The 212704-nt window shown below is 40.8% G+C and overlaps 5 protein-coding genes, 1 non-coding gene and 1 pseudogene across 17 annotated transcripts in view; 4 read left to right on the top strand and 3 right to left on the bottom strand.

Annotated features, from left to right (window-relative positions):
• Positions 1-7871: 7871 nt before the first annotated feature.
• LOC117262209 (transcriptional repressor CTCF-like) lies at positions 7872-30579 on the top strand. Its single transcript, XM_033634991.2, is given in 18 exon segments — positions 7872-7910; positions 7912-8032; positions 8035-8123; positions 14846-15026; positions 15176-15321; positions 15496-15615; positions 15820-15999; positions 17299-17511; positions 17660-17822; positions 22252-22422; positions 22576-22709; positions 23016-23136; positions 24304-24453; positions 25727-25887; positions 26311-26493; positions 26602-26734; positions 27311-27550; positions 28844-30579. Coding segments are annotated over 18 exon segments (2793 nt in total). The 3' UTR covers positions 29092-30579.
• A 4178-nt stretch (positions 30580-34757) lies between these two features.
• Positions 34758-49014, bottom strand: LOC117262808 (cilia- and flagella-associated protein 157-like). Its single transcript, XM_033635956.2, has 7 exons — positions 48832-49014; positions 46127-46398; positions 45639-45792; positions 45260-45506; positions 37974-38074; positions 36753-36903; positions 34758-35763 (listed from the first exon to the last, which is right to left on the bottom strand). Exons 1-7 carry the CDS (start codon positions 48912-48914, stop codon positions 35680-35682), a joined length of 1092 nt encoding a protein of 363 aa, XP_033491847.1. The 5' UTR covers positions 48915-49014; the 3' UTR covers positions 34758-35679.
• trnac-gca (transfer RNA cysteine (anticodon GCA)) lies at positions 36949-37020 on the top strand. The gene has a single exon. It is a non-coding gene; the product is annotated as a tRNA-Cys (tRNA).
• A 1756-nt stretch (positions 49015-50770) lies between the features above and the next one.
• carmil2 (capping protein regulator and myosin 1 linker 2) lies at positions 50771-147360 on the top strand. 5 transcript variants are annotated; one of them, XM_078168267.1, is made up of 41 exons: positions 50771-51133; positions 54727-54830; positions 57854-57904; positions 60092-60151; positions 60460-60581; positions 62318-62415; positions 62595-62665; positions 62833-62906; positions 62982-63057; positions 63947-64035; positions 65276-65370; positions 67287-67373; positions 68859-68968; positions 72835-72912; positions 74521-74597; positions 75747-75851; positions 78759-78828; positions 78949-79030; positions 79884-79980; positions 81803-81857; positions 82498-82670; positions 84429-84497; positions 85511-85604; positions 85955-86041; positions 88339-88467; positions 89031-89147; positions 89708-89883; positions 90664-90751; positions 91377-91466; positions 91582-91648; positions 94987-95513; positions 109614-109717; positions 114399-115299; positions 127978-128082; positions 128772-128808; positions 129256-129324; positions 131677-131936; positions 135353-135488; positions 136845-136934; positions 140335-140457; positions 140560-147360. In XM_078168267.1, exons 1-41 carry the CDS (start codon positions 51106-51108, stop codon positions 141147-141149), a joined length of 5661 nt encoding a protein of 1886 aa, XP_078024393.1. In that variant the 5' UTR covers positions 50771-51105; the 3' UTR covers positions 141150-147360. The 5 variants fall into 5 exon arrangements, with proteins under 5 accessions (XP_078024393.1, XP_078024395.1, XP_078024394.1 ...); XM_078168269.1 differs by having other exon boundaries at positions 50772-51133; positions 68907-68968; positions 131674-131936; XM_078168268.1 differs by having other exon boundaries at positions 50772-51133; positions 140335-140448.
• A 5143-nt stretch (positions 147361-152503) lies between these two features.
• ric8a (RIC8 guanine nucleotide exchange factor A) lies at positions 152504-189066 on the bottom strand. Of its 2 annotated transcripts, XM_033635220.2 has the most exons (15): positions 188785-189066; positions 180883-180930; positions 177709-177726; positions 172024-172237; positions 169652-169806; positions 169465-169545; positions 168730-168829; positions 168250-168437; positions 166223-166317; positions 165979-166129; positions 164828-164923; positions 164555-164699; positions 163950-164094; positions 159048-159167; positions 152504-156211 (listed from the first exon to the last, which is right to left on the bottom strand). In XM_033635220.2, the coding sequence occupies exons 1-15, from the start codon at positions 188878-188880 to the stop codon at positions 156070-156072; spliced, it is 1794 nt and encodes a 597-aa protein (XP_033491111.1). In that variant the 5' UTR covers positions 188881-189066; the 3' UTR covers positions 152504-156069. The 2 variants fall into 2 exon arrangements, with proteins under 2 accessions (XP_033491111.1, XP_033491112.1); XM_033635221.2 differs by lacking the exon at positions 177709-177726.
• A 2550-nt stretch (positions 189067-191616) lies between these two features.
• On the bottom strand, positions 191617-193194 carry LOC144463587 (uncharacterized; annotated as a pseudogene).
• A 6518-nt stretch (positions 193195-199712) lies between these two features.
• Positions 199713-212704, top strand: part of ppp6r3 (protein phosphatase 6, regulatory subunit 3) — a 39710-nt gene continuing 26718 nt past the window's right edge. For 6 of the 7 annotated variants that reach the window (XM_033635844.2, XM_078168265.1, XM_033635843.2 and 3 more), the window contains exons 1-7: positions 199713-199896; positions 205573-205752; positions 205896-206129; positions 207062-207248; positions 209087-209224; positions 210013-210078; positions 210515-210627. In XM_033635844.2, coding sequence (XP_033491735.1) covers positions 205903-206129; positions 207062-207248; positions 209087-209224; positions 210013-210078; positions 210515-210627 — 731 coding nt within the window. In that variant the 5' untranslated portion in view covers positions 199713-199896; positions 205573-205752; positions 205896-205902. The remainder of the gene's footprint in view (positions 199897-205572; positions 205753-205895; positions 206130-207061; positions 207249-209086; positions 209225-210012; positions 210079-210514; positions 210628-212704) is intronic. The other variant, XM_033635839.2, reaches the window with a different exon arrangement.

Raw genomic sequence — 212704 nt, 5'->3', positions numbered from 1 at the left:
CATTCAATGCGTTTTCTTTATTTTCATGACTATTTACATTGTAGATTCTCTCTGAAGGCATCAAAACTATGAATGAACACATGTGGAGTTATGTACTTAACAAAAAAAGGTGAAATAACTGAAAACATGTTTTATATTCTAGTTTCTTCAAAATAGCCACCCTTTGCTCTGATTACTGCTTTGCACACTCTTGGCATTCTCTGGATGAGCTTCAAGAGGTAGTCACCTGAAATGGTTTCCACTTCACAGGTGTGCCTTATCAGGGTTAATTAGTGGAATTTCTTGCTTTATCAATGGGGTTGGGACCATCAGTTGTGTTGTGCAGAAGTCAGGTTAATACACAGCCGACAGCCCTATTGGACAACTGTTAAAATTCATATTATGGCAAGAACCAATCAGCTAACTAAAGAAAAACCAGTGGCCATCATTACTTTAAGAAATGAAGGTCAGTCAGTCCGGAAAATTGCAAAAACTTTAAATGTGTCCCCAAGTGGAGTCGCAAAAACCATCAAGCGCTACAACGAAACTGGCACACATGAGGACCGACCCAGGAAAGGAAGACCAAGAGTCACCTCTGCTTCTGAGGATAAGTTCATCCGAGTCACCAGCCTCAGAAATCGCAAGTTAACAGCAGCTCAGATCAGAGACAGATGAATGCCACACAGAGTTCTAGCAGCAGACCCATCTCTAGAACTACTGTTAAGAGGAGACTGCGCCAATCAGGCCTTCATGGTCAAATAGCTGCTAGGAAACCACTGCTAAGGAGAGGCAACAAGCAGAAGAGATTTGTTTGGGCCAAGAAACACAAGGAATGGACATTAGACCAGTGGAAATCTGTGCTTTGGTCTGATGAGTCCAAATTTGAGATCTTTGGTTCCAACCGCCGTGTCTTTGTGAGACGCAGAAAAGGTGAACGGATGGATTCCACATGCCTGGTTCCCACTGTGAAGCATGGAGGAGGAGGTGTGATGGTGTGGGGGTGTTTTGCTGGTGACACTGTTGGGGATTTATTCAAAATTGAAGGCACACTGAACCAGCATGGCTACCACAGCATCCTGCAGCGACATGCCATCCCATCCGGTTTGCGTTTAGTTGGACCATCATTTATTTTTCAACAGGACAATGACCCCAAACACACCTCCAGGCTGTGTAAGGGCTATTTGACCAAGAAGGAGAGTGATGGAGTGCTGCGGCAGATGACCTGGCCTCCACAGTCACCGGACCTGAACCCAATCCAGATGGTTTGGGGTGAGCTGGACCGCAGAGTGAAGGCAAAGGGGCCAACAAGTGCTAAACACCTCTGGGAACTCCTTCAAGACTGTTGGAGTGGAAACCATTTCAGGTGACTACCTCTTGAAGCTCATGGAGAGAATGCCAAGAGTGTGCAAAGCAGTAATCAGAGCAAAGGGTGGCTATTTTGAAGAAACTAGAATATAAAACATGTTTTCAGTTATTTCACCTTTTTTTGTTAAGTACATAACTCCACATGTGTTCATTCATAGTTTTGATGCCTTCAGTGAGAATCTACAATGTAAATAGTCATGAAAATAAAGAAAACGCATTGAATGAGAAGGTGTGTCCAAACTTTTGGCCTGTACTGTATGTATTTTAATTTAATAGATGCAGGGTGGCACGGTGGTGTGGTGGTTAGCACTGTTGCCTCACAGCAAGAGGGTTGCCGGTTTGATCCCGGGTGTGGGAGCCCCTCTGTGCAGAGTTTGCATGTTCTTCCCGTGTCAGCGTGGGTTCTCTCCGGAACCCCAGCTTCCTCCCACAGTCCAAAGACATGCTGATTGGGGATTAGGTTAATTGATAACTCTAAATTGTCCGTAGGTGTGAATGTGAGCATGAATGGTTGTCTGTCTCTATGTGTCAGCCCTGCGACCTGTCCAGGGTGTACCCCGCCTCTCGCCCGATGTCGGCTGGGATAGGCTCCCAGCCTCAAGAGGATGAAGCGGTTAGTTACAAAATTGATAAGTTGCCTGTAAAGTTAGCAAATTTTCATAAACAAGCTCTGCTGCCCCAGAAACTGATATACAAACAGAATTACCTGATGACCACATGTGGAACAACAAGAAATTCAATATAAAAATAAATCTCTTCATTCAAACTTGTTAATACTGGGGGAGATACTGATGCATAATGAATTTCTCTCCAAATTCTGCTTACCAGTTTCACCCAAAGAATTTGCAGTAGTTTTTGGTGCTTTGCCAAGGGAGGTGCTGCAGCTTCTGAGAGGTTCAGTAATCAAGGATTCAATCATCGACACATCTAACAGGTATATTCATCAGGCAAGTTGATGATACCAAGAATAAATGTTTGAATAAACACATGAGGTCTCATGTAAGTCTGCGTCCAGTAAGATTCCTCTGGGCTTTGTTTTATGATGAAATTGTCTGGCAAAAGGTTTGGCTAGATGGGAACGAATTCTGTCTTAATAATAAAGAGGTTTCCTTTAAAATCTTGCATTGAATGTATCCAGCCAAACTGACATTGGAGAGATGTGGACTTGAATTTGAATATTGTTGTACTTCCTCTGAATTAGAAGAAGAAACAATCTGCCATCTGTTGTATCATTGTGTGTATACCGGAATACTTTTGGTGGATCTTCAACTTAATATTAGAGGTAAAACAGGGCAAGCATTACAGTTGTAGGATTAAGTAATTTTCATGTTCATTTTCCGTAACCGCTTATCCTGTTGGGGGTCGTGGGGGGGCTGGAGCCTATCCTAGCTGACATTAGGCGGAGCAGGAACCCTGTTGCTGTGAGGCAACAATGCCAGCCACCGCACCACCTAAAGTACCAAAGTGGAAAAAGATTATTTATTTATTTATTTATTTTTGTATAATTGATTTTATTGGTGGGGAAATTTCACAGTCACAAGAGAAGGTCGGCAGACTCAAAACCAGATTTTTAACTTTTCTGTCAAGAACTGCAACAATATGGCACCACAATGGACCTTTTTCACAGCAGACGTAAAGGCTGTGGTCGAAAAGTCTCTCCTATCATCTTTTTCTAACCACTTTTTCTTGACCTCGATGGAAAATGTCACGAGTTCAAGGGAAGATGTGAAGAAGAATTCATAAAGACTTTGGAAAAGACAACTGCGGTGCTGAGAGAATCCGACTGCACTTACACTGGGCTACGTAATTATGCCACAGTGGATGTCATTGACGTGGGTCTGCTGTGGTGAAACTATAATGTTCTGAAGATGGTCTACAAAAAGCGTATAGATAATGCACCCCGTACGTTCTCATTGTGTTGTTTCATGCAGGATATATGAACGTTGACAACATGGTGAAACAAGTTACAGTCTTTTGTATAGTGCCCAATTCTCTCTTTTTGTTATGATCCTTCCACTGTAGCTCTACAGGGAAACACTGTACAGGGGAATAAAAGGTGGGAAGCAGTAGCCTAACTTTGATTATTTAAATCTCCAGATATGCCAATTGATTATCTAGGCTATCTATTTCTTTTCAATTCAATTCAATTCAATTTTATTTATAGAAGAAGGAGCTGAAGAGGAAAATTAGAGTGAACAAAAGGGCCTACAGGAGGAAGCTAGAATATAAGCTACAACAGAACAACACAAAGGAGGTTTGGTCCGGCATGAAGACCGTTACAGGCTATAATGTGGCCAGCCAGACAGTTGAGGGGGATCAAGCAAGAACTGATGAGTTCAACATATTTTTTAACAGGTTTGACTCAGATACCCTTGCCCAGATAGCTCCAATCACATCTCCCCTCCTACCTCCTATGGACCTTCCTGCCTACCCCCCATGGCCACTTTATCCCCCAGCCCCTCCCATCCCCCCCTGGCCCTCTCCACTGGACTAACAACAACCACCACTGCAGCTCACACTACCTTCACCTTGGATGAGGTCCGGATGGAGCTGAAGAGGCTCCGACCAGGCAAGGCGGCCGGTCCTGATGGCATTACACCAGGAATCATCAAGTTGTGTGCTGATGAGCTATGTGGAGTCCTCTTGTACATTTACAACTTAAGTATGTCCCTTGAAAGACCACCAGTGTTATGGAAGATGTCATGTTTGATCCCTGTGCCTAAGAAAGGCTGTCCCAGGGAATTAAATGACTATACACCTGTGGCGTTAACTTCCTACCCCATGAAGGTCCTGGAGAGGCTCGTACTGGCTCACCTGCGACCCCTGTTGAAGGACCACCAAGACCCCCTGCAGTTTGGCTTCCAGGCAAATATGGGAGTGGAAGATGCCATCATCTACCTGCTCCATCGGGCCCACTCCCATCTAGAGACAGCAGGCAGCGCTCTGAGACTCATGTTCTGTGATTTTTTTGAGCGCTTTTAACACCATCCAGCCCCTGCGACTGCGAGAGAAGATGCTGGCCATGCAGGTAGATGGCCCCCTGGTGGCCTGGACTACTGACTACTTGACCAGCAGACTGCAGTATGTGCGGCAGCAAGACTGTGTGTCTCGTACAGTGGTCAGTAGCACAGGGGCCCCCCAAGGGACTGCCCTAGCTCCCTTCCTGTTTAACTGCTACACATCTGACTTCACTTACAGCTCAGAGTTATGCCACCTCCAGAAGTATGCAGATGACTCTGTGATTGTTGGATGTGTGTTAGAGAGGGACAGGAGGGGGAGTACAGAGGTCTAGTCAATGACTTCACAGAGTGGTGCAGGCAGAACCATCTGCACTTCAACATAAAGAAAACCAAAGAGACGGTAATTGACTTTAAGAAGAAAAAAACACCAATCTCCCCAGTCTCTATTGGAGGGGAGGATGTGGAGATTGTACCATCTTATAAATACCCGGGAGTCCACATTAATAACAAGCTGGACTGGAGTGAGAACACGCTGGCAGTATACAAAAAGGGCCAAAGCCGCCTCCACTTCCTGAGAAGGCTCAGGTCATTTGATGTCTCTGCTCCAATGCTGAATGCCTTCTACCATTCAGTGGTGGGGAGCGCGCTGTTCTTTGCACTATCATGCTGGGGCAGTGGCATGAAGGCTGCAGAGGAAAACAAGATCAATAAGCTGCTGAAGAAGGCCGGGCCTGTCCTTGGGACCAGATTAGATCCAGTGAGTGTGGTGACTGAAAGGAGGATATTACAGATGCTTTTGACCATCATGGACAACCCCTCCCACCCACTACACGACACCCTGACCAGGCAGAGAAGCTCTTTGACCAACCGGTTTATCCTGCCTCGGTGTTCCACAGAGACATAGACGCTCCTTTTTGCCCACTGCCTTAAGACTGTACAACTCATCCATGTGCTGACCCCCCCCCCCCTTTTATATTTCCTATGGACAGTCTACACTTTGGTTTTTACTCCTCGCACCTTGTGTCACTGTGTTTTTATTAGTATTTTTATAATATGACCTGTGTTTTTATTGTCTATTATTTTGTATTGTTTCTATTGGCTGCTGTGGCGCTGAAATTTCTCCTCAAGGGGATTCATAAAGTACCTACCTACCTACCTACCTATATAGGCTAGCGTCAAATCACAGCAAAAGTCAACTCAGGGCACTTTTCACATAGAGCAGATCTAGATAATACTCTTGAATTTACAGAGACCTAACAATTCCCCCATGAGCAGCACTTGGCGATGGTGGTAAGGAAAAACTCGGTTGGGTTGAGAGAGAGAGAGATCTATATAAGCATAGCCGATGCCAATATTTTGAGATGCAGTAGGGGCAGATAATATAGGCCTATAGATAGAAGACGAAAACGGGAAAAGTACGTGGATTTCCGTTTTTTCGCATTAACACGAAAATCAGAAAATTAAAATAATGCATTGTAGGCTATATTTGTTTATCCTGTTATACAACAAGTTAAACAAAGCTCTGGACAGAGGGTAGCCTACACCAATGGTAGTGAAACGTTCATAGTTCGCGTCTAAGTTTAACATAGCCTAATGTTGAAAGTTGACAACATATAGCATATGAACAAGTTATGGCATGAGATGTATAATGCTTCATAAACAACGGTAACTTAGATGGTGATCTCCTTCCTTTCTCGGTCATGTTGATCTTTTTTTTCCTAATCATTTGAGTTTGTGAATGGTGCGTTGCTTGACCCCTTTATATTGCCGCTGCAAGGACTTGTGGGACAGAATTATCTCCTTTCCTTTCGTAAAGGATGGTCAAGTGTATCCTATGCTAAAGGAGATCAGAAAGGAAGCAATGAAGCACCTTTCCTTAAAATTTAGAGAATTCGACCAGCTCTTATCATGGCTGCCACTTAGATACTTCCGGGTCATTTCACTCAGTTAGGAACCTTCCTAAGCAAAAAAGACTACTCGACTGCAGCCACTTGTCATTGTAGGTGCAGGTGAAACTGATAACATGAATGATGGCTCAGTTCCATTAAGCGTCTCCATAATGTGTTCCAGCATGCACAACTCCAGCACCTCCCCTAAGTGGAATGCAGCCATTAATAATGTTATAGAATGCACCTGTGCTTTTCCTGCTATGGCATGCTCTGGAAAGGTCTATAGGAGGCCTTAGAAATTAATAGGCAATAAAAATGAACCATGTCTTTGATAAATCCCATATGAACTAATGAGACAGTATGTTGGATTCATATGGGAGACTGGGGACAGTTGCAGCATGGGATGGTTGCAACAGCTCTTATTCTTCCAATCAGAAACATGCTACAATGATGTTACTCATACTGCACATGCTCAGTTGGACCCTCCCCTGCAACAGGAAGACAGAAGACACATTCAACATTTGCTGCTGCATTTATTGTAAAAAAAAATGTTTTGGAGATATGAAAGTACTTCTTTTTTCCCCAGGAGCTGTATTTTTGTCATATTGTTCTAACCTTTTGTATGAATTAATCCAAACTTACTTAGTTTGAATGATTATCTTGTTGACTTCTAATTGACATGGTTTGCATGTGTCCAGGTCAGTGTGTCTACCCATCTAGGTCAGCTAACAGCCATACCAAAACAGGCCACACGAAAGTATTTTCCAACATACTCAAGACATTGTGATTACATAAAAGGATAGCTCACCCAAATATATAAAATTTTCAACTGTTGTCTGCTACATTGGCACATCGATGCCATTACAAAAAATAAAAACAAGATTACATCAAAATGTATAGCCTACATTTATGCATGTCATTTTGAGTTACATGATCACTGGAGTTAACATGTTCATTTGTATTGTGTGTATTATACACTGAATAAACCGTTTTATTCTGTTTGTTTTCGGTATGCCAAAAGTGAGAAAGAGGGTTTCTAACAGAGGGGTTCCCTAAAAAAACTCAATAACTTTATTTGATAAATATCATTAAATAAATCAATAACACTATAATATTATTGCATAAATAAATTGTATTATAATATTATTGGACAACAATGCATGTTTTCTGTAAACTATGCTTCTTGGGACAAAAAAAACAAAACGTTAATGTTAATTAATGAAATGTAATATATTTTAACATGTTGCAACTATCCCCGTGTCTGCTGTCCCCAGGTTTGGGGTCAGTTGTAACATCTGACTTCTCCCATTCAAATAAATTTAGTGAAGGATATGTCATATGTGATCATGTTTAAATGGTACGGATGCATAGCAGACAGAAGTAAGTTTAATATAAATCAATTTGGCTGGTGTAGTCCAAATATTCTCTCAGTAACAAAGAAATGCAAAGTGTTGTAAGTTTCCCCAGTCTTCCCCTCCTTCATGTCTTGATTTTTCCCTTTTCTTTAATCTTTTCTTTGTATATATGTATCCCTAGCATGGTTAGTTGTGTGTGTGTGTATATACTGTTTATGTTAATGTATTTATGTTTGTTTAATTAATTTTTCAAATAGTAAATCTCATATATCCGAGGGTCCGGAAAGAAGCCCTATTCCTAACATTGTGATAAATGGGCTTCAATGTATTCCAACGGGGCGCCCCTCCTGGCCAATCAGGGTGTCTGCAGCAGCTTCGACACCACCCCCCAGCGGCCGCACAGGCGCACTGAGCTCCCAACTGCCATTTTGTGGCAGAGGCTACTCTGCTAAAGCGGGAGAGGGATTAAAACAAACTGCGAAGAAGCCTGCATTTCTTCTCAGCCTATTAAACTTTGTAGCACAGACTCCCTGCTTTCGGACGAGTTAAAGGGGAAGAGAAACACTCAAAAAGAGGTAAAGTATCACTACTTTTCTGATAAGGGGGGAGTTTGCAGGATCTTTAATCGGCCTCTAGGTGTCACGATGGGGCTCTGGGTCCGGGCAGCTCGTCGGAGAGTGTTTGTCTCCCTCTATCGTTATTGAAAAACCCGTCAAAATACGTTTAAATATCCGAAGTTGCGATAAATGTACACACAGCCCACTGTATTTTACATGTATCTGTGAAAATACCGTCGAGGATAAGTTACGAATACTTGGATGATTTGGTTCGAGAGTTTAGGCCGAGGCGTCCATTTTCTCGCTTCTTTGTTTCCAGTCTTTACTGCCTTGACGACATGGAAACTGGCGGGTTTAAGTTATCGCCCTTAGCTAATGCTAGTTTCTTTGCATTCATATATGCCGAGTGTAAAATCAACACGCATTCCTACGTGAACGATGCCGTTAAGTTGTGAGTGCGCACAAACACCGAGTCGCTTTTTTACCCAGCTGACAGTACTTTTAAGTATGTTATGTAACATTAAACCAGAGATTTATTTGAAGAAATCTATGTAGCAACTCGCGTTAGCCAAACAGCTAACGTTTGGTCAATTCAGTCTAGGCCTATCCCCACCCAGTGCCTTTAGTAACATTATGTCTGATAGTATCGAAAGCGCCGGAGTCCCCCAAAATTTCCACAGCTAACCTTAGCTATAGTAGTTCGTTTAACTGAATAGGTTGTCGCATCTACTTAAGGATTTCCTGGTAGCGAAATATACACACAGAGACTGTAACGTTAAGGCCAGCGCAGAAAACAGAATGACGAGGCATTCACAGCAAAACGGCGATCACAGCGGCCACTGATTCACTAAGACCAAATACTCGATTTGTGTTTTCCGTAAATCAGCCATCTTCCATGATCGAGCACTGCATTTCTCTTCTTTTATTCCCTGTCATCGCGCTGTGGTCGGATTTGGCAGTTGTTGTTGCACCCGTCGCCCGCTTGTCTCTATTCTAAGCCCACCTAGAGCATCATAGCCACAGATATATATTATAGCAGAGAGCTCCCTCTACGACTCGGCTTGGAGAGCTACAAAAATACCGCTATATAAGCGCTGTGCAAGGAGGCGACAGCTGCCCGGCTGTACGCTCAGTATCATTGCTGTGTTGTGGTATATTTGATGTAACGTTACTGTGAGTCAAAGCCTCTATGAAGGCCTATACCAGAGCCTCCACCATTTAGCAACATAAAGATAAGATGTCATGACATGGCATACCTAACAAACAGATGTTAGGTATTGTCACAAACATGACTATGTAGCTGCTACACTCCTCATCACTAATACATACAGGTTACATTTCCCAAGTTGTCAGTATTTATCACGTTGAGATCGGAATACAGCTGCAGTGTTTTTAAATGAGTGAATACAGTTGGTCAATTGACATCATCTCAAGTACACACACTCAGAGTCCATCTTATTAGCTACTTTGATTGTTAATGTTAAAAGCTACTTCATTTAAAATATGCGTCATGTCTACAACCAGCATATGACGCAGGCAAGGTTAAAGACTTATATCATTTTTTGACCAAATATGCAAATCGTTTAACTCAATGACCTGCAGGGTCTTTAGATTTAGACAGTCTGGTTCTTGCACTAGGGCGAATAAGTGGTAATTCAGCATGGACCAAACCCACCAATGAAAATTTCTTTGAATTCAGAAAAGGGCCAGCAAGATTTTAAGCTTGTGAAATGCTTGGAAATCATTTTAAGGTCTGTTGTTAACTATTACCAAAAAAAACAACTCAGCTTGTCTTATACAAAAAAAATCTCTTGAGAATGTATAGCGATAGAGTCAAAATAACCAGATGTGCTTAGGCCCAGTACTGATATTGGTATTTGGACAGTTAGGATTTTATTCAACACTGTGAAGAAAATGAAAGTGTTTTTTTTTTTTTATTTATTTATTTTTTTTTTATTTAGATTATTATTCGTGTGATAAAATAAAAAAAAATCTGATGGGCCACAGTGAAGACCTGAACACCAACGAAACATATTGCCAGCTAAGTCCACAAGGACTTTATTAATCCCCTCCCCTCAGGGATTAATAACGTATATCTTCTTCTATATGCACAGAGCCTTCACTCTGCTAAACAGCCTCAACTTGCATTAGAAAAGTGTGCACTTGAAACAACCAAAGAGCTAACAGAACAATGGCCAAGTAAAGAAAAAAAAGAAAACATAGAATTACTCAAAAAAAAAAAAAAAAGAAGCATTTAAGTTAGTGTGATTGTTAAAAAATGATACAGAGAATTGTATAAAAAGCTCCTACAAATATCAGGGAACTCATCTCCTATGTAATATTAATATAATCTGCTGAAACAGATCATGATAGCTCATTTTACACAAACTTCCTGCAGTTATGCATTTGGGTTAATTGTTCAGTTTGTCGGTTATTCTGCACTGTTATTGTTATGCACTGAATATAATGTGGAATATTGATAAAATAGGTCACTTAGTCAGGGCTCATCAGTTTACTCAATGACAGAAAGGAGGTCCCTTGAGAGAAAATGTAGGGTACCACCTAAGTATGTAGCCTAATGGAGAAACAATTTCTAAATGACCCCAAATCTAGTTACTGATCATCCAAAATATATTGGCCCAATTTCAGTGGGAATCCTCCCAACATATAATAGTGTTTATTTAGTGTCCCACATTGTGTATAAAACTAAAGTTGCATCTGCACAAACACATTTGAGTTAATAAGGTATGCATTTTGGTGTTATGTCCAGCTGTTAAAGCAGAAAGCATTTCGTTAAGTTATAGTGCAGGGTGTCTGTTTACAAATGTTTTCTACCCGTTCACATTAAATCAACTTGCTGTTTTTAACCACATGTTTAAGAAGGGTGGTAACCCCTCACAGAAATTTGCAGGAAAGCCCAATCAGTCTTCTTTCAGCATTGGCAGTATAAAAACAAAATCGGGGAGTGCGGCAAAATGCTGCCTACCTACTTTTGTTTATACAGAATGTGCCTTTTTCGGAGTAATGGGGGCATGAACAAGTAACAAAACATGTAGCTCAGCATGTGATGTAAACAGTGATGTGGGAGGGAAGCCACGGCTGGTCAGTCCTTCTGCAATTCTCTCGTAAGTTGGCCCATTCCTCACTGTTCCTGTCATTTGATGTTTAATGGCCTCTTCGTTTGCGAGGGCAAGGAGGGCGCGCATTTCCTTGTCTCCCCAGTTGCTCATCATTACAGTGTCTGTCAGGTTTGCGTTTCCCTCTTGCTACTAGCTGCTCGCTAATTCCTGCTTTAGCTGTTTCCTGTTTATCCACCGCCAGTGGGTCGCACGTGCGTCGTCGTCAACAGCTCCTCCCACAAGTCTTCAACAGCCCCTCCCGTTGTGGATGGGCGCCTCGTTCTTTTTAAACTAAAAGGGTTCCGCCAACATGACTACCGTACAAGGCGGAAAATTGGGCGCCTCGAATCAACTCGCCAATCCAGCTCTGTGTGTCTAAACGCTATAGCTTGCCGGCAAAACAGCCCAACATTCGCGGAAAATCTCGCAGTGTAAAAGGGGCTTATGTCTTGAACATTCCTGCTGCTTCTAGATGCAAATGAGGTCTTGCTTGGTATAAAGCTTCTTTACCTAATAAGGAAGGCACTGTGTGAATGAAAGTTGTTTTGGAAGACTGCAAAGAATCTCTTCAACTGTTTATTCAAAGTTGGATTGACACCCACAGCAAATTGAAAATTAAGCAGTCCCTTTTATGTGTGACAGTTTGAGTAACCTCGTTCACCACTTCACTTAATCACTTGGTCTTGATAGTATACTCCAGAAAATAGGGGCATTCTCAGCTGCTGAGCTGGAAAAATAAAAAGAGAAGATGAGCTGTTATGGAAGCACTGAGTAGTAGAGTGAATGTATCTGCCCATCTCATTGTGATGATGTATTCTCCCTCCCCTCTTGCAGGTTTACAGTCAGGTAGCAGCCTAAAGCCTCACGTGAATGCAAGTGTCTTGAACAGAACATTTAACATCAGAGATGCGTAGGCTGATAAAGTCATGGTGTTTGTATGTGAAGGAAACATCTCTGTGTCTAGGTGCAGCTGTGTAACATTTTCCTCTTCCCTCTCTCAGGTTGGCAGGGACAGTCAGATAGCAGACATTGGATTCAGCAAAGCTCAGGGCTTTCAGCGGCAAAGCAAAAAGGGAGATCACCTGTCTCAAAACCCTGCAGGCTGCGGCCAAGTCTACAGAAATCATGACAGTTTCAGTTTATCGTTCCTATTTCAGGTAACATTAATAATGTAAAGTGCCAACAATTTCACAAGAATGGCTTTTTTGAAATATGTCAAATTGGCCACTGATATTTTCTAAGACACACCTTTTTCACCAAACTGTGGGTCAAAAGTCAGCAGTGAACAGTTGGTTACAGTGTGCAGCGGGCCATGTAGGTAACCAAAGATATCGATCAAGAACACTGAGATTCAAAATAGTTAAACTTTGCCAGCTCACTGTGGGTGAATTTAACTTGACACAAGCGTAAACTATGCTCAGCACTAGGATTTAATGGTTTGTTGTAACTTAAAACAGCAAGGCTACTTGCTGGTAACACCACCAGGGCTTGAAATACCACATGCATATACATAGTAGTGCACTTAAAATTTTAGCTGTCCATGTGATCATCCGCTCTGCATCCATCAGTGTTCATAACTTGGTACAGCTGCCAACTCATGCATTGACTGTAAGCCTCATGCAGTTGAAACTTTTCACATGCTCTCATGAAACAGTTTATGCTCAACACACATCTATTTTTTTTAAGCAACAAAAAAAATTTAAGTGATAATGTTTCGGAGCGAAGAGAGGACACTTTCTATGCATGTATAGACATGAGGAGCAGCACAGCATTGTAAAGTAGCACTGTAAACACTGCACCACAGTTAAGTTAGTTTGAAGTTGGATATTCAACAGTGCAGACCCAGCTGTAGTGTCTTTACTCAGTTTCACCTTATGTTGGCAACAGGAGGACAGCCCTCTGTTTAACTGACTGAGAAATCATCATTGTATTAGGCCTACTATTTAAATAACTCAGACTGATGTTTCTCAATACCATCATGTTGACTTGCCAATATTAGTGAATATTTCTATTAAAAAAAGTAACAAAAATATACTAAATTGGTCTCATGTAGCACACATATTTTCATAATTTTTAGTTATTTTATTCAACATAAATAATAATAATTTATAGAACATATTGGCATTTTTTTTTTTTTTTCAGTAACTGTATGTGGCTCAGTGACTTAAGCCCTTATTAGATAGGAATTGTGCGAATTTGCAGGAAATCCCAATCAGTCATTGGCAGTATAAAAACAAAATCGGGGAGTGCGGGGAATGCAGCGCATTATGTTTATACATAATGCGCCTTTTTCGGAGCAATGGAGAGCGTGAGCAAGTAACAAAACGTGTAGCTTAGCATGTGATGTAACCAGTGACACAGGAGGGAAGCCGCAGCTGGTCAGTCCTTTGGCAATTCTCGTAAGTTGGCCCGCTCCTTACCGTCCCCGTCATCTGACAGTTAATGGCCTCTTCATTTGCGAGGGCAAGAATGGTGCACAATTCCTTGTCAGTTGCTCATCATTACAGTGTCTGTCAGGTTTGCGTTTCCCTCTTGCTACTAACTGCTCGCTAATTCTGCTATCAGCTGTTTCCTGTTTATCCAACACCAGTGGGTCACACGTGCGGCATCATCAACAGCTCCTCCCACAAGTCTTTAACAGCCCCTCCTGTTGCGGAAGGCCGCCTCGGTCTGTTTAAACTAAAAGAGTTCTGCCAATATGACTACCCTACAAGGCGGAAAATTGGGCACCTCCGATTAACTTGCCAATCCGGCTCTGTATTATTAAATCGAAGAAAAGTCCTAATATGATTTTTTTTAAAAAAACTTTTCCATATTAGGTTCAAGAGAAGCTGCCCAAAATGTCCCCCTGGTTGTATAAAATTTTAAGTAGTTTGACTGTACATTATTGTAATTTTGGTTGGATTCGGCCATGGCAAAATTCTGCATAAAATAGGGAAAAGAAACACCAAATGGTGCAGTAAACCCCTTTTTTTTAAGTTACAAGCACCACTGCATACACACAAATAGTATTATAAGCCTTGTCTTTTTTGGGGGGGAAAGCTGGAATTTCTGTCATAAACAAAATTTGATTTTAAATGGAACTACAGATATTAAGTCACAGAATGGTGTTTGTCCAGATTGTAATATAGTTATAAAGTACACTAGCTAATGATTGTGAATTTTCGGTAATCTGTTTTTCATAATATACTATTACTAGTTTTGCCTCAGTGTTTATATAAAAGAGTATCAGAGCTAAAACAAGTAGTTGATTAACGACATCTTAATAGTTAATTGTCTAAGCATAACACTAAAAACAGGTTTCAGCAACTCAAATGTGAATATATGTAGTTTTTGAAAATCTTATATGTAAATTCAGTGTTTTGTGGGTTTGGACTTTTGGTCAGATGAAACAGTTTAATACAACAATCTTCAATATATGAACATAAAGATGCACATTGTGAGGATTTTATTTGGGGAAAAGGAAGATTTTGGTCTGAATTTGTGGTGAATGCAAAAGTGTCAATTTCCAGTGTTTAATCCTGCTCAGCATCAATGTGGACCAACAATGGGGAGAATTTGGAATCAGAGATGAGGTAATATACTGCTGATAGTGTTTGTTTCCACAATGCCATATTTCAGTTCCTACCCAGCATGGACGGAGGGCCAACAGAGGGTGTAGGGGTGGTGGAGGTCCCCACCAAAGACTTCCCCTCCATCCAGGCCGTTCACAGCCAGGATGCCATGGTGGCTGACCTCCTCCAGCAAGCTGCGGAGGCCGGGGGCGTGGTAGAGGGACAAGCTGGAGTCGTCCTGGAACAAGGTTCTTACTAACTGGACATGAAGTAGTCCTGCATTCATTATGTATCCAGAGCACAAAGTAGTAGATTTATATTTCAAGTAGAAGCAATAATGTACGTTTTCGTAGAGAATGTAGGTCAGTATTTTATTCCCAGCAATGTTGTGTTTCAGGTCACGGTGAAGGAATGGTAGCAGCCACCCAGGCCCAGCAGCAGCTGATGGAAGCTGGGGTGGGGGTTGGTGTGGAAGGTGGAGCAGGGGTTGAAATGATGGTTATGGACTCACTGGATCCCACTTTGTTGCAGATGAAGACTGAGGTAAGCTCTCTGTTAGACAGGCTTGGCCTCACAGGAAAGTTCAATTATTGCTGATGTCACTCTAGTTTTAGAAATGAAATCAGCTAAAAGTGAGGACGCCTAACGTGCTTGCTGGAGCTGTTGGTTTACTCAAAGTTTCATGTAACAGCCCTTTAAAATAACACTGATTTGCAGGTGATAGATGCTGCTGTGGGGGGAACATCAGCAACTGTGGGTGTTGTTGGAGGGGTAGCGGGTGCTGCTCACCAAGCAACTGTAACAACAGTGGACCAGACTCAAATCATCACACTGCAGGTAGGTGCTCTACATGATAGCATCTTCCAGTTATTTCACAGTTTGTTCCTGTGGGAGAAAAGCTGGATTCAAAAGATGTATGTAAGCCTTTAAGAAGATATAGCCCCAATAGTTGTATCCACCCTTAGATATTGAATTTGTTTTCGTAGATAACCTGTTGTTTCCCCGGACATGTGTGCTGACCTCAGGTCTCTCTGTTGTCAGGTGGTAAACATGGAGGAGCAGGCAGCTCTGGGTCTTGGGGAGCTCCAGCTGGTCCAGGTGCCTGTTTCTGCCACTACTGTGGAGGCCCTGCAGCAAGGAACCTTTGTAGACACCACTGCTATGCCAAAGGACGGAGACCCAGTCATCTGCCACACCCTGCCGCTGCCTGAGGGCTTTCAGGTACACAAACAGACTTATGGGTCAGGCTTTAACTCAAATGTTTAACACTAATGTGTGACTGAATTTCAAAATTAGCAACCTCATCAAGTTTTAGGCCTCTGGCAGAAATGCCACATAAAAACGTTTGAGTCCATTTTACATAAACCTCACCATTTTAATTTTTCTAAAAACTTCTGTGTAAAACTTCCAACATGGCTTAAAGAATAACTTCTGCATTTTTCAGCCTGGACCCTATTTCCCTGTGTCAGTTAATTAAAGAGATCGATTTTTGAAACTTTTCTAGTATTGAGGGAGCCAGCAGCTTCCTCATGATATTTCAAAGAGAGACTTCTACTTAACAAGGCAATAACAAATCGACCGGATCAAGTGAAAAGTAAAGACACTTCAGACACTTATAATAACAATCTGAGCTGCTCTGTGGCAAAAATAACCACTTTTAACGGACACGCAGTGATGACGTTCAGTGGCCCCATGTGCTTCCATTACAGCTCGTTCCATGGCTGCCAGCTGCTCCCAGCTCCCTCAATACTAAACCAATTTCAGAAATTGTTGTTGCAGTCTCTTGTCTCTCTTATCAATTTGCAAGGGGAAACAGGGTCCAGGTCAAAAAATGCTGACGTTATCCTTTCAGTCTGACTTGAATGTTATTACATCGGTGTAAAGGCCACACAAGGTAAAATAGATAAACTACTTTTTTCTGCCTTCAAAAGGCTAATTTAAAGTTGTGTTGTGGTGTGTCTGGGGCACTCTGAAGTTACACCTCTGAAATGTTAATTAGTAGTGGGTTTTCTATGGGGTTTCACTGTGTTTGCAGTTCAGTTTGACTAAACTAACACACCTAAAACACACATAAAACATGGCTTAACAGTAACCTTATTAAACAAAAGTACAAAATAGGGCTCCATTATAGCTCACAAAGTTCACAGACAAAACTTTGTCTTTGGCTAGATATGTTTTTCCCACAAATACAGCATAGCATCAGCCTGTAACATTCCCCATTGCATTTTCCATTAGAAAATCTGTGTGTTCTGCAGTAGTGCATCCAATTTCTTTTTTACATTCATACACTCTAATTTTTCCTCACAGTGAAATGCACTGTATGTCAGAATAGAGAGCAGGGTTGCAGCACTAGCAGGCTGAGGTGGACAAACACAGAGTACAGTAAAGATTGGCATTATTTTAGAAATAATGAACATCATCAGGAACATCATTCTCTCATACACTTCAGCAACTACAGAATAAAACCAGTTTAAGTTTAAGTGATTAATTGACCAAACAGTGAATGCATTTGATGTGTAGGTTGTCAAGGTTGGTGCTAATGGGGAGGTAGAGACAGTGGAGCAGGAGGAGGGAGGAGAAGCCCACCCTGAAGAGGAGGAAGATGAGGAGGTTGGAAATCAGCTACTTGAAGAAGGGGAGGATGAACCCATTCCACCCCCGACCGACGACCCAAACTGGGCTAAAGACCCAGACTATCAGCCCCCATCTGGAGCTATCAAGAAGACCAAGAAGGTCAGCTAGTTGTGTGTTATCAATATCTGTTGTAGTGGAAGTAAAAGTCTTCTCTGTAATTGAACTGGACTTAGACAACATGTTGACAGGTGTGTCTTTAACTGTCGTCAGCTGATGATGAGGTCTAATGAGTTGCTGTTTTGTCCAGGGTAAAAAGAGTCGTCTGCGTTATGCTGAAGGAGACAAGGACATGGATGTCAGTGTCTATGACTTTGAAGAGGAACAGCAGGAAGGCCTTCTGTCTGAGGTCAATGCTGAGAAAGTGGTGGGCAACATGAAACCACCCAAACCCACTAAGATCAAAAAGAAAGGTGAGAACCCGCTGTTTGCTGGACTAGTGGTGTAATGGCAATGACACACACACAAACAAAAAAAAGGGGGGGGGGGGGGAATCATCACTCCCTAAGATATCTGCGGGGAGGAATGAGGCCAGAGTCAAGACACCAAACTCTATCTATGTTCTGTTGTTCAAATAAACATTTAAAAGGTGTCTAATGGTGAGTCTAATAAATAAACAATACAAACTCACAAAAGTCAGGAAAGGTATATTTTTACACCTATTTACCTTTTGAAACGGAGAAACGTTGAACGCAGCCAGAATTCAAGTTTCTCTTTTACTGAAAAAAGACAAGCTTAGTTACCTTGTGAATGCTTCGAAAAACACACTTCATTTCAAATCAACATAAACAAAATAAAACTCACCAAAACTGGTCAGTCTACAATAAACCCTTAATTTACTGAGTTAGATGGGAAAAATATGTTTTTCCCTGCAGTCTTTCTGCTGTTGTTAGCCACCTGTCCTGTACTGTTAATCCCACCACTCACAGTCATTTCTCAGCTCAGCTGCCTGCTCCACCAGTAGAGACTGGCCTCTGGTGGTTCGTGTTATGCACTACACACAGTACAGTCTTAATGCAACCTCTTACTGTGAGGTTAAGAGAAGGATAAGCGTCTGTATTTTTGACGATATTGAAAATCATGCCGTCAGGATTTCTCAATATACTGTAATAGAATGATAAGGCCCAAGCCTCTCATATGACATCCAAGACAGGTTTCACACTACAGTTTGTCAAAAATAGAACGTTTATTGAGGATCCACTCACATGACAACCTGTGAGTCCTGGAGACTCACAACATATAACGATGCATTGTAATACTACTATGTTCTTACCATAGTCTCATTATTTCTGTCGTCAGTGCTAATATAATAACAAAGACAACAACATTTGTTTAACCTAATCTGAAAATGAAATGCTTTTTAGACCATTTTTTAAACAAGATAGAACATTTTCTTGATTATTTTGATTATGTTTATTTTGTATTCTTACATTGCTCAATATATGATGGTTATGTGCACCAGCTTAGAGTCTAAGGGTGATTTCACACCTAACCCTTTAGGTTCGGTTAAAACAGACTCAGGTCCATTTGCACAGTTAGTACGGTTCATTTTAGCTAGTGTGAAGGATGTCAGTTGTTCCCAAGTGTGGACCAAACAACTGCGTCTTGGTCCCTGTCCAAATGTGAAAGAAAACAAACCAATCACAGGATTTTATGATAGCAGATATGTGATTTTAGCAACAGCTAAACCAATAATTAATCCATCTGCTGATCGTGAAATCTATCTGCGACTTAGAATTAATCCTGGTAGAGGCCACATATATCCCATAACCCATTTATTCAGTGAGGGTATATTCCCTCATTAAAAAGCTGTTAAAACTGCCATTATTGTATTTGACTCCGTGTACTTTGTCTATTCATTAAGTTCATTAAAAAGTGTGTGACAGTGATCCCACAGTATTAAGCCCTGAATCAATACTGTACAAGGCTTTTGCAAGCCTTCTTTTTATCTGTCTCTGTGTTAGTTGTTTTTCATAACATGCCATTGATTTGCAGTCTAAAGCTGTTTCCACCAAACATTTTTCAGTATGGTACCTTTGGAACCGAAAGTACCCTTCAGACATGGTACCTAGACCCTAGCATTTCCACCTTAAACCGTGCCCTGAAATGTGAGCAGGGTTGTTGTCACTCAGTTCTCCGTCCTGCACTTGCTGTATTTCCTCATTATCGGTGACACAAAGGAAGGTCTGCACCTTGTTTATCGTCCACAGAACTAGGCTGCACAACGACATTTTCAGAACAAAATAAAACAGGCTGCAGTGAGAGTATCTCGCCATTGGGATTTTCAAATATAGCGGGTTTGTGCATGTAGTCCTTCTCAGGCAAGCTTGGGGTGATGCCGTAGCCTGACGATACGCGACCCTTTTTTTCCATTCAAGTGAGGATTAGAATATATGCAGTTCCTATAACCCGGGTGAAAATTGATACGTATAAACGCTTGAAGATCCACTCATTACTAAAAGTGTATGTCATATAAAAGATTCAAGTAATGGTCAAAGTTGTCATGTGGATATTTAAGGTGTGCTGATGGATTCACATCGTCAGCTCATCGTCAAGTTAATGTTCCACCTTAAAAAATCCCGGCAGTTGGCCCAGTGAATGAATTTACTTTTTCCTCCGACTCCAGCTGCTTCAAGAGGCAGCAAAACATCCTTATATTATATAGTTATAGTCTACTAATTAAACTCTCCACGATATGAACAGTGGTTCTGCCTCAAACCAGCCACAACTCAGCCCTGAGCAGACTGACCATCAGCTCATGACACATCAACAGACTGCAGTGTTCATAGCTCCACCTTTTAGTACCAGATCTGTGTGCTAGGTACCCCAACAGAAGGGGTACCAAAAATGGTAATGGTACGGCACGGTTCCATTGGTTCCATCCACAACTTTTTACAGTGGAAACGGAAAAACGTGTACCAAACTGAACCGTACCGTACTGCTTGGTGGAAAGGGGGCTTAATAATAGCCTACTTGTGATGCTTACAATCAGTTACATCTAGGGGTGTAACGGTACACAAAAATCACGGTTCGGTACGTACCTTGGTACACAAGTCACGGTTTGGTTTTTTTCGGTACAGTATGAAAAAACATAAAACATACCACCACAGCAGTTAACTCTTTTTACACAATTTTTGAATGAAACAAATATATATAAAATCCTGCTTTTTCACATTGTTTGAATGGAAATAGAAATATAAAAGTGCAAAATAAAATCCTGCTGTTTTTTAAACACATTTTTTGAATGAAAAATATAAATATAAATTTCTGCTTAAACAATTTTACTCAAATAAAATAAAAAGTATAGTGCAGCTGGTCAGCTTTAAAGCCTGCTCAGATTCAGTTTTACTAGGAACTTACTTAGCTTTCCCACTTTGTTAAAGTGCAGTAAACAAAACATGCTTATATCTAAAGTGCAGTTTAAACAATTTTACTCAACTCCAATGGCGTTGGTTATTTCTTTAGCGCGATCAGAATGGTCAGGGAAACGCTCTTTCTCTTTAAACGACGACGATATCGTAGTTTGCACCAGATTGCTCTTTCTAGTCGTGCCGGTTAACGTTCAAACTCGGGTGGTGTCGCTTTAGATGTGTTAGCATGTTAGACATGTTTCCAAGTACATACCCGACTGTTGTTCTGCAGTGTCGGCACACTGCTTTTGACTTGTCCACTAGTTTATTTCCATCTTCATATTTTACCCTGAAACCAAAGTGTTCCCAAATGGAGGACTTAAGGTTTGCGGGTGGGTCTTCAGGTTCGTCAGGCTCACTTGCCATGTTGTCAAAATGCGAGAATGCGCTGCACAAATAAAAAAAAAAGTGAAAGCGGAGATTTACAGTCGGACTCGGTCCGTCACTCAATTATGTCCGTCGGGGAACTAGATATTTTAAATGGTTCGGCTCGCAAAAACGGAATTAAAATAAAACAAAATAAGATAAAATAATATCCTGCGCCCAATAATTCGGTACAGGGTCGTGCCGAACCGAAAGTCGCATCCTGAACGGTTCGACACAAATACATGTACCGTTACGGCCCTAGTTACAGCTCTGTGAGCTCTTTATGAAACCAAAGAACAGAAATATAAAGACATTCTAAGCATTGAAGTGCTGCTACATAAACTTCTGTCAGTCACCAGAATATGATTTCTCCATGTTGATCCTGATGATGCACTGATGATGCAGGATGACAAATGAGAAAACTGTCCCATCACTAAGTTACTTGTCATTTAGTAGAACTTCATGTTTACTCCTCTTTGTTCATTTGCAAAAACTCTAAAACTAAAATGCAACAATGTATCATTTTTTTCCCTCTGGTGTGAACCAAATGAATCCAACTACAGGCGTGAAAGCACCCTATGCAGAAGAGAAAAGATTGCCAGGATTAGCTTCTGTTCAGAGTCCACTGCATTTATTGGCTGCAGGCTCCTGTACACAAAAATGCAACATGTCTTACTGTGTCATCAGTTTTTTGTTTTTTTTTTTTTTTTTTGTTGTTGTTGTTTTTCAGAATGAGATGAGTGGTCACGTATGCTAAAAGTGATGAAAAAAAATGGTATCTGACTATTCACTGTTATTGCTCATCGACTTTAAGTGAAATTGTATTGTGATGAAAACATCATCTTTTTATTGTTTCTACAAAATTTTGTTTTTCAAAAATCACATAAATTGTAACTGAAGCTTAATATAATAAGTTAATAAAGTTTTTGTTCAGTTCTCAGGTATGTTTCAGATGCGATTTTAAGTATCTCTTATGTCTTTGTTTTGCGCGGAGACAGTAGCTACGGGAAAAAGATAAAAACACTGTAATTGAATGTGAGGTGTGTGTGTCGTTGTCATGTGTTAGGAGTGAAGAAGACGTTTCAGTGTGAGCTGTGTAGCTACACGTGCCCTCGACGCTCCAACCTGGACAGACACATGAAGAGCCACACAGACGAGAGACCTCACAAATGTCACCTGTGTGGAAGAGCCTTCAGGACAGTCACCCTGCTAAGAAACCATCTCAATACACACACTGGTATACACAACTACACCTCGTCTTATTAACATTAGACTCTAATGGGACCACAACAGTAGGACTAGTTTCAAAGGAGACAGATGACTGATTCGGTTTTCCATTACCATGCAAGAATAGCTAAAACGTGTCCTTTTGTTTGTTTTTTTAATGCAGGAACTCGTCCACACAAGTGCACAGACTGTGATATGGCTTTTGTGACCAGTGGAGAGTTGGTTCGTCATCGTCGCTACAAACACACACACGAAAAACCCTTCAAATGCTCTATGTGTGACTACGCCAGTGTGGAGGTAACACAAGCTCCTGTCTGCTTTGTTTTTGTTACAAAGTTTAATCTTTTACATTTGCTATACTCACTTTCACCCACATCCACTCAGTCAGGAATAAAGAACAGTGAAGACTACATCCACAGTTGTCTAGTCAGCAGCTCTGAGGGAGGAAATTAAAGAGTTCATCTACACTGCTTCAAACAGTAGATATAAAACAGTTCTAAGTCTAAAATAGTTACCATCAGCCATGTCTTTATGATGGCAGGTGCATTTTTTGCTGTAGTGTTGTGATATGTGACCATGTGTTTGTGTGTGGATGTTTTGTAGGTGAGCAAACTAAAGCGTCACATTCGTTCCCACACTGGTGAGCGTCCATTCCAGTGCAGTCTTTGCAGCTACGCCAGCAGAGACACATACAAACTGAAGAGACACATGAGGACACACTCAGGTAAACTTAACCGCTTAACTGCTTTTCTACCTTCAAAAGCACTGGAGAAGAACAACTGGCATGTGTTAGTTTTCAGAAATATAGCACCAGTGTTTTATTAATGCCTCTGCGCTGGTGATAGCTGTGGTCAGAGGCATTATGTTTTCGGGTTGTCCGTACGTACGTAACATTCATTCATCCTGTCTTCATGAGCACGATATCTCAAGAACGCCTTAAGGGAATTTCTTCAAATTGGGCACAAATGTTCACTTAGTTGAACAATGACCTAAGATTTTGGTGGTGGAGGGTTAAGGGTCAAGGTCGCTGTGACCTTGCATCCATCTCATTCTTGTGAGCGCCACATCTCAAGAACAGCTTTAGGGAATTTCTTCAAATTTGGCACAAACATTCAGTTGGACTCAACGATGAACTGGTAAGAATTTGGTTGTCACAGGTCAAGATCCTTGTGACCTTGTCTTTCTCATTTTTGTGAATACAATATTTCAAAAATACCTTGAGGGAATTTCTTTGAATTTGACACAAATGTCCACTAGGACTGAGAATAAACTGGTTAGAAATTTGTGGTCAAAAGTTGAGGACAGCGTGACCTCACAATAAAGGTTTTTTGGCCATAATTCAAGTATTCATGTGCTTATTATGACAAAACTTCACAAAAATGTCTAATAGGATAAAATAATGAAGAGATGACATTTTATATCCAAAAAGTCAAAGGTCAACTTCACCCATCTTGGGTGTCTACCTTGAAACTGCTGATCATCTGTTCTGTGGCTGTGAAGCATCCATGTTTTTACAGGCATACAATCGTGGGGTGACAATTCCAGTTTTGGTTTGTTTTGTTTTTATTCTGGGGATAAAGGCATATAAAGTGATGTTTTTATGTTAACATGGTTATTTTTTTAGCTCCCTTGAAAAACAAAAAAAAGGATTCCAATCAACAGGTTAGGAGGTCATTTGACCTTTTGCTCACCTCCTCCCCCATTTATTGTCAACTACAACCAACTAGAGAAGTATCATATTTATCTATAAATACTGATGAATGCAGGATTGTTAAAATCTATACTTTTGGGCTAAATCTTACATTGTGTTTCATACCTCCTACCCGATTGTTACTTCATAAGATTATGAGAGCAATGATCAACCTTTGTACATTCTCCATCCTCTTCTCAGGAGAGAAACCTTATGAGTGCTACATCTGCCATGCCCGATTCACCCAGAGTGGAACCATGAAGATGCACATTCTGCAGAAACACACAGAGAATGTGGCCAAATTCCACTGTCCACACTGTGACACTGTCATCGCACGCAAGAGTGACTTGGGTAACACTGACACACACACACACACACACACACACACAGTGAAACTTAAAGGCATAGTGCACCCAAAAAAAAACCAACTTAGCCATTATCTAATCATCCATATGCCGAGGGAGGCTCAGGTGAAGTTTTAGAATCCTCACAACACTGGCAGAGATCCCAGGGGAGAGGGGGTAGCAACACAACTCCACCTAATGGAGGCTCCGCAAGTGTTGTGAGGACTCTAAAACTTAACCTGAGCCTTCCTCGGCATGAGGGTGAGTAGATAATGGCTGAATTTTCATTTTTGGGTGCACTATCCCTTTAACTTAGTTCACACTGCATGACTTTCAAAGTCATTAGATGGCTGCACTGTCTACATTACACAACTATCTGTCCTGTTATTGGGAGTCTTGAAGTCATGGTGGTTTTTATACTGGCTGGTGAGGGTTTCACACACACAGCCCACAGTCACAGGGTGTTAACTAGAAAAAATATAAGTCAAAAAGTGACCAAGCACTGTTCCAAGTAAGTTATTGTGTGCAATAGTCTACCCTCCACCTTTTCTTTCCCTTTCCCTTTCCTTGTCACTATCACTCTCTCTCTTAAACACACACACACACACACACACACTTACCTTGTAGAGCACTGCAACACTGCTCGTCTCTGCCGTCAGCCTGTGTCTTGCGCTCGTATTGGCTGTAGCTCGCCAACAAGTTCCCAACAGGTCCAGATACAACCTTGATTTCAAAAAAGTTGGGACACTGAAAAACATAAATGAAAACCGAATGCAATTATTTGTAAATCTATTTCGACATACATCAATCAGCCAAAACATTAAAACCACTGCCAGGTGAAGTGAATAACATTAATCATCTTGTTACAGTGCAGTGTTCCATTGGGAAACCTTGAGTCCTGGCATTCATGTAAATGCTACCTGATGCGCTCCACCCACCTAAACACTGTTGCAGACCAAGTAAACCCCCTTTGACAGTGGCACTTGTCGATGGCTGATAGGTGTATATTCACTTGAATACAGTACAAAGACAAGCTATTTAATGTTTAAACTGATATACTTTATCATTGTTTTTTTTGTTTTTTGTAAACATACACGCTTGCCTGTATTTGCCTCTAACCTGGGACTTTTGTCAACCAAAACGTGTCATTGAGCAGAAAATCAGGGCTTAAGTCCTGTGCAGTGTGAACTAGGCATCACCAGACAGACAAGATAGTTTACACTGCCAGAGTTTTTCATTCCCCTGATGTGTTTTCCTCTGTTATGTGTGTGCATCTCCAGGTGTCCATCTCCGTAAGCAGCACTCATTCATTGAGACTGGAAAGAAGTGTCGTTACTGCGACGCCGTTTTCCATGAGCGCTACGCCCTGATCCAGCATCAGAAGTCCCATAAGAACGAGAAGAGGTTCAAATGCGACATGTGTGACTACTGCTGCCGCCAGGTGTGTGCACACTAATGTCTTTGAGTATTGATGCGTAGGGTTAACATTCTCGTAGCAAGTAATGTCACTTGAATATTAAATATGTCACCCAAATAAAATAATAAAAAAATATTCATTTTTGAATTACAGCAATGATGGTGGCTCTGTGAGTTGTTCACCATCTTAGTTAAGTTTGTCTGCTGGTAGATGTTTAGTAATTTTAGTGTACAAGTGAGAAGTCTGGAGATAATCAGAATCTTTAAGATTCATCCTCAAGGCACCATGAAGGCCATCCATCCAGTAGTTGTCGACATAGTGATGGACAGACCCACAGATAGATCAATATAGGGCAATGCCGGTACCATAGCTAAAACATGATTTGAACTGATCTATAGTACTGTCGGTTTAACTGTGGTATATAACTGTGCATCCTGCTGGGTCCAGGAGCGCCACATGGTCATGCATCGTCGAACCCACACTGGAGAAAAACCCTACGCCTGCAGCCAGTGTGAGAAGACCTTCAGGCAGAAGCAGCTGCTGGACATGCACTTCAAACGCTACCATGACCCCAACTTCGTCCCCACAGCCTTCGTCTGCCCCAAGTGTAGCAAGACCTTCACTCGCAGGGTAACAACACTCTTTCTACCTGTCACATACCTCTTAGGTGGTTCAACATGGGCTAAAAAATAGTACGTTTTAAAAGTCAACAGGCTACCTAACAGTGCGTTCTTGCAGAACACCATGGCCCGACACGCAGAGAACTGCAGCGGTGAGGTGGAGGAAGCAGAGAATGGAGCTCCAACCCCAAAAAAAGGGAGAAGAGGGAGAAAGAGGAAGATGAGGAGCAGGAGAGATGAGGATGACAGCGGTGAGAATTTTACATTGCATACAAGTGTGGGCATGACGCTGTGTTTGATCTGTTCTGATTACACGGTGGCCGTGGGTCCTTAAAAATCTTAAAATGTCTTACACAGGGCATCGGTAGCTTAGTGGACAGTGCTGGCGCCCCATGTACAAACGCGATGCCTCGCTGCAGCAGTCGCGGGCTCAACTACGGCTTGCGGCCCTTTGCTGCATATCATCACCCCCCACTAAGACCTTGCAAGCTATGGAATAACAGGAAAATGCAAATGTAATTACAAATAGCTTAAAAAATAACAACAATTACTCAAGGTGATTAAAGCCAGAGCCTGGAAATGTTTATTAAGCAAACTGCGCTGTAGTTGTTTCAGTTGTGGTATGGGAAATGGGAATCAGGGAGGTGGAATTGTACATACAATGCTGTAAGCTCAGAAAGTATGGTCTGTGTTATTTGGTCTTAAATTTAACTTTAAGCGGTATTAAAAACATCTTTAAAAATCTTAAATTAAACTTCTTTATAACTGTAGACACCCTGGACTAGTTAATCTGATTTCCGTCTTTGCTGTATCTCTGTGTCATGCAGAGGAGGATCACGCTGAACCAGATGAGGATGAAGAGGGTGAGGGTGAAGAAGAAGCAGCACTGCTGCAGGAAGAGGAGGAGCCGGAAAACATGGAGCTGGACCAGGCCCCTGCTGCCATCCCAGTACCAGCCCCTGATGAGCCACCGGTCAAGAGGAAACGAGGCCGACCCCCAAAGAATGCCCCCAAGCCTCCAACACCCAGCAAAGCAGTCAGAGTGGCGACCAAGGCGACTGCTTCTGGTGAGAACACTGACAGGATTTATTAGACCTGTTGATGTTGAGCACTTTAATGGAAAACAGGATGCATTTTGTCTTGGGGTGGTCATATGCAATAAGTGTTGTGAAACATGCACTACAGCTAAAAAAATAAACATAATGCTAAAGCAGTGCAGTTCCTATCAGTCATAATTAAACTGCTGACTAGGACTATCAAAGCATTGCAGCTGAGAATGACTGTTATGCATTTAGATTTCAGACTGGATGTTATTTTACTGAAATGTGCATGTCATGCTGAACATGCACAAACAAAAGTTGTACATAGTGACCTATCAGGCTGCAGCTTTCAGAGAGGTTGATGTATATAGTTGTTACTGAGTGTGCCAAAGAACTGTGAAACTCAACATCTCAGCTGGCTTCTTGGATCTCTCCATCTACCTTATAATTTGCAGCATTTTCATGAAATGTCATGTCAGTTTCTCTTTGCAACTCTGTAAACAAATCCCAGTTAAACTTTACCATTGTACAGTGCTGTGCTCAGTGCGAACATGCCTTTATTTTATGCAGAGGCCACACTGCCTGTGTGAGCAATTTGTGACGGCTACCTCACTGAACCGCTGTGACTCGCATGTGTGCAGTGCTCACACAGAGGGGCCTGCTGCTGTAACTACTGTATTTCCAAAATTAAAAGCCACAATTTGAATTTACAGCTCACAGATACTTACCTGGTGTTTCTGGTGTTTGTGTGGCATCTAGTGTCAGGAAAAAATGTTGCCCATTTCTGATCTGTCATTAGTGCCATTAGTGTTTATTGTACTATGTGAATGCTGCTGTCACACTACCTGTCCCACTGAGCCCCCATTCAAATGAATTGTTGAATATTCGTATTCAAGACATTTCTTATTTTGAGATGTTCCCCCACTGAGCAGTCACTGAGCAGCGCTGTTCACACTGGCAGTGTGGCTGCTCTAACCTGTTAACACTGGCACTGAAATAAAAAACAAGAGTTTCTGTGATGCACGTGTTGCTCACACTGGCAGTGTGGCTCGAGCGTTAGTCACCATATCTAAAAACAAAAATAACAGAATACATCACAGCTGAATTGTAAACAAACAAGTGCATGTGCGCTCAATATGCAAAAATATAGCATTATCATGAATAATCAGTTAACACATAAAGACCAGAGATGATCAGTTATTGTCTTGGCTCCTTCAGAAAAATTCTATTCTTTCCGTCATTCGAAAGAATGGCCACTTTTTTGTTCTCACAACCCCTGAATGCAGCATCTGAATGTGTCTTTGTTGTTGTGTTTTGTAGCTGCTGCCATCATTCAGGTGGAGGATGAGAGCACTGGAGCAGTGGAGAACATCATAGTGAAGAAGGAGGATGGTGACGCCTCTGCAGCGACACCTCTGGAGCAGGGAGTGGCCCTGACAGTGGAGGGGGTAGGGCTAGATGGGGAAGGGGTGGAGACTGTTGAGCTGGCTGTGAATGAAGAAACAGCGGCCGCCGCCGCCAACGGAGATCTGACGCCAGAGATGATCCTCAGCATGATGGACCGGTGAACACAACACAGCCGCACACATGCAGCTGGACTATGAGTCAGATTGGCAAATACACATTAACATTTCCACATCCACGGCCTTCACCCTCATGTTCCATCAGTGTGAGCTTGTCATGGCGGCCATTTTGCCTCCATTCAAGTGGCTGCAAAACAACCATGCACAAAGAAGGGAAGTTGCATGTAAATACATACACACAGTAACTCCACATCCATGTACATCAACTGCATACTGAAGTTTGTGGGTCACACACACACACACAACATACCATACCCCACTACACATACCTGTGTCATCTCCCACATCATATACAGATATCGTCCAAGCTAACGACAGACTGCTCTCTGCTCTTAAATGCTTTTTTCAGTTTGAATGTCTTCTGAATGAATCATTGTGTATTTTGCTACTTGTTTCTACCCAAAGCCACATCCTGTGGCAGTCTCTACCCACACACTCTGCAGTTATTGTTCAGCTCCTCTCTGTGTTGCTCTGCCCAAAGGAGACATCATTTGATCTACTTTCACTCTGATTTTCTGCTGTCCCGCTTGCTGTTCTTGCAACTATGCTGATTTTGCAAATTCCAAGCCTTTATATGTGTATATATAGATATAAATGTAGTTTTTCCTAATGAAACGTAGTATATGGTACTTGAGTTTGTCACTGAGATACCACTTGCTTTCAGTCATACGATCTGTATTTTATTTCCCCCCAAACTATGATTTTCCTCCTCGGCCTGTGTAAACACATGGCCCATGTTGTGGTGTTTGTACATTGAGGCTTTTACAGAAGAAAGTTGTCAGAGGGATTCTTCTTTATTCATGAGCAAATGGGCACAGGTAGATCACATTCAGAGGAACTGAAGTCAGGAATTTAGCTTTCTAGTTCATCTGTTTGACATCCATGCTGCCTGCAGTCAACCTTGTCCTAATGGAATCTTGCCCTCAGCTCATGCTAATGAGATACTTGAGATAGCTGCTAATTTAGTTTCCAGTCACCAACATAGTTATTTTTCAACTGTTTTCTATTTTCTTCTACCTCTCACTGATGGAAGATATTTGTCATTCATAGTCAACGTTCCTCCTTCTCCTGTTCTACATTTTGAAGGAGATCGTTTGCCACCACATGAACTGAATGATCCCTGTCAGTTGGAGAAAATCCTGGAAAAGTTGGTAAAACATTGTACTAAAGTTGTGATTTTGAACATTCCAAATCCTTCAATTAACATGGAATTATGTCTATGCATTTGAATCATCTCACTTGAAGTAAAAGGCAGTAACAAACTCAAACATTGTTTTGCAAGCTAATATCAGACACTCTTATTTTTCCTTGAAATGGATTCACATCCCAGCTAATGTATTGCTTGGAACAGTTATCTAAGACCAGATTGTGAATCAGTGTGTAACTCAAACAGCCCTCTCCCCCCACAATAATCAGCCAACTGTGGCAGGTGGTTTGCATGTAAATACACATATTAAAACCTTTGCTTTTCGATTTCTTGTGAACCTTTATAATGTTTTTAAATAGACGATTTAAAGATGTGTTGGTTAAAAGGGATATTGAGGTTTTCATTGACATGGTAAACATGTTGGTGCCATAGCTGGTACTCCATGTCCCCAGCCTGTAAAGGTGGTTTGCAAAATGACCTCTTCATCATGCTTTCGTTCCATAGATGAGCCCCTCTTAACCAACCAAACACAACTAATCTGAACCACTATCAGTTTTCTGTGTATAATTTGTTGCTCATAGCGATACAAAAGTGTTTTCAGTTTTACAGATAACTGTTTGACAGTTTTCTTTTCTGGCCAATTTGTAGTTGCCACTGCATTTCTCTGCAGCTGGTTCAGTCGTATGACGGAAGCCTTGTCTCATTCTGTTCTCCTTTAACGTTTGGCCCGCAGGTGAGTTTAGCATCACCTGTAAAGGAACAAGAGGTTTTTAAGTATCTGCTGAAAGACAAAACTGTTGGGCACTCATCTAAAAACATACTGAATGAAGTTTAGCTAGTAAAACAGCCTTGTTCTTTTTTTGACAGATAATATACTGTTTTTGGAAGCCGTGTGTTTTATTTGCTGTACTATGTGACTTAATTAGGTAATGAAGAGGGCTCTTCCACACTGTCCTCAGCCCTGGATTAAAGCTATTCACTCAAGTCCTGCAGTTGCATTAACCCTGGGCTACACCTTGCAGCTGACACTGAGGTTTGTCCTCTCCAGCTCAGTCACTCCAGATAAGAGTTAGCCCTCATTTGTATTTAAAAAACAGGGTTAAGATCGCTTTGTGAATCAAGGTGAAAACCAAAAGTAATCTTCATGGTCCAAATTTCAACAAATCATATGATTTGATTCTTTTGAAGATGTGATAGGGCTTAAAGCTCTGAAGTGATCTGATTTCCTAGTGGGCTTGACCACAGGTTGTGATGGTTGTTATGTGGCCTTCCTTTTATGACAATACCTGTTATTGTCAGGTTGAACCATTTCCTCTGTAAAAACATTGGTTAGATGCCCAACATTGTAAAACAAGGCTGTAAAGAACCATGAACACAGAAATGGTCACAGAAAAAATAGCAGTGCCAAGATACTGATGGAAGGTTTCTGAGGAAATCAGTGTTTGGATATCAAATTGACACTTTTATAAGAATCTTTCAGAAACATTTATTGTACTGCTTTTGTCTGAGATCTCATTCTGTAAAACAAAAAAGGACAAAATATTCTGTTGTCAACCTATCATGGTGTTCTGCAGGCGGACGGATGGAAGACAGATGTTTGACTGTTCTCATAGCAACAGCATTGTTTTTGTTTGTTTGCACATTGCTTGTTTGTTTTGGCAGAAGAATTGAGAGAACGGTTTTAAGATGGTTTTAAACATATCCGTTTTAAGACCGAGAAAACAGAAGAAAACTTTGACGTCATTTTTGGAAATGAGACATTGTACAGCTGATGAAAAATAAAATCATCCTAATGGGCCCATGACTGCTGCATGCTTCTTTTCTTTCAGTTATACAGCAGTGGGGCAGTGTTACAGTGTGCATGTGATGACAGAAGTCTATAGGAGCACAAACCTGTCCAGGACTTCGGCATGTGTGTGTATTTAAAGGGATAGTTTAGTTTTTTGAATTGCGGTGGTACGGTTAGTTATCCATAGACAGTATGTTAAATACAGTAAATGTCAGTGTGCATGCTCTAAGTTTGGAGAGGCAAGCTGGAGTCCAACATGGAAGCTAAGCAAGGTAGTGCTGTGGAAGGGTCAGCAACAAAATGTTTTTTAGCCACCTAAAATAAGTCCCACCTAAAAAAACAATACCACTTTAAGTGTGTGCTACATTGGGAGGACTTCCACTGCTCTACCTTTCTGTCAGACAGCCCGTTCTGAGCGGTGAACAGCTTCAGTTCCTCATTTATACTCTCCTCAAAACCACCAGACTCCATTGAGGAAAAACAGTAATTTTAGCTCACTGGTCTACTGGTTAGTTTGTGTTCTTGTGTGAATCCAAACTAACCCTTTTAGATGTCAAAGTCAAACATTAACACAAATAAGGTAAGTGTTGGAGGCAGCAGTACAAAAGCAGCTCCTGTGTTCAGACAGCTAAAATTACTGTTTAGTCAATGGAGTGATGTGGCTTTTAGGAGATCATAGATGGGTAACTGAAGCCATTCACGGCTTCCCGGTCGGAGCTGTTTGTCTGACTGAAAGGTTAAGTGGTGAAAATTTTCTCAATATAGCATATGCTTAAACTTAAAACTAACAAAATATCTATTTGAGGCAGTGGTAGACCAGCAGCTCTTGTGTTCAGCAATGTTACTGTTTTTCTCAATGGAGTCTGGTTTTCAAGAGTGAGAGAGAACGGCTGCATTTTCCCATTGGAAATCATTGCCTGACTACTGATTGCCTCTACTCATCCAGATAATCGGCACTTCTCCATCTTCTCATCTTCACCACCTCCACCATCACCAGCATCTAGACCCTATTCAACTATGGATTCATCACCCTCCTTATTCATCATACCATCTCTATGGGGGTCTAACCACATTTTTCGTTCTTAAGTGCACATGTTGACAAATATCCTTTTTCCTACTAAAAAAAACAAGTCTCTCCTGATTGAACTGGTTTAAATCAGCAGGTTCATTTGATTTGGAGCAGAGGAGACCTCGGTGAATAATTCAACTCACGGTAAAACCTCCTGAACGTCTGAATTTTAAGTTACCATAAAACCTCAACTAATATCCCAGGCTATTATTTGCTTTAATCACTTAAATCAACAGACCTGTATTGAGGACAGGTGTCTATATGGGACAGGCCTTTAATTTGGATTAACTTGGATTAATTTTTCAAAAAACTCTTTTGATTCTTTCTGATCTGAGGACCCTTACGGACTAAAGGAATATGAAGAACTAACAGGGTAATTGAGGAATGGACACATAATTTGAGGTAGCCATCAACCTGGTTTTATACATCCGCAGAACTCCTATAAAACAGATGAACTGCTTGACAATCAGACCAGGGGTCTTACTGAGACAGACCTTTATTTGTCAAATGTAGCCACACCAGGCCAGTAAAAGGGACTAAGCTTTTATCTGAAGTTTTACAGTATTACAGAAAAAGGTGAGCACACATTAGCAGGTGCTGGACTAACGGCCCATCAGCAACAAGCTGAACAGCGGTAGAGAAACACTGATTTTAAAAGTAAAACTTCACTATTAAGTGTTTTCACGGCTTTTAATCACCTTGTCATCTGTAGATAATTCAGCTCCTTGTAAAAATCTCATGAATAATCACTGAAGGAATCCTAAACGGGAGTTCACGCTTGGGACACGTGAGGTGAGGTCCATATTCTTTTTCTGAATTATTTATATTTGTTTGAATCACTGTGAATTAAATATGTTGGACTGCTGGACAGAATCAACAAGACATTTGAAGATGTCAGTTTGGGTTCTTGTGATGACTTTTGATGGTTTCTGTCATTGTAATTTTAATCAGATCATTGAAAACAGTCAATGGAATAATCATCATAATTATGAAAGTTACTTTGCAATCTGTAAATGTTCAGAACAGTAATTAACTACAAATTTACATAAACAGATCAGTAGTCAGAACATTAGCAGGTTTAAAGTCACTTAAAACTTTATTTTAAAATGGGGTGCTGGGATGAAAAACATCCATCTTTCTTACTGCTGACTGGATTTGGTTCAGCATTCTGCAGAGGTGGAGGCCTCTGAATCAGCCTGCTGAGGAGCTGGAGCAAACGGATCTATAGAGCTGGGTGTCCTCTGGCAGCAGAGTTTCCAGAGGGACAGACAGCAACAGCATTCATAAAAAGAACAGATTATGCATAAAAACAACTACTTTTGTAAAACAGGGAAAACAATTATGGCATATTTTTATTTATTCATGATTAATTGGTTAATTGTGTTCTTGTCCACCTGGCAGCAGCAGAAAGATGCTGTATTGTCACAGTAAGCTGATAAAGCACACCTATACTTATATTACTATATAAGTACAGGTGTGCTTTATCAGCTATACTTATATATATACAATATACAATATATATTACTATATTGTGATCTTTTGCACATTCCTGCACAGCCCTTTCATTTTAATACAGATTGTGCATATTTTAAATAGTATATTTTTTCATATTTTTTATCTTAAATGTTTATATTACACATCTGTGTTTCTTGACTGTTGCAGTACTTGCTTTTTTTTATTTTGTCTTCCTACACGAATCTTTTTGCACAGAAACACCAAGACAAACTGTTTCAGTGAACAGTTGTCTGTCTACACATCCAGTAGTACAGAGCATTTATTTAACATTTATTTGGAGTCCTGTTTTTGGCCACCTGACTGATAGAATTTCAATATTTACCCTTTATTTTGCTCCTTTTTATGGCTCTTAAGATGTTAAATGCTCCACTTTCTTTACCAGTTAGTCACTTTGTCTGCCATTTGCTGCAGGGCTGGTTGTGTATAGTTGGGTTTTTAAAAGCTTTTTGGCTGAAAACAGCTGCCTGCTGCAGCCAGACATTACATTTTGCTGTTTGAATATTTTGACAAGACCAGTTCACAGCTAATCTGGTGATGGTGGCACTCGAGCCTCAGCAGGACTCTGATCCAGCTCAATGTGCTGCTGTCAGGAAACTGTTGCAGTTTGTTCTGGGTGTGTCTTGACAGGATATCAGCTTCCAGGAGTGTTCACACTAGGGTTGCAGCGGTATGCTCATTTTAAGGTATACTGTGCTATAAAAATTGACGGTTACCATACTGTGTACATTTGCTAATCTATGATATTGAAAAAAAAATGTGACTAGATGGAGGATCTGAACTGTTTTTTAGCTATTTTCAAAAGGGAGACTTTTTTCACAAACTTCCATTTTAAAAAATGGTTTCAAAAAGGGTTGCGGCAGTCAATCTCAAATTTATTTTTTACACAAACGTTCATTAAAAAAGTAATTTCAAGTTTAATTATAGTAATAAAATATTTATTCATCCAAAAATAACCCCTCTGGTTATCACTCTGTAATACCGTGATACCATGAAGTTAGTGGTCAGCGATTTCCATCCTTCACTGCTCTTCTCAGGAAAGTCTTTGACATTGGATCATGTTCCCTGAATGACGGTGCTCTCCAGGATCTCCAGCAGCCTCATTAACTTCTGCTCAGTCTCAGACGACTTCTCTGAGTCCTGCAGAGGACAGATGACATCAGAGCTTTGATTATTAGGGATTGTCTAAACCTAGAAGCACAAATAGGGCTAAAAGTGAATAATGTTTATTTCAATGCATTATTTGCTTGCACATTTAAGGGTTTAAATCTTACGGTTTCTGTGTTTAGTAAGATTACAAATGATGGAAGGTCAGTCAATTTACATATACATCAACTCACAAACAATTTAATAAAACAATAAATGGCACAGATGGAGGCCTCCCCACAAAAATATAGTTACAATACAGTGTTTTATATTTTTGACCTGTTATCATCTGTGTTTTTTTTTATGTTACAGATTGTTGTGCTGCTTTTATGTTTGATGTTTTTCATTATGAAGGACAATAAAGTCATAAAAATAATAAAGTCAATAAACAATAAAGTCACGTGACAACCTTTTGAACAGATTTCTCAGTTAGAATAAATACTGTATGTAACTGTGACATCTCAGCAGTGAAGCTGTTCTTTTCAGTCATCCATGACTGCAGATGTCTCTGGCTTATAGGCAGAAAAATCTGTCTGTCTGTTCTGTGTTCGACTCCAGCCTGTGGCCCTTTGCTGCATGTCACTCCCTCTCTCCCCCTTTCACACTTAACTGTCCTATTGATTAAAGGCAAAATGCCCCCCAAAAATATCTTTTTTTAAAAAACAAAAACATGATACTTTACATCCTTCTGACTTAAGCTTTGTGTCAGAATATGTTGTAGGTAAGTAACTATGGATGCATATTTTTGCATATTAAGAGTATGCTGACCTACCGTGCTAGTTAGGATATATGCTGAAAAATGAGGCGGCTGTTCAGTTATTGCTATAGCACAGATGTATCCTTTGGTGGAGAGGAACTGAGCACATTAACTCAAGTATTGCACTTAAAGGTCCAGAGTCTAGACTTTAAGGGGATATAGTGGCAGAAATTAAATACAATAGGTATATTTTCTTTGGTGTAGTAGTAGGACTGTGTGCTTTTACCATCAGGATGTGTCTGAGAATGATGTCTGCTTCCTGCATGACACCTTCCAGCCGCCTAATCCTGCTGCTCTCCCTCTGGAGCTCAGCCGTCAGCTGACCTGCCTCAGCTGTTTTTTGAGAGCTCTGCTTGGTCACTGAGGCCAGGCTCCATCTGAAAACACGAGACACAGAATCACACTGTTATTGCAAGGACAGTGGGGGTATAGCTCAGTAGTAGAGCATTTGACTGCAGATCAAGAGGGCTCTGTTTCAAATCCAGATGCCCTCTGACTCAGCTTTAGTATTCTGTTATCTGCTTCCTTCTAGGAATGGAGATTAGGGGTGGGTAATATCATGATATTTTGACAGTACTTTTTGCGATAATGATATTCTTGATGATATGACAAATTAGTAATATATATATATATATAGAGAGAGAGAGAGAGAGAGAGAGAGTGAGATTCAGATTCTGTATACAATGTTAATAGTTCAACTAAATAAAATCTACCACAAATTACACATTCAAAAAGCTCCCAAATACATTAAAACGTACCCTGGGATCTATATATACATATATAAATCAATAGGCCTTTTCCTTCTTTATGCTCTGCCATTTCTCCTCTAATTAACACCCTGTAACCTGAGACAGGTTGTTATGCTACAATTACTATTGCATTTTCACATTATATATGTATTTTTTTGTTGAGCCACAAGGGTCTTGTAAGTTTACATTACCAAAGTTTTAATTTGATAAATCACTTGACGTATGGTGAGAAAGGAGAGGGAGAGACACTGTGCTCCTGCCGGCGGAGCCACTGAACAAGTTCCCTCTGCAGGGAGGGTAACTCCCTGAAAGAGTCTTAGAGGTCCGGGGCTGTTCATAAAACATTCAGGATGCCCAGGCCTAACGATGCCACAGTTTGTGCCACACTATTGGACCTTCTCCTCTTTTTGCAACCACGGTCAGTAATAGTTTTGCTTTTAGCCATGCTTGTTGTTCCCATGGGTAACAGTATGATGTCAATATGTCAACAAGCCAAAATACTGTCAATATTATCGTGAATGAGATGATATGGCACACCCCTTATGGAGATAGTGAAGTTGATTAATAATTAGCATGGAAAAATGGTGTTTGAAATTGAATCATGAGGAATATTATTGTTCTTAAAAATGCACCTTACATGACAGTAAATGTGAATCTGAACCTTCAGTATGCCCAGTAGAGAGAAAGTAAACTTATACTTGATAGCCTCCTTTTCAGCCCGCATCCTCTCATAGGCAGTGGTGAGGTTCTTTAGCTCCTCCCTGAGCTGCTGGAACATTTTCTCCTGCTGTTTCATCTCCTGAAGAAGAGAAGATGTTGAATGATTCTGGCAAGGTAGGACAAGGTTAAGGAAGTTCTATTGCTAACTTTAGGTATAAGCATGCCTTTCATGTGTCTCCAGCTGACCACTTGTGGTCAGATTTCATTACAGCCCCATGCACAGTTATCATGTCCACACATTTGCTGGCTGCTCTGTAGCATTCTTGCTAGATAGTTGTGTCATAACAGCTGGAGATCTCGTGGCAGCAGAATTCAACACCTCTCTTTTCAAAGGGCAAAACTTGCGATGGTCATGCAACACTTCATCCAACCCAACATAAAATGGGTGAGTTATAGAGCTTTTACCGCACTGTCACCCAAACAATCATCACGTCCAACACCGATGACACAGTCCTTGTCTGGGATGCATCAGGACACATCAGAGTTTACACTACAAAAGATATGTGGTCAAATGCGTCCTGGACCACCTCCATAAGTGGTTTGAGTGATCAGATACCAATGCGTATTAGTGGTCATTAAGACTTGTATCTAATGCTGTTCACTTGTGACATGATAATATCAAGTCTAAAATGTCGGGGTGGAGGAAAAAAATCAATACAGCATAGTATCATGATATTTCTCATGGCGATATTGTATCAATACACAGACACCAAGTATCAATCTTTTATTATATCCATTATTAATTTTTACAAATGTCAGTGACAAATAAGGGTTGGCAAGATGAGCAATTCAAAAATATCTTCAAAAATAGTTTTAAAAGCATGCATCAGATTTGTTAAAATGTGCATTCTGTATTTTTGTTGCACCATTTTTTTTATCAAAAGTAAGACTGAATGCTCCTGAAAATGTCAAATGGTGTAACCACGAAAGAATGATAAATATTAAATATTTTGTCCACATACAGAAGAGATTTAAGTGTACTTATAAAAAAAAATATTTAAAGCATTAAATTGAAATAAGATATTTTTGGAGTACTATATTTAAATGTTCATGCATTTTGGCAATATTGAGCAGGACATATCCTAAAAGCAACCCTTTTTTCTAAATAATGCGTGACAAATTATGTAAAATTTGTTAAAAAACACAGTGCTGCACTGTAAAAGTGGACTACATTCATTCCACATTTTACTCCACATTTATTTTCCTGTATATAATCATATTTTTATGAAAAAATACCAGTTACACCAAATGACACTGGGTTGTGTCAATTGGTGTAACTAGTATTTTTCATAAAAATATGATACACTGCCAGACCATGCTCCTTCTACAGTCAAATGCACACTGAAAATCAAACATGACAGTCAATAAGGTTAAGTGAACTTGTTTTTTTTAATGTTATTTCAGTTCAGAAAAGAGAACATCTGACAACAGTGAGCTAATTTCTTCTACTGTAAATTCTTTGCTGAAAAACATTTTACAATCATGTTTCATTTTAAAATTTAACTCATGTTTTGTATCTTAAGTTCTGATAAGAAAAAAAGTCACCTGACAACAACTCATGTAAACTTACCAAACCTGACCAAAGCCTAAAAACATCAATTTATGAATAATTTTTAAGAGATTGTAACCTTGTCATGCAACAGTTGTGATCATCAGGGGTCCTTCTCTGTAATACCATTTTCTGTCACATGGCCTTCTTTACAATATTAAAGGACAACTTTGGTATTTTTCAACCTGGGCCCTATTTCCCCATGTGTATGTGTGCGTATGATTCATGGGTACAACTCGTTCTAAAATTGGTTCAGTATTGAGGGAGGCGGATGCAACCGGAGCCGCAAAACGAGCTAAAACGGTAACAGGGGCAAATGCGTCCCGTATAAGTTTGCGCATTAAAAGTGCTTTTTATCGCCACTGACCGGTTCAGATCGCCAGTGCTATGAGTGGAGTCAGCTGTCAGTCAGTGTTGGAGCAGAGAGGGGGAGGGCTGCCCCGCTGGGTACTGTAAGTGAGTATGTGTGTATTAAGTGTGTGTTTTTTCGCCACTGACCGGTTCAGATCACCAGTGCTATCTCTGTAAATAGCATACTAGCCTTTCCCTTACCTCTGGGCTGTGTGATGTCAGGAGCTTTGCTCCACTGTGTCTGTAGCTCTCTCTACTCGTGGGACAGCTGTTTTCTTGAGAATGAGGTGTTTCAGGATTGGATGTCTTCTCTTCTTCGGCTGGCAGTAGTCATCTTGGGAGAGGTGAGCACTGCAGACCTGGTGGTCTGCAAGGCGCAGTGTCTGGAGAGGAGTGTTAGCATCCATTTGTAGCACAACTAGCCACAACTTCAGCATCTCGCCATCTGACAAAGGCAGCCTGTGAAAGCTGTACGGGGTGTTGCGTGACATCTTGTTCTTGCGTTTGGGAAAAAGGCCCGTTTATTTGAGCACTCCAAAAACTCTGGTAACTCTCCAGGGGGTAACACGTAAAAGACTCCGTCCTCTGACTCTTCTAGCGTAACACACACACTTCATACACACATACTCACTTACAGTACCCAGCGGGGCCGCCCTCCCCTCTCTGCTCCAACACCGACTGACAGCTGACTCCACTCATTCACACTCACCACTGCCCCAGGGCTGCTACAATATGCTATCTACAGAGATAGCACTGGCGATCTGAACCGGCCAGTGGCGAAAAAAAGCACTTTTATACGGGATGCATTTGCCCCCGTTACCATTTTAGCTCGTTTCGCGCCTCAATACTGAACCAATTTTAGAATGAGTGGTACCCATGAATCATACGCACACATACACATGGGGAAATAGAGCCCAGGTTGAAAAAATACTGAAGTTATCCTTTAACAAAATGACCTCTTAAATGGTGGTTACACAACTTGACACTTCATGCAGTTTACTTGACTTTCATGATTCCCCAAATTAAATTTCGTATTTAGAACAATTGTATTCCATTATCTTTATTTAAAATAAAAAGTAATAAGATCATGCCAAACTAGTTGATATGATGTTTTATTGATTTTTATTGTTTTTAAAGCAGCTGTGCGGAACTTTTCGTTTTCGTTGATTATAGCGCCCCTTTGGTCGAAGCCATATGACACCCACAGCCTGGTGTCGTAAAATTCTGACTGCAGCCGGCAATTACCGTATGCATTTGTTTTGGAGAGCGAGAGGATTAACTAACGTCAGGTCAGTCCAAGTAATTAGTGGAAACAGCAAAATTGCTCAGTAAATTCTCCTGTTGTGTTTCTGTTCTGATCTAATCTGTTGTGTATTTTGAGCTACTAAGGCTACCGTAGTAGTGTGAGCCTCAAGTTATTCTGGGTAATGTAGTAACCGTTGTTGTGCTAGTGGAAACAATGAGAAGCAGCCGTGTACGTTCGGTGTAAGGAGGAATAAACAGTTAACAAGTAATCTGCTGAGTCCACATTATTATGTGAAAAGAATACTCCAACGATTTGGGAGTTATGCCCTTTCTCTATCATTTTCATATTGAGACAACGTGATGGATATCTTTTTTGTGTCTGTACATCCAGTGGCTGGGTCTCAGCGGTTAGCATGGCCCTTGTAGGGGGTCAGTACATCTTGCACGGAGGGATACACCGGTGAGCAACAGCTGCAGCTGGCTCTGGGACAGGTACACTAGGTCACTTGGTAAAAGCAAACAAAGAGACGACACGGACGATATTACTCACCCGACTGAAAGCTGTCCATCAGCTCCTGCAGGCCTGGAATGTTTTTTCCAGTTCATCTTAGGAACATGAAAAAAAGTTTCAATCACACCAGGATTAGTGATTGCTGCAAAGTTTTCATTCCTTGTGATGCACTCTCTGCGGCGCTTTTCCTCCCGATGATATATCTCCCCAACGATGGTAGCACCGAATCCCATTCTGTGCAGCAAAATGGGAGCGGAGGATTCAGCCTCTCTTCTCGCCTGCTCAGCATCCAACACATGGAGTTCCTCATCTGTGTACTCTGGCTCAAACAGGTATGGCTCTGGATCTGTGTCCGCTACAAGAAACTCTTCAAAATCGCGTTCAAAGTCGTCCATTGCAGCTACTAAAATCCGGAGATATGGCTAGGCTAAATAAACAGCTGAGTTTTGTTTACAAGCTACGTCTGTGCCTGCTCACCGGTGTATCCCTCCGCGGATCACAGCACAGGACGTACTGACCCCCTATAAGCGCCATGCTAACCGCTGAGACCCAGCCACTGGACATACAGACACAAAAAAGATATCGATCATGTTGTCTCAATATGAAAATGATAGAGAAAGGGCATAACTCCCAAATCGTCTGAGTATTCTTTTACGTGAAGATACACAGTGAAGACATAACATAATCCTAACACAGCAAAGCTGTTACCTGCAGCCTTCGCTTGCAAAGCTAACGCTACTAACGTTAGGTCAGTCCAAGTAATTAGTGGAAACATGCTAACGTTACACACAAATTAGTAGTAAAGTAAGACCTGTTCATAAATGTTCTGGTGTAGCTCTGAATTTCTTATAAACTGAGGACAACTGCCTGCTGTATATTTGTATTCATGGTCACAGTCACAGATAATTTTTGATGATGCTCCTTCGTTATCCGCCATGACATCAAAAGTACAACCAAGTCCTCATAGATACATCTCTGGTAAAACTGTTAGGTGTTATGTGTTCAGCAATGCTCGTTGCGTACTGCTTACTCGAAGAACACTGTAAACGCGGCTCCTTCTTCTTCAGTGGTTTAATTGCTGCGGGCTGCTGTGGGCGAGCAGAATCACTTCCGCCTCGGGTGCCGTATTCTGGTTTGCTGACTTCCACTGTGTGTCCGACCCGAGTGAGGCTACGCTAAATAGCCATATAGAGAAAGGTTTTATTAATGGTAAAAAGGTAAAAAGTTCCGCACAGCTGCTTTAAGCAAGTTTAATTATTTGGTGCAAAGTTTTTATGGTTACACCACATTTTTGCCTTAATCCTCTAATATATTCTCTCAAAACTGATTAAAAGCAGAAATTTTATACTGGATCCACACAAAAATAAAGTTTGTAAGTTAATCATACATTTATTTTCAAATTTTAACCCTTTTAAATTTGACTAAACCATATGGACACAAAAAAAGTAGCATCACGTCATTGACCCTAACATTGAATTTTTTTCCCTGGTGACATCAGCAGAGGTCTCAGTCAGCGGCATTTGGGTGTTCATCAGAACAAAGATGAAGGCACCGGAGAAAGAAATCAGAAATGGACTTATTTTGGATTTTTTAACACAAAGGAAAGAAGAACTTGGATATGACACACATGATTTGCAAGCAGTGTCATATGAGAATGAAATACTTGAGCATGAGGGCTCACCTCACACTCCACCATCCAGTGATAGCATTAGCCGCTGACAGCTAAGCTAACGCTAAACCTGCTCCGCTGAAAAATCAGCCAACACTCATACGCATGTTTGACAAAACAACCATCTGACTCTGAGAGAGCTAAGACAATAACACAGTCCATCACCTACTTCATGTGCAAAGATCTGCGTCCATTCAGCGTTGTTGAAAACAAAGGCTTTTGTTATAACAAACAATGGAACCCAGGTACCTGACTCCGTCCTGACATTTTTTCACGGGCACAGCCGTACCCAAGCTCTACAGAGAAGTGAAGTATACATTTGAGGAACCTTTGACTACAACAGGTGTGTGGCATTAACTTGTGATGCCTGGACTTCAAGGTCAGTGGATTCCCATGTGACTATGACATCACATTATCTCACAGAGGACTGGCGACTGATGTCTCATGTTCTCTAAACTAGAGCAGTACACATAAGTCACACCGAAGCAAACACTGCAGACCTCCTGCAAAGTGCAGCACAAGAATGAGGGATTGTGGTTGTAACAGACAACATGTCTGACTTGGTGTTGCTATTCAGTCTGCGGGATACCTGCATGTCAAGTATTTCACTCATGTGCTTAATCTGGCCTTGCAGAGGGCGTTAAATCTGCCAACAGTTCCGTTTGTCAGGTGTATGTAGCATTTCTAACAGGTTATATGATGTTGTTGTCTGTCTGTCTGCTTTACATCCCATTTTGCTGCAATAAAAATGATTAAAGTCAGGTGAACAGACTAAAAACTTCCACGGTGGTGGCCAGTGCACTCTTCTACGCTGCAGTGTGCTGGGGAGGCAGCTTGATGGACAAAAACTTTGAGCAATTGGACAAGCTGGTTAAAAAAGCTGTGTCAGTGCTCGGCAGGAGACTGGACCCACTAAGAACTGTGGTGGAGAGGGGCACATTGAACAAACTGAAAGCTATAATGGACAATAGCAGACACCTTCTCCATAGCCTCCTGGAGTGACAGAGGAGCAGCTGCAGCAGTCGGCTCATCTCACTGCGTTGCAGAACAGAGGGTTTCAGCAGATCCTTCGTCCCCATAGCAATAAGACTGTTTAACACCTCCTGAATCCAGACACACACACTTACCCACATCACATTAGTCACAACTGGACTGGATTGGATTTCTATGCTTTTGCACCTTGTTGTTTTATATTGTCCTTGTCTTCTGTTTATCTCTTTGCACTTACATGTTTGTACTTCTTTTCTTTGGTTTTAAATGTAAAGCGTCTTTGAGAGCTGTAAAAGCGCTGTATAAATAAAATGTATTATTATTATTATTATTATTATTATTGTGGAATGAGCAATTTTATTTTAATCTAATTTCTATTTGTGCACTTCTTTTAACTTATTTTATCTCATGTCTATTTTAATACCACTGTATTATTGTTGACGGGGGGAAGTGTGGTTGTTGTTGTTTTATGAGCTGCTGAACAGTTGAATTTCCCTTCAGGGATGAATAAAGTTCTTAAAGTTCTAAAACTGATGTTGACAAAGTTTTCCTTATATATCCCAATAATATCGTATCATGATGACCTAAGTATTGTGATAATATAGTATCATGGGTCCTCTGACAATTCCCACCCCTACTAAACAGGCTCTCCATGTCAGTGTCCCCACCGGTCTGAAATATCCTTGTTGTGGACAGACAGAGCTGGCAATTTATTACCTACCGGCACCACAATGGTCTACTACTTTGAAGCTGACTTTTGCCAAATAGCGGCCACAACCGAAAGGCTGCACATGCTATTGTCGCACTCCAACCCTATTAGGATATACCCCACTACGCAGGGGTAGAGCATTCGACTTAAGATCAAAAGGTGTCTGGATCAAGTCCGGGTGCCACCTAAGTCAGAACTGTATCACTTCACTGCAGATACAGTCAGTGGTTGTCCTCCTACCTTCTTGCAGGTGAGGCTCTCTTGGGTAATCTTGTCGGACTCGTCATTTAGAAGGTCCCTCTCAGACATAAGATCCCTCTGTTTGTCTTGCAGGACATCGTTCTCCTTCGTCAGGGTCAAGATTTCATCCAGCAAGAATGGGAGCTGTTGCAGTCGCTCACTGTGAACAGCTCTCTCCTTGTGAAGAACCTCTGAGGCATTCCTCTCAATGCATGCGTCCACTCTGATTTGTTCCTTTTCAATCACACTGTTGTTGGAGGACAGTGTAAACATTTACTGATGAACATTTTGAAGCAAGAATCAAACAAAAGATCAGCATGAAAAATTTCCCTGCAGATGTAATGCTTAACTGTCAGTTTAACTCTGTCCTAGACTTTACTTTGTCATGTGCGACTCTGCTTCTTTCATCACTCTGTCGATGGCAGCTTCATGCTCTTCCCTCTGACTGACCAGCTTTTTCTTCAGAGGCTCTATGTTGGACACCATCTTCGTCAGCAGCTTCTTCTTCTTCTGAAGCTCTGCAAATTTTGCAGCTGAGGGGAAGAAAGGAGTGTAAACTAGGTGGAGTCCCTAAAAACTGTTGTATGCCTGATGCATGTTCTCGTTGGCTCGTGTTGGGTTGGCTGATCACTTTTCAATAAGCTAGCAAAACTGCAACCTAAAAAGTTGTTTATTAATGGAATCATTGCCTTAATCCCAAGATCAACCATACAGGAGACCAAACTGTGTTTGGTGTCAAAATACCTATTTGAAAAATAATAAAGTGATTATTCAATAATGAAAATAATAGGAAGCTGCAGCAACCCCAAGAGGGTGGAAGATGAAACAACTGAAGCTGCTGTGTGACAAACATTTTTACTGTCTCACCCTGCATCCTAATCCCTGAGTTCTGCTCATCAATCTGGTCCTGCAGCTCCTTCATCTGCCGGCTGTGCTGCAGCTTCACGGAGTCTCTGTCCTGTTCAGCAGCCTGCTGCTGACTCTTTATCTGCTCTGTCAGCTCATCCACCGTCCCCTCTTTTGCAGCCACTGAGCGTTTCAGGTACTCAGTGGTGTCTGCCTTGTCCTTCTGCAGCATACTGTACTGAGAGGCAAGGTCCTTGTTCTTTTTCTCAAACTCGTCAGATTCAAGCTGACATCTGCAGGATTAAGATGCGTTATTATATTTAAGACTACACTGAGATTGTTGTTGTTTGGATTAAAATGATAACTTACATAACTGAGAGCATCAGAGTTCTTATCATGTTGAAATTGTTACTCAGGCTTGTCCTAACAGTACATCAATAGTGAGTTGAAATATAGTGATAACTCTAGGAACCAGCAGCCAGAGAGGGCCCGTAAAAAAATCCACAAAATGCTTTATTTTGTAACACAACATCAGCGAAATTTAAATGAGGAACCAATAAATATAAAGACTTTAGGGCTGATAAACCATGCACCATACATTTTTTTGTAAACCGAGGTCAGTTAAATGAATATCAACATTGTAGCACTGCTCTTAAATACATGAAAAAACAACAAACGTAAAAGTACGAGACCATGTTTTGCTAAGGTAAATGCTGAAATAGTGAATGTTCAAGAATTTCAGTCATTTTTAAGCAAATATTTGCAAGTTCTTGCTTCTAAATTGAGAGTATTTGCTGCTTTTCTTTGTCATGACTGATGGTAAATTGAATATCTTTGGATAAAACACACAATATCAATATGAATATAAATATTTCCCCTCAGATTCTAGGGAATTATGATTGGCATTTTTCAACATTTGACAGACATAACAATTTATCAAAGACATCTGCAAATGACCAACTCTTAACATGCAGTTTTGGGGGTAACACATTACAAAAGTAACGTGTTACAGTAATATATTAAGTTTTAGCTGAAACAAAGTAATATATGTGTTACCAACAGGATTACGGATTATATCATTACATTTACAGTGTCACATAATGTGTTATCATCTGAAGTAAACAGTTTATTGCTTTCATTTTCCATTCATCTACACTGATCCAAACCGCTCCACTTCTGCCAGTGTGCCAACTGAAAAAATATCCCCTGAAAGTTGTTTTCTGTTGTCATGTCATTATACACTACAGAAGTGTGCCGGTGATCAGCACATCTGGGTCATGCCATACTATTATTATGTTCAGTGTGTTTCCATTAACACACCTACAACTATTACAGCGCATTATGCTCTGCTTCTGCGTCCTAAGGCTGCCTGAGAGCAGGGTAATAAGGAGTTGGCCTCCGATTCGTTTTTAACTCGTCCTGGTGATCAGCACATCTGGGTGATGTTAGTATATGTTGGATGTGTTTTCATTCATATCCCCTACAGCTGCAGAGCAACACTGGCAAACTGTCCCATTGTTATGTAGGCTATATCTCTCTCTCCAGTGCTGCTGTAGCTGACCAGCACACCAGGAACTGGCAGGTGGGTCTTTCACCACTGGTGTTTCAATTTGCACTTGTCATAGTTATTTAATTGCATCCCATTCTGTTTGTTGTGCTAAGCTCAACATTTGTTTATTGTGTTTCATATCATAAGCCCACAAATATTTATCTATATATACTATACTATACTATATACTTTGATTCTCTGCCTGACCCACCTCTTGTCAAAGGCTATTCATTTATTTTAAAAGGGGTAGCATATTTAATGGTTCTATAACCATTAAGAACCATTGGGGATTTTAATACAAAGTGGTAACCACTGTGTGTGAATGCATGCATGAATGGGTCAGACCTGCGCAGCACTGGATTTGAAATCAACTGTAAAAAACTGAAGCTTCTGTGCTTTGATTACCTGCTGTGAAACAACATGACTCTCATCCATTTAAAATCAACATTAGTTCTTCTGAGCTCATTTTGATCAAACTAATGCGAAAGTAGTGTAATAAGTGACTTACTAGTCTACACAGAATAATACTGTTAAGTAACTTATTACTTTCAACTAGTGATATGTAATTTATTGCATTTTCAGAGTAATTTGCCCATCACTGTTTACACTTCACTTTTTATTAATTCTGGGTACTAATATAGCTTGCTATATTATATTTATTATATAGTATTTTTAATGTATCGATTATAAGAACGTATTTTATTATATTTACTTTCACACTTTAATTCAGATGTATTATTAACAGTTAGTTATGATCTAAGACTTCAATAATAATAACTCTCAATAATAACTTACCCGAGGTCATAGCTTTGTTCCAGTCAGCTAAGCACGTTTAACTAAATATGTTCTCATGAAATATTGTAACAACATGGCGGTAGTGAAACTGATGTCTAAATTCGTCAATCTCAGTAAGTTAACATATTATGTGTCACAAACTGGTGCTAATGCTAACGTAGCTAGCAACGTTGATGGACTAAGGTTACAGCTTTGTTTAATTAATTATAGGTTATATATTCTAAGTTTAAAAGATAAAACTATTACATATATCTACATTAACACATCACTTTTGTTTAAATAAACTACTGGGGACTTAATTCCCCCCAGAAGAGAAGCAGGTCTGTAGTTAACATTAACGTTAGCTAACCTTAGCTAAAGGTTACCGTTAAATCAGTCTTACCTCTCCAGCTGCTCCTCCAGATATTTGATTTGTGTCAAATACATCGACTTTTCTTTGTCCCCAGATATGATTATGTCTGCCATAGTTGTGCCGTCTTTTTCCTGCAAATTCCTCTTGCTTTATATTGTTTCTCACCGCTTTTTAATCCTCCTTTCAGAGTAATTTCCAAAGAAACTACAAAGAAAGCAATAGAATATGGGAAACTACGTTTCCAGTTACTGCTGCCTTCAGGGACTACTGGGAAAGTTCAAGTCTTTTCAAAGAATAAACTTAGTCTATTGTCATGTTTTTAAACATTTAAATTTTAATATAATATAATATATCAGAAACAGTTCAGTTGTTGCTCCGGCATGCTGAGACTGCTTGTTATTTTCTATGCTTGTACATAAATAAATAAATAAACCAACCACGATTCTCCTTTTGTGTGTACTTTTTTAAATGTATTTTTCTTTCTTTCCTTATGGCACTTTGTAATTTCTGGTTTCACGTAACACAGGCTCTATAAATGAAGTTTATCACAATTATTTATTCCATATTGTATTATTTATTAATTTATCTTTTTAATTGTATTCATTTATTTATTGAACACATGTAGGCTTTATACCTCTGTGCCATTGTCTTGCTCATAAGGCACCACTCTTACACCAGCCCAGTGGCATGATGTTCTGATGGTTTATACCTAATACCTACTGTCATATGATATTTAAGTTGTTCTGATTAGCTCTAGGTACTGTATCATACTGTAAACTGGGGCCTGTATATAGCCCTTGTGCAAATTTTCTTTTTCCTTTTTTGCCTCCTGTCATTGCTAAACATAAGGCTCGTTTGAGATGAACTGTGCCTTTCTGTGAAAGTGGACGAGATGTATGAAATTATATTTGTGCGTAAAGTTGCTGCAGGGTTGCAGAATAATCTTGTCGTCCCTGGGGATTCTCAACAGTGTCTCATCTAACTAGGTGTAGAAGGTCTCTTTTACTTCCTCTTCATTTGGCAGTACATCCAACCGGCCTCACAACTGCAGACTACATGTACCCACGCCAGCTCAGGACCTCCACATCTAGCGTCTTCACCTGTAAGTTTGTCTGTGACCAGCCACCTGGACAGCTGATGGATTGGATTGCAAACCCAATCCCTCTCTGGTGGACATTCCTGCGTTCAGCATGCCAGTGGCACACTCCCTCAAAACTAGAGACATCTGTGGCACTGTGTTGTGTGATCAAACTGCACATCTTAGAGTGGCCTTTTATTGTGACCATCCCAAGGCTTTTAACTTATTTGTGACCAAAATTTGAGAGAAATGTATCTATTGAGTGCACAAATGTTTTCATACTTCCATGCATCTCAAAGGATGGAGGACTCTGGTACTTAAACCTGTAATGGGCGATTTATGTTGATACTTTTACTTGATCAAAACACCTCACTTGCACGACAAGATGTTTTTACTGTAATGCGTGTTTTAGGGCCCCCTGGTGGTTGTAAGTCATTTAAACAGCCTTGCACTGGCTGTGCATGGACCACAGCACTTATCGCTCTGCAAATTAAACCCCACCTGTTGGTCTTATTTGATTTGTGATTGCTCTTTTGTATTTGCGCTTTCCTGCGTGTTTTCCTTTGTAAATGAAATCTCATAAACAGTCTGAGGCTTGACTTTGTGAAACTTTTCTTGACTGTGCTGTGTCTCTCTGTGTGGGAGGTTAGAGGTTTCTGACAGCTCAGTTGTGTCTACGTTCACTTCAATAGTGACTCAAGATATGGAACAGGATGTGTGTGTGTGTGTGTGTGTGTGTGTGTGTGTGTTCATGAGCCAAAAATGTGTGCACAATAAGCAAGAAAAGGTGATGTGTGCATGCACGCATGCATAGGTGGAAGAGAAAGTGGGTTATATGCAACTGTGCATCTATGAGAAAGAAAACTGTGAGTGTGTGTGTGTTCACTCTGCATTTTCTGATTTCTGCTGCCACGAACCAACACCTTCCTCTTTTAGTCTCTACTCTTCAGCCAGCAGCGGATGATTACAGATTTATATCAATTGTTTTATTGAGAGAGGATTGATCTTTTTTTAAGTCTTGACAAATGGATTGTTAACTACATCATGTCTCTCCATTATTTGTTGCTTTCCTAGTGATGATATGGTGTAAAACACTTAGCCTGACCGCTTTTCAGTCAGGATAGTTCACTTGTTGGAAGTGGGACACTGGAGGAGCAGTAGATGATTAGAGCTCGAGTTTTTGTAAATTTTTTTACTGACACCATTGTGTTATTGAAGTCTCTGGTATGGACTACATCTCTCAGAACATACGAGGTAAGATGAGCCAACTTCACAGCAACATCAGTGCTCTCATCTTAACTGAACAGATCAGTAAAGCACCTGACCTTCAGTGCTGATAACCAATGGATTTTAATGGACCACACCAGTGTTTTTGCTTGTTTATCTTCGTATGCAACACATCACACACACTCAGTTCTCTGTCTATTTGGGTTTGCCATGATGCAGATTTATCCCTGTAAAATTATTCCTAAGCAACAGTTATAATGTTCAGTTTTTGTTCTGACTGACTGTTTCCGGTAGGTGTTAATCCAACTTTATGCTCATTTATGTATTCTGTTATATTTAATATTCCAGCATCAGTGAGGACAGGGGGCTTCAACATCTTTTCAGGCAAAAGGGCTTAGCTAAAGAGAGATAGAGCAGGGACTCCCTACTATGTATATTGTATAAAATTGAGTTGCATAATAACAGGGCCTACAATAATGTGTACGGTAACCTAAAGTGCCATGTATAAACATACCCTTTTTGGGGGGAAATTACATTACTAAGCTATTAAAATAATAATTTGTGGTTTCATATATTTATGCATCATGTTGTTTCATTGGTGGATGGTGCGTTGCAGCAGCTTGCTCGAAAAGTTACAAAAACATCCAATGTGGTTCACAGGAATGTTGGTACACTTGGAATAGTAATACAGCTGCCTGGCCAGTATGTTTCAATAGTACATAACTGTTAGCTAACTTAAGCAGTTTGCCTCACTGTTAAGGATAAGCACCACACAGTGATTTAGCATTAGCTAGCTAACAAGATTGCACAAGGATTCATGGGTAACAGTTAGCCTATCATTATGTTGTGAACATATAGGCCAGTTTATCTTTGTAAATGTCATGATGGGAAAAAAACAAACTCAAATCAAATGTCATCTAACAATAATTTGGGGCCCCCCTTAAGTAATTTTAGGGCTATGCTTAATATAAGCGTAGTGTTTGATTTGTAGTTTATGGTTATAGTTTATAAATACAATAGGTGTTTTTTGTGTTTTTTGAAACACAACAGTTAGACTGTGATGGGGTAACTGTTCACCGGTTGCAGAATAAATGTGTAAATAATTCATACTATATCATATGTGTAGTGTCAGAGAAAGACCACACACTAAAGTTTGCAGCTACAAAGGTCAAATGTGAGTGAGTCAGTTGCACTGAAGTCATTTTACACCTGAAGGCTCGCCTCTCTGCCCACACCTAACAGCTGTGTTTCCATTGTAACTGTCAGTGAGACCAACTGACAAAAAGAAGGAAACATGAATCAATCTGTGGTTTGTTAACAATGTTATGAACAGAGCAAAGGGAGGGGAACCAGCTCAGAGACGGCAAAATTCTTTTTTTGTCTCAATGAGTTTATAGACAGCAGGAGCAAAGTGTTTGACCTTCGGTGTCAGCTGCACATAGTATGAACCAGACATAGGTATGAATTGTAATTTATTCCTATTTGTGCTAGGCAAACACAGAAACCTACACTATGAAAAAATTAACTGTTTTAAAGTAATTTAGTCCTTCATTATACTATCTTTGAATGAGCACAAATTTAATAATAAACATTCTTGAAACAACCTTTAACATATCCTTCTTTCACATTAAAAACATCTTTAAAAAAAATATGCAAAAAGTCTTTTTACTATGTATGATACATTGTAATTCCATCTCTAAAATCTATTTTATAATGCTGTGAAAACATCAACACATCTCTCCTTCAACAAGCTGGGTTGGAATTTCCTCACCAAAAGCAACATTTTACAAGATTAGAACACATCATGAACATGAATTTACCTTCGCCCAATACATTTTTTTACTGAGTAGAGCTTGAACGCTTCACAATGTTAATTGATGCAACCTCCGTGGAAACTATAACCAGCTCTTCTCCTTCTGATTTCATGTTCTTTCTCTCCACATCCACTCCTCTCAGTAGTGTAGTAGTAGTTGAGTGGGTACCAGAGAGTTTTTGTCGTTTTGACATGTTAACGATACACCGTGTTTCAGGGTTCACGTGACGTCGCTCATCTCCTACAGAGCAGGTAAAGTGTAAGGAGGTGGGAGGGGAGCTGGGAGGGGGGCCGGTGGGCGGCAGGAACCCAGAAACAAAGGCCTCTCTATTATTTAGTAGGCTTTACTATGTAGTTATGTTGTTGTGACCTTGTACAATATTTCAGAATCATAGTAGTAATAGTAAAAAAAATAGTAAAAGGTAAACTTTTTTGATTATTTTCTCCAGTATTTTGGGCGCCCCCTATGGATGACGATGCCCCTAGCATTTGCCTACACTGCCTTTGCTACGGGCCAGCACTGTGTTGAAGGGACAGGAGAGGCTACAGCTGTGATATCTCCATGAATCCAGCTCTCTCTGGGCACCGCAGTCACTTCATTTTTTTGCTATAGAGCGCAATTTTGGATTTTATTTCTATATTTGCGCCAAATAGCCTACAGAATTAAATCCTGAGTGTTTTATCTTTCCAAGTTATAGATTAATATGACAAAAAGTTATTATTTTTAATAACTATTACTATATCCTGACAGTAGTCCATGAGGCAGATAATCTGTGGGGGAGAAAAAAACATGGTCGCCTCCTCATAGTGTCCCTAATGGCATTTGCAAGAATCATGAAAACAACCAATTGGTGCCAAGAAGTCTCTAACATGGCTTTCAGTCATGTCAGTAACTGCTCTTAAACTGCTCTTAAACTGTGTTTAAACTGTCAAACTAGACAGCACTCTTCAAATATGAATCAAGACTTTGTTACTGCATTGCCTATTTCTCAAATGTCCTCAGGAACATATTTTTACAGCGTGTTTGGGGGTTCATGTGATGTCGGATAACTCACTTATCTCCCACAGAGAGCAGGTAAAGTGTAAGGAGCTGGGGAGGGGGGCGGCAGGAACACGGAAAAAGGCCTCTCTATTACTTTGTAGGCTATGTTATATAGTTAGGTTGTTGAGGCCTATGTAATATTTCAAAATAATAATAGTAAAAGTATAAATAAAAAATAGTACAAGATTAAAAAAAAAAAGTTCTCTCCCCATTTGTGGCGCCACCAGCCGATGCCTTTAGCATTTGCCTATACTGCCTATTCCACGAGCCGGCACTGCTCTGTATTATGTCATATTCCTTAACATTGCTGTCAAATATGTGGAGGCAGTTTGGTTTCCATCATGCAATAGTCCTTAAAAACTGACATTTCTCACCCTAACAGTGAATGTCAGCCATCATGTCTGACCTATGAAAGAAGACTCACAACTCTTCATTCATCAATAGCACTAATCCTCCAATAGTGCCCCAGTTATCCAGCAGCTCTCCAGTGTACCGAGTGTCATGTTCCCTCTCTGACCCCGCTGCCAGTAACTTCAGTGTCATGGAAATATAATCATGCTAACCTTAAAATTAATTCTTTCATTTCATTGCTGAATGATGTGTTGTGTCTAAGTTGATGCAGCAAGTCACGCTTCATTGTCAAGTCCTGTTGAGTATGTGCAGAGGACAGAAAAGGATGAAGGTTCAGCAGCAGTCACAATGAAAGATAGTTGAGTTGAGTAAGTCTCTCCCCGTAACAGTGGTCCTGTTTGTGTCTGTGAGCAGATCAGATCTCAGAGCTGCTGAAGCCTCACAGAGTCTGTCTGGTGACGCCTGTCGTTCTGAACCACTCCAGTCAGCCATGTGGGAGGTCGGCCAACAGGTTTGTGGTGAGTGATGGACAATTCTCCTTCTATAACAATAAACTCTTTCTATCTAAGGTTCAGTTTATACGACAACGATTTCAACTGAAAACGGTAAACTTTACACGACAGCGGTGTTTTGGGTGCCTGAAAATGCAACGTTTTGAAAACGGGTTCCAGACTGCCATTTTTTGGAAATGGCAGCGTTTCCGTTGTCATGTAAACTTGCAATATGCAGTTCCTCTGAAAACGGAGACTTTTCGCACATGCGCATTATGGTTCCAGTCACTAGGCATCAACAGCTGTCACAACAACAATGCCGAGCTCTGTTTGTGCTGCTCACCCTGTTGATTTGAAGTGAAGTGCAGATCTGTTACTGTAGCAACTCCACCTCGTCGTCCATCCAGACAAAGTTATCTGTGCATGCTTTCGCCATTGTGTCTTCTTTGTTTTGGTTTGTAATCACTGCGTTGTAGAGGAAGGCGCTTTAGGGCAGGCGCATGGCGTCATGCCATGGTGTTGCTTTGCAGATTTACACTGCCACCCATTGGCCTGGCATGCATACTACAGCATTTCCAGTTGATTTTGCGGCTCCGTGTGAATGGGTATCATTTCAATAACATTGTCATATAAACGCAGAAGTTTTTTAAAATGCAAAGGACAGACTTTTCCGTTTTTAGAGAAACCGTTGTCGTCTAAACAGGGTCTAGTTTTAGGTTTCTTATGCTTCCAGTATATAGAAACCAGAGTTTAATTGCAAAATAGATATATCTCAGCATCAAATGACGATTTAGGGGGATATATGGGATATGGGGATTGATGGGATATTAGCATAAATGAAATATAATAACTATTTCTTCTCTAGTGTAGAATCATCAGAAAATAAGAATCATTGTGTTTTTCTTACCTTAGAATGAGCTGTTTATATCTACCGTAAAACTTCAATTAATAGCCCAGGCTATTATTTGCCTAAATCATTGAACTCAATGGGCCTATATTTTGGACAGGCATCTATATGGGACAGGCCTTTAATTCCTTTCACACAGTTCACACTGTTGCTCAGCAAAGATTGGGAAATACAATCGAGTTATTTATTTAAACCAGTATGAATATTACTTGTATAAAAGATTAGTCATTACAAAGGGGTTACATCTTAATATATTTTTGGTAAAAAGCTTTTATGTAGAATATAACATTATTTTGAGGTTTTATGGTGGTAGAAGAAGCATGCTAAAATGTGTCCTGACCTGGCAGTGATTGTAGGGAATGTTTCTGCCATCTCGGCATCGAGTGCAGCCAGTGAAAGACATTTCCTCTGCTGCATTTGTAATTCAAGAACGGAGAAGCCAGCGTAATGTGAGTGACTGTGGACTGTGTGTGTTTAATCACGGGTGCGGGTCGGCTTGTGGGACTTTTATTGATGGGTGCAGGCGGGTGAGGCTTTGGGCTCTAGTTTTCCGGCGCAGCGCAGGTGGCACAGGGTGGCGAACCCCGCGCAGAGCTAGTTTCGAGCAGCGCAACCTGAGGCGCGCTCAGTTTGGTAGTTTGGCAGACCGAGGTGCGCTGAGATGGGTGTGGCGGCGCAGCAGGGGGAGGTGTCGACAAATCCAGCTTGGCGCAGTGACAGTTTCGTGCCAAAAGGCTTCGCCGAAGGTGAGCTAAAAGCTCGCCAGCTGAAACCAGGTCTACTGTCAGCGCAGGGGGAGCGCAGCCGGTGTAAGCCGAAGTTTGGCTGACTGGCGGACAGTGCGCACACGTCACCAAAACCTCACAGGCAGGTTTCCAGAATATCAGGCACATTAACAATGCAATAAATAGCCACAAAACCACTATTCAATGCAACTATCTGCAATCAGCACATAAATGTATCTCTATATCGACTGTCCCGTCACATCTGATGTCAGATCAAAGGGGATTGGCACCGTTTGGCACGTTTGGCACGCGTAATGGAAACCCAACCTGATCTGATTAACACAGCTGCAAACTAACGAGTTCACATCCCTCTCAGCCAACCACAAACAGCCACAGCATCAGATAGGGAGTATATATTCAGCATCTGTCATCTTAGAAAAGTCACAAGAAAAGAAACAGAGTGAGACTGCGAGAGAGAAAGAGAGAGCGCACGCACGCACGAGAGAAACGCAACATTGATTTACAATTGATAGTCTCAGTGACGTACATACAATCAGGCTACCTTTGCATCATCAGCCCGTGAAGGTCTGCTCGCAGTTCCGTATATTCGGACACTGCGAGCTTGGACCTCCTGGACCAAAACATCAGTTTCCTCCTGGGAGGAGTTTGGCCGTCTGACGCTGCTGCTCTCTTCTGCCATGGCGAATTGAGTAAACTCTCATTACGCCTTCACACGGCGCATTTAAGGGCGAGGAGAGGGGCTCATTTGATTGGTGTGATGTGTGTAAAACCCACTCCACGCCTTCTCTCCTCCCTCTTTCCGACTTGCGCCGGTAGGAGGGACGGAGGTGGGAAAGAGGAGTAGCTGCGCCAGGCGCACGGTGTGCCAAACTTACAAAATCCGCCTGGCCACACCCAGTTGGCGAAGCGCAGGTGCGCTGCGCCCCCGCCGTGCCCGGTCTGCGAAACTAGAGCCCTTTGACTTAGACATAATGATGGGTAATGGGTCAGGTCTGGTATTGAGCTTCATTGGTACAGGTTGGTGCGGGTTTTTAAAACTGGACCTGTGCAGGAGTCAACCCACACTCTGCCACCCACTGGCCAGCTGTTGCAAGTGCAACATAAATTGGTAACATCAGGTAACAAGTAAAGAGTAGATTAATACAACAGTTTAAATTTCCAAGCATTGATTTTATGTTGGTATATAGGTGGGAGGAGTAGAGGAGTCAGAAAGGTTCAACATTTTTACAGTGCATTGATCAGTATTAGAATGTGTTACCAAAAATGTTTGCACCAAAAGAATTTAATTTGTACATTTGGACTGTTGTTCAGATGTGCAAATGCTGCTCCTGTGGGGGGAGCTCGGAGCCTGGCAGTCCTATATCTAACCTCTTGTCTGTTTTATACCTCTGTCTTAGGTGCTGAGTCTATGGAGAGGTTACCTGGTTATAAACAAGCAACCTGTCAGGGTAAATCACAACTGTTCTAAAACACATCTAACCAAAACAACTACACCAATTTGCACATTTTATGAAAAGTTTGAAATGTCTGGGTTTGATTTTTCTCACTGGTTTTGATCTGTTAAACTGTTAAATTTCCCATGTGACCTCCCATGTGTCACAAAATGAGAGATTGCAAGACTGGGGTTGCCGAGGTGTTGCAAAAAGGTAGCAAAGTTACGCTACATGTATTTCTTTTCACTTTCAGGACTTCTCTCTAATTTGTACATTTATGTGAAATTGTTTGACATCTCTGAGCCTTAAAAACTTTTAGAAATCCGACTAGCCAGTAGGTCTAAATCTAAATCCAGTGAAATATTAAACACATTATTACATCCATAGATATCCATGAACTGCTGTTGCATCGTTTCAAACGTTCATATCATTCTACATATTATCCATAATTTCCCCTGTTCTGCATATAAACAAACAGACTGGCATATCTCAAAATGGAAGCAAACTACTGGCCTTTACATTGACACCTCATTTCAGCCAATACAGCTTTCAGTGCTGTTTGTAAGCCTCCATAGCCAACCAGGGCTTGAGCTGAAGGAATGTACGTCACTGAGACTATCTGTAGTTTCAAGCTAGTTAAAGTGCCAGCAATTTGCCAAATGTTCCCGAAGGCTTATGGGTCTTGTAGTCAATGACACTCCAAAGCTCCACAGCACATTTGAACTGCTTACAGTCACCACAGACTCTTATAAATGTACATTAGTGATAAACACATGTCTCCTCTGTTTTCTTAAAAGAAAAAAAAAAAGTCTTTCATATCAGTATACAGCAGGTTTTCTAGAAGTGTTTACTATACATTAAGCTCCTAAATAGACACTTCTGCATGTGTTGATTAGTTTTTCACTCATAATCACACATTTAGTACATAGTACATTGGAATTGACCAATGTACCATACTACTATTGCTGCAGCAAAAGAAATAGGCCCTGTCCATGGGGTACCCGCTTCAGCAGGTGAGCTAAGTGGGTGTCCCAGAATAAATAAAATCCTTGAAAGTTTTGGAAAAATCATGGAATTTATTGTGTCGGATGAAACTGTTACAGTAATATTATGCGTGGATAACCTTCCATGTAATGCAAGATAATGCTGGATTTATTTTCTGTAGCTGTTGATGTAACGTAGCTCTAATATGCATCAGTGCATTACATTTTGTTTACCATCACATGCAGTTTGCAAATTTGCAGATCCTAGGATAGCAAGAGAATGACCCTTCCTATGCTCTCTATGATTGTCCAGTACTCATTGCATTTGTTGTTTGGAAGGCAAGAGAATGGGACTGGTTAGGGTTCGGGTATGAATGTCAAGGTAAGACAATCAGAGGCAGAGTGAAGCAGGCCATTTCTTCGCTACCCTAAGATTCCCAAATTCATGCACGCTTCTTCTTTTCTTCCCATGTTCTGTCTCTCCCTCAATGTATGCCAGCTAGCTGGAATTATGTTAGAATAGGACTTGAATCTGATATTTCTGAATAATGCTGAGCAAGTGGGGCAAGAAAAATAATGTTGTGACAGTGTGATTTAACATGCAGGGTCATGACTTCCAAAAGATTCCATGCCTTTTACCCACTACTGTTTTTAAATTGTACTGCATTTTTAAAGTGCCAGTGCGTAGAGCAGAGTAGTTTGAGAGTATGCAGCATTCTCTTTTTCGTGTTAACCCGTGGGCCAGTCGGCTGTCACTCCCCTACTGTTCGTGGACTGCCTATAATATTATAATTAACATTTGGAGTCAAGTATACTATAAAGTTAAACGTTGTGAATGGTCATTGGAATTTTATTATAGGCCCCTAAAAAGTCAAGGAAAAGTTTTGAAATTTTGTTCAAAGAAATGTGTGGGACCCCTGTGTACACATGCTCACTGTTTCTGAACAGAGAAGCTGCTGCTGACTATTCAAATGATTTTTTTCCATGCTTAGAGCAGTCCAAATTTAATACCATCCACTTTCATTGTATGGGGATGGAGGCAGAAATCTTGAAATCCAAGCACATCGAACCAAAATGGAGTGATAGATCTTGGCAAGCTTTTAACCACCATAGTCACTAAAACTGTCTTTTTTAAAAAATAAAAGGCCTAAAAGAAATTTGATTTACCCCCCTTCCTCTCATTTGTTCTTTGTGTGTGTGTGTGTGTGTGTGTGTACAGGTGGAGAGCACTTTCAGCTACTTGGAGATCTGCTCCATCAACATTCACAGTCTCACACAGGTACTTTTTTTTTTTTTTTATCAAAACCATATTTCTTTATAATATTTAATACAGTTTTTCTTTTACTTGATTGTATGTCTTAATCAAATTATATTCCATTTGTTCACCCTGTCTCTTTATTCAGTAAAGCACAGGAAGCCATTCAAAACAGAAAAGAGTTATTTGGAAAACAATATGCAGTAATTATTGTGACATATTGTTAGAGTAGATATTTCAGTGTCTCTAGATGTAAAGCTAAACAATAAGCTTTGGTTTGTGTTTTAACTGAGAGTAAGCATCATACATGTTTGATATCGTGTGTTTTACAGATTGTGTTGGAGACAGACAGACACACTCTGTCTTTCAGTGTATTGCATGTTGAGGATCTTGAGGCCATGATCAGTCACATGACCGCCTCACTGAAGAGGGTCTTTCCTGATTCATCTCCAGGGTGAGGCTCACTCCACCACCTGCTACATGTCTCAATGCACACAATGAGCAGATAGGCTACTAGCTCATATTCTATGTGCACAATTTCAAATTCAGTCTTTATATACTGTATTCCTCTTTTGGGTCATTGTTCTACCACAAGCCTCCAGAACTGCTCCAGTGCTCTTTGTCATGGATTCTCCAACTGTGAGGGACTGGGATGAACAGCATTCCTCCAGAACATATTCCCTCATTTGATGATGGTGGAGTGGAGAGCTGTCTAACACGTCACTCCAACATGTAACATAGGTGTTCAGCTGGGTTGAGATCTGGAAACTGTGAAGGCCATAGCATGATTCACATCATTTTTTTCAAACCATTTAGGGAGACCTGTATGGAAGCTTCTGCATTCAGTCTACACTCACTCATTTCTTCTGTGAGCTGTCACCTCTCTGAGTATCAAAATATGAAGATTGCCATGGAATTCATCAGGCATATTCATGCTCACATCAACATAAAACCATTTGATTTTGATGACCTCATGAACTTTCCTTTAGCACCACCCCCAAGGCAAATGTCACAGTGTATGTCATGGCTTTATGGTCAGTGTCTAAATGTTTCCAAAAGATAAATCCAAATGGCATGTGATCCTCTGACTTTTTTAATGCCTTTGTGCTGGTGACAGCCGTGGCCAGGAATATTATGTTTCCGGGTTGTCCATCCATCCCATTCTCATGAGCGCAATATCTCATGAAAGCCTTGAAGGGAATAAACTCGAATTTGTCGCAAATGTTGACTTGGACTCATTGATATAGGATAAAATGTTGAAGTGATGGCATTTCATAACCAAAAAGTCAAAGGTCAACTTCACTGTGACATTATAATGTTCTGCAAAAAAACACTTTTCTGGCTTTTCTTCGTAGCTTTTGGAGACTTCGGGTGCACAGCTAACATGTTGGCAGTATAGAAAGCGAGCTCCCCGACCATGAGTTATCTATCTGCACTTTATTTGTTATAACAATTGTAAATGAGACAAAAAAGTATCTGATGGAAAGCAAGTCCTTAAGAAAAAAAAAAAAAAAAAAAAGAATTTGTAGCTTCTTTGCAGCAACATCTGTATTTGAAGCATTATCTCCTGTCATGGTTACATATCAGCCTGGACAGACATGGATGTCAGCTGCAACTTGACTGGTTAGAGGAGGCATACAAATGCAAGATAGTAATTCTAATTTTTATGTTTGTGGTTTTAATAAAATACTAAAATACATCAGCTATTGGATGGATTATAATGAAATTTGGTCAGAAATTCAGGATGAATTGTAATTACTTTGACCCCCTGCTTTTTCATCTAGGGGAAACATCACATCAAAGGTTCAGTTTGTCAAATATTTTGTTTCAGGATGATGATAATTTATTTATTTATTAATTTATAACATGTATACATATATGAAGGAATGAAATTAGGTACTCAGGTCCTGGTGCAGGTAAATAGCAAATAATAAAACCAAGAAGACAAAGCACACAATAAAATACACAAAAAGTATATATATACATATATGGCATCACGTACCATTGGGCACTGTTTGGCCACTATGGAAAATGGCTTCAATCAGCATGTCAGCACTGTCACTGTATGAATGTGTAACATGCTGATGTTAGCATTTAACTAAAAGCACCACTGTGTTAGAATGGCTCTTTGTCTTGTTATATACTGTATGTCAGTCTTTAACAGTGTATTTCTTTTCCTCCAATCTTCAGAAAGCTGTTAAAGATGATTCCTCCAGATCTCCAGCAGAGACTCCTCACACTTACTGGTGTGATAGAAGAGCAGCTGGATAGTCAACCTGGCTCCTGTGGTATGAACCCTTCATTTTACACTATATGATCCCTTGTCATACTCTAATAAAGCTGATAGTGACACTGTCAGCTTCTTAACAGATTATCTGATCAGCCACCATCACCTGTTATTAACACATGGTGATTTGAAGATTAGATAGTAGAAGTATTCGATTGTGTTTGAATGTTTGTTCTGCAGGAGGATTCTCTGATACCTATGCTGCTCTGTGTGATTTCAATGAAATGCCATTCAGAGAGGAGATTCAGTGGGTAAGCCACTACTGTACTGCAACATCAAATACTTTTACAGGCGACATGTACCAAACTTTCCAAAGACTTATTTCGCCATGAACTACTTAAGTGACACTTTACACTTATCAGTAAGTGAATGTTAGCAATGGTATATCTCAATCAGGCATGGCTGACTGTTTCCACAGGATGTTGACAATATCTACTACATTAACAACTGGAGAGAGTTCAATCTGCTGGACTTCAGCCACCTAGACAGCAGGTAAGATACAGTACAGTGTGCAAACGTAACTTACCTCTGTTACATACTGTTTAAATTCTTCTCCTTTGCTCTTAGGGACTTGGCATTAGCAGTAGCAGCTCTGTCTTTCAACCAGTGGTTCACCAAGATCTACTGCAAAGAACTCAAACTGGTAAACTCTGTTGTTTGTGTTCTTTTGTTGTTAATGGTTTGAATCCAAGCCCATAAAGAAGATGGTGTTGAATATTAACAAAGTCCACAATCCCACTTCATAGAAAAATTGCCTGCACACTGACTAAAAAAGATGTTTCATATGCAAATAGAATCAATTTATACTGTGTGCAAAAGGTGATGCAATGTAAATGTGGAGAGTATGTGGTACATACACATGATTAACTCTTGGTAGATGTGTGGTTATACAACTGCCTACTACACATCTAACAAACCTTTTCAAGGGCTGAATCGAGGCTATTTCCTCCGCTCCGTTCAGGCCATTCAGTAATACATTCCAAAACCTAATACACTAATAAATGGGGGACGAATCTATAATCCTGGTTTAGCTGAAGCTGAAGTTATACTTTAGCAGTCTGAGTCAGACAAATCAGGTATCTTCTATAGTTGCAGTGTTAAGTTTTTCCCAGATAGCATTTCTTGCAGAGCTAAGGAATAGTAACACAAGAAGGTAGAGTATTGAGATATATAAAAAGATGTATTTAAGATAGACTTGGAAATATCTGACCATCCTTCAAAGTGAGACCAGTTTATGTGTCAGATTGCAGGGCAGCAACATCAGGGCAAATACGTACCATTATCTTTGCTGTGCTGAACTTTGAAGTACCAACCATTTACAGAAAGATGAAGAATTCACTGCTTCCAAAGCATCATCCCACCAGAAGGCTGATAAAGTCTCCACTACTTTAGTCCCTGAATTCATGCATATTGTGAATCTATGGAAGATGTATTGCCACATTTCTCTGCACTGAAGAGTTTTCACACACACTGTGTGGAACCAGACTGAAAGTTTGTTTCGGACTGCCTGTCTCTGTGTCTTTGTTCCTTAGTCCATAGACATCCAGCAGCAGCTGACTTTCTTGCTGTCCAGATCTCCCAGTCTGAAGGAGCTCTCACTAGAGGCCAGTGGACTCAAACTGTGAGTTTGTGTGTGAGTGTGTACAGTGACATACTGCAAGGTAGGCAAGCAAGTAAACACTTCCCCAACAGGTATGAGATGCTCAACTTTCCATTTCTGTAGAGATGCTGCTCAATTAGTTTCAGTAGGACTAGGTAGCCGTTTGAATTAGGGATGCACGATAATCAGTATTGGCTGGTATTGGCTTAAGATGAAATATTGGAATCAGCCAAGTTGCCGATTTCTGCCGATATGTCAAACCGATGTAAAGATTTTTTAGGAAAAGAGAGAGACAACTGGTTGCTCATGGAGAACCAGAAACAACAGGATGCACTCAAAGGCAATCTAGGCATTCCAAAAATATATAAAACAAGGAAGGATGTATTAAAAACCCTTTATTGTAGTGGCTAAATCATTAAAAGAGCCAACATATTTTGACCACTGAAGATCATCATGAGGGCTCTAAAAACAGGTTTTTACATCTGTTTTACAAATTTCTTAAAACACCACAAACTAAAACAACACCTTTAGAAAAAGGCTTTGGATTATTATTTTCCTAAGGGCTTTTCCAATTTTAAAGGAAATGTTCTTTATAAATGAATATAAATCAGACAATGAAATTATAGTACTTCACAATGCAAACACAAATAGGCCATATGGTATGGCATGCATCCCTAGTTTGAATGTGTGCGTCAATTTAAAGTGGATTTGTGTCGGATAAAAGTTAAAGTTGTAAAGATGATTCTTAAATTCTTATAAATAGAAGGAGGCTTTACACAGTCTGACCTAGGCTGCAGGCCCAGGGCCCTGATATGGCCAGATATTTTTTAAAGGGACCTAAGGATGCTGTGGTGGAGAGCCCTCTGTACCCTTATGCAGATCCATGCCATCAGCCTGCCATCAGCGTCCTCGGTGTAAGACTTGTCTGCTTGTGAAAAAGGTTGAAATCTGACAATACTAAGGGCCCAACTTTCTTGGCAGTGCAACAGCCAGTTCAAGCTGATATTTTCCAGACCTTTTGATGCTCTTTGCCAGTCTTTGTAGTGTTTTGGAGGTTTGGACCCCAAGTACTATGTCCATCTCAAACATGAGTTTTTTCCTTCAGGAAGGTTTGCCATAAATTCTCTGATGTTGTGATGTTTCTGGGCTGTTGTTTCTGTCAGATGGACTAGGAGACACTGGACCACATGGTTTGTTGTAACTAAGGGAAATAAAGTCTAGTTTACAGGGAGCGATTGAGAACCTTGTTATTCTGCTGCAGGGACTTTGCACTCAAAATGGCAGCTGCCCTGCGGGAGCATGAATCCTCCACCCTGCAATCCATCAACCTCTCAGGCAATCCAATCGAAGACAAAGGTGGGCTCTTTATCTATCATATGTGAGTGGTATAAGCACAGTATGCACTTAGTTGCTCTTGTTCCACCTTGAGCCAGGTGGTTATTTTTACTGTTTGGTTTTGGTTCAGCACAACACTGTTTTTCTTCAATGATACTAAAACAATTGACATATTATTAGTTGTAAAACAGACAATTTTTCACAGTAGACATTTTGACTTGTCAAATCAGGAGACACACAGGTGGAAATAACAACATTAACGATGGCTCCATTTCATGCAGTGTCTTAGTGACCCATGTCAATCAGTATGTTTACATGACATTGGAGGAAATTGATTTATTGTGTTAGTCTGACTAAAACTGGACTTTTAGGTGTTAACATGTTTGTCAGACTGACGTTGAACGTCAGTCCAACAGTCAGTTGGACCTATATACAGTCAGTTGGACCTAAACTGTCTTAGGCACTCTGCACATGCTCCACAGTTTCAACCCTGGGCTTTACCCGGAAGTTGAAAGCATTAAATGTGTAACAGAAGAAGCTGGTAACAACATGGTGAAATCTACATCCAGACCCATGCATTTTTGGACAAACGAGGAGACATGCTGTGTCAGCTGAAAGAGTTAAATATTCTAAAATACGTGGATGCGAGGAAAAAACAGCATTGCAACCTGTTTAAAAAAAGTGGCCGAACAGCTGGACAACGCTCACTTGTTTAGTCTGTGATGTAATAGGTCAACTGGAAAAAGGTCCATTACTAACAGGGTGAAAGGAGAAGTATCACCACCTATTGTAGTAAAGTTGGATATATTTCGGTCAATAAATCGTTCCCTCTCCCATGCTTGTATACTGGGACAAGGACATTAGTCCAATTAAATGGTCTGGTTGAGCTGCAACCATAGCACGATTCAACTGTGCATGTAAATGTAATGCACAGTGCCAGAGACCTGGAACTGACCCACCTAAATGGAACGTGGCCATCATTAGTGGTGGCCAAAGAACACAACTCTATTTCTTGAGGCAAAGTACAGATACTCCTGGTCAAATATTACTCCGATACAAGTGAAAGAGCTGAGTCAAATTATTACTTGTGTTAAAGTACTGTACTTGCTTTTAAATATACTTCAGTATTCAAAGTACCTTTTTTTAATCTTAATGCACTGCATGCACACACACACACACACACACACACACACACACACCAGGTCCTACGTGAATCCACAGCGAACACACTCAGTAAATATATTTCTAACAGTGAACGACATCTTTGCGGGCAAATTCATAAACAGTCGTTTGACCGAACATAGCACAATAACTGCAACTACTACAAGCACAGACAGCTTAATATTCATCTGGAATAAAGCAAAAGGTTACATACTCCAAAATTTCTCAGGTTAGATGGCGAAGTCTTGTAGACCTTGATGAAATTTATGCGTGGCAAACAGAAAACATTTAAAATGATAGAAATCATATGTCATTTGAAAAACTTCAAACATAGACTTATTGTATGGTCATTGGTGATCTGGTGAGGAATCTTAATCTCCATCTGCTGCTGTAGCCATAGTAACACCGCATAACCAAATACTGAATACTTTAACTGTACTTAAGGCAATACTTAAGTAAATGTACAATGTTATTGTTCACCACTGGCCATCATTAATGTCATGAATTCCACCTGTGAAAACGGTCTATAGGCACATGTGATACAAGAAGAACTGGTGACTGTATTCATATCAGTTCTGTATTTTTAAACATTAACAATGTAATATTTCTTTGTGCATAAAGGGTGTACTTTAGAACGACCAACAGGTTTGTTACCATCAGTATACACACTGGGCTGGACTATATCATATACTATATTGTGTGTGTGTGTGTGTGTGTGTGTGTGTGTGTGTGTGTGTGTGTGTGCGCACGCGTGCGTGTTGTGTTTTCATTCCTAGGTGTCATAGCTCTCAGTCAAGAGTTGGGGAATTTAGGTGAAGGACTCAAGCACCTTTCTCTGTCCCGGGTATCCATGACTGCAAGAGGTATGCATGCACGCATGTATGCACACTGTATGTATATATATATATACATATATAGATATATACACACACACATACATACATATATATATGTATACATACCCACTTTGATCTGTCTTAGGGTTGCGTCGGTATGAGATTTTCACAGCATGATAACCATCCCAGAAAATATCGCAGTGTCACGGTATCATGGTATTATAGAAGTATTACTATTATTATTATTATCAGTCAGAATTACCTTTAAAGGAATGGAAATGCAAGAGTTATTTTTGGTTGTACAGATGTTTTATTACTGTAATTTTTAGTACTGTAATTGAAATTTGAAACCATTTTGTAATGGAAGCTTGAGTAAAAAGGTGAGATTCTTCATCCAGTTGCATTTTTTTCAGTGTCATACATAAGCAATTGTGCACTGTCAATTTTCGTATCATGGTATACCTTGAAATCAGTGGTGGCTGCTGGTCTTTTCAAACAGGGGAAGCTCACTTTAAGTTTACATCATAAAATTTGTCATATTGTAGCGAGGCAGTAACTTATAAAAGGAACATTTAATTGAGGCCATTTTTCAACCACAGTCATGCTATAGAACCAAAACAAAATACACCTCAAAGATTTTCACATGGGTTTAAACACCTGAACTGTACTGTACAAACGGTGAAAATGAGCTTTATAGCTTATGGAAATAAGGAACTCTTGACGGCACTCTGTCAGAAGACTCACAAATATCCGGATGGGACTGAGCTTGAAATGCGAAGCGCTGTCCGTCACAAAGGGGTTCCGCCTTTTAGACGATTCCTCCAATCATTATGCATACATCGTGCGTCCTTTCCCGCCTTCCGCTCCATTAGGTCCCAGGGAAGCTGAGCCTCCCTGGAAGTGTCGCAATGACTGTCTCACTTTGCTGCATGAAAAAAACCTGCTCAGCGCTGTCTCATAGGAATGCTTGGAGGCTCCGCGTCCACTGTGCTGACACGAGAATGTATGACAGAGAGGTCACATTTGAAAACTGGTGATAAACAGCTGAAGTTTGAACATCATAGTCATGATGTGAAACGCATCCTAGCACACGTTTAATGCAATGTAAATTCTTATTTTAATGTAAATTCAATAGTGCATATTTGACCATTTCTTCTATGAAATATTAGGGGAGGTTCAGCCTCCCTTGTTGTCTCAGAGCAATCGCCCCTGCTTGAAACCAGTATACCACTACAACCCTAGTCCGTCTGTCACTGTAGTTTTATTAACTAGGAGGATGTACAGCGTGGAGAGAGAGGTGGAGGTGGAGGTTACATTAAACGAAGTTGGATGTCACCTGGATGGTGTACTATGACATAATTCCAACTGTGATATTTGGAAATCTGTATCCTGCAACTATCAGTGTCATTTCAAACTAGATGAAATTCTCTCACAACGTTGCCTTTGCATCCTGTGATCCTCCTCCACCATCATGATGGCTGTTTCTTCATGGTGTGATCTGCCTGTCTCCAGGTCTGGGCTGTCTGAGTCAGGTGTTATCCTCCTCTCATCTGTTCTCAGCATCTCTGACCCACCTCGACCTGTCAGATAACCCCGGCAGTCTGGTAACTGAGGAGGCCACGGTACGCTCTGCACTCTGTGTGTTCATGTCATGTGGATACATACACAATACACATACTGTGCATACACATCCAGAGGTGGAGCTGTAACTGGGAATTTCTGGAGATATCTAGTAATTTATGTATGTTATACTACAGTTGCAATCCAAATGATTCAACCCCCATTTCAAATAAAATTTGTTTTCAAAATGTACAAACTTTTAGCTTTTTGCAGTACACAAATCAAACAAGAACAATATAAATAGCTCAACACAACTGATATTTACAAGTGATTTCTCCCAATTCATCACATATCGCTTTTACTACTGCAGTCTCAAAATTATTCAACCCCTATATGATAAGTGTCTTTAGTACATAGTAGAGCACCCTTTTACTGTTTTAAGCTGCTGCAAACATGACGCACACTTCTGAGGAAGGGGGAAGTTTCCAGCGAAACATGTCAAGGTATGTAATATCCTAACATGTCTGAGATAAAAGAACACTAAAGTCATTATCATAAACTAAAGACATAATGAACACCATTCAACTATTAGGCATAGTGAGATTCCAGCCGCTGGCAGCATTCCTTAGGATTGTTAGCCCATTCTTCATAGTCAATGAGCTCTAGTTCACTAATATTCTTGGGTTTGCATGCTGCAACCCCCTTCTTCAAATCGTGCCAGAGATTCTCTATTGGGTTCAAGTCAGGTGACTGTGATGGCCACTCCAGAATTTTCCAGGACTTCTTCTGAAACCAAGCCTTGATGGACTTGTAGGTATGCTTTGGATCATTATCCTGTTGGAAGGTCCAATGACACTCAAGTTTCAGTTTCCTCACAGACGGCATGACGGTTTCTCCTAGGATTTCCTGATCCTTGACTGAATCCATCTTGCCCTCTACACGCTGCAGGTTTCCAGTGCCAGAGGAAGCAAAGCAGCCCCAGAGCACCCCTGAACCACCACCATGCTTTACTGTAGGCAGGGTGTTCCTTTTAGAGTATGCTTCATTCTTTCTCCTCCAAACATACCGCTGACCCTCAGGCCCGAAAAGTTCCAGTTCTGTGTCATTGCTCCACAGAACAGAATCCCATTTGAGCATATTGGAGCTGACTTTTCTTTTGCTTGTGGGTGGTGTACGTTTTGGAATTCGGGTATAGAGAACTTCAGCATTTAGTATGCACCTTACTGTGAAAACTGAAACCTCAGTGCCTGCTGCCACTAAGTCTTGCTGCAGGTCTTTTGCAGTCACTCAATGTTTTTTTTTACCACTTTTTTACCACAGGGATCAGATGGCAGCCATTGATAGCTTCCTCTTTCTGGCACGTCAAGGTAGTGTAGCCAGTGTTCCTTTAACTTTGAACTTGTGGGCTATGCTTCCAACTGTATCTTTAGGAACATTCAGTGCCTTTGCTGTCTTTTTGTACCCTTCTTTTTTTATGCAAGGCAAGGATCTCTTTTCTCTTTTTGAACAGTTCTCTTGATTTAGCCATATTTCTCAACATGCAATCAAACGTCACAATCAACAAACCCCTAGTCAGTCCAGGTATTTGATGTGTTCTATCTCAAGCACACCTGATGCAACTAATGAAGCCCTTGATCAGTTGCATCAGGTGTGCTTGAGACAACATCTGATTTGCAAATGTGTGCACTTATGAGGGCTTCTTTTAAGGGGGTTGAATAATTTTGAGACAGCAGTAGTCATTAAAAGTTGCATTTTGTGTTGAATTTTGCAAATAAACCTAATTTGCAGTGGTGGTTGAATAAGTTTGATTGCAACTGTATAATCATATACTAAAGCTTTATACAGTTTTACTTTCAAGTTTCAGAGTTTTTATTTGTCACATTCTCAACATAGCTCCACATTGTGCAGTTAAATGTTCATAGTTCAAAAAAGTGAACAAATAGTGTAAAGAAAGCAAGATGTAAGCACAGTTTACCCAGAGAGACAGGACTGCAGCTGGCAACAGCAGCACCATCTTAATAAGCATAATAAATAATGATAAATATACAGTACAGGCCAAAAGTTTGGACACACCTTCTCATTCAATGCGTTTTCTTTATTTTCATGACTATTTACATTGTAGATTCTCACTGAAGGCATCAAAACTATGAATGAACACATGTGGAGTTATGTACTTAACAAAAAAAGGTGAAATAACTGAAAACATGTTTTATATTCTAGTTTCTTCAAAATAGCCACCCTTTGCTCTGATTACTGCTTTGCACACTCTTGGCATTCTCTCGATGAGCTTCAAGAGGTAGTCACCTGAAATGGTTTCCACTTCACAGGTGTGCCTTATCAGGGTTAATTAGTGGAATTTCTTGCTTTATCAATGGGGTTGGGACCATCAGTTGTGTTGTGCAGAAGTCAGGTTAATACACAGCCGACAGCCCTATTGGACAGCTGTTAAAATTCATATTATGGCAAGAACCAATCAGCTAACTAAAGAAAAACGAGTGGCCATCATTACTTTAAGAAATGAAGGTCAGTCAGTCCAGAAAATTGCAAAAACTTTAAATGTGTCCCCAAGTGGAGTCGCAAAAACCATCAAGCGCTACAACGAAACTGGCACACATGAGGACCGACCCAGGAAAGGAAGACCAAGAGTCACCTCTGCTTCTGAGGATAAGTTCATCCGAGTCACCAGCCTCAGAAATCGCAAGTTAACAGCAGCTCAGATCAGAGACCAGATGAATGCCACACAGAGTTCTAGCAGCAGACCCGTCTCTAGAACAACTGTTAAGAGGAGACTGCGCGAATCAGGCCTTCATGGTCAAATAGCTGCTAGGAAACCACTGCTAAGGAGAGGCAACAAGCAGAAGAGATTTGTTTGGGCCAAGAAACACAAGAAATGGACATTAGACCAGTGGAAATCTGTGCTTTGGTCTGATGAGTCCAAATTTGAGATCTTTGGTTCCAGCCACCGTGTCTTTGTGAGACGCAGAAAAGGTGAACGGATGGATTCCACATGCCTGGTTCCCACTGTGAAGCATGGAGGAGGAGGTGTGATGGTGTGGGGGTGTTTTGCTGGTGATACTGTTGGGGATTTATTCAAAATTGACGGCACACTGAACCAGCATGGCTACCACAGCATCCTGCAGCGACATGCCATCCCATCCGGTTTGCGTTTAGTTGGACCATCATTTATTTTTCAACAGGACAATGACCCCAAACACACCTCCAGGCTGTGTAAGGGCTATTTGACCAAGAAGGAGAGTGATGGAGTGCTGCGGCAGATGACCTGGCCTCCACAGTCACCGGACCTGAACCCAATCCAGATGGTTTGGGGTGAGCTGGACCGCAGAGTGAAGGCAAAGGGGCCAACAAGTGCTAAACACCTCTGGGAACTCCTTCAAGACTGTTGGAAAACCATTTCAGGTGACTACCTCTTGAAGCTCATGGAGAGAATGCCAAGAGTGTGCAAAGCAGTAATCAGAGCAAAGGGTGGCTATTTTGAAGAAACTAGAATATAAAACATGTTTTCAGTTATTTCACCTTTTTGTGTTAAGTACATAACTCCACATGTGTTCATTCATAGTTTTGATGCCTTCAGTGAGAATCTACAATGTAAATAGTCATGAAAATAAAGAAAACGCATTGAATGAGAAGGTGTGTCCAAACTTTTGGCCTGTACTGTAAATGAAAATTATAAGAAATATGTGCAAAATTAAAAGGGGCACACTTTATTGATGACCTCATGAGCTGAAAGTCCTGGTAGATGTGTGGGGATGGATGTTCTACATGTCCCAGGTAACACTGACTTGTGAGAATAACAATAAATTGACTTTTCAGCAACACTTTGACTGTGCACTCTGCAGCAGAGCATGCCTAAACATCTGAAACACATACCACACAGTATAGATATTCATTATGTGTGTGTGTCTTGCAGTTTCTCTTCAAGTTCTTGTCCAGCACTAACTCTCTGTCTCATCTGGACCTCAGTGATACCAACTGCCCTCTGGACACGGTCAGTGACTGACACTTTATACAAATGTTATAACTGCTTTTCTCCTCACCTCTCACTTGAAGGAATAATATTCAAATATTTTGGAAAGTCAGCTTGCTTTCAGAGGAGAAGATCAATATGAGTTTATCTTTTTGTGTCCAGTAAAGAGATATATCTAAGATGTGGTTAATCTAACTTAGCATAAATACTGGTTGTAGGGGGAAGTGTTAGCCTACAGTAGCTCCTTCATCATGTAACTCCAGAGTTTATTTCTTTCGGTAAGCACTGGAGCTAGGTTTGATGCTTTAACAAATAATCATTATTTCATCTCGTCTCATTCTATTTGTTTCTAATCAGAGGTGTAGTAATGAGGGGGGAAGTGGCACTACCTACTCAGAAAGCCTGGAAATTATAAGAAATCCTGACATTTGTTCAGCAACTCTTAAAATTGCAATTGTTAATAATTTATTGCTGTTCGCAAAATAAATTATTTAACAGACAATTTCTTGTATCTAAAACAGACAGAAGTGGGGAAAAATAACAGCTGTTGACAAATTTCTTGCGAACCCAACTTGTTAGCAGTATTTCAGAATGGTTTAATACTGGCATGATCAGCTGCAGCTGTTACAACATATTCTGTGACCACTGTAAAATGATGTGACTGAGTGATGAGAATAACCTGAACTGATTCAGTTATTTGTAAATAGGAGACAATGGATGAGGGGAAGGATTTAAGGGGAGAGGGGCCCACTAAGGCTTCATATATGGGGTCCAGATTTTTGTGCTGGCCACTGTTGTTAATTGAACTAATGTGAATTATTATGGGTCACATGACTTGGATTCGACTCAACGACTCAACCACTCAGCGACTCGACGACTTGACAACTCAATGAGAAAAAAACACTTGCAACTCGACTTGGACTTCAACACCAGTGAGTTGTGACTTTATTTGGACTTGAGCGTGCTGACTATAAAATACATGATTTCCCCAAACCCAAAGATTAAAAGGTATATTTAAAAAGTGTGTCACCAATCAATACATTTACCCTAATTTCCTGAATCAGCTAACATTAACGCTATTTACTCCCAGAAAGTTAACGCTCTGATTCCTCAGATCCACTTTGTTTGAACCAATCTGACACCATCCAGTCAAGTTGCAGCAGAGAACAATGAAGAACTGACGTTACCTTATTGAGCACCAGTTGGAGAAAGTGATACGAAAGATGCAGTGGTCAACAAAAACCAAATTACAGGATGCAAATCTTGTGGGTCAAAAATTACAGTTGAGGCTTAAATTGACATAGTTAGTGAGCTAATGCTTAGCGAACATTGGTTTAACAGCTAAGTAACTATTTAAGAAACTTTTATAAAGCATTCATGATTTTTGTACATTTAATATATTGTTACTCCATTGTTAAAACAGCAGTACATTTAGTGAGGAACACATTATGACTTGTTTAGGACTCGAAACTCAAAGTTTAGGATTAGGGATTTGACTTGGGACCTACCTAAGACTTGACACCTACTTGTGACTTCCAAAACAATGACTTGGTCCCACCTGTTGTTATGTGTTCTTCTGTGTTTGTTATTCTGCACTGAACACTTTCTCATTGTAACTTTCTCTCGCAGTTATTTGTGTCCCTGTCTGCTGGATGTTGTTACAAACTGCTGCACCTGAACCTGGCCAGGAATCCTTTCAGCCACAGGTCAGTTCCACTGTTCCACTTCACTAATGTCAGAGGCTGTTTCTGAGATGTCAGACATCTTTGCAGTATTCAGACACAAGGAAGTCAGTATTATTGCACGCAACATTGATTTACAATTGTGGTGACCTCCTCCCAGGCTACCTTTGCATCATCAGCCCGTGGAGGTCTGCTCGCAGTTCCGTATATTCGGACACTGCGAGCTTGGACCTCCTGGACCAAAACATAAGTTTCCTCCTGGGAGAAGTTTGGCCGTCTGACGCTGCTGCTCTCTTCTGCCATGGTGAATTGAGTAAACTCTCATTACGCCTTCGCGCGGCGCATTTAAGGGCGAGGAGAGGGGCTCATTTGATTGGTGGGATGTGTGTAAAACCCACTCCACGCCTTCTCTCCTCCCTCTTTCCGACTTGAGCAGGTAGGAGGGACGGAGGTGGGAAAGAGGAGTAGCTGCGCCAGGCGCACGGTGTGCCAAACTTACAAAATCCGCCTGGCCACACTCAGTTGGCGAAGCGCAGGTGCGCTACGCCTCTGCCGCGCCCAGTCTGCGAAACTAGAGCCCCTAGTCTCAACCAATAGCAACTAAGTATGTGTAGAGGAGATCATGATTGTTTCCGTGTCTAACCAGCTGATATTGTATAATATTGAAAAAGCAAACACGTGAGCACACTCAAATAGAAAAAAATGAATGAGGTGCACAATGCTGATGAAGGTTTACGGCTGAAACGCGGACATTTATGAGCGCTGGCCTCCTTTGATATTTATTGTATAATATTGGCCATGAAAAGTACAAACTGCCCCTGAGAGATGCTGCCTGGCTGGCTGGTGAGTCAGGAGACAGACACCGAATGTCAGCAAATAGAAAATGTATGACTAACATCATATTTCCCTGTATTTATGAGCATTCTAGCAAACATTAGCTAGCAAGCTAGCCTTCCGCATCCCCATCAGGCACTGCCCACATTCAGCACCAATATCACCTCGGCAAGCGATGATCACTTGCCTGTGTGACCATGCCCTGACGTGAACCAAAATGTTAATGAATCAGTTGGTGGAATCCACTCTATGATTTGGTTGATAAAATTGAGTGAAAAGGAAACACAGCCTATGACAGTGTGTGTGTGTGTGTGTGTGTGTGTGTGTGTGTGTGTGTAGAAAGGTGCGGGAGGTGACCAGGAGCATTCGAGAGTTCTTCAGTCAGAGCTGTGAGCTAAAATATGTGGGCCTGTCTGCAACCAAACTACCTCCACAAGCTCTCAGGTGAGTTGATTCCCAAAGAATGCAATAATATAATATTCTTTTTTTTTTATCATGGATGTCAAACTTCTTTACCATGGGAATTGCAGTTTGACAAAATAATCTTCACTCAAGGTCCACTTACAAGCCGGGATGTGTAAGAAGTAGGACTGTCGTCACATGGGCGCATGCTCGTGCAGCGACCAGCAGCAGATGTGAATGACGCTCGCTTGTTTCGAGCTTTTGTCGTGTTATGTTAGACTGCTTTTTGTTGATTTCTCGTCAGCTTTTAACACGATCCTCACAAACAGATCACAACAAGTAAAAGTGAATGGAACATTGTCCAGCCTTCTAACATCCTCCACCGGTTCACCTCAAGGCTGTGTTTTGTCTGCCCTTTTATACAGTTTGTACACAAATGATAGTTTTAGCCACCATATCGACAGTTTCATCATAAAGTACGCAGATGATTCTGTTATCGTCAGCCTGCTTCGGGATGATGAAGTTGGTCACGGCCAGGTTCTTGTTGATTTTATATCTTGGTGTTAAGAATCCTTCCTCCAAATCAATGTCTCTAACACAAAGGAGGTTTGTATTGATTTTAGACGACCATCTCCAGTTCCTCAATGTAGTGTCGTTCACAATCAGCCAGTTGAGCTGGTGACCAATTACAAGTATCTTGGCACTATAATTGATAACACACTCAAATTTGATGTGAACTGTGATATGCTTTGCAAAAAAGGTCAGCAACGCCTCTTTTGTCTGAGGAAGCTCGCCAAATTCCAGGTAGATAAGAGCCTGATGAAAATGTTTTGCAGTGCTTTTATCGAATCTGTCGGGTTTCTTTTTTCTTTTTCTATATTTCCAGGAATATAAGCTTCTTCCTTCTGGCCTCCGCCTAAATGTTCCCCCAGCTACTAAAAACAGATACAAATTTTCCTTTGTGCCTCTCTCCATCCGGGCTCTAAATGCTGTGGATCGGAGGAGGTAACTGCACTGTGGTTTAAAACTTCCATTGCTACTATTTTGTACCTGTTTGTTTATTTATTTATTTATTTATTTAACACCTGATTTGGGGGACACAGTCCTGGCTAGAAACGCAGCGATGTCTCGCTTTTCAACTGCAAACCAGCGGCTTTTTGTAGCACCATCCTAATATACCATCCTCGTACCAGAATAACCAACAACGCCCCCATCCCAAAACATGGCCAAAAGGGCTCTCAGTTACAAGTTTATAGTCTAAATTCAGACTTCCAGCGTTCCAGCGTGTCCGAACTGCATGCTGGGTAACATGCAAACTAGCTGGCTGGCGTCACGCCCAGAGTAAATTAAAGCAAAAAACAAAGAAATTAGGACTCGGCTCGTTCGCGAACGTCACATCACTAGTTGGTAAACAATGGAGGAGAAACTAGTGGTAGAGGTTGCTGGATACCCAGAGCTGTACGGTCCAACGATAGATAGCAGGTTGTCAGTCTGCCCTCGGCTCATCCAAAAATGTGCCTGGAAACGGCCATCTTCGAGTTGAAGCTCCTGGACCAACTGGTGGTTCTCCCCATGATCCACCCTCTATTTTATTGTCTCATGTACCCACGCAGATCTCTGTTTCCATGTGCCCAACTATTTGCTGACAGCCTCTCATTCTCAACCAGAGCTACAGCATGTACCCTCTGCCTGTGCATTTTAGGAACTAGCTACTAATTACTGTGAAAAAAATAAATAAACAGTAGATTGATTCCACAGGAAGGATAGTGTAAGGACGTGAAAGAGGCGCAGCAAGCGTTTTTTACTGGTGGCATTTAATTACAAAAATAAAAATAGAAGGCAGTGCGGTGCAAAACGCTTTCTGTGTGACCAGCGCCTAACGCATCACCCCCAACACTGATTTAGGGATTACAGTAAAATGACATACATACATACACATATATATATATATATATATATATATATATATATATATATAAATGATTTCAGTTGGACTTGGAGATTGTTTGATCAGAGTGGGGTATTTTGTTTGTTTAATGGTGTAATGGTATTATAAGCTATGTGCAGCTAAACTACACCCTCAATCTCTCTTCTATACCTAAAAACCAGTTCTATAACCTACTGCCATTGGTACAGTAAATTGGAACACTTTAACACTGCCAGTGAGAGTAGCCAGCATTGTGTTTGATCTATAAAGAGCTTTAGACCTTTATTTTCTTACAGTAATGGAAAGTATAGCATTATGGCTAGGTTAAAGGTTAATGTATGTACAGTTACAAACCAAGGGTCCCCAGTAACGCTACTCTATTATTTCAGTTACTACCATGGACAGGAACTTGTTGGGCATCTCTGATGTAATTCATATCCCTTTTAACCCCTTGAGTCCTAGGCTATTTTGGCCATCTGTGAATCATTTTTGATTTTGCCTTTATATAACACATAAAAAATGTTTACCATACCAATGTTTGGTACCTTTTCTTTTCAGCACAACATCACCTGCATTACCTTACAGTTATCTTTTCACTATGACATACTGTGTAAATATATTGGAACCAAAAACACACAACAAACATAAAATCTGATTTGGAAAATAATGTTGTTGGTTTTTTTACTATTAACAACACATGTTTTGAAGCTGTTTAAGTTACAGTAATGGCTGGCTTTGTTGCCACCTTACAATTTGCCGGAGCCAGAAAAAGTTGTGTACAGTGATGGAAGGCAGTGTGGAGCTGAACTGAGGAAAGAAAAACAGGCAGCAACTGTCAGTGACTGTGATTGTCTGATAGTTATCAATCGTGCAAACATATGGTTGACAGTTTGACAAAGTACTATTAACTCCAAAGGTTCATGGTTTTGTTCAAGGAGTAAAGGAAAAGAATATCCAAAGAATATCTGCTATAACATGTATACACTTGTTAATTTCACAGTTTGTTTTTTTTTTGTAACAAGGTTATTACTACAGGGTCTGGCAACCAACACTCGTCTCTTTGGGCTGGAGTTGGACATCAGTAGCTGTGAGGTGCACTGCACACTTACACACAAATGCAAAAGAAAACCCACCTTCATTGTTTGTAATGATGAGGTGCAGCAAACAAATAACTGTATAGCTTTGTGTGTGTGTGTGTGTGTGTGTGTGTAGTTACGTTCAGCAGGAGCTCAGGTGATACAGGAGCACATCTCTGAAGCTACATCTATCAGAAGTCTGGATATCTCTGACAATGGTATGCAAAGCCTCAAAGAGGAAAATCAAGACATACGCACAATTATCTCATCTCAGGACACTGCGCAGAAATGCTAACAGGAACCAAACCAAGGCTATAAGTCTTACTGCTGCAGCACCATGTTTTCACTTAGGTGATGTCACAGTCGTCTGTTAAACTGTGCTGGTTGTGGCAACCCTGATGGAGATGTTTCAAGGGTGAATTTTTTGCTGATATTTTGCTCATTATTTTTACCTGTGCATGTCAGACAGATGAATTACCACTCAATTATTACAATTAAATTTTTTTAAACAGTTAAGTTACATATAGCATAGAAACACAGAACTATTACAGATTACAGCAGGACCATACCATTTACATCAGAAATAAGATAAAAGAACATAGAATATGCTTACGCGGCTGCATAGTCACTAAATTATGTCAGATAATATATAGGCCTATATAAGAATATGTTTTTTCACTTTCTTGCTGAGAGTTAAATGAGAAGATTGATACCTCTCTCATATTTGTTTGCTAAAGATATAGCTACAGTACAGCCAGATGGTTAGCTTAGCTTAGCATGAAGACTGGGAACAAGGGGAAACGGCTAGCCTGGCTCCATCCAAAGGTAACAGAATCCAATGATTGTGATGAGACAAAACCATTTTAGAATGTTGTTGAGAAAAGTTGCAGCAGTGTGAACTGGTCCGTCTAAGCTTGACTCATACTGGCTGATGGTGTCACCTGCAATTCAGCCGGTCAAATCATCAGCAACTGGTTTTAGAACGTAAAGCACGTCATCTGTTTCAACAACCAGTCGGCTTGTAGTGAAGTTTAATGTTTCTCCCTCTCTCCTCTGTCTGTCTGCCTGTAGGTTTTGAGAATGACATGGTGACTTTGGTTCTGTCTGTTGGTCGATGTCACTCTCTACGACACCTCGCACTGGGAAGAAACTTTGCCATGAAGTCCAGGTACTTTGACTCTACCATCATTTCTTCTCCTTAGATGGATTATATATAAACTAGTCCATACCCGGAGATGTGTTATGTATAGAGGAATAAGAAATCAAAAACAGTATATTAGAGGAGATGCAAAATCAGAGCACTGTAAATGCACTATGTAATAAATATTAATGTAAGACAAACAATGTACACTGTTTTTAGAAACATGCTTTTTGCCAAAATACATGGAGCATAGTTTTGGTTGACGGCACGGAGGCGGTCATACAGGTACACACATACAGGTTTCGATCCACAAGTGTTGGAGATAAAGGCTTCCCAGCCAAACTGTGGTCCCAGCGTGCATGTGCAGCTCGCGCTGGTAATGGTGTTCACAGTATGAATGGGTAGTGGACAAAACTGCAAATATAAACAGTAGAAATGTGGGAAAAATGCAAAAACGGCATCATGGCTGTCTGCACGACCAAGATGAAAGCCTATGTGCAAGTTCAAAGAAGTAGGTCGAAGCAGTGAGGAGGAAAACGGATGATGACGGATGGAGGGAGGGACAGAGGTTTCTCCATTTAATAGTAGGATACAAACCTTTGTACACAGACAGCTGGAGATGACTGAAGTCATTGTGGCCATAAAGAAAACAATGCTAAGTTTAAAATTTAAAAAATCACTTGTTCAGCTGCATGTGTGACAGCTGCTGGGTGTATACACTAGGCCCAAATGATACAAAGCTTCTGTGAATACCTATTTAAAAATGTAAATAATATCTATTTTTTTACAGTGCCAGTTTATCAATCAAAATATTATCTTACTAAAGTCTCTCTAAGCAGTCAGAAAAGGGACTAGCATAAAAGGGTAAAAGCGGGTAAAAGCGTAAAAGCATAAAAATGTTGATGAATTCATCTAAGTCCCAGTTTGTTTCAAAGTGGTGCTTGTTAGACTGTCTGAGAGTTTGCACCATTATCCCCATTTGTATGATTTATTGAATCATGACGACAAAGACGTACAAAAAATGCAGAACAGGTTTAATAATTACATATAATTACACATTTCATGTGGTTGGATAACACACTGTAAAAAGTTAAAAACTAAAAGTTCTGTTAAAGCATGAGCAGTGACGACCCTGGGTTATACCTCTCAGGGTACAAATACATTGCTCTAACCGTCATTGATGGAGGTTGTTTGAGCAACATACAGCCTGAGTGGAAGACACTGCTCAGGGCTAGAATAATTACTGAGAGCTTATCTGCATATTTTTGGGGAATCAAATAATTTAATCAGATTTTAATTTACTGGTGACAACAAGGTCTGATTTTACTATTGTAAGGTCACTACATTTGGATATCAATCAAAGCTGAGGCAAGCAAAGGACACTGTTCCTACAAACGTTACGGTGATTACAGCTCAATCAAACCAAATGTTCTTTTGAGTGGCTCAAATGCAGATATAAAATTCATCACCCATACATCTTAGAAATGCACTTTTGGTTGACATTTTAAAGAATGTTTTGCAAACTGCAAAAATAATGATCAGGTAAACTGGCCAAACAACCTAAACAGTGTTTTACTGTAAGGCTACATCTCACACCGTATATTTAATCCCCTCCTTATCATATCACTCACAGCTCTGTCTAGAAAACTGTGTGTATGCTGGTCTGAAGTCTGTGTGAGTTTGTAACTGATGCACATAACCAAACTAACTGACATGTGCAGTTTAAACTTGTACATGTTGTTTCTTCCTTTCCCCTGTCATTCTCGTCATCATTCCATGCTTTCCTCCTTACCTTGTCTGTCATATTTCTTGTTTTCCTGGTTTGATATGTTCCCTTTCTCTCTACCAGAGCTCTCACTGATGTTCTTCATCGTATAGCTCAGCTCATTCAGGATGAAGAGTGTGTGAGTGACACTTCCTTTAAATTAATTCACTCCCAGTCATTAATATTACCCCCCCCCCCCCCCCCCCCCCCCTCCAATGCTTAATTATTAGGTTTGAGCCAGGTACTGAGATGAAACGAGTATCCCCTATAGATTTTTATGAGTAAAAGTATCATCCGAGTGTCAATATCCGCACTCTTGGTGAAGGAAAATCCTTATTTGGGGAGCAGTGTTTAATCTATTACGCTTGTGATCAAAAAGGATCCAAAGCTCAGTGATAATAAAAGTAGCAACTTCTGATCAAATCATTTCAGTATCACATTTAAAATAACAACCTGGCTCAGTCCCATCCATTTCCAGTTTGAGCCACACTCACTTCAGATTCAACCCCTGCCCATTCTGAGTACAGATACAAATGCAGACAGTCTAGTTGGTTGGACTGACACAGAGAGATACAGATATAGATAATGGTCTACTCGCTCATACCTATTAATTATGTGCAACTTGATGATAATCAAACCATACTTCAGTTCACGTTCTCAATGTAAATGTTTCTGCCTAATGTTCCGCAAAAAAAAAAAAAAGTTGCAGTTTCTTATATAGCTGTGTGTGTGTGTGTGTGTGTGTGTGTGTGTGTGTGTGTGTGTGTGCGCGCGCACAGCCCTTGCAGTCTCTATCAGTGTGCGACTCCAAGCTGAAGACAGGGATGCACATCCTGCTGAGCGCGCTGGGCGGCCACGCTGCTCTGGCTGAAGTGGACATCAGTGGAAACAACATCGGAGACACTGGAGCCAAAATGCTGGCTAAAGCCCTGATGAGTAATACCACACTGAGGTACACACACACACACACACACACACACACGCGCACACACACACACACACTAGCCAGTAACCAATTTTTCATCTTAATTTACTATAATTTGTGAATTCAATAAGTTGTATGGCGGCCGTTGACAGTGTGAAGACAACAGCATTACATACTACCATAAAACTTCAATTAATAGCCCAGGCTATTGTTTGCTTAACCCACATCGGGCCATCAGCTGGCCTATATTTAGGACAGGCCTTAAACTCCTTTCACACAAAACTGTTGCTCAATAAAGATGAGAAATACGATCAAATTGTTTATTTAAACCATTATGAATATTAATTGTATAAAAATTAGGCTTCAAATAATATATAAATTATCAATTATTCGTTTAATCTAGCTCTGACGAATAGGGCATCAGAGAAAGAGAGTTACAGCCCTCGATTTACAGCACCCCAGGATTACGGCACCCAGCATACAGACACAACACTTAAACATGTTAAAACAATACTCACAACTTGGATACATTTTTATGAAAAACCCTTTTGATTCTTTAGATCTGAGAACCTTTACAGACTAAAGGAATGTGAATAATTTACACAGTAATCGAGGAATGGACACCTTTTTGTTTCTTTAATTTTTGTCTATCTTGCATGCCATAAATCTTTATGAATTATTCTTTGGTGCTCATGGTTTCAGTTAAATGAACTGAACACGATTGTTAACGTTAGCTCAAATGGATAGCAAAACAACCAGGTTTTATACAGCCAAAGGATTTGTATAAAAATGAACTGCTTGGCAACCAGACCAGGCGTCTAATTGAGACAGGCTTTTATTTGTCAAAATGTGTAGTCACACTGGGTTAGTAAAAGAGACTGGGTATTTAATTGGGCTTAATTTGGCTTTTAATTGAAGTTCTATGGTATTTATTCACATAGCGCTTCTTCCTATTTGGTCCTAGAAAATCATCATGTCAATACCCAGACCGGAACACTGGCTTTTTAACACTACACTCCACACAAGTGGAATAATCTGCAGAGGCTTGTAAAATAAGACAAGCTAATCCCTTTCAACCAATGGAAATCCCTCTTGACTGACTAAGTGCAGTTTGAATGCATGTGTTTTTTGTGAAATGATGTTGTCCATTATGTTGATGTTCTTTTCCTGTTTCTTGTATAATTTGTTGATAGATGCTTTGTGTGCTCCTATTGTTTTATATACTGCAATCAGGGAATCTTTGTAAAAGAGATTTACCTTAATGGCCTTCCCTGTGTAAATAATAATAATAATGATACGACTACTACGACTACTACTACTAATAATAATAATGATAATAATCATAATATCTTCATTCTTTAATAATAAGTTAATCATTAATAATTGTTTCTGAAACACACTGTTGTGCAAATTGCTCCACTTTGTGTCGTAACAGCATTACATAGGAACATTTTTGTGCCACAACCTAACCATTATTTCTCATCCAAATGTTTCCTTTCATCTGTGAGCCTCCTATCAGCCACTAGATGTCATCATTTCATTCTTTTAAAATTAACACTGAGGTCTTGACTGGCTCAGAGTGTTTAAGTATTAGATGTGTTCACTTTGATAATAGATGTTACCTGGTTCACATGCTGGTAGGATACTACACCTCCACCCAGACTGTGGTGTTGACTGTTTGCCATCCTCAACCAGACTTAGACAGACTTGTCCCAGCTATAGCTTTACTTCTTGAACTGACTTCTCTCTCTCTCTCTTTCTCTCTCTCTGTCCCTCTCTTTCAAGGAATTTAGCATGGGACAGAAACAATGTAACTGCCAGAGGTTTCCAGGATGTGGCTGATGCCTTGGAGAGGTCATACATTTACACACGCACACACACACACACACACACACACACACACACACACACACACACACACATTTATTAACCAAGGTACACTATGAGCCAGAGTTGATTCATTCTAAAAAATAGTTTAGCACTAGTTGCAGCATCACAAACTGGCTAAATTTATAAATTTGGTAAATCTGGTAAATTTATATTCACCTGAAAATAAGAATCAATGTGTTGTGGACCTTTAAGTACATAATTTTACATTAAGTGCTTAACGTTGCATGAGGATACACTGAGTACTTGACAAATCCAAATGTTGACCTGTAATGAAAATAGTGTAGATGTAATGTAAATCACCAGTTATTTCAGTTTATCACAACACATAAATATGGGGGGGACATAAATATGTGTGTGGTTTTGAGACATTTGACTCAGAACCACAAACCTCAAACTGATGATGGCGCTTTAGGGAAAGTCAGTGTATCACCACAGGATTTATCCACTGGGCACCATGAATACAAACTTTCAAGGCAACCTATCCACTTGTCAGAGGCATAGCACCAACTTCTGGGCCCTATGGATAAGCAGTCCCAGTGGGCCCCCCGCCCTTCCTCTCTTGAGCCATGTATCTCTCATGCACCTTTTAATTTTTTTTTCACAAAGTCTGTTTGCTTTCTTTCCCCTTTCTTTCTATTCTGTTTTGGAACCCTGATATAGCTTTCTTTGGGAAAGACATGAGAGTGTTCACTGGTTTGCTTCAGAGAGCCTCCACTATTTTTTATACAAAGTTCAGTCTTTCAACCAATTTATTTCGTCAATTTTATTTCAGTTATGGCACTTATTACTTAGAAATAAAAAAAGTAAAAACCAAACCAAACTTTTCATTTCAGGCTTTTTGAGGGCCCCCCTCCCATTCGGGCCCTGGGTAATCAGTCCCACTTGAAATGTACTGCACTGCACAGTATGCATGGTGGATTAACCCTATTTGAATACAGTGGATGAAAATTTTGATGGAAGGATTCTATGTTGTGCAGGAATTTCACTCTGCAGCAGGTGTCTCTCCCTCTCGCTGATATCACACAGAGTTACCGCAGCAACCCTGACAGAACAAAAGAGGCTCTGCACAAGGTCAGTGTGTGTGTGTGTGTGTGTGTGTGTGTGTGTGTATAAATATAAGTCTATGTTTAGTAGTTACAGTTATCAGTGTGTGGGAAAATATGACTAAAACCCACACCAATTAAATTGTTGAAGGTGTTGATAACACTTTGTCATGATCTAATCTGGAGGATAATTAAAAAAGTGAATGATGTACTGTAAACACCATTTAGCATGCCTCCTCTCTGTGTCAAGTGGTGGTGAGGGGTGTGGGTAAAAATGTTATGTTAGTAACATACATGTGTAACAAAACAATTATTCAGTTTACACCTTGTGTGTGTGTGTGTGTGTGTGTGTGTGTGTGTGTGTGTTTGTGTGTGCAGATTCAGCAGTGTTTAGACAGAAACAACCAGAGACAGTCTGAAAGAGCGGAACTTCAGCAAGTTTTTAAAGTACAACAATCTGAGAAGGTAAGAAGCATGATAGAAATAGAACATTTGGTATTGGAGGTCAGTGGACAACAGCAGTAAAATATACTGCTGATTAAAGAAGTACTTCACTGCTGGAAAGATGGTCTTTTCATAAAACTGTCTAAATAATAATAATAATAGTACATTTTATTTGATAGGTGCCTTTCAAAACACCCAAGGTCACCTTACAGAGCAAATGCCAACAAGTAATAAACAGAACAAGAGACATGAATTGGACAGACACATGTAAGAGCTGGGATAAAAACAGTTATACTGTAGAGATAAAAGGGAAACACAGAGTGTTAGAGTGTACAAGCCAGTTTGAACAGGTGGGTTTTGAAGTGGGATTTGAATGATGTTAGGCTGTCAGACTGTTGAACGTGTGAGGGTAGGGAGTTCCAGAGCCTGGGGCAGTGCAGCTGAAAGCCCTGGCACTCATGGTGCTGAGGCGTGAGGTAGGAATGGATAGGAGACCAACAGAGGAAGAGCGCAGGGACTGGGACAGGGTGTACTCCTGGAGAAGGTCAGAGATGAGTTGGGGCTAGGTTGTGGAGGGCCTTGAAGGTGAGCAGAAGGTTTTTGTGGTCAATCTGGTACTGAACTGGGAGCCGGTGTAGTTGGATGACAATGGGGGTGATGTGGTCAGATGTTTTCATTCAGGTAATGATCCGGGCAGTTGAATTCTGAATGATCTGAAGCCTGTTGAGGAGTTTGGTGGGAAGGCCAGAGAGAACTGCATGACAGTAGTCAATAGGGGATGTAACAAATGCGTGGACCAAGCCCTCGGTGCTGGATTGGGACAGTGATGACGGAGTCTGGAAATGTTGTGAAGGTAGAAGAAAGTAGTCCAGGTAATGTTTTGTATGTGAGGTTCAAATAATAAAGTGCTGTCCAGAATGATACTGAGGCTCTTGACTTGGCTGTAGAAGGACACAGGGAAGTTATCAATGATGAGGTGAGGGACGTGGGTGCTTTAGATTTTGGCCAGGGTGTTTTTGGAACCGATAAGCAGGGCCTCAGTTTAGCTCGCTGTTGAGCTTAAAAAAGTTCTTGCTCATCCAACTCCTGATGTCCTCAAGGCAAGTGGTAAAGGAGTTGGTAGGAAAGGCAGCGGAAGGTTTAATGGAGATGTAGACCTGTGTGTCATCTGCATAACAGTGGAAATGGACATCATGGTGACAAAGGATGGTGCCCAGGGGAGGTAGATGATGAATAGAAGTGGACTCAGTACAACTACAAACTGTTGTAGATAAGTTGTGAAAGAGAAAACTGCGTCTCCAGTGATCCCAATGCCAGCTATGCCCTCCAGGAGTAGTGGGTGGGAGATGGTTTTGAACACAACACCGCGGTCAAGGAGGATAAGGATTGTGAGCAGTCCAGAGTCAGCTGCATGGAGGAGGTCGTTGTTTTTTTTATTTAACCAGGGTTGTTTCAGTACCGTGTTTTGGAAAGCAGATTGGAAGGGCTTATGGAGGTTGTTTGGGTAGAAAGATGCAAATACTTTTTAAAATTAGTACTACATGACCAGAGAGAAGAAAGAGTTGTGGCATTCACTTTTGCTCAGGAAGTAGAAAACCTACAATTACCAGAATGCACTGGACCAATAAACACTCCCACTGGTAGATGATGTAATGTGAGCTGCCCGTCCTTAAACAATATAGTGGCCGGCTGGTAACAGTTGCCCTTTTTTTACAGTTAAACACTAAGCTAAAATATGTCTCTGAAAACATTTAGGCAAAAACAAAAGGACAACGCAGTAACAGAAACTTGGTTTATGTCTGATCAGCATTGCCTAGTTTTACCGTTTGATCATAGTTTGGTCTGAGTTTAAGAGAGGGGTTGGGGGGTCCCTCTCTATTTTGGTCTGTTTCTATTCTTTTTCTGTCCTAATAAGGAAAGTACAATCTGTCGTTTGTGCAACAGTCGTAGATAATAGCAGGTAGATCTGGGCACCGGCAAGATGGAGTGAAGTGTACCACAATTCATTTACACATACTACCGACTGTGTTATGACACAAAGCTGGTTGAAAATCGGTCAAGTATCCCTTTAATATAGTATAATAAATGTAGCACAATAGAAAGATAAGTCCGAATCAGGCTTCACCGGGATACAGTGTAGTATTAATTCATTTTACAATAAATAAGTAAAATAAATAAATCAGTCAAACTAAGTCCTATCATATCAGAGGTGGAGCTCTGTGACTGAAGCACATCTGATGGTTAAAAAAAAAACTATATTGTTCACATATACCAGTTTCTGTCTAGGTCAGCCCTGTCTTGGTTGTCCTCCATTATAGCAGGTCAAGGGTATGTGTCGGCAGTTGGAGGACCGCCTTCAGCGTTTAAACCACTGCAACATTCAGGAGGTCCAGGCCGACATCCTGGCAGCACACGAGGCACTGCACAACGCCAGGGAGTCCTTCAAGGTACAAGCTACTCAGATGGGTTTGCATAATCGTCATGAATTATACAAGTTTGGGCCAAAATAATCACAACCAGGCCTTGCCAGATTTCAGTGGGACCAAAGTACATGTCAACAATATGTTAAATAATAATACAGTTGTAAATGAGATATATACACTTAGTGGCCACTTTATTAGGCACACCTGTAAAATTTAAGTTTGATACAGCAGCTCAGCTTTTACAAAGATATTAATGTTCAGGTTTGATAGACAATGTCAGAGAGGCATTTGTGTAACTATATGTTTATTGTTGAGGTTGTAGTTTGCAGTGGTGTTGAACTGGATGGCATTGTATAAAGAGGTGTCTCTAATGTTTTGCCCATTTACAACCATGAGAAGGGAGAATATTAAAAACACATTTCAAAATAATGCAGTCGAGTACAACACTACTAACTATAATCTCAGTAATTAGCATAAAGTTGAATTAACACATTCAAAGTTTTAATAAAAACTGTAAAAATAAAATAGCCATGGAGCGTAGATGATGTTTTATGCCACTTATGTTTTTGTTGGCTCTCCCTGTGCAGCTGCTTCCCTCTCTGTATGAGGCAGGCAAGAAGTGTGCCTCAGATGGAGACTTGGTGAATGGCATCCTCACTGACACTGCAACTGTGCTGACGAATGAGTTCAACAGAAGCATACAGGTACACAGTTAAATAACTGTACACCTAATCACAAGGGCCAAATCACAGGGCAGCATACTGATAATCACCACAAACAGTATTTATTAAACATTTCCCAGCTAGTGAGTTTAAATTGCAAAAAAATGAAGAGAGCGTGTGCAGCAGGCTTAACTGGAATATTATTCATCAAAGTGTGCACAGAACACACACTTGATTTATGTGGAAGATAGATTAAGTGTGCACACAATAAAGCTTATATTGATTAAACAAGTGTACACACCCACATACAGGTATCTAAGTGTTTATTAATTGATGAAATTTGCCTAGTTTAGGCAATACTCTGTGGTTTCCAAAATAAGGACTCATGAAGCAGAATGCTAATAAATCATCAAAAATGCACTTCAATTATGTGCATGTATGTTATTCATATAAGATGTTCCATTAATCTTTGACAGACAAGCCTTTCAAGTACTTTTGGTACAGCAGGCAGAATGGATATGGGTCTATAATGGGTTAAAATGACTTGGTCATCAGCAGTGCTTGGTCTTAAGCATGCTCAAGCCCCAGTCTGTGTGTTCCAGGAGTTGGCTGAAGGCCTGATGAGGTGTGCAGAGGCAGCGTGTCCACGGGTGGTCCAGCGGTCAAGTGTGTGCGAGTGTCTGTCAGAGTGTGTGTCCAAAAGAAGCAGACAGACACACACATTCTTGAGAAACAGTCTGGTGGAGAACACAGGGCAGATCATCAGCAACAGACTGCGGTAATAACACAAATATAGAACAGTATCATTTCAGACTGTTTGATGAACTCCACAGATACTATATGATCTGACTGACTGTTGTGATTGATGAAAAGATGATGAAGAGGAAAGTATGTAGAAAGTGTGTAGATGAAATAATGGTCAGCACATTATATCAGTAGATTCCCTTAATAGTATAATAATTATTTACTGCAAATCTCTGCAAGAAGACCTTAATGGATCAATTAAGTGCCTGATTATTTACTGTCATGAAGGTTTTTCATGCACTGTAAACCAAAAACATTTAGAACTGAAAAGCTACAGATGGAATTTGTTTGCCTTCCCCTGTTCTGACCCAAAAGAAACCGTGCTGGAAATGTTTTGCCAACATTTGGACATTTAAACAAAACCCAGGTATAAAAAAGTTAGCCCTGTGCTATTTGTTGACAAACAATCTGCACTGCATCTTTGAAGGCATGTCCACATAGGTTCAGTTAATTCTTGGATGTGTCATTGACTAATTTGCTATCCAACAAGAAACAACTAACCTAAGCTAAGCTAAGCTAAGCTAAACACATTGTGGATGAGGCAGACAGACCGATGTGTGTCTAATATATTTTACTGCTCTAAATTATGCAGTAGATGCAGTAAATGTGTTCAAGTCCAGATAATATATGCTATATTAAAATCCAATCTTATATATTTGTATTACTGTAAATAGCCCATTGATTCATTACAAATATAGCCTTCAGTCTGCTGCAATCAAATGTGTGTATTTGTTCTTTGTTTCCACCCATCCAGTGAACTGAGACAAACACTGAGTGTCTCTCTGGCTGAAAGCATCTTAGAGCAGGTACAACAGGATCTGACCATGGCGCAGGACAAAATGGTAAATGTGACTCTATTGTATTTTGTATAAGTGTGTGGGGGTGTGTGAAGTGTTATGATGGTTACTCCGTACATGTAATATTCATTACAATAAGGACCAATTTTTGAGAAATGTCCTTGTTTACAGTTTTATGCACATTCAGATGGAAAGGTAGTTACACCTCTGTGTATCCAGTGCACAGATGAGTCCATGTTGTCTTTAAGCTAACTAAACACAAACACAGGAACTGCTGGCTGCATAAAAAGTGAAACAATACAAGCTTATTATAAATCCAAAGCTTTCTCTTAACGTTACACTGTAATGACCTTATTCCTGAGGGCGCTATTGTAGAAATGATTATGGGTACAATTTCTGGTGAGACAGTGGAAGTAGCAGTAAGCTAGTTAGTCCCATTGGCTGCTTACGGTTAGTCTCAGTGGCTAATCTTGATGGCTAACTGCCAACAGTGGTTCTTTTTGAAAGTAATTTGCCTTGAATTTGGCAAATACTGTTTTGTTCTTAACAGATATTTAACTGATGTTAAATTAGCATGTTCTAAAATGTCCATTAGGAGCAATGGTACCTGTTGTGCTGTTCACGTTGTGTTACGTTGCTATTGTAATGTTTTCCTTTACTTACTGTGTAGGATTGCCTTATAAAAGAAAACGTATGCACTGCTCTGAAAATCAATGTCCCAGAGATTCGACTGAGTGAGAGTGACTTCCCAACTGATGACGTAAGAGACACACACACCCACCTACCTGTCCATTCATCTGTTATTTACTCATTCATTGATGTGTTGGATTCCCATATTTTGTTCTTCCTCTTGCTTTATCTCTCTCCATCACCAGTACAGTCCAGCATTTTGGAGAAACAGTTTCCACTCCAAGAGCCTGAGGCCTGCCCCTTCTATTAAGAGTAAGTATGAAAAAATGTGTTGTGATATGGTGATGGTCTTAGAAAACAGTTGCCTATTAACACATCCAACAGACTGTGTGTTTGTGTCCAGCAGAATCTAATAGTCTATCTCTTTTAGCTCTGTTTTTGATCTCAACCAAGTCCTGAGACAAATATATGACTCTTTAGCTGCTAAATGCTTCACTATGCTCACCAGCTAGTCCCTGACTGTGTCTGTCTGCTGTTTGATGCTTAGCAGGTAGTGTGCAGTGAGTTAAACAGAGCTCTTGCATGCTGCTGCTGGAGACCAGGTTGGTGACAGTGGTGAGACTAAACCAAACAGTAAAGTTGTGGGCTGTAACCACCAGTTACTTCACTTTCTGTTGTTACTCTAACTGTAATGTTATTATTAATAATAATTAATAATTGCAAGCTAGAAGCTGAGTTTAGTTTGGAGGTGTCTATGAATACTGAATGCATCCCTTTGTTATAATTCAGAAGCAGAAATGAGGAAATTTGACAGCACAAACTATTAATTTGACAATATTTATTGGTAATTTAGGAGGAAGAATTTGTAATTCAAGAGTACAAATTAAATAATTTGGCAGTGTTAATGTGAGAGTACATCAGGTAATTTGACAGTAATAATTAATAACTGGTAACAACAGTTTGTTCTGCCCCCATCATCATTCTTCTTCTTCTGATTCTTCTGATAATAATAATTATTATTGTTATTATTATCATTATTAATATTTTATTAAAGAGCAGAAGGTTAACATCATAAATTATGAGTTTAATTGTACAAATTAAGTAATTGAGAGGGCTGATTAATAATTTGATAACATGAATGAGGACTGTGCACAACTTTTTTTTTCCCATGACCTCCATGCCAAAATGTTGGAACTAATGTGCAACACAATGACAATTTTGCAACTAATTTACAAATTGACTAATTAACTAATGACTAATTAACTCATTTGTGAGTCACTCTGTGTTACCTTGACTTTGTGAGGAAAACTTCGATGGAAAACAGTGGGCATTGATCTATTGATTGACTGGGGACAATCTTTAACAGCAAAACTATATCAAAACATTGATTTACAAACTGTCACACAACTTGTGCATTATCATTGCGCATTATACATTAGAATAAAACACTGGCAAAAACAATACAATGGATTGTGGGTGTTTTGATATAGTTTTGCTGTTGTTAAAGGTGGTCCCCAGTGGTGTAATGGAATGTATACGCAGACAAAATTACTGCATGGTATTAAATCACAAGATCAAATCATGAGTGAACAAATAGGCCTAACATTTTGTCTTCATTTATTCATGCAATCTTGATGGCTATTTTAATCATATCTTGGTTAAATTGTGTGTTGAACTGAAATAGTGTAAAAAGTAAATGGTTGTCAACTCTCAGTTTTCCAGTCACACCCAATATATGTAATTCCAATTCTGTTTAGGGACAACTGTATGTAGAAATATTTAAATAATATGATACCTGTGTCTTCACTGCAGCTTTAAAACTGAGCCAAATACAGCAGGTTTTATTTGCTAAAATTGAGTCTGCCTCACTTCTCACTCTAAGCACTGCCTGTCATACCTGCTGCTTCTTTACTTTTTTTGTCAGACATTTGACCATCACCTCTTTGCTCCTTTCATTTTCCTGTTTTCTCTGTACGTTGACTTTTCCTTTGGTGGTCCCTGGTTGTTGCTGAGAAATTCTGACTTCACTAGTCAGGCTGCAGTCCACCTCACATGTTTACATTAAATGCACTTGTGATGTCAGATGGACATATACATATACATACATACATATAAATATTATTGTCAGTGATTTAAGTCAGTAAGTAAATTGTTGTACTCGAGCAAATTTATAGATCAACCATAGACCTGTTCATGCCCCTCCCCCGTTGGCCTTGGATCGAGGTCACTTGTATCCTTTAACCCCCCTGTCGGCAGGCCTATGGTGAAGTGTTCCTATTACAGTAGAGGGGTTAAAATGTTAAAGGTGTCCAGAGGGTGGCGCTAAAAGAAAAGTCCTAAAGTCCTAAAAAGTCCTTAAATCGAAACCACAGAGGACCATGAGCTTATCTACTTAGAATGAAATAGCACCCTCAGTTTTAAATAAAACTAGCACACATATTCAATAATAATTACATAACTCTATTGGCGGTATGTAATAGCTTGAAAGATTTTATTAGTTTGTTTTTTGTTTTTTTTCATAGACACATACTTGAGAAATAATAATCAGGATTCAATTCATCACTGATGATATTATATTGTCAACAACATATTGAAATCTGTTCAGCTTACCACAGAGATCCATTATGACATCGGAACTCAGGTAGAAAACTAAACCTCCTATCATGCATTTTATCTCTTGTCCTGTTGTGTTCTTCATGTGTGCTGTGCCATGCAGAACCATTCTGTGTCAGACAGACACACACACAGCACTGTTTGGCTAATTGGAGCATGGCCTGTTTACTTTCACACCAGTGACTTTCACCATGGGAGAGATGAGATGGGGAGAAGATGGAGGAGGGGATGATGAGGGAAGAGGAAGAAATGTGGGGGGATCCGGGGCACTCCGGCTCACAACCCCCCACTCCCTACTCCTTTTGTTTGATTGGAGGATAGCTTTTAGAGAATAACAAAACGAAAGAAAACATAAAAGAATAAGTCACTCGCCATACTTTGTGTTTCTATATAGTATTGTTTCATAAGAAGAATTAGGTCAATATTTCTTAAGTACATGTATAAAGAATCTAAATTTAAACATTCTATTCTAAAAATGTATTCATCAATTTGCATTTCAAAGGCCTCTTAGTGTTAAGACCAGCTAGGGACCCTGTAACTGAAAGATTAATAACAATGTAGGTTTAACCCTACCATATTTTACCTTGTTTTGTGTGACAGGCTGATAACTGTGTTCCTGTGTGCAGTATGTGTGACTGCAGCATCCATCTGCTGCTCTGCTTCCTCTCTGTTTCTTCTCTGCATGTCTATGCTTACCTGATTATTTCTTTCTTTCTCTCTGCCCCCTTTCATACCCCCCTCCTTCCTTGCTTAGTCTCTCCTCATCTCTCTTACCCCTCTATCCAATTCTCTAAACGCCCCCCCCCCCCCTCTTTTTTCCCAATTACTTGTCTCTCCATTCCCCTGTGTCTTTCCTGTATAGCTCTGACTGCCCTAGATATCCATACATACAGTACATTTCAGCAGAAAGCATGCTTACTGCGTGGGCTGGATTCCCCATATTTCCCTGCCTCCCTCTCTTCCTCCCTCCATCCTTCTCTCTGTCATTATCTCTCCTTGTGCTTCTCCTCATATCAGTCACACTGCTTCACTCTCAGGTCTCCTGGATGCAGACTGGGAGCAGCAGGCCAGGGATGGAGGAGCAGAGAGAGAGGGGGGAGGAGGCACTGGAGAGAAAGGAGGAAGAGGAAGGTGTGGCCTCCCTCAGTTGCCGACAGCAACCCCCTTGTCAGTCAGGTTTTCAAGCCCCTCCCCTTCCCCGTCCCCCTCCCCCCCAGGACTGAGGGGGAGGAGGCGGAGGGAGGGGGAGGTGGCAGCAGTGGATGCTGCAGCAGCAATACCAGGAGCGAGAGGAGCATCGTTCATTCCTCCTCCCAGTCTCCCCCTCCTTTCCTCCATCTCCGCTCGAGCTCCAGAGGAGGAGGCTGCCGGCCGCGGAGGCTCACCCAGACGACAGGCTCCCTTCCCCGGCTGCGGCCCCAGCCTAGGCCCCCTCCCCGGCTCTGGATCCCCCGCTTCTCCCATGGAGCCTCTACCCACCCAGGGACAGACTCTAAGGCATTACACCGCCTCCCGACCACGGCCGCGACGCACACATACACAGCCCCCCTCCTCCAGGCCTCAGGTAAGAACACACATACATACCCATAAACACAAACCAATGACTTTACACACACACAAACACACAACATGAGTGAGCTTGTAGAAATTACACAGCATTTGCATTTATACAGACACACAGTAATACATAGAAAATATGCTTTACACAGGCATATATGCTCAGATAGAGAGCAGGATGAAAGGAGAGATGGATGAAGGATAGAGGGAAGGGTAGATGAAGTAGGAAGCTAATTGTGCGACTACAGAGGGATCCCAGAGGAGAAACGATGGAAATGGAGGAAATTGAAACAACACGATAGAAAAAAGCGAGTACAGAATGTAAAGTATAGAGAGGAGGAGAGGGGAGGAATGGAGGGATGCAGGGTGTACTGCTCATATGATTGGAATCCTTGGGTTAATGCAGCAAAACACACATTACATCTGTCTATCTATCTATCTATCTATCTATCTATCTATCTATCTATCTATCTATCTATCCTCTCCCTCTTTCCTTTGCTGTCTTGCTTTCATTTTTATGATGCTGTAGTAATAATGGTAGCCATCTTTATCTATGCATTCTCTTGCTCCATGTAGTCGTGCTCAGCTGTGTGTGTGTGTGTGTGTGTGTGTGTGTGTGTGTGTGTGTGTGTGCGTGCGTGCGTGCGTGTGTGCGTGCGTGCGTGCATACGTGCGTGTGTGAGAATAGGCACATGCATTTTGGGAGTGGTGTTCCCTGGGTTGTTCCCAGTGCCGATTTCTCTCTCTCTCTCTCTCTCTCTCTCTGTGTCTCTCTCTCTGTCTCTCTCTCTCTCTCTCTCTCTCTCCTGGGAATGCTTTCACTAACTCAATTATTCATGTTTTCACATTAATGGGGGTCTCTTACTCTGTGCTGTCACTGTGTAAATGGAAAAGGAGTATTTCTCTTCGTCTGTGGTGACCTTGTGTGTATGTAAATTGTATATGTGATCTCTCTTTTAGTAACTTAGGTGTCAATGTAAGGTGCTGTTGTTTTTCACAAACACAATCACATGCTGCTTTTGCTTCTATAAGAGCCATTATACAGCAGATGATGTAGCCTGCAGTCTGGTTTAGATCGGTCATCCCTGTCAGTGAATGATGAGCAAGTGTGGGCCCTCAGTGATTCAATTTTATTCACGTATCACGACAGAAATACAAGTCATTACTGACGTTGGCTGCCAGCATGATACACCTGGTTATTGTAAAAATGACTTGAAGTGGCTGCAACATGATGGAAGCTTTTTTCGACAGTAGATTAAAAGACAAGAGAAGAGTAGCCTAAATGATTTATTCAGCTAGCATGTCTGGCTACAGGAGCAACTGAGCTGATGTTACAGAGTGAGGACACTAAGTATCTGGTGGTCCAAATACAGGCAGCATCAACAAAGATACTGTTGGAACCTGGTTGGTACACAAGAAAACACAAGATTAGCACTGTAACCATGGCGCAATCTTATGTGGTAATACAGTGTACAAATAGATGAGAGAGTGGCAGCAGAATATTGTGGCACAGATGTCCTCCTGAACATCACCATAAAAAACCACAGGTGGATAACAGCTATGAAAAGGAAGAACTGGACACCGGGGTTCCGACTATCATATTTGCGGTACACATTCAATTTCAGGTAAGTAACATCAGCTAACAAATGAACCAGTCTTCTCTAAAGTGAAAATTGTCTTTATCAGTCAGTGTTGTTACATTTCTTTTTGCACTATTGTCACACCAAAGACTTATCAGTTGCGTGCCTCATGTCTCTGCATTCTTTGCATTTTGCATTTTATCTTTATTTTTTTTCTGTTATTTAAATTTGTAGTTCTCTCCGGACTTCTCAAATCTCAAATTTTCAAAAAATTAAAAAAAACTTTTTAAAGAAGATTATCACTTTTATGAAGGTTATGAATCATTTGTTAGCTGACGTTACTTAATCTGATACAAAATGTGTACCACGATCGTCCGATCCTGATGTGCAGTTCTTCCTTTTCACAGCTGTCATTTACCTGTGTTTCTTGGTGTAACGTTACCAGCCATGTTCAGATAGTAACATCGCTGGCACCCTGCCTATGTAATGCCCACAAGCAACTACGTGAAGTTTCCTTAGAGTGTGGATTGATCACTGTTTTACTACTACACCAGTTGCCCCAATAGAGGAATGAGTCCTAAAACCTCCAAATGACTTTGCATTTCAAAGCGTAGGGTTCCCTCATTTCAAGTCAATGGGTTTTTTGAATGGGTTTTTGGTTATGAGCCTGGAATAAGGTCTGTGGTTAACACAAGCTTGAGGGATTTTCACATTTTGTTCTGCAAAATAAAACAAATGCAAATTATGTGTCAAAAACAGCAGTTGCTAACAAGTGGCTAAATGAGACTTTACAGCCTTGTCATGGTGGTAACATTACGTCATGTGACCGTAGTGTAGTTCCTTTATAGCCTAACATTAGCTTTTTAATTCTGTTGATTGCATTCAGACTTCAGTAATCCTTTTTGAAGAATATCTTGCTGAGTAAACATGTGGGTATCATTAACGTTTGTTTGCCACAGATAATTTTCTGCAATAATCCAAAATCCACTGGAAAAGTCCCATAGGCTTTTTGACGAGGGAACCAGGGCAAAGCTAACTTCTGTGTCCGCCTACAAAAAGCATCATCCCTGGGTACATTTGGCATTGACTTTAATGGAAAGTAACATCTGCTAATTACCTGCCAACTTCATTTTTTGCTTCATGAGAGGAGAGCCTCGCATTAGCCTGTTAGCATGCTGGCGTGATTCAAGAGGATGATGTTGTAAAATTAAAAGTATTGCCATAATGATTTTACCTCCATCAAATATTATATCATAATGAGGCTATGCCTTTTACAGAACATCTGCTCATCTATTTGAAGCCTAGTCTACACATACATGGGTATTTTTAAAAGCAGCGCTTTAAAACTAAATTTACGTCCAGAAGAGCGTTTTGGCACCATTTCAGGAAAAATTCCCGTCCTAATATGCCTGAAGCATATCACATTAAAAAATGACTTTACATGCGCATCCCGTTATAAACGAGGACACTAATGATGAAGCAGAGAAATGTGATTGCTGCTCACAGATAATGCATTTGTCATTGAAACATTTATAACAGCATACGTGTTTGTCTCACTTTTTCCATCATTGCAGTTCAATGTCAGTTTGTGTCTTACATATAAGTTTTCCAGCATCAGTTCTGTCAATGTGCAGACTCCAAATCTGTTGTTGTCACATAGTAGGCACCTGTAGCAGCAGCATATCCACGTTTTATTGCTGTGTGTGTGTGTGTGTGTGTGTGTGTGTGTGTGTGTGTGCACGCGCGTGTGTGTGTGCCGTAATTAATTGCAGGTGCATGCGATTACCAATTTAATGTATTGCGCACTGGGATTGGTTTATGTAGCCTATATGAGCTCACGGGTAGCTGCACATATGTGCAACATTGTGACAGAATGGCTGAGAAAGAAAGGCGCAAGAGAGGAGCAACCTTCACGTTCAGGAAGAACTGGAGGTGATGCTGGACGAGGTGGGGCGCAACAGGAGTGTCTTGTTCGGATGCTTTAGCAATGCCAATTCTAACAAGGCAAAGGCTGCTGCATGGGTCAACATTGCCCAAAAAATGGCTCCCTCCAGCTATGGTCCACCCAGACAATGGACAGTGGTCCGGAAGAAGTAGCAAGACTCTGCCAGTTTGGCCAAAAGAGAAGGGGCGGCAGTTTGCCGAGAGGATGCCAAAACCGGTAGTGGACCCAGGACTGCTCCCACCCTCACCCCGGAGGAGGAAAAGGTCCTGTCAATCATTGGCCACACAGCCTCCCAAGGCATCACGGGGGGCATTGATGTCTGTGGTGGAGAGGGACCATTCACCCCCCAGTCCCCAGCTGTGGGGCGATTCACTCCGCAGTTCTCTGGCAAGGGACCAACTCCACCGGCGCGCCCCGACCCCGCCTTGCCACCCCGAAGTTCCTTGTGCTCTGGCTCTCCCCCTGTTCCACATGATCCCTACTTGAGAGGCGTCCGCACAGCCACACGTACAAGAGGTGGGATGTCGAGGACTGCGTCACCTTTGGTTCAGTTGATTGAGCGCAACGATATGCTGTAATGCAGCCATAATCTCGTCTACAATGAAGCAAGCAGAAGTGACGCGCTTGATCGCCTCTATAGCTGGTGCCGCCCACTTGATTACTTTCCAGCCGGCCTTATTAGACTTTGATCAATTGTCAAGTATCTGTCAGATATTCAGTATATAGTGGTAGGGTACAGCCAGTAGCCTCATCAGAAAAAACACATCCTCAGTTAGTTAGCTCCATTAGATAAATGAATGAATAAATGAATAAATAAATAAATAAACCTACATATTCATAATATTCAATATTCATTATTATTTTTCATGAAGTTAATTTTAAACTAATGATGTAATTTGCACAAGGAGTCTAGATGTGAATTATACTGCAACTGTCCATTTAAAAAGCATAATTTTGGCCTAATAAAGCTAAAACTGTGACAGGATGAACAGAGTGCATCACTAAGGGACAGCTTACGAGTGGTTCAGACCGCCCTTCTTAAGATATACCTTTCAGAAGATATATTTAACTAGGGAGACTCTTGGAAACAGCCCGTAAGGTCAAGGGAGACCTTGAGATACAACTTTGGATGCACATAGCGCTACGGAGGGCCCAGATCATTTTACTGTTAAAAATACTGAAATACAGTTAAAAATAGTAAAAATAATGTCACTGGACTATTGATCATGAGCTGCAGAAAATCAGATGAAATCAGATGTATTTAAAACAAGGCAGTAGTGGTTTGCAGACCAGGTAGACTTACAACAAGCTATCAAATCATACCTGCATTCGATCTTTTTTTGCACAACGGATCTGAACCCCGGTCCATCCCACTCCTTGCCAGATTAGCAAACTTTCTGTTGCTGCCGATTCTGGAGCCAGTGTTCCCCCAGCAAGCTGTCAATTCAATGTCTTCCTGGTTAGCACAAGCTAACACAGCAGCAGAAACTCACACCGACCCAAAATGGCTCATCACTGTCATTACTCGTTATAACCTTTAGGTAACATTAGCTGTGTGATGCTAACAGTTAGCCCTGTCACTGTGTATGTGCACCCTTGCCGACTCTCACAGCTATCTCTGCTGTGGAGCTCACACTCCCGCCGCAGACAACCCATACAGTCTGTTGTGTGGTTAAATCGAGTGCAGTGTAGCCTGTTGGACGGAGTTGGCAGTCTAGCATGCTGAGATGCCACTCAAAGCTTAACAGTATGGCTATACTACACATAACTCCATTCACGTATTTGTTGGCACTGGTATCATTTTAAGGGTATCAAACCGAGTTTCCGCCTCTGTGAATCACCCGACTTAATCAGGGATCTTCCTCATGACTCCTGCTCATGTGCTTTTAGTTAGTTAGGTGTGGCACTGGTATTGGTATAGGTATCGTAATGCACTTTTAGCGCAACGATACCTAGTCCTAGTAACTACCATTTCTCAAAAACTACAACAAAACACAAAGTCAGTTGGATGTTTCAGTGATAAATGACACATAGGCACTTATACTATATCAAATAAGAAAAAAAAAGGGCGTCTGTTTCATTCACACACCAACATACACCCAAAGAAGACTGATGTTTCGTTAGTGGTGTTGAAACACTGCATGTGTAGAAAACTAATTATATTGGGAAAAATATAAAAAGGCGACTCAGCATAATGAACTGACTCTGTTAGCAAGAGGGTATTTTTTTAGCAGAAGTCTTTTCCTCAGGCTTGTACCATAGCAGAACCTTTTGTGCTGCTAAAAGCAACCCTTTTACAGGGGTTCTCTACAGCATCATGCTCAAATGGTTTTACATAAAAGATTTATGTTTCCATGAAGAACCCTGTTGCACACTGACACAATTTCAAGACCACAGTGAGGGTCTTGAAAGTGTCTTTGTATTTCTACAAAACAGGGACTTTATCGAGTTATTACTGTTTTGTTGAATGTAAAAGCCAATCCTGAAAAATAACACAAGTTTATCTCATATTGATAGCATAAATATGCTTACAATCTAGATCTCATGCAGTACTGACTGGGCCAGGAGTCTGTAGCATTGTAGAAAAGGATGTAAAGAGACAGCATTGGCGGCAGGATCCCGTTCATTCCTGTAAAAGTTGCTCAGTGGTTCATGAAGCCAAAAAATCTCTATTTCCACGGTATGAAATTACTTGGATAATCAGCACTGCTTCCACATCAATGAGTCTATAGAGCAAGCGCACTTGAGAGCACCTCAGAGTTGTCAACTTCCACCAGCCAAGCAGCTGATTTCTGGTTTATTGCTCTGCTAACTTGAAAGTATGTAATTTTGTGGCTTTCTAGACATTTAAAATGTTATCACAGTGAGTGAATTAAATCTTGGGATTCTGAGAATGAAAAAAGGTATCCACTGATTTATAGGCATCTCTTTCCCAATGTAAGTCTATGGGAAAAAGTCTTTTTAGGCCAGTGGCATTATGTGACGGACGCTGGAAATTGCAGTACCACTGTTTGGCCATTACGAAAATTGGCTTCAAAGCCCAGCGCACCTCCTGGGGGCCTGCTTGTAGCCAAAAGGACAGGGGTTGATTCCTGGTCCTTCCTGTTTGGAAATTTCCCCCATACCCATGGTCCACTGGGATTCCTTTCATTGTCAGGTGAACTAAAGACAAACTGTATGAATCAGAAGACTGTCTCTGTTATCACTGTGACGGACTGGAGGTCAGTCATTAGTGTCTCCCTGCATTGTATCCATTAACACTTGGAGGGACTCTGTCAACCTGAAGAAAACAAATTGTTTAGGGATTTTTTTTTTTTTTTAAAAAAAGTGACATTACTTCAGGCAAGACTTGGAAGTCATTTGCTCATCCATATGCACACCAGTAATAACAGAGTCAGGTCATTTTTAGATTAAAGTGATTATTTTATTAGTATTTTAAAAGAATGAGCAGGCAGGCTAGCAATATTCAGAATGAGGACGTAGGCAGGCAGCAGGTAACAGATGGCTAGAACATAGGCAACATGGAAGGTTCTGGCAAATGCATGAGGAAACCCTCCCACTGTACTGTATATTAAGGAACTATAAGCACATGAGGAAGGTCCTTGATTACAAAGTAAGTCAGGTGATTAGCAGAGGTGGCAATCTCAGTGAGGCTATCTAGTGGACAGGTGTGGTACAACCAGGTGAGAAAAATTACATATACCACACAAAGGAGGACAGAGAACCTCTGACGCAAGGGTGGCAGAAATGGCACTGATGTTGTCTTCATGTCTTCATATGTTTATCAACTCATTAGTCCTGCATCTGGACCTCCAGTAAGATCCAAGTAAATCATGAAAAATAAGGTCAATAGTGACAACTGATTTTCATAACAAGGTGGTCAGTTGTATCAACCTCCTCTTCCACTGTTTCATGCATCACTTATTTCTCCAGCCCATCAGCTGCCTGGTGAAGCTTTATTTCCACCTGCTCTAGTGTGCCCATTCAGGCCTGTGGTGTGTACAGTGTGCTGCTGCCCTGGCTTGTCTGTCTGTGCACCCATGGGAGGAATTGTGTTTGCTCCCCTGCTGTTCAGTCAGCATGCCTGCTGGGTAAGCAGAGAGCAGCTTAATGCAGAGCCATAGACATAACTGCATCAACATTTGTTGATACAGTAAAAACTGTAAAAACCCGAGACAGGATGTCAAATGTCGATGGACACAGTTTAAATTAAACAGACCAGGTTATGACCAGCTATGTGCAGTAGCTGTAGATGACATGTTATTATCAGCCTGTTGTAAGAAGGGCTATCCATATCCACAACATGGGTGTGTGGGTGTGCAGAATGGTCTGTGGAGAAAGCTCTGTTGCCCCTTGGTAACAAGTGTATGTATTTATGTGTGTGTATGTGTGTGTTGGGGTGTGTGTGTGTGTGTGTGTGTGTGTGTGTGAGTGAAAGAGAGAGAAAGAATGAGAGAGAGAGAGAGAGAGAGAGAGAGAGAGAGAGAGAGAGAGTCTGTATGCCAACAATTGTGTGGCAGAGAGTCATGTTGGCATGTAGCACATAGAGACAGGTGGCCGTAAAGGAGGTGGCAGAGAGTGAAAGAGAGGCGCATTATTTTCCCTGGATGGTAGAGAGAGATGGAAAGAGCTTAAAGAAGACAAATACTGCATTCAAGAACAGGAAAATGTCCTATTGTTATGACTTTGGAGATCTCATGTATTATCCCAAGCATTCATTCTGGCACCTGATTTTGATTAAGCTTTAGTATTTTAATGAAAAATAAAAGAAGTTTTTGTCAAATATAAGCCCTTTGATTATTGTTAGTTTTAGTCAACAAAACTAGTTTTCATCTTCGAAATTTTAGCCTTGCTGCACATTTTTTTAGTTTGAAGAATTTTAAGGCTACAGTCAATCAATCAATTTCAATCAATTTTATTTATAAAGCCCAATATCACAAATCACAATTTGCCTCACAGGGCTTTACAGTATACGACATCCCTCTGTCCTTATGACCCTCACAGCGGATAAGGAAAAACAGCTGTTGCCGTCTTTGATTTGTACAGTTTTAATTTATATTTGGGGCTTTTTATGCTTTTATTAGAGACTCTGATAGTAGAGGAACAAGTAAAAGGGTAAAGAAATGCGAATGACATACAGTAATGCTCTGCAGGTGGACTTGAACCAGAGACATTGTGGGTTTTTACTAGCACCTTAAAGGGATAGGTCAGATTTTTTTTTTAAGTGGGGTTGTATGCAGTACTTATCCATTGTCATTACATACAGTAGATGTCAGTCGGCATGTCCCCAGTTTGGAGAAGCAGGGTGGAGTCCAACACACAAGCTAAGCAATGTACTGCCATTGACAGGGTCAGCAAGAAAACATATTTTAACCACTAAAAACAGTTACCACAGTTACAGCTGTAAGCAGAAATGGCTTACCTACGTGTTCTCAAATGCAAAGCAGCGTGATCATTGAAAAGCTGGATTCACTTACCTGCTCACTAAAATTCCATTTTGGGGGAGAACACTTTGGTTGTCACATTCATTAGAACTCACTCCCTATAGGGCACTGTTAAAATAATGATGCAGAAATTTTCAGCATTGCGGTCAGAGGTTACCTACAGGGTCATTTCAGGACACTTTAAAGACATTTGACAATGAGAGGACTTCATGGCAAAATGTAAATATCCAGCTTTTCAGTGTTTCTCTTCAAGGCTTTAACACAATGGCCTCTAGTTTCCCGGCGCGGCGCAGGGTGGCAAGCAGCGCAACCCGAGTTTTGGTAGTTTGGCAGACCGAGGTGCGCTGAGATGGGTGTGGCGGCGCAGCAGGGGGAGGTGTCGACAGATCCAGCTTGGCGCAGTGACAGTTTCGTGCTTCGCCGAAGGTGCGCTAAAAGCGCGCCAGCTGAAACCAGGTCTACTGTCAACACAGGCAGAGCACAGCCGGTGTAAGTGGAAGTTTGGCTGACCAGCAGACAGTGCGCACACGTCACCAAAACCTCACAGGCAGGTTTCCAGAATATCAGGCACATTAACGATGCAATAAATACCCACAAAAACCACTATTCAATGCAACTATCTGCAATCAGCACATAAATGTATCTCTATATCGACTGTCCCGTCACATCTGATGTCAGATCAAAGGGGATTGGCACCGTTTGGCACGTTTGGCACGCGTAATGGAAACCCAAACTGATTTGATTAACACAGCCTGCAAACTAATGAGTTCACATCCCTCTCAGCCAACCACAAACAGCCACAGCATCAGATAGGGAGTATATATTCAGCATCTGTCATCTTAGAAAAGTTAAAAGAAAAGAAACAGAGTGAGACTGCGAGAGAGAAAGAGAGCGCGCGCGCACGAGAGAAACGCAACATTGATTTACAATTGTGGTGACCTCCTCCCAGGCTACCTTTGCATCATCAGCCCGTGGAGGTCTGCTCGCAGTTCCGTATATTCGGACACTGCGAGCTTGGACCTCCCGGACCAATCAGTTTCCTCCTGGGAGGAGTTTGGCCGTCTGACGCTCCTGCTCTCTTCTGCCATGGCGAATTGAGTAAACTCTCATTACACATTCGCGCGGCGCATTTAAGGGCGAGGAGAGGGGCTCATTTGATTGGTGGGATGTGAATCGGCTGTGTAAAACCCACTCCACGCCTTCTCTCCTCCCTCTTTCCGACTTGCGCAGGTAGGAGGGACGGAGGTGGGAAAGAGGAGTAGCTGCGCCAGGCGCACGGTGTGCCAAACTTGCAAAATCCGCCTGGCCACACCCAGTTGGCGAAGCGCAGGTTTGCTGCGCCTCCGCCTTGCCCGGTCTGCGAAACTAGAGCCCATTGGGTTTATAATAAAACAATTTTTACCTTTAAAAAGAATGAAGGGAGAGCTCTAGTTTAGATTTTTTTCTTAGCTAGTCTAAAACATGTCATTGTTAGCTTAGTTGTTAGCAAAAAATCCCAGCTGGGGATGTCAAATTCTTTATAGGGTTGGTTTTCACATGGCTGGATTAATAACTGACAGGCTGTAAGGGAGAACGGGGTTGGTTGTCACTTTTTACCTTCATTTGAATCTCTCTCTCATATTTCCGTTTAGTTTATTGTGCAACAAATGCACATGGTTAGTTTTAGGCAACAAAAGCACATGGTTAAGTTTAGGAAACAACATCATGGTTTGGCTTTACATTTATATGTGAAGCAAACACGGGCCTCCTGGATGGAAGCCTGGTGTTGTTGGACCCATACACCACCCCTCCCACCCTCCCACCCGCCCAATAGGAAAACTCTCCAGCTCCTTAAATTACATTGTTGTCTGGTGGCACTTTAAACTGATGCCATTTGGTGGTATAACATAGTGCTGCAAAAGGATGCCTGTTTTTCATCGGAGTCTTATGCAGAAATGTGTGACCAAGCAGTGGTACAACTTTGGAATGAGAACAGGCTGTGTGAACAGAATTAGCTTAAGCATGGAAGGGTCAATCCATTCCTACCTGACACTTTAGGCTTCCTTTGAAAGACAGTCTATTTAAGATACAATTTTCGAGGGATTCAAATGCAGTGTTGGGCAGTAACGTTGCTACTTGTAACTACAAGTAGCTACAAGTAGCAACATTACTAACTAACATTTCTCAATAGCGTGGTGGTAATGTCAATACTTTGTGAGTCAAATAGCTTTCCAGTAGTGTTAGCTCTCCAGTAGAGTTTATGAATTGACTGAGTAGTACGGTAGCATCCATCTAAGTTATGAGCTATTTTTCCCAGGAAAAGCTCTTAATTGCAGCTGACTTTTTTTCTGCAAAGGAGAATAAAAGTAAGTGAGGATGAGTAATGTGACTGACACCAGAGCCACACAGAGGCATGTAGACGAAGGAAGCACTTCCATATGACATCACATACTAATCCTTCATTTTATTCTGCTCACTGCTTCGCTATTGGCTTTTCTTAGCAAGACCTGCCTACTCTGCCTCTGATTGGCTACACTGCACTTCTTGATGTGTCTGTCACATGACTTGTCCAGCGATTGTATATATTTGGTGGATTTGCAGTGGACACTAGAGAAATAGACACAGCAAGGGCCAAGAAAAGAGTGGGAGGGACAGAGAACAGTATGAAGAAGGAAGAGAGGAGAGAGAGAGTGACATACTGATGTCACGTGTTATTTGCAGGACATGTTCATATGCTAATGTCCCAAAAAAGGAAAAGTTTTCATTCAGGTCTGTTATTTTTATTGTTTATTGAATGTCTTTTATGTATTTATTTATTTATGTATTGACTGAAAAATATATTTTGGAAATCTCTTTTTGAATGACTGACAGAGCCAGAAAGCCTACTGAAAGAGGCCAAGACAAAGAAATGCATTACGTAGAAAGAGGTGAGATAGAGAGCGCAATATGCCAACTGATGATGGCATGTTATTGGAGGACAGGTTCAGATGTCACAAAGTCTTTGGATGATTTGACATAGTCAAGTCAAGTCAAGTCAAAAAATAAAAGTAGCTTTGCTAGTAGCATGCTACTTTTGCCATTTTCTTGTAGCTTAGCATGCTACATTTCTGTGGAGATAGCTTCAATGAAACTTTATTTTGATGTCTAGTAGCTGGTAGCGTAGCTCACTACATTTTCCAAGTAGCTTGCCCAACACTGTTCAAATGAAAATAAAAAGTGTAACATCCACGACTATTCTCCCTACTGGTCCACAGAGCTTGCTGGTTTGTTTCAGATCAGCAACTTACAGTCCAAAACCCAAAAATATCCAGTATGCTATCACATTAGACAAATATTCCCTTGGAAAGTGACTCAAATCATTAATAGATTATCAACTAGTTACAGATTCCTTTTTTTTGTCAGTCCATCAACTAAAACAAATATGTGAGCTATTTTGCTATTTTCTAAATATCTGTATTTATTGTGGTAGTGATAATATTGGTTATGATTTACATTAAACTGCCAATGATGGTAACTTTGCAGCCATCTGTGCAAAGAAATTTGTGGACAGAAAATTCCCATATGCCATCTCCTATGCATAATTACAACTCAGAGGCTGACTTGAACCGTTTTGTGCACTCAGGTGCTCATATTTACAACTGATGCAATATTAAGTGAAGATGGTTGGCATGTTGCTATTTGTGACTGTCTTGTTTCCCTGGAAATATATGTGGCAGTCCTTCTATTTGACTCGTCTTCCTACTGTAGCGTCACTAAATGTATCTGTCCTGCCTCTGTGCTTCCCCTACACTTGGAGTTTTAGTCTCAGATATGTGCCTCATGTTTTGGTGCCAGTGTACTTAATCTCACCCCAGTTAGAACATTTAAATAAAAACTCAAAAGTATTTTTCAGTGCTGTGAACTGGAACAGTGCCTTCATGATTAAAGTTCAAGTGATCCGTTCCTGTGTGTTGCTACATGTAGAAACAGACAAAACAGTGGAAAACAACATTTTCTACATGTAAAGGGTTAGCAGGAGGCTTTATATCCACACAACTGCAACTCCAGTAGGCTAATATAAGTGAGTTTCTGCAGACTGGGTTTGACCCAGTTAGAATATTGCTTACACATGACAACTGTCCTGAACTGGAGCTACTTATTGCTTAGTCCACAGCAGCCTGAGCAGGTCCATTTCAAAGCTCAACAGAAGGCTTTTAAGTTACAGCTGCATTGATGATGACAAATATAAATTAGCTCAAATGTATGTGATGGATTATATAGTGTGTTTCCTTTTTGTCAAATTACTACATTGTATTACAGTAAATACCCTGTAGTTAAGGAGTGGTAAGTGGATCCAGCATCAGTCTGTGTGCAGATGCAGAAGGCATTGCTGGAGATACAATCTTGGGACCCATCTGCTGTTGTCTGCTGACAGGTTAGCTTTACATTAGCTTTAAATTTATCTGCATACAAATGCAGATATCTGTTTATAGAGATTGGCCAAAATGACCCATGCATGGAAGAGGAAGCCATGGCTTGGATATCCACTGGCTACACTGGATCAGCTTGGAATATTGCCCTTTGCCCCCAGAGGCTTTATCATCATCAGACAATAGCCGATGGCCTCTGAGACTGGGTAGTGTCTTTCCCTCTGTTTCTTTCAGACTCTGTCATGCACACATAAACCAATGCAAACAGGATTTCCTAAATGTCGCTCTATTAGATAGGAATGAGCAGACAGAGAAAATGGACAATAACTTACTAAAGCACACATAATCTCTTTGTAATTACTACCTTTTTTATTTATTTTAACTTTATTTAGGTTTTTACTCTTTTATTGTCCTTTTTTTCTCACCCTGTATAGGTGTCTGAGTCTGTGTAGGAGTTAAACGTGCTGTTTCCTTTTTCTGTTTGTTGAGAAAATCAATAAATATTCAAGTAAAATAAAAAGACAAATACATGTTAACTAAATTAACTTTTTTAATATATCTCTCACAAGTACTTGCAAAAACTTTTGTCACTCATATTTTGGTTTCTTATGCAAGAATTAGATTTTTTGTGTATTTTTTTTTTCCTCTCCAGAAAGCAGGCAAACACACACACACACACACACACACACACACACACACACGCAATGTAAGGTGTACATACTGTGTCTTATATTGTGTTTTTTGCCACAGGAGCCAGTTTCAAAGGTAGAAAATGAGGCCAGTGAGGGGATGGGCAGAGTGGATGAAGGAGTAGAGGAATTCTTCACCAAGAAAATTATCCCTGACTATGCACTGTGAGTTGAACACACACACACACACACACACACACACTTTTTCTTGGACTTACTGTAATCAATGTGTAATTTTATGAATGAATGAAAGCCATGATTGACTGGCAGTACCAGTCAGTCTCACAGACTCCCTTCTTCTACTCACCTGCTTCAAATAGTGATTGACAGTGGCAGCCAATCAGTGAGCAGAACTGATCCCATTGCTGATTTTCAAATTGAAAAGTCATGGCAGCTTGGACATAAATGTTCTTTTGGTACACAGAAGCAATCTGATAAACCAGTGGTTCCCAAAGTGGGTGCCGTGGCACCTTAGGGTGTCTTGAGAATGGGCCAAGAGTGCCATAGATTTGTCACATCAGTCCAAAGTTCAACTTTTTTTTTTTTAAATAGCATTTCACCACATTAAAAAAAAATCTGCAACATTTATTTGCACTACATTTTACATTAAAATTGAAACAAAAAAGAAAAGCATAAACAATAAAATCACCATATTAAAAACTCTGTTTATGCAATTATGCCACAGCTAATGACAACAAACAGCTCACGCTTGGTGGATGTTATAGTAACAAAACACACTTTCCAGCTCAAAATTTTTTTCTGGAGCTCAGCATTTAGAAAAATCATGACTTTTCACAATAACTGGTGAGTAAGCAGAGAGCCTCTACTGCTGTAACTGTATATTTTGCATCAAAAAGGCAAAGACTAAAGCTCTCCTGAAAAGGTCTAATAACTACTGAAACAAGAGTGTATTGTTTTTGTAATAATTGTGCTTGTGATTCCACTCCTGTAGCTGTATGTGTAGAATGCATGGTAAATGTTTCTGTAGTGTCCGTTCAGTATAACACCACATATACACACATCCTTATCTATAGTATGTCCTGCCCCTGCCTGAGTTTGCTGTTTCAGTTCACTGAGCACAGAATAATTAAGATAGTTTTTGCTGTTTATTTATCTATTTATTTATTTATCAGGTCAGATATCAAGAATGAATTGCCATTTTGTAATCACTCAATTAGCCAGCCTGCCACTGTTTGGGAGTGTGTAAATTTTCCCTAATCACTGTGCCTCCATCCCCTGGATGTCATTTTTAGTTGACAGCAGTGGCTACAATTAGATAGCTTCCTGTGTGATGAAGGGCCCCTTAAAAGAATTTTCTGGGGCTTCCAACAGTATCTTACAGTCTTCATCAGTGAATGTAACTGGTTCAAGCATCACCACAAAACCTATCACATCAGTGTGACTGTGATATTGACACATCAAATACAGTGCCATATAACAACTTCAACTCAAGTTAGACTCCATGGCCCAATCCCAGTGTCCCCTTTGAGCATGATGTTGAAATGGTATAAATAGGAAGGTTCAGTTGTGGGTTTGGCACTTGTTATTATGTGTCCGCACTGGCAATAGCCGTGGCCAAAGGCATTATGTTTTCGGGTTGTCTGTACATACGTGCGGGAATTTCTTCAAATTTGGCAAAAATGTCACTTGCACTCAAGGATGAACTGATTAAATTTGGTGGTCAAAGGTCAAGGTCACTGTGACCTTGTCTGTCTCACTCTTGTTAATGCGATATCTCAAAAGCACCTATATAGAATTTCTTTGAAATTGACACAAACGTCCACTTGAATTGAAGAATAAACTGATAAGAATTTTGTGGTCAAAGGTCAAAGTTGGTATGACCTCACAAAGTATTTTTTGGCCATAACTCAAGAATTCATATGCTAATTATGACAAAACATCACACAAATGTCTAATAGGATAAAATAATGAAGTGATAACATTTTATATTCAAAAGGTCAAAAATCAGCTTCACTGTGACATCATTATGTTCTGCAAAAACATTTTTTCGGCCATTACTCAATTCATAATTCAGGAAGAGAGGGGGAGAGACTTGGTCAGATACTGAATTGGTGACACTAATCTTGGGTGTCCATCTTGAAACTGTGCTGATTGTATAGATTTTCTGTGCTGCTGGAGGGAAGATGTGTGTGAAGCATCCAAGTTTTCACAGACATGGATGTAAACTGTAAGAGAAACTTGTCTGGTGTGTGGAAGCATACATTTGTGGGGCCGTAATTCTAGTTTTGTTTTTTACCTTCATCACTCACGACTAAGGCACTACAGGGGTCAGTCCCTGATTTGAATGTCTTCCAGGCTCTTGTTTTACAGAGTGGACAAGAGGTAAAAGTCAGATAATCAGTTTGTCAAAACAGCCTCATTCAGCACAAATTAAAAGACATGGCTGATGAATGTGTCAAATAGCCTTTGCTTGCATGCCTCAGATTTTGGGTTTTTTAATGACCATCTTGAATCCGGTAACCACATGTTTTAAAGATCCACTGTGTAGGATTTAGGGGATACATTGGCAGAAATGGTATAGAATATAATAAGTATGTTTTCTTTAGTGTATAATCACCTGAAAATAAGAGTCATTGTGTTTTTGTTACTTTTGTTATTTTAGAATGAGCTGTATCTACATAGGGAGCTGGTCATCATCTACGGAGATTGTCATGTTGCACCACCACTGTTTCTACAGTAGCTCAGAACGGACAAATTAAACACTGGCTCTAGATATGGACTTTTGCATTTATTTATTTATTTATTTTACATTTTTTACGTCTGTTGCGTTTTTTGCATTTTTGCATTAGCCACTATAGTTCGTAGATCCTCAAAGAAAGCATAGGTTAAAACACAGGTTTGAGGAGTGAAACAGCCTTATTCGGAGTCTTAGCTGCTCTAAATCACCAGGTCTGTGTGTGGAAAAGACTTCTGTGGATAATTTGGCTCACGGTAAAAACCTCCTGAACGTCTGGATCAGAAATAAGATGGACACAGATTAAGATAGCAGAGAAAATAGTTGAGCACACATTAACAGGGGCTGGGCTAGCAGAGTTAGGATTAGAGTTAGGGACCTCTGCGGATATAATGCAGGTAAAAACCTCCTGAACAATAAACACTGATGGAATTCTAACTTCATTTGGTCACAATCTGCAATCCTTACCACTATCTGCCACTAAATTTTACACTCTGTTGTTTTAACGTCACAATTAATTGTGGATAATTCCCACAGGCAGCTTCTGCAGAAATGCAGACTTACAGAAAGTGTGCATAAAGGTCTCAAATTGTCAGCCCTCATGCACCTGATGATTTAACAGTGGGGCAGCACTAAGCCCTCTTTGTGGGATTGCACCTCAAAGTCCATGGGTCTATGAGTGAGGAGATTGGGATTGGGCTCATGTCTGTGTAGCTGGCAGTGTCAGACATCAGAGCAGTATGAACAGAACCATGTTCGCTGACTGCCCTGCTGTTGGCATCCATTTAAACATTCTCATTTTCACCCATTGTTGACAACAGCCACAGAGCAAAAGCAGCACATCAGCAGCTGCTGTCCACTACAGCTGTTCATCCAAAGAACCGCCATCCAAGTTTTAACAGAATTCACAGCCCCATACACAATCCTATAGTTCCACCTGTACTATGTGAAGAAAAAAAGATTTGGAGCCTAAAAACCTATCCACCCCCAACCAGTGTAGGCAGCAGCAGTGGTTAAAATGGAAGCATAATCTCTTCTTCATGGATGGATTTATAGAACTGTACATGGTGCCAAAATTGTGGATCCTTTGACCTGACAGTGATGCTAGACCAAGTTTCAGGAAGTAACCAAAATAATTAATGGGCAATGAATATCAAGACAAATGTCATGGTAATTTGGCCAGCAGTCATGTAGATACCTTGCTCTGGACAAAGGATGTCAGTTTTGATTTATTTTGTTTTCAAAATGCTGACACCCATTAGCCAGTAACTAATTTCAAAGCACTATCAATTTAGAGGTGGAGAAATTTTAATGTTTTCTGTGTAAATGTTTTGCCTTTTATTATATTTTTTGTTGGCAGACAGCCAGCCAGAGACACATGTCCACTGCACAATTTCCTGTCTCGAGTGGTAGGCTATTTTGGCTGCACTGCATGCCATGTGGGTTGGGTGGGAGCTAATGTTAGCTAGCTAGTGGCGTTACTCATTTGACAAAGAGCACGTTGCTGTAGAAACATCGTGCCCACCCTCTGGTCTCCCCCCAAGTCACCCCAATGAGTAAGCACCTTCATTTTGAGCCTTAAAACCCTTTTAGCATTGTAAACTATGTTAGCACCACTAGTCGTGTTAAAACTGCTAATGGTGCTAACAGAGCTAACACTGATAACACAGTCAACGATGGTTTCATGGTTCAAAATTGAGCCACTTACTTACTGCGGTGAGCAGGGGGAGACTGGAGGGTGCGCACAATGTTTCCACAGCAACACCGTAGGGTCGGGACGGCGTTACTGGCAGTGATTGCTGAATGAGTGGCATCACTAGCAAGCTCCTACCAGTCCTGGGTGGTGCGCAGCAAAATTAATCAATAGATCGACATGCGTAACTGATTAACAGTAAAGTTTTGACATCTGCACTCTGGACCAAACTGTATAGCAGATTGACAGACTGACCATCATCACCATGCCAGGCCTCTTCTGTTGTGGAGCAAAACGTAATACTCACTGTGAGATGTTTTTGCTCTGTGTGCTGTTTGCATGACCCTTCTCATTTTGTACCTTAACTGAGCATGTGTCTTGAGTCCTGTAGCAGTAGTAGTTGTAGTACTGAGTGTCTCTTCTTGTCTGTTGCTCTTTCTGCTGTCTCCCTGCTGCAGAAAAGGCCGGTGGGAGGAGTCAATCCCTGCCCAAGCCACTCCCTCAGAGTCAAGCTCCACCCCCTCAGCCTCAACCCCCTTTTCCTCTTCGTCTGAAAATATCACCTCCTCTACCACCACCGCTGTCACCTCCCCCTCTGTCCCATCTACTGACACATCCTTTACATCCACTGATGTTCCACCCCTCTCTACATCCTCCACTTCCCCCACCCCCTCTTCTGTCACCACCACCACACTTCCCACCAAAAACATCAAGAAAAAGTTTGGCGACTTCTTTGCCTTCAAGAGAGCTCGAGCCAGCCGAGCTGCCAAGGCAGGAGGGGGTGAGGGAGGAGGAGGAGGAGAGGGGGTGAAGGTCAAAAGGACCTCCATTGCAGACCTCATTCGACCCCTACGCGAGGCCAAAGAAAGGGAGAGAGAGAGGGAGAGGGACAAGGAGAGAGAGAAGGGGAGAGGGGCAAGGTCAGTGGAGGATGCTAACGTTTCTAATGATGCCACCACCACAGAAGGAATCGTTGCCACCAGCCACCATCTTGCAGGCGATGCGAGGGGAATGATGGAGCCTGCCAAGACATTAACGATGATGACACCTTCCAGTGAGACCACTCCCTCTTACCCCACCATCGCCACCAGCCCTGACCTCACCACTGCCACACTTTCCAATCTGGAGGAGGAGGCAGTTCCTGTCTTGCCAGGTCGCACCCCAAGTCCTGTGGTCACCTCCCCTCTAACTGAGCAGGAGAGGAGTGCTGCGCAGATGCAGGAGATGAAGTTGGGAGGGACTCCATATGGAGAGAGGAGACTGAAGGTGACCAAGAGGTCACTGCGAGAGGGCAAGAGCCAGAGTCTCATACTGCTGACGGGATTAGAGCCTGAAGACAAGGAGGACACCCACAGCAAGGTCAGTCTGCCAATACACTGAACACACATACTGAAGAAGAGAGGGGCAACTCCAGCAAACACCAAACTGCTAATACTGTCAAATCTTAAAGGAGCTATATGTAAGAAATATAAAGCAAATAGTCATAAAATCCTCCTAATATGTCACAGAGACTAAGGAATAATGTTCATTTAACATACTGATCTCACCGACAACAATAGTACAGCCAGAATATTCGCATTTAAAAAACATTTTTACGGTCCGCAAATCATGTTTATGTTTTGAATTTGTGTTTTGGCCTGTTGCTCCACCCACTGCCGTCTACCAGTCACGCAGTCAGTAGAGTCTCAGCATCAGTTACAGTTACGACTGAGCTACAGCAGCACGGCAAGCAGCATTAGCAGTGTCCCGGTACATAGCATTAGCAGCCGGCTCCTCATGAGCTGAGCGTTAGCAGCAGAGAAGCCGGACTTGCTCGAACGGTCCGCTGGAAAACCGAAGATCAAGGACGCGGTGACACAGCCCTGCCATGGCAGCCGCCCGTGGGCAAACAAATCAGTCTCCAGCGTGCCGCTGTCCAGCAACCTCGAATCTGGAGGGGAGGGGGGGCGGACACGACTCGCGGCAGTATTTTGAATTTGAGTGCAGTAATCGTTTTTGTCACATTCTTACATACAGCGCTTTTAAATACTGCTGAGAACCAGGGACCGGTCGCACAAAACACCTTGGGTTTTCTTGTTAAGTATGACACTTAAGGCTTAGCTTCTCCTTAGCTTAGACTTACACATTTGCAGAGAATCCCTTCAAAGGTTTTCTTAGTTAAGGAAAAATATTAACTAATTTACTGCATTGATAGAGATTATACAGCTGTAAAAGTTTTCATGGAGATTGTTTGTTTGCTTGAACTCACACTTGTTATGCCTGTTATCATCTTACAAAGTTGGCTTATAGTTCGTGAAAAAATGGCAGAAGAAAAGAAAACAACAAAACCATATTGGTCAGAGGAGGAAAAGATTATAAATCTGGAGGAATACAATCCTAATCCCATTGTCCCCATCACTGTGCCTCCTAGGAGATACCACACATTTATTATTATAATCATTCTTATTACTATGTAGTTTCTCTCTCTCCTCTCTTACACTTACCCCACAACCACACACACACACACACACACACACACACAATCCACCAAATTGCACAACCCAACTTCCAACTCCCCACCCAATCCCGTGCCCTCTGGTGTGTGGGGGTGGCTCAGCGGGGATGGCCTTGGGCCCGGCCATTCACAGTGGTTTCCTGGTGGTGAGGCTGGCACTGTGTAGCCAATGGATGCTGGTCTCCCCGGTGCCAGTTGGCAATGACAACAATAAAAACAAGGAATGCTGAATTGGATGAGCAAACCACCTCCTGAGGGTCTGGGGGTTGCCCACCAAGGTCTTAGCCTCAATCATTCAGAAGAGTGGAGAGAAAAAAAAGTATAATAATGGAAAAAAAAATTAATAAATAACTAAAAGGCCCACACATTGCGCTGGGAAATCTCTGGCTCCCCTTTGTCACGCTATTGCCATAACATGCTTCAGGCCTCCGCTTTGATGGCTGGGTCTGGCGTCTGCCCTGCTGCCCCCCCCCCCACCACCACCACCACACGCACACGCATGCACACACACACACACACACACACACACACACACACACACACAAATGATATCTCTTATCTCCTCTCATCGTCTTCTCCCCTCCCTTATTTGTTTATTTTGTACTTTTTCTTTCTTTACTGTCTTTCTGTAAGTTGTAAGCTGCCAAGTTGTATAATCTTGTTTATCTGTTTATTGTGTACTTGTCTCTTTTTTTTTTGTGAACGTCTTTCTGCACAATAAAGAAAAAAGGAATACAATCATAGAAAACACATACTACAAAGTAAATCCCTAAATATCGGAAAACAGAAAACAATTGTAGGAAGAAATTGAAAGGAAAATCAGCTCAGTCAAATCTGTAGTGTAAAACCAAAAGCATATCCATTGGGTCCTCCTGGTCACAGAACACTCTTCTCAGGGTGTGTCACGTTTTTCATTTATCACCATAAACTCGGTCATGTTGCAGTTTAGAGTCAGAGGTACCTTAAGTGTTTTTTAACTTGCTTTAGTTGCTAAGGTCTTTTGTGCAACAGAGAAAACCATAAATAGTGAACAATTTAAGGAAATCTTGAGAAGACTTATGGGTGTTTTGTGCAAGTGATTTTGTTTTGAGGAATCCTTAACCAGAACTTAAATGAAAATCATAACCGACGTATTTTATAATACAAGCAGTAGAGGTGAAGGGATGCCGCTTGTCTGTAGTAAGGCAGTGACAGAGAGTGAGGTTACTGAAGGTAAAACGTTTCATAAAGCACTAATTGACAAGTTTGTGGACAGCTGTTGTTAGTATGCTAGCCCTGCTAGCTCCTGCAGTTAGTGTTTACAACCCAACCATTGCCTCCTGTGCCCTCTGCCCTGGGCCACACAGCAAGAGTACTTTTCAGCAGGTGGATTTGCAGTCTGACTGTAGGCTTCAGGTCTGTTTGGGTGTTCACAGGCTGTTTGATTGATGTCCTGCAGACACTCATGCTGGTTTTGTTGCACTAGCTGTGGTGGGACAAATGACATCTTTATCATTCTAATGAGTTTAAATAATCCTGGACCTCACTTACATTTCAGCAAAGTTTTTCATAGTTTGTCAAAAAGACCACAGGTCTAATCAGCTAAAATAACTAAAACACCTGTGGAGGTGTACATTATCTATCTCAGTTATAATGCAGACCAGCCAACAGTTTTACTGTAGATTCTTTTCCTGTTTCTGTTGACAGACAATTGAACAAGCATAAAATAGTGACTGCACCTCATATCATGTTTTTCTTTACCAGGGAGATATTCCTAGTTGTGCTCTAGTGCTGATTAAATTGTTACATTACAATCATCACATATTTACAAAATCAACATAAATACAATAAATGCTCTTGTCAGTGTCAATTGATGGGTGGAGTGTGCTGTCTCTGCCACAACTACTTTTTACTGAGAACATATATCCAGGTTAATGACAGCTGCTCTGTTATATGTTCAGCTGTATTGCCACTTAAAATGCGTGACCACAGAGAGAGTTTGAGGCAACAAAATTATGTAATTTAAGCTCTGCTGCCTCTCAGATCCTGTTTCTCACAGGGCAGGTTTATATCAATGTTTTACAAAGGCTTATATTTCCCTGCACACACTAAAACACCAAGCTGGCATATTAGGAGTTATCCATGTTAGAATACATTTCAGAAAACTATTATTTGCATGAGAAAAACACAGGCCCACTCTGGACAGAGGTTCAAAGCAGAGTAAAAAAAAAACACCCTTTGACCATCTCAGGGTGGTATCTGTGTCATCCTCAAGCTCGGGTCCTCTACCAGAGGCCTGGGAGTTTGAGAGTTCTGCACAGTATCTTAGCTGTTCTTAGGACTGCACACTTCTGGACTGAGGCTTCAGATGTTGTTCCTGGAACCTGCCGGAGCCACTCTCCCAGTTTGGTGGTCACTGCTCCAAGTGCTCCTACTACCATGGGTACCACGTCAACTTTGACCTTCCATATCTGTTCCAGCTGTTCTTTCAACCCTTGATACTACTCCACCTTTTTTGTGTTCCTTCTCTCTGATGTTGCTGTCGGCTGGTATCACCACATCTATCACTACTGCCCTCCTCTGGTGTTTGTCAACCACCACTATGTCCATTTGTTTAGCCAGCAGCTGTTTGTCAGTCTGGAAGCTGAAGTCCCACAGGATCTTAGCCCTGTTGTTCTCAACCACCTTTGGAGGTGTGTCTCATCGGGATTTGGGTACTTTGAGTCCAAACTGGGTACAGATGTTCTTGTACACTATCACAGCCACTTGTTTGTACCTCTCCATGTATGCTAATCCTGCCTGCATCTTACACCCTGCCACTATGTGCTGGACTGTCTGAGGGGCATCTTTGCACAGTCTGCGCCTTAGGCCTGATCTGCTGTGGTTGACCCTGGCCTCTATGGCCTTTGTGATTAGGGCCCGTTCTTAAGTTGCAATGATTGGTGCCTGAAGGTGGTATGCACCGTGTAGGTGCTTGTCCCTCCATGTTGTTTGCTCCTCCACTCCTTTGCCCTCCTCTGGTTTCTGTTGTTTGAGGCATTCACTTAGCAGCTTATGCTTTGGAGCCATCTTCTTGATGTACTCCTGGATTTTGGATGTTTCATCCTGGATAGTCGCTCTGGTCCTCGGCCTCCCTCTTTCCACATAGTGTATAGCCTCAGGATGCTGGACTAGGGGTGGAACCCTCCATGCATGGTGAGGAGCTTTCTTGTGTTGATATCTGTGGCTTCTGTCTCCTCCTTTGGCCAGTTTATGATCCCAGCTGGGTATCTGATGACTGGCAGTGTGTCCATGTTGATGGCTTGGACCTTGTTCTGACCATTCAGCTGACTTCTCAGGACTTGCCTTACTCTCTGGCAGTATTTGGTTGTGGTCAACTTCCTCGCAGTCTCCTAATGATTTCCATTAGCCTGTGGGATCCCAAGGTACTTGTAGCTGTCCTGGATATCTCCTATGTTGCCCTCTGGTAGGTCACCTACCTCAGTTCTGATCATCTTGCCTCTCTTTGATACCATCTGGCCACACTTGTCTAATCCCAATGACATCCCTATGTCCTTGCTGTAGATCCTGGTGGTGTGGATCAGCGAGTAGATTTCTCGCTCATTCGTGGCGTACAACTTGATGTCATCCATGTAGAGCAGGTGGCTGATTGTTACTCCACTTCAGAATCTCTCAAGAAAGTCTTCTTGATGATCTGACTGAGGGGATTCAGGGCTGTGCAGAATAGCAGTGGTGACAGTGCATCCCCTTGGTATATGCCACATTTGATGTTGACTTGGGCAGTCGGCTTTGAGGTTCGCCTCTAGGGTTGTCTTCCACATTCCCATAGTTCCAGACATACTAGTATCCATGTACAGTCAGGTCCATAATTATTTGGACAATGATACACTTGTCATCATTTTGGCTCTGTACACCACCACAATGGGTTTTAAATTAAACAATGAATACCTGCTTAAAGTGCAGACTCTCAGCTTTCATTTAAGGCTTTTTTCAAAAATGTAGTATGAACCGTGTAGGAATTACAACCATTTCTTCACACAGTCCCCCAACTTTAAGGGCTCATAAGTATTTGGACAAACTAACATAATCATCAATTTAACAGTCAGTTTTAATACTTGGTTGCAAATCCTTTACAGTCAATGACTGCCTTAAGTGTTGGACACATAGACATCACCAGATGCTGGGTTTCTTCCCTGGTGATTCTCTGCCAGCCCTTTACTGCAGCCGTCTGCACTTCCTGCTTGTGTTTTGGGTGTTTTGCCCTCAGTTTTGGCTTCAGCAAGAGAAACGCATGCTCAATTGGATTCAGGTCAGATAATATGACTTGGCCATTGCAGAACATTCCACTTCTTTGCCTTAAAAATGTCTTTGGTTGCTTTTGCAGTATGCTTCAGGTCATTGTCCATCTGCACTGTGAAGCATCGTCCAATGAGTTTTGAAGCATTTAGTTGAATCTGAGCAGATAATGTAGCCCCAAACACTTCAGCTTTCATTCTGCTGCTCTTGTAAGCAAGACAAGACTTCACTAGAATAAATACCGAGGGTTTATCACAAGATGCAAACCACTGGTTAGCCTTAAAAATGGAAGGCCAGATTAGAGTTTGTCAAAAACCATCTAAAAAGCCTGTACAGTTGTGGAACAGCATACTATGGACAGATAAAACAGAGATCAACTACCAGAATGATGGGAAGACAAGAGAAGGAAGAAGGGAAGGAACTGCTCATGATCCAAAGCACACCACCTCATCAGTGAAGCATGGTGGAGGTACTGTTATGTCATGGCCATGTATGGCTGCCAGTGGAACTGGTTCTCTTGTATTTATTGATGATGTGACTGCTGACAAGAGCAGCAGGATGAAAGCTCAAGTGTTTGGGGCACCATTATCTGCTCAGATTCAACCAAATGCTTCAAAACTCATTGGACGATGCTTCACAGTTCAGATGGACATTGACCTGAAGCATATTGCAAAAGCCACCAAAGACATTTTTAAGGCAAAGAAGTGGAATGTTCTGCAATGGCCAAGTCATATCATCTGACCTGAATCCAATTGAGCATGCGTTTCTCTTGCTGAAGCTAAAACTGAGGGCAAAACACCCAAAACACAAGCAGGAAGTGCAGACGGCTGCAGTAAAGGGCTGGCAGAGCATCACCAGGGAAGCAACCCAGCATCTGATGATGCCTATGTGTCCAACACTTCAGGCAGTCATTGACTGTAAAGGATTTGCAACCAAGTATTAAAACTGACTGTTTAATTGATGATTATGTTAGTTTGTCCAAATACTTATGAGCCCTTAAAGTTGGGGGACTGTGTGAAGAAATGGTTGTAATTCCTACACGGTTCATACTACATTTTTGAAAAAAGCCTTAAATGAAAGCTGAGAGTCTGCACTTTAAGCAGGTATTCATTGTTTAATTTAAAACCCATTGTGGTGGTGTACAGAGCCAAAATGATGACAAGTGTATCATTGTCCAAATAATTATGGACCTGACTGTATGTGGCATTGAGTCGTAGGCTTTCTTGTAGTCAATCCAGGCGGTGCACAGGTTGGTCCTCCTGCTCTTGCAGTCTCGGGCGATTGCTCTGTCAACCAGTAGCTGGTGCTTGGCTCCTCTGGTGTTACTGCCAATTCGTTTCTGTGCCTCGCTCATGTATTGGCCCATATGCCTAGTTATCTTAGCTGCTATGATGCCTGACAGGAGCTTCCATGTTATGGAGAGACAGGTTATCGGTCTGTAGTTGGATGGGATGGTTCCCCTCTGGGGGTCTTTCATGATCAGGACTGTCCTGCCTGTGTCAACAATTCCCCTTAGCAGCCGGGTCATCTGTGCTGCTAGGCATTCATGGAGTGCAGTTAGCTTCTTCAGCCAGTAGGTACAGATTATATCAGGGTCCGGTGCTGTCCAGCTCTTCAGCTTTGACACTCTCTCCTGGATTTCTGCCATTGAGATGGTTACTGGTTCTTGTTCAGGGAGGTTACTGTGGTCAGGTCTTAGGTTCACTAGCCATCGGGCATTGATGTTGTGTGATGCTTCTCTTTCCCATATACCCTTCCAGTATGTGTCCATCTCAGCTCTTGGTGGGTCTGACCTGCTGTTATTTCCCTGCCACTGAGAGAGCGCCTGGCAAGTTCAGTGGAGAACATCCTGTTTATTCTCCTGGCTTCTACTTCTTTGGTGTATCTCAGTTCAGTTCAGTTCAGTTCTTTATTGTCCCTCAAGGGTAAATTTAGTTTGCAGTGCAATTCAACATACAAGGGACAATCAAGACAATGTCAACAACAATCACAACCACAACAACCATGAATAAAATAGATCAGATCAAGCTGTCCATAGAAAAAAAAAATCTATAAGGGAATAAGACCATATGGAGTGCTTATAGACAGTGCAGGCAAATTGAGTCCATCAAGACTCAGTGCAAATTAAGAACATTTATTGCACTTGGAATAAAAGAAAATTTAAACCTATTGCTTCTAACCTTGGGGAGCCTGTAACGCCGGCCAGAAGGAAGAAGAAAAAATTCTCCTGAAAGTGGGTGGTCAGTGCTGGCCAAGATCGACTGTGCCTTCCTATAGACTTGTCGGTTGTAGATATCTGACAGAGAAAGCTGCTGTGTGCCAATTATCTTGCTGGCTACCTTGACAATGTCAGAAAGGCGTTTTTTGTTCTGCACAGTGAGGTTTCCATACCAGCCAATAATACAGAACGTTAAAAAAGACTCAATAAAAGATTTGTAAAATAAAACCATCAGTGTCTTGTCCACATTAAAAGTGTTCAGTCTGCGCAGAAAATAAAGTCTCTGCAGACCCTTTTTGCAGATTGCAGACGTGTTGAAGTCATGATTCAAGTTTTTATCAATGACTGTGCCCAGGTATTTATAGTGCTCTACTGTCTCTACTTGTGAGCCCTTAATGATGGTTGGGAGGGTAGAGGGAGAGTTTTTCCTAAAATCAATGGCCATGTCTTTAGTTTTTAGGACATTTAGCTTCAGAAAGTGGTTGTCGCACCACTCTACAAAGTCTTCCACGACTGGACCATGATCGACACCTTCTTCCTGAAGCAGGCTGATGAGGATTGTATCGTCCGCGAATTTCAGAAGATGCCTGTCCTTGTATTTGCTCTTGCAATCATTTGTATAAAGAATATACAATAAAGGAGACAGGACACACCCCTGTGGTGAGCCTGTGGATGACAGCCGCTTCTGGGAAAAGGCATCATTAGCCCTTACAACCTGCGGCCTACAAGTTAAAAAATGTAGCACCCATTTCACCAGTCCAGCATCAAGATTAAAATCTGACAATAATTTATTGATTAAAATATGTGGCTGGATTGTATTAAAAGCTGAAGAGAAATCTAGAAATAAAAGCCTAGCATGTGCTCTTGTACCCTCAAGATGCTTGTACAGGTAATTGAACAGAGTGATGGTTGCATCATCTACCCCTCTGCTGGCCCGATAAGCAAATTGCATCGGGTCAAGCTGGCTCTGAACCTTTTCAATAAGAATTTGTTTGACCAGCTGCTCAAAAGTCTTCATCACTATTGAAGTCAAGGCTACAGGCCTTAGATCATTAAGCACCTTCGGAGACTTGATTTTAGCCACGGGGACTACTAGACTCCTTCCATGGCATTGGGACCTTATGCTGGGAGAGTGACAAATTAAAAAGATCAGAATAAATGTCACATAATTGGTCTGCACAGACTTTTAGCAGTTTGCCAGTGATCATATCAGGTCCAGGGCTCTTTCTGACATTACATTTGGAGAACATGTGTTTAACAGAAATGGTGCTGATCGTAAGCCGGGGGTTGACAGTAATGTCATTTAAGGAATCAAATATATCACAGTGATCTTTAGTAAAATCATGTTCATTATTAAAACATAAGTAAAAATCATTCAGAGCATTTGCAAGTTCTGAATTTGAGTCAAAACCATCTATTGTGACTGACCCAGAATTCTTCTTCTTATCTTGGCCTGTCATGGCCTTCATACCATCCCATACAGCCCTCAGGTCGTTACTGTGAAACTTCCCCTCTATTTTACTTTTATATTGTAGTTTTGCCCTCTTAATTCCATATCTAACTTCTTTTTTAGCTTCAGTCTTATCCTTGCTGTCACCATGGAGAAAAGCATTATGTTTCCTATGCAGTGCATCCTTTACTGCTTTGTTCAACCAGGGTTTATTATTCGGAAACACCTTGACCTGTTTAGTAGGGATGATTAAGTTTTTCAAATGGAGAGTGTAGGATGATATCACCTCAGTCATTTCATCAAGAGTTGAAGAAGAGTGTTTGAAAACATCCCATTCTGTGCACTCGAAGGCTCCCCTTAGTTCCTCAATAGCATCCTCAGTCCACATCTCCACCTCTTTAGTGGCAGTTTTCCCTCTCTTAAGAAGTGGCTTGTAGGTTGGGATAAGGAGGATAATGTTATGGTCAGAAGAGCCAAGAGGGGGCAGAGCTATGGACTTGTAGGCGCCCTTTACTGTACCATAGCATAAGTCAATAGTTTTGTCAAGTCTGGTAGGGCAAGAGACATACTGATAAAAAGTGTTCATTGATTTCAGAGTACAGTGATTAAAATCACCAAGGACAAAGCAAGGAGCATCCGGAGAGAGGGACTGGAACTTTTGTGTAACCTTTTGTATGGCTGTTACAGCATTTTTTGCGTTAGCTTTGGGATGTACAGTACAGGCCAAAAGTTTGGACACACCTTCTCATTCAATGCATTTTCTTTATTTTCATGACTATTTACATTGTAGATTCTCACTGAAGGCATCAAAACTATGAATGAACACATGTGGAGTTATGTACTTAACAAAAAAGGTGAAATAACTGAAAACATGTTTTATATTCTAGTTTCTACAAAATAGCCACCCTTTGCTCTGATTATTGCTTTGCACACTTTTGGCATTCTCTCGATGAGCTTCAGGAGGTAGTCACCTGAAATGGTTTCCACTTCACAGGTGTGCCTTATCAGGGTTAATTAGTGGAATTTCTTGCTTTATCAATGGGGTTGGGACCATCAGTTGTGTTGTGCAGAAGTCAGGTTAATACACAGCCGACAGCCCTATTGGACAGCTGTTAAAATTCATATTATGGCAAGAACCAATCAGCTAACTAAAGAAAAACCAGTGGCCATCATTACTTTAAGAAATGAAGGTCAGTCAGTCTGGAAAATTGCAAAAACTTTAAATGTGTCCCCAAGTGGAGTCGCAAAAACCATCAAGCGCTACAACGAAACTGGCACACATGAGGACCGACCCAGGAAAGGAAGACCAAGAGTCACCTCTGCTTCTGAGTATAAGTTCATCCGAGTCACCAGCCTCAGAAATCGCAAGTTAACAGCAGCTCAGATCAGAGACCAGATGAATGCCACACAGAGTTCTAGCAGCAGACCCATCTCTAGAACAACTGTTAAGAGGAGACTGCGCCAATCAGGCCTTCATGGTCAAATAGCTGCTAGGAAACCACTGCTAAGGAGAGGCAACAAGCAGAAGAGATTTGTTTGGGCCAAGAAACACAAGGAATGGACATTAGACCAGTGGAAATCTGTGCTTTGGTCTGATGAGTCCAAATTTGAGATCTTTGGTTCCAACCGCCGTGTCTTTGTGAGACGCAGAAAAGGTGAACGGATGGATTCCACATGCCTGGTTCCCACTGTGAAGCATGGAGGAGGAGGTGTGATGGTGTGGGGGTGTTTTGCTGGTGACACTGTTGGGGATTTATTCAAAATTGAAGGCACACTGAACCAGCATGGCTACCACAGCATCCTGCAGCGACATGCCATCCCATCCGGTTTGCGTTTAGTTGGACCATCATTTATTTTTCAACAGGACAATGACCCCAAACACACCTCCAGGCTGTGTAAGGGCTATTTGACCAAGAAGGAGAGTGATGGAGTGCTGCGGCAGATGACCTGGCCTCCACAGTCACCGGACCTGAACCCAGTCCAGATGGTTTGGGGTGAGCTGGACCGCAGAGTGAAGGCAAAGGGGCCAACAAGTGCTAAACACCTCTGGGAACTCCTTCAAGACTGTTGGAAAACCATTTCAGGTGACTACCTCTTGAAGCTCATGGAGAGAATGCCAAGAGTGTGCAAAGCAGTAATCAGAGCAAAGGGTGGCTATTTTGAAGAAACTAGAATATAAAACATGTTTTCAGTTATTTCACCTTTTTTTGTTAAGTACATAACTCCACATGTGTTCATTCATAGTTTTGATGCCTTCAGTGAGAATCTACAATGTAAATAGTCATGAAAATAAAGAAAATGCATTGAATGAGAAGGTGTGTCCAAACTTTTGGCCTGTACTGTATGTATGCAACAGTGAGAAATATTTGGGGAAATTCACGGGGGAGGTAATGGGGCCGCAGGGACACAGACAACAGCTCTATGTCTTCAGTACACACACTTCAGTACACACAGTCTCTCTGACAGTGATGTTCTTGCACCACCGCTGATTGACGTAGAGGCAGACCCCGCCCCCTTGGGATTTCCCTGTGACAACAGCATCCCTGTCAAGCCTCACCGGCACTCCAAAACTGGTGAGAGTTAGGTCGGTGTTCAGATCCTCAGGAGTAAGCCATGTTTCTGTAAAAGCCATGACACATGCGTCCCTAAATTTCTCCAGATGAGTGACGCTGGCTTGGATCTCGTCCATCTTATTCCTTATGGACTGAGCGTTGCAGAGTAACATCGAGGGGAGGGGTATGCGGCGAAGTGTCAGCCGCTTCAGTCTCTGCCTGACACCGCCGCGTCTTCCGCGTTTCCGCACTTTGTATCTTTTTTCTCCCCATGTAGTCCTATTAAAGTTCTCAGGTTAGATCTCCGCAAGTGAATGATCTCCCGTGGCCAAGTCCGAACGGGTATGTGACTGCTGTTGATCCCTCAGATTCAGTAAAAATCCCCGAGAGTACTGAATCCTGCCTGTGTGCGGGTGGCATGGTTCAACCAGACTCTGAGTCACAACAAACAAAGTCCATGCGACGATCAAGAGTGACAGCTTCATTTAAAATTAAGTTAAGTGATCAATCAATGAACAAGCGTAGATCCTACCCAGCTTATTGGTTATTCACAAACGGCACTCAGTAACACTCAAACTTTCAACATCCAGACAGACTGCAACTGCATGTCGCTACTCGCGCAGCGCCAAGCCAGACCAGGTCCCATCTCTTCAGATGGGGAGCTTGTTGTATTTCCTTGGTACCCCTTTATTCACCATGTTACCTCTGTGTAGCTCCGCTAGTTGGCTAACATCTCTCTGTGTTGCCATGCTCTTGGTCTGTAGCCGTCTGTTCCATGGAGGGTTCTGGTTCTTATGTACCATGTCCTTCTTGTATCCAAGCATCTCCAGGATTACTGTTGCTGTACTGTGATGGACCTTGTAGGGATGGTATTTAGGGCAGCATTCACATCTTCTAGCAGATCATCTGAAGGTACTTGGCAACAAGGGTGTGTGTGTATGTGTGTGTGTGTGTGTGTGTGTTTGTGTTTGTGTTTGTGTGTGCATGCATGCATGCGTATGTGAAAACTCACACTTACTGATTGTTATGTCCATGTATGGTCTTCCAGAAACATGCGTCTGAGAGCTCCTCTAGTTTTGAACAGAGGCTTCAGGTGGTGCTGCACAGAATGGGCGTGGCCAAAACTCCACCTGCCGACACCAAGACGAGCCAGGTAGGATGGGTGTGAGTGTCAGTGTGTGTGTATGCAGGTTTAACAGATTTAGACCATGTTGGCCTGTTAGATGCCGTGAAGTCTGTGAAGGTTCCTTGATGTGGGTCTAAATGTAGCACTTTAATCTGATGTGATGAACAATAAGAAAATGTGAAATTAAAACAGACTCTACCTGTAGCGTCTAAAATGCTACAGCTAGCATCTCATCATCTAAAATGGATGAAATGAAATTCATACATTTATTTTCATTTAGAATCTCTTAGTCAAAAAATATGTGCAAAGCCTACTTGTGAGGCACTAATTTATTATAGCAGAGAATGTATGGCGACACAGTGTGCAGTGGTTAGCATTGGCGCCTCACAGCAATAGGGTTCCTTGCTCGAACCTGGGTGGGGGAGTCCTTCTGTGTGGAGTTGCATGTTCTCCCCATGTCAGCATGGGTTTCCTCCGGGTACTCTGGGCTCCTTCCACAGTTCAAAGACTTGCAGGTTAACTGGTGACTCTAGAGTGGCTGTAGGTGTGAATGTGACCTGTCTAGGGTGTAGCCCAGTGTTAGCTGGAATAGACTCCACATATATTTGTGGTGTGTTCTTGTAACAAGAAGGATAAGATCAGCCATTACAAAGTGCAACAGCAAGTTATTCATCAAAAGTTTTGGTAGTTTAATATTGTCTATGTGTCTGTTGTAGAACAAAGATGAGGAGCTGAGAAAGGCCAACTCTGAAGGTAAGTTGTGTGTTTTTAGACATCAATGATTTATGTTTTAAGCAGATCATTTTATATAGTATCTCTCATCAAATCTGAACTTTCAATACTTTCAGACTACACTTTGATTTTTTCCCCCCAAAATAACTTATTTTAGAGTCTTCATCAATTAACATCACAAAATCAAATGAAAAAGTATGGGAAAAAATGTAAGTGATTTCACATTTGCCAGCTTTATGAAACAAAACTAGCCAGTAAGTGTCAGGTTTTAATGTTGAATGACAGCACTTTGTTACAGCCGCATCTTCAGTAAAGCTTCAGCGGATCTGATAACAGCACTAGACCACTTACAGCCATGAGACTTCATTAGACTGGCTTCAGATGAGCCCAGTGTTCATGTTGTATTTATTACATGCAGACCTTGGATTAAAATTGACCCTTGGCTGTGCTACTGTCTCTGTCCCTCAGGTGCTATCCTGGACAAACCTGTACCACCTCCCACATACATGAAGCCCAGAACCATGTCCACTTCATCAGGTATCAATATTATCTACCACATATCTGGATAAAAATGATCACAATACTACCATGTGCAGGCCCAAACCAATAATGAGTTAAGCATACTAACTTGTAAGTGTTTGTATCACAGATGTATTTTGGGGGTCAAACAAAACTATATTATCACCCAGGAGACTGCAGTTCCTGTCCCGTTTGACACCAAGAGTCAGAGCTGTTTAAACATTACGTTACAGGTTTAATACAGTTGTTGTGCACTGTTGTTAGTTACTCAACAAACACATTTTAACCCAAACTATGACTTTTTTTCTAAACCCAATCAAGTATTGTTGCCTAATCCTAACTCTTGTCAGGACTTAAATACCAGAACGAATGAGACGGGACCCACAATGCAGATCAGTGAAAAAGTGCTTTATTTACAAAAAGTGCATGCTCTAAAATATCCAGTGAAGTGGCAAAAAAAAACAAAGACAACGACTGGTATTCTGGGCAGATGAAGGAGTCCAGGTGAGGGAAGACATAATGAAGAGGCTGGGCGAGGCAAGGCTGGGGGCAGGCAGGTGGCAGGGCTAGGAGGCAAGAAATATATACAAAGTTAGTTTGAGGCGACAGTATCCAACACACAATCCAAAAACGAGCATAAATCCGAAACCAGTCAAAGATCCAAAAAACCACAAGAGCAAAGATTAATGAGGCCAAGAGCATTACCACTAAAGTTGAAACAACAAACTGGCGAAGAGTGGAACGTGAAGCCGGGTTTTATACTGCATGAAGTGGAGATGAGAAGTAATCAGGCTGATGCTTTGGAGGTGTGCAGGGGAGTGAGAGCAGGAGACCGGTGGCCGCACCCAGCCCTGGGGATGACAGACAGGGAGAACAAGACAACACAAACACATAGCTCAAGGGGAGGGAAAACACAGGGAAAAAACAAAGGCTCGGCCGAATCCTGACAACTGTGACTGTTTCACAGCATTAGCCACATGTTACAATGTGTTTCAGCTGTGTGTCACATTGGCATTTTTTACACAGAGATCGTATGTTAGAGATCGTTATGCCGCCTTTGCAAAAACAAACAACAGCAGCATCATGTTGCTCCAGTGTGTGATTTTAGACAGCATCCTCGCATCACGGAAGCAAAAGAGACATTGCACACAAAGCCCAGTTCAGACCAATGATTCACAATGAGACAAAACCATTTTAGAACAGTGCACACTGTTTATTTTTCCAAGCTATTTAAGGAAATTACAGAACCCCTTTTTATACCAAAACTGTATATGTGCAGGGTGTTCTTAAAGCCTTCAGTCGGGACCGGTGGGCTTAACGGAGCTGAGAACTGCGGACAGGAGGTCAAAAGGTTTTTGGAGACAAACTAACACGTTGTTGATTTGGTCTTTTCATGGGATTTGTTGACAATATAAAAAATATGGAATAACATCAGAGTTTTCCTTTAAGGCTTAAGAGGTTTATGGGGAAAAACCACCACAAGGTTTTATTGGCAATAATTCATCTTTATCGGCATGTTTCCATGAACGCTGTATGACACTCGAAGAATGAATTAAAAAAGACAACAAAATTTTGACATGTTGCACATACAGTATTGGAATGTACAATATATTAACCTGTTTAATGTTGGTTTTAGTCACTGTAATTTACAACACATTTTTGTCTTAGAGTGACACAGGAAAGAGCCAATAACATCATCAGCAGGCCCCTGACCTGGGCTGTGTGGCGACGTAAATGGACTGCGCTTGTATAACGCCTTTCTTGTCTTCCAACCACTCAAAGCACTTTTACACTACATGTCACCACATGTCACCACTACATGTCTACCACTGATCAGGGGTCGGCTGTGACTCAGAGGTAGAGCGGGTGGTCCACTAATTGGAAGATCAACGGTTTGATTCCCAGCTCCTCCAGTCTGTATCCTTGAGCGAGATACTGAACCCCAAATTGCTCCCACTGGCTGTTCCATCAGCATGTGAGTGTGTTTAAAACTGAGTAGCAGGTGGCACCTTGTATGGTAGCCTTGGCCACCAGTGTGTGAATGTGTGTGTGAATGGATGAATGTGACTTGTAGTGTAAAAAGCGCTTTGAGTGGTCAGATGACTAGAAAGGCACTATACAGGTGCTGTGCAGGTCGATTTATCAAGTGTAGGTCCATCATCTGATTAGAGAATGACCTGCTCTACCCACCACAGATGCCCACAGTCATCTCTGGGCCTCTGATGAGAGAACTCAGGAGGGTCTCTGCTGCCGTGCTACATCTGTCCAACTATATCTATCCAACCTGGAGTCACAGACTGGACCAACCTGCATCATTTACAGAGTGTCCACTAGTGATTTACAGTCTCTCGCACCCTCTCTCCCCAGCAGATCCCAGGCATCCTATGAGAGCGCTGGATCCCATCCGACCAGAGCCTCCCCTTCACCCAAAACCTGCCCTCCCCGAGCGCCCCATTGGCCCCCTGCCACCCAAACCTGCTATTGCAGCCAAGCCTCCCATCCCCACCCCGGCTTCTCCTGCAGGAGGAGGAGTTCGTCTCTCCTCTGCTCCTCCCTCCAGCAGCTCTGCAGAAAGAGTCCAGCTCCGAGCACACACTCATGATGGCAGGCCAGGGGAGACCACAGGACAGGTGATACAGCGCTCAGTCCCAACATTTAGACGTAAAACTTCATGCCCAGTGGCAAAGCTATATATTTCTTTTTTAATATTCATCTCAAATGTTTGTTATAAACAAATAACACTGCAGAGAAAAATGCTTCAAAGCTCATGAATATGTGACAGTGTCAGTGAAAACAGTTGAAACATTATACAGCTAGTCATATAGTTAAACCTCTTCTACTCTGCTGGGACGCCTGCGTCCTCAGCCAACATTACTCTCTTTCAGCGGCTATAACAGGCTGAGTTTTAAAGCTGGCGAGAAAATAGCTTGTTGGGAATGCAGTTAAATAATTCATTTTTGGTGAGGGAAAAACCTGCATGGCCATTTTCACAGGGGTCTGTTGACATCTCACTTCAACATATCTGAATAAAAATGGGGCCTATGGGTACCCACAAGTTTCCCCTTTACAGACATGCCCATTTTATGCTAATCCCGTGCAGTGTTTTGCATGCAGTATAAAAGTGTTATTTTTACCTGGTTCCTGAAAAGTGTTGGAATTGTATTAATCAGGTATGACTGGAAAGCTAAACAATTTGTGAATTAAATGAGCCCAATTGTATTATGTGTGATGATGTTAGTCCCCATAGAAGCCATTTTACTGTAGTGACACCATTTTTTTTAAACGGACATCACTGTATAAATGACCTATGGTGACCTCTAGGATAATTACACCCTCATGAACCTTTACAGCCACAAACTAGAGACCTTGAGCTTTCAGGGGATGGATGGCTTTCATAGGTATGTGGACAATAAGGGGGTCTCTCAGCAGTTTCCACAATAGTGGTGTTAGCCATCCATTAATACAAAACAGCAATTCAGGCCAGACAGACACCGACACAAACACTTAAAGGAATCATGGTATTCATGGGTTTCTTTTAATGACAGTAGTCAATATAACAACTCAACAATTACTTGAACTGCACATTGAACTGTACATTGGCAGGGGAAACACTGCATTGACTGTTGACCTGCTGTCAACCCCTAAAGATTCCCTGCCTGTATAAGACAAAATGGGTCTATGGTAGAGAGGGATAGAGTGGAAGAGGTGAAAACATATAATTAAAAAGGTAAATATGAATATAGAAACATAATTTGTTTGTATTGTGGATAAAAATTGGGAACTGCACTAGTACAGGTCACAGGTAGGCAGTCATGTTTAAGCCAGAGTTACTGGTGGCACAGAGAAGTGTTGTATAATCCACAGGGTAACTAGCATATTAATGTAACTAAAAGGGATCTTTTTATGACATCATCAGCAACAGTCTATAGACATTTTAGGCAACACCTACCTCACCGCGTGTGTTTGTGCACAAAGCAACATGAAGAGACTGGAAATGTAAGATTAAAATACTGGACCACTGCTCCCTCAGTAAAAACACAGATTAATGACTGACATTAGTTCTGAAAAAAAAACCTCACCAGCACCTCATGATTTTTGATATGATACTTAGAGAAAGATTGTGCAGCTCACAGTAGTGTGATACACAGAGTGGAGCCCTCTGTTGCACCACATGAGAAAATCAGTTTGAACAGTAAATAACAGTCAATAAAATGTTGTAAGTATCAGTTATCTTTTCATGCCTCTGCACCTGCAATATCTGTGACCAAAGGCATTATGTTTAAGGGTTGTCTTGCTCTGAGACAACAAGGGAGGCTGAACCTCCCCTAATATTTCATAGAAGAAATGGTCAAATATGCACTATTGAATTTACATTAAAATAAGAATTTACATTGCATTAAACGTGTGCTAGGATGCGTTTAACATCATGACTATGATGTTCAAACGTCAGCCGTTTACCACCAGTTTTCAAACGTGACCTCTCTGTCATACATTCTCGTGTCAGCACAGTGGACGCGGAGCCTCCAAGCATTCCTGAGACAGCGCTGAGCAGGTTTTTTTCATGCAGCAAAGTGAGACGGTTATTGGATAAATGCGACACTTCCAGGGAGGCTCAGCTTCCCTGGGACCTAATGGAGCAGTAGGCGGGAGATGACGCTCAGTGTATGCATGATGATTGGAGGATTGGTCTAAAAGGCGGAACCCCTTTGTGATTGACAGCGCTTTGGACATACACCCTGTCATCGTTGCATTTCGAGCTCAGTCCTATGCGAATATTTGCGAGTGCAGTCTTCTGACAGAGTGTCGTCCAGAGTTCCTTATTTCCATAAGCCATAAAGCTCATTTTCACCATTTGTACAGTACAGTTCAGGTGTTTAAACCCATCTGAAAATCTTTGAGGTGTGTTTTATAGGTGTGGTTCTATAGCATGACTGTGGTTGAAAAATGGCTTCAATTAAATGTTCCTTTTATAAGTTACTGCCTCGCTACAATATGACAAATTTTATGATGTAAACTTAAAGTGAGCTTCCCCTGTTTGAAAGACCAGCAGCCGCCACTGGTACATACATATGTCCCATTCTCATGAACACGATATCTCAAGAATGCCTTGACGGAACTTTTTCAAATTCAACAGAAATGTCCACTTGGTGGTTGAAGATCAAAAGTCAAGGTCACTGAGACCTCACAAAACATGTGTTTGGCCAAACTGCAAGAACTCATACACTGATTATGACAAAATTTCTCATATGTCTAATAGAATAAAATGATAAAACGATGACATTTTATATCCAGAGATCAAAGGTCAGCTTCACTGTGACATCATAATGTTCTGCAAAAACATTTTTCTGGCCATTACTCAATGTCATATCTCAGGAACAGAAGGGGAGACATTTGGTCAGGAACTGAATTGGTGACGCTAATCTTGAAACTGTGCTGATTGTATAGATCTTCAATGCTGTCGGGGGGGAGATGTGTGTGAAGCATCCCTGTTTTCACAGATATGAATGTAAAATGTAACTGCAACTTATTAGCAGTATTTCTAGTTTTCTAATGTAATTGAAGAGCTGCTAACCCAGTTTTTTAACTATTTAAAGAGTTGGACTATCACTGGAGAGTTTTACTGTTTCTTGATGCTGTAACTGCTGTTTCACAGTCATTTCCAGTTGTGGGAGAAACAATGAAAACTTTCTGTCAAAAGTGAAATAAAAGTAGAAATAAATACACTCTGTTTTCAGTTTATTAGGTACAGCTAGATGTTGAATTTAATGTTTTGTCCACCCCATTGATATCAGTGAGGGTAGAGTAAATGTTAGAAACACCTCACACACACAATACAAGTCAACAGCAGCACAAACTACAACCTCCAAAGTGATCATAAAGTTGAATAATTCATGAAGCGAGGATTTTTTGCGCGCGTCGTTGGATTTGACTCTGCTCATTTCCATATTGGCACAATTGCTCTCTGCATCCATATGCTCAGTCCTGACATAACAGTCATGTTGTTCATGTCACAGCCCACTGAGCACTCTCTGATCTTCATCCCTAGATTGAAAGCCAGGAGCGGCCTTGGAGTGCAGCCTCAGCCCCGTCCTCCAGGAAAGAACTGCTTCCTCCAGGCCCATCTCCATGGAGGGGTCCCAGCACACAGGATCGCTCTGAGAAAGCACAATCAGTGACCGACGGTACGTCTGGATAATCTCATTCAAACCAGTTCATTCATCCATCTTAGACTTGGGCTGATTTATTACTTAAGGGCTATGAGCTTCCATGAGAAATCAGATGTGGTTCAGGTAGAGGAGGCTCATGGCAATCTGTACCTTCACCATGCTAACAGCCACGCAGTTAACATCTCTGGGTCATTATCACCCTGATGTAACATGACAGACATCAAAGTCACATGTGAAACATGTGAGAGTCACATTAGTAAAGGTGTGAAATGCTGTAAAAGCACCTAGGAAGTGATGAAAATGTACAGGCAGATAAATCTATATTTTACTCAGTAACATTGCATTCATTCAGGTTTGGTTGCACTAACATGTAACATTTAAATGTACATTTACATAAGATTAATCACAATAATAAAAATTGGACTGCAGCATAATCATAACCTCACAAAGTCACCATAGATATACCCATACTAGTGTCATGACAGTTACCGATACACATACAAAAATCATCCTTAGACATATGTAGACATAGCAGACGTACTCGATCACATGCACATACATATACTAGAAGGAGGAGGGCAGACCAGACCACCTGTGACTGGGACAGAGAGGCCACAGTGCGTGGGATAAGGTGCTAGTACATTAGCCGTTCACAAACATAATGGTTTGTGGAACAAATTAAAACTTAGCTCTATTTTTAGTGAACAGAGGGGGCAATATTGTCGCCCTGACAGCAATAGATTCAGTGAGGAGGCAACGGGTGGCCTCTGGTCACCCACAATGTTGTTTGCCTTTCTCATCATTCTGTCTCTATAGATGCATTCCATACTTGGTCAAATAATCCCTAGTTTACTAATGGTTGTAGCAGTTCTTCTGACTTCTGTGCCTCTGTAGCATCACCAAACCAGCAGATGATGCAGAAGGATAAAACACTTTAAATAAAAGCACAATAAAACATTCTGAGCATTTGATTGTGGACATTAAAAGATAACAATTTCTTTAGAAAGTACATCCTTTGTTGTGCCTTAGTGCTTATGAGGTCAGTCTACAGATCCCATATAAGCTTGTGGTCAAGCATGATGCCGAGGTACTTGTAATCTATAACAGCTAGAAATGTTACAATATGATATAAAAAATGTATGAGCCATCATTTCAGGGTTCAGGGTGTCTCTCTCTCTCTCATTCTCTCTTTTTAGTTTGTACGGTGAAATTGACAGATTAGATTTATCATATTACACCTTCTGTATTGTAAAATTCAGTTCGGCAAGTTTAACATTAAGTATCAACTTAAGTAAGTCTGTGTGTGTGTGTGTGTGTGTGTGTGTGTGTGCGTGTGTGTGTGTGTGTGTGCATTCATTTGCATACTTTCAGAGAGTCTTCCTAAGCCACGGCAACACCTGAAGCCCCTCCCACAACGCAGAGCTGTGTCCGTCCATGAGGACGCTCCAGGCCTGACACAAGGTAAGACTTCTTTAACAAAGTGTTAAATGAAGACATTAAAAAATACTGGTAACACTGAATACGAAAAGCACTAAGAGTAAGGTAAGGAATATAAAAACTGTGTAAGACCACAGTCTGTGAAAGGTTGATGATAGATAAATAAATATAATAAATGTGTAGCAGTGATAAACAACTACTATACATTTGACAGCTGAAGCTCAGTAAGCCTGACAGAAACAGACTACATTTATGAGCTTAGTTTTCTGCTACAAGATTCAAGTTTGAAGAATGCCCACTAAGAACTGCTCCACATTGACTACAGCAGAAACCTAGACGGTTAATTTACTGTTTTTGGTAATGAATGCAAAGAGGATCATGAAGAAGCAATGCAGCTGGGCAACTGGGGAAAGGCTCAAGGTACACTGGAATGTCTGGAGATGAGATCCTGTTCATGTGGTCAGGTCCTTAGGGTTTAATTGGACCAGGTTCTCTGGAGACTTCTATGTCAACTTTAATATACTTATCATAAATTACTCATAAGGGCCTACAACATGACATTGTCTAGGCTGATAATGGGCCAATGGTCAACAGTAGTTTTTACATGGTGACATCAGGAGCAGTAATAAGCAACTTTGTTGTGTCATAGGTTTTCTAGAGAAATGAATAGTAATCTGAAAAAAGAACTAAACAAGCCATTGTGCCGCATTCTTCCTTCCTTTCGCCACCTGCATGTTACCATTTACAAATCTCCTTCGCTACGGAAAACAACAACAGCAACCTCCAAGCTAACAACTTAAAGCTGAAAATGTCACGTTTTGAGGAAGACTTGGATCATGCTGTTGTTTTGGTGAATTGTTATTAAGATCTACATTGAATAAAACAACTTGTGAACGCACCTCAGAAAAGCTCAGACTCTGTCTCAGAGGACTGTCATATCCAATGCTGATTCAATTTCAGAGTTTCAGAGTTGATTTGCAAACATCTTTTTACCCTGGCAGCGACATACGCCAGCAACGGCGACTTTACAAATATACTGATCTGTTCCAGGGCGGCACGGTAGTGTAGTGGTGGCCCAGTTGTAGATCAAAACAGAGACAATATTGAGTAGTCTGTGAAGGTATCTCTCCAAATTCATATTGCTCTGGTAGGTCCAATGTAGTCGACACAAAGACATAATTTCAATGCATTTAATTTTTCATTAACATGTCATAAATATGGAACTATATAGAGTGTGTGCTTCCAACACAAAGCTTTCAGGACATTTTTAATTTCAGACCTGTACATTCTACATCATTCATGTAAAATAAGAACTTTTGCTTACTGCTGTAAGGTGCATGCGCAAGTACTTGGTCGGTAGAGCTTCAACTGTGATGATATGGATGTCATGCAGACCACTAGGGCTCACGGAGCAAGGAGAAGGAGCTGACAAAATAAACACAAGTCTTCAAAAGTGAAAGTATTTTCACCGACTGTTTGAAGACGTTGATTGAATGGATACATTTGGTACATATTTCACCTGGATTTGCAATATTAGCTTTCAACTGAGAAATTTGGATGTGATTTCTTAGTTAGGCTCCAAAATGACTATAGAGTATTACTTGCACACTGTTTTGCATAACAACAACATGTGAACGTTCAATCAACGTCTTCAAATACTTGGTGAAAAAAACTTTCACTTTTGAACCTTTTCTGAATCTCTTTTCACCAGTGACCATAAACATTTTTTAAAGCAGCTGTGTGGAACTTTACATTTTCGTTGATTATAGTGCCCCCCTTGGTCGAAGCGGTATGACACCCAGAGCCTGGTGTCGTAAAATCTCGACTGCAACCGGCAATTGACGAACATGCATTTGTTTTGGAGAGCGAGAGAAAAATTATAAATGTTCTGGTGTAGCTCTGAATTTCTTATAAACTGAGGACAACTGCCTGCTGTATTTGTGTTCATGGTCACAGTCACAGATAATTTTGTGGCGTTTGTTGTAACGTTACTAGACAAAAGCGGTTCACATCAGCTAACATTACATTTAGCTTGCTTATAGTCTGAGTGGGCGGAAGTTCACTGCATAGATCAGCCTCTCATTGGGCGGAACAAGCCACCCGCTGAAGTCCCGCCCTACTGCCTCTGGTTGTGTAGCAGTTTTCAACCGTTTTCAACACGTCCTTTACTAACTTTTGCGGTGTTTGATCTTGCGGGGATGTAGCCATTTTTCTGCCATGGTTCGCGTCCTGTAGGTGATATTTTTGTGGGTGTGTTACACCAAAACCCGGCAATATTTTTGCAAGCGCACCGTTGCTGTGGCACCGTCCAGAACGATTGTGATTGGTTGAAAGAAATACAAGCAGCCGGGGCGTTTTTTTCTCCAATCTTAAAGTGAGAGTCGGCCCAGCCAGACCTTTCTTTTCTTGAGAAGGGTCTGGTGAGCGAGACTAGCTTGCTTATAACTTCCATGTCATCATATATTGAAGTAAAACAATGTCTAACAAGTTGCAGTATATTCTCTAAATAAAAACAAAAATTACATACCTGTCGATTGGGAAAAGGGCCAACTCAGGATCAGTTTTAAAACCTTTCAAATCTCTCAGCTCTCTCCACTTGGTGAATGCCCAACCGAGGTTTACACGCGTTTGGGCTTGAGCCCTATCACTGTCTCGTTTAGCCTTCTTCTGTTCTTCTGTTCTTTTTCTTTTAGATGGTGCTCCTTCTTTATCCGCCATGACATCGAAAGTACAACCAAGTCCTTATAGATACATCTGGTAAAACTGTTATGTGTTCAGCAATGCCTGTTGCGTACCGCTTACTTGAAGAACACTCTCTGTAAACACAGCTCTTCTTCTTCTCTCAATTTATTGGCGGATCGCACACAACTTCCAGGTGCATACCACCACCTACTGTCCAAGAATCAATCAATCAATTCAATCAATTTTATTTATAAAGCCCAATATCACAAATCACAATTTGCCTCACGGGGCTTTACAGCATACAATATCCCTCTGTCCTCAGGACCCTTGCTGCGGATAAGGAAAAACTCCCCCCAAAAAAAACCTTTAACAGGGAAAAATGAATGTGCAACATCATGTCATTTAGCCTGTTTCTTAAATCCTACTCGTAAACACGGCTCCGTCTTCTTCTGTGGTTTAATGGCTGCGGGCCGCTGTGGGCGTGCAGACTTACTTCCACCTCCAGGTGCTGTATTCTGGTTTGCTGACTTCCGCTGTGTCCAACCCGACCGAAACTACGCTAAATAGCTCCATTTATGGAGGGGGGCACTGACGGCCATGTTGGGAACCAGCAACTAAAAAACACATATTTTACATGGACTGTTTTGGCTGAATCCACTAACTGTGTCTTCTAATGTATGGTTGGCATTTAGAGGTTGTTTTCACACATGCTCTTAAGCCACTCTGTCTCCTTCTCTCTCAGAGCTGAAGGCAGTGTTACAGAGGTCACCCATCCGTTTCCGGGGCAACAGAGGGGACCTGCCCACCTGCACTGAAGATCCATCTAGTGGGGGGGAAGTACAAAGAGCTCAGAAGGGTGAGAGAGGTGTTTATCACTGTCTTAACTTCAATCTCTGATTATCATATCCTTTGATTCTGTCTTTCTGCGATCTAAACACATCTGTCTGTATGTTCCTCATCCACCCAGCCACTGACACAGGGAAACAGACAACTGAGCAAAAGAAGGAGGCCACTCAGAAGGAGGAGCTGAAGGCCGAGGGGGGAAGGACCGGCTGTGAAGGGACATTAGCTGAAACCAAGCATCCCCCTCCAGCAGAGGAGGAAACCCCAGGCTCAGGATGTCCCTCCTCTAAAGCTCAGGCTCAACTAGAAACATCAGTACCCCGACTTGTCAGTCCAACTGCAGCCCTTGACAAAGCCCCTTCCATCCTGGAGAGGCCTCCGGTACTAACCCAAACCCTGGAGAGGCCCCCTGTAACCCCCACATCTGAGAAGAAGAGCCCCAACACAGCCTCAGCTTTGCCCCAAACTCTAGAAAAACTGCTGGTGTCCCCACCACCCCAAGAAAAGACCCCCAGCACAATCCCAGCTACATCTGAATCACCAGAAAACCCCCAGTTGAGCTCTCTGTCCCACAAGAAGAAGAGCCCCGGCACAGTGCCAGCCACAGTGGATGTGAGAAACAGCACACAGGAAAGAGGAGAGGCGGTCTCTAAACAGCACACAACGAAGGCAGAGCCAGCAGACCAAAGAACTGAGCCCCCTCTGTCTGAATAACACACACACTGACTTACCTGAGGAGAAAAGATGCACCTGGGATGGAGGGGAGTTAGGGGTCTGTGACATCATTGAGATCAGGAGCTGGGAGGGTAATGAGGTCTGAAAAGAGCATGAATGTTGTACCCTCCTGTAGAAAACAGCTGCTGTGTCCCAAGTCAGGGGTGTGGAAAGTCTGAGAACTAAATGCAGAGTATGCAGCTGGTGCTAGCTGACCGCTAACATCTGTGCAGTTGCTATACTGGCTGTCAGAGGTGAATAAATACAGACTGCACAAACGGTTTTGTTGTGGTCTGAAAATAAATGTTCTTTTAAATGTTGTTTTTTTTATCTCTATGAGTTGAGTACTGAATTGCAGCATCTGTTTCAGTTTGTGTGAGGCACGCATTATTGGTATGAATCTGACCGCTGGGTTGCTATTGCGGTTGGTGCTTATTAAACAGCAAATGTACAGATGTCAGCTGTGGCTAGCTAGCAACATACCGTGTGTCTGCAGAGTGTGTCTTAGTGTGCTGACTGTCATCTAACTGATGTCAGAAATATCCAGGAATTTTATTATAACTATATTCTCGTCTCTGTGCAGCGATGAACTAGCACCGTAAAGCTGCAGGTGAAGCAGTAACTTTTCACTCAAGTTGAAACATGTTGAACTCATTTAAAGGTCCAGTGTGTAGGATAAAGGGGATATATTGGCAGAAATGGAATATAAAATAATAGTTATGTTTACTTTACTGTGTATTCACCTGAAAATAAGAATAATTGTGTTTTCATTCATTTAGAATGAGCCATTTTTATAGGGAATGCATCCTTGTTTATAGAGATCGCCATGTTGCACCGCCATGTTTCTACAGTTATCGTATCCTCATAGTATGGTTAGTATGATATCCTGCGACTCAGCGCCCCACGAATGACGTTACATTCTTAATGTACAGTTATGTAATTACATAAAGTTAAGAGGCAATCAGTGTTACTGTGGTTAGGGTTAAGAGAAGAAACATGGTGAGGACATAACATAAAATGAGTTTACACAGTTCCGAACACCAGTCTCCTGGGGAAAGTCCAGTGTTTTGTGACACATCTGCTGCCCCAACCTGCCTCCTCATAGACTGCCTGGGACCGCTTCCTTGTTTACTAGCATCAGCACATTGGTCACGTGATAGCAGCCTTCCAAAATATGTGGGTTATGCACAAATTACTGGCTCATGTAATAGCCCATAACAGAAAAACTTAACACCGGCTCTTGATAGGGCCATTCATGCTTTACGTTTTTGCATTTTGGTGTTGGCCACCGTGGTTAGAAGCCCATCTGCGCCCAGCAGCATCAGAGAAACACTGATTTGTATAGTCAGCACGTTTACGTGACATTAGAGAAAATCGATTTATTCTGTTATTCTGACTAAAACCGGACTTTTGAAATACTTTATTCAGTGTTTTTACCAGTAAAAAAAAAAAAAAAAGGAATCCTAACCAGGATAACTTTCAGCTGGTTGAAATCTACAGTCCTCACTGCCAAATGCTCCTAAATCCCCCTAAATCTTACACACTGCTCCTTTAACTTACTGTCTCAGTTCACACCACTCAGGGTGAATCTGCATCCACTTGCATCTTTGCAGTGACTAATATGCAACTGTTTCATTCCCAACATTGGGGGTGAAACAGTTGCACTGAGTCTGAACACACCTTTAAAACTCAGTATAGTTTATGCCTTTAAGAAGGCCTGAAATGGGACACAGCTAGCCACAGCTAAATGAGTGAATTGACAGGAGCATCAGCTAGGTGGTTGTGAAATCTTTATTGTTCGCTCTCCACAAAAGGATGGCTCATTTAAAAAATGTGAGTGTAGTTCATTAACACATTAGGTTTCAACACATCATGTCAAAGACACACATTTATATCACCTGCTTATACATGTCATCATTATGATTTGATAAGGGGTTACAAGGCCCACAATGTACTTTATGATTCTGTGATTCACTTTGCCTTCTTGATTTTTTCCAGAATATGACCGAGTTTCAGGAAAAAGACCTCTTCAGTTACATTGACACGTTTCATTGTGACTTAGCTGATTTAGCTCATTTGCTCCCATTGATTTTTTAATTGGGGATTTTTTTTGATGTTTAAATCATAATGACTCAAAATTTTGTTTGCATGATGTTTTAAATTCCACTTTTAAATCCCTCTTAATCATCTGCTTATTCCCCCCCAATTGTCCTGATATTTGTATTGAATTGCCATTTTGTGACTCTGACTGACTTTTGTTAGCTTTGTGGGAGGGAGGTTTTTTGCCCCAAACCAGTCACTGTGACATCCATCCATTCAATGCTGTGTTAACATTAGCAAATATCAGTTAGGTTGTATTGATCTGTTTTGCAACATAACAGTCATGTTCATATAACTTCTTACTACTACTGAGGTCCTGCAGTTTAGGTCACAGTCCCTAACAGCTGCCATACAAGAGGCAGAAATAAGCTTTTTGTCCTGTTAGCATAAACCGACTGCTGAGGAAGCTAGTTTTACATTAGATTAGTTTTTCACTATGCCAGACACTCATTGTGTAAACTGTACAAATAGAAGAAGCACAGTACCAAATTCATATTTCAGTTACCTTGTTTCCTTTTTAATTAACATCAGTGAGATTTATAGATATCAGGAAATAAAAGTACCATGCTCAGGGAGATAAAGTTACTTCATAAGAAGGGACCATAATGGGTTTTGTGAGCTCCAAAGAGTTCACAAGGCTTGATACCTTTATGCAGTGAGTTTGAAGTTAGAGTTTATTGTGCTCATACTATTTTTGGATGCATTTGCTCAATTTAGCTGTTTTCATTTTACATGATAACAAGAGAAATAGTATAGTTATCATAAAAAAATCTCTTTTTTAAAGTAAAGTTTCTAGTTATACCTTGACAATATCTTGTAAAAAAAAATTGTGAAAAACACCTTGTTATAACAGGAAACTTTTTATGTTATTACCTGATAATGATCAGTGTTTTTTCTGGTATGGCTGCAATACGCTTCCATACTTACTGATCAATATACAGGTATTACAACATAATATTTTCATAGGCAACGTACACTATGCTATCTATAGCCAAATGAAGCATGATGCAGGATGTATGTATGTTTGTCATTTACTGACTAAGAAGCACATTGTGTGGGATGAAGTCATCAAGAGAAGGCACATCAGCAGCTGCACATATTTTTTCATAATGTAGTTTTTTTTCTCTTTTTCATTACTTCATCAGTGTACAGGAGGTTCATCTCTAAGTCACTAGATTCAGCTGTGGGTATGTTTTGCTATTTTTAGGCATATAAACAGGTGTCCTTTGCATTGCTATATAAATGACACCCCAGATCCATTGCTTCCGTCACTGCAGGACCTCAGTAGTGCATAGTCCTTGTCCAACAATACACTTTGAATACCATCTCCTCATGTACCAGAGGGGCCAACTGTAAAATTCAAGGTTTGTGAAAACCAACAGGTAGAACAGCATGAATACCTTTCCTTTGAGGAAATGCCTCCTGTTTAATGTTCTTATTTAAGAGTTGTTTTTTCAGGGTCCATTTACTAAAGTCTTGAAAGCTGCATCACTTTCATCCAGTCTGGTCACCGTATTTGTTTAGATTTTGCCGATCATGGCACAGTTAAGGCGCATTTATACTTAACGTACAAAATAGATTTGTCCCTTGCAAATGTAAATGTCACTGCTCTCTTACTTCCGTGTGTCCTGTATGATGGCATAGATACAGCCAAGAGATGGCACTAAAGGGCAGAGTCAAAAGTTTTACGCAACAAATATGGTGACGTTGGAGGAGGTCGTTGGAGGAGGTTGTAATAATGTACCCATAAACAGAGGCAGTGTTGTAGAGGGTGGAGAACTGTGAGGCCATTAAAGGGATAGTGCACCCAAAAAAGAAAATTCACCCATTATCTACTCACCCATATGCCGAGGGAGGCTCAGGTGAAGTTTTAGAGTCCTCACATCCCTTGTGGAGATCCCTGGGGAGAGGGTGTAGCAACATAACTCCACCTAATGGAGGCTTATGGCGCCCAAAAACACATAAAAGACACCAAAAACACATAATTGAAACCACAAAAATCTCCATACTACTCGTCCGTAGTGATCCAAGTGTCCTGAAGCCCCGACATAAAAAGCTGTTTGGAAAAACGTCATTTGAAGTCTGTTTTTAGCCGCACTCACGTGAGCATGTGCACGTGCACAGAGAGGCAGTTAGAGCTACAATGAGGCTAAAAACAGACTTCAAATTATGTTTTTCCAAACAACTTTTTATGTCGGGGCTTCAGGACACTTGGATCACTATGGACGAGCAGTATGGAGATATTTTGTGGTTTCAATTATGTGTTTTTGGACGTTTGAATCTGGGGCACCATTAGGTGGAGTTATGTTGCTACCCCCTCTCCCCTGAGATCTCCGCAAGGGATCTGAGGACTCTAAAACTTCACCTGAGCCTCCCTCGGCATATGGGTGAGTAGATAATGGCTGAATTTTCATTTTTGGGTGCACTATCCCTTTAAATACACCGCAACATGTGAACGGAGAATTCTTTTTATTTTTAGAAAATGTCCTCATCGGGGCACCCAGTAGGTCAGTGGTCAGAGCGGTCATCCCATGTACAAAGGCATTGTTCTTGCTGTAGCATCCGTGGATTCGATTCCAGCCTGCAGCCCTTTTCAGCATGTCATCCCCGCTCTGTTCCTCTATCATGCTTAAGTCTGTCCTGTCAAATGAAGGCAAAGCCAAAAAATTGTCTTCACCATCTCCTACAGTTGTATTTCACTTGCTACACTGCCTCCACAATCACAGCTGGTACTGCTTTGTTTCACTCGTATCCATAGGGCTAATTTATGCTCAACGGTAAATATGGACACGTATGGAGCCTATAGTCCACACTCTGCATTCATTTTGCCTGTATTTGTGCAAATTTTCTGAGAGCTTACTGATACAGACAAAAAGGAGCAGTACCACTGGAGATTGTGAGGCAGTGTAGCAAAGTTCAAGCCAGATGTGATTGTAGGAGTCAGTCAAGAAATTGATTTAAATAATGGTGGAATGGAACCAATCAGTAATATAGTGAAAAGAATTTTCTGTTCACATGTCGGGATGTAGATCATGGCTGCACAGACCACCACCTACAAGGCATAATATTATGACCTCCTCCACCGTCACCTCGTTTGTCGTTGTCAGAAACTTTGACTCTGCTCCCTCTAGTGGCATCTATTGGCTGTATTTATGCCATCATAAAGGACACATAGCAGTGGCATTTACAACGTTTGAAAACAGACGCATCTTTTCACAAAGGCCTTGACTGGCTCATTTTTTATCCAGTAGGGGAAACATCCAATCAGGAAAAGCCTTTGAATTGGTCACTTAAATTTTAAATTTGGGTGGCAACTTGGAGGTTTGGAACCAGACTAAGATTAAGCTACATAAAGCTTAAGGTTTTGCTGTAATTAGATATTTATAGATTTTTCGAACAATACCTCCCATATTTTCTTACAAATTCTGCAATAACTTTAGAGAGGTGAGGTGGCTCCCAGTATCTTGGGAAAAAAATACAATTAAAGAAATTAGCCCAATTTCTCACAATTTGTTTACAAAGAAAATGATGTCAAATCCATTTCCTTTACACAATGTCTTGGTCCCATCATGTTATCCAGGTGAAAAAAATATCTCTTGCCTTGTTAAGATGTTTTCATATTAAACCTTTAAGAATCTCCAGATTAACACATGGGACACTAAAGCTCTGCATGTTTCTGCATATTTCCGTGGAATCACTTCAGTGTGTGACATTGAGATCAGTTCAGGTTCAGTCATTTCATTACACAACCACGCGTGTAATAACCATATCCATCATGTCACAGGAGAACGAGATAAGATCCTCATAAAAGACCAATATATGATCAGATATTGTAAGATAGCAACAGAGTGTAATCAGTCTATCAAACTCTCAGGGTGGCTGTGGAGAATGGTGTGTGTTTTGTAAGACCTCAGTTCAGCTCCCTGTGGTGTCAGCGACCTGAGCCTCCATCTCATCCCAAGGGAGAATTTATTTTCTACCGTCATGTTTATCTTTGCCTTGCACGCACAGAATATGTACAAAATTACATAAAGCAAACAAAAAAGTTATGAACAGAGTGTAAATCCATAACTATACTTGTTAATTATTAAAATTATGAGTTGTGTCATAATTTTGTACTCTCTTTTTTTATTTTGGGTGTGTTATTTAATATCTTGTGTCTCTTTGGGGAAGCTTTGTCAAGTCTGAGAAAATAATTGTGATGATGTCATAATGATGTCAGCAGGGTTACATTCACTTTAAAAACAAAAAACCTGCATTACAAAACTGGGGAAATTTTATTGTCAAGAGTCTTGGAGGTTTCTTCATGTGGATATATATTCAACACTGGAAGAAAAAAAAAATCTAAAGCAGTGGCTCCCAACTGAGTTCAGGTTTTTCATTAGTCATTGTCAGTTCAAGGTCCACACAGTTTTATATATTCAGCGTCATTCTTGGGTTTGGTCATGTTGTCCAGTTAGTTTGCTGTCTCTGTCAAATAGTTGTCCATTAGTCACTCACTCTACAGCAGGAAACTGATACTTCAAAATAAAAGCTCTGTGACCGAAATTGACTGTACTTCAGAAGTGTTATTTTTTTTTTTTTTTTACAAACTTAACACATCCGTGAACCACTGTAGTCTGTTAAGAAAGGACCAGTTGGGAACCACTGATCTTAAGGCCATCCATTCATCCATCCATCCATCCATCCATCCATCCATCCATCCATTATCATCCACGTATGTAGGTGTGGATTAAGGGGGCAGCAGGCTAAGCAAGGCATTCCAAACACCCCTTTCCCCAGTAACATTTTCCAGCTCCTCCTGGGGGATCATCAGGCATTCCCAAGCCAGAGGAGATCCAGTGTCTTCTGGGTCTACCCCAAGATCTTCCACCAGTTGAACATGCTCAGATACCTCTAAAGGGAGGTGCCCAGGAGACATCCTGTTCAGATACCCAGACCACCTCAGCTGTCCCCTTTCAACACGAAGAAGCAGTGGCTCTACTCTGAACTCCATCCAGATTTCTGAGCACGTCACCATATCTCTAAGGCTAAGCCCAGCAACCCTGCAGAGGAAACTCATTTTGGCTGCTAGTATCATTCTTCCTATCACTACCCAAAGTTTGTGACCACAGGTGAGGGTTGGAGCATAGATTGACTGGTAAATCAAGAGCTTTGCCTTCCAACAAAGGACTGGCACAATATCTGCAGCACTGTTGATGCTGCACCGATCTGCCGGTCTATCTCACGCTCCATTTTACCCTCATCATTATACTTACTTCTTTTACTTGGGGCAGTATCTCACTCCCAAACCAATCCACTGTTTTTTCAGCAGAGAACCATGTGCTCAGACTTGGAGGTTCTGACTCTCATCCCGACCACTTCACACCTTGCTGCAGTGCACGCTGGAGGTGATGGAATAATGAAGCCATAAAATCCCTCAAGAGACTGGTGTTGACCCATCTGAAGGACATCACAAGCACCTCACGTGAACCCTGCAGTTTGCCCACTAGGAAAACAGGTCAGTGGATGATGCAGTCAACGGCACTACATCCTGCAATACCTTGACTCTCTGGGGACATATACAAGGATCCAGTTTGTGGCCTTCATCTTGGAGTTCAACACTAGCATCCCAGACATCCTTTACACTGAATCCAGCTCACTACCCCAGCCTCCACCGGTTGGTGGATCATAAACCTGTAAGCAGCAAGTTAGGCTGAGGAAAATCACTTCCAGCATCTGGACCATCTGCACTGGTGCGCCCCAGTGTTGTGTGCTCTCCCCACTGCTCTTCTCCCTCCACACCAATGACTGCACCTCAGGAGACCAGTCTGTCACAAACTCCTGAAGTTTGCAGACAACACAGCAGTGATCTGCTTCATCCCCCACTGAACAACACTGTGTCTGCTGTGGCATCCTTCACATTTCTGAGGTCAACCATCCCTCAGGACATAAATTGGAGAACCAACATTGACACTATCAGGAAAAAAAGTCCAGCAGAAGATATACCTTTAACCAGCCACAACTCAACAACAGCACAAGCTGCTGAAAAATCCAGTCTGTTCTCTGCACATCCATCACGGTTTAGTTTGGATCAACCACCAAACAGGACAGGAACAGGTTGTAGCAGACAGTCAGAACTGCAGAAGAAAATCATGGTCGTCGATCATCGACCTTTGGCCTAAGAAGTTCTGGTACCAAATGAAGCGACCCCAGCAAGCTAGTTCAGGCAGTCAACTCGAGCTGCACTGATTCACACACACGTCATACCTCACTCTCAATGTCATCTACAAAACATACCCTCCCAATCTGGCAGTTTAAGCTGCAAACATTTCCCAGCTCTCCTTCTACCTTGTCAGTGTAGCTGCTGCCCTGCATCAGTATTGCTGCCTGCTCTATCAGCTCAACCTCCACCCTAGCACCTGCAGGATTCGGCTAAAGGGGGAACATATTTGATCATTGCTCCTCATGTAAACATATTTGCAGGGAGAGATGAGGCCAAAATCTGGACACTAAACTCAGACTATGTTCTGCCATTGAAATAAACATTTCAAAGGTTAGCTGTCTGACTGAAGTACACTTGTAAACCATTCCATGCTCAAACATGGTGTTTGTTATGACCAATTCATGACTAGGACAGTAGTCCAATAACAAAGCATCGCCCAGGTTATGATGCCAGTTGTCAGCTTGCCAGGCCCCAACCTTTGCCTTCCACCAAGTTTACACTGCACTTGACCCCAATACCCATCCCTGCAAGGTGTGGGTCCAATTGGTGGCAGCTTCATGAAGACTTTTCAGGCAATGCCTGGCCAAGCCCCAGGGGTCAAGGCCTGACACCACAGGTGAGCTTCCCTACCAGGTCTGGCTCCAGGAGTGGGCCTTTATTTCTCTTTTCCAGGCAAGGTGCAACATCTCCTCTCTGGTTGACTCATGTAGACTGTTCAGACTTGACAATATAAACATTCTGCATGGGTCTCTTTGTATTTCTTGCTGGTATGTTTGTCAATGCAGTAGTTCACAGGAAGTAAACGGTTACAAAAGCTGTTGCTCTAGAAACAGAATAGCAATGAAATGGTCTATTGGGTTTTTGAATCACTCTTAGTCTGGGCCCTTCCCCCAGACCACTTTGCTCAGACCCTACCAGAATCTACTGCCCCTGACAACACAACTCTCAGGACCACAGGGACATACAAACCTCTCCATCACATTAAGGTGGTGATTCTTGGAGGATAATCTAAAGCACAGATTTACCTAATTTTGCATTGACTTTAGCTGAGCACAGCCATGCCCCCAAGAGGATAAGCCACTTTGATTCTAATGACCCCGTTACCTTTCTCCTACACACTACATATTTAGCCCCACTACCGGTGTAATCCTCACTTGATGTTTCTTACAGTAACAGATGAGTCAGAGGCTTCTGGCACAGTGGGTACTGTAGGTAACATGGCTCATGTAGAAAATAGCTGTAAATTCTCACATTTGTCTTCATGTTCTTTCTGATTGTTTTCACTCACAATATTAGTTTTAGTCACAGCATGTTCCACACAACACGATTCCCATTGTTTTAATCTTAACTATGCTCCATTTCTGTCATACCTCCCACTGGGATTATTATAGTTCCAGTTTTTGAGCTTGTCGTGTCAAAGAGCAGCCAGGCAGCTCCCAGTTGGTGGCTTAGAGCTGGGCTCATGTTAAATACTGTACAGTAGGATGATACTGAAAGACAAGACCGCTGCAGGCCTAGGACACAGCGTACAGATGGAAATACACTCTGTGTTGATATATGAGATTGTCCTTGGACTTCATCTTCAACTAGACTTAAAGCCTGTCAACAGAATCCAACACATCTACTTCAACTGGGCATAACAAGGGAGAGTAAAGCAACACTTTGTCCAACTCAACATAACATGGGTATGTTTTAGAGCTTTTAGCCCACTGTCACCAAAACAACCATTACATCCTGCACTAATGACGTAGTCCTTGTCGGGGACGCATCAGAACACATTCCACAAAAGATATGTGGTCAAATGTGTCCCAGACCACCTTGGCAAGTGGTTTGAGTGATCGTATCACGATGTGTTTTGGTGGCCATTTAGATTTATATTTAGCGCTGTCCACTTATGATCAGATCACCAAAAACGCATGTTAGTACCAGGTCTAAACGGGGCCCTAGTCACACATTATTATCTGGCCTGGATATGAACTGCAGTTAAAGGAGAAGAGGACTGATTGAAGTTGTGACTTCACAGTAGAGAAGGAACGTCTCACCATTAAAACTTCTAACCAAGCTGAAGTATTGTCCATTGTGCAGGGCATTCACATTTTCAACAGACTATGCACTGCATTAAATGTCACAAGCCAAGTAAACAAGCCACATAGGGGGTTATCAGCTTATCAGTAAAGCAGGTTCAGTCATCTTGCTGACAGCAGATGCAGATTCAAGCTGGAACTTAGCTTTCAAGAGGCTGGTAAGAGGATAACTGGGATACCATAGGATGGGCTCAAGGCTGAATACTGTACAGTAATTAACCCTCTGTTTCTGCTCAGCTCTATTTTTAAGGAACAGCAGGGAACAAAACAGTCATGTGGGAGGAGATGGGGAGGGAGGGAAAGGAAGCAGCAGACAGGTGCTAAAACTTAATTAAAAACTCTCTCTCCTCTGCTGTTCTCATCACCTGATTTGAAAATGTGTCCAAGCGAAGCATCTTTCAGTGTTCTTGCAGACACACGCTCCCGTTTTAGATGTATTTGGTCATAGAGATTATGGACACCAAGGGTTGGATCTGACCTGAGGGCACAATCTCGACATGCAGACATTGAATACACTTTATTTGAATGTGCTATGGTGTAGCCTGTGTGTTGTATACAAATGTACTTTGTTCAGTCACAAAAACACCTATACATGGGATTTATATCTTGTTGTCTGCAGGGACAGAGTAGCAGACAATATACATCAACTTGCATGAGTAATAATACAGCAGCAATCACTGTGTATGTGACTGTAGTTGTTGCTCAAAAGTTCCCATGGCAACCAGTAAAACAGACTTGAGGCCTGTCTATCAGTGGCTTGCAGTCTCTGCTCTTGCAGACTTTCCATAATGCCAGTGAACACATCACAGTATGTACGACTGAGGCCCTCAAGGGCTAAGTCAAGTCCAGAGGGTGGACATTTGGATTCAGCTAAACTGTCAGTGGTTCTCACTACATCCAAAACACTGATGATGTTTCATCCACATTAGCACAATAACTGCACCGAAAATAACACATCAGACAACTCTGCCATTTAAACACATTTAATATATCTTATAGTCCACAAGAGAGTTGGCAGCTATACAATAATATAAAGGAGTATACATTTAATATATATATCGTGTTTTAGAATCTGGACTCTTTGTTTGCACGAGAGTATCTCATCTTTAAATTATAACTTATCTGTCTGCAGTTTCACATTTCACTTCTAAAAATAAAACCTCTGAAGGGCTTTATGAAAAACAACAGGCATCTAAAATTCATTAGGTTTTTTTTTTTTCTTCTCAAAAATACAATTGTTTCCATAGTCACAGAAAGTGAAGAACAGCTCTTTGGCTAGCTTTCATACAATTTCCTCTGCTCTCATTCAAAGCAGAAATGACACATATCTTAATCCCATCATGAAGAGCTCCAACACACTGTAGAAATGTTCAACCTCAAACAGAAACAGAGAGTATAGTTTTAGCTGTGAACACAGAACTCGTTTCTGCCGTAAACTGTTTTAAATGCAACCTGCTGATAGTGAGGTCTGTGGATTATCCTGAGTTACAGTAAATTGGATGGTGTTTTTGGACAATTCAGATTTTCAAATGTCATGTTCAAAGCTTTGCAGATTACAAACCAAATTCCATTTACCTCTGTGCTTTAAGTCTCAAAGTTGGAGACCTCGCAGCCTCAGCTAATCAAGTCCAAATTGTCTGGGTTGATATGTTTGGATTGGTTTGGGTATCAGGTAGAAGGTGCTGTGTGATCTCAGTTAGCTGTGTATGTAGTTTGTGTTATGCCAACTGTATGATATACTTTACATACTTTCATGTGCACCATTAGTGAGTCCTTTTAAACATGCATGTAACCAAACAAACACACCACCTCTGTTACCCCTTCTTCACCACAGCTTTGTTGATGACACATTCTTGATTACAATGGCTCTGAAAAAACTGGTAGAAACGCAGGCTGGTTTGCAAGAGAGCACCGAGGCTTCAAGAATCCTATAGGAACCAGTTCAACAACCAGAGCTAATTTGGTGGAAAATGGGTATGTGAAGTGTATGAGGTTAAGGTTTTGTGTCAAAGAGGTGCTGATTTGTTCTGGAACCAGGGATTGTCAACACAATGGCTACAGCATTCTGTGTGTGTATGTGTGTGTGTGTGTGTGTGTAGTGTAACTCATTACTGATCCCATTAAAGTCTGGCACCGGACTTTAATATGATGTCAGACGGACGTTAAATTTTGGTTGGAATGAAAATCAGGTTGATGATACTTTAAATGTCTGATGACATTAGAATTTCACGTTGTGTGGATGTTAACAACACGGTTTCCCGAATATTCATTTATTTATGGCGGCCCGCCATGATAAAAACATCTGCCACCACAAATAGATTTTCTATTTTTGGATCTGGACCGTTGATTAAGAGTGCTGTAGGAATATATAAACCATCTGGTTATTTACAGCACCACATTGTCATAGTACAGAGCATACTTGGGGCAGAGACTGAGCAGCACAACAGCAGGCACATTGAAAATGAAACTTAACCATTCATTCTGCTGGGTCCAAATGCATTCACTTGCAGCAGCTGCTCCTCTCATACATAAATCTGACCTGATCAGCTCTGAACGAACTGATAGATCAATTATTTATCCCGCGAATCACAAAGTGCAGCTGAGGACAAAAGGAACTCATGTAGAGTTCTGCATGCCCTGTGTTCACTGACCCCCAAAAACCTGCGAATTTAGAGAGGGGACACAGAATGATAGAAAGAAACACACAGAATAAATGTTGTCCTGACACTGACTTTTGGTCACCCAAAGTCAACCTAAATATAACCAAATACTGTAATCTAAGAATGCTGGTGGCCAGCTGGGAGCTTTACAAAAACAAAACCAACAGTGCTGTGTTGTACCTCTGTTTGATTACCTGACCATTTTCAGTTTTTAGACTAATTCTCCACCTTTCAGACAGACATTAGTTTTCATGTTGTCTCATTATAATATGAAAATCAACTTGCATAGACAAACTGGCTGCAGATACTACAGTTTATCCAAAGGAACACTCACTACATTTACATGTACAAAATGTTCGGGTTCTGGCCTCATTCCAAAAATGACAATATTCCCACTAAACTGTTTAAATGGCTAATGAAAATGAATATTCCACTAATATCCCTTTTTATCTGTTGTACTGTTTTATCTATTGTACTCAGAGTAACATGCCCTAACATGTTGTTTATCATGTCAAAATGTAGGAAAGTGTAACGACTGGAGCAGCTTGTGCCATTTTGCTTCTCTGCATCAAAATAGGATTTCTTTTCTAAGTTTCCTACTGGTGGTGGACTTGTTGGACCATGCAAACACAGCCTCCCTTTTATTCCTTAAGCCACCTTTATGAAAAGGCTGCCATTGCATTATTTGTACATTTTCAAAAACCTGTTGATATCCAAGTCTTCCATAACGTTTAAAAGTTGTTCCGACCAGAAATGTGGGCTTTTCTTCTCTTTCTTCTCTACACCAACCTTGCAAACTGTTGGTGAGTTGGTTTGTGTCAAATGTAGCCATGACAACACACATATCCAACTGTAAATCACAGACTGTATGTAATAATGGCCGTAGGGACCTTGACATCACTCTGGATCTGACTTACAGAGGGCTGCAACGCCTTGCAGACAGCAAGCTCAAGTGGCCCTGCTCTAAAATATGCATAAGTTGGGCTTAAACAAAATGTAAATGGATGAGTTATAAAAAAGATTCACCCCCTGTACAGCTGTCATGATATGAGCTAAGGAGCATGTTGATATGAGCTAAGGAGACCTAACTGTTTGTTGTACCAGGCTGTAAATATATTTATTTCTGCTGTTAAGTTGGGCAATTTAGCATGGGAGTCTATGGGGACTGACTGGCTTCTGGAGCCAGCCTCAAGTGGACATTAGACATGTTGGACATGTCTTAATCAGAAAATGCAAAATTCAGAAAAAGGCTTAGTGTGGAATATGCAATTTACAAAATCCAACAAATACAGAATATTGTCAAATCGGAATATTAGTGGAATATTAGTGTAGCATGTAAACATAGCCAGTGTCACATGTCAACCCTCCAGCTCTACATGAACCATCCATGAATGAACAATTAAACAGCCAAGCTCACTGGAAATGTTCCTATTTGTGCAGATTTGATGTCCTAGTGTAAAGAGGTGTAAACATCTGTTTTAATATTTACCTTTACTCTGTCTGGTGTTGGCAGTGCTCTACAGCACCCCAAAGCAAGTTGGTTTTCATAGTGTACTGAAATAAACTGAGACAAATGTCTGAGTGGAAGGAAACTCGTCTACAAAGTGACAGTTCTCTTTGGAAAGTGGTGAGCAGTAAAACACTGGTGATTTGTAAGTCAACAGAATAACTCATAAAGGGTCCTTTAAGTTGCCTTCCATGTACTCTGTGCTTTGTTTTCACTTTGACTAAACAAATCCCAACTTTCCATAATTCACCTCCCATCAGAATACGTAAACAGGAACAGGTTGGACTGTGTGACGTGAATATCTGTAATAATGACGGCTGTCTCAGGAATTGAATCTGTTTCCACCTCTATGTCTCCGTGGTCACTAAGCCTCATCTTCACTGTCTGAATGAGCTGGCTCTTCTGGCTGGAATAAGGGATTGTGGGCCAGTTTGTGCAGATCTTCTGGAGCAATCTCTCTCATCTTTCCATCCATACCGAGCTGCATGGGCTGGATCAAATTGGTCCTGCGGGGAGAAATGGTTCAAATGTAATAATGTGTGCATGTATGAGTACAGACTGAGTTGAGTATTGCCACCACATGCCTCCGGTTATCATTTCTTTCTATGTATTCTTTATCATTTCAAGTTATAACAAACTGACAGATACACATATGCATAAAATCAAATCAAAACTCAAATCAAGCTACTCTAAGTTTTTCTATTGTGAAAGACAACAATTTTGAATTTAATTCATCATTACAGCTAAATGTGCTGTGGATCTCTGCAAACTGACCTCGTGTGTTGCATGTGTGATTGTGTGTGTGTGTGTGTGTGTGTGTGTATGGGGGTTGGAAAAAATCTAAATACATGCACACCAGTACCTCAAACATGGATCTGCCTGCCTAACTTGCACTCCATCTAAGCCCCTTTAAGGCAGGAATTTTTAAGCTGTTAATCTGCCTCACCATTCTGCATAAAAGCTACAATTCTGGAATGGGGGGACAGAGTTATCTCGCCTTTCAGCTGGTGGAGGAGGTAGTCACAGAGCCGAAATGACGATTGTTTACATGGGACAGCGGGCAGGATGGGGCCATGGGCAGTGTTATGCCTGCAACATTTTACATCTTATACTTGCATAGCTTACATTTTAACTCATACAATAATTTATTAAACCACACAATAGCCTCAGAAAGACTAAATAACAACAGCATAAGCCTACTGTTTCAAAATCAAAGAATGCATTTGTTAATCACAGTGCCAGCCTGTGGCATAGGCAGTATAGGTGAATCCTAAAGGTGCCGTCTTCCATGGGGGGCACCACAAATAGGGGAAGAGAAAAAAATCAAATGGTTTATCTTTTACTATTTTTTTACAACTATTATTTTGAAATATTACATAAGGCCACAACAACACAACTACATAGCAGAGCCTAGTAAATAAGAGAGAGGCCTTTTTTTCTGGGTTCCTGCTGCCCCTCAACCCCCCTCCCAGCTACGCTGTATGGTCAACATGTCAAAACCACAAAAACTCAACTACCACTACACTACTGAGAGCAGTGGATGTGGAGAGAAAGAACATGAAATCAGAAGGCGAAGAGCTGGTTATTGTTTCCTCTGAGCAGCCAGTGGCTGCAACCAACAGCTCATGGAGGTTGCATCAATTAACATTGTGAAGCGTTCAAGCTCTACTCAGTAAAAATTTGTTCAAGATAAATTATAACATTCTCATGATGTGTTCAATGTAATCTTGTAGAATGTAGTTTTTGGTGGGGACACTTCAATAAATCCAGCTGTTTGACCAAGAAATGTGTTGATGTTTTCACAGCACTATAAAAAAGATATTAGAGAGCGAATTATGATGTATGATACATAGTAAAAATGCTTTTTGCTAATCTTTTTAAAGATGTTTTTAATGTAAAAGAAGGTTAAAGCAAAAGGTTGTTTCATAAATGTGTATTATTAAATTTGTGCTCATTCTAAGGAAGTGTAATGAAGGACTGAATGACTTTAAAAGTGTTCATTTACTTTTTTTATAGTGTAGATTTTTGTGTTAACCTGGAACAAAAGAAAAACAAATGTCAAAACACCAATATAAAAACATCAGTATCAGCTATTGGTGCGATTCTTTTTTTAAACACTGGTATCACTATCAGCCCAGTATTTCAAAATCAATGCATCCCTGATTCAATTAGAAAGTAAATTTGTACGTTTTATTATTATTTTACAATGTCAGATATTATTTATTGTTTAGTCTTCTAAACAAGTTCATTGGTATTTTTTTAATAGATTCTTGATTTCAAAGAAGCATTTAGTATTTTTATCTTATTTTTATCACCTAAGGAACCAACTGTGCTAGAACTGCCACTGGTTAATCACAGCACTCTCTCTCTCAGTGCTGTCCATGGTCCCGAAACAACAGCAGCCCTAACTGCTATACTGAAACATAAAGTCCCCTCATGGCGCCAGCTGGCTGACAAATGCATAATATTTACAATGTAGGTCCAACATTAAGTAAGGAGAAACAGCCACATGTGTATTGTTTCATATTGTTTTAGTATTGTTGTTTTATCAACTATGATTCACAATCTAACACATGGCTCATCTATCAAATAAATGCTTTTATTCTTTTTATCCCCCAACCATTAATAACTATTTATCACATCATTACTCCTACATATTACATAATAAAATCAACATATACCTGTAATATTTACACACAGGGTGCAAAATGAACTGTCAATCTATTTCTCTCTCTCTCTCTTTGGATAAATACAGCCTTCCCAGAAGAGTCTATCAAGGGATTAGGTGGGAGTGTTACATGGTCTGGCCTCATAGTGCTTCTCACCTGCCAGCATCAGCTTTACTCAACCCTGCACTGAAATGCCACGCCTGCCTCTACATCAAACTAGAAACACTCTACTTTCAGACTGTTAGGTTTAGTGTCAGACAGTCCATAGTGCAGCACACCTTATCATTGGAGCTTTACTCAACACCACACCTGCTCCTACATGTGACATGTGAATTTTCTTTGTCAGGTGTAGTGTTGGTGTGGCGTAAATGTGCATACACCATAACTTGTAGCATGGGTGTGGCACAGGTGTTAATGTATTAACACTTTACCTAAATTAAACACACATCACCTACGCCACATGTGTATGATGCCTGTGTAACTATTCTATGTCTATGGAAGAGGTGTAAGATTGCAGAGGTCTTGTTAGGCACTAGTCTGAGGTACTAGTGAGCATGAACATTGATATGTTCCACCATTCCACCTCGTGTGTGTGTGTGTGTGTGTGTGTGTGTGTGCGTGTGTGTGTGTGTGCGTGTGCGTGCATGTGTGTGTGGGTCCTGCTTTTATAGACCTTGACAGTTTGTCAAACATGTTGACCAGCTTCATGGCTTCAATTTCCTTCTGCTCCTCTGTCATTCCCTCCATGGGATTGGGCTGATCCTCTTCTACAACTCCTGTTATTGGGTTTATACTGAAGAAGAAAGAGAGATGGAGAGAAATGTCAGAGAAACAGAAATTCCGGTCTGTTTTGTGTCCAAAGAGGGGAGAAGTCTCGTTCTGAAATTGGTGGTGACTTGTTGCAGGAAAACAATGGTGGAAAGTTAGTGAAAGCTGGAAAGAGGAGTGCTGGGAAGAGTTTATTGTGCTGGAGTACATAAAGTGTAGCTGTGTTACCTAAAAAAGGGCTGAATTTTAAGCTGATTTAAAAAAAACTTCTCCTTAGGCGAGACTCAGTTAAACATACTAACAAACAACAGAAAAGCTATTGGTAAAGAAAACCATTTCTCTGTAGGGTCATCTCTCTAATGTTGTCAGACACTAATAACAATCTGAGCATGTCAGTGACAAAAACAAGCACTGTTAGTGGAAATACATTGACAGTGCACAAGTGCCCGTAGGGATTACACAGCAGCCTGTTTCAACACTGCAGCTGCGGCCAACTCACTCAATATTGGACCAATTTCAAAAATTTTTGTCCCCATGAATCACTTTGACACTAAAATATGGGAAAATAGGGTCCAGGTTGAAAAATACTGCAGCTGTTCCAGAGCTTTTGATCATATCCCAAGATCTTCCTCAGGTCATGACTGAAGTATGAAACTAAACTTTTAAGCCAGCATGGAAGAGAAGTCCTTAGAATGAAGGAAAACAGGGACATTTAGACATAAGACAATTGGACAGATTCCATCTGCCAGTGAAGATCATGTGATATGGGGAGGCAGCATTCATTTGGGCAACAATAGAGAAACCTGCAGCTGGCTGACTGGGAGGAATGGCTGGATTGTTCTGAACCAGCATGGTGTTTCTATTGGAATCCATTAGAAGATACGGATTATCTATAATAAACACAACTCTTTAGTATAAGGTTACTCATTCTGAGTACCAAAACACTTAAGATGATGATCTAGTTGCTGCTTTATCATCAGATCTGAAACCCTATGTCTTGGACAGGAGAAGACCAGTCAGCCAATCACAATCTGAAGCTGATAAAAGGACCTGATAAAGCCAAATGTGAGGTACTGTCTGTAAAATTTTCAACTCCCACCTGCTGAGGATTTTTTTTTCTGTTTTCTCAGAGAGATTGATTACATTGGATCTGATTGGGCCAAGTATAAAGCCTCCATTGCAGAGGCAGCCTCTTGTAGTTGTGCCCCGAGGGTCAGAAGTTACTGCCATGGAAGAATCCTAAAGAAGTAGTGGCCTTTTCAGGCTTGGTTAGCCCAGGGTCATGGAATATTGGAACAGAAAGGATACTGGAGAGATCATGGGAGTTTGCTTTGTGGACTTAGGTCACATCGTCACAAATATGTTTATTTTTTAAAACTGCGTTTTAGCACCATTTTCTGTCCATACAAACACACCTGAAAACATGACCATTTACACACACTAAGGCATGCACCGGCGTAAACAGAAAGCAGACTGTCTAACTGCAGTTGGCCCCAAAATTGAAGCGAAACACCTTGATCGCCCGCTGGCGTTTGGCTCCATGTTAGTGGATGGAACATGGGCCAAAATCAAAGATCCAGTTACACGTCAAATAATTTTTTTTTCCAAAGATGATTTCTGTCATTTTAGGTAGTTCTTACCACAGTGCTGAATGTTCAAGTGTTCATTTTTCTGATAAGTTTGGTTCAAATTACTTATTTGATGCTATAAAAAGGGGATGTGACATCGTGATTGACAGCTGTGTGTGAAAATTGGTGTGCTCGTGATTAATGGTGCTGCTCGGGATTGGTCAGATGAAGGCATGGGTGCGAATTTGATACCACAGAGACTGCTGCCCTTCAGACTCTAAATGACGTCACCAGCACAAGGTGATAGTGCAGGGATATTTTGGCTTCATTTCTGTACAGCAGGGAGTGTTGTTATGTTGTCCACCTCTTCATACAGTGAATGGCTAGCACAGGCGACAAGATGGAACTGTTACTGAAAGTAATGTGAGCATGTTGGTCGAGGTGGTGGAAAAACAGATTGGGAGCTGTTACGAAGCAAATTTCATGACATATCAGAGCAGTACAAGGAGTATTATCCATTGCCAGAGGAAGCCATGACTATGGGAAAAGAGTACCACACAAGAAGGATAAAATCACTTGACAAGCTGTGACTGATAAGACCTAAACGAGAAGCCAACGTGAGCATCTAGGTCATCGTTTTCTAAAGTCTCAGTTTCCACCCAGACTAAAACACAACCCTGGAGTTCTCAAATTAAAATGGGGTCTGCAATGCTTGGCGTACACGTAGCAATAGTTAAGAGTTTTAATACCACAACAAATTAGTATGGCTGTAGCCTAGAGAAGGCTGATGACCATGTTCCTCCAAGAGCTGTGTCCATATTCTCAGCATGAATTGGTCATGCAGAGAGAGCAAAGCCTGAGCTCTAGATTTACCACTGACTTTACTTTCTACTGCATACCTTACACATACCTATGATGCTTGGGTTAGTGATGGAAAGAGCAACATTTCACATAGGAATGGCCTTAATAAGCTTCAGGGTGGCTGTTGTCAGAGATTAGAGATAAGGTAGGTAACCAAGAGTAGCTGAAGAACTGCTGCTCCTTTGGATCCAGTTGAGCTGGTTTAGAACTCTAACCAGGATGCCTCCTGGATGCCTCCCTATGGAGGTATTCTGGTTATTACCCACAACATGTTGGAGGGCTTTCTATCCTATCTAGTCTGAGAATACCTTGAGATACTGCAGAAAGACCTGTAGGCTGTCTGAGCTACATTACTTGGCCTGCTGCCTGCTAGGTGTGGGGGAAAGAATCAATACAGCATAGTATTGTGACCTTTTATGATATACATTATTCATTTTTGCAAATACAGATTTTAATACAGCTTTTGGTGCTAGAATAAGCAGAGGTCTTAGTCAGCAGCATTTGGCAGGAAGTTCATCAGAACAAAGATGGAGGCACCAGATAAAGAAATCAGAAATGTGCCATTTAAATCAAACGTCTGGACTTATTTTGGATTTTCTTAAATAAAGGGAAAGAAGGACTTGGATATGACATGTAATTTGCAAGCAGTCTCATAAGAGAATAAAATACTCTAGGAATACTACAAACATGAGGGCTCACCTCACACTCCACCATCCAGAGAAAGGATTAGCCGCTAATGGCCAAGCTAACGCTAAAGCCGGTCTGCTGAAAAATCGACCAACACTGGACACACTTAGCTTGACAAAAACTGCCATCCAACTCTGAGAGGGTGAAGAAAATAACCATCACAATAATCCATCACCTACTTCATGTGCAAAGATCTGCATCCATACAGCACTGTTGAAAATGAAGGCTTTTGTTATATACTAAAAACACTAGAACCCAGGTACCTGACTCCGTCCTGACGTTTTTTCACTGACAACAGCCATACCCAAGCTCTTCAGAGAAGTGAAGCATAAAGTTAAAGGCGCTGTATGTAAGAATGTGGCCAAAACGGTTACTGCACTCAAATTCAAAATACTGCCGCGAGTCATGTTGGCCCCCCCCTCCCCTACAGATTCGAGGTTGCTGGACAGCGGCATGCTGGAGACTGATTTGTTTGCCCACAGGCGGCTGCCGTGGCAGGGCTGCGTCGCCGCGTCCTTGATCTTCGGTTTTCCAGCGGACCATTCAAGCAAGTCCAGCTTCTCTGTTGCTAACGCTGCTGCCAGAATACAGCTCATGAGGGGCCGGCTGCTAATGCTGTGTACCGGGACACTGCTAATGCTGCTTGCCGTGCTGCTGTAGCTCAGTCGTAACTGTAACTGATGCTGAGACTCTACTGACTGTGTGACTGGTAGACGGCGGTGGGTGGCGCAACAGGCCAAAACACAAATTCAAAACATAAACATGATTTGCGGACTGTAAAACAATTTTTTAAATGCGAATATTCTGGCTGTACTATTGTTGTTGGTGAGATCAGTATGTTATATGGACATTATTCCTTAGTCTCTGTGACATATTAGGAGGATTTTACGACTATTTATTTACAGCAGGAAGGGTGGCATTAACTTGTGACACCTGGACTTCAAGGTCAAGGTTCAAGGTCAGTGGATTCATATGTGACTATAACGGCACATTATCTTACAGAGAACTGGTGACTGCTGTTGCACATTCTCCAAACTAGAGCAGTACATGAAAGTCACACTGAAGCAAACACTGCAGACCTCCTGCAAAATACAGCACAAGAATGAGGGATTGTGGTTGTAACAGACAGCGCTTCTGACATGGGTGTTGCTATTCAGTCTGCGATATCTGCATGTGAAGTGTTTCGCTCACATGCTTAATCTGGCCTTGCAGAGGGCGTTAAATCTGCCAACAGTTAAGTTTGTCAGGTGTATGCAGCATTTCTGACAAGTTTTATGATGGTGTGGGTCAGTCTGTCTGCTTTACATCACATTATACTGCAATAAAAATTATTAAAGTCAAATAAATAGACTGAAAAATTTATCTTATGAGGTCAAACTGATGTTGACAAAGTTTTCCTTTGGGGAAATAATTTGCAGTTGGGAAAAAAAGGTAATATATCTCAATATATTTTATTGCAATACTCAGCAATTGCAATATTGCAATGATATCATATTGTGACCTAAGTATTGTGATAATATTGATTTCCACCCTTACTGCCTGGTGATATTGGTGGAAAGCGGAAGAACTACTCTGTCAGTCTGTCAAATTCACTGGTTAAAGCTGCACAATATCATTTCTGTAAGGGGTGCAATGAAACACACTACATGAGATACTGAGTTCAGGTGACACAGCGTTGTGGTGGTACTGACTGGGCCTTGGCCTCTCTGTACTCCTCTGTCTCAGAGTCTTCATCTTCAGAGTAGATCCCGGAGTCTCTGCCCCCCCTGAGCAGTCCTCTGGCAGCCAGCAGACCTGCAGCATTACCATATCCAGTGTACTTAATGAACCTGGAAACTGGATAGAGCATAGAACATATTACTGTTAATATGGCAATATCTGAACACATTAAAAGACACCAGTACATTGACACAATGTCAACAAAACCAGTTCCCCAAGTCTGTGGTTGGAGCCATAAACTTATTCAATTTAGATCTTTACCTCAGCCATCATGACCGTTCAAGCAGCACTAGCCAAGATTTTCAGTAAAGACAGATATTTTTAACTACTGAGCAGATTAAGAAATGCTCTTTTGTTATAAGGAATCTCTTGCTGTCTGATCACTGGTCAGTGATCCAATCGGACCGTCGTTAAAGTCACATACATATTTGTTTCACCATTGGTAGTTTTAAAATGATGTGTGTATAATTGATCAGTCCAGATGGTTAATGTCTTAGTGAGCCATGGGCTTACAATCAGTAACACAAAACTTGCCATAAATGATTGAAACATATCAACAAACAGGAATTTCCCTCACCACTTTCTTTGCAGAGAACAAAAAGGAATTCGGCAGCACAGTCCTTGACGTCAGTGTCAATGTGTGTCATAATACGGACTAGTTTGTTCCTCAGAGTATTGCCCACCTCTGGTCTGTTCTTCACATCACGCAGTGGGGGCAGCACCTAAACACACACACACACACACACACACACACACACACACACACACACACACACACACACGGATACCCGAGTCATCAAAACATCAACATCTTTTAATAAAGGATTCTCCTCCTCAGCCCAGTACTGACCTTTGACCTGAGGAACTTCCTGGTCTCTCTGTGGATTCGGGCACTCTCAGTCAGCAAGGTCAGTGATGGGAGAAGGGTCTCCTTCAGCTTATGTCCCTGGAGACAAAATAAATACATCCTATCAGCTGGACCGCAATCATCCATTCATGTAAAATATGGGGACATACATTGTGCGTAATTTGAAGGTAATATAATTAATCACAACTTTATTTTGAAATATGCATGATATGAACACATTATTAATTGAAGCAGGAAGCTGGTCTGTGATGGTTGATGTTTTTTTATAACCTGTCTGACGGTTTGATCTCCAGCCAGATTCTGTTGCGAACACCATGTTGTTGTTACTGATTGAACTGATGACCCAAACTACATCAAAGAAGACCTACAAAGCTGGGATTATCCTTTATGTACAATATAAATGCAATTAGCTTTTTTCCCCCACACCTGACTGTTGGGAACATGGTCCATCTAGTCTTTCTACTGGTGCACTTAATATTAGTGTAATAATAAAACAACCAGTTGTATTTGTAAAAACTCATTTAAAAGTACACTTACAAAAACCTTTTACACATGGAAACTTATTCATCATTTAAGGGAAAATGTCACTGCTGGAAAGATAGTCTTTTCTTAAAATTTGGCTGTCTATACAGCAGAAAGACACAAATACTTTTGAGACTGGTGCTACATGAGCAGAGAAAACAGAGAAAAAGGGCTGTGGCATTTGCTTGCGTGCAAGAGATAGAAAGCCTACAACTGCAACTACAAATGTCCTAAGCAGCTCCAGACCAATAAATGCTCCTGCTGGTGGGTGACGTAATGCAAGTTGGTTTGGGACAGATTTTTGCTGGCAGATGAGCAGGGAGAGCTAGGTGCTAGCAAGATTGAACGTAGTGCACTTGCACATACTACCCACATTGTTATGATACAAAGCTGGTTGAAAATTAGCAAAATATCCCTTTTAACTCCTTGTAACAAAGATTACCTCCCAGAAAATAAGCAATAAATATAATTTAACTAAATAAATGTTATATCAATATTAATCTAGTATAATTTAAAACTATTGTTTCGTGTAATTCAGGTTATAATTCATGCCTTTTCACTTATTATTATATCACTGAGGTAATCAACTTACACACAGAGTCTTGTCTTACCCGGTCAAGTCTTTTTTCCATGTATTCCAGCAGCATGTTGACAGCATCCATGTTGACCCCCATGTACTCAATGGAGCCTTGTTGCACTTTGGGCATCAACAGTACATCCAAACAGGGCAAAGGGAGGTTGCCTAGCAAGTTAACAGTATGGCTGAGAAAAAGAGGGGGAGGGAAAGTAAAAGCAATGACTGCATGAATCAATGAACAGAAAAACAAGTGTACATTGAGATGTGTGTTGTCCTACCTGTGGAACTCCTCGGTCCGCTCCTCCCCGTCTGCATGGCTCATTAGACAGTGTCTCAGTATGGCTCCCAAATGTCTGTACTCTGCTGCGTCTTCCTTCACACACAGACAAAACAATCACATAGTTCATGTCTCCTGTAAGAGCCTTCATTGTCGTAAATGTGTGTATATTCTGTATATTTGCTTGTGTGTAACAAGCTGAGGAAACTGACCGAGGAAGGTTCTGTTTGTTTTCTGATATTAAAAACAAGGAAATGTGTCTTGCATTGCAGAACATATCTTCCAAAGGACAGCGTAAACATGTTCAGCACAATTTGGACCAGACTGAATTGTCTCAAGAAACAGGAGCTGCAGGGACTTCATCATTCCCCTGACTTTTCATGTAGTGCCACCACAAAATTGATATTTCTGGTTTGAAGTGATATTTCTCTATAACTATTTGATGGATCACCATGAAATTAGGTTAAAACTATTTCAGATTTCCAAAAGGTAAATTCTACCGACTTCAGGGATCCCCTACAGTTTCCTCTCGCAGCACCAACAGGTCAAGATTTTCATTTATCCAGTTTAATATCTAAAACTCTGCTTGATGAATTGGCACATAACTTGATTGAGACATTCATGTCCCCCCCAAGATGAATTTTAATAACTTTGTGACTCTCTGACTTTTCATCTAGCGCCATCATCAGGTTTGTTTCAATTTGTCCAATTCTTTACTTTATGACCAAATACCTGCAAAACTAAAGACATTCAAATCAGCCTCAGTTGTAGTTTTTGTTAAGAGCTAAGTGGCATGGAATTACTGTTACTATAGATGAATCCGGGAACTATGGGAGGTAAACAAGTCACCATTACTTCAGTGTCTCTCTAAAATACGCACATGTTTGAATGCAAGCTGTCCTAAGAAGTGTACAATTTTCTACTTCTACTTTCTATTCGATGTTACTTTTGACAACATCTGGAGGACCTTGTGCAGTTCTCAGGTGCACTAACAGAAGTGGCAAACTTCAACTTTGGAAAAAAATGATACTAAAACAAGTGCCATCAGCTAAATTAAGACTGCTGTGGTCCCACAGAATAAATTAACTTAATCTATCAATGTGGGGTTATTGTGAAATATAACATCGGCCACTCTACCTTGGGCCGTGACCACAAAGTAAACATCATTCAGTCAGCATCACAAACAGAACATGCATAATGGTGTCTAGTGTTTTGGTTTAACAGGTGAGTGTAAACTCTTGACTCTCAGCCGAATGTGTCAGGGTTGATCATAGTGATAACAGCTGTTAAAACCACGAACAGAACATGTAGGTGTCTTCGTAAAAGCTTTCAATTTTACTTTGATCAATTTCAAATATCATACTCATCTGTTCATTATCTACACTAACCACTTACATGAGTTAATGGAAGCCAACACATAAGCATTTGGCTGAAAGTTTCCAGTTACCACAGTTGTTAAACTGAAAATGAGGCATCTATGTTTAGTAGGAGTGATTTTTTTAACAATGAAAAAAATAGCTGTTATAGAGCAGAAAGTTACTGTTACTGTCAGTGGGCAGCAGCATCTGGATTGAAATATATTAGCACATTTACCTCAGGTGGTGAACAAAGCACTACTAGCGTAAGCACAGCTGAGGGAAGGCTGTAAACTGTAGACTATAGACTCTGGCCACATCGTTAAATCATGATGTTTGTAAATCACATCCAGTGTGTTCTACAGAAAGAGGATACAGTTGCCTGATGTACTAACCCCTGGAGCAAATGTGATATAATTGCTTTAAGCAGCTTTTTTAAACAGCTGACGCCTGCCAAACTGAAATAAGACTGCTGCGTATCCTGAAGAGTTGATACACAAAGTAAACAGACAAAATGAGTAATTCTGTTTTAACCTACAGTATGTGGATTTTAGATGAACTAATATAATCACTGACTTTTGACAACAAGATTCACAGTTATTAGTATAATATTGATTACAACATGGCTAAACTACCACAGAAAACTCCCCTAACGTGTCATTTTCTTCAGTACCTCATCGACCTTGCGTTTGGCTGTGTCAAATGTGATGTTGAAGAGTATTTTCAGTATTTCCATGGCTAGTTCTGTCTGCTGCCGGCTCAGTGGGGGCAGCTGTTCAGGGGGGGCGTCCTCAAACCCTGACCTTGCTGTCTCCAATGTATCCGGCCAACACAGACCCAGAGTGGCATCCAACTGGTTACCTTGAATATACACGGGGACAGGAAGTTAACAGCTTATGCTCTATAATGTAGTACAATAGCACCATCTGTTTATAAAATCATTTGCTTCTTGTAAATGCCTAGTTTTATTTAATTATTTTTCATACATCGTTATAGATTTATCCTGAGTTGCTGCACCTTGGAATGTCCTGGCGTTACAGACACTGGTGACCTGGAAGGTGAGTTGCCTCTTAGCATTGGATACCCTGGGGACTAGGAATCTAGAAAGTTTCCCCAGTCAGTAGTTTGACTGGTTCGACAGGAAATCAGTTACCTAGTAGCCTGATGCCATGAAGCTCCTGAGCTAGCTGTACCCGGACATCCACTCTCAGGGCTGTCAGCAGGAAGGTGAGGCGCAAGTCAAAGAATCGCACCTGGACAGAGAGCAGACGTGTAGGAGATGTATTCACTCTCTATCTGCTTTTTCTGTCTCAGAGTGCGGCCAATGTCTACTCATACTTATTTGCTACAAATGTGTTGCACAGAGTATCAAAAACTGTAAAGTACCAAAAGCAGGCACTGAGCGCTTACCAAAAAATGAATTTTTTAATACCTCACTGAGGAAGGACATAATCATGTTGTTTTTTTTATTTTTTGTATATTATATATATTATATATATGTATATTATATCATTTTTTGGTATTTGTACCAAAAAGGCCCACTGAATCTTTAAAAAAAAATCATATATTCTAGATTTATATTTTATATTTAACTAATTTCCAGTAGCAAAGATACATGTGTTGTTTCTATGATTATGTTAAGTCAAGTCAGACATGGTGGTTAAAAATTTAAAAGTTAAGACTCAGTTCAAGCACAAGACAGGATGTTTTGACTTACTCATTAAATGCCCACTCTGCTGATTCAACTGGTACGGTACAAGAATGATGAAAAACAGATCTCATGTGACGGACACAGACAGAGACTTTGTATCTTCCCCTAACCTTTGGCGGGTTAACTCTTATCATTTGACAGCCACATTAAAACATTTATCTGTACTGAAGTCCATACCTCGTGGTTCCAGGTGGGATCATAACACTGCTTCAGCCTCTCTGAGACACCCTTTATCAGCTGTAGGTCTGCTGCTACCACCTGCCATCCATCCATCCATCCATTTTATAAATTAGCACCAACCAAATAACATTTGATAATCTGAGGGATTCATGTAAACGTAGGTATGATGAGACACACAGCAGACCTGTCCTGGCTCGTTGTGTAGCAGGATGTTACAGATGGACTTGAGAGCCTCAACAATCACTTCCTGGTCAGAGTTTTCTGAGGGAGGGGAGGCTTTCTCCACCTCCTCACTGGATACTTCTGCTGCCTCTTCCCCCTCTCCTTCCTCACCCTCCACTAGGAAGAGAAAGAATGGGACAAAAGATAAATCAAGCTGCTTCTATCTGTAATTCATCTCTTTATAGATTTTTTGTTTGTTTTTGTTGTAACTCCAAAATAAAAGTGAGCTGCACTGTCATGCACGTAAATGACTCCCTAAATCTCTTGTTGTGAAACATTTTCTACATGAACCCCAAAGAATTGTGAACAGCACACTCAGCAAAACTTGTCATGGGTGAACTTTAATTATTGCCCCGTGGCTGTATCCCTCCACGCACGTGTCAAGTTTCTCTTACAGTTTACATCCATGTCTGTGAAAACATGGATGCTTCACACATTTTACCCGCAACAGCACAGAGGATCTATACAATCCCCACAGTTTAAGGTGGGCACTCAAGATGAGTGTGACCAAATAGTCCGCCCTCTGTTTCTTACATATGACATTGTATAATGGCCAAAAAAAACATTTTATGCAGAACATTATGATGTCACAGTGAGGCTGACTTTGAGCTTTTAGATGTAAAATGTCATCACTTCATTATTTTAACCTATTAGACATTTGTGTGAAGTTTTGTCATAATTAGCATATGAATTCTTGAGTCTTGGCTAAAAACATATTTGGTATTGGTATATTTTTCACACTGACCTTAACCTTTGACCTTCCACCACAAAATTCTCATAAGTTTATTTTTTAGTCCAAGTGGATGTTTGTGTCAAATTTGAATAAATTCCCTGAAGATGTTCTTAAGAAATCGTGTTTACAAGAATGAGACAGATGCAAGGTCACAGTGACCTTGACCATCAAAATCTCATCAGTTCATTGTTGAGTTGAAGTGAATATTTGTGCCAAATTTGAAGAATTTCCCACACAGGGTTCTTGAGATATCGGGTGCATGAGAATGACAGACAAGGTCATAGTGACCTTGACCTTTGACCTATGACACTCCACTGACGTACATGCACATTTGACAGCTAGCGCTGCCCGCCCCACAAAACTTCTCTTCAGGGCATTACAAGTCATTATGTAAAAGTTTAATGAAGATAAAATATTAATTTTGATGCATTGATTCAGCATCCCACTTGTACTGAGGTAGTTCTATGTAAGCTCAATAGGATGTTTCAGAAATGTCTCTAACCAACAATTGATCGTTCTTTCAGGGGCTAGAAGCAGATGTCCCAACTACCTCCACAGCCTTATGCGGCATTCATGTGGTGTCAGAATAATCTGATCCGTTTCCTTTGCTCTTTGTTATCAACGTGTTGTTTAAATGCTGAGCAAAAAAACACACATTACAACTTAAAGCTCATGAAAGCTCATTCACGTCAGATTAAATCGGTTCTCGTTGCAGGCAGGCTGAACAGTACCCTGCAATAACTAATCAGAGATTCAGGAGCACGCAGATGTTCCACAGGCTGATTTGATACATACCAGACAGAGTTGTTTAAAAGATCTGTTCGTTCATTTTCGCCTGTCATCGCAAATGAATCGCTCTCATCTGGGAATAATGTGTCAGGTCAACAAACACAAGCAGTCAGACAGACACAAAGGTTGGAAACAAGCCAACAATTAATCCATATTATAAACCTGTTTTTTTAGGCCAAACTAAAAGTGAGAGCACCTGAAATGTTGCTAATAATCCCTCACTGAACAGGAAAACTGTATGACCACAACTACAGTAAGTTCAGTGGGTCAAAGTTAAAGCAGCAAGTAGGCCTTTAAACTACAGAGGATATTTATTGCATCCTGGTTTGAGTAATAATTTTACTGTTCACCTTCAAGTAAATGTGTCTAATCTGGAGGTTTGTTTCCAAACTATCTGATCATCTGACTGGTTGTGTTTCTGACTTATTTTTTAATGACATCCTTGTGTTCCCAGATCTCAGCAATTACTATGGCAAGTACAATAGTTTTAGTAATAATAGAAATGTTGGCTGTTTCAAGTTATCCTTTTGTGCGAAAAAGCCTTCTTTTTGTGCTCTGAATAACTCTTAGTGCTAGTATAGGCCTTTAAAATGGTATCAGAAAAAACACAGATGTAATTAATATCAGTAATTTTGACTGCATCCCATTCAAGTTCTTGCTTGTTTATTTAAATTTATTAACATTTTTTTATTCCTTTAGGTGTCAGGGGATTTACGGGAGTTTCATAGGAGAAGCAACAAAACAGGAGCACCAGGATAGAAGCCTTTGAATCTAAAACCTTGGAGACACCTGGGAAAGTTGTCAAAAATTACCTTGGCCCTCCACCAGCTGGCTGTGGGTGGGTGTGGCAGCACTGCACACGGCAATGCCGGCATAGCGGGCGAGTGTGGCCATGGCAGAGCGGCTGATGAAGGGATCCAGGCAGTGTTTGTCTCTGGACAAGATCCTAACTGTTTCTAGACAGGCCAGCTGACAGGAAGGCTGCAACTCCCTGTTTAGGTAACTGAGCACCAACTCCCCCAGAAGCTGCGTCACACAACAAACACATCAGGTTATAATAATATTTATATTAAAGGTTTGAATCTTATAAGTAAATATAAGTAACCTAATTTGGAAATTTACTTTAACCATATATCTGAATTTATGTGGTCTTCATTTCCCACTTAAAAAAATTCAATTGTCAATTTTAAAGGTCTCATATTTTGCTCATTTTCAGGTTCATACTTCTCTTTTGACTTTCCACTTGGTTTCTACTAGGACCTATAGGTTGTGACATTTCAAAAACATTATAGTATATACAGTGCATATATTCTCACCATGCTGAGGTACCGACTGTTAAACACACTCCAGATATAATTTTTACATCTGGAGTGTGTTTAACCAGAACAACAGGGAGTGGACTTAACTTGAATTTTCAGATCGAGCTCATTGAGCTCATTGAATATAGATTCTGAATATTGGTAACTTGGATTTTCTGAACTTGTAAAACCTAAAATATATTTTGTAAGTTTTTGAAATTCCAAAATTTGAAACTAACTGAAATTTGAAATAGTGGAATTTAGACCACATACATAGTTTTAAAAGTAAAATATTTCATGCATTTAAGTATTCTGTTGGGATTATTTTTCACATTTAGGTATTCATTTGCTTATAAGATTCAAATCAATATATATTTCACTCACTACCTGTAGCATTCAATGACAAGATAATAAATGACAGATTAAAGCTGTGGTAAGCAGATATTTGGAAAAGGCAAAAAAAATTTAAAAAAAAAAAAGGTAGAATATGAAAACACAGTACACCCTCCTCTGCAGCTCTCCCCTCTCTGTCATAAGCCCCTCCCACTTCCCACGCCAGGGTTCGAACCCCCCATCCCTGATTCAAACCAGCTGTTGTCACCTCTTGCTGTGAGGCAACATTGCTAACCACTGCACCACCATGCCATCCATGTTTCCCACAGCCTACATAAATTTCTTTAATCTTATTTCATTGTAGAGTTGCCTGCAGCTCATTCACTTAGCCCCTGCTTTCCATGCTCTCTCTCTGTTTATCAGACCACAAATGAGACAAGAATTTGTGGCAAGCTACCCCACAGTCCCTCCACCTTGCTCCCTGCCGCTGTGGACTGGCCTGGAGGAGAGCAGGCGGCAGCTCCAGAGTCTAGATCTCTGCTTAGTGGTTGTAATGGCTTAAATTGGGTCACCCTAAAGCCCCCAGAGCTGGTGTCACAGCAGGCTGGTAGCCATTGAGAGCAACAGGTATATCACCAGCAACAGGTTGTTTGCTGATCTGGCGGGGAGTCAGGCTGTCTGGTCCCCTCCAGCTGGTGTTTGTACTGGCTGGATTCTGGTTGCTGTGGCCGCTGACTGGGGGTCTCTCTCTGGAGCTGCTGCCCACTCTCCTAGCAGCGAGGTGGTCTGTGGCGGCAGGGAGTTAGGCGAACAAACTGCTGTAATTCAAGGCTCTAGCTGATATTAGTTACATAAACATGAACTTGAAGCCACAGTCGTGAGCCTTTGGCTTTGGCTAGCAGAAAGCTAAACTATTAGCAAAATTTTCTGTCCAACCTCTGAAATACTTCACCAGTTTTGACACATTTTTTTTGTTTCAATTGTTGTCAGACCCTGTTTTAGATGAGTCCATCCTCCTATTTTAGGTTGCTTGTGTAGTCAGTGTGGTGCAGTGTAGGCAGTTTTTCCCAATTCTGGAATACCCTCTTACTCTGTGGGATTCTCCATCATTGAATCAGGCTTTCACAATCTGAAGGGACATGCACGTGTCTAGATGTGTACAACAGCCAATGGGAATGTCATGGGCTAGATTTTCTGAAGCCTAAAAACAGAGCTAAAAGGAGGTGCAGAAATCTAGTGTCCTTTGAGTCCATTTATGCTATGCTATGCACTCTGTTTAAAACTTATAATGGGATTTTTGCCCAGTGACACCAAAACAAAACCACCTACCCCAGCTTTAACCAGGTTACAGCTTCAACTGCTCAACAGATTCTAAAGGCTACATTCAACACTGAATTCAACAGCACAATATTACTACTGTGCTGCAGAATCTAGGGAAAGGTAACAGCAGTTTCATACATTTGTATCATGACATAAACTGACAACTCCTATTAACCACTCTAAAATGGTACATTATGGTTAGTGATTACCCAGAAGAGAAAGTAATGAAAGTCAATTATTATTTATAGCAGTTATTCTTTGATGACTAATGCATTGGCATTAACATACCTTGTGAGACCATGTGACATCAAACATAATGCGTAATTTGTCTCTGCTGAAGTGTCCTCCTCTACAGCAGGAGCAGTGCACTCACTGTTGGTGCATTTGGCTGGCAGTTTCTTTGCAACAATATAAAGAAAGCTGGATTTAAGCAGCTGCCTGTCTCAGTATTACATACAATAAGAGTTTTACATAGCAGAGATGTTTCACCAATAACAGTGTGAACATTCCTGTTCTTGTAAACGTAGCAGTGACCCTGACAGCGAAGGGACAATTCAAACCTTTTCAAAGTCACTTAGGTCTTCTGGCTAATGTAGTGACCATATGCAGGCAGCTAAAACAGGCCCTGATAAATACGTCTGCTAAGCTGTCTTGCATAATATCTTCCTACAATCTGTGTACAGGTGTACGCCCAATGTGTGCACATGTCTGTTGGATCATGAAGACACGCAACTTCACATAAGCTGCACCTGCACTCGACCCTGAATTAACATACCTTTCTTTTTTGCCTCTGTGCAGTCTACAAAACTTTCTCTAGTACTGTAGAGGTGAGATGGAGGTATAGCTACATGACTACGATCACACCTTCAATTCATTTTTCTCTCTCTGTCTTTAGCTTTCTCTCCCTGTTTGTCTCTCCTTTCACAACAACTCTCTGGGGAGCTGAATGAGTTTGTTCCCACCCTGATTCTCTTCTCCTGTGTCAGTCCCTGTGGCCTGACTCCTCCATCCCCTCCATCTATACAGCTTCACTGAGCTGTGGTCATACATAGAATTAGAAGACCAATGTAAAACACATTTGTTGAGAAAAGATTAGACTGAAGTTACTTACTTACTTGTATTGTATTAAAAATATGCTATATTCATATCTTTTCTATACTACCTAATCCTTAAAACAAACTGACTGAACCTTTATCAGTACAATTAACTGCATCAGTAAGAACTTTTGGAACTTCTCACTGGTGGCTTAAGTTGCCATTGTCATTGAGTTGTGATACACAGTTTTGTGGGTTGTTTGGAGACATTCAAGAGGCTGCTTCTTTTATTACTGTATGGATTTTGAGTTAAAAATTTACCCCTTTTCTCCAGAAAGGAGGTGGTTCCACTTGTCAATGTGCCTGATGCTCAGGTCTGTGTTCCTGAGATGGGGTCCATGTCATTGGTTCGACAGCCCATTGGTTCGACATCCAATTAGTCCGACGGTCCGCGGTGCTGAACGGCTCACGGCGGGCGTATGGTGCGCCGCGACCGGCTTGAGGTGGAGCAGGCTCACAGCTTATGTGTTTGCCACTTTCTTTTTCATTTTAACCCACACCATGATCTTTTCCTGACCCTAACCAAGTGGCTTTTGTGCCTAAACCTAACCAGACCTTAACCACAGGGCGTCATGATGATTTCGGAACGGACTTCGGAACATATGGTCGGAACAATGGGATGTCGAACCAATGGGCAGTTCCCCCTGAGATGTGGGAGGTGTGTGTTGGCTCCTCTGCGAGCCTGGACAACCTAGAGTTCCTAGGGCTGTCACTTCTTTTGCTATATTCAAACTACTGTTTCATTGTGGGTATAAAAAGAATCATTTAATCTATAATGATCTATCTGGATTCAAACATCAGGCCATGTCTTCATTAATGTTTTACTTCTCATAAGCATACAGAGAACAATAAATTTAGCCTCAGTGACTATGGATCTTTGAAAAGGACTGAATGAAACTACTAAAAGTGATTCACAGTTTTTATGTCTATCAGTCCCTCCAAGATTTTTCAGCCCTAAGTGCCTAATTTCACCGCAGCTGATTGAAAAAAATCAGTTGTTGCAGTGTTTATAGGTGTGTTTTGTTTTGGTTATTTTGAAACTGAGCTGTGATGCTGTCAGCGATTCTAAGCCTATTATTATGATCATTAAGAGTTTCCCATAGAATTAGAATTTATTTGTGATGGATGGGGGAGCAACAGTTGATCTCCGACAATCAACTGCCTCTCTGCCGCGTTAGCACAAGCTAACACAGCATGGCTTGATCTCATCCCTACTTGTCATATTTTGCCACTTGGCACGAAGCTCTGCAGCAATGATTAACATCCAGTACCAAGCCATTAATCCCACAATGACACCTAAACGGCTTTGACTCTGTCGTTAAACCTGTTAATAACTGTTGGGTAACGTTAGCCATGTGATGCTTACAGTTAGCCTTTTCACTGTGTGTCTGACTCAGTTGCAGAGCTCCAGTCCCACATCAGCGGTTTAATGATAAACAGAGAGAGAGGCAAAAAGAAACTGACAGTGAGTCTCAGATTGTATAATTCTGTACTAAACACTTAATATTTTGAGTGCATAAATGCACTATGTGCATTCACACTGTATAATACAGAAAAATGCAGTGTACTAATGGTGCACTCAAACGTAGCTTTTGCTATGTCACAAACTTACAGAGTTATGAAATTTGAGACACACTCCAAGTGAATGAATACACTGTGCGCAGCTATACAATTAAATGAGATTTTACTCATCTTAAATAGTCAAATTTGTGGTAAAATTGCAGTGGTTGGACAGAATTGCAAGGTCACGCAGAAACGCGGATTGACTGAATTTACATAAATTGTTGCAATCGCAACATTGCAACATCCTGGAGGGATTGGTTTACAACAGACAAATGGTTGTCAGGTCTCACCTTAATAGATGAAGTTAGATTTGAACATTCAACCCGTCCTTGATTTACATTCATGTCCGCTGGTCAGTTAATGATATTTCACTACCAGTGATACTCAACATGTGGCCTGCAGGCCAATTCTAGCCCACACAGTGTCACACTGAAAATAAATTGATTCACACTGGGAATTGCTTCTTGTTCTTTTAATGTAAATCAGGTGCCAGAGTGCATTAAAAAAAGCATCAAAATAGAGCTTGTTTATTTTTTAAAAAGTGCCAGGGAAGGATCCCTCGGACCCTCCAGACTGAGGTGCGGGCTGATAATTTATATATCAATTATTAATTTTTAATTGAGTTGAGTTTAGTTGAGTATCCTGTCTGTAGACCATCAGCAAGGAGTTGGAAAACGTTTACAAATGTCACATGAGAAGTTCATCTTTGCTGCAGTTTGTACAGAAGATTAGACTTTGCTTTAGTTGTGTCCTCACTGATGTCTTCATTAGATTCATTATAGGCTGTGGGGAATCAGACAAAATTTTGAACTCTGTTGTAAGTTGATGATAAACTGTGGGCTCTGTTCTAAGGAACAACTATAACACAGCGGTCACTGCTTATCCATACCTTTCGTAAGTTCCCTTCCTAAAGCATGGGCAGGCGCACATAGAGAGAGACAGATCATACAGAGGAGGTGAGAGAGTGTTAGAAAAGACAAGAGTGAATTTACATGTATTCTTTTACTGGTGATAGATGTACTGCAGTGGAAACCTGCCCATTAGACATTTTTCTCAAACAACTATGAGCTTCAAAATTTGGCATGTGTCCTTGAAAATATTCATTACAAAGGTGTATTTCAAGCCTCATTAGAAATCTTTCATTTCTGTGGCAAAAACATCCTAACCAACCAAAATGAGGAAAATAACCTTCAAGCAGGGCTGGGCAATATGGCTTATAAATAATATCTTGATGTTTTCTACACTGCGATATACAATGCATATCTCAATATTTTCAAATTTTCTTTAAATTAACTGTTCAATTTACCCCTTTGATGCATTGATCATACCACTTTGATCATTGCAGTAACATACAGTATCTGAATTTAAGGGGAAGCACAGGTCATATATGTAAGGGATAATGCCCAACGAGGTGTCCATTATCACTTTTAAACAGCTGACTTGGAGACATGAACCATTCGACGCCCAGCAGATGGTTGCCTCCATGAAGGCTGTTAAAGTCATAATGGACACCTTACAGGGCATTATCCCGCTTATACTATGGTCACTTACCAAAGAAATAAAACGTACGTATATTAATTTATATTTTTATGCTTTTTGCAGTCAAAATCTTAAGATTTTCACAAGCCATAACTCGGTTTCCTTGGTAACTCCTAAAGGTTTACCTAATATCTGGAACAATCATTACTGCCCAGTGAGGTTCTCCTGCAATTAAAATGTTATTTGCTGCTCCAGTGAATAGGATGAACCTTAGATACAACCTCAAAAAAGGAAGATAATCTAGTCCACCCAGCTAATAGCACCCTTTGGTCCAGCTATTAGCCAGAAAGCTAACGTTGTGCTAGCAAGATTCAAAGTCAGTAACACTGCATACAGTTTACAAACAGTCAATAAAAATTGACAGTATGTTTAACAATAAGACGAGCTAACTCTCTAGCCTGAAGTAGGGAGTTAAATAGCGGACGAGATGTGAAATGATTCTTAAGTTCAGAGGGGCAGTGTAGTACCTGCAGGGTGTGTTGCAGTCTCCCTACTGTGGTGATCTGAGGATGAAGCACTGAAGGACTAACGGTACTCCTAGTGTTGTAAATGAATTGTAAACAGATTACTGATATTATTATGTAGTCGGTAATGGTGTAACGGTGAACAGACAGTTTCACTGAAACTACTTAGTAGGTGTCCATGATCAGTTTTTATTGGACACTCTGCAGCCACTCAGAGTTGAGCGTACAGCCTGACCATGATATCTACCTTATTCCTAGCCCCCATGATCCATGAATTATGTGCGTGACTTCCGGCGTTGAACCAAAACCGGCGATTTCCAATGGTAACAGTTTATTTTATTTATTCTTCTTTCCAAGAGCAACTGGGGGATAAAACGTGGAACACACCACCTGTTATAGCTCAAACGGCATTATGTGATCATACCTCTGCCATCTTTGACAGCCATCTCAAAGCATTGTTTTTTTTTCCATTTTCAACCAAGCACGCTAGCAATTAGCTTGCCTTGCTCCGTTAAAACATTGTTAACTTTAACATGGCCCGAGCTAGCCTAAGGTCAACATCTGCTCTTTCTAATGATGACTTATTAAGAGATACTAACACATTTAGCAAACATTTAACATAATTCAGTATTAACTGTAGCTCCATGTAAAGTGAATAAATGTGATGTTTCCCAGCTAATCGTCAGTTCGTCTGCGTTAATGATGCGAGGTTTACACTTTTTTTTTTTAACTTCTGATTTATTAAAAACTGCTCTGAGTGAAACATGATGCTGAATTTAGCAGCAGACTTCAGTAATAGTAATATAACGTGGTAATAGAAGAAATCATTTTTGGCATTCAATTTTTTCATACAGTAAATCAGTAACACATTCTCAGCCCTAATGACTAAATACATATTTCAAGGTATGTTGCTATGTTTATTTTATAATGAGCAATTTTCTAATGTAGTACTAGGTTGAGAATAAAGTCAGATGGGCAAAGACAGGGATATCATGTAAGCCACTGACGTTGAATGACGGACCTGTCAGTCTAGGTGTCATTCTCTTCTGCAAATTCTGATTTAATACTTTTTTACTATGCCTCGTGAAACTCTTGTGGTCTTATTTCTCATAATAATGGTACCTTTGGCCACAGGAACAATCCCTTTTTTTGTTCTGGTTAGATGTTCAACACACAGTTGCTGAAGACAAAAATTTAGCTTAGACTGGTTGTTAGGCGTAAAAGACACAGAGAGTGTAACAGGTACCAGAGCTCCACAAAGACATTTTAGAAATTTCTAAGTTAACATTAGTTAAAGATTTATTCAAAAATAAATAAGTATTTGCTATACTGAAGGCAAATAGCTTTTGAAAAGAACCAGCGTCGGCAGTTAGCCAACAGACTAACCACAGACAAGTCTATGGGACTTTTTTTTCTACAGTAGTGCCCTCAGGAATAAGGTGGATATGATATTTTAAAGAACTTCAGTTTTGAAATTCCACATCATAATGTCCTGATTTTGTCTGAGTAATACTCTGAGGTGGTGTATGGTCATTCGGAAGTCAAATTGGTCTTCAGAAATGTATTCTGTATTATTCAGTTTGACTAAGTATTCACACACTTGAAATTAAATATTTTTCTGCAGGCGGTGGTTATTATTTCCTAAATTTTCATTCATTTGAATTATTTTTAATATTAATTCATTTCATTATGTATTATATAGTCAATTACGTATGTATTTTTATCAATTATGAACAGACTGACTTACTTATTGCATGAATGTGAAATTGCTTATGTCAATGGAAGGTTGCTGTATTTTGTAGTCAGTTCTTAATGCTCTTACCATAATGCCTAGTATACTGCAAGACAACATGTGGGCTACTTTGACCACCTTTTCTGAAGTGCAGCTTGACAGCAGTGTTCTACACTGAGTGGTGTTTTAAGTTTTAAGTGTATTGGATATATGTGATACATTGCCCAGCCCTACCTTTAAGAGAAATTCATCTCAACTACACATGCAGGAGGTTTTCACTAACAGCAAATGAGAAGGATTCAGTGTTTGGATGGTATGTTTGGAATACCTCTCTGTCCTGCTCATCTTCCTTGCTGAATGTAAAGCAGTGGTTCATCTGAAGGAAGGAAAAGCAGAAGGACCAAATAAAGATGTGAGGCAAAAAAGGAGAGTCAGAATAGAAAAACAATAATGACAAGAGGCAGAAGATTTAGGACAGGCATTCGTTGTAGTAGCGCCTTTAACAGGGGAGGTCAGGTTGATGGGTGGCTAAAAGAAATGTCTGATTTTGACACTGGAGACTGAATTTCATCACATCTTCAAACAAAAGTTCAACATCAGTTTCTTTTAACCATGCCCACCATGTTTCGCAGGCATGACCTGACCTACTCTGCCTTACTCTGCCTCTGATTGGCTTACCCTGACATACTTACCCTTACATAACCAATCTCACCTCTCTTGCCTAAAGCTACCCAACCCAACCAACGAAGGCAGTGAGTAATAACCAATCAGAGGGAGCATAGGGCAGGTCATTCTTTCGCTATCCTGGGAATCACAAATTTGTCTCCCAGACAGTGCGACAAAACTTTAAAAATTTAATTCAATTCAATCAATTTTATTTATAAAGCCCAATATCACAAATCACAATTTGCCTCACAGGGCTTTACAGCATACGACATGCCTCTGTCCTTAGGACCCTCACAGCGGATAAGGAAAAAATTCCCCAAAAAAACCCTTTAACAGGGAAAAAAAATGGTAGAAACCTCAGGAAGAGCAACTGAGGAGGGATCCCTCTTCCAGGACGGACAGACGTGCAATAGATGTCGTACAGAACAGATCAGCATAATAAATTAACAGTAATCCGCATGACACAATGAGACAGACAGACAGACAGGCAGAGAGAGAGAGAGAGAGAGAGAGAGAGAGAGAGAGAGAGAGAGAGAGAGAGAGAGAGATGCAGGTAATGACAGTAGCTTACAACAACATTATTGAAAGTAATAATATTATAGTTATAGTTCACTCTCTATTACCTCTGTTTTAGTCTCCATCAACCCACTAACACCCGCTAATGTCTGGCTTATATACGTAATGCGAAAGGTTACAATCTACATTCATACCTGGGTCAAATGATTCTGCAGTAGACGCAGATATTTATTGGCTCTGGCTCCAACTGGCAATAATGGAAAAGCAACACCAGGGTGGACATTCTAATTTTAGCGCCTTCACCAGTGACACGTAATTACATGCCACCACAAAATACTGTCTGTATCCGGCAAAGCAGTGCTCAAACATCGTTCCAATTTAGTCTACACCAAGTTTGAAAGAGAGAGATAAATTAATCAAGTAAGGAATATATAAAAAAAAGTAGCCACCGTAAAGTTTTCACAGCACTGGCCTCCATGCTGCTTTCTACTGTCTACTAACCTTCCAGCCCGTCCGAGACATCGAATGTGACACACCAGTACAAAAAATTGAAAGTCATGCTCATCTGTTGCAGAGCCTTGTATACAGCTCTGGTCTACTGGCAATGGGTAAGGAGTCTATAGCCTATTTTAAGTGGGGTTACTCATGTTTATTCAAAAAAAGCATACATGCACTAATTTTGGTGGAAAAGAGGTTCACCAGCTAGCCTCTAAAACCCCTTTTCCACCAAAATAAAACATGTACACGGGTTTTTTTTGCTATGTAAACGGCTCTGCAACCGTATGCCAAAAAAGTTAGTTAACAGTAGAAAGTAGCATGGAGGCCAGCGAAAAATCTTATGATGCTTACTACTTTTTATGTATTTCTGACTTATTCAGTTTATTATTAAAAAATCATTTTAAAAATCTACTTATTCAGAATTTGCACATTCATGCGGGTGTTATATTTCCATCACTGCCGATAGAGATAAATACCTGTGACTACTGCAGTCATTTGACCCAGGAATGAATGTTGATTGTAACCTTTCCAATTACATACAAAAGCCAGATGTTAGCAGGTATCTGTCTGCTGTTTGCTGCTAAGCAGGTAGTGTAAAGTGACTTTATGTGAGCGCTTTCCAGTTAAACAGCTGCACTTGAGGCTGCTGACAGCAGAGTTTAAGGGCTGAAAAACAATGAGCTAAAAGAGGTCGCTCTCCAACAAAATGCCATATGTAAACAAAAATATTAGTTAAAACAGGAAGGTTAAGCCAGTACTTTTTAAATCTGACAAATTCTGAAACCAGTAAAAGCAATTTACTGATTGCCAAATATCTAAAGAATTAAGGATAGCGCTGCATTCTGGTACCACTGACTGTATAAAATAATGGATGTAGCCACTGTGACGTCACCCACTGGTTTGTCAACTCCTGTTTTGAAGACTCGAGTTTGGTATTTTGACAACGGCTAGCTTGGTTTGTTGGAGCCAGAAGTGACCACATTTGGATGAGAGGGTGAACCTCGCCCTGAAGCTTCTTTCCCACTGTACAAAAAACCCCACTAACGCCTGTTAACTTCTGGCTTTTTTATTTCATGGGAAAGGTTCGAAATGGCATTCACTCCTGGGTCAAATGACTCTGCAGTAGTCATGGGTATTGATCAGCTCAAGCTCGGGTGGACTTTGATTAGCAGTGATGGAATTATGACACCTTGGTGGATGAACTAATTTTAGCCCCTTTTGCTGGTTAGATGCAATGACGGGCCACCACAAAATACTGTCTCTCCCCGTCCAAGCACTGCTTGAACATCGTAGAAAATTAGTCAGTAGTAAGTTTGAAAAAAATAAATAGTCACTGTAACATTTTCACTGGCCTCCATGCTACTTTCTGCTGTTTACTAAGCTATTTTCCACCCTGTCTGTGACGTAGAATGTGACACATTAGTAAAAATAAAAATAAAAAAAAGGCTCTCGTCTATTGCCAATAGGAAAGTTGCCTATCACCCTGTTAGCAGTTTTCCTGTGTTTAAATAGCCTGTGTACATGCACTAATTTTGGTGGAAAAAGGGGTATGACTGCGAGCTAGACTTGCACTGATTACAATTTTTTTGGGCCAATATTCAGTCACTGTTTATTTTATTTGTGCCTTCTGATGTTAGGACATACTTAATAGTTAAGAAATGACTCAGATGCATTCATGCCATTACATTCTTGTAAGGAACATGCAATACAGCAGGCTGAATAAACCAGAACAGGCTACCAGCAAAGGACAACTGAGCAAACTGAGGAAGGTATATAACGGAGACCTTACACCACAGAGTCTCCTACAACACTAAGCTCCTCATCTCTTAAGCGGTTTAGTAGAGTGGGATAAGACTGGACCAGAGTTGACTGTATTTGTGTATCAGAAAATCTAATCCAATTGCCTTCAAGATCAACTCTCACACAGCTAAAGAGGCAGAGGAGCATGCAGCAGTGGTCACCTGGGCTTGGCAAACAGCATGTTGTGAAGCTCAGGTGGCATTTAGACAAGTGAAGATTGAAGGCTCTATTTTTGTGAGAGCTGCAGCACAGATCATAGTCAAGTAAGCCTGGCCCAGTGCGTCTGGGTGAGCCAAACACACTTTTGGTAATTCAATCAATTGCTCAATCAATCATTTATTTGTCACATGAAATCATACAAGGTACAATTCCAGTGAAATGTGATCCCATCATCTCCTCGTACTTGTGCATTGCAATTTTGTCCTTTGTTGCCTCTTCTTACTACATTGCTGCTTTGTAAATGTCCATGTTTCCAGACTGGCTGCAGTGAGTGTGTTTCTGGCATCCTGCCATTACTCAATGGTTCTAATTAAGCTATCAGCTTTTAAATTTAGCTTGAGGTTGTTTTATGCATGGGCTAATTAACAACAAAGATAATAAAGATGAATACTTCATTCAAAAATATGTCTTCTAATGAACTTTCCTCCTGATACATGAGAATGTTCAACTGAAATCAGGACATGCACCGTGGACCACACAGGTCACTATAGCAACAATCAATCAATCACTCAATCCATCAATCAATTACTCAGTCAGACAATTGGTTGCGTGAAATCATATGAGATACAATTTCCTGTCCTCTCACATCACTGAGGGCATGCTTTGTAGTTCGTTTACATATCCTGACCTCAACAAAACAGCTGTATGGTCACACCACCTGAACACGGGCAGTGACTCCGCTCTGCAGTTGCCTCTTAATGGCATATAGCAATGATCCAGAGTGTTGATGCCCCTTGTGGCACAGGGCAAGCAGGAATGGGACAGCATTTCAATATTCCTACTGTCACACCGGTCCTTATAAAGAGCACGCTTCCTGCTGTTTTCTCATCAGAGTCCTCTGCTGCATCAGGTCGGAATAACACTGCAGTATTCCAGGATTCAACCATGCTTCAATGAAATAAAAGACCCTGATGGGGGTCGCAGCCAGTGTTTCATTCCTCCAAAGGTAGCTAGCTTTTAAGATTAAGCTGGCTAGCTAATAAGCTAACTATCTCACGAGATGAGTCTTCATCGTCCACAGAGCCAATGTGCCTCCTCTTCAGATGCTAAGATGTGCTCCCATAACAGGACTTTTTTTTTTGCAGAGTTAACAACAAAATGCGCCCACTTTGGGGATTTTTGGTTGTGATGGTGTTGCTATCGTAATAAGCTATGTCACTATGGTCGTCAGCAGTGACTCACATCATAGCCAACTCCATCACCTACGAATCGATTATCAAATTCATTGGCAACTAACTTCGTCATTGATTTTTGTTGACGTCAGTTATTCATTGCACCCCTCATCCAGATCTTTCTCACTCCCAACTCGTCAAATATCCCTGCTTTGTCAATGATTTTAGCCTCTGATACAGACGTTCAGAGGCACCTTTTGCGGCAGTAAGATATGTACCGGGCAGCGGCTATTTCTGATGCCACCAGCCGCAACCAAACTCGTCAAAAAACAGCTACATTGTCAGTGGATGTCTGCGTCAGACACCAACACACCCAGACACTCATTGCGACATTATGATATTCACAGAGCTGCAGCTATCTCTGACACAGCTGCCAACTGCCATAATGTAAAGAGCAAGAAAGTTAGTAAGAGCCAGAGTTTAATCCCCATCATGATGGTTTTTATCTAAACCTAACCATGTGTTTTTGTTGCCTAAACCTAAAAAAATTAATTTAAAAACAAAGTGTTTTACCTCGTAAGTTCATTTTGAAAACAATGTAAAAAAAATGGATAAAAATGGATGTAAAGAGCAGAAATTGTACGGAAATGTATTTTGAAAAGACATAATACATGTAACAAGTGTCAATGTGAGAACCATGACCCAGCTAGCTAGCAGAAGTTAGCAAGAGTGGCAACTAAATTGATTTCCATCCATCCATCCATCCATCCATCCATCCATCCAAAGCCAACCCCAAAAAGCATCACCAACACTTGCAAAAATAGACATAGGAACCTAACTTTGTAAATAAGTGAAGTTGAACTGACTCAGTACTGTACTAGGCAATATGCACAGGCTGTTTTCACAAATTTTTTATATGTTTTCCTACGAAAAGCAATGCACCCAAAACCATACATATCCCATGTATTTTGAAAGGTTGTGATCACCTGACCAGTGTGCTGACGGCAGTAAACAAGGAAGCAGTCCTGTGCGCTTGTAAGGAGGCAAGTTAGAGTGGGTCACAAAAGAAACGACTTCTACTCGGCACTTTCCTCTGGAGTTGCATGTTCAGATCTGTGTGAACTCATTTTAAGGTATGTCCTCACCATGTTTCTTTTCCTTAACCTAACCACAGTAACTTTCATTGGCTTAACCTAGCCTCCATAACTTAATTACGTAACTGTACATTAAGGGTGTCGTCAAAAAACCCCAAAACTGACTTACGCCCGGGACTTTCCCTGGAGTCGCGTGTTCGGATCCATGTGAACTTTGAGTGCCTGAGTCATTTTAAGGTACTTACTCACCATGTCTCTTTTCCTAAAGCTAACCTCTCTAGCTATTTATTGCCTAAACCTAATCTCCGTAACTTAACATTAATGACGCAACTGTACATTAGGGACGTAATGTCATTCATGGGGCACAAATTTCTAGGATATCATACGAACTGCTGTACATGCATTTTTCATAGAATAACATACGAACCGTTCTATAAGAATGCGTTAAAATGTTAGCTTACATTAGCTACCATAATAACACCAGAACAAGTAAGGCTGTCGCAAATAATCCTGAGTCCAACTGAATTGAGCTAAATTTGAAATAGACTTTTTGTTTGCAAAAGGAATAACACATTATTTCTCATGTCAAAAGTACCATATTATCCCTTTTCAGGTTAATTTCAGTATATGACTGTGTGACAGTTGGTCTGTTTACAACTTGTCTTATCATCTAAGCCCTCGTTTGTCTTGCCTCATTGTTGCTGTATCAGGGTCTTTCCTAATCTCAGCAATTGCCTTGGTAATTACAGTGTTATCATTAGTAGAAATGATGACTAAAACTACAAAAACAGGACTTAAACAGTGATGAACTGTAACGTTCCTTTAACGTCCTTAGTATGTGAAGTGAAATTAAACAATGCACCTACTAAACAATACATGCTGAGCTGGAATGCATTTACACTAAGTTGGCCTGTGTTACTCCTAAATATATAGCGCTTGATTAAAATTTACAAAATATATAACCTAATATACACTGAGTAATCTTTTTATTAGACACACCTGTACTTTAAGATACTTAATTAGATATCCTACAGCCCAGGGTCTTTGTAAGGTTTTATTTGATGAGGATGATATGTAAACAGCTGCTGTATTTGCTATGTTTAAGTGGTTTACTCATATGACCTAATGTGAGAAAGCTGCACTCCTTGTGGTGCGATTGATACAGATACAACCACCACAGCAGGTTCAGTAAACACTTCTACCAGACACACAACAAACGGTTATTACTCACCTATGAAGCATAATCATAATCGACAGATCGATATTATCCAGACAGAAATGCTACTGACACAGTTCTCACACATTCCAAAAAGTCCAGATGATCTAAATCCAGCAAAAATATTTAGTGCAAACACATTATCACATCTATAGATATCCACAAACGGTCGTGTTTCTTGACATACTATCCATAATTTATTCTGTTTGCATGTAAATATGGTGACTCTTCGCTGTCAAAATGGAGGCAAACCCCTGACCTTTTGATTTACATCTGACTTGGGTTAATAGGAGCTTCCAGTGCTGTTGCTCTAATATCTCCCAGTTCGAGTCATCTGCAGGTTTTTTTATCAAGAAGATATTTAGGCAAACATAAAAAACTAGTATTTCAGTGTGTTGAAACTTATATAACACAATGACAGAAGCACTTTAAGTGATTCTGACTGTTGGGGGAAAAAAACTAATGCTCCCTTTCAAATGAGACCATGCATGTACATAAAGATGGAAGAAGAAAAGCTTTCAATTTATTTTGGGTCTGCCTCACATAGAGATTTTTGGTGAAATCAGGTGATTTTTATAGGATCTCTATGTTTTGTCCTCTTCATGTGTATGAGAATGAACAAAACACTACCGCTAATAGAGAGGAATTTCTTGGAAACTATTTTGACCATCTAATTTTCATTCTTGTTTCAGTATTAGTGTGAGATTATGTAGGGGGTGTAAGGCTTCAAGTAGGGCAGACTCAGTGGTACTTACATCCATACTAAGGGGCATAAAAATGCTTTCTTCCTATCAAATGTGTCCTCCTGTTTTGAGTATCACCAAACAGTCACTTTTACTGAGCTGAAATTTCTTTGAGATGGTTTCCTGATGAGATCAGTTCTAACACTTATTACTATTGATCATACTGTAGAATATAAACAGGGGACTATATTTGGTTGTCTCAGTTGCCTCAATGTAAAATCAGTCACATTATTACATCATTTAAAATGAAAAGATGTTGGCAGCTGACCTAAAGCTATTTATGCCAAACAGGTAAAATTGAGATGAACATAATGTTTCCAAACAGAGGCTCCGTCCCGTTATTATGCAGCTGATGCAAAACGTTACCTCCTTGTTGTAGCTCTGTAGAGCCGTCAGAGCGGTATCTTGTTCTCCCGTCTCCATTTGTTCTATGATGACATTTAAATCCATCTTCATCGCCATCGAGCTAGCAGCAGCAGCTTCCTCCTCAGTTCACGGTCAGAACAGGGCTGTGCTTGTGTGTTTGTCACTCTCAGTGTATAGGCTACACACACTATAGTTTGTCACCACCCACCGATGACTGCATGATGTCTGAATCCCTTCCAGCCGGGGAGAAGCGATTAACGGACAGGATTTGTGTAAACCGAGTGATGCGTTCAGGTGTCCCAGGGAAAGGCAGGAGAAACGCCCTTTCTGATTAAATATCGAAAGCTATTTACATATTGGTTGAGGCTCTCCAATTTACGACTTTTAACAACAACAATAATATTAATAATAACTATGATAATAATAATAATAATAATAATAACAATAACAATAATATATTATTATTATTATATAAAGGAGGATGGGAGTTTTTAAGTAAACCCCTTCAGATAACCCATGTATAAGTTATGAAGGCAAGATGGCAAGTTATGTAGGCCCTACTTATACTTTTTTTCATGTCTATTAAAGAGTGTAAAATGTAATTGTAATAGGCTACGTTTTCACAATAGTGGTTGTTTAAAAAAAACAGGAAAAAAACCCCATATGTATCGCCACAATTGTTTAAATAGTTTGATAAATCAAAGACTTTCTACGGAACAGGAGGAGACCAAGGATCAACATAAGGACAATGTGGTCACCAAGGGATGTAGGAGGTTTAGGCCTCCCCAGTGCAAGACTGTACAACCTAGCAAAAATGTCTGGATTGAATATGCACTGGAAGGCAACGGATTCAGAACTGAGCTGAATCAAAACTGGACAGAAGCTAGTAGTCCCTTCAAACCTCTGGATTACCTTTCACATGGTTTAAAGACTGTGAGACCTGAAGACTTTGCAAACCCAGTGCTGGCTAATTCTAAAGCAATGTGGATAGAAGTATACAGAATTTTCAGTGTGTCTCAAGACAATCATATGCATCTTTGTGGCATAACCCAGCCAAATGTGTTTACTGGAATCAGTGGCTTAAAAAAGGGATTCATAAGATAAGTGACCTGTACCTGTATTTATGTCTTTTTCAAAACTGCAAAAATATGATCTGGACTATAAAGGTAATTTTTGAAAGTACTTACATATCAGAAGCTGTATCACTAAGGGCCAGTTCATTCAGGATAAAAACCATGTGTTAAATGTTTTTGGAATTACTTGGTATAGCATACAGGGCAGCTATGTTCTACAAAGTCTTCATTGGGTTACAAATCTAAGGATAAAAATCTGAGGATCATTTGGCAGAGGGACCTAGGGTGTGGATTAAGCAATGAGGAATGGTTGAAAATACTGTCAAATACTGGGGAACATATAAAGGAGGCAAAGGGGAAATTTACTCAATATAAATTAATTAATACTCCTACTAAGCTCCACAGAATGGGTCTATGTGCTAATAATTCATACTGGAAATGTCAGAAAGACACAGAGATATTTCTACATGCAATCTGGGGATGTAAACTGGTTAACTCATTTTGGGGAAAAAGTTGTGGATCACATAGGGAAATTACAATTTGAGTTCTGTGTAGCTACCAGGTGCCTGTGGTGATATGTTGAGATCCAGTAACGATACTGTCAGTTTGTTCAGATCTGACTCAGTAGATAAATAAACATTTGAATTATAAAAAACAAACTTATGGGTTAACTGGACACACTTCATCGCCTCTCAAATTTACTATGTTGTTATATGTTTGTAAAGGACCTGTGACACCACTTATTCTCCTCATTATATTTATTGATTATATATTATTTATTTATATTTCTTAGTTACTGTATTCATGTTCCTCTCTTCTGTCTGCATGTCATTGCTTCTTAATGTGACCTCATCGGCTCTTCTGCCACCAAAGAAAAAAATCCCACTGTCCCTGTCTTTCCCTGAAGTTAGTAAAAACAATTATGTCTTGCATCTTATTTACTTCATGTCATTATATTCCATTAGGCCATTAAATTTAAAGTTTGTGCATTTTGTGAAAAAAAAAATCTATCTTGGTCCTCATAGGATTTTCCTTCTTATTTCCCAAATCCAATAATTACTTTCTTTCCAATAATTACTTTATTGATTTTTTTTTTTTTTACTTTTCAGAACAGACAAAGTAACAGAAAGAACAGCATTGGCGTAATTAATAATGTTAACAGTGACTGAATTTCATTAAGCTGCCTCAGTTTCAGAGTCCTGGTATTGTGCATGCTGGCTCACTGCCAAACTGTCATGGTATAACCTGGTCACAAATTGCTTACATTAACCACTCGTTTGTATAATCACACAAATATATCAATGATAGCTAGTACCTCTTCATACAATTCTCCTGTGACAGAGGTGGGTGCCATTTTATTGTCCATTTACTATTTGTTATGTATGAGTAAGACACTATTCTGTTTTACGACAGTACGCCGTTTCACGTCAGGGTTGTTGAGCTTTACGTGTGTGTGATTGCTTTGGCAGTACGAATGGCACAGCAAAGCAAACTGCAGCTATGTTTTCATGCAAGACTGAAACTGAGTGAGACTCGTTATTCTTACACCACACAAGAATATAACATTTGGCGATGAGGATGGCTTGAGTTTTCCTTACCTCCACCGGCACCGTTTTTGTCTGGATGGCTGGAGGATTTCAGTGTCTACCTCGAGGCCATGGCTTTGGACGACATCCCGGACAAGAGGAAGGTGGCAATGCTCCGTCATTGTCTCGGTACGGAGGGTCAGGATATTCAGAGCCCTCGGCTACGCGGAGACCTACGAGGAAGCTGTCACCCTCCTCACGAACCACTTTGGACTCTTCCGGACAGAGACCTCAGATGTTGTACCTGGAATCTGCTGGAGCCACTTTCCCAGTTCGGGGGTCACAGCCCCGAGTGCTCTGATTACCACGGGCACCACTGTTGCCTCTGCTCCCCACATCTTTTCTAGCTCCTCTCTCAGCCCTTTTTTTCAAGCTTTTTGTGTTCCTTCTTCCTGATGTTGCTGTTGCTCGGGATTGCTGTCACCACTGCTTCCTTCTGATGTTTGTCCATCAACACAATGTCCGGTTGATTATCCATCACTAGTTTGTCAGTCTGGATCTGGAAGTCCCACGGGATCTTAGCTCAGTTATTCTCAACCACCTTAGGAGGTGTCTTCCATTCTGACCTTGGGACTTCCACCCATACTCAGTGCAGATGTTCCTGTACACTATGCCAGCCACTTGGTTATGGCGTTCCATGTAAGCTCTTCCTGCCTGCATCTTACACCTTGCTATAATGTGCTGAACTGTCTCAGGAGCATCTTTGTACAGCCTGCACCTGGAGATCTGTCTGGTGTGGTAGACCCCCCCATTCCGATTGATCTTGTACTAAGAGCCTGTTCCTGTGCTGCCATGATTAGTGATTCTGTGCTGTCTTTCAATCCATCCTTTTCTAGCTACTGGTAGACTTTCTTGATGTCTGCCACTTCTTCAATCTGTCGGTGGTACATGCCGAGCAGGGGCTTGTCTTTCCATGATGGTTCATCCTCCTCTTCTGCATTCTTAGGTTTCTGCTGCCTGGGGTATACACTTAGCAACTCATTTATAGGGCCATCATCCTGATGTATTCCTGGACATTGGTCGTTTCGTCCTGGACAGTGGCTCTGACGCTCACCAGTCCTCAGTTCCCCTTGTTCCACTTAGTGTACAGTCTCAGGGTGCTGGACTTGGGATGAAACCCTCCATGCACTGAGCGAAGCTTCCTTGTTTTGATATCAGTGGCCTCTATCTCCTCCTTTGGCCAGCTTATTATACCAGCAGGGTATCTGATGACTGACTGGCAGGGCGTATGTGTTGATGGCTCGGACCTTGTTCTTTCCATTCAACTGAATTTTCAGGACCTGCCTTACTCTGTGTGGGTATTTGGCTGTGGTTGACTTCCTTGTGGCTTTCTCATGGTTCCCATGTGCCTGTGGGACCCCAAGGTATTTGTAATTGCCCTGAACATCTGCAATGCTACCTTCTGGTAGTTCAACACCCTTGGTTCTGATCGTTTTCCTTCTCTTGGACACCATCCAACCACACTTATCTAGTCTGAATGACATTCCGATGTCGTTTCTGTAGATCCTGGTGAGGTGGATCAGTGAGTCGATGTCTCGCTCACTCCTGGCTTGATGCCATCCATGTAGAGTTGAGTTCTTAATGAAGGCTGTTAGTGTCCTGTTGATGTTGTACATTTCCAAGCATTCCAATATCCATGTGTGTGGCATCGAGTCGTAGGCTTTCTTGTAGTCAATCCAGGGGGTGCACAAGTTGGTCTGCCTGGTCTTGCAGTCTTGGGTGACTGCTCTATCGACCAGTCGCTGGTGCATGGCTCCCCTGGTATTACAAGCAATTCCTTTTTGAGCTTTGCTCGTGGATTGGACAATGTGCCTGTTCATCTTAGCCACTATGATGCCTGACAGGAGCTTAGAGCAGGTGGATAGCTCAGTGGTTAAAGCTTGTGACTTTGATGCGGAAAAGTGGGGTTTGAATGCCTGTCAGGTAACACATATCTCTGCACCCTTATGCAAGGTTCTTAATGCTGCTGGCCTCCTTTTGGATGAATGCAACCTTAAAAACAAGAGAGTCATACCGGGTTGTATGTCACCCAGGTCAACAAGGTATGCGTCAGGTGTTGGGGCGCCAGGGCAACCTTATGGGCTACTGGAACAAAACATAGATGAACTAGAGCAGAGAATATATATATATATATATATATATACATGTTACTTACCTATATATATACAGTACAGGCCAAAAGTTTGGACACACCTTCTCATTCAATGCATTTTCTTTATTTTCATGACTATTTACATTGTAGATTCTCACTGAAGGCATCAAAACTATGAATGAACACATGTGGAGTTATGTACTTAACAAAAAAAGGTGAAATAACTGAAAACATGTTTTATATTCTAGTTTCTTCAAAATAGCCACCCTTTGCTCTGATTACTGCTTTGCACACTCTTGGCATTCTCTCAATGAGCTTCAAGAGGTAGTCACCTGAAATGGTTTTCCAACAGTCTTGAAGGAGTTCCCAGAGGTGTTTAGCACTTGTTGGCCCCTTTGCCTTCACTCTGCGGTCCAGCTCACCCCAAACCATCTGGATTGGGTTCAGGTCCGGTGACTGTGGAGGCCAGGTCATCTGCCGCAGCACTCCATCACTCTCCTTCTTGGTCAAATAGCCCTTACACAGCCTGGAGGTGTGTTTGGGGTCATTGTCCTGTTGAAAAATAAATGATCGTCCAACTAAACGCAAACCGGATGGGATGGCATGTCGCTGCAGGATGCTGTGGTAGCCATGCTGGTTCAGTGTGCCTTCAATTTTGAATAAATCCCCAACAGTGTCATCAGCAAAACACCCCCACACCATCACACCTCCTCCTCCATGCTTCACAGTGGGAACCAGGCATGTGGAATCCATCCGTTCACCTTTTCTGCGTCTGACAAAGACACGGCGGTTGGAACCAAAGATCTCAAATTTGGACTCATCAGACCAAAGCACAGATTTCCACTGGTCTAATGTCCATTCCTTGTGTTTCTTGGCCCAAACAAATCTCTTCTGCTTCTTGCCTCTCCTTAGCAGTGGTTTTCTAGCAGCTATTTGACCATGAAGGCCTGATTCGCACAGTCTCCTCTTAACAGTTGTTCTAGAGATGGGTCTGCTGCTAGAACTCTGTGTGGCATTCATCTGGTCTCTGATCTGAGCTGCTGTTAACTTGCGATTTCTGAGGCTGGTGACTCGGATGAACTTATCCTCAGAAGCAGAGGTGACTCTTGGTCTTCCTTTCCTGGGTCGGTCCTCATGTGTGCCAGTTTCGTTGTAGCGCTTGATGGTTTTTGCGACTCCACTTGGGGACACATTTAAAGTTTTTGCAATTTTCTGGACTGACTGACCTTCATTTCTTAAAGTAATGATGGCCACTCGTTTTTCTTTAGTTAGCTGATTGGTTCTTGCCATAATATGAATTTTAACAGTTGTCCAATAGGGCTGTCGGCTGTGTATTAACCTGACTTCTGCACAACACAACTGATGGTCCCAACCCCATTGATAAAGCAAGAAATTCCACTAATTAACCCTGATAAGGCACACCTGTAAAGTGGAAACCATTTCAGGTGACTACCTCTTGAAGCTCATCCAGAGAATGCCAAGAGTGTGCAAAGCAGTAATCAGAGCAAAGGGTGGCTATTTTGAAGAAACTAGAATATAAAACATGTTTTCAGTTATTTCACCTTTTTTTGTTAAGTACATAACTCCACATGTGTTCATTCATAGTTTTGATGCCTTCAGTGAGAATCTACAATGTAAATAGTCATGAAAATAAAGAAAACGCATTGAATGAGAAGGTGTGTCCAAACTTTTGGCCTGTACTGTATACAGTCAGGTCCATAATTATTTGGACAATGATACAGTTGTCGTCATTTTGGCTCTGTACACCACCACAATGGGTTTTAAATGAAACAATGAATACCTGCTTAAAGTGCAGACTCTCAGCTTTCATTTAAGGCTTTTTTCAAAAATGTAGTATGAACCGTGTAGGAATTACAACCATTTCTTCACACAGTCCCCCAACTTTAAGGGCTCATAAGTATTTGGACAAACTAACATAATCATCAATTAAACAGTCAGTTTTAATACTTGGTTGCAAATCCTTTACAGTCAATGACTGCCTGAAGTGTTGGACACATAGGCATCACCAGATGCTGGGTTTCTTCCCTGGTGATGCTCTGCCAGCCCCTTACTGTAGCCGTCTGCACTTCCTGCTTGTGTTTTGGGTGTTTTGCCCTCAGTTTTGGCTTCAGCAAGAGAAACGCATGCTCAATTGGATTCAGGTCAGATGATATGACTTGGCCATTGCACAACATTCCACTTCTTTGCCTTAAAAATGTCTTTGGTTGCTTTTGCAATATGCTTCAGGTCAATGTCCATCTGCACTGTGAAACACTGTCCAATGAGTTTTGAAGCATTTAGTTGAATCTGAGCAGATAATGTAGCCCCAAACACTTCAGCTTTCATCCTGCTGCTCTTGTAAGCAAGACAAGACTTCACTAGAATAAATACAGAGGGTTTATCACAAGATGCAAACCATTGGTAAGCCTTAAAAATGGAAGGCCAGATTAGAGTTTGTCAAAAACCATCTAAAAAGCCTGAACAGTTGTGGAACAGCATACTATGGACAGATAAAACAAAGATCAACTAACAGAAAGATGGGAAGACAAGACAAGTGAAGGAAGAAAGGAAGGAACTGCTCATGATCCAAAGCACACCACCTCATCAGTGAAGCATGGTGGAGGTACTGTTATGTCATGGCCATGTATGGCTGCCAGTGGAACTGGTTCTCTTGTATTTATTGATGATGTTACTGCTGAGAAGAGCAGCAGGATGAAAGCTGAAGTGTTTGGGGCACCATTATCTGCTCAGATTCAACCAAATGCTTCAAAACTCATTGGACGATGTTTCACAGTGCAGATGGACATTGACCTGAAGCATACTGCAAAAGCAACCAAAGAAGTGGAATGTTGCGCAATGGCCAAGTCATATCATCTGACCTGAATCCAATTGAGCATGCATTTCTCTTGCTGAAGCCAAAACTGAGGGCAAAACACCCAAAACACAAGCAGGAAGTGCAGACAGCTGCAGTAAAGGGCTGGCAGAGCATCACCAGGGAAGAAACCCAGCGTCTGATGATGCCTATGTGTCCAACACTTCAGGCAGTCATTGACTGTAAAGGATTTGCAACCAAGTATTAAAACTGACTGTTTAATTGATGATTATGTTAATTTGTCCAAATACTTATGAGCCCTTAAAGTTGGGGGACTGTGTGAAGAAATGGTTGTAATTCCTACACGGTTCATACTACATTTTTGAAAAAAGCCTTAAATGAAAGCTGAGAGTCTGCACTTTAAGCAGGTATTCATTGTTTCATTTAAAACCCATTGTGATGGTGTACAGAGCCAAAATGACGACAACTGTATCATTGTCCAAATAATTATGGACCTGACTGTATATATATAGGTAAGTAACAGTGTAATGTACAGTATATTGTCAAGAGATCCACAGCATTGTCACTAACTCATCACCAAGACGCAGAAGCCCACTGGTTACAATAACTTACTGGGACTCTTGAACTGAACTGTCATTAATGTTATGTAATATTATGTTAATGTGCTTTTCCCACAATGACAAGTCAAAAATGTCTGCTATAACTATATATTAACATGATGTCATCTTTAATATTATTTGTTGGAAAAAAAAACACATCCTATGACTGAAATGATTACACTAACATCCTAGAATATCAGATTAATGTCATCAGCTGCAGATGAATGTCATCAGCTGCGTTTTTGTGTCTCTGTAGACCTGACCTGTCCATTGAGATGCATGTTGTTTATTTATATTATACCCAGTTCAGAAGTAAAGTCAGGTCTGCATGTACATCATTTTGTATTTAATAAATGAAAATGTTTCTTACTGAATGTTCTTATGTCTGCCATTCCTTACTCTGCACTATACAATTTATACAGAGTGTAAAACCTACTAGGCCAAAGTTAAATTCTAAAGTAGTTTCATAGGATGGGAGCAATAACATGTTTATTGTAATGAACATGTTATTGGATGGGAGCAATAACATGTTCATTACAATAAATGTGAAGAGGAACAATGTATTCTTTGTAAATTAAGCAAACCCTTCCTGGCATAAACTTGAGGGTTTTTTTGTTTACATTACAAAGTTCACCTGCCTGTAAATGATGAGGTCAGATATGTCATACCAAATATGAGCATGCCTTTAATGGACTTCAACACTGAGGCCATTCCCCTTAAACATCAAGTATAATGTGATGCATTAAAAGAATGTGATGATATATGCACATGTCCGTGTCATAACTGAGTTTGACTTCCTTCCTCTTGCACTCCAAAACTGACTGCAAAGATGTTCTTTTTTAGTTTAAAGATGATGTGCAACCCATTGCAGTCATTTGAAATGCACAATAATATATATTTTTTAAGACTTTAAGTGGACTAATATCTTGAAAATGTTAGAATTTACAAGCAAAACACAATTTGTTTGATGTTCACAAAAAATGCTTTTAAGAATTTTTTTATCTCAATGTTTCATTTACATGTAATCATTTGGCAGACACTTTTGTCCAAAGTGACAGAAAATCATACATAATGCCTGGTCAGATTATCCTTAATTTTATTAAAACATCATGTGAGCTCTTCTCTAAATGCTTTTTACACTGCTCCTTAACTGTTCTGCAAATAAGAGATGGAGTGTCATATGATAGACCATCTGATTTGATCGAACTCTGACCTGTATTTAACTGTTTAACTTTGGCTTCTTTGAACACTGTACATACATACTTGCTTATTGTACTGTGCATTCCATAATGGTTTATTGTTGAGCATGGAATTTAATTCTTTACCTTGCAATCAATTTATTAAGCCGGAATTAATTGTTTTATTAGGAAAATGACTGTCCGATTAATGGATAATGAGTGGTCTGTGAATCTATGTTTTCCACTGATATAGCCCGACCTGTAGCCCCAAACGGGTTTCACTGGCTGTGGAAAAGGCTTCCTAGGCTGTATGTTTTAGAGCTAAGTTTTGATGAAGCACAACCATGGGTTTGGAAGTCAAGACAATATCTCCCAGTGATGGGAGAACATTTCCAAAGAAGAACCAGACGTGTGTTGTTCATTACATAGGTATGCTACAGAATGGGAAGAAGTTTGACTTCAGTCATTCATATTTGTTATACCCTGGTTAGATGCCAAACTGCATTTGATAGTACTTTCAGCTATTTAACCCTGTGTAATGATTATAAATAATGCATCTAATCCAAATTAATCTAAACATGGAGTCTAGGTTATTGCGATAACTAAGGTTCTATCGCTGGTTTGCTGTAAGCTTACATTATGAAATAAATGTAATAAGAATATCATCATCACCATCATCATAAATAAAATCAAAATGTTACATTGTTGCATTATAGATATGGAACTATATAAAACTGTATTTATCCTGAGGGAAATCACTGTGCAGCAGTTGCAATACTAAGTTAGAGGAGTGCAGATACAAAGCGTGCAATATTCAAGGACTAAATCACAAAGTATAGAAAGCGGTGTATAGCAAATATAAAACTAAATATAAACTAGTTAATAGTAAGGTAGATGATATAAAACTGGCTAACAGTAAGGTCGATAATAAACCTAAGGTACAAAATATGAAACTAGCTAACAGGTAGATAATATAAAAATAACTACCATAAAGGTGCAAAAATATAAAACTAGCTTACAGTAAGGTGCAAAATAAAAAAAAATCAGGGAGATAGATAATATAAACCTAAGGTATATATATATTTGCAGTTGCTTTTCAGACGGGGCAAAAGGTGAAAATCATCTCAGGATACTGTATGTCTACTATCACTAACCTTCAGTAAATTGGGCGTTACTCAGCGAGCCAAGGGCGTGCTCGTACTGTGCCAGTACGTTCGATTTGTCATGCCAAGCAAACGTGCGAGCGGGGTTAATGTTTGACAGTGACCGATTTTCACCAAATTTGATTATATAACTCATGACATGAACCGACATTTATTCTTACTTCTTCTGTGACCATACGCGTTTAACTAAACATCTACAGTTGATAAAACTGTACAAACTCCGCTCTTCCGGGCCACATAATATGTAGTCTTCGATTAAATGACGCAATGAAGTGGCACGCTCTGTAGCCAATAAAACCGCAAGGCCTGGTTTGAGCGACGGGTCTACAACCAATAGTTTTGCGGTGACAGAGTGAGTGACAAATGCCGTAGCTGTAGTGGGGGAAGGGGTCGCTGAAGTTGACGGAACCGCCATCTTGAAAAGTGCCCTCCGATGATCTACCTTTTCGCGCCTGTCAGAATCAGTTTTAAACGCTTTATTTTCCTTACCGGAATTTCGTGTTTTCTCAGTGTTTGTTTTGTTAAGGCCTGGGGCTAATGGCAAGATAAGCTACATGCTGGAGACTCGCCGTTTGCCGTTGTCTATTGGTAGGTACACTTGTCAGCCCATGCACTTGGTTGGTGCCGAAGAGCCGATTAGCCAGCAGTCTTTAGATAGCCGGCTAACGTTAGCTGGCTAGCAAGAAGCATACTTGGCCATCTTAACACTGTGCTGTCAGACACTCTTGGTGAACCTCTAACGTTAGCTAGGACTGTGGTAACGTTAACGTTGCATGTGAGTGTTACTAGGTACCAGTAAGCCATATCGTCATGTAGCTCACCAACTTAGAAGCTAAATAACGTACGTCTCAGAGCTCACCGATACCGATTGAAACGACGTAGTCCTAAACGATAGTTTGATGCTGATTTTAGGTGTTCAGATTAGCTAACAATGGCTAACGATGGCTAGTGACGTTAGCCAGTTTGCCTGAGCCGGTGCGTTTCTGTTAGCGGTAGTCTGTTTTGGGCCCTGGTATGTAAATGATCTGACGTTACTGCAAACGTAGTATTTCAACTGCAAAAACGCAAATAATGTTAGTCAATGGTAACTTATTTTGGCAAGGTAATAGTAAGAATGATCAGATTTTGTTTCCCTGACGTTTCAAACCACTTTCAGTCGAAATTAAAGCTATTACTGACGTTCGGTGTAATTAACTGTAAAAGGGCCATCATGTTTATTGTTTCAGGAACGCTGACTTTCCGTGCGATAGGTGGACTAACTAACTTAGTAACTTATCGTCAGAATGGGCGGTTATTAACGTTATTGCATTTTGAGACAACGCTGCGTCTTCAACTGGTTCAGTCCGTTGGTTCGGCATTAGAAACTGTAAATTACTGGACCGTATAATTCTCAGAGTAGGCATTAGCAGCTCTGTTCATTTAAGTAAGAAAACGCTGTAGTCTTTTAATTTGGCCGTGCGCATACAACATAAGTTGAAAACCTAACAGTGAAATGTATTTAGACTGACAGTAATGCTAGCTGGTTATGTTTAGATCGATTTTGTTGGGGTCTCGTGACAGTGACCGGTGGACTGTGGCATCCAATCAGGCACGATGTTATTATAGCTGTAGCTGTGTTATAAAGTATTTTATGGCTTTTGGCCTTTGGTATATGTTTCACTGTTATTTTGTTGCATTGTAGAGGGACGCATTTTGTTCACTGATTGAGTGTCGAGACTCTTTTTAATGGATGTATTTTATAGTTGCAACACCTATGCTAGTGGTGGACAGCTGTTGCTAAGGTAATTCACATAGAGAGAAAACCACAACCAAAATCAAAAGAACATGAATGCACTTTGTATGATCGTGACTTGCCACATTGTGGTATTATAAGTAGTTTTGAGCTCACAGTGGTCATGTGTATTTGTCATATGTATCAAACGTGATCATTGCAGTCTCTCAGTACCATTTCATTCTTCTTCAATATAAGTAGGCACAAGGATTATGCACCAGCGCACGCTTTACCCTCTCTACCTGTATGCTTTCCAAAGTAAATCACTGTGTTCACATGTACACAGGAAAACAAGTTGTCTGGGAAATCTGTTTGAGGCAGAAAACATGAGAATAGGTGTACACACATAGTAATAACCTGGTTAGTGTAAAACTAGTTTCCCTGCAGCTGGCCAGCAATCAGACTTCTCAGAGTACTCACCACCTAATTTTAAAATTAAAACTGGAATATTTGATATAAAAAGCTGCACACTGAGTACATTTATATTTTTAATTTAGTGGTGCATTTGGACTGGTGGCACACTGAAAGATCAGGCAGTGAGTAGACCACACAATTTTCCTTACAGAGTGAATGTGTCTGACATTTACAAATGCTGTTCAGCTGTATAAATGGTTTAGACCTTGTGTATCTCAGTTGTAGTCTGAGTTAGGGTTATAATCATTTGGAAAAACCTATGAATAATGATCTCTCTTTATATCTTACAGCATAACATTCCCTGTACTGTCTCATATACATGTATTCTTGTAAAAGATCCTATAAGAAACCCAACTAAGCACTAAGCATATGCATGGCCAAGAAATGAGGTTTCTCCAGTAGAAATCAAACTGTGTTAATTGTGATTCATGTAATCCTTTAGTCTAATTAAGGAATCCGTACTTAGTGTAAAGTATTGTCTGGCTATTTAGTCTGTTTGTATTGTGTACACTGTGGCACTGAAGGAATTAAATTTATTTTCCTTGTATACTTGTATATGGAGAAAATGACAGCACATTAGAAAATCTTAAATAGCTCTGTATTATGTAAGCAAGCCTGCATCACAACTTTTTTATTGGTGTCCTGTATGTATTGTGTGGTACAGTGTATTAAAATTAACTAATTAGGGTCCTACAGTATTTTATATTACACCTAATTAGAAGAGAGAGTACATTTGGATCTGTTTTAAATCATACAGCTTGTAATCTTACCTAGCAGTGGCAAGCTGCTGTGCAAACAAGCAAAGGGTGAACAGTCAGTTTTGCCTCATACAGCTAAAATACTTGTACTTATCTGTGGGAAACTCATGATTCGGTTCGACTGCGATTCTTTGGTGTCTGATTTGATTCAAAATCAGTTCTTAATGGGATGAATAGAAAAGGGGGCACAATTTTCAGTCTGTTGCTCTAGGAGGCTTTACCATGCACCAAACCATTCACTGGTGTCATCATTCTACTGAAATACAAAATGAAACATAACTGGCAAGTAAGATAAATGGTCAGCAGCCTTCTTATTTTAAAAAAGTTATCTGCATTAATTAATGAATGAATTAATTTGAAAGCTTCTCACATTCTCCTGCCTGTACGATAATAACAAAATGAGGGGCAGGCTATTAACGCTTTGTCTCCAGTAGTGGAGAACAGCCTCTCTGCTGCATTGTTAACTCCTGGGAAAGCCAAGACTAGACTTATTTTCTTCACCACAGTGTTGTTTGAAGTTGTTAAATGCTACAGCGTGTGTTGATCAGCCAGTTTTGTTTGTTGATGTTACTGCTGATCTCTGCTCAGCTTTGTTAACGTTAGTCTCTGGATGATGGCATAGGAAGTATTCACAATTTAATTCACATTCTTCTTGCAAATGTAATAATTTAGACATTAAATTAAAACATGCTTACAACTGCTGCCTTTTCTGAAGATGCTGCACTGCCCTTGTGGTTGAGTTCTGCCTTTTTTTTTTATTCTGTTAACATTACGTTATTGACTAATATTTAGATTTTTTTTTTAATTTTTTTTTTATTTCTGAATCGATGCTGAATCTTCCACAACAACATTGTGGTGCATCTAAGACTTGTTTTTTTTTGTTGTTGTTTTTTTACCACCCATTCCTCATGCACCTAGGTTATTTGTATTCAGACATCCCTTAAGTATAAAGTAACAGTCAAACTAAGGAAAACAAGTGGTCAGCATTAGTGGTTTGTGTATATATAAGTTTAAGCAAAAGGCTTTATTGTTATTTGCCCAGGTACAGGGGCTGTACTATAGACTGAGAATAGGGCTGCTCGATTATGGCAAAAAACATAAACATGATTAATTTGGTTAATACTGATTATTTAACCCAGTACTCACTGACATAAGGAAATCTTTGAACTTTAAAAAAAGCTTGTCTTTCTAACAGTAGATTGACTTGAACTTCAGATAAAACTAACTCTGGTGGCTTGGTGGCCATAATTCTTACTGTAGCAGTTAAGGGACTCTTATACTACCATATTTTCAGTAAAAAAAAAAAACAGATGTTGGTAATGTTAAGTTATTCGCCATCATGAGACTCTGACCTGTTGATTATTCCTGAACTGCAGCTTGCACTTGCTTATACAGAGCAGGTACAACACACTGACTAAAATGCAGATCTAAATTGTAGCAAGGCTCAAGTACCTTAACCAAATGCTTCTATTTGGTATTCTCCAGGACGTGCAGTAGCCTATATAAGAGTGTGGTGGGATATCCACAGTGATTAATACTCTGTAGCAGTAGTTATTACTTGGCACAATCCAAATCTGCAGTGGCAGGCTGCCTGAACACAGTTGTGGAGAGAAGGACTGGCCTTCCAGTCTGTGTCTGTCTTGTTCAGCTAATCGACCTTCTAGGGTTTTGCCTTCTTAAATCTAATGTTAACAGCCATTCTGAGAGCTCCACCTTGTAACATAATGATGGTCCATTGGGCTGCACCTGCAGTGGTTGCGGCAGCAGCAAGTAATTTTGAAAAATAAAGTCACTAGAGGGTCTGAGAAGTCACTAAGTCCAGTAAGAAAGTCAGCAAATTGGCAACACTGAGCGCACTGCTGTAAAGGAAAGAGGGATGCTCGTTTAATATATAACAGAAAACAAAACAAAAGCAGTGAAACTGAATGTGGAACAATAATCATTTTATCACAATTATCTTGTTTTCGTTTTTGTTGGAAGCCAAAATTGCAATTGAAAATGAAATTTGATTAATTGCCAACCCTCACTGAGAATAGTTTTATCAAGGTTGTTTTAGTACTTACTTACCACCAGCAGAGGTTTAAAGATGTTGCTTGTAATACTCACAGAAAGCTTTTTACAGTTCTGAAAAGTTCTCACAGCAGCAACTACTATCTCTTCTGTTGCAGCAACAGTCACCAGATAAAACATAAATACAGTTTTGCAGCACCTTGCTGGATGATGTTGCTTTGCTATACAGCAAAAGTTCAACTTTTTGTAAGGCAAAGCTGGGTTCTTTTGCCAGGCACCCATTCTGTGTCAAGGGCCATGTTCTATTCAAATTAATGAGAGAGCTGTGTTTTTACATGCAGTGCTCAAGTTGGCTTGAATGCAGCTTTAAGAAGGAATTTTCATGCTTTCCACTGATGCTTTCCAGTGCCATTATTTAATTGGCCATAAAGGGTTATTGTTAGGGTTTGGTATGATTCACATTCAAACTGACACTGGTTCCGGTACCTGGAATTTGGCATTGGTACCCAACTGTACCTTTTTTTGGTATTGTACTTTGTTGCTACCAGGCTGCAGCCCGCTTTGTGGCAGTCCCGCCACTTGTTCAAACCCAGCATTCTTACACAAATGCGCTCTCAGATACCAACATTCAGCACCAATGGATTTAATGTGGATCAGTATTCAGCAGTACCAATGTTATTTGCTCGGTACCCTTAATTCAAATAAACACAAGAAATTTGTGCTCTAGCTAAAGGATCAGCACTCAGTGAATAACCTCCTAAGTCCTATGATAAGCTATTATGGCAAGGCTTAACTATACAGACCAATGAGCAGTGATAACTAACACGTCTTTGGGGTCATCAGGTGGGAACCTCCTTTCACCAGTGTTTCGTCTAGTAGGTCCCACGACACCTCCAGGAGGCTAGACAGTGATCTCTGGCGTCCCAGAGACACTCCCCTAATGCCAGGTCTCATTGCTCCCCACACCAACCCAATAACCTCCTTTACCTTACATTACACATGGTTTTTTCAGCCCAAACAGCATTGTTTACTTACACTAAAAAGTACAGCATTCCGTACCTAACCCTCATTGTTGTATGTTGTAACAGTAACGGAAGTCTAGTGTACTTGCATGCAAATGTGCTACATCTCTGAATGTGATGTTTATGAGGAATACTGGGCATTGTAGAACAGTATAACCAAAAAATGCATGTACATGGGAATGTGAATAATCTGTGCCATTTTTATTATTAAGTAGTAATCAAAATTGCTACACTATCTACATGAAAAGCTGTAGAGTCTTGCTTTAATAACGTGTCTCCATCTGTTCAGGTGCCTCAGGTGTGTGCTGTTGAACTGCTGTATGTGTGCTGTTGGTCAGTCTGTCCATCACCACTGTCTGCCTGCTTGTCTGTCCATCCGGCTAGCCTGGAATGGGCCACAACTCCCAAAGACTAAAACACACCTCTTTTTAGCCTGAGCTCCACCATCTGGACTCTAACATACTCACAGGTAGGCAGAAGAAAGAGCTGTCAAATAATCCCTCAGCTAATAGTTACAGTCGTCTGTTCTGATGTGGTTACCTCTGATGGAAGACCTTATTTTGTATTGATTTTAATGACATGCTCTTGCTGACGTTTGCCCAATTCTCTTAGAGCCAACATGTTTTGGAAATTTGACCTCCACACCACATCCCACATTGACACGCTGTTAGAGAAGGAGGATGTGACGCTGACAGAGGTGATGGATGAGGACGACGTCCTGCAGGAGTGCAAGGCCCAGAACCACAAGCTGGTCGACTTCCTGCTGAAACCACAGTGCATGGAAGACCTGGTCACCTTCATCACACAGGAACCCAGTACTGATGTTGAGGAGAAGGTTAAATACAAGTAAGAGAAAATGGTGCAAAGGATAAGGGAGCTCGAAATGGGGGACTTTCTTTGCTTCTATTCAGGAGAGATTTGCAGTTTGACAAACACTTATGTAGACACCTCTCTGAGTCCTGAGTCTTAACCTATAACCTGTTTCAATGGGCTATTTGAATGGTGCTGTGAAAATCCAGTTTTTTTTATTATGCACTGCAATGATTGATCATTAATCCTGTTGGTACATGTGAAATTTTACTTGACACTTTTTTAATTTATTTTTTAGATACCTTAATCTTATTTTTTTGATGGTTTATTTCTAGCATCTCCTTTATGCTCAGCCCAAATGTGGGACTGAGAAACAGAGAAAAGAGCAAAGCAGTCATAAGCAAATGAAACTGAAAATAACAGAACCATATCTTGCCACATGTTTTTGTCCGCAGTTCTTTTATCCATCCAAAAACAAGCTTAAACTCCAACTTTGTGTCACCTTCATTTGTTTCAAAATAAAGTTTGAAGAAGAATTTAGTTTACAATAGGGCTGTAACGGTATGTGTTCTTGCCAAAATGTAGCGGTTTTGGGGTTAAGCTTTGGTGCACGCGTCAGCAGGCAGAATACAAGGTATGTAGATTGATGCATGTAATGCAGAGCCAAAGATCACAACTGCAATTTGTGCCCAAAACTTATAGCACTGTGCCATTAGGAATGTGTGGTGCTCATGGGTTACCTTTAAGTAAAGTGTTAGTTCAGTGTTTGTACAGTGCAATGCAGAAAATGTTTGAAATGTTCCTTTTCTTTTAAAAATGAAAATAGTTTACCAAAGTTGCCACTGGGCAAAAATGCTGCCTCAGCAACAACATTGAGTCTGTCTTTGACACTTGCAGTACTGTCTGTTCAAAATAAATGAAAAGATTTGTATACTTATCTATACTTACCAGCTTTTCTTCTCTTACAGGTATCCCAACATATCATGTGAGCTGCTAACATCAGATGTGGGCCAGATCAATGACAGACTGGGAGAAGATGAAAAACTGCTGATGAAACTGTATGGCTTCCTCCAGAATGAGCCACCTCTCAACCCACTCCTGGCCAGCTTCTTCTCTAAGGTCCTGTCCATTCTTATAGGACGCAAGCCTGAACAGGTAAGTTAGTGAGAAGAGGGGTTGCGTCGGAGAACGAGATACAAGTTGTTATCTGATATGATTTTTCTAGAAATTATACCAAAATGCAATAATCCACATTAATCAGGTCACATGCTCTTGTGTTGCACCGTGTACTGAAACTAAGGTCCTTTTCAGTAGTCTTTGGTTAAAAATGGTTTAGTTTTAGAACATCTCAACATTCTGTATTTGTTGCAGGTCAGATATATCTCTGGTGTTAGTGATGACAGGATGAAATGTTTAATTTGTCTTAATCTCCACTAGATTACAGTATTGGCAAGGTAGCCAAGTCAAATGCTTATACAGTCTATGGTCAGGAAACATGCAACTGTGCATTCATCCTCATTCATACAGTGTGAGCCTCACCTTTTATTGAGAGAGAGAGAGCAATACCTCTGCTCATTATGTCTGCTACTGACAACAACAGCGAGTTATGTTCAGAAATAAAACTGCCACGCTCTGTCCTGCCTTCCAAAACAAACTGCCAAAGTTGTCTGTTGAACTACTTTGCCTAATGTTACAGAGCTGATGCTGATGGTGAACCCACTGACATAATGAAGCCTGTATACAGAAGGTGCTATAAAACAGTGTTGAGCAAGGGAGGAAATACTTCAGACCTTAGCAAGCACCTCAGTGACAGACACTAATACCTCTCTAAGGAGTACAACACACAACATGTTAGAGAATTCTCTAGCAGGCTAGCCAGCTGGTAGGCTGGTGATGAGCTGCTAGTGCTAAATAGGGTTGTTCCGATGGACCAGGGCGATGGCAGTCAGTCATCATCTACTAAGCCTCTCATCGTGATTTAAAAGCCCCCGCCCCTGTATGTTCATCCATCCACAGCATCTGGGGCGCAATTTTGCAGTGGCACTAATGGCATTCATTTCATGCTTAAACAGTAACAACTCTGATTTATCCATCATACAAACTGAAGGCTGCCAGATGGGTGAAGTGGTACCCTTTTGAATGACCAAGTTTTTCGCCACCATCGTGATTATTTGCCACCTACACTGATCAATATCTGCTCACAGCCATGTGGCTGACTGCCTTTTCCTTTTGAATTCAGTGGAAAATGGATATATCACAAGCTCAGGCAGACAGGTCAAAAAGTGTCAAAACAGTGTCCGCAAACATTGCGTGCAGTGGTCCACCTTGTCCCCTCTGCTTTCTCTCAAACACACACACACACACACACACGGACACACACACACACACACACACACACACACACACACACGTGTGCCGTGGCGCTCAGTCCTTGTGTCTCTGTCCTTGGGTTGCTGGAGTAAAATTTGAAGTAGAAATTGCCTTTTGGTATAATCATGGTTTTCCATTTTGGAACTGTTCATAGAATAATACATGGGCATTGTTCATGGCAGCTCGGTAAAACAAATGTATTAAAATGTGACCCATTAAATGTAGCCAAAGATTAGTGTGTCCTGATGTGTATAAAATTAAAATGAAATAATTACAATTTCATTCTAAATTAATTTTGTACACTATATGGGTTTCATGATTTTGCAACAAACAAAGTGATAAACACTTGTAGACATTCCTTTACTGATCTATCATATACCGAGTATCGAGTCATTATCATTTTAGTTTTAAGAATCATTTGGACATAGAGTGTCATGATACTAAACTTGCTGTTGGCATCAAAGTCAGAATTTTGGTATTGTTGATTTGGTATTAACATGCTCTGAATGTTTCTTTAAGGCTTTTCCAATTTTACCAGAATATGGTAGACCTGTAGGAAACAACGCACTTAATCCTCTGTACTGATTTGAGGGTGTGTATGTTTTGTTTGTCTGTGTTCATAGATAGTGGATTTTCTGCGAAAGCAAGAAGACTTTGTAGACTTGATGATCAAACACATTGGGACATCTGCTATCATGGACCTGCTGCTCAGAATGCTCACCTGCATTGAACCTCAACAGCTTCGTCAGGACGTTCTAAACGTGGGTAGTGGGACAACACTTTGTCAGCTGTGCTATAAATGATATCTTCCATCAGTTCACCTATCACGAAGTGTTTTTACATGTACAAGCCTAGTCGGTGTGTCATTGGGCTGTGCTTCTGATTTTCAAACTAGAAAAACAAAAGTAGCTTTCCACCTTAAAGTGTGTCTAAATCCATTTAAAGGGAGAAGGAGACTCTGCAGATTCCAAAACCATGCTTTAATTTGTATCTACCTACTCGTTCTGGCTGGGTTAGTCAGGTCTCAGTCAGATAAAATCTCAGCAAAAGCTGAGGTTGCATTTTTTAGGGTGGTTTTGCAAGGCTAGCATCATGGTACGATGCCACATGGGTATCTACTCAGTTTGACCATTTGACTGCACATTGACAATATGCATGTGTTGGGTAATTCATTATTAAGTTCTTGTGAGGTGCTTTCTGAAAATGAATTAGTGGGCTGAATTGGCAACATGGATTTGGACAGTAGAGGACAAAACACTTTTTTGATATTGGTCTGTTTGTAAAGCTAATGGAAACTAAAAAATGTGGATCTGTAACTATGAATTTCTTCTTAATTGGTGCACATGCCCGAAAGGCCATAAGAAAAGCAAGAATAAACTCTGTTATGTTCTAAATGTTGTTTAGTACAAAGAATCTTCCCACTTGCTCCATGCAAGCGATGATGAGTTGGTAAATGTATCTTTTACTTCAAATTAGAGGTCTTGTTTACTTGTTTTTCTCCTAATGTTTTGTGCTGTCTTGACCCTCTCTGCTCTCTGTCCTCTTTCAGTGGCTGAATGAGGAGAAGGTGATTCAGAGACTGGTGGACATGGTACAACCTGCTCAAGATGAGGATGTGAGTTTCACACATGTTCCTGTTTCTCCCATCAGTCACCAGGATATTGTAGTCAGCTGCAGGTTCTTGATGATCCCGGGAATGTTGTGTGTTGTTTTGTTGTCATTAACCTTTTGATAACATTAACATGTATCAAAATCATAATAGTTTGAGAATTTTCATGTCCACTTCTTCATTTATACCAAACTACAACAAAGCCCGTAGCAACTGAGCCCTGCAGATAGAGTATATTTTATTTAATTAGACGTTTTTTTAAATCTGCATGAAGATAAGTACCAATGTTTATTTTTTAACTGTTCAGGTATTATAGAACTTTGATTGAATGATTGAATATGCTAAGTTTCTCGTGAGTCAGACTCACAACCACAGATTTATGGTTTGTTGTCTTTTTTTTTTTTTTTGTTTTTGTTTGTTTGGTCCAACTTTGTTGACTCAGAGACACTCCAATGCCTCCCAGTCATTGTGTGAGATCATCAGACTGAGCAGAGACCAGATGTTCCAAGTGCAGGGATCCTCAGAGCCTGACCCACTTCTGGCCACACTTGAAAAGTATGTTTGTGTTTATCTACAATCATCAACTTTTACAGTACTGACTATAAGAGTTCTCTTAATTATAGGGATGTAACCATATATCAAATTTCACATTGTCACGATTTAACAAAAAAGTCTCAATACTGTTTTGGGACTGTGATAAAGTGTACCAGAGTATTACATGTCTTTGTCGACAATATAGCTGCATTCTACTATCTTACCTCCTTGAAAATTTTCAGGGCTTGACATTAACACTTGGTGTCTGTGTTCAAGCAAGAATGCCTCATGCAGACTGCCAATCAAGCAAGTGTAAAATAAATGTGATGTATCATGTATGTAACGTTACCTGAAAATTGACTACATACTGTATTGCTGAAATTAAACTTTTTCAGCTTAGCTGAGTGCGCAAGTCTGTCTCATCACCCAGTGTTGAACCAGACTGATGAAATTTTTTTTTTTACATACTGGACAGTGTAGAAGTTAACTCGTGCGTTGACGGTGTCACATACGACATAACTTTCCTAACATCAAATGTCTCTGGAACACTGCATGTGAGAGATCAACTTTTTTACCCAGAAGCTAACCGTTGTGCTGCTCCGGTACAATTGTATCCTTTCCTGAAGCTTTTTTATCCAGCTTTGAACTATGATGTCTTAATGGAGACTTTGTAAAATAAATCCGGAATGATGAATCCCACTCAGAATGCCCTCTTATTATTTATTATTATTTTGCTAAAGATGTTACTCCAGTCACCCAAAATCGGCAAGGTGCAGGCAAAACGGGCAACAAAATGAATTTAGAACAGTCCCTGCCATGTAATTGTTACCTGTTGTAATTGTATGTTTTGTACATTAATGACTTAAAATAATATCCAAATCCCTATTGATTTTATTTATATTTTTTTTTAAATAAAAGCTTAATGTCAAGCCCGATTGTATTGTTTTTGCTTGAACACAGCAGAGGGCGCACTTGTACTGGTCAAAAAGACAGACTCTCAGAGACGAGCTCAGACCCAACGAGGAAATTTTTTTCAAATTATTTTTCTCAATTTTTTTAATGTCATGATAAATATTACATCCCTGTTTTATGTACTTTATTGAATATTCTAGGGCTGTAGTCAACCAAAGAAAATCTTTGTCGACTAAAGTCGCACATACTCTTCGACTAATCGATTAGTTGTGGGGGAAAAAAAATCTGCACGTTATTTTTACTTCTGCGGTGGTGTGTCTGTGTCACTCTGCAGTTACACCTCCAAAACACTAGTCAGTGGTGGAGGACTGTGTTAAGTGCTGTAAAGTTTAGTTCAAATCAAACTTTGTTTATATAGTTGATTCAAAACACATTAAATATGGCTTAATAGAGACCATTTTAAACACAAGTACGCAAATTGGCTTCACTATAAATCGCAGAACCGACAGACAAACACTTGTCTTTATCTGGACACATTTCCCCCACAATACAACATGCTAACGTTATTAGCACAAGTCTATGGCATTTTACATTGTATAAATTAACCTAGCGTCTAGCGATCTTTTCCTCTTCTCATATAAAACCAGGGACAACGGCAACATGTAACAAAGGTAATGGCACATAGTTTGGCTCCATTACAACTCACAGCATTCACCGACAAAACAACTGTCTTATACTAAACACGTTTTCCAAGCAAATGCAACATGCTAATGTTATTAGCACAAGCCTATGGCCTTTTACATTAGTATACATTAGCCTAGCAACGAGTGGACATTTCCTCTGCTCATATGCAGCCAGGATAAATCCCGAAGTATAAATCCCTGAAGGATAAATGACACACAAGACTTAAAATGCTATTTTAGTGGAGGCTTTACTGTCTTCACAATTCATTGTTTCTTATCTGTGAAATACAAGTAAATACAGCTTACAGAAACAGACAGGAGGTCTGCGTCACCGCAACGCTGAGCGCGAGGGTGGGCATGTTCAACTTTCTGTCAACAATGGGGGTGTTCTGAAAACACCCCCATTTTCACAGGTAACTTAGCCTATCCCCCGCCGCAGGAAATAATGGATTAATCCTGGAAAGCTGTTGATGTAGCACTTTTCTCCTTGTGAAGGTAACACA

Source organism: Epinephelus lanceolatus, chromosome 5, assembly GCF_041903045.1.
Source record: "Epinephelus lanceolatus isolate andai-2023 chromosome 5, ASM4190304v1, whole genome shotgun sequence".
In the NCBI taxonomy this organism is placed as follows: Eukaryota; Metazoa; Chordata; class Actinopteri; order Perciformes; family Serranidae; genus Epinephelus; species Epinephelus lanceolatus.
This window is presented reverse-complemented; position numbering and strand designations above follow the sequence as displayed.

Coding starts and splice junctions, on each gene's coding strand:
- LOC117262808 (XM_033635956.2), bottom strand. CDS start 48,914: ATGGCAGACATAATCATATCTGGGGACAAAGAAAAGTCGATGTATTTG. Junction 45,793..46,126: donor CTCAGGGATTAGGATGCAGG/GTGAGACAGTAA, acceptor TCTTCCCCTCAG/CTGCAAAATTTGCAGAGCTT. Junction 36,904..37,973: donor GCTGAAAAGGAGGCTATCAA/GTATAAGTTTAC, acceptor TCGTGTTTTCAG/ATGGAGCCTGGCCTCAGTGA.
- carmil2 (XM_078168266.1), top strand. CDS start 51,106: ATGGACTACATCTCTCAGAACATACGAG. Junction 54,831..57,853: donor GGTCGGCCAACAGGTTTGTG/GTGAGTGATGGA, acceptor CCTCTGTCTTAG/GTGCTGAGTCTATGGAGAGG. Junction 62,666..62,832: donor TCAGAGAGGAGATTCAGTGG/GTAAGCCACTAC, acceptor CTGTTTCCACAG/GATGTTGACAATATCTACTA.
- ric8a (XM_033635220.2), bottom strand. CDS start 188,880: ATGGCGATGAAGATGGATTTAAATGTCATCATAGAACAAATGGAGACG. Junction 166,318..168,249: donor CCAAACGCAAGGTCGATGAG/GTACTGAAGAAA, acceptor CTGTGTGTGAAG/GAAGACGCAGCAGAGTACAG. Junction 164,095..164,554: donor TGTTCTCTGCAAAGAAAGTG/GTGAGGGAAATT, acceptor TGCTCTATCCAG/TTTCCAGGTTCATTAAGTAC.